The sequence below is a fragment of the Cupressus sempervirens genome, chromosome 9 (genome assembly GCF_028749045.1).
Source record: "Cupressus sempervirens isolate cs-2001-9-10 chromosome 9, ASM2874904v1, whole genome shotgun sequence".
Classification (NCBI taxonomy): Eukaryota; Viridiplantae; Streptophyta; class Pinopsida; order Cupressales; family Cupressaceae; genus Cupressus; species Cupressus sempervirens.
This window is the reverse complement of record NC_143126.1, coordinates 642,206,976-642,495,333: the sequence shown is the minus strand read 5'-3', so window position 1 is coordinate 642,495,333 and position 288,358 is coordinate 642,206,976. Positions and strand designations below refer to the sequence as shown.

The 288,358-nt window shown below is 34.9% G+C and overlaps 1 protein-coding gene across 2 annotated transcripts; it reads right to left on the bottom strand.

Moving 5' to 3' along the window:
- Positions 1-106,878: 106,878 nt before the first annotated feature.
- Positions 106,879-263,957, bottom strand: LOC149540374 (hsp70 nucleotide exchange factor FES1-like). Of its 2 annotated transcripts, none has more exons than XM_089801469.1 (7): positions 263,515-263,957; positions 192,016-192,107; positions 169,274-169,424; positions 133,042-133,169; positions 132,697-132,855; positions 132,414-132,596; positions 106,879-107,472 (listed from the first exon to the last, which is right to left on the bottom strand). In XM_089801469.1, exons 1-7 carry the CDS (start codon positions 263,759-263,761, stop codon positions 107,257-107,259), a joined length of 1,176 nt encoding a protein of 391 aa, XP_089657595.1. In that variant the 5' UTR covers positions 263,762-263,957; the 3' UTR covers positions 106,879-107,256. The 2 variants fall into 2 exon arrangements, with proteins under 2 accessions (XP_089657595.1, XP_089657594.1); XM_089801468.1 differs by having other exon boundaries at positions 192,016-192,092; positions 263,515-263,884.
- Between the last annotated feature and the right edge of the window lie 24,401 nt (positions 263,958-288,358).

Here is a 288,358-nt window from a genome sequence, read left to right as displayed (position 1 = left end):
GATTTGGTGTTTTATGCCATGTGCATTTTTGATTTTAGTTGTTTGCCTTTGTTTGCCTCCTAATTCGATGCAGATTATAGTCTTCTCTACCTGGTTAGGTTCTATTTCAGTGAAGATTCTTCAGATCATTAGTTATTTTTTGATAGAGCTTTGCACCTTCTACATGCTTTAGTGATGTTCTTCATAATCACTCTTTGTTCCTATTTTCTGTAACATTCCTCTAGTTGGAGGCTTCTTCAGTCCTTTACTAGATTTTTCAACTATCTCTTTTTAGAGGATTTTTTCCCACTGGGTTTTCTCTATTGTACCTCATAAGGCCTTGTTGCGGGGACCCAAGTTTGCTTTCTACATTGCATTGTAGTTCCTTGCTATTTCTACATTGTTGCTCATCTTAAGGGGGGTGTTAGAGAAAAAGGATAATTTAATTTAATTTATTAAATTACCTTTTCTCTCTTCTTAAGATTTCACTTTATGCATTTTTTAGCTTTCTCTATTTAATAATTGTTTTATAATTATTAAATAGCTTTTACCTTTAGGTTACCTTTAGTAACTTATTAGGTTACTCTTTTTAGGTTTCGATCTCCTTTTATAAGGATTGATCTCTTTGTATTTGAGAATCTCTTCTTCATCTGAATATACAATTTGTGTGTTCTCAGATCAAACCCTTGCCTCTTCTTGTCTTTTCCTTCTCTGTGATAGGTTTTCTACATGTAGGTATACTTGGGCTTCGTGGATTTGATTTGCATATTTTCTTAGATCCTACAGGTTGTGCTCTTTTGTATCTTGCACCACATACATGTATATTTTTGTCTTTTTAGCATCCCACGATGCGTTCTTAAGTGAATTTGAGGGAGGGTGCAAGTTGCACACCATTTTTCTTGCAAAATTATTTCTACCTTCACCTCTTGGATTATTATTTTCAAAATAGCCTTTCTTCCCTTTTTGCTTGAATTTGGTGCTGCTTTGAATAGTTAAGAACTCCATCTCATTTCGAATATACCTATGAAGCCTACTATGATATTTTAAAATTTGGTGCTTCTTTGAATATTCTATAGCAAGTTTTTTTGAAAAAGAAAAGAATGTATTGGTGTATCTTGCATAGATTGGTCCCTCTTCTTTCAAAGAAACTTTCATATATATTGTCAAGAAAGTATTATTCTTTTGCGTATTCCAAAAATTATCCCCATTTGGGCTTGTTATCAAAGAGTATTCCAAATCCTTCTCCAACAAGTGGTTCTCTATCTCTATTTTCCATCTTAGTTTCCCATGCTAGTTTTACATGGTTTTCAACTTTTAACAAAGTAAATATTATCTTTTCCACATCAAAGAGATGATTTACAAAGATGTATCAATCTAGTTTTGATAACTAATTATCAACAACACCAACATCAACTTTTCCTTCAAAATATGAGATATCAAAATTTACTTGTACTTTTAAAGGGGAATTTTCATGAAATGATGCTATTGACCTAGAGCATTTCTAGTTGCATAAAATGTATGAAAATTGACTCATCATCTCTTCTTGTTTCCTAGTTGAAGTCTCTTCCACCATTTTCTTAACAAGGTCTAATGAATTGTCTAACATCTTTGATTTTGCACACCTCAAAGGATGGTATTTAGACAAATCTTGTGTTTCCATCCTAATATTTTAGAAGAAGATCTTGGGTGAATTGACATACAAGAGCATCCACTCTTTGATACTATTGATCTAAATCAAGAAATGGGCCAAAACAACAATATCTAGCGTGAATTAAAAATTTGCAATATCTATATTCAATTTGGAAAAACTTGCAAACTTGAAAGAGTTGTATGTAATCCAAAATACATCTTCTTATTCAAAATCGTAAGAATATATACTATCTTAGAACATCAAAATTCACCACAACCATAAGAAATTGAATTGAATATCTGACTGTGATAAAATAACAATAAACTAGGAAATTATTTACCCCAAGTTGGTGGGTTATAACTTTTGACTTGGTGCTCAAAATTCAAAAATGTTTGCATTGTTGGAAAGAAAAACTAAAAATCTAGTTTTAGTCCCTGAAATAGCATGCCTTTTGCAGCCAAATTTTGAAGGACCGATAAAAGTCTCAACTTCAAATTTTGACCATAATACCTCTAAAAATGCAATTTACTAGAACCTACAAAATATTTATAAATTTATGAAATTTTAATTTTTAAGTTTTTAAGTTTGATGTCCTTGGACACTCTAAATCATATTATTTGGATTAGCCAATAGGTGTTGCTTGCATATTTGATTAGGGAATGATGTATTCCATCTTGAGTTTTAGTTCATGTGGCATGGTGTTGCTAAACTTGTAAGTTCATTATTGTTTGTGAGATTATGCCTGGACAATAGATCCCATAAACTATTCTCATTTTGTTTTTTTCTCTTTTGGGCTTCTACATAAATCCAGGGTTCTCTTGCATTGATTTGTGGAAATTCATATCACTTTAAAAGTTGATTTTATGGACATAGTAAAGTGAGATAATGATATATATTAAAAATTGACCCCATACTCAATATATTTGTGTGCATAAAAATTGGTATCAAATCTAAGTTACTTGGAGGAGTTAAATAATTTAAGGTGGATCTAGGATGACACATACAATTTTCTAGGAAGATTTTAGACAAGATATGATTATTTAATGTATCCAATTATGTATTTTAGAGTGTAAGATTAAAAGCCTATTTGATGGCTTTATGATATGGTGTTTGAAAGATAGTTATAAATTATTATGAGATTATATATAATGATTCAAGAGATCAATGTAGAATGAAGTCTTATGAGAATAATATGAGGAAAAGAAATGATAATTTTATGGTCGATATAAATCTAAAATTTTCAAGCTGATGCACTAAGGACCACGAAGTAGATTCTAGACAAAGTTCATAATGTCTATGAAGGTGTTGGCTAGGTGAAGTAAGAAAAGATTCAGACATGGCCAATAATAGTTTGAGGGTATAAAGATGAAGAAATAAGAAAATATTACAACATATTTACTATGATTTTTATTTGCAATAATATTCAATGAATTGGTGAAGAAATGAAAGAAATAACAATTGTTAAAAAAATGTATTTAGATTCCTTCTCTCAAAATTTGATTCGAATGTTTCTATAATTCTAGAAGCTAAAGATATCAACATGTTTACTATGCACGAACTATAGGGAATATGATTGTGTAAATAATGATGATTATTAATGGCAAGTCTTTGAGTAAAGGGTAAATATTTTCTAGGCATCTAAGAGGATTGGAGAGTTTGATCTCAATGATGGATCTTACCTATAAGAAAACTTTATAAAAAAATTGATGAGGGGATATTTAAAAATAATAATATAATTTACATTTTAAATACTCCAATTGTGTTTAAATTGGTCATTTTATTTCCAGATATCCTTACAAAATAGCTAGTGATGAAGAAAATGAGTACAATTCATATCAATAGAGTAATGAAAAATAAAAATAGAAAATGCAATTTTGTAGAAGCATAAGAAGACCTTCTATTATAAGGAAGAACACCACTTTTTAGATGAGTATCATTAAGGTACCCCCAAAAGTGAATATGAAAAAGGAAGATCCCTATTTACGATGATGAATACCCTAGACAATGATGCAAGAATTATAATTCTAGCAATAATGCAAAAGAAGTGGATTTTGAAGAAAAGCTCCATTATTACTACAAAGAGATAAGAAACTTAAGAAAAGGATTATAAAATACATTAAATCCATTTAGAAATTAACACAAAGTCTTGGAAAATTAGAGAAGTTGATCATATACCTAAAAATTTAAATAGAAGTAGAATATACTATAGAGGGAAATTGAAGATAAAATCAAAGGATTTTGAAAAGTTTGAAGCAAAAGTGGTAACCTTGAGAAAGGATTTGTATAAATATTTAATAGTCAACTAAGAAATAAATTTAGTTTTGGAAAGAGAACCAAAATTTTGGATGAGATTATAAGAGAACAATACACATCAAGACTAGTATCTAATTCAACAAAAATGCTACTAAGCATCAAAACTATAGAGGACCCCAACAAGGATACATCCTGTGATACTTCATACTAAATCAATCTAAAGTGACCAAGGACGTCAAAAAGGAAGATGATGCTTTCTTTAAAATCCATAAGGGGTTGGGGGGGGGGGGGGGGGGGGGTGTGGGGGTGGTTGAAAGGAAAAATCTATGAGAAAAAACTTATCAAAGAATGTTCAATGATATTTTTGTCTAGTTATTTTTTAAAATTCTAATAAATTTGGTAACAAAGCATTAACTTGTAGAAGGTTTCCTGAAAGAAGTAATAACTCTATGAGTACATATGCATTTTTGCCTTTATTTTTAATTTTCATGTGATGTTTTATATGTGCAAAAACATTGGATATATTGTAACAATAAGTTATTTTGGGATGCTTGCTAACATAGATATGAAAGAAAATATTCCTATTGATCAAAGGGTAAAATCTTAGAGATTTCGGAAAATAATATTAAAAATAACAAAGATACAAAAAATTAGTGATTGCACAAATGATCACATTTCATAGACTACAAAGTGAGAAGAGTTCATGGATTATAGATAGTGGATGTTTTAGCCACATGATCAAAGATGAAAAAAAGTTCATTAGCTTAAAGAAGTGGAATAATTAAAAGTAAGATTGGGTAACAAATCTATTATAGAAGTTTGAAAAAATGTACTTTAAATCTTGGTGGAAAGACTAAGACACATGATGATTAGTTTGTGCAAAATTTGAAGAACAACCTTATTAGCATAAGTTAGATGTGTGATAAAGGCTAATAATTTTTATTCAATGCAAATACATGTGAAATAAAAAATCCGAACATTGGAGAAATTGATATGAGAAGTAGAGAAAAAAGTGATGTGTATAAGCATAAAAAGTTAATGCAAATAAATGTCTTGTGATCCAAAAGGATAAAAGACATATATGAAATAGATTGATGGGCCATGCTAATTTTGATTTTATTGTAAAGATCAATAATAAGAAAGTAGTAAGTGATATGCATAAAATTACAAAAACTCCAAGAAAACTCTATAAGGGATAACAAGAAGGAAAACAAACAAGAGTAACGTTTCTTATAAAGGAGTATTTCACTACAAAACTATTGGGGCTAGTTCATATAGACCTATGGAGACCAATGAGGATAAATAGTCTATAAGGTGATTTTAGTAGGTTGGAGACATCCTTTGGTTTCCTCTCATCCAAAAGACACCCTAGATATAGGTTCTTCTTACATCCTCATTTTTCTATATTGGTTTTAGTGGAATCATCTTTTTTGAAATATTTATTTATGGGTATATAGGTGGATTGAATGTTCAAGTGGTTCCTTCTAGGTTAAAATTAACATAGACTTGGTCCTCCTTCACAAATAACCTATAATTTGGTTTATTATAATGTATGTGTTCCAACAACTAGTGAAGCACCTTTATCAATATTGGGATTACAATGAACACTTTTAGTCCACTCCTAATAACAATTTGTACCCATGGGCTACTTTCTCAAATAATATATTCCAAAAGAAAAAATATACTATCAAAATTTCCTAGGTTTTTATCTAAGATAATCTTATTTGTTGGTAAAATATGCGATTACACTAAATGACCTTGAAACTAATTCCTAATCAACCTATTAGTCTTACTATTTTTTCCTATTTTGTATATCATTACCACAACTAAACATCCACAAGGTTATGATTTCAATATTTCTTCTATTTAAGTTTCTCTTAGGATTTTGTTACTTCTTTTGTCCTTTGATAAAATAAGTTAACATTATTCCTTTTACATCACCTAGATAAAATAAAATTTATAGATCAAGCATTGGGGCATTTATATTCTTTGAGATGTTATTGCAATCACACACGAGAAGAGTACCAGTAGCTAAGAATGCTCCACTAATCATGCATTTAAATATTCAATTACTAATTTTAAAGGAGCCAACAAATGATAATTAAAAGTTGATCAATGAGTTTTACATGTACCAATAGCTAATCGATTTTTAGCTTTTATGGTTTATAATTAACCCAGTTATGCACCACTACTAGGAAATTTGCGTATGACTACTAGGACATTTGTCCTCTAAGTACTAACATCTTGAGTACATAATTATTGGCACATCTTTTTGAAGGTATTTGGTGACACATTGAATGATCACTTTTTGACCCTTTGGAACTTAAATTATACAAGGAACATTGTTAAAAAAAATTAAATTCTTTGTAAACCTTTTGATGCAATCTTTATTGTTAGCATAAGACACCCTCCATCTCCACATAAAACACTTTTGACTTAGAGATATGAACCAATGGGCCCACAAATGGGGGCCCTCATTACTTATTACATAGTTGAGGCCCAAATCAAGAGCACATTGGATCAACAAAGGCAAGAGATCGTGATCATGATGACATAGTGAAGTTTTTGAAATTGGGTGGGATAACACACCACCACTTAACCAAAACACTAAGTGATGAACCTCTACAAGTAGCATTATTAATATCCAAAAAAATTAAAAAATTAGTATATGAGTTTCATAGATAGAAACAAATTAATATTTAAATATAATGTAAATCTAAGCTTTATGGGTTTGTGAAGTTAGTTATATGAATCTTGATACACTTCCCTAAAATTTAGTTAGGTTTGTACCTATATTTAATAAAATGCAAAAAGATTGAGTGTAAAAGTCCATTGAATTATGTAAGCACTATTTTTTCCACCTAATCAAAATATATTAAGTTCTGAAATCACTTACTCATCAAATGATATTTTTTATTTGACAAATTCTCTTTGTGATTATAACAGGTTATGTATTTTAAAGTTGTGAGTTTACAAAGAGATTGAGTTGCATCATTGAAATTTGTGGTTGTTCAATATTAATGGAAGATGGTAGGAATATAAGTTATTTGGAATTAGCTGACAAGTCCTACAATGATCACCTTAGTTTTAAATCCAACTTGGTTAGAGTTAGGACTAATTTTCTTATAATAGTGGGGATTTTGATTTTAAATTCCCCTGTTGGCAATACTAACTATTTAATTTCTCTTGAATGTCATCCAAATTTAATAAGATCAAGGCTCAATCTGTTATATTACTAGGGTGGGGGGGGAGGGGGGGTCAAATCAGTTATCCTACATTCCCTTCAGACAATTTTAGTACCAAACAACATTCATAATCATCCTAAGAAATCACTTGGTGTATTTATTCAACTTCACATTTAACTCATTCAATCACTTTACTGAAAATTTTCATTCATTATTTTGTTACAACTTACTAACACTAATAAAAATTAGTTATTGTCCATAAACTTGGTTGTTATTGAGTTGCAGTAAAATGAAAATTAACTTGCAACATAACAACTTTAACACATTTAACACCAAGATTTTTAACATGGAAACCCTATTAAGGAAAAACTACCTAGGACCAATAACCTAAAAATATTCACTCTTCTAAAGTGAGCTCTGTTAGAATCCAACCTTTTTAAAGGCTACTAACATATTATTAATGGGACCTTGTTAGAGGATTTTAACCAAAAAATCATCTAGACCTTATCACTTCGCGATCCCGTCTAAAGAGTGACCTGCTCTGAAGGACTTACAAACATCACTAATCAATGTTACCATATAGGATTTCAATGACTTTTTAGGTCCACTCAATTTACAAGATTTTATGTTTCAATGATTAGAAAGTAATAGTGTAAAATACTTTGTTTAGGTATAACACTATTTTGCTTGTTCAAATCTTCTTTCTTCTTAGTCTCTTTCTGATCTTCCACTCTCATTTATTTTCTTTGTTCTCTTAACTAGATGATTCACTCCTCTTTCTCATTCGTTCAACTCTACTCAGTTCACATAGCTCAACTTTCTTCTTTCAACTTTAACAACTTTGCACAATCACCACTTTAATAATTAAAATCAACTTCAAGCAGCAACATGATCAATAACCAAATCAACAACCCAAAACTTTCTTGAACATCTCCTTAAATAATTAGCTTTGTGCTTCCAAATTCTTCCAATTATTGCCGCTTAATCACAATCGTCGATATCAGATTCAATATACTTAACCACATAAAAAATAGAATTTTTATAGAACTTTATGCTCATTAATATCCTTCTTTAATCTCCATCATCAGATATTTATTGATTTTATAGTCATTGATCTTGCAAAAAACATTGATTTCATGTCTTTGAACATCTTAAAAATTCTTTATTTCTATCAAAAGTTGGCCTTATATTCCATCTTTACACTTTTATTCTTCTAATTATACTTGATGAACATAACATTTCATTCTAGTAAAATAATAGTCAATTAATACTAGACTTTCTCAGGGAATACTAAACTTCTTTTTTACTTTGTCAACTACTCAGTGACCACTATAGTCACTTAGTGAATACTATCTTCCTTCTTTTACCTTGTCACTCAGTTAAGCTTGTGTAGCTCAATACATTACAATATTACATAATTCTAAAGCAATTAGACCAACATTACATTATCACAACCCAAGTCATTGAAGTGCCCATTGAATACCTTACTTATCAACTCTATCTTCAACATATTTTCTTCAAATTCTCTTCATAGATCAAAACCTCTTCATCAATCAACTTGATATAACACTCTATTGAGTTAGCATAATGTCTAGCCAACTAAGTCTTGACATCAATGACAACATAACAACCAATATGACTCCATTACATGCGTTCATAGCATTGCCAATCACATTATCAGTTGGGGCTAACAATCTCCCCCTTTGGAATTCATGGAAACACATAACATATGATTCTTCATTAAAAAACATTACATAAGATAATCAAATGTATGCATTTTCAACTATACAAATTTTTAGTTCTTTGTCATCATGAACAGGTTCTCTTTAACTTTGTATGTTCTTTTAGCAACAACAATTTTCATCATTATTTCTCCCCCTTAGCATATAATCTCTGTCTTAGTTCAATTTCATCTTGTTTTATTGATTCTCTCCCTTTTTAGTTTACTGGTATTCTCCTCCTTTGCAAACTCTCTCCCCCTTTTATATTCTTGTTTTGTTACTCTTCTTTCCCCTTTTCTTACACATTCTCTCCCTCTTTTACAACAATGCAAAAGGTCATTATAAATTTCAATATGAAACTTATAAAACCATGTAGTTGTCCTTGTACCTTGAATGTACAAATTTCACCAATTTCATCACAAAAATCTTCACAACTTCAGGAAACTCCTAAAGAGTGAGCTCTTGCATCAACTCCTCAAAGATATTACAATTCATCCATAAATTGATGCATCATGCATCTTTACCTAGTGAATTTTGGATAGGGGAAGGATCCCCAATTTACCTCTTAGATAATCAAAAGCATCGTTAGAAAATGACACAGTAAATATGTATTCAATTTGCTCTTTAGACTTCACATATTCAAGCCTCACTTGTTTCTCTTGTACTTTCTCCCTCAAATAATGATACTTGATTGATATGTGCTTTTTTTTGCATGCATCAAAAGACTTTTGAAAATATTTATTGCACTAGTATTATCATAGTGAATAGTAATAGACTCCGTTATCTTTTCTTGCATACCTTCCAACAATTGCTTAATACATACAATATTTGAACAATTGATTGCAACAACAATATATTCAGCTTCAACATTAGATTGTGAAATACAATTTTGTTTCTTGCTTATCCATGTAATCAATATTTCTCCTAATAAAAAATCTCTGCCATTTGTATATTTTTTATCATCAATATTACCAACCCAATCAACATCTATGTAGACTTTAAGATTAAAATCATCATTTTATTTATATCATAAGCCATAATCTTTAGTTCCTTTTAGATATATGAATATCGTTTTTACAATAGTCATGTGTGTCTCCTTTGGATTAGATAAAAACCTTGCAACAATTATGACATGTGCAATATTTGGTCTACTATGAAAAACATAGTGTAACTTACCAATCATAGATCTGGATAGTGTCTCATTCACCTCTCTAGTAGTATCTTGTTTTGATAATTTCATTTTAGTCACCATAGGTTTATCAATTGACATAAACTCATCCATTCCAAAAAATTTCAAAATTTCTTTCACATACTTAGACTAAGTCAGATACATACCTTTCCTTATTTTATAGACTTATAATCCAATAAAAAAATGATCTCACCAAATATCGACATTTTAAATTCTTTAATCATTTGATCAAAAATGTCTTGCACAACATGTCATTTTCTCCAAATATAATATTATCCTCAAATATTTCAACAATCAATACCATATCATTAGATTTACATTTCAAATATAGATTACTATTCTAACTTGTTCTAGAAAATCCAATCTTAACCAAATAAGAATGTAACCTTTCATAACATGTTCTTGATACTTGTTTCAATCCACACAAAGCCTTGTTCAACTTGCAAATCATATTATTTTGATTAGGTTCAATGAATCCTTCAGGTTGTTCAATATATATTTCCACTTCAAGTATTCCATTCAAAAATTTAGATTTGACAACCATTTGATAAACTTGAACTTATTGTAGGTAGCATACGCCAACCATATTCTTACTCCTAGTCTTGTCATAGATACAAAAGTCTCTCCATAATCTATTCCTTCTTCTTGTGCATAACCTTTCCAAACTAGTCTTTCCTTATTTTTGACCACTTCTCCAATTTCATTTAGCCCGTTTATGAAAATCTATTTGGTTCCTATCACATTCTTGTCAATAGGTCTCATCAGTAATGTCCAAGTATTGTTCTTCTCAATTTGATAAATTTCTTCATTCATAACATTTATCCAATCTTCATTATCCAATGTATCCTTAATTTTTCTAGGTTCATAATAAAAAATCAAACATGTACTTTCTCTTAACTTGATTCTTGTCTATACTCGAATACTTTTATCTCCAATACTTTGTTAAGGGGAATGATTATTTCTCACATATTTTTCCAATCCAGGTTCAGTTCTTTGATTGTCAGCAATTTCTTCACTTAGTAGGGGTTCAACTTCTTTCTTGGGGTTTACTATTTGATGCTCATATTAAGTATTCTCCAACTTAGGTGATATTGTTTGGTGCCCAGTGGGTCTCTATTATAACTTAGGTAGTGTATCAGGTGCCTCTTCATACACATACACAAACTTGTTGTAATCTTTAGGTTCCCTCCTTTCCACATAATTCCTCTATGAAAACTCATCAAATCTTACATTTTCACTTTCAACCACCTTGTTAGTAGTTTTGTTCAAACATTTATAAGCTTTTCTGTTAATGAATAACAAAGGAATATACCTTCATCTCCTTTAAAATCAAATTTACCATTCCTTGCATTTTTGTGAATATAACACCTCCTTCCAAAGATTTTGAAATAAATTACATTTAGTGTATGACCATACCAAAGTTAATTGTGTGTCTTGTTTGTTCCTTTCTTCAATTAAACTCATTTGAGAGTATAAACAATGGTGCTAATTGCTTCTCTCTATAATATCTAAGAAACCTCATTTTCAATCATCAATGTTCTTGCACAATCTACAATTGACCTATTTCTTCTCTCAACAATCCCATTTTGTTATGGTGTCCTCAGTGTAGACAACTATCTCTTAATACCATTCTCAACACAAAACTTAGTGAATTTAATAGCCATAAATTCACCACATCTATTAGATCTTAAACATTTCAAATATTTGCTAGTTTCTTTGATAAATCTTTCTTTATACCATTTGAACATATCAAAAGCATGCAACTTCACCTTCATGAAGATAAAAATCACCATTTTTGAATAGTCATCAATAAACAATATGAAATATCTATCACCATAGTAAGTATTAATACCAATTGACATATAGATCAATATACACCAATTCTAGGATATCATTTGATGTTTATCTTTATTGAGAAACTAGATTTTTCCATCTTATTGAGCTAACATTCTTTACACATAGAATTCTTAGGTTTTTGAAGATTCGGTAAGCCTCTTACTCTTTTCTTTCTACTAACTTTCACCATGTTCTCAAAGCTTACACGACACAAACTTTTATGCCATAACCATACAATGTCAACTTTAGAAAATATGCACATCTCAAAAATAGTATCAAGATAGAATAGGTTAGCTCTTATTTGCATTTTGGTTCCAAATAGATTACCTTCATCATCAAAGATATTGACTTTTCTTTGATTTAACTATAATTGGAACAATTGTTATGTTGTCATTGATGTCAAATCTTATTGGTGAGACAATTGCTACCTGAGTAGAGTTCCATATCAAGATGATTGATGAAGATGATTTGAGAAGAAGAGATAAAAAGAAGACCCAATGGAAAGGTTGAGTTATGTGGAATTACAATGGGCACTTCATTAGTTGGAGCTTGACAAGATAATGTGCTATTTAATCATAGCGCTAAGTAGAGAAGATAGTTGAGTTGAAGCCTAGTTGAGATGATCAACGACGGACCAAATCCATAGGTTAAACTGAGATATAAAGCAAAAGATTAAGGAACTCATAGTAGAAGCTGAGATGTGCTAGTGTTGACCAAGTGAACAATAGAAGCTAAACAAATAATAGTGTCAACCAAGCACTAGTAAAGACTGATTATTAGAAAAGTTAGACCAAGCAAAGATATTATAAGTCAAGCAAGAAAGCTTAGTGATGACCAAATTCGAGAAACACAGTTTTGGCCGAATGTTAGCATTTTTTATTTTATGAAGGAATTGAGATTCCTAGCTGACATTGTTAAATTTTTGGATTGGTCAAAGTGTGTGAAGGATAAGTATTGATGAGATGGAACATTTAATGTTTGAGAAATTGTGTTTGACATTTGTAGAAATGGATTCAAAGAGAAGTTTTGAAAAGTTTCTAGAAGGAGAAGGAAGAAACAAAATGATGGAAGGATTCAATGAGTCTAACCTAAACCTAAAATTAATGGTGATGTTTAAGAAGAAAAAGATCAAAGCTACCTGTTTAAGGAGGCATAAGGACTAACCTAGAGATGTTAGTAGTTTCTAATTTTGTTGATTGATGAACTTGAGCAGAAGGTTGTGAGAATAGAGAAGAGAAGAAGTGGAGAGTGATTACTTGAAGGATTTTCTAAGAAGATCAAAGACAATGATGGAGACATGAATGGATTCCATTCAATGAATTAGTAGATGAGCTACATTGCGATATGTACTTTTAAAGTGAGTGGTATTTATTAGATCCACTTGTTGTTACTTTCTAAAAATTGTATCCATTAAAATACTTTAATCAAGGTGACATTCTAATGGAATGTTCTTAAGTCCTCTATCAAGGCCACTCCTAACATGTTGATTAAATCTTTTAACAAGGTCACACCTAACAGTGTGTATTGTAACCTCTAACAAGATTGGCTCCTAGTAGAGCTCACTTTAGAAGAGTGAACATTGGGTTTCATGCTAAATCCTAGTTTTGTTCTTGTGTGAATGATATTTGAGATGTTTTACTATTTAAAGTTTTACATTCTGCAAGTAGATGACTATTGGGATAGTGGACTACGAGTTTATCTTGCTGGATGCGAAGCTATTATATAGACCAAGCTATTTAGAGAATAGATTGAAGTTGTTTAAAGGACTCAAAAGTTTAATTGGTACATCTGGACATGAGGATAACTAATTCACCTCCCCCCCCCTCTTAGTTATTCTAAATCATTCTAACAATTGTTATCAAAGCTTGTGGTTCTTGTAAGGAGTTTGAAGGGACTTAAATGTAAAGATCAACATGTATAGAAAGAAGGTACCCAAGTTGAATAAGGAGAACTTCCCTACATGGAAAAGTTTGATGAAGCTGCATATTGCTAGAATTGAAGATTCAACAATATACATCCTAGAACATAACTACATAGTAGTACCATCACCTATTATAAGCCAATAGTTAAAGGAGAAACATGAACATAATAATGCAATGTTGGAGAATCTACATTGAGTTACTCAGAATTTGATGATATAAAGGAATGCACTACTACAAAGAACATGTGAGACAAACTATCAAATATCCATGGAGGTGGTAAAGTTATTTTAAGAGCCAAATAAAAAATTTTGAGAGAAAAGTTTTATGACATGAAGATTGTAGAAGGAAATAAAATTGCTCAATATGTTGGAACAATCAAAGAAGTTGTGAATGCTATCAGAGGAGCTGAAGGAAAGATCAATGATGAGATAGTGATCAACAATATAATGAGAAATTTACTTCTACTTATTCTATAAGAGTTTTTGCAATACAAGAACTGAGATATACTCCTAGTAATGATTTAACCTTGGATAGTCTAGTTGGTAGACTTACTACTTTTGAATTGTCAAATTTTGATAATTTTCTTGTCCCTACTATTGAATCTTCTTTTAAGTCATAATTGGTTTTATATAAGTCTAAGAAGAAGAAAGGAAAGTAGGAGGATAGTGAGAGAGAATCTTTTGATGATAATCTTGAGGATCTTGAAGCATTAATGGCTAGAAGGTTACCAAGAGGTAAATGAAAATTCAAAGGTAAACTTCCTATAATCTATTTATCATGTAATAAAGTTGGTCATATTTCTGCAAAATCCTAATAGAGATGACAAGGATGAAAGGAAAGACAACAAGTTCAAAAGAAAAAGAGATGGAAGAGAAAAAAAAGGATACAAAGATTAAAAAGGTAAAGGTAATAAATCTTTTTATATTTCTAAAGAAGAGACTGATAAGGATTTTGAGTCATGATGAAGAATTTGTTTATGTTCCTATGAAATATGATTCTGATGAAGATGAGAAAACTACACTTATTTCATTATATGTGAGTAAATGTGTTAAATGGAAAATTGATAGTGGCTTTTTACATCACATGACTGGCAATAAAAGCATGTTTGAAACCTTAAAACATTATAAAGAAAGTTGTGTTAAGTTTGGTAATGATGCACAATGTCTTGTGAAAGGTAAAGGATCAATAAGATTGATTGATAAGATCAAATGTGATAATGCTTATTGAGTTGAAGGAATTAACTACAATTTGTTGAGTGTGACATAGTTGAACAATTTAGGCTACAAAGTTGAATTTCAACACAAGAAGGCTAAGATCTACATTGGTTCTAGAGAATTGATTGGAAGTGGAGACCAAACAAGATGTAACTTGTTCTATCTAGAACTATCTGATGATACATGCTTGTTTGCATAATGTGATGACATATGGTTATGGCATAAGAGGCCATGTCATGCAAAATTTGACAATTTGGTAAGCATTAGTAAGATGAAGAAAGTAAGAGGATTATCAAGATTGAAGAAATATGATAATGTGATGTGTAAAAAATGTCATTGGGAAAAAATGATAGTCTAGTTTCAAGAGAAAGACCTATACTTCTTATGTTATTTTAGAGTTGGTTCATATTGACCTTTGTGGACCCATTGGAGTGAAAAGCTATTGTAGTGACCAATATTTTATTCTATTTGTAGATGACTATTCTAAAATGATGACTGTGATGTTTCTTAAAGAGAAATCAGATTCATTTTAAATGTTTAAGTTGTATTTGTCTAGAGTTGAAAAGGAAACATATATAAGCTTGAAGTGCCTAAGATCTGATAGAGGAGGTGAATTCGTATATGAGGAATTCAATACATTCTACACCTATAGAGGAATCTAAAGATAAATGTCTACACCAAGGACCCCTCCACATAATGATATAGCTAAAAGGAAGAACATAACAATCATGGACTGTGCTAGGATATTGATGATGGAGAAAATTTTTGCACCAAAGTACTAGAGAGAAGTTGTAAGTACTACAATTTATACTTTGAATAGAGTACAAGTCAAGATATGTACAAATATCACACCCTTTGAGTTATGGTATGGATATACACCTATTGTGAAATATTTCAAAATTTTTGGAAGCAAATGTTATATATTGAAGGATAAGAGACATGGAAAACCTGATGCAAACAGAGATGAAGCTATATTCTTAGGATATTCCATCAAAATCAAAGCATACAAGTGTTTGAATTCTAACAGTTAAAAGTTGTGGAAAGTGCAAATGTGAAAGTTGATGAGTATGCAAAGAAGAATATAGTTAAATGAAAGAAGCAACTTGAAGATTATAAAAATATCACACACATTGATGAAGGAGATCCCAACACTTGAACTAGAGAAGAAAGTTGTCGAGCAACAACAACCAATGCATGCTGAGTTACAGTAGCAACATGCTAAGCATCAGGCAATTGGTGCCAAGCATCTAGAAGAGCATGCCTAGCACCTGGAAGAACATGCCTAGCATCAACAAGTGATTTCTAAACAACTAGAAGAATAAGATGAGATACATGAAGTGCTACTTGAAGATAATAAAAGATGAGCCTGAAGAAGAAGTGAGAAGATTTGAGCCTACAGTAGCAAAATATGTGAGAAGACATCATATGCTTGATCAAATCATTGGAGAAAAAGATTCTAGAGTTACAAGAAGGAACAAGTTGAGGAATCAAACATGCCTACTATGTAAATTTGAGCCTAAATTAGTGAAATTGATGCTTTGGATAATGAACACCGGATTCAAGCAATGAATGAAGAGATTGAGAAGATAGAGAAGAACAAAACCTAGTCATTGGTACCTAAAGAAAAGGACAAGAATGTTATTGGAACAAAGTGGGTATTTAGAAATGAGATGAATGAGAAAGGTAAAGTTACAGGAAGCAAAGAAAGACTAGTTTGTAAGGGATATGCACAAGAAGAAGCAATTGAATATGGAGAGACATTTTCCCTTGTTGCAAGATTAGAAGGAGCAAGAACTCTACTTGCATATGTTTCTTACAAAGGATTTAAAGTGTACCAAATGGATGTCAAGTTTGCATTTCTGAATAAAATTATGGAAGACAAAGTCTATGTTGTACAACTTGAAGGATTTTTTGACCCAAACAAAAGAGATATGATACGTAAGTTGCACAAAAAACTTTATGGATTGAAACAAGCCACTAGAGCATGGTATGAAAGGTTGCACACATATTTGGTAAAATTTGGTTTCATAAGGACAAATGAAAATGGTAATCTATACTTGAAGACAAAATCTAAAAAATGGATATTATTAGCTGAGATATTTGTGGATGATATCATATTTCAAGGAAAAGATGCATTGTGTAAGTCATTTATAGATGGAATGAGGCAAGAGTTTGAGATGTCTATTTTAGGAAAAATCAAATTATTTGTTGGTTTGGAAGTATATCAAATGAAGTAAGGTATCTACATTACATAATCAAAGTATATCAAGGAGATACTCAAAAATTTAGGTTTGGAAGACTCAACACTAGTTGGAACACCCATGGCCATTGAAACTTTCAAAGAATGATGGCTCTACTGATGTGAACCAAACCTTGTATAGATCAATAATTAGAAAACTAGAACATGTTGTTCATAGCAGACCAAATATTACACTAGCAGTTGGGATAGTTGCTAATTTTTTTGCAATCATAAGGAAAATCACATGATGGCTATAAAATGAATACCAAGATATCTTAAACAAACAAAAGATTATGGATTATATTACAAAAAGAATGAAAATTTTGAACTAAGAGTATATACTAATGTAGATTGGGTAGGAAATATTGATGATAGAAAGAGTACAAGTGGTGGAGCTTTATTCCTAGGAAAGAGACTAGTTTTATGGACAAGTAAGAAGCAAAATTGTGTCTCCCAATGTACAATAGAAGCTAAATATGTAGCTACAATAGTTAATTGTTCTAACACAGTGCAAATCAAGAAATTATTAAAAGGGATAAAGGAAGAGATCACTAAAAAAGTTGTTATATTCTCTGATAGCACAAGTGCTATAAACATATATAAAAATCTTGTGGTGCACCCCAAGACCAAGCATATTGCTATCAAGTATCATTACTTGAGAGAGTTGATACAAGACAAAGAAGTTAGATTGGAGTGTGTGAATAAAAAGAAACAAATAACTAATATATTCACAAAATCCTTACCTAAGGATGTTCATGAATATCTAACAGGTAAATTGGGGGTGATACCCCTAACTAAAGCTACTTAAGCTAAGACGAAGCCCTACATCAAATGTTTTAATTCGAATATCTTACAAATTGATGCAAAAAGTCACACTTTAGGACCTACCTAAATTCATGAAGGGATAAGAGCATGATGTTGAATTAGTCATAAGAAATATGATAGAGGGAAAATCTAGTTCAAAAAACTGACACAAAAATATCTACATGTTGAAGATGTATGAGACAGAGTCAATTAAAGATGTTGAAGTGTCTTTAGCATGATTGTTAAAGAGGGAGATATTGTCAGATATCTATGTACTTACCATCAACAATGAGAAAGTATAAGATATGTATCAAAGAGGAAGTTGATGTTATGATATGATAGAAGAAGTTGTGAGATGTTTCAATTGATGTCTAGAGGTGTTGCATATATGAGAATAAGAATGAAACTAAAAGATGAGACTAGAGAGATTGTTGGACACTAATATGAGAATCACAATAAACCTAAGGATATTACTAAAGATTTTTTATTAAACACAAAGGGAGTTGATTGAAGGAAGTCAAGTGTTTTAGATTGTATGGTAACTAGAGGTGTTGCCATCAATGCCAAAGAGGGAAATTGTTGGAAACTACAATTGAAACAATTGTTATGTTGTCATTGATGTCAAACCTTACTGGTGAGAAAGTTGCTACTTGAGTAGAGTGCCATATCAAGATGATTGATGAAGAGGATTTGAGAAGAGATAACAAGAAGATCTAGTGGAAAGGTTCAGTTAGGTGGAATTACAATGGGCACTTGATCAGTTGGACCTTGACAAGATAATGTGTTGTTTAATCATAACACTATCTGGAGAAGATAGTTGAGTTGAATCCTAGGCGAGATGATATATGAAGGACCAAATGCATAGGTTAAATTGACCTATAGAGAAGAAGCCAAGTTGTGCTAGTGTTGGCCGAGTGAGCAGTAGTATAATCACCTAAAAATGGTCACCTAGACTATTAGCTCCCTTTTCAACATTTTGGCTAAATTATTTAATTATTTGCCTTGATCAAGTCTTTAAAAATCAATTAATTTTGATTTTATTCTATATTTTGACCACTATATCCTAAGTTCATATTTAATTAAAAGGAACATGTCCCCCCTTTTAATTAAATAAAAGACCCCTTTCACCCTTATCCTAAGTTTCACACATAAAGTATTTTCTCCAATTTAAAAATAAAATAATTTTTTTTTTGTCTCACATGGAGATGCAAATGTCAACTCTTTCTTCTTGGAGGAAATAATTGTGCACATGGATCATGTTAAAAGTCAACCTCCACCCTTGATCATGTGCCTCTGAATCTTGATCTCTACCATCCATACATCTTTAAAAGGGAGAGTTCTCTCCTCATCTAAGGATCTAAATTTGAATTATTGTTATGTTGTAGGTTTTTCTATAGGTTTCTTGGAGCATTTGTGGAGAACTTCTATCTTCTCTCTTATTCTTTCATAAGCATGCTAGCTTAGTTTCATAGTGCACTAACTTAGTTCCTTTTGTGCAATAGAATAGCTTGCATAGTTTAATTAGAAGGATTTGTAACAATCTCATTTAGCTAGTTGTATTTTTGCATTGCATTCCATGGAAATTCTTGGACATTATCATTATTTCTTGTCTTAGAATCTCCCATTTCATGGTTTATTTGCAAGGGGCTGCATTCCTTAGGCTTAGCTACAAGCCATCTTATTTCTCGTTGTATACCTTTGTACTCCATGAATAGGGAGCTCTAGGCCTCTATCCAAGCTTCTCAATCTATGTGATACCTTGGATAGAATGGTTTAGAGATGTGCACAATTTGAGTGTACATTTTTGACACCCATCGTGGGGAAGGATGTCTCTATTTTGTCTCTTTATTTGTATTTTTTTTCTAAATTTTTGCTTTTTGTTCTGTGTCTTTTTTAATTTTCAAATGAGATTATCATCTGATACTTTTCTGCTATCGTATGAAAGTTTCTAGTACTATTATGCGATACTTTTCCAGTCAAAGTATCACACTCATCCAGTCAAAGTATCACACCCAAGTTCACATTCTGTCGCACTACAGTTGCAATACATTAGCATCCTAGGTTGTCTTGTAATCCTTCTCATTTTGTTCATTATTCTAGTATTAGTTATTGTAGAGTGTTAGTTACTACTGAGTTCTTGTTAGTGCTGAGTTTTAGTGGTTGTCAAATTGTAGTTGCTGCTGAGTTGTCCAATGTTGGCCGAACAATTTTGTATGTGTCGAGCTATCTAGTGTTGGCCAAGCACTCCTTCATGCACTCCTTTGTGTGCCAAGTGAACTTGATGTTTGATGATGTTCCATTCCTTCTTTGACCAAGTGAACTGATGGTTGCTAATGTTCAAAAAAGTGGACTTGTGTATTTAATTTGGATCATGAATTTAATGTTAGGATATTGTCTTGGGAAGTGCACAAACTATTTTGTGGTCGACCTTCTATTATGTAATGATGTAGAATATTATGTAAGCCATTTTGGAAAGAATACATAAGGGTGTTTAGGTTAGATAGGTATGGTGAGAGGTGGGTGTGAAGTATTTGTTATTCTTTCTCTTTGGTGCTGTTCTACATGTTTTTGCTTTCATTGTGTTACTCAGTGAGGTGATTGGATAGGTAGGTGTTCCTTGGCCCTTACTATTTAGATTCCTCCTTACATTAGGTGGTATCAGAGCTTGAGGTTTGTCCCTATGAATATTGGATCATGTAGAACCCTAAGTTGAATTTTTTTGTAGGGTGATAGATCTTCTGATTTGAGCTATAACTTGTAGAGGGTTACGATCTTGCAAGACCCTGTTTGTAAAGATGGTTTGAGGTAGAGGAAATGATAACACTTCTATTATGGACATGTTGAGACAAATTGCAGCTAGATTAGATGATGTGGATAAATCCTAGAGGAGAGGAGCACATATGGATGATGTGAGTGATGACAAAGCAATGAAACCAAACTCTAATCTAGAACCCAAGGAAGATGAAGATGAGGAAAGATTGTTGAGAGTATTGTTTAAGGCACATTGAAAGCCTGCTATTGTAGTTATTCCTTATGATGGAAAATCAAACATCGATGCTGTGTTGCATTAGATCTTTGATATGGAGAAGTTCTTTGAGTTTGAAGGCACTCCTGATAATAGGAAGGTAAAGATTGCAATCACTAGATTGAAAGGTCATGCCTCATTGTGGTGGGAGCATTTACAAACTGATAGACAAAGAAGGAAGAGAAGATCAAGACCTGGCTGAAAATGGTGAATAAAGTGAAGAAGAAGTTCCTTCATACTGATTACCAAGTTATCTTGTTGAGGAAATTGAAATATTTGAGACAAAAGGACATGATTGTGAAGGAATTCGCTGAGGAATTCTATAGATTGGACATCAGATATGGACACGTGAATGATGAGGTTGAGAAAGTTGAAAGATATCTGAATGAATTAAGATTTGGAATTCAAGATGAAATAAGTTTTGTGAAATTGGAAATTATGGATGAAGCATATCAATATGCCTTGAAAGATGAAGAGATCTTGACAAAGAAGCATGAAGAAAGAAAGAGAGGTAGAGGTGGAAGATTCCAGAGAGGCATAGGTAGATCTTATGGAGAAGGTGGCAGATCTGAAAACTTTTGTGCAAGATAAGGGTAAATTTGAGTGGAAAACTAAAGATAAAGGTAAGATTGAGTGGAAAGGTGAAAGTTCTTACCAAGGAAGAGGTAATTCTTATTCTAGAGGTGGTTTTGGTGGTAATTTTTTTAGATGTGGAAAAGAAGGGCATAGATCTTTTAAGTGTAGATACTCTGGTGAGAACGAACAAGGTAACAAAAATGTTGTGATTCAAGGAGACCTTGAGGGTTCACCAAGTGGACCTGAGGTTGGAGAAAACTTGATGATGAGAGGAACTTTGTGTAATAAAATAGTTGATGATGAAACTGTCTTGAGGAGAAGTGTTTTCAAGACCAGATGTAAGATGGTAGGAAAATATTACAAAGTAGTTGTTGATAGTGATAGTTCAACAAATTTGGCATCAAAGGAATTGGTTACAAAATTGCAGTAGTAGAGGTTGAGACACCTTAAAACCTATCAATGTGTCATGGATTAAGGATGAGAATAAATTATTGGTAAGTGAGTAGTGTGTTGTGAAATTCAATATTGGAAACTATTTTGATGAAGTTTTGTGTATATTATGCCTATGGATTGTTACCATATTTTCTTGGGTAGACCTTAGTAGTATGATAGACATGTTTTGCATGATGGTAGATTAAATCAAGACACTATTTGGGTGAATGGAGAAAAGAAAATATTATTACCTTTGATTGAGTCTCATGATGAGATAAATTGTGCTACTGTGAGAATTTGCATGGTTAGTGGGAAGCAATTTGAAAAAGAGATGAAAAGGAACCAAGTTTGATTTTCTATAATTCCTAGAGGGTCAAGTTGTACTAGTAATGGCTGAGAAACAACATATAGTAATGGTTGAGTGATAGGTAAAGGATGAGCGATAGAAGAAAATTGAGGCCATTTGACAATAGAAGTTGATAATGCTAGTTGAGTGCGAACAAATATTGAATGGTTCTTCAATGAGTACAAGAGATTATTGTAGAAGATATTCCTTATGGTTTACCGCCAGTAAAGAGTATAAGTCATTGTATAGATCTAATTTATGGAGCTAGTTTTCCAAATAAGGCACCATAGAGGTTGAAACCTATAGAGAATGAAGAACTTAACAACCAAGTGCAAGAGTTACTGCAAAAAGGTTTGATCATAGAAAGCTTGAGTCTATGTGCTGTACTTGTTGTATTAGCACCTAAGGAGATGGAGAATGGAGAATGTATACTGATTCAAAAGCTATTAACAAGATCACAGTGAAATATAGGTTTCCTTGTTAGAAATAGATAATACTAAGAGGTGAGGGGGGGTGAATCAATATTCTATAAATTTTTTCCCACAATTGAATATTGCTAATTACTTTATAACTTGCATATTAAAGTAAACCAATAATACTGAATAGTAAATATAATCACACACAAATAGAACTCATAACACCGGTATTTGTTAACTAGGGAAACCCTATCCAAGGGAAAACTCTGGTGGGGATGATGCCCACAAGCCGATCCACTAGACAAACGAATCTTGTTAAGGATATTGACCCTATTAGGAGTCTATGAATTACATATAATGTCTTTAGTCCTTGTTAGAGGACTAGGCCTTGTTAAAAGACTCAATACTATTAGGAGTTGCTTCGACCCTATTAGGAGTTGGTACATCAAATACAATGTATGCAAGAAGAGTCCACTACCTTAACATGCAATATACAAATAAGTTTCTCCACAAGAGTAGGTATGCATACAATACTGTCTTACTGCTATATCTTGTAATTTCTCTAATCATACATTAGATTTCACATCATATAAGGTTCAAATATTACTCAAGATTTCTTCGCAATAGTTTGCATCACATTCACATCACACATTTATTTTCACAAGATATGATCTTTACTTATATCTTGCAAATTATTAAAAATATGCTTAGTCAGCCTTGATGCTTTTACACGCTTGACTAAATATAAAATAGCTTGGGGTAAACATCTAGGATGTCAACCCATAATGATAAAGTAATTATTTTGTTACCAAAATAATTCCTTAAGTCATACACTTCAATTAACTATCGTGTTCTATTCTATTCAACTGATTTACTTGAATTGATAATTTAACTATAACTTGCACCGTACTGTCCATACAGGTTTGTGCACTGAAATATGTCATTATGACCCTATCAACTGTCAATGCTCCATTGCGCATAAGCTAACTTGAAGTCTTTCATCCATACATACTATATATATATCTATACTGCTAAAAACTATTTAACACTTGGACAATTTTCTAACTCTAATAACATCATGAAATAGAAAAATGGATATGTTTCCATAAATGACAACACTTAGACATCTATCTAGCTTTATTGCCAACATTCCTATGTCAAGGATGGATGACATAATTGATTATTTGGCTCGAGCAAAGTATTTTATGAAGATTAATTTGAAGAGTGGTTATCATTAGATCATATAAGGTGATGAATGGAAGACTGTTTTCAAGACAAAAGATGGTTTGTATGAATGGTTGGTTATGCCTTTTGGTTTGACTAATGAACCTAGTATTTTCATGATGTCAATGAATGGAGTTCTAAAGATATTTTTGGGTAAGTTTGTCATTGTTTATTTGGAAGATATTCAAATATTTAGTAAGACTAAGGAAGAACATCTTGAGCATGTTAGACAAGTATTGCAGAGATTGAAAGAGGAAAAGATGTTGATTAATTTGAAGAACTGTTCCTTTATGAAAGAGGAGATTTTGAATTTGAGATTTATGATTTCAACTGATGTTTTGAGAATGGATTTTGAGAAGGTTAAAGTAATTTATGAATGGTCTACACCTGATAATGTGGGTGAGGTAAGATCATTTCATGGTTTGGCTAGTTTCTGTAGAAAGTTTATAAAGTACTACAGTTCTATTTGTAGTGCTGTGAATGAGAATATGTGAGGTGATAAAAAGTATTTTAAGTGGATGCATGGGGATGACAAGACTTTTGAGACTTTGAAAAGAAGAAATTGTTGAGTTATTTGTATTGGCTTTTCTTGATTTTAATGAGGTATTTCAAATTTAATGTGATGCAAGTGGTAGTGCAGTAGGGGCTATGTTGAGTCAAGAGGGTAAACTTGCTGCTTTCTTTAGTACAAAGTTGACTGATGCTAAAAGGAAGTATTTTGTGTATGATCAAGAATTTTATGCTATTATTTAAGCCTTGAAGAAGTGGAGACATTATTTGATTCCTAAGGAGTTTGTGTTGTATATTGATCATAAAAATTTATAGTATTTAAGAAGTCAACATAAGTTGAATCAAAGATATATGAAGTGGGTTGAATAATTGTAGAGTTTCACATTTGTGATCAAACATAAGAGTGGAGTTAATAACTAATTTGTAGATGCATTGAGTAGAAGACGTTCTTTGTTGACCAAGATAAAGGCTAAAGTACTTAGTTTTGATAAGATGAAGGTGTTGTATGATACTGACCCTAATTTTTTTGAGGCATGGAAAGAGGGCACCAAAACTATCAAGTTAGTTGAGTAAGTATGATGAGTATTTCATTCAATAACGTATGTTGTTCAAAAGAATTTAGTTGTGCATACCAAGAAGTTATATGAGGGTTAATTTGATTAAGGAAAGACATCATGGAGGATTGGTTGGACCTTTTGGAATTGATAAGACATTGAGTTTGTTTAAGGATAAGTATTATTGGCCACACATGTATAAGGATGTTTAGAAGTTTGTAAGAAGTTGTGGAATTCGTCAAGTTGCAAAAGGAGTAAGTCAAAACACTAGATTGTATACACCTTTTTCTATTCATGAGAAACCTTGGAGTGACATTAGTATGGATTTTGTTCTTGGATTACCTAAGAAAACAAGAGGGTATGATTCCATATTTGTTTTTGTGGATATATTTTCTAATATGACACATTTGATACCATGTATAAAGACATCATATGTTATGCATGTTGCTAAGATTTTCTTCAAAGAGATTGTTAGATTGCATGGATTAGCAAGAAGTATTATTTTAGATAGAGGTAATAAGTTTGTTGGTTATTTTTGGAGGACTTTGTGGAAGATGGATAGTGAGTTGAAGTTTAGCTCTAATTCCATCCATGAACAAATGGATAGATAGAGGTTGTGAATAGAAGACTCGGTAATTTATTGAGATATTTAGTTGGAGATAAGGTGAGTAATGGAGATATGGTATTGACATAGGTTGAGTTAGTAGATAATAATTCTATGAATAAGAGTACTAGAAAAAAAACCTTTTGAGATAATTATTGGAATGAATCCTAGAGGACTATCAAATTTGAGAGATGTTGTTGGTGAGGAGAAGAGAAGTGTTGAAGGGGGAGAATTTTTTGGTTTTATGAAGTCTTTGCATGAGGAAGTGAAGTTGAGGTTGGAAAAAAGTAATCAGAAGTATAAGGAGAATGCCAATGAGTCTATAAGACATCATGTTTTTGAAGTTCATGATAAGGTGATGGTTCATTTGAAGAGAAGAAGATTTCCTGTTGGAACATACAATAAGCTAAAAATGAAGAAGTTTGTACCTTATAAGATTTTGAGGAATTTTGACGATGGTAATGCCTATGAAGTTGAGTGTCATAATCTGTAGATAGTAGGGGCAAGTCTCAATTCTATACATAACATGTAGAACAACTACCATAGAACCCAAAACCATCATTCTATTGTAGGCATGTTATGTATAGAATCCTATGCCTATGAAGTTGAGTTACTTGATGACATGGATATATCTCCTATATTCAATGTTGCTAATTTATATAAGTATCATGAATCGAATGATGAAGTTGTTGTACTAGATGATTATCCTAAGAAGAAGATTGAAGAGGTTGAATAGATATTGGATTAGAGAGTTGGTAAAAGTACAAGAGGAAAATATTTCCATGAATATTTGGTGAAGTAGAAGAATATACCAGTTGAAGATGCTACATGGATTTCTTAATATGAGTTGGATTTAGCTCAGGTTATGACATCTCCATGATTTAGGAGAATCATTTGTTTCAACCCCAATTGTCTGATGTAGGAGCATTCTGGCTGTGCTTGTAATCTTTCTCATTTTGTTCATTCTACTAGTTATAGCCGAGTGTCAGTTACTACTGAGTGCTTGTTAGTTTTGAATTCCAGTGGTTGTTGGGCTATAGTTTCTATTGAGTTGTTCACTATTGGCCAAAAAATTCTATATGTGCTGAGCTATCTAGTGTTGGCCAAGTGTTCCTTCGTGTACTAAGTGAGCTTGATGTTTGTTGACGTTCGGTTCATTGTTTGACTGATTTTATCTGCGAGTGGTTCTTAGTTTGAGTCAACTTCATTTGGATCATGAATTTAATGTTCAAATCTTATTTTGGGATGTGCGTAGACCATTTTGTGGTCGACCTTCTATTATGTAATGATGTAGAAAGTTTTGTAAGCCATTTTGGAAAGTATAAATAAGGGTGTTTAGGTTAGATAAGTATACTAAAAGGTGGGTGAAAAGTATGTGGATAATTTCATGAATCAATAAAGTATTTATTTTTCTTTCTCTCCTTGGTGCCGTTCTTTGTGTGTTTTCTTCCATTATGTTAGTTAGTGAGGTGGTTCAATAGGTAGGTGTTCCTTGGCCCTAGCTATTCAAATTCCTCTTTGCATCAAGTTGTGAACTCTGTCATACATATATGGTACAAAGTATCACATGAGAGTGAAATATCACCCTTCTATACAGTGAAGTATCATACGATACTAGTTCAATAGAAAGTATCACCTAGTCCATAATAGCTCGCCGTTTGAGTTTTTTTTGTCAAATTTTGAGTTTTGAATATTTCTATTTTTGGTTTTTTTAGGTTTTTTTATTGTCTAACTAGTGAGCTTCTGTAGGTTTATTATATTTGGCTAACCCCTTGATATACTAATGCATTTTTTTTGTCGAGTTGCCAAAAAAATTCTAGCAAAGTGTTATTAAAAGAAGACATGTCAAAGATTTTGTGCTAAAAGGGCTACTAACTCTTGTTTGCAGGGCTACCTAAAAAAAAGCAAACCAAGTGTGCTTGATATTTATTTCATTTTCATGTGTAGTAATACACTAGTTGTTTCTTTTCCATAAGCACATAAAACTTGCGAGTATGGTATTTTGTTAGTAGGAAATTATGCTCTTCACCCTTGAGATGAATCCAAAATCTTGACTCATCATTATCTCAAAAGTGAGTCGTATACTCCACTTTTTAGCGGTATTAATTTATCTTCTTGGTGTGTTTGGGGGAAGCATTTAGAAGAGGAAAGTATGCTCTTCACCATTGAGGTGAATCATAAATCTTGACCTCTAGGTGTGGATCCATTCTATTTCTATCTCTTGGCAAGATATTACCTTTAGAGGGTCTGCTATTGGTTAAAAGATACCAATAGGAATGATCCAAAGTGTGAACAAGAAAAACCCAGCTAACTTGACCCACTATAATCATAAACCCCTTGACAAAGGCTAAAGCCTTGGGGGGTGTAGCACTTGTCTTTGTTTTGTAGAAGTAATTGTGGGATTGGAACCATGAGGAAAATACTAAGTAAGAATTCTTAATGTATTCTTGTGGCCGCAAGGTTTGTTACCTACCACAAGGTAGGGTGTCCTATTCATAGGTGCAAGAGGAGTGTTGTGATTGAGAGCCTTTCTAAACACCATAGGAATAAAAGCTACCCTATTTATCCACTCAACATCTTGGTGGAAGGATCAATCCTAGTGGACTACCTAGATCACCCCAAGATTTTACACTCACCATTTATGTCCCTTTGGTTGTGCCAATGACACCTCCATGACAAAGCCAACATCTATTATGAGAAACCAATTTGTGTGAGGTGAGGGGGAATCAAGCATGGGTCGAGTTGTTGATTAATGAGTTGTGACCTTAGGTAATTTTGATTGGAATGTGTTTTCAAATGTGACAAGATCCATGGAAATAATTTGTACATACACATGATGTTAGTGTTCATAGGATTTTACTTTTGATATTCCAAGTGCTGTTGTTAGCAAGATTTCTTTATCCCTTGTTCAATTGTTTGAAGACATGTTCATATCCCCAATTGTTCTCAAATCATTCTGTATGTAGTTGAAAATTGGTGTTTTATTCTGTCATTACTACATTCTTGTCTAAAACATTCAAAAAGTTGAACTAAAACATAGAAATCTTAGGCCATAAGTCACACATTGCACATTTTACTGGTGCTTTATCACATGTTTGTATGAGAAATATCATGCAATACTTCACATCAGTAAAGGTATTGCATTGCTTCACAAACTCTATTGCACACTTTTTATAGGTTCTACTGCATTCCTTGTCAAGAAGTATTGTATGCCTAGAAAGTATTGCATGGGTACTGTATGAAATGTCACACAATAATATTTGTTGAACAAATATTGCTGGGTTCTTTCTACTTTTAGAATTGAATCTTGGTTGCATCTTAGTTGAATTAGGGGTGTTTTTTGCTAGTCTCACCACAACTTGGTCCAAAATCTTCATGTATGGTATGGTCTAAAACTGAAAGATGGGTTTAGTCTCTTAGATACAAACTTAACATCACTCTTCTTCACTCATCAAAAATTTGGTTAACTCATTCTCTTAGATACTTGTTATTGAGATTCTTGTTCAATTCTTGGTTGGAATCATTAGTGCTATAAATTCTTGAGCACTCTTGACAAGCCTCTTGCTCCATTCTATATTTTGACAAGTGATCATTGTGACTATACATGTTTTAACCTTCAGAGGCTTTATTTTTTCTCGCTACACTAAAGACTTATCCTTACATGCTAGTTGCAACTAGGCTTCAAGTTTGTGAAGGAAGTCATCCCTCATTCACTTTTTCACAATTGACTAGTCCAACTAGATGTCCTCATAAAAAAACTTGTGAGGGAAAACCTATCCTTGATAGGAAGGAAGAGGTTGTTGAAAACTTACAATTGGAACAATTATTTTTTTGTCATTGATGTCAAATCTAGTGATGAGACATATTTCTATTTGATTTAAATGTCATATCTATTTGATTGATGAAGAGAATTTGAGAGATTTATCTTAAAAATAACACTTAGAGGAAAGGTTGAGTTATGAAAAGGAAGCTACAATGGACATTTGATTAGTTAGGCTTTGATAGGACAAAATGATTGTTTATATCATGAATGTAAATCTTAATCGAGCAATAGAGTAAATAATTAAGAAATGTCGAGTGATGCTTGTGTTAACCAAGTTCTAGTGCAACATGATCAAATCTAGTGTTGATCAAGCATCAATATTGATCAAGAAAGTTAGTTGATACCGAGCCAAGAAGTTCTACAAAAATTGAGTGATTAAATAATACACGAGAGTTAGAACTTAGTGATTACTGAGTGACAATACTTTGAATGTGTTTGAGGAATCATGATTTTTAGCTGAATCAGTTGATTTCTTGGGATATGCAAGCCATATTGAAGATACAATTGATAAGTTGGATCACTAAATTCAAGGAGAGGACTAGGTATAATAGGTGTATGATTCAATTCAATGGATGAGAAGTTTCTAGAGGATAATCAAGAAGATGAACATATACAATGAATCATGTTAAACCAGATCATAAACCCCAAGATCTATGGTGGTCATGAAAAATGACAAAGAAAGACTTATTTAAGGAGGTATAGAGCCAAAATTTAAAGGTATGGGCATAGAGAAAAGTGGAATAGAGGTGCACAAGAGTGAACACAAGTGTGTAAGAGTGAGAGAAAAGAAAAATGAATTGCTTGCACAAATGTTGCTAAAGTTGATAAGTGAATTTGAGTAGAAGGCTTAAGTTTTGATGTGAAGGGGGATGACTACTTGAAGAGTTGTTGAGCAAGTTAAGAGATAGAGTTGACAAGGGGACTTATCAACAAATTAGTTCATGAACTAAACAATGATCTGAGCGTGCAAATGTGAGTTGTAATCATACAGATAAGAACCCTACTATTTTCTTTCTAATCATTGTAAATAGTTTGTATTGATATCTGTTTAATCAAAGGTTAACCTAACAATCATTTGAAGGACTTAATAGTCTATGCAAATCCTTTAGCAAGGTGGCATTTTAAACGGAATGATCAAAGTCCTCTAACAAGGACACTTCTAATAGGGTGATTAAATATTCTAACCAGGTCACATTTAACAATATTTATTATAACCTTTAATAAGGTTCGCTCCTAATAGAGCTCACTTCAAAAGAGTAAAAAATTGGTGACATGTTGCTAGTTGTTTTTTCCAAATTGGATGTCCACATAAATCCTAGTGTCAAACTTAAGTTAAATGTTTTATGGTGATTTACATTTACACATTTACATTTAGCAAAGTATTTTATATTTAGAACAATAATTTGTTGATTAGTACAATAGAGACTAAGAAACAACAAGACAAGCAGAAAAATGAATATTTTGATAAATAATTGTTCAAATGGTACTCATGAAACTTGAGTAACTGATTCACTCTCCCTTCTTAGTTATTCTAAACATTTCTAACAATTGGTATCAAAGGTCAATGCTTACAGAGAGAAGTTTGAAGGTACTTAAAGCTAAATATTGTGACTCACAAAAGAGAGGTACCAAAGTTAAACAAGAAGAACTCTACTGTAATGGAAAAAATTGATGAGGCTACATATATCTAGTATTAGTGATGCTACTATCATTATGTGGACAATGATTATGTAAAAATAACAACTTCTTTGACAGCTAAACAACTGAAGCAAAATAAAGAACACAATCAAGCAATTTTGGAGATTTCCTCAGTCCTAAGCTATGTTGAGTTTGATGATATAAAAGAATGTAAAAGTTCAAAGAAAATGTGGAACAAACTGAAGACTATATATGGAGGTGATGAAAATTTCTCGAGAGCCAAACTAGAGATCTTGAGAGGTAAATATGATGAAATGAGAATGATGAAAGGTGAGAATATAGTACAATACTGCACAGGAGTCAAGAAATTTTTCAATACTATTCGAGGAGAAAATGGAACAATTGAAGATGAAACAATGATGAGAAAGGTATTGAGGACCCTACTCCCTATATATGCTATAAGAGTTTATGCAATTCAAGAATTGAGATGCACTCTAGGTAACACTTTGACTCTAGAAGGTGTAATTGGTAGACTTGCTTCTTTTGAGATGTCTAATTTTGATTACTACACACCTGCTACTATTGAATCTACTTTTAGGTCACAACCAGTTCTTAGAAAAAAGAAAGGCAAACATGTGAAGAGTGACAATGACACTTCTGATGATGAGCTTGATGAACTTGAAACACTTATTGCAAAAAGGTTTGCAAGAGGTAGAGGTAAATACAAAGGTAAATTAGCTATTATTTATTTTTCATGCAACAAGGTTGCTCATATTGTTGCAAGAAGAAACAAATTAATAATGGGTTGTACAAGAAAATTGATGATGAAGAAGAATGTATCAAAGAAGTATTGGAGAGAAGCTATAAGTACTGTTGTCTATACCTTGAATAGAGTACAAGTCAAAAAAATGTAAAAATTTTACACCTTTTGAACATGGATATGCTCCTAATGTGAAATATTTAAAAATATTTGAAAGTAAATTCTATACATTCAAAGATAATAGGAATGTAAAACTTGATACAAAGAGTGATTAAAGTATATTCCTAGGATATTTGACCAAGAGTAAAGCTTACAAGTGTTTAAATTCTAACACTAACAAAGTTGTGGAAAGTGCAAATGTGAAAGTTGGTGAGTTTACAAAAAGAAGTGACATTATGTGCAAATAAGAACCTAAAGATTATAGTATATTCAACTATGTTGAAGATGACACTCCCAACACTCCAAATGGACAAACAAACCAAGTTGTAGTTTCCAAATAGATAGGAAATGATGAAGTGCAATAACAAGTTGTTGAGAAGTAGATAGTGGGTGCCAAGAAACAAATTGAAGATGCTGAGTCAGAGACATGCAATGAAAACCATCAAATAGAGCATGTAAAGTATATTGAACTTGGACCAGAACGTGAACAAGAAAGGGGAAATGAGCTTGAGATTTTTTTTCAATATGAACCCATTGAAGACCCGAGAAGGAAACCACCTGTGCTAGCCAAATTTGTGAGAAGACATCAAAAACTTGAAAAAATCATTTGCTAGTTTGAATTAAGTGTTATGACAAGAAAAAGACTCAAAGATGATACATGCCTACTTTGTGAATTTGAGCCTGAATCAGTAAAGGTGCTCTAGACAATGAAGATTAGATTCAAGCAATGAATGAGGAAATTGAATAGATTGAGAAGAAAAATACTTGGACCCTAGTGCCAAGACCTAAGACAAAAATGTAATTGGAAAAAAATGGGTTTTTCATAAATAAACTCAATGAAAATGGTGAAGTTACAAGGAACATGGAAAGACTGGTATGAAAAGGATATGCTCAAGAAGGAGTTGGTTATGGAGAAAAGTTTGGTCATGTGGAAAGACTTGAAGGAGGTAGAACCCTGCTTTCATACTTGGCCTATAAGAATTTCAAGGTATATTAGATGGATGTCAAATCTACATTTTTGAATGGTATACTTGAGGAAGAAGTATACATTGAACAACCTGAAGGATTTGTGGATCCAGAAAATAGGAACATGGCATGCAAACTGAACAAAGCTCTCTATGGATTGAAACAAATCCCAAGAGCATGGTATGAAAGACTACATAATTATTTGGTGAAGATTGGTTTTGAAAGGACAAATGATAATAGTAACCTATATTTGAAGACTGGTAAGAAAAATGAAGTACGAATATCTGAAATATTTGTTGATGACATTAATTTGGAGGAAAAGAAGCACTTTGCAAATCATTTTCTGATGAAATGAAGAAGGGATTTTAGATGTCTATGTTTGGTGAAATCAAATTCTTGTAAGTATATTAAATGAAGTTTGGTATTTTCATTAGTCCGTCCAAATACATCAAGGAGATACTAAAGACTTTTGAAATGGAAGAATCAAGACTAGCAAGAACACCTATGTCTACAAGACATAAGTTATCTAAGAATGATGAGTCTATTGATGTGAACTAAACATTATATAGATCAATTATTGGAAAATTGTAATATGTTATTCATAGTAGACCCGATATTGCATTAGTAGTTGGAATAGTTGTAATATTTTTAGAAAATCCTAAGGAAAATCACATGATGGAAATGAAAAGGATATTAAGGTATCTAAAAGGCACATAAGACTATGGATTATATTACAAGAGAATAGACATATTTGAACTAAAGTTATTTATTGACTTTGATTGGGAAGGAAATATTGATGATAGGAAAAGCACTAGTGGAGATGCATTCTTTCTAGGAAAGAGATTAGTGTCATGGAAAAGAAAGAAACAAAATTGTATTTCCTAATAAAAAACTAAAGCATAGTATGTGGTAACTATAGTGAACTATTCAAACATTATGTGGATCAAGCAATTACTGAAAGTTATGAAAGAAGAGATTACAGATCTAGTGGTTATCTATTGTGATAACACTAGTGCTATTAACATTTAAAAGAATCCAATGATGCACACTAAGACCAAGAACATTGCTATCAATTATCACTACTTGAGGGAACTAGTTCAAGAAAAAGAAGTGAAGTTAGAATATGTGCACACCAAGGAACAAATTATTGACATATTCACTAAAGCTTTATAGAAAGATTCTCATGAATATGTTAGAGGTAAATTAGGGGCAATTCCCCTAAGTAAATCAACTTAAGGAGAAGAGGTGCATTGTATCAAATGTGCCAATCATAATATCATACACATTGATGCAGATAGTTCTACTTTAGGAGATGCCTAAGGTAGTGAAGTTAAGAAGAAGACCAACAAAACAAATTAGTCATAGATAGATGACAAAGAACTAAGCCAAACATGGAAACATCTACATAATCCAAATGTATGAAGTAATTAAAGATAAGAATGCTAAGTGTCTGTGGCATTTTGTCAATCAAGGAGAGATATACTGGTAAGAAAGAGGGAGAGATAATTGATACACTAATGAGGGAGAAAATCATTGAAGAAGAAAAGAGATATACCAAAAAGGGAGAGATGTACCTCAGAGAGGGAGAAAATCAATAATGAGAATCAAAATGAAACTAAGGATAATGACAATAAAATCTTTTGGATTGCATGGTAACAAAGAGGGAGATTGTTGCAAAGATATGAGTTGTAAGATACATTAAGGTATTAAGATATTGAGGTATTTCCATCAATGCCAAAGTGGGAGATTGTTGAAAACTTACAATTGGAACAATTTTTGTTTTGTCATTGATGTCAAATCTACTGATGAGACATGTTGTTATTTGATCTACATGTCATATTTATTTGATCGATGAAGAGGATTTGAGATATTTATCATAACAATATCACCTAGAGGAAAGCTTGAGTTATGAAAAGGAAGCTACAATGGACATTTGATTAGTTAGACTTTGACATGAAAAAGTGATTGTTTATGTCATGAATGTAAAGCTTAACTAAGCAATAGATTAAATAATTACAGAATGCCAAGTGATGCTACTATTAATCGAGTTCTAGTGCAAGCTGAGAAAATATAGTGTTGACCGAGCATCAATATTGATTGAGCAATTCCAAGCCAAGAAGTTCTACATAAACCAAGTGATTAAGTGATGACCGAGTGTCAAAATTTAGTGATTGTGGAGTGAAAATATTTTGAATGTGTTTGAGGAATCATGATATCCACCAGACTCAACTGATTTCTTGGGATATGTAAAATGTGTAGGAGATAACATTGATGAGTTGGACCATTAAATTCAAGGAGAGGATTAGGTATAATACCTATGATCAAATTTGATGGATGAGAAGTTTCTAGAGGATGATCAAGAAGATGAACATATACAATGAACTGTGTTGAACTAGATCATAAACCCCAAGATCTATGGTGGTCATGGAAAATGACAAGGAAATAATTACCTATTTAAGGAGGTATAGAGCCAAACTTTAAAGGTATGTGCATAGAGAAAAGTGGAATAGAGGTGCACAAGGGTGAGCACACGTGTGTAAGAATGGGAGCGAAGCAAAAGGAATTTCTTGTGCAAATGTTGTTGAAGTTGATAAGTGAATTTGAGTAGAAGGCTTAAGTTTTGATGTGAAGGGGGATGACTACTTGTAGCTTTACCAAGCCAGTTAAGAGATAGAGTTAACAAGGGGACTTATCAGCGAATTAGTACATGAACTGAAAAGTGTTTGAACCTTCAAATGTGAGTTGTAATCATACAAATCAAAACCCTACTATTTTCTTTCTAATCATTGTAAATAGTTTGTGTTGAAATATTTTTAATTAAAGGTTGACCTATTAGTTATTTGAAGGACTTAATAGTCTATGTAAATCCTTTATCAAGGTGACATTCTAAATGGAAATATCAAAGTCCTCTAACAAGGCCACTAATAACAGGGTGATTAAATACTCTAACCAGGTCACATTTAACAATGTTATTTTAACCTTTAACAAGGTTGGCTCCTAATAGAGTTGACTTCAAAAGAGTGAAAAAGTGGTGACATGTTGCTGGTCATTTTTTCCAAATTATGTTTACACGTAAATTCTAGTGTCAAACTTGTGTTAAATGTTTTGTCATGATTTGCATTACATGTTTACATTAAGCAAAGTATGTTATATTTAGGACAATACCTTTTTTATCAGTATAGTAGAGAATGAGAATCCAAAAGACAAGTAGAACAATGAATCTTATGTTTAATTGTTCAAATGATACTTATGGACCTTGAGTAATTGATTCACCAACCCCTCTCACTTATTCTAAATATTTCTAATAGAGCTTAACACTAAAAGTTGACATAATCCACTATCTCACTTTGATAATCTTTTTGACACCCCCTTTGACAACCCTAGGGTTGCCAATCGTGTTTCACTCACCATGAATCCTAAAGAGAGGAATCACCATTAAGAGGACCTTTTTGCACAAAAGAGGAAAAAGCTTAGGTAGATTGGGAAAGACTAGAAGAGGCTAGGTGTACAAGTGCTAGAGAAATGTCTTATCAACGTGCCTAGACTAACACTTGTGCACATGACTTTGAGAATAGATATGCTCATGGTAGCTACATGAACCCATTCATGAAAAACCCATCTGGTGGCAACAATGTAAATAACACATCACCAAGGTCTCCAAGAATATAAACAAAGACATGACCCTCACCACCTAGACCCTTACAATCACACCATGAGAGTGAGGTGGATAATGAAGTTTATAGCGAGGACCTTTTGAGATTCCAACAAGACAAACTCCTTCAAAAATTCATGCTAAAGGCCATTAGAGAAAAATAGGGACCAATACTTCCAATACATGTCCTCTAGGGAATGGAAACTCCCCCATGACTATGATGTTCAAAGGACCATACAAAAAAGAGAACTAACTAAGGCCGAAATCCTAAGGAAAGAGATGCAAGAGTTAAAAAGTCAACTTGCATAATTACAAATGGAAAAGGAGCAACCTAAAACATCTTTAGTGGAATCTATATGTGCTCTCCCATTTGATAGAAGTATCTAAATGAATCCTTTCATTTAAGGTGTCATGGACTAGAAGAATGGGGGCATGGGACATGTTTTACTTGTTTTATGCTTGTGGGTATACTTTGTTAATCTAAAGTCCTACTTGAAATTTTGGATCTACAAATTATCATCCTTGTTTGTTTCACAAGACTACGCTCAGGGCTTATCCTAGTGCTTGTGCCTTGAATTGGGTGTAATCTTGCTATACTAAGCTTAGGGAACCTTACTGCATTAGTCATCTTGATCTACATGTTTTTGATGCCTAGGTTGGGTTCCCACATCCTATTTGATATAGATCATATTCATATTTTCATAGTTATACTAGTGAAAATTGTATGATCTTTCAATCTCCCTAAAAATAACACTCAATGATGAAAATTAGAGTCTAATTATGTGTCCCTTGCAAACACACTTTTGCGTACGAGCTTGCATTTTAGGACTCATTCCATTTTAGCTTTTGCATCTTACATGTTGAGATAGATCTTTCTTTATCTTTCAAAAAAATGTCGGCTAACTGTGTTCATCTTCTCTCACTTGTTCTCAATCATACCTTGTCATCTTCTCTTAGATTTCGCTCATCATTTTGTTATCTTGTCACCACAAGGGGTTAATCTAAATCATCATATCTAATCTACCTTGTTTATACTCTTTTGACCTAATTTTTTTTTATCTCCTCAAATTTGTGAAAAATATTCACCCCTTGCTAATTTTGACATTTTTGGGATCAAAATAGACATCTGAGTTCATCTTGATGGTCAAAATTGCACTTTTAAACTTTTACCTTATTTTATGTAGTTATATGACCTTTTTGAGGTCTAATCTTTGAATTTTCATTGGGGCATCACTATTTCTTCATATCTTTGTCATTTCCACTCCCTCCTACACTCCTTACTCTTTTTATTTCACATCCATCTCACCTTTCATCTCGACTTGACCTAGTTTGAATGCTTTATCTTCCATGGTCAAAATTAGTTAAAATGGGGCATTCCATCACTTCTTAGTGGTCACTCTTGGTTTTAATTACTCATCTATCATCATGGACCTTGATTTATCTTGATTTGATCATGTTATTGCTCATTTATGCATCTCTTATACCTCATTTTAATTTCAATCCCAAGGGGGCATGCATATTCTATCATCACTGCAAATTACTTTTTTGCTATGACTATCTATTTCTCAAGAGAATATGCTTGACCTTTCCATTTTCTCTTATATATCTTCTTTTCTTGATGTTAGTACCCTTCTTGAGTTCTGATATCATCTTTTTCTCCTAATGCTCAGTATTTTTGCTACCAATATTTTCTATCTCGCTCTACATTTTGTTTTTCAGAATTAGATCTCTTTATCTTCTATTGCCTACTTGGCTTCTTTATACTTTGAAATAATGTGTTCCCATACTAATCACACATTAGTCAAAGAGGGGAAAATGTAATCAACAAAAAATGGTCACCTGGACTATTAGTCCCCTTTTCAACATTTTGGCTAAATTATTTAGTTATTTACCTAGATAAAATCTTTAAAAATCAATTAATTTTGATTTTATCCTATAGTTTGACCACTATATCCAAAGTTCATATTTAATTAAAAGGAACATGTCCCCCCTTTTAATTAAATAAAAGACCCCTTTCACCCTAATCCTAAGTTGCACACATGAAGTATTTTCTACAATTTAAAAATAAAAGAATAGAGTTTTTGTCTCACATGGAGATGCAAAATTCAACTCTTTCTTATTGAAGGAAATGATTAGGCACATGGATCATGCTAGAAGTCAATCTCCACCCCTGATCATGCGCCTCTGAATCTTGATCTCTACTATTCGTACATCTTTAAAAGGGAGAGCTCTCTCCTCATCTAAGGATCCAAATTTTAATTATGGTTATGCTACAGGTTCTTCTATAGGTTTCTTAAAGCATTTGTGGAGAACTTCTATCTTCTCTCTCATTCTTGCATAGCATGCTAGCTTAGTTTCACAGTGCATTAGCTCAGTTCCTTTTGTGTAATAGAATAGCTCACATAGTTTAATGAGAAGGATTTGTAACAATCTCATATTTCTAGTTTAGTCCCATTGTTTGCATCTCATTTAGCTAGTTACATTGTTGCATTACATTCCATGGAAATTCTTGGATACTAGCATTCATTCTCTTGTCTTAGAATCTCCCATTTCATGGTTTATTCACAAGGGGCTGCATTCCTTAGGCTTAATTAAGAGCCATCTTATTTCTCATTGTGTCCATTTTCACTCCATGACTAGGGAGCTCTAGACCGCCATCCAAGCTTCTCAATCTATGGGATACCTTGGATAGAATGGTTTAGAGAAATGCACAATTTAAGTGTACAAGTAGAAGCCTTGAACAAATAATAGTGTCAACCAAGCACCAATAAAGGCTAAGTATCAACATAGTTAGACCAAGTGAAGATAATATAAGATGAGAAAGAAAGCTTAGTGCCAAGTTGTCTAGTGATGACCAAGGTTGAGGAGCACAATTTTGGCCAAGTGTGAACATTTGTTATTTTGTGAAGGAATTGAGATTCTTGGCCAACATAGTTGAATTTTTGAATTGGTGAGCTTGAGCATTTCCAAGGGATATTGAGGCTCCCAAGTATGATAAATACGATGGAAATGGTGATCCACATGACCATGTACATCAATTGTATTCTCTTAGCATGGAATTTATGCATGAAGAACATATCTTATGAAGTTGTTTCCTAGAAGCTTAAGGGGACAAGCTATGGAGTGGTTTACTAAATTATCACCTCCCCTCAAGTCATTTGACGAACTTGCAGAAAGATTTATCCAACAGTACTCCTACAACATACAACATCCAATTACTATGTTGGATTTGAACAATATAAAACAAAAACAAGGAGAACCATTCGCTACATATCTACAGTGTTGGAGATTATTGCACTCAAGGTATCCTTAGAAATTTCCTAAAACTAAGAAAATTGACATCTTTGTCAATATGCTTGTGCCCAAGCTATACTATGATCTTAGAAAATAATTATTCATCTCATTGAATGACATGGTTGAGAGTGTTAATCACATTGAGGATGTTGCCATCAAAAAGTGTGATATTGTTGTTAATAAAGACAAAAATGACTATGGAAATGGGAAAGAAAAAGGTAAATTATGGAACAAAAACAAATATGTAGCCAATGATGGAGTTGTAGATGCTCCTAGGACTAAGGAATTAACCTTTAGTCTATCCAACACCATACATACTATAAATCAACAAGAGACCTCAAGACCACAATCTTTTGACAAACCTAAGAAGTCCTCTAAACTAGGACACACCTATACACCAATGGTCAAATCATTGAAGATTTCTTGTGTAGTGCCTACCCTTAGTTTACCTTTTCTATGTTATATTGCTGAATTCTTTTAGCCCAATTTTCATAGTTATTTGTTATGATTTAATGGTACTTGGTTACTTGATTTAATTAATGTTATTTCATACTTAGTTATTTATTTGACAAGCTACTTGCAGATACTCGGTTATTTCATGCATTTATGGTTCTTCTTTCAATGATGATGCTTTGTATGTATCATATAGTGATTTTAGTTATTTCTTGATGACAATTAGATGGATGATTTATATACAATTTTCATGGTTACTTACCCTATACTTGCATGTGTATGGTGTACATGTATGTTTTATTTTATGTTTGACATTTTTGATGTGGTTGAGGGAGGGAGTCATAGTCACCTAATAGTCAGGATCTACACAATGTACCACTCCTTGCCATTGCCTATTTTATATATGCATATGTACATGTTTGACTTTTATGCAGATTGCAGGTACTAGGCATCAACTTCCCTGAATTGCTAGGATGAGTGTTCCTAATTGTAATATCTTAATGGTAAAGAGGGGAGATAGTTCTCAAGTCCAAATCCTAACCTTGAGCCAATTGTCCTAGAATATAGGACAAGTATCTAAGTTATGTACCCTTCTGAATTCGTCAAGTGATGTGAATTCAAGATTTAGAACCTTTGAGTTTGATTTTGTACTTTATCTTTTAGATGGGTAAATTCTTATTTAGTTTGTGGGTCTGTTGTGATTTTCAATTATAATTAAATCAAATAAATATATTATTAATTGATTTAATTTAACAAAAAAATTATAACGAAAAATCAAATTTTAATATTTTTTAATTAAATAGAAGAAATAAATATTAAGATTTAATTAAAAGACCAAATTTGACATAATTATATTAATTTAATTTAATAATGATAAATTAAAATTTTTATTTAAATAATGAAGTTTAAATATTATTATTAGTTATATTAATAAATATATTTCTAAATATGTCTTATTATTTAATATATACAAGTGAGAATAATTTAAATAATCTTTATTATAATAAAAATGTAAAAAGTATGCACAAAGAATTATATTAATTAAAATAATAAAAAGAAAGGCTTTTTTGAAACCCTAAGAGGAGAAAATTCTTTATTAGGAGATTAGAGCTCATTTCTCCACACATAGGTTTTGGAGGGAAAATTTGGAATTCGAGCAAAAGAATTCTTGAAAGTTTTAGAGGGTTTGGATTTGTATTCATTTACAGGTTGTCACAAATTTCAGTTGTTGTTTCGAGGTAGGTTGTCACAAATTTTAGTTGTTTTGAGGTAGGGTTTGAAAACCCATTGTTGAATTTTATTGAAAGATCTGTCTACTTCATGTCTTCCTGGGTGCTTGCATAATGCTTATTAATTTATTGTATTAGTCTTTGGATAAAGAATTATGTTGTAGATTTTGAAAAAGGAAAACTTATTAATCGAGAAAATGTGATTGAGGAAAACTGTAAAAAATAATTAGAAAATAATTATGATCGTATTGTTTTAAAATCTTTTTCTAATATAGGAAAAATTCAATTATAGAAAACTGGAAGAAAACAACAAATTGAATAGCTAGGGTTTGAACTTTCAATTTATCATGGGATTATCATGAGTTTTCAAAATAAAAATAAATATTCTTCTTATATCTAAAATAATTTAATTGTAAAATTTATTGGAAAAATAAAAGATTAATTTGAAAGGAAAGCATGTTGTAGCTAAATTTATACATGTGTGTGAAAATAATTATACTAAAGATAGAAAACTAAGTATAGTGTGGCTGCATGAATTGAGAGATCAAATGCATGCGAAAATAATAATTGTATATTAATTTTTATTTTATAAAAATATAATATAGTTTTTGAATTTACTTATTATTTTAAAAAAACCTTTAATCATTATTTGTTAATTCCAAAAATCCAATTTTCAGATTTATTATTTAAAAATTAAAAAAAAACTTATTTTTTGGAATTATTTATTAATTCCAATTTTTTTTAAAAATATTTTATTATTATTATTTATTAATTTCAAAAATTAAATTAACACTACTCATTTAGTTATAAAGTGAATGTTGGTATTAAAGAATCTTTAAGTTTAGTTAAACTATTAGTTGCATATAAATGATTTTTTATCTACTAATGCAAGTGGGAAGTTAATAAATAAATAATTGTAATTTAGTAATATTTAAAGAAGAGTTATAGTTGAGTTAACTTATAACCAGCTAGTTATGAATATATAAATATTGAGAGAAATTGTAAATAGTTTAATTATAATTATAATTTCAAGTTTGAGTTATCTCAAGTTGCATTATGAATTAAAGGAAAAGTAAATATTAATATTAGACTTAAATAAAAGTAAAATTGATATTCTAGAAATGAAATTGATATAAAGATTTAATCTAATAATATACATTTATGTTATTAATTAAATCAATCATGATTTAAGATTATTTAAATTAATAACGTGATAATATTGCATGATTGAAAACCTTTATCCAACTGTGATATGATTATGAAATGTAAACTTGACTTTTACACAAATCAATTTTTATGGAATGATATTTGATTTTTAAGAAAAAACTACACTTTTTTAAAATGCATGTCGAGATGTCATATTTTATTATGTGGTGGGTTTGGAGGAACCCTAGTAGTTTGACCAGATATGCATCTTTACTAGAGGCTTGGGAAGTGGTTGTTTTTGTGATGATTTTATGTGATGTTGTTTTACCATGATTATTTTATTCCCAACCAATGTGCTCCATGTGTTTGTGTGATGAGATTGAGTTCTTTTATGTAAGCTCATGTTTTGTGATTTTCTTGGTGTAACCTATGAGGTTTTCGATCAGTTATCTATTGGTGCTTTCCAGTTGCTTGTATAAGACTGAGGTGAATGTTGTCACAAAAATTTGCACCCTTTCCTGAAGTTTTACCTAGAGGCAACCTTGTGAAACATGGAAATGATCTCCAAGTTTTGGGACTTGAACAATGAGATCGAGTCTCTAGAGAAGGCCGACTTCCTTACTATCAGGGTGCACCTAACTACTTTTTGAGAGGAAAAGGGAGAAGGAAATGCATAAGAATCAAACTATCTAAACTAATCTACAGGAGGTGATATAACAAAATAGTATGTTCAATCTTATCTCTGCCTAGAAATGCACCATTCATTAATATAATCTCAAAATACATAGATTCAATCCTTGCTTAACTCAACAATCATGTGTAGATCAGAAACCAAAAGAATGATATAAGGAAGGAGCTTCACTCTATATCATCCAAAAGGCAAGTAGATACAATCATACAATTGAAGAATGGAGGCAATACATCAACATAAGGAAAGAAGGTATTGCATAGTATATTAATGGACAAAAGAGATCTAATAGAAAATTATATTCACTTAGAGGAAAAGGAAATTATAGTAGCAGAGTATGTCATACATTTGATACATAATCAGAGAAAAGACCAACCCTTGGAAGGGTTACAAAACTTTCTTTTATACTGAGAAAACTTCTACTAAAAGCTAAAACTCAACTACCTTTAAGTTGTAGAGAATAATCACTGCAGATCTGGGGAAGATTTGATTGGATGCACATCCATATGCAAGAAATCTAATCTTGTGTGCAAATCAACTCCTAAAGAGACAAAAAATGGCAGCCACAACTGCTCTGATTGGGTAGATAGATAACCGTGGTGGTGGTAGGAATAAATCTGCATTCATCAGGCGTGGAGAATACTCAAAATTATAGTTGCAAGTGATCAAGGACATGTTCACCATTAAAGAGCTGCTTAATACTATATACGCGACCATGCAAAGTCATTTGTGTCATCATTCAATAGAAATCACCAGTCAAACTTGCCATGTGGCCTTATAACCTTTAAGTAATTTGCCACCCCACCCAACTTTCTCTCTGTTAGGTTGACCTGTGGCTACCTTTGATCATGGCTTCACAATTTATATTCCTCATCAACTATTTGGCCATGAAAAAATGCAACCTCTTCATCCACTATTTGATCATTTGTCCATAGCTCCTTATCACTTTAGTCTTCTAACCATTATGACACTATGAACATCGTAAAAATGACCTTCTTGCACCCTCACCATGGTTTGGACTTACTAGTCCATTAATCATGCGAGGCTGTGAAACCTTTATCCTTAACTGTATTGCCCCTTTGCAACCACCAGCCATCAAGCATTTTTTAACCTTGTAATGTTGCAAACACAGCTGAGTAGACCATCATCACAAGTTCACAACTTTATGACTTGGAACTTGACTATAGATCATACACTTGCGATGGTGCAAAGACCACATCCTTGACTGTTTGATGCTCCTTGTGACTTTGCAATTTGAAAAACTCTTAATGCACCTTAGATTGTGATATTGTGATAACCACTGGACTTAACTGCTTTATGCCATCGCAACCTTAACCTTGGGTTTCCTTTAACTCCATGTGATGCTATGACAAAAAGCATTCATTGCTTTGTAACCCAAACCATGGGTTAGCCTTAACCATGTGCGACGATGCAAGAATACTAAAATGGACTATTGTGGTAAGCTTTCACACCATCGCAACTTAGATCTCCTTTAGCTTATCGATGGAATGATATCAATTAAATTTATCTTCTTTATTCGACAAATAACTACTTTGAAACTGATTACATTAACTGTCTCCTAACCCTTGCAACAATGTGATTGATGGTGATTCGTTCCCTCGTAACCCAATCTTGGATGCTAGCACTAATAGCTGCAAAGCCACACTGATAATTATCTTGATTGTGTCGCACCCTCGTAGCCCATCTGATGGTTAAGTGATAAACTAGAGCGATAGGGCGATGAAGGGGAATCACATCATTGCAACTTGAAATCTTTCATTCGATGTGAAGGAATTTAAAGACTTAGGGATATAAAAGAAACAATAAGATTATTACATATCCCTAATATGCTTTCATGGCAAAAAAAGAGTAATTTAATGAATGTGGTAATGGCTACCACCCTGGCTTTTCATGAGACTAACAATATTTGGAGAAAACACAGGGGGCTAAAAATGGCTAACAATGAATAGTTTGATTTATCTATTGGTACTTTCCAGTTGCTTGTATAGGAGTAAGGTGAATATTGTGGTGTTACAAGATATACTTTTTATGAGCTTAAGGTAGGTCATCTATGTGTATGCTGGGAAGTGGCTTGCAATGAAGCTTGGATCCCTAAAGAGGCTGCCTAGGTAACCCATTATAAATTTTATTAATAAGTGATAACATTTTATTAAATGGGTTAAAATGAATTAACAACTAGTACAAGCTAGGATGGAAGTAGAGAGGATGCTTGGTTGTGACCTTGCCTCATTAGTATGCTTTGTCTATAAGAAATGATACTGATGCCACGTAGAGTTACTAGGGGGATAGAGTCTAGAGAGGTTTCCAAGGTAACCTTATAGTTGGCTTATGTGATGATACTTGTCCACATGCATATTAGGTTTCCTACGTGTCTTTGTTTCCTCTAGGATTAGATGTTACCTGTATAGTTGGTACCTTTGAGATAGATTTAAATCATGATTCATTGACCTAGATTCTTGTTTTACTTTTGGATTTTTATCCATTTGGGACTTAAGATTATCTCCTCATCATGGTGTGAATGGGCCATTTAGGTTCTACGAGGTTGAGTGGTAGTGTTTCTTTTACCATTGAGATTCTGATAGATGGATGTCATTGCTGGATGTACTTGTGTGATTGTTTTATCCTTTTGATCTTACGAGTTCTTTGGTTATTCTCTGATGTACTATACTTGATTATTGAAGATTTTATGAGATATTATATTTATTCATGATGTATATTCTTTTAGCATTTCATACCCTATGACTTGTACAGAGGATGATTAAGCATTTGGGTTATGCCATGTGGCATCTTATGTATTTGTATATCATTTCATTTCATTCATACTTGTGGCTATTCTATGATGTGGATTTTGTTATGTATCAAATTTAATCTTAATAGAACTTTATATGTGATTCAACATCATCGAACCCTTAAGAAATGTAACTATTATTGTATTGTTTTATATGTATGTGAGGTATTGCTTCCACTATGTTATATCTTGTTGTTTTAATCTTTCAAAAAAAAAAAGTTTGGAAAACTTAGTGATATATTAGGTTAAATTATTTTGGGTTCCTTGATAGGGAATTACGTCTTGAAAATTTTTCTTGCTAACAAGCTCATTACGCTACCCAACAATTCTTGTCCATATGACCCACCAATCAAACTTGATTGGTGGAAAGATGATCAATATTGTAATTATCATAGAAACAAGGGTCATAATACAAAGAATTTCTTCAAACTTAAGGATACCATCGAAGATCTCATTGATCAAGGAAAAGTTGTCACTGATGGCTTAGTCAAAAACTCTCATCACAAAGATTTCAAGTAATCATTACTTGAATATGAGAAAGAAGAAACATAAAAATCCAACAAAAAAGGTAATGACACTAAGGTTAGCTATGCCTATACCAACACAGACAATGTGATCAACATGATTGAGCCCCTAAGTTAAAGCATTTACATGATGGGCCCCAAGTTCAATGAGGAACCCAACTATGATACTGACAATGAAAATCCTAATATAGTCTTGAGAATACATAACTCTCATCAAAATTTTAGAGACACTAGGCCTATGGTGTCCCTTAGGGTGGTATATTCCTCCTATTCACATGGTGAGACTTTAAACACTGTCACTAGGGGGGAATCTAAAGTTGTTCTCAAAGTGGCAAATGATCCCAAGAATGCCTCATCTTCCAATTAAGTGGCTATCCCCGCTATATCCAATTATGACCTTTTCAGTCAATTACAATGGACCCCTACTCAAATCTCCATTTTCAATTTGCTCAGTTTGTCTGCTTTGCACAAGGAGATCCTAGGAAAAGCTTTGTGCTTTGCTAATGTTCCCACAAACATTGGCATTGAGTGGTTCCAAGCTATGGTTAATCATGTCTTCACCTCACTATCTTACATTTTCTGAAGAAGATGAAATACCTCTTTGTCACCCCCATAATATTACTCTCCATATTGAAGTTTAGATCTATTGCACTAGAGTCCAAAGGGTTTTGATAGACAATGGTATTAGGTTAACTATTGTTGCTTCAACATAATTCAACAATTGGGAATGTCAGAATTCATAATTGACCCTAGAAAGAAGATCACTATCAAAGCATATGATGAGGTTGAAAGGTCTTCCATAGGTCTAATTGTCCTTCCTATCTATGTGGGTCTTGTTGAGAAGGGTGTGGTCTTTCAAGTGCTAGATATCCCACTCACATACAATCTTTTGTTGAGTAGACCATGGATTCATGAAATGCAAGTTGTACCATCTACATATCACCAATATATCAAATTCACATTCAATGGTGTATAAATAATAATCCTAAGAGAAAATTCTATGTCCATCAACATGCTTACAACTACAGAATCACTAGCACCCATAATTGACCCTCTAGTGACATTAAACTATCTCTTATAGAGTGTGAAAAGAAGTTGAGAATGATGAGAATTTGGATGGGGGAGTACACATTGGACTCCATTGCAACATTATCTATTTCCCCATGGTCCTATGGAAAACCCTCCGAGAAAGTGAATCCTTCCACTTCCGCTATGACCATCTTTAGTACTTTTGTATAATCCTCAATTCCTTTAGAAGCTAAAAAAGAAGACCAAGCTATTAGAGATTGGTTTTATAGAGAAGAAGAGGATACCAATGAGGCCATTTTAACTACCCCCATTTCTCCCAAGAGATATGGAAAAAGCTATAATTTTTTGATGAAAATGGGTTACTAAGGTCAAGGACCTTTGAATGACAAAAATAATGCTCTTGCTAAACCTCTAACTCACACCAAGGGATGGAAGAATAAGGATACTATAGGTCTAGGGTATTGTGTCGAATATGATTTACCATGGTTTGATAGAGAAGTCCCTACCGCTAGTGACTTTGAAGATGATGTTCAACTTGCTATTGTTTCTCCACCACATGAAGCAGATTTCACTCCTACTTCCCTCTTTTGGGGATAAGATATGATATTTTGTGATAATATTGCTGAAGCATCCACATCTAGTAAACAAAAATTTAATTACTCAAATTTTGAAGATCCTAATATAGAGAGAATCAAAAGAAACATAGCTTGACTAGTAGCTCATGATCAAAGCACCAACTCCCAAGAATATGAGTAGGAGTCCCTTTCTAATGCTTCTTGTGAACTGGGTGTGGATGTGATACATGCCTATGTTATCCAACTGAACACAGTTGATGAGTCTCATGTATGGTATAATGAGTTGGATTCACAACTTGCCTTAGTAGACCACGTTGATGTCCCTAAGTCTTATCCTAATTTGGACTCTTTGGAGCTTTCTCTATAAGTTCGATCTCTCTCATTACAGCTAGAGATGACTCCTCTCCTATCAACAACCTTGAAGCTTCCACCTCACTTTCCCTCATGCACTTGGATCTCATAGATTGGTCTTTTCAAAATCAAAGACCACAGGTTCCCTTATTCCAAAATGATTATGAGATTGCATGTTACCTTAATGCCATTAAACCCACGGTGTCTTCCACTAGCGAACTAGTAGTCAATATGACCGAAATAGACATCCAATTATACCCCAGTCACAAATTAAAGAGAAAAATGAAAAAATACATGTTTAGATGGAAAAAACCACCTTGTGGCAGTATTTGAACTAAAATAAAATAAAAACAAAGATGTATCTAAGGGTGAAAACCTCTTCAAGGTTCCTAGGGATGAGGTATTAGGTAGTCTCCCAAGCTACTTCTAGGATAGATCATCGATTTTGATAGAATCGGCACAACTGATCAATCTTGGAACCAAAAAATCTCCTAAAATCATACATGTGGCTCAATCATTATCAGTAGAGGAAAAATAACAATTCACTCAAATTTTCTAGGAAAAGATGATCAATTTTGCATGGACTTATGTTGACATTCCTAGACTCGATAGAGATCTTACTATGTACCATCTCTCTATAGCTCATGGTGTCAAGCCCGTTAAACAAAAATTGAGAAAGATGCATCCACATGTGCCCCTACTTGTGAAAGTTTAGTTAGAAAAATTCCTAAGTGCTAGATTCATTAGAGCTATTGATTATGCCAAATGGATCTCAAATATTGTCACTGTTTCCAAACATGAAAAATCCATTCATGTCTATATTTATTTTAGGGACTTAAATAAAGCATGCCCAAAGGATGATTTTCTGCTACCAAACATATATACAATAGTATACATAATTGCGGGTTATGAAATGTACTCCCTCATGGATGACTTTTCAGGCTATAATTAGATAAAAATAGCTCCTAAGGATCAAGAAAAAATAACTTTTACATGTGCATGGGGAACCATTTACTAGAACGTCATGTATATTGATCTTAAAAATGCAAGAGATACATATCAAAGGGATATGACCACAATCTTTCATGATATGATGCACAGAATATGGTATATTATGTTGATGATACCCTAGCAAAATCTAAACAAAGAAGCACTCACTTGTCTGACCCGAGTTTTATATTAGATTGCATGGAACAATTTCAACTTAGGCTTAATCCTAAAAGGTGTGCTTTTGGTGTCACATCTAACAAATTTTTTGGGTACATAATCTCAACTAAGTGTATGGAAGTTGATCCAAAATAAAAAAGTTGCATATCTATAGAGATCTCAACTTGTCATCAACCAAGTGAACAATGAATACAAAACTAAAGATGAAAAGCTGATAACTTATAAGAAGTTGATTGATGCCTAATGAATTACTTCACATTTGTCACATTCTAGAAAATCCCTAGGGCAGAAAATAAATCTATTGATGCTATGGATACTTTGATATCTATTCTGCAATTAGAAGAACATGAATCTTGTTCTGAGTTCCTAGTTAAAGAACAACACCATCCTGCTTATGACTCCCCTGATGATCACATGATTTGCACTGTTGTTGGTCATGATTCCTCCCATTATTCTACCATTTTATCCTACTTGTGTGAGCAAATAATTCCTGAAAACCTCACATGCAACAAAAATGACAACTTATGCATAATACCTCTCACTACACCCTCATCTTTGGTGACTTATATAGGAAGGGATTAGATGGGACACTCTTAGGTGTTTGGAGATAGAAAAGTTTGAAAAGACATTAGTTGAAGTCCATGATGACATTTGCGGGCCACACTCTAATGGTTTTTTAGTTGCTCAAGAATTTCTTAGGGTGGGTTACTATTGGCCAACTATGTAGACCGATGCTATCAGTTATGCTAAGTCATGTAAAAAATGTCATTTAAGTGACAACTTGATTCATGCTCCTAGTCATGAACTCATTCCTTCCATCACACATTGGCCTTTCAAAAAATGGGCCTTTGATTTGGTTGGCAAGATCCATCCTAGTTCATTTAGAGGACATAAGTTCATAATCATAACCGAGTATTTTACCAAATGGGTCAAGTTTTTTCCACTATCTGTTGCAACAAGAAAACATGATGCCCTATTCATAATGATGCATCAACTTCCAAGAGTCATAACTTTTGACTCAGACCTAGGTTTTCTCTAAATTTTTTGTAGTGGCTTCATTAGGAGAAGTTTCATGGTTTGAAACTTTAGGAGAAATTTCATGGTTTGAAACTTTAGCTTTGCTTCATTGTGTCTAGAAAAAAATATTTTTAGGTCCCAAAAAATTTGTTTAGATCCCCAGAACTCTATTTCTATAATCTTTGTGCCTTTTTAAGAATTTACATATTGTAATAACTTTGAATGAGTGTTTCAAAATTCAAAGATTAGTTGGTAGGTCTAGTTGTCATAGTTTAAGGAAAGTCTAGTTTTATTTTTAGTTTTCTAGGAGTTAATTTTGAAGGTTACCAAGAATGATAAATTTCAAGATTTGCAAAAATCTACCAAAAAAGGATTTTTTTTTTCCCGAATTGAGGGTGTTTTCAGTTATTTAAGAAGTTGTAGAACAATATAGAAAGGAGGATGATGAATGAAAAATATGTGAGTTTCAAAATTTGTGTATTGAATATGTATTTTTCTTTTATGTTTTCTTTCTACTAAATGCCATATTATGAGAAAATACTTGGTACTGCATCACGTATTGAATCACATCATTTGCTGCTATGGTATTCCTTCTTCCATAGTCAATGACAATGGAGGGTTGTTTAGAAATAAGGACCTAAAAAAACTTTGCAAAAAGTTTAAAATCAAGCAACATTGGTCCTCCTTATATTACCCCACAAGGGAATGGATAAGCTGAGGCATCAAACAAAACACTACTAAAAATATTGCATATAATAGTTCACAAGTTGGGAAGGGACTGGCACTTATGAATTAATCCAACATTATGGGCCTATAGAACAACCATACACACTCCTACTAGGGCTACACCCTTTTCTTTAGTCTACGGTTTCAAAGCTGTCCACCCACTAGAAGTCATGATTCCCTCTTTGCAAGTCTCTTTACAAGGATTAATCATTCATGAAGACCATAGGGCTTTGCGAGTTCATGTGATGGAAAATTTAGATGAATGTCAAAAGGCTTCTTTTGACTATATGCGAGCTTATTAGAAGAGAATGTCTACCAACTATAATAAGAAAGTTAATCCTCAAAAATTCCAAGTGGGTGAGGCTGTTCTTCGAGAGAATATCAAGAATCAACAAAACAAAGAATATAAGGGTAAGTTTGAGCCAAACTGGTTAGGTCCCTATATTGTTACTATTACATTTGGATTTGGTGCCTATCAGCTTTCTACACCCAAGGGAGAATGACTCCTTGAGCCTATCAATATCTTACATTTGAAGAAGTTCTACGCCTAAGACTTCTATGGGTAAGCTATTTGTACATACTTTATGATTATGAAAATATCAAAAAAGTCATATATGGTGCTATTTTTTTTGAAAATTAGAAAATGTCCTTAAAAAAAAATCATCTTCGTGAAAAATTAGCAATAGGCACTTTAATGTATCACCAAAAAATCAAATATCTCAAAAATACCAAAAAATAATAAAAAGTTTTGAAAAAACTTGCCGAGTGATGAAAAATTGTAAATAGGCATTACTTGAGACCCTTGCACCTATGTCTATCAGTTTTTCTTGTCACTCATTCACTTCACTTTCACTTTATCTCACCTAGCTTGGAACTCCCTCTCACGTCTTGGTCTAGGGGGCACAACTATTTAGCTTATTAGGGTCTCTATGTGCATTGGTGTTTCTTTAGCAACTTGTCCAACAATGTTTCTCAACACTTTCCCCTTGACATTTAGTGTTTCTCAACACTTTTTTGATACCTTAGCTATAGTCTAAGATGTTATGATATTTCTCACTACTAGATTCAAGTCCTAAAAGAGATGGTCATGCTACTTAAACACACACACTTGAACATTAAACCTACTAAGATCAGATTGACTTTATTATCTTTGTGTGTTGTTTATGATGGTTTCTTTTCTGAGTGTTCTCTCCCTAATAGTCTTTCAAGGATGTCATGGACTAAAGATTGGGGGCATGGGACATGTTTTACTTGTTTTATGCTTATGGGTATACTTTGTTAATCTAAAGTGTCGTGAGCATTCATGCTTGTCCTACTTGACATTTTGGATCTACAACTTATCATCCTTGTCTATTTCAAAGGATCACACTCAAGGGTTATCATGGTGCTTCTGCCTTAAAACATGTGTAATCTTGCTATACTAAACTTGATGAACCTTACTGCATTAGTCATCTTTACATACATGTCTTTGATACCTAGGTTGGGATTCCACATCCTATTTTCCATAGATCATATTCATATTTTCATAGTTATATTAGTGAAGATTGTATGATCTTTCGATGTCCCTAAAAATAACACTCAATGATCAAAATTAAAGTCTAATTATGTGTCCCTTGGAAACACACTTTTATGTGCTAGCTTACATTTTAGGACTCATTCTAATTTATCTTGTGAATCTTATATTTTGAGAGAGCTCTCTCTTTATCTTTTATGAACACATTATCTAACTGCATTAATCTTCTCTCGCTTCTTCTCAATCATACCTTGTCATATTCTCTTAGATTTCACTCATCTCTTTGCTATCCTATCATCATAAGGGGTCAATCTGAATCATCATATCTTATCTACCCCTTATATACTCCTTTGACCTAATTTTTTTTATCTCCTTAGATTTTTGCAAAAACTTCACCCCTCACTAATTTTTACATTTTTTAGGATCAAAATAGAAATCCAAGTTTATCTTGATGGTCAAAATTGCACTTTTAATTTTTTTTCTTCTTCTATGCACTTACCTGACCTTTTGAGGTCTAATCTTTGAATCTTCATTAGGGTATCTCTATTTCTTCATATATTTGTCATTTCCATTCCCTCCTACACTCCTTGCTCTTTTCATTTCACATCCATCTCATCTCTCATCTCGATTTGACCTAGTTTAAATTCTTTATCGCCCTTGGTCAAATTTTAAACTAGGGCATTCCATCACTTCTTAGAGGTCACTCAGTTTTAATCATTCATCTATCATCATGGACCTTAATTTATCTTGATTTTATCATGTTATTGCTCATTTATGCATCCCTTATACCTCATTTTGATTTCAAACCTGAAGGGGCATCAATATTCTATCATCATTGCAAATTACTTTTGTACTATGGCTATCTATTTCTCAAGAAAATATGCTTGACCTTTCCATTTTTTCTCAATATATCTTCTTTTCTTGATGTTAGTACTCTTCTTGAGTTATAGTATCATCTTTTTCTCCTAGTGCTCAGTACTTTCGAGGATTTTCTATGTCGCATTGCATTTTGTTCTTTGGAATTAGATCTCTTTATTTGCTATTGTGTACTTAGCTTCTTCATTCTTTGACATAATGTGTTCACAGATCGATCACACATTAGTCAAAGAGGGGAAAATGTAATCACCCAAAAATAGTCACCTTGACTATTAGCCCCCTTTTCAACATTTTGGCTAAATTATTTAATTATTTGCCTAGATCAAATCTTTAAAAATCAATTAATTTTGATTTTATCCTATTGTTTGACCACTGTATCCCAATTTCATATTTAATTAAAAGGAACATGTCCCCCCTTTCAATTAAATAGAAGACCCCTTCCACCCTTATCCTAAGTTGTACACATAAATCATTTTCTCCAGTTTAAAAAGAAAAAAAAAAGAATTTTTGTCTCTCATGGAGATGCAAAAGTCAACTCTTTCTTATTGAAGGAAATGATTGTGCACATGGATCATGCTAAAAGTTGACCTCCACCCTTGATCATGTGCCTTTGAATCTTGGTCTCTACCATCCATGCATCTTTAAAAGGGAGAGATCTCTCCTTGTCTAAGGATCTAAATTTGAATTATTGTTATGCTACAAGTTCTTCTATAGGTTTCTTGGAGCATTTGTGGAGAACTTCTATCTTCTCTCTCATTCTTGCATAGCATGATAGCGTAGTTTCATAGCATATTAGCTTAGTTCCTTTTGTGCATGGTTACTATTGGCCAACTATGCATGATAATGATTTCAGATATGCTTAGTCATGTAAAAAATGTCAGTTACATGACAACTTGATTCATGCTCGTAGGCATGAACTCATTCCTTCCATCACACATTGGCCTTTCCAACAATGGGCCTTTGACCTAGTTGGTAAGATCCATCCTAGTTCATCTAGCAGACATAAGTTCATAATCATAGAAACTAAGTATTTTACCAAATGGGTTGATGTTGTACTACTGTCTGCTGTAACAGGAAAACTTGTTGCCCTGTTCATAATGATGCATCAACTTCCAAGAGTCATAACTTTTGACTTGGACCTAGGTTTTCTCTCAAATTTTTACGTTCACTTCATTAGGAGAAGTATGGTGGATTGAAACTTTAGCTTTGCTCCATTATGTCCAGAAAAAAAATATTTTTACGTCCCAAAAAAATTGTTTAGACCCCCAAAATTCTATTTTTGTAATCTTTGTATTGTTTGTAGAATTTGTGTTTTGTAATAATTTTGAATGACTATTTCCAAATTCAAAGATTAGTTGGCAAGTCTAGTTGTTGTAATTTAAGGAAAGTTTAGTTTTATTTTTAGCTTTCTAGGAGTTAATTTCAAAGGTTGCCAAGAATGGAAAATTTCAAGATTTGTAAAAATCTACAAAAATGGAATTTTTTTATTTTTTTGAATTGAGGGTGTTTTTAGTTATTTAAGAAGCTATAGAATGATGTAGAAAGGAGGATGGTGAATGGAAAATATATGAGTTTTAAAATTTGTGTATTGCATATGTATTTTTTGTCTTTTATGTTTTCTTTCTATTGAATGTAATATTGTGAGAAGATACTACATTACATATTGAATCACGCTATTTGCCACTATTGTATTCCTTCTTCCATAGTCACTAACAATGGAGGGTTGTTTAAAAATGATGACCTAAAATAACTATGCAAAAAGTTTAAAATCAAGAAACATTGGTCCTCCATATATTACTCCCAAGGGAATGAGCATGAGGAGGCCTCAAACAAAATACTATTGAAAATCTTGCATAGAACAGTTCACAAGTCAAGAAGGAACTAACACCTACATATTAATCTGACATTGTGGGCCTATAAAACAACCATACACACTCCTACTAGGGCTACACCCTTTTCTTTAGTATATAGTTCTGAAGTTGTCCTTCCACTAGAAGTCAAGACTTCCTTTCCATGAGTCTCTTTACATGGACTAATCACTGATGGGGACCATAGGGCTTTGTGAGTTCATGAGAGGGAAACTTTAGATGAACACTGAAAGACTTCTTTTCACCACATGCAAGATTATCAGAATAGAATGCCTACCATCTATAATAAGAAAGTCCATCCTCATGAATTCCAAGTAGGTGAGCTTGTTCTTTGAGAGAGTACCAAGAATCAACAGAACAAAGAATAAAAGGGTAAATTTGAGCCAAACTTGTTAGGTACCTATATTGTTACTGCTCTATTCAGATCTAGTACCTATCAACTTTCTACACATGAGGGAGAACAAATCCCCAAGCCTATCAATATCTTACATTTGAAGAAGTTCTAGCGTAATACTTCTATGGGTCAGCTATTTGTACATATTTTATGATCTTGAAAAAATAAAAAAAGTCATATATGATGATGAAAATTTCCTAAAATTCAGAAAATGTCCTCAAAAAATGATCATCTTGGTTAAAACTTAGCAATAGGAACTTTGATGTATCATCGAAAAAAAAAAAATCTCAAAAATTCCAAAAAATCATAAAAAGTTCTGATTAAACTTGCCGAGTGGTGAAAACCTGAAAATAGTCATTACTTGAGACCCTTACACCTATGTCTATCAATTTTTCTTGGTGGTCATTCACTTCACTTTTACTTTGCCTCAGCTAGCTTGGAACTCCCTCTCGTGTCTAGGTATAGGGTGTGCAATTGTTTAGCTTATTAGGGTCTCTGTGTGCATTGGTGTTTCTTTGGCAACTTGTCCAAAAATGTTTCTCAACACTTTTCCCTTTGACCTTGAGTGTTTCTAAACACTTTTTGGATACTTTAGCTACAATCTAGGATGTTACAATATTCTTCACTACCAAATTTGAGTCCTAAAATAGATGGTCATGCCACACACACACACACACACACACACACACACACACACACTTGAACATTAAATCTGCAGAGATCAGATTAAATTTATTATCTTTATGTGTTATCTATGATAATTTGTTTGATGAATGTTCCCTCTCACGGACTAGAAGACTCAGGGCATGGGACATGTTTTACTTGTTTTATGCTTGTGGGTATACTTCGTTAATCTAAAGTATCATGAGCATTCATTCTTGTCCTACTTGACATTTTGGATCTACAACTTATCATCCTTGCATTTTTCACAAGACTGCACTTAGGGGTTATCCTGGCACTTGTGCCTTGATATAGGTGTGATCTTTCTATACTAAACTTAGGAAACCTTACTACATTAGTCATCTTGACCTACATGTCTTTGATGACTAGGCTGGGTTCCCACATCCTATTTGACATAGATCATATTCAATATTTCATAGTTATACTAGTGAAGATTGTATGATCTTTCAATGTCCCTAAAAATAACACTCGATGATGAAAATTAGAGTCTAATTATGTGTCCCTTGCAAACACACTTTTGTGTACTAGCTTGCATTTTTTGACTCATTCTAGTTTAGCTTTTGCATCTTACATGTTAAGAGAGTTCTCTCTTTATATTTCATGAACACATCAGTTAACTGCATTCATCGTCTGTCACTTATTCTCAATCATGCCTTGTGATCTTTTCTTAGATTTCATTCATCTCTTTTCTATCCTATCACCACAAGGGGTTAATCTAAATCATCATATCTAATCTACCCCTTATATACTCTTTTGAACTAATTTTTTTATCTCCTCAGATTTGTGCAAAAAATTCACCCCTAGCTAATTTTGGCATTTTTGGGATCGAGATAGAAACCCAATTTCATCTTGATGGTCAAAATTGCAGTTTTAAATATTCGCCTTCTTTTATGCAATTACTTGGCTTTTTGAGGTCTAATATTTGAATTTTTTTTGGGGCATCACTATTTCTTCATATCTTTATCATTTCCACTCTGTCCTACACTCCTTGCTCTTTTCATTTCACATACATCTCATCTTTCTTCTTGATTTGACCTAGTTTTAATGCTTTATCTTCCTTGGTCAAATTTAGTTAAACTGGGGCATTCCATCACTTCTTAGTGGTCACTCTTGGTTTTAATCACTAACTATCATCATGGACTTTGATTTATCTTGGTTTGATTATTTTATTGCTCATTTCTACATCCCTTATACCTCATTCTGATTTCAATCCCGAGGGGGCATCAATATTCTAACATCACTACAAATTACTTTTATGTTATGGCTGTCCATTTCTCAAGAGCATATTCTTGACCATTCCATTTTCTCTTAATATATATGATTTTCTTGATGCTAGTACTCTTCTTGAGTCCTGATATCATCTTTTTCTCCTAGTGCTCAGTATTGTCATTACTAGGCTGTGCATTTAGGACTTGCTATCTTTCTTTGCATTTCGTTCTTAGTAATTAGATCTCTTTATTTGTTGTTGCCTTCTTGGCTTCTTCATTCATTCACATAATGTGATTCCAAATCGATGACACATTAGTCAAAGAGGGGAAAACGTGTTACGATTAAACCACGAACATAAATAACAATTACATGTTAATATAACCAATAATAGAAAATAATAGATCAAACATAAAAGAACACAAGGCACCAAGATTTAATGTGGTTCACCCAATCCCTGGGCTACGTCCACCAAATAGCAAGTCCAATATTATTATAATCCAGTGATTACAACTTGATTACAATCCATAATCCCTTATAGCTCAATACCACTGCAAGAACCAATTTTTGCATCACCTCTTAATGAAAATACCTAACCCTAAGCCCTTTTATACAAGTAATTTTATGTTGCTTTAGGGTTACAACATGCTAGCCATATGTACAGTACTTTTCGAATTAGTCACCACAAACTAAAAATCTCCCACTTGGGTACTAATCAGATTCTACACTAGACAACAATCTCCCACTTGCAGACTAATCTTGTAGCAATACCATTACCACATGGGGCTCCCACTAGATCAAACCACCCTGGACTCTACTGTTCTTTTATTTAGGTTTAGTTTAGAAGACCAACTGAAGCTGAAGAGGAGTTCAACTTCTCCCTTGTCACTACCTTTGTAAACATATCTACTGGATTATCATCTGTATGTATCTTGTCCAACATTAACTGTCCATCCTCCAAAACTGACCGAATGAAATGGTACCACAATTATATGTGTTTGGTCTTTGAATGCAGAGCTGAATTTTTTGCAAGATGAATGATGACACTCTGACTATCTATAAAAAAATAATTATCCTTTTGAAGGTGTCCCAATTCTTCCAAGAAGAACTGAAGCCATATCATCTCCTTGGCTACCTCTATAGCAACAACATACTCTGCCTCTGTAGTGGATAAAACATTAACCTTCTATAATCTAGAAACCTAGCTCATGACTACCCCACCAACAGTAAAGACATAACCTATAGCACTCCATCTGGTATCAATGTCTCCTGCCAAATCTGAGTCAACATAGCCATGTAAATTAGTAGTAGAGCCCCCAAAGTGTAAACACTTATTGGATGTTCCTCTCAAATATCTAAGAATCCATTTGACTACATTCTAATGCTCAATTCTTGGATGACTCATATACCTACTGACAACTCCCACTGCATGTGCAATATCTGGCCTTGTACATACCATAACATACATCAAAATTTCTACAACTAAAGAATAGGGTACCTTGGACATCTTATCCTCCTCTTCTTATGTCTTGGAACACATCTCCTTAGTCAACTTCAAATGACCAGGTAAAGGTGTGTTGATAGCTTTAGCATTCTCCATAGAGAAATGTTGCAAAACCTTCTCAACATAATCAGCCTAAGATAATGTGAATTTTCTATTCTTCCTATCTCTACAAATCTTCATACCAAGGATTTTTTTTGCGACTCCCAAATCCTTCATAACAAATGCAAGTTCTAATTAGTGTTTCAACCCCTTAATGCAATCCATGTTAGACCTAGCTACAAGCATATCATCAATATATAAACATAAAATAATGTAGCTATCATCATCCAACCTCTTAAAGTAGACACAATGATCTGAATGACACCTACTATAATCATGCTCATGCATAAAAATATCAAATTTTAGATACGATTGCTGAGGTGCTTGCTTCAAGCCATATAAACTTTTCTTCAATTTGCACACTAAGTTCTCCTTACCTTTGACCTCAAATCCCTGTGGTTGAGCCATATATCTCTTCATCCAAATCACCATGAAGGAAGACTATTTTAACATCAAGCTGCTCTAAATGAAAATCTTCAGTAGCCACAAGACTTAAAACAACACAGATAGAAGTCATCTTAACAATAGGAGAAAATATCTCATCAAAATCAATGCCCTTTTTTGTGCAAATCCTTTTACAACTAAATTGGATTTAAATCTTTTCTTACCTTCATCCTCTTCTTTTAACTTGTAAACCCACTTATTTTGTAAAGCCCTTTTATCTGTAGGCAACTTGCATAAATCCTAAGTCTTATTCTTCAGTAAAGAGTCCATTTTGTCTTTCATTGCAGACTCCCACTGAATCTTAGTATCCACCTGCATAGCTTCATCATAACATTCAGGTTCACCAACATCGGTAATTAAAATTGAATACAAAGAGGGAGAGAATCTTTCTGGCACTCTAATTTTCCTTGTTGACCATCTAACATTCATCAGTGTGCGTGGTATTTATTGTTGCAGTTGTTGCACATCATGAGGAATGGCTAGAACATCAGCTTTTGGAGTATCATCTAGCACTACATAATTATCTTCTTTCTTCTCATGTTGCTACAACAGACCTTTGTACAACACTTTCTCATTGAGTATGACATCCCTGCTTCTTACAATTTTCTGATTTTCAAAATCCAAAAGCCTATAACAAAATTCATTATTGTCATATCCAACAAATACACATTTCTTTGACTTAGCTTCCAACTTGGTTCTGTTTTCAGAATCTATGTGAGAAAATGCTTCAGAACTGAAGGTTTTGAGAAAATAATAACTCACCTTCTTACCAATCCATGCTTCCTCTAGAATACCAAAACCCAAAGGACTATAGGCCCCTCTATTAATCAAATATACATCAATTTTAATAGCCTCCACCACATGTGTAAGGGAAACCCAACATGCAACCTCATGCTCCTTGCACTCTCCATTATAGTGCTATTCATGCGTTCAACCACTCCATTTTCCTATGGAGTCCTTGGAACAATTTTTTATCTACAAATACCATTAGTGGAGCAATAATCTTCACATTCATGATTGCAATACTCACCACCATTATCAGATCTGAGACATTTTAATTTCTTACTAGTCTCATCTTCAACCAAGCATTTCCATTTCTTAAGAATTTGAAATACATCAGATTTCTGTCTAAGAAAATAAACCCATACTTTTCTAGTTTTGTCATCAATAAATGTAACATAATAATGAGATCCACCAAGGGAAGATACCTGAGCCGGTCCCCATACATCTATATGCACAAGCTCTAATTTCTCCTTTTTGTTTTCCTTTCCAGTCTTCACAAAACTCACTCTCTTTTGTTTTTCATACACACAACTTTCATAGAAATCCATATTAACACATTTAAGACTTGGTAAAACTTTCTTTGAATGAAGTAATTTCATACCTTTCTCATTCATGTGCCCAAGTTTGTTGTGCCACAACACTGTATCAGAATTTAAAACAGCTATTTGTTCTCATTATTCAACTGTAGCAATTGTTCCTGAACATTCATTTTTCTCTGAAACAATTAAAGTAGAAGGAACAATATGACCTATACAAAGATATAAGGTGCCTACTTTCACACCTTTTGATACTACAAGGGAACCTTTTGAAACCTTCCAATTTTTATCATTAAAAGAAACTACACAACCCTCACCACCAAGTTGCCCTGCTGAAATTAAATTCCTACTCAACCTTGGAAGCTGTTTAACCTCATGTAGTAGCCAATGATTCCTGTTCTACAACTTAATCTTAACTTTTCCCTTTCCAAAAATCTGACAGGGTTCATTATCCCCCAAATAAACAAGCCCAAAATCCCCTTGGACATAATCAATAAAATAACCTCTATGAGGTGTAGCATGAAATGAAGCACTAGAATCTAAAACCCATGAATCATCAACACTTTCTAAAGATAGAAGCAAAGAATCCTCTTTGGATTTGTTACTTACCACATTTGCCTCCTTGTCTCCATCTAGTTTATCTCCTTCATTTTTCTTTCGATTCCAACAATCTTTCTTTTTGTGCCCTAGTTTCGCACAGTACTAGTAGTCGTTCGGTCCTCTTGATTGAGACCTCCTCCCCTTTGACTTTTCTCTTGATTTCTCATGATTTCTAGAATTATTTCCTCTCTTAGTCATTCTACCTTGACTTTGTGCATTCAAAGAACTTCTTGATGTAGATCCTCTTGAGGATTTCCTATGAGTTTCCTCACTCAAAGTAACACCGATCACATCATCATATTTTAGGGTACTAGATCTAGGAACATAATTACTCACAACCATTACCAAGCCATTCCAGCTTTTAGGCAAAGAACACAAAGTCAAGAGAGCCCTAATTTCTTAATCAGAATTGATACCCACAGAAGATAACTGACTAGTAATAGTATTAAACTCATTTAAATGATCTGCATTAGATCCACCTTCTGCCATTTTCATATTAAATAAATGCTTCATGAGAAATGCTTTGTTTGAAGCAGAGGTCTTTTCAGACATTTTTGCTAGGGTTTACATCAATTCTTTTTTTGTCTTCACTTTTTAAATATTAAATGCCACTGATGGTGCCAGGCAAAATCGAATGCTTTCAAGTGCCTTTCTATCCAAAAGATCCCATTCATCATTTGACATAGATCCCTGATTCTTGGCTTTGCCTTCTAATGACTTCCATAAATCCTTATGATAAAGATAGTCTTCCATTTACATCTTCCATAACTGAAAGTTTTTCCCATTAGACCTATCAAACCTCAGCTTACCCTCATTTTCCATTGCTCGCACTTGATTGTGAGACTCCCACTCAACCGTGAGACTTTCCTACAAAAGATAACTGAAAGAACAACTTTTCTTTGATACCACTTGTTAGGATTAAACCACAAACATAAATAATAATTACATACAAATATAACCAATAATAACAAATAGTAGATCACACAGAAAAGAACACAAGACACCAAGATTTAATGTGGTTCACCCAATCCATGGGTTACATCCACCAAACAACAAATCCGATATTATTATGATCTAGTGATTACAACCTGATTACAATCCGTAATCCCTTATAGCTCAATACCACTGCAAGAACCAATTTTTGCATCACCACTTAATGAAAATACCTAACCCTAAGCCTTTTTTATACAAGTAATTTTATGACTCTTTAGGTTTAGAACATGTCAGCCATATGTTAGCCACAACGTTGGCCACGACCCAAAATATCTCCAAATAATTTATGAAGTATGTATAATACTTTCCTAATCAGTCACCACAAACTAACAAAATGTAATCACCAAAAAATGGTCACCTAGACTATTAGCCCCCTTTTCAACATTTTGGCTAAATTATTTAATTATTTGCCTAGATCAAATCTTTAAAAATTAATTAATTTTGATTTTATCCTATAGTTTGACCACTATATCCCAAGTTCATGTTTAATTAAAAGGAACATGTCCCCCCTTTTAATTAAATAAAAGACCCCTTTCACCCTTATCCTATGTTGCACACATAAAGCATTTTGTCCAACTTAAAAATAAAACAAAAGAACTTTTGTCTCACATGGAGATGGAAAAGTCAACTCTTTCTTATTGAAGGAAATGATCACATGGATCATGCTAAAATTCAACCTCGACCCTTGATCATGTGCCTCTAAATCTTGATCTCTACTACTCATACATCTTTAAAAGGGAGAGCTCTCTCCTCATCTAAGGATCCCAATTTGAATTATGGTTATGCTTCAGGTTCTTCTATAGACTTCTTGAAGCATTTGTGGAGAACTTAATCTTCTCTCTCATTCTTGCAGAGAATGCTATCTTAGCTTCATAGTGCATTAGCTTGGTTCCTTTTGTGCAATATAATAACTCACATAGTTTAATTAGAAGGATTTGCAACAATCTTATATTGCTAGTTTAGCTGCATTCTTTGCATTTCATTTAGCTAGTTGTATTGTTGCATTGCATTCCATGGAAATTCTTGAACACTAGAATTCTTTCTCTTATCTTAGAATCTCCCATTTCATGGTTTATTCACAAGGGACTACATTCCTTAGGCTTAGCTAAGAGCCATCTTATTGCTGATTGTATCCCTTTGCACTCCATGACTAGGGAGCTCTAGGCCACCATCTAAGATTCTCAATCTATGAGATATCTTGGATATAATTGTTTAGAGAAGAGCACAATTTGAGTGTACAAGTAGAATCCTTGAACAAATAATAGTGTCAACTAAACACTAGTAAAGACTGAGCATTAGAAAAGTTAGACCGACTGAAGATAATATAAGCCAAGAAAAAAAGCATAGTGCCATGTTGTCTAGTGATGACCAAGGTCGAGGAACATAATTTTGGCTGAGTGTTGGCATTTATTATTTTGTGAAGGAATTGAGATTCCTAGCTGACATAGTTAAATTTTGGATTGGTGAAAGTGCGTGAAAGATAAGTATTGATGAGCTAGAGCATTTACTATTTGAGAAATTGTGTTTGAGTTTTCCTAGACATGGATTCAAAGAGAAGTTTTGAGAAGTTTCTAGAAGGAGAAGGAAGAAATGAAGTGATGGAAGGATTCATTGAATTAAACCTAAACCTAAATCAACAATGATGTTTAAGTGGAAAAATATCAAAGCTACCTATTTAAGGAGGCATAAGGATTAACCTAAAGAGGTTAGTGATTGTTGATTTTGTTGATTAGCAAACTTGAGTAGAAGGTTATGAAGGAGAAGAGACAAAGTGAAGAGTTATTTCTTGAAGGATTTTCCAAGAAGATCAAGATAGTGATGGAGACATGAATGGATTCTAGTCAATGAATTAGAAAATGAGCTACATTGTGATCTGTATTTGTAAAGTGAGTTGTATTTAGTAGATCAACCTATTGTTACTTTCTAACCATTGTATCTATAAAAATTCTTTAATCAAGGTGACATTATAAGGGAATGTTCTTAAGTCCTCTAAAAAGTCCACTCCTAATAGGGCGAGTAAATCCTTTAATAGGGTTACACCTAATAGTGTGTATTGTAACCTTTGGCAGGTTTGGTTCCTAACAAAGCTCATTTCAGTAGAGTGAAAATTTGGTAGCATGTTATTGGTGGTTTTTCCTAAATTGGGTTTCCACGTTAAATCTTGGTGTTATACTTGTGTGAATGATGTTTGAGATGTTTTACTTTTTAATGTTCTAGATTTTATGAGTAGGTGACTATTGGGACAATGAACTACACGTCTATGTTACTTAATGCTACGCTGCTATAGAGACTAAGCTACTAATTCACCCCCTCCCCCCTCCCAATTATTCTAAATCATTCTAACAAAACTTAGTTATTACTAACCATAAACCTAGTCGCTATTGAGCTGCAATAAAATGAAAATAACGTGAAAATAAACTTGTAACATAACAACAATTAACACATTTGGCACTAGATTTTTAATGTGGAAACCTTGTTAAGGGAAAAACCATCTAGGACTAGCAACCCAAAAAATTTCACAATTCTGAAGTAAGCTCAGTTAGGAGTCAACCTTGTTAAAAGTAACAAACACATTGTTAATGTGACTTTGTTTGAGGATTTTAACAAAAGATCATTTAGACCTTATCACTCCTTGATCTTGTCTAAAGAGTGGCCTCCTCTAAAGGACTTACAATCATCACTAATCAATTTTACCATATAGGATTTTACAAAATTCTTAGGTCCACTTGGTCTATGATATTTTTTGCTATAATAATTGTAAAATGATTAGTTTAGGTATAACACTACCTTGCTTGTTCAGATCTCCTTTTTGCTTGATCTCTTTCTGATCTTCCACTATGATTTCTTTTCCCTATTCTCTTGACTGGATAATTCACTCATTATCTTTCTTCTTCCTTTAACTCTACTTAGTTCACCTAGCTCAACTATCTTCTTTCAGCTTCTACAACTTCCCACAATGACCACCTTAATAATAACAATCAACTTCATCGAACAACACAATCAAAAAATAAATTAGCAACCTAAAATTTCCTTGAACATCTCCTTAAATAGTCATCTATGTGCTTCTAGATTCTTCCAATTATTGACGCTTAATCACAATCATCAATCTCAGATTCAATGTACTTAACCACATAGAAAATATAACTTTCATAGAACTTCATGCTCATTCTTATCCTTCTTTAATCTCCATCATTAGATCTTTATTTTCCCAGTTGTTAATTTTGCAAAAAAATTTGACTTTACATCTTTGAAACATCTCAAACATTCTATATTTCCATTAAAAGTTGGCCTTAGACTCCATCTTTAAATTTTTGTTCTTCTAGTTGTTACTTAGTAAACATAACATTTTACTCGAGTAAAATAACACTCGGTTAATACTAGACTTTCCCTAGTAATACTGAACTTCTTTACTTTTCCAACTACTTAGCGAACATTGTAGTCACTTGACTAATATTATCTTCCTTCTTTAACCTTGTCACTCAGTTAAGCTTTTGTAGCTCAATACATTACAATATTACATGATTGTAAAGTAATCATACCAACATTACATTATCATAATCCAACTTATGCAAGTGCCCATTGAATACCTTACTTATCAACTCTTTCTTCAACATACTTCCTTCAAATTCTATTCATCAATCAACTTGATATAACACTCTATTGAGTTAGCATAATTTCTAGCCAACTAAGTCTTGACATCAATGACAAGATAACAACTAATATGACTATTACATACATTCACAACATTACTAATTGCATTATCACTTGGGCTAGCATAATCAAGGTATATCATGAAGAACTCAGATATAGATGCATAAACTCAAATAAAATTCAAATTGTAGGAAAAAATGAAAATTATTGGTGATGACTTATCTTAAGGTCTAGGTGATGATTTTGTATCATCCTATATTTTTAGCACCCATAATTGGAGAAGCTATGACCTATTAGGCCCCATTTTGGTGATTTTGAGGTCTTGATGTTTGTTATGCTTGACCCTAACAACCTATATTTTCTCCTCCACATTTGATCACATTCCTTAATATCCCTAAAACAATGAGTTTATTCCACCTAGGAAAAGTTGAGTTGTCCTTTGGTTTTTGAGCCTATATTTGGCCCAAATTGCACCAAATATAGTAAAAATCATGATATTCACAATAGATACCTTTTCAAGAGTGTTTCTATTAGAAATATATAATACTGAGAGTGGGGGGGGGGGGGGGGGGGTGAATCAGTAGTCCACAAACTTTTGTCAACAACTAGATATTTTTAATTACTTTACAACATGCATAAGAAAGTAAACCAATATTGTTGAACAATAAATATAACCATACACAAAGAGAACTCATAACACCATTATTTGTTAAATAGGGAAACCCTGTCCAATGGAAAACCCTAGTGGGGATGGTACCAAAAAAATGATCCACTAAAAAAACTAATTTGATTAGGGATATTGAACCTATTAGGAGTTCATAATACAATTACAATGTATGCAAGAAGAGCTCACTACCCTAACATGCAATGTACAATAAAGTTACTTTACAAAAATAGATATACATACAATAATGTCTCACTGTTGTATTTCAAAATTCCTCTAATTGTACATCAGATCTTGCATTATACAAGACTCACATATCACATATATATCCTTCATAATAGTTTACATGTAATCATGCTTCACACTTAGCTGCACAAGATATGATCTTTACTTATACCTTGCATATTATTAAAACTCTGATCAGTCAGCCTTGATGCTTCCACATGCTTGGATAATTATAACACTAAATAAGGGTTAACATCTAGGATGCCATCCCATCATAGTTAAGTAATTATTTTGTTACTAAAATAATTCCTTAATAATTATTTAGGTCGTACATATCACTTTACTATCATGATCTTTTAATTACCTATATTGGTAATTCCTCTGCAACTAATTATGTATTGTCCGTACAAATCTACACATTGACATATGTCATCATGACATTGTCAACTATCAGTCCTTAATTGCGCATATGCCAACTTTGATTTTTCCATCTATACATACAGAATCTATCTTTATGTTGCTATAATTGTCTAATACTTAGACAATTTTTTGTCTCTAATTTCACAATGAAATACCAAAATATATGTTGCCATAAATGACAACACCAAATTGACCTAGTACTCAACTAAATTAAACATATTGCCAACAGTTTCTAGGTGGTAGTGTGATGAATAATCACGATTTTCTCTTATTTGTGTTTTAAAATAGTTGTTTGACCTCTTTCAATGATTATGAGTACTTTTCATCAGTTAAAGGTATTAGTCGTTATACCCTTTATCTAATCATCAGTTAAAGTGTGCACCTTTCTAATCTTTTTGCTTCACAATTGCTCATTGACCTTTCATCATATCTTTTCAAGGCCTTATCATGACATTAGTTCATTGTATGCATATTCTAAGTGGATTTCCATACCTTTGTGAAGATAGATTTAGATTTCCCTTTTGAGTATCCCCCCTAAGTTGATACTTGAATTAATTTTATGAAGAGTCCACCATACCTAAGGTTGATGACTTTGGACTCTGTGTCTTTACTTCATCCTTTCTATCTTCTTCATTTTGCCACATATCATTTATTTTAGTCCTCAATGTTCTACATCAATAAATTTGTTCCCTTTATTTCCTCTGACTGGTTAGATGACGAGTTATTCATCCTACAACCTTTTTCCAAATGGACAATCCTATGACACACAAAACATGCCATACTAATTGATCTCCAAGGTCATGCATTACCACATTATTATTATTCTATAATTGGTTTTCAAATTTCCATAATGTCCACATACTGAATAAAAGACATCAAATTGTCTTTCTCAAGCCATTGTGATCACCAGTTTGATCAAGCACCGAGGAACCTTTATGTTTGTCCTACAATATTCATTTTTATTACCATGCTTTTTGCCTGGATAACAAAAACCATTGATTTAGCTTTCACTTCATTTTTTTTAATGCTAGATCTACATTCATAAGCCATGTCATCATACCTCCCACAATTATAGAAATAACCATTAAACAAATGTGGTTTAGCAATAATTGGCTTGCTCCTATAGATATTAGCAATATGACTAACTTTTTCACAATTGAAACAAGTGGGTTGGTAGGTTTCTTACCACCTATGTCAAAATATACCTTCATATCTTGTGAAGTCTCTCTTGGATTTGATGATTCTCCTATTTCAAATGTTCCTTGAGTAGTGTAGCCTAAATTGGTTGTGTCCTTGTGTTTCCTTTGACTATTCAATTATTGATAAAACTTCCTTGAACATTCATTATACCTCTTCACTTTTCATTATTTTCCTTATCATCTTTTAGTTCATTCTTTAGGTTTTCAACTTTATTCCTGATCTTTTCATTTTCACCTACAACTTGTTGGTCCTCATTAGTGACATCCTTTTGTCTTTGCCCCAGTGTCAGTTCTTGTTTGATCAAGTTGATTTGTACTTCTTTTGCCTTCAATGCATCTTCTGTGAAATTCCTTAGGCTGTTAACATTCTTTCATGCATCTTCTCCAACTCTCTTTGATTCAAGAATTTCACATACACTAACAACTTGTCCTTCAAGTTGTTTTTTTAGATTCTTTATTTTCTCTTTGAACTTTCCATTTTTCTTCATTGGCTCTTTTATGACATGGAATCTTCAAATAGTTTCTCACTTTGTTCAATGTAGTCCTGACTCTCATTTAAACTTTTTTTATCAACACTATTTGTATTGTTAATGATTTTCTCAACTTCTCCAGTAGTTCATGAATCATGACAACTTGCTCCTCAAGCTCTTTCTCATACCTTAGTTGTCCATCTTCAAGAATATTTTCCTCTAGTTGTTTGGCTAATATTCCTTGAGGATCTACACAATGATACTAATTGTTGTTATGAAATGGTACTGAGAGTTTCCCGAGGGGGGGTGGGGAGGGTGGTGAATTAGCACAATGGGTAAATTGTTAATTCAGAGCACCAACAATAACTTTTCTGCTAAACATTAACCAAATAATTGTTGCAATAAAGTAAACTAAGTTTTCCAAATCATTCACAACACATACCATTGATATTTTGGTTATGAATAAACCCCTATTAGAAGGTAAAAACCATGATGAGGATGATACCCACAAGCCTTTTGTTGGAGTTAAAAGGTTTCCTTGTTAGCTTATGAGTACCCTTTATGAGGGTTTGGCCTATTAAGAGTGTTTGTACATTGTTAGGACTATAAGAAGAGCTGTTAGGATCTACCCCAGGTAGAGAATTTAGAACTTCTCTTGAGAGTCCACTCTACTAAAGGACTTACAATAAATATATTGGTTAAAGTCCACCCAGTTAAGGGATTGCCCTTATTGAAATTGTTAGGTAATCAATAAGTTGATTGACCTATCTTTGGAAGTCCTTTCTTATCATATCCTTTCTACTCTTCCCACTCTAAAACTTCCCTCAACTCAATCTATGGTTCTAAAAATGCATTCACCTCTTTATCTTTGTCCTCACCTATTGCTCTATGTTCATTACTTATTTGTTCCCCTTCTTTGCTTTTGTCTTCTACTTCACTTCTCACTACTCAGATTTCTTTACCTATACTCATCTTTTTTGTTGCTTAACTTGTTTTTTTCATTTAATCTCATCTCTTCATTAAAATTTCACACTTTACATGCTCATACATTTCTCTCTTCTCATACATCTATGTCTTTTTGTGTGATTCTCAAGCTAAGTGAAAACTTGTTTGACCTATTGAGGTTCCTTCTCAAATCCTCTTCACCTGTATTGCTCCCATCTTCTAACATGTATATTATTCTATACGTTTCACCATTATGATTTTCTATCATAGGCTTATTCATCATATCTTCTTCCCTACCTTTGACCAATCACTTTCTCTCGTGTTACCGATCACAACTAAGTATCACGAATTATGCCAACTGCTTCTATCATCGAGTTATCATCTTGAGTTTCCATCAATGACAACTTGTCACCTATGGCTTATCTAGTGAAGCTAATCAATCTTCTTATCTCAATTTCAAATACCAATAATCTCATAAAAAATGCTAACAATTGTATCCAATCATTCTTATATTTTTTGGTATGACCTTTGTGTTTTTTTCATGTTGGATGCTTGTACTCCATGCTTTCATCTTTTTTCAATACGTGTCCTATAAAATAATAGAACAGATCTTATTAGATGACCTTGGTTACTTGAGATTTTTGTTCTTATAATCAAAATATTTTTATTGGTTAGCATCATATATTTTCAAACTTTCCTATCCTAGTGGGAAAACTTATAGGTTTAAGATCTTTGAAAGTTTTCTTAGAGTGGAGATGGGGTAATTGAGTCATCAAGGGGTTTCACCACCATTCACAATGTTCTATTTTTCTTGTTCTTTAGATTACTACAAATAATTTCTCCAACATTTTATCATTGAGTCAACATACAAAACATTTTTCATGTTAGTTTCTCGCAGCCTAAAACACTATCCATGACATTGAGTAGAGTTTAATAATCCAAGAATGAACTTTAGAAAAAAACTATGCACTTCTCTTGTAATGCATCATGAGAAACAACACTAAATGTTTGGTAAAGGGATATGATTCAAAGGCGAGAAAAACTCAAACACAAGGGTAACTAATAAGATAAAATATGAGAATAAGGATATAATTCATTAAATGCTAGTCTTTCTACACATTTTGGAGCTTCTAGGTATTACCCTTTTCAATTTAAACGAGTGTAAGACACACAAAAGGTGATGGTCTTGATTCATAGTAGAGCTACCCATAACTTCATTAGTGAGGGTTATTAGGTGATACAATGGGTTTTAGGATAAAGGATTTTGAGGGTTACAATGTTACAATGATGAGTGTATTTACTATTGCATATAACAAAAAGATTAAAAATCTTTAGATATAATTAAGGAAATATACACTAGATATTTTCCATGTGGTTGGTATCGGTGAAATAAATTTGGTTTTGAGTGTTCAATTATTGTACTCTGACAATTTAACACAAAACTACTATAATATTGAGTTATGCCCATCTAATGGGACTCCAAAAATTGTTTCAAAAAAAATATGGAGACTACTTTCCAAAACAATTAAGTGTCATGGACTGTAGCATGTTTGATCACACACGTAGTTACAACCAAGATGATATTTCTCATCTTAACATCCAATCCATCTTATATAAACACAATAAGATGTTTAATTATATCCTTCCATGTTTACCTTCAAATAGAAGTTTTCAACATGCTATTAAGTTGAAGAATGTCATCGCTACATGTTCTCATCATCTCAGTCTTGGCATACCAAAATAAATAGGTTTTAGTCACCATTGTTTTTCAATTTTGAAATTGTTCGATTCTATTTGTAAATGGTCATATCTATTATTTTTTGTAATGTCTATTTAAAGGCATCATCTAAAATGATAATATATCATGTTTTATCCATTCTTTATCATATAGTATCACAAGATTATTGTTAGTCTCTCCTTATATAGACATGCAACTAATATTTTCATTAAACCCTCACAATGAATTTTTGCAATAAAAAAATCACAACACTTTAAAGTATACAATGTTTTATTTTTAAATGATTTTTTTATAATAGTTTTTAAATTTCAATTGGCCACTATCAATTTTGATTACACAAAAAATAACAAAAAAATAAATTAAAAAAAATTCGTAATCTTCCTTACAGTTCTATTATTTTCCTAACTATTACCTCCACTCCACTATGTTGTTTACATTTTCAGACACATCACATAGACAAATCTTGCCTGAATTTTTCTCCTAGAAAAACTTGGTATCCTAGTCTCTGCATTTAAGGTATGAAATTTCAGCTTTAAAAGTTCAAGTTGTAGAGGCATCCTATACTCTTAGAACAATAAAATTCAAGCCTCATTTTGTTTGTACTTTCTTTTTGGTATCAAATCTAATAATTCTGGTTTAAATATTTTTCAACGCTGAAATTTGTTTTCTAAACTTGGGCAATTATCATTTATTAAAGATGAAATCTGCAAAATAGACTATTCATAGGGGAACATCTATTAATGTGGGTTCTTCTGTTTGTAGTGTACTTTTGTCATTTGTGCAGACTGTAGGGCCCATTTACCATTGCACCAAAAGCCATGACTGTTAGTGAACATGGAACACCACATAATTAACCACTTGTGGGCAGGGGAGTGCGTCACATCACCCAACAATCTCCCCCTCGACGCGCATACCAGGTGCTTACGCGGGTCAGGAAGGCACCAGGGAGATTTGAACCCATGACCAGGCCAAAACCAGGCTCTGATACCAATTGTGGGGCCCATTTGCCATTGCACCAAAAGCCATGACTGTTAGTGAACATGGAACACCACATAATTAACCACTTGTGGGTAGGGGAGTGCGTCGCATCACCCAACACAGACTGCAGAGGATAAGTAATGTTGCAACCTTAAAAAACATTGAATGTTAATTGAGGAGAAAGGTTCTTGTATTTTTGGGTAGGTGTAGAGTATGAAGTCAATGGCATCTTCAACATATTCATTATCAATACTTTAAGGCCCCGTTTGGTTGCTGGCATAGGAATTGAAAATTAGAAGAGAAAAATGGAATAGGATTGGAATTAAATTCTACTTTTTTAAATAAAAAAATAGATTGGGAATATGAATGGCTATTCTAATTCCATCTATTTTTTGGCATAGACATATGCTCATTTTGGAGGCAAAATTGGAATATGTCTTCCTATTCCCAATTCTGATTGAGCATACCAAACAACGAATATAGAACATATTCTAATTTTCTCTTCCTATTCCACTCTATTCCAGCAACCAAATGGGCCCTAAACAAATTTGACGCTCACCCCTACTTGTCATTTGATTTTTTTATGATGAGTAACTTATTTTAATACCTTTCACTATCAAATTTTTTTAGTTTAAAAAAGGTTTAATAAATCTTTTTAAATTCAAATATTTTATAAATTAGAAAAAATAAATAAAAATTAGTAACATATAAAAAGTCTTTATGAATTAGTAGGTTTAAATTAGCAATATTTAAAACATCTCAAATAAAATAAGCAAGTTTCTAAATTCAAAACTTTAAATTAATATGAATATATAGAAATAAATATGTTACATACTAATATTGTAAATGACTAAAACTAAGTTTTAAAAATTTATTCTATTCTATTTTAACAAGATTCTAAATTATTATAAATGTATAATATGTTTTTTGATGAATAGTCCTTTTCTATTAATAAAAATATACTAAGAATACAATTCACAAAAAAGGGTCGAGGGATACAAGATCACCCTACGAATGAGTTCACATGGCCATAGCCAGAGCAAAAACACATGGCTATAGCCGGAATCATACACTATTCATCAAAAATAAAACATATATAAGGCAACCTTAGGTGGCCAAAGTAGTGGTAGTCGAGGGTGGTGGTTCATCTTTGTCATGGAAGCCCCAATCATGTTTGGGATTGGGGGCAGGCTAGGAACAATCTAGCCATTTTCAGTAGTAGCAACAAGAGGATCAGTGGCAGCCTTTGCATCTTTGATCTTTGGTCATGGAGGAGAAATCACCAAATCCAGGTGAGGCCATTTCCCAGAAAGCACCCGACAAGCACCAGGAGGAGGAGCCAGGGACCAACCAGAACACCATGGGGTGGGGAAGCTGAGCAACACCTCCATCCACCATTGCCACCGCTGGGAGAGTGGTGGTAGGAAGCCTAAGAGCATGGGCTGTGCGAGTGGCAACTTGAGGAATGGCATCTTGAATGGCGGCCACGAGACATTAAGGTTTTTGCTAAGGCATCAGGAGGAACTTTGGCAATAGTGTAGGGGGCATTGCCCCAGTGGTTCAGCAGCTCCTACAGGTGATCTACCTCAAGGGAAACTTTGTTAGCTTGCACTTGAATCTAGATAATTACATAATTACAAATGCATGCCTTAGTGTACATGGCAATATTGAAATCCAAAAAATTGTGTGTGAAAAGAACAACATTCCTCTCTTTCCACAGAGTAAACCAAATTTCCATCCTGAAAGTATGCCAAATCTGGGTGAATTTTTGAGTGATTATGGGAGAATCACCCAACAAAATCATGTGCCAAGAAAAAGGTTCAGGCCTGAATGGCTTGAAAAAATCATGAATCCAGTGCCAATAATTTTGGGCATGCCAAAAAAACTAGGAGATATGCAAGAAAGAATTTGGTTGTCTACCAAAAGGGCATTTGGGATCTAGAACCCCAATATGTTTGAGCCAAGACCCCAGGGGAAAACCTTGGAAGGCAAGACACCAAGAAAAATGGGCAATCTTGGGTTTTGTTATAGCACTCCAAATGGTATCAAAGCATTTTCTCCATTGAGGAAGAGAAGATTGCAAATGCCATCTCTAGTTGAGTGTGTCCACCATCGAAAGATGGGGAAAAAGCCATTGATATCCCAAACTTGGCTTATAATTGGAAAATGGAGTGGCAGGATATCACTTGCAATCATGCCACCAAGGTTGAATAGACTGAATGCCCACTTTATGAATTAAGTGGACTGGAATTGAAGAGAGCAATAGGTCAAAAGTCTGTCAATTTGAACAGATAAGGCAGTACTATACTTGCATATCTTCCCAGGACCTAAAACTCATGGAAACCCTCGAGAAGAGGTCCTTGGGAGTTCTGATGCCCCGTTTGAAAAAGCACAGAGCACTAGCACCTTGAATCTTGGCAAGGGCAGTACCCTAAATGGCAAACAGGGGAGACCACCAAATATTTTGCTGATTCAAGGAGAGGCCATTGCAAAACTCATCCCGAACCCATCAAAGCTAAGGCTTAATAGCTTCCCAGGCTTTTCATATGTTCTTGATGAAAAATGAGCCTTGTATGGTCACTAGCTCATGCATGATGAGAAGGGTGTGGAAACCAATCCCCTTCCAAGAAGGCCTGTTGATAGGAAAGCTAGAAGATATGCAATGTTGAACCAAAATATTTTAGGCTTCATCTCCAGTGATAATAAAAACAATACATTTAGCACAAAGTGCAAGGCCTTGTTTCTGAGTGGAAAGTAGGTGAAGACCACCATATTTTTTGGGAGACAACAAAAATTCCAGGCAACTCTGTGAAACCCATGATGATCTGAACCAAAAGCCCAGAGAAAATCCTTGAGCAATCTTTCCAATTTTTTATAAGAAGCTTTGGAGGGAGCCCAACAAGAGGAATAATAAACATGAGTAGCCACAAGAACCTTTGAACAAATTTGGAATTTGCCAGCAAGGGAGAGCAGTTTCGTAATCCAATAATCAAGCTTCTTGGTGATTTTGGCAAGTACAACATTCCAAAGTTCAACAGGTGAAGCTTGGAAGGAAAAAGGAATGCCCAGAAAGCAAAAAATCTCCCCATGCATAACCCTTTTCCATTCAAAATGGTTGAGCTAAAGTGGAGCTGACATGAATGATTGGCAAAAGCAGAGCATTTTATGCCATTGAATGGTAGATCCAAAGGCTTGACTAAATGTGTCCAGGAAACTTAAAGCATTGTTGATGTTTTCTTCATCTTCTATAAGAGTGAGAAAGGAATCATTTGCAAAGTGACCATTGACTAACTGGGAAGATGATTCGGGAAAGGAAATGCCACGAACCAATGTAGAAGACACAAAATGAGCTAGCAAATAGCCAAAACCTTCAGCACCAAGTACATAAAGTGTTGGAGCCAAAGAATAACCTTGCCTGATTTAGCAAAAAAGGCCAAAAGCCTCTGATTATGAATTATTGATGGTAATGCAAGCATTAGCATCGCCAAAGAGCATCTCCATGGACTGTAAAAAAAATTGGGACCAAAACCCAAAGCCTAGAGCATAGCCAAAATAAAAGGCCATTCAATGCAATCATTGGCTTTAGCAAAATCAATCTTTAGAAAGATGGCCTTCTAGTTGGACCTACAAGCCCACCTCCATGCTTTCCCAGACAACAATAATGTTGTCGAGAATGTATCTAGACTTAATAAAGCCAATTTTCTCAGGGTGCACAATTAAAGGCAATATGTGCCTAATTTTGAGAGAAAGTACCTTGGCAATAATATTATAAGACACATTCAAAAGGGTAATGGGCCTCCAATTACAAATGTCCTCTGGATTGTTGACTTAGATATGAATTCGATATTTCCTTTATTTATAATGGCTCCTAAGCTTTTAGAATGATAGGATTCAAGATAAACTTTGTGCAAATCAAGACCTATATGCTCGCAGAGGTATTTTTAAAATTCATAGGGAAACCCATCACACCCAAGGGATTTGTCATCAGCCATGGAGTAGACGACCTCTTTAAGGTCTTGGAGGGAAAGAAGTTTCTCACAAAAAGCACGTTGCTCAACTACTAGGCGGTTTGGAGTAATAGAGATACACTTTTTGAGAGCTTCCTCTTGAGCAATCAAATTTCCCTGCAAAGCAAAAATGTTCTCATAGTGATGGAAAAATGCTTGCAGGATGTCAAGGAGACTGGAAAGAACAAAAATTCCTTGTTTGATCTTTTTAATCCCAACATTGGTATGACAGGCATGAAGATCCTAAAAGAACTCCTTCGAAGCTTTATCGACAACCTCTAGCCAATGGAGATGGGCTTTGATTTGGGCTGCTCGAGTGGCATATTATCAACAACTTGTTTGTCATGGAAAATTTTGGCTAGTTGAATTTGCAAATTCAGATCAAATGGATTAAGGGTGAGAGCCTCAAAGGCTTTTTTGAGTGCAAAAGTGTTGGCTTCATATGACCATTTTTTGAAAATTGCCAATTGGTGCCCATAGATGCGCAAAAAATGAGCAGTTTTAGAAATGACATCATTCCACCATTGAATCCATCCCTTCTAAGAATGTGGATGTGGCTCCAAATTCCAAACATGTAGGATATGTGTGATGGTGGAAGCATGCATCAACACAGACGTGTTGAGGAAGAATTGAGACTTGGCAACTTTCAGGATAATTATTTGCCATGAAATGAAAAAATAAACTGGATAATGGTCAGATAATGTCACATCTAGTAGGGGAATGACAGGTTAATCTCGATCCTTAGAAAAAGAGAAAAAATATTGTGCAGTAATCATGGCACAATCGAGATGCTTTAATATGCGGTCGGAGCCTGTTCAAAAGTTGGACCAAGTGTGCCAAACCCCACTATCCTGGAAGTGGTTGATATTGGGATAAAAAGGCCCAATTTATTGTGCATGTAGTACCAAGCTTCCCTTTCCCCAACTGTCCAACGAAAGAGCAGAATGCCATCTTTATTAGAGGCCACCTCAACCATATTGAAGTCACCACACATAACCCAAGTAGCTAGAGGCAAGTTGTCAGCCAGCCAACCCCACATCTGGGATCTTTCCATAGCATCATTGGAAGCATAAACATTAATGACTCCAAAAGAATGATTGTTAATGGAAAGAAAAAGCCAAATAATTCTATGCATGGGGTCAGAACAGTGCGAAATAATAGCAGAATGAAGACGAGGTGACAAGAGAGTAACTACACCACCTCGGCCAGCTTTGTGCTGAGAGAAAAACATAATTCCATCCTGCCAAATGACGCGACATGCAGAAGAGAGCACGAAACCAAAAATCTTAACTTCTTGCAGACAGAGAAAATCTAAGTTATCAAGTCTATGACAGGTATCCTAGACATAGTACTTTCTAGAGAGGTTTATGAGACCTCGAACATTCCATGATAAAAAAATCATGAAATTTTTTCCATGTCATCCTTGTCCTCAAGAGAGTAGTAGCTATTCTACAAGAAGGTAGAAACTTGGTGGAAATTAGAAGGAAAATCCTCTGTAATTATAGCCTACTGTTTCACCTTTGATATCTTTGCATGTCTAGGAGGATTGCGAGAACATCATGTCACTTGTGGTGCTATGGAAGAAGCAACAAGAGGGGTACAAACCATAGTCGAGGCAAAAGCCCTAGTGGCCACCTTAATCCCCTGCATACCAGCAGGATTTGAAACTTGCGAAACCCTCATAATAGGTACTATGGAAACTACTTGTATCCCTATGCTGGTAGGAATTGACGTTCCTGTGGGGAGAGGAGTCATGATGACAGCCGTGTAGGACTGTTTAGGGGGCAAGGGATTCAAGGTAGTCTTGCCCTTGCGCCCAATAGTAACCCATTCTTTGTTTTTCCCTTCTTTTTTTCCCTTCAGTGGGCTTGGTAGGTGCTTCTTTAGGTGTGGACTTAACCCTAGGCATAGCCAAAGGGAAATCCCTGATCTTGTGTTCTATGTACTGGCACCTATAACAAGTGTTGGGGAGATTCAAATAGATCACCTTCTGAGAGAAGGTTTGAGCCCCAATCTAGATTTTCACATAATCCTTAAGATCCTTGGAAAGATCAACCTTGACGCAAAAATGTCTTTGTGGGTGAGCATTAAAAAATTTCTCAGGCTCCTTTGTGACAACTTTTCCAAGGGTTTTGGCAATGGACTCAATAAAACCCCAGCATGGCAAGGGTAAACCTGGGAACTTGACCCACATAGGAACCCTAAGCTTTTTATCATCAGAGACTGTGAAGTCTTGCGACCATTTTTGAAAAAACAAGTAGGGATGAACGCATAGACCAAGGTCTGTTGTTAAAGACTGCATCTACCTGCAACGGGTTAGCAAAGCGAAATAAAACAACCTTTGGTAAGATTTTGCACAACATCAAGGCAGACTCCATGAGGAGTCTAACACTTGTTAACCCATTCTCGAAGCATAGCTTTAGGAGGAGTCCTACCCAAAAAATATCCTATCAAAGTATGCTGTTCTAACTAGTCACATGCAACATAAAATTTTTGTAAAGGAAGGATAATATCAAGATTAACTCGTGAAAAACTTTCAAGACAAACTTGTGAGGGCATTTTTTCTATGGTGGCGCCATGGCAATCTGAAACAATAACGTGAACACCAGAAAAAACTAGTTCATCGCTGGCTGGGGCCATTATATCCTAGCCTACAAGCTTCCGCAGTAAATGCAGTGTGACAAGTGGAGACTACAGAAGGAAAGCTCAAACAAAGAGCTATATGCAAAAGAACTACAAGTTCACATGAAGCAAGAAACCTTAGTAGACCGAAAACTCCCCAGTCAATAGCCCAAAAACCAACTAAATGTTTAATAATAAAAATAGAAACATATATAAATAAAATTTTAAAAATAATTTTGTTAAGATTTAGTAATAGATTTAAATGTATGTTGACAATTTTTTATCTTATCAACTCATACGGTTAACAAATTTTCAACTTGTCATTTACAGTTTAAACTACCCATTATAGAACACAAAGGCAACAAAGATGGACAAAACCCTAATCCACTTAGTGTTTACTTTCCCACTTTTCTGCAAGCAACTATTCTCTGTGCCTTGTTTCTTGACAAAAATATGGGGGTTGATATTTGCTTGCCCACCTATCTGCACCATTGTGTTTGAAAATAAAAATTATTCCATGGAGGTGCAAGACTACCCCACACTTCTCACAAATGGCTATCTCGGGAGAATCTAGAAGTTTCATAATATTGGACTTCATTAGCCGATAGGCTATTATAGCTAGGCATCTCACTTCAAACCTATCCGACGCTTTGAAATAGCTAATTATTTTTTAGTGGTTTACAAGAAAATATCTTTGGTCAAATATTTTTGAATCATATCAAATCTAATTTTGAATCAAATCAAATCATTATAAATCTTTTCGAATCATATCAAATCTAGTTGTGAATCAAATTAAATCATTAATAAATCTTTGTCTTAAATGATGCAAAGGTCTCCAAACATAAGGTCCACGTGCAGGTGGATGGCAACCTTTGATCTGTAAGTCATTTCCTACAACTCCAACAATTCTATTTACTTGAAGGTGTTCACTAATTGGAATGCCCAACTTGAATTTTAACATTGACATTTGTAACTAGCTTAATGCAATGAATACCATGCAGCATACCATTGTTGCCCATTTTCCTTTGATGCAATTGGCTCTATTTGGTGATTTTTTATCACCATGCAATATAGTTAGTATGAGTTATCCATGATTCATATCATTTTTGAAGGATTTTTTTGAAATTAGGTTTGTTTATTTATGCATTGATGTTTGTTACAACTCATCACCCAATGTTCTTGTAACAACACTTCACAACAATCATATGAGATTTTCTTTTCATACATTAATAGAGTTTTCACTGTCAATACACAAGTACATAATTGTTATAGGAAATGACACATATACATGCACATTCTCTATTTTAATGCACATCTTTGGTTATTACAATTACCAAATAGATGACGTGAGATAGATATCATCAAAGAAACAATGCAAATTTTATATGCAAATGACACCCTTATTTGTTGGCCAGAGCTTGATCCTTCTCCAATAAATGAATACAATACTAAGAGACTTCTGGATATGGCTTTTCCAACACTTTTCACAAGATATATAACATCAATAGTATAACTATAAGACTATGGTTGGTTTCAACAACTTATTTATGTATCACAATTTTCAATTATAATTTGTAGTAATCTGTGGTATAGGCTAGCCAACATTTCCATTTCAATTGGTTGTATTATTGAAGATGGATGAAATAGCTTGAGGTTTTGATATAGAAGGTGGTAGGGAACTTTTGGAAGGAGATGGAGTGGAAGGCTTTGGAAGCTTTTGAAGAAGATGTTTGGAAGAAGATGGAGTGAAATCCTTTGAAAGCTTGAATGTCAACTTTGATTTATTTTTAAGATTCACATCTTTCAAAAGAGACTTGGGAATCCATATAGCTTTTGATTTTTCTTTTCCTTTAGAGATATCAACATCTTAGATTGAGAAACATGACCAAGGATACCAATAGGCTCATGAATAACTTTGATAGGAACAATATCTTGGATAGGAGCACTTAAAGTTTGAGGGTATTTATTCTTATGCAGTGGTTTAGGAAGAATAGGGGATTTATGAGATGGATATGAAGAAGTAGAACAAGGCAATGAGGGGACACTTTACGTTAATCTCGGATTGGTTTTGACATATGAGTGACAATATACTTAAGTCATTTACTTAGTTCATGCCAAACAAGTAATACATGTCGAGCATAAGTTGTCAGTTACTATATGTCGAGCAAGAGATATTATGTACTAAGTAACTAGTAAGTGTCGAGTCACTCAAGTGTCGAGAAGATAGTATGTGCTGAGTTATTTAGATGCTAAGTGATCAATGGATGTTGAGTCATTCAGAGGCTGAGTTACATCATTGAAGTTGCAATTGATGCCGAGCATCAGGGACTTCAAGTGTCAAGTAATATAGTTTTGACACAGTTGTTTGTAATGGCACAAAATTCTATACAAACCATTTTTGAGCTGACTTAAGGATTGTTTTGCGATCTTAGATGATAAGAATGAATCTTTATTGTGAATCCCTATGCATTACATGCAACCAATCAGGAAAAGGGAAGGTTTAAGTGGCAATATGGGTGAATCGCAATTGTTGATTGATACCTAACCCTAAGTCACCTAGTTCTTCTTAAGGAGGAAAAACCCTAAACTTTTTATGAATGTGTAAGGAGAAAAGAGAGAAGTTTGCATGTACAGCATAGCATTTATAGTGACTAAGGAGTTGTGATTTGAGATACATTACAAAATCAGTTAGAGGAGAATAGAGGAAAGGAATTAGAAGACAACAAAGATACATATGATCAGTAAGGATGAAATACACATCAGGGAAGAGGTGATCTGTTATCTAGTAGCAGAGTGCTAATCATAGGATCATTGCTAGGACATTCTAATGGGTGAATAAATTAAATCTCTTAACAGAGTAGTCTTAACAAGCTATTGTAAATCCTTTAATATGGTGCTTACTTCATTGTAAGTTAAACTCCTTTTACCAAGCACACTTCTAAGGGGGTGTTGAAATCCTTTAATAGGGTAAGATCTAACAATCTTGTAAGCCTTTAACAAGGCAGACCTTTCATAGGGACACAAATTCTTTCAATCAAGCAGGTTGAACAATATACCATGTAGTGCTATTGACATAGGCTACAAAATAGTGAAGAAGGATCATACTTATGACCTTGCCGAGCTACATTTGCAACAATTATTAGAAAACTTGACAACTATAAGGAAAACCAAGAGTGCACAATGCAAGTTTGGATCAATACTTGTATGTATATTTTTCTATGTGCAGAACACATTTCCTTCCTTTGGAAAGGTAGCTTGGAAGACAAATAGATCTATTGCAGTGCATATAGGTGAATTCATTGAGCAAATGGGAGGGAACTTTGAGTTTGTTATGACTAGTTACTTTGAGGATTTTAAGAACTCTATGAAACAAAGTCACATGATTCTAGTGTCACTAGTTGAGAAACATTTTAATGAAGTTTTCTTTCTAGTTGATACCGATTTCACATATGTTCAGGCTGCAGTTCCAAGGGTAAGATGGTTAAGACCTCTTGCTAGAAATAGGGATTACTAGGGGGGAGGGGGGTGAATCAATAATCTACAAACTTTAGTCACCAATTGGATATTATTACTTACTTTAAACCATGCATAAAAAAGCAATAAAGTAATGCCAAAAAATAATAGCAACAATGCATAAAGATAACTCATAACACCATATTTTGTTAACTAGGGAAACCCTAGCCAAGGGAAAGCTCCAGTGGGGATGATACCCACTAGATAATATAATGATATATAAGTTCCTTGTTAGAGGATGTACCCTGTTAGAAGTCACTAAGAAAATTTAGTATAAGAAGTCCTTGTTAGGAGACTTTGAATCCCTGTTAGGAGATTTCGACACTGTTAGGAGTTATGGTATAATGTGTGCAAGAAGATCCCACTACCCAAACATGCAATTTCAACTACAAGAAGAGCTCACTGCTCAAACAAGTAATTTACTGTTATCTTCCTTCCTTGGCTGATCTTTGATCTTCAACTTGATCTTGGATCACTAGATAGCTCATATAAAAATTTTCATATATTGCTTTCACAAAAGTTGGCTCATCACAATTCGCTATTCCCAATTACATAATATTACAAGATAACACTTGCAAGCACACTTCTTATTGCAAGAATTCCTTTGCATAAATACAATGCCTATACACAAATTACTGATGGGTCAGCTAAGACCACAATTCACTTTTTCAAGTTAGAGTAAACATCTAGGATGTCAGACCTAATTGGACAGGTAATTGTTTTGTAAACAAAACAATTCTTTCCTTCAATTCCACTATCCTGCTTCATCAAAACATGGTTATCTCTATTCTATATAGTTTGTACCGACTTTTGAGGTTATACATGTCATCACCAACATGTATACTATCTCCATGTAACTTTGCTAGTCATAATATGACATTTGCAAGAAGTTATAAACAAAACAATATGCTGCAGTAAACCAAATTCTATACTTAGACAATTTTTTGATTACCAAACACTAAGTATCTTTATTTTTGAGGTTTCCTGTGAACACGTACATCATGTGTTTCCATAAATGACAACAAGTACATATCACTATTAGCCAATTGTCAACACCTCTAGGATATGAAATCAATGTGGATGAGGCATCTGTAGCAATTACAACTTTTCTTGCAGAAGAAGTAGATAATAAGGTTACTGCCTTTGGAAATTATGATGTTGCAAAATCAAAGATAACCTATGGACTTGAAGACAACAACAATATTAAGAAAGAAGAACCAAATGGTCAAGAAGCTTAAAGAAAAATTTGGTGAAGGAGCGGAGGAAGATGAAGAAGAGGAAGACAATGAAGATGATGAAGAAGAAGATGTTCTTGCTCAAGCACCACTGGCCCTAATTCAAGGTCAAGAGGAAGATCAAGGTGAAGAGGAAGTCGAGCTTGAAGAAGGTGTCGAGGAAGAAGAAGCCAGTGAAGCACCTATCACCATAGAGAAGAAGATGATGAAAGCTAAAGCTCCAACAATCAGCAAACCAAAAAAGGTTGTAAAACCTAAGCCTGTAGTTCCAGCCACCAAAACCACCACAAGAGCTACTGCTAAGAATGCTCAAGAAGTGGCAAAGCCAAAAGAAACAAAAGCCAAAAAATCTACACAAGTTGATAAGTTTGTGAAGAGAAAAAGGATAAAGTATGTTGCTCCAGTCAAAGCAGATGAGGAGAGGGAAAAATCTGATGATAACAACCATTTCAAAGTGGTAAGTCACAATCCTTCATTTGATTTGGATAATCTATGTGAATATATAAAGAATAATGCAGATTTGAGTGGATTTTCACATATTGAATTTGATAAGTGTGGAAAGTTAGATGTGGATAAGGTAGAAGAGTCAATATATGCCATGATGGCAACATTTAAGATGACTCCAATTGAGATTGCCAAGTCTCTACCAAAGGAATTATATGATAGAGTTGAGAAAAGATGGAAATATAGTCTCACAACAGAGAGAAACATAAGAGAAACTACACTTGCAAGAGTGATGTCAGATTTAGATGAATTTGAGATGAAAAAGGCCATTAAGAAGTACGTAGGTAAATTTTCTCCAAAGTACCGAGCCTTTAACATTTTATAGAACAAGATTGAAGATATTATTCAATAGAGTACCCAATTATGGAAGGTAATTTATGGGTTGACAACATTGAAGGCAATTGAGCCGACACCTGTTGAGGTAGGTGATGGAAAAGATGAACAAGAAATAACTGAGGTTACTACAGTTGACACTGGACAGTTGCAGATGTGGAAGGCACTAAGACAAACGTAGATACCCAGACAACAGCTGAAGATGAGCAACAAACAAAACAAAGTATACCAGATACACAAATGTCAAGTGCCAATCCACAACATGTGACACAAGTAGTTCAAGGATGTTTCTAACAATGTGCCTTAGAACATCAGTCCCCTAATAGAGGAGTACATGCATAAAATATTGCTAGACACCACCATCAAGGCACAACTATGCAATCATCCTATATTGGTGAGTGTAGATGAACTCAAGAAGGCAGAGAAGACATCTGTAGAGGTGGAAACACAAGAAGTATCAAAAACCCCTCAATTTACTGTGATACAACCTAAATTACCCCTTGTAGTGTACCAAAGAAAAGAGATAGCCAAGACAAACATTAGCAAATTGGTGCACACTATGTTTGTACCAAAAGTTGCTATAATTGCACAGGTTGAAACAAAAGTTCAAGGTGCAATTGAAGTTGAAAGACAAGAAGAGAAGAGAACTAAAGAGTCAGACTTGACTACACAACTCGAGGAACAATTAGCAATACACTAGTTACTTTGCTAGGAATTGCTACTCCTCCAAGTCAAGCACTTCACAAGCCAAGTGTATAAGCCACACCACTACAGTCATCACTACCGAGTCCTAGTACATCCAAGGTAGATGAGATTACATCATTTGGTGATGTAAAATTGGATGAAGTGATTGTTTTAACAAAGTTTGACATTGCAACAATCACCATTGAACAAATGGGCATACTACAAGATGCACTTGCAAAGAAAAAGCATCAAGAACTGCTCAGAAGGGAGCTTATGCAGAAGCAAGCATTGCAAGACATCAAGGATATTTTTCCTGATGCATTCAACTTGCCAACACCTGAATAAGACAAGCCTTTAATGGAGCAGTTGGTAAACATTGTAGAACAAATCAATGATGCAGATCTGGATTCAAATGTAGAATTACTTGAATGGTCTGAGAGGAAATTTCAAAATAAGGTAAATGAAAAGATATCAAGTGCTATTACACTTAGTCAAGTTGAGCTAGCAACCAAGATTGACAGTGTAAAGAAAGTCTTAGAGAAATATTTTCTCACTTTGCACTAAGTTGTGTGATACAACTCTGTTCACACAAAAAGTGCAACACCATATTGACATTTTGGAGGGAGATATGAAGAAAATAGGTACAACTCTACCTCATTCTCCAGCTCAATGTCAAAAGAACTTCAATAATTTGATGATTCCCAAGGTCAATTGGTAGCTTTGCATGCTCAAGATGAAAACATTCAAGCTACACTGATCAACATCCAATCCATGTTGATCCCACACATGGAGCTACTTCACAAAGATCTAGCCTTTGCAAAGACATTAATGAAGAAAGATCTCCATCTTTCTACACTTGAAGGCTTAGTTCATCTTGCTGCTGAGTTAGCCATCCAAATCAAATCATTGGAGGTAGCTTGTGATAACTGGGATGCAACTCTGAAAATCATACTTGAGGTCCATAAACCTTTCTTGGACAAACACACTGTACATGTACAACCCATGACATAAGTGCCAAAAAGGGGGAAAATAAGTTTTGGGGAGAACAAATAAAGGGAGAGAATGCATAATAAGTAGAGAGATCAAACAGAGACAAAGTCAGCAAGTCAACATATGTTGAATCTACTTAGAAGGAGTATTCAATTTTTTAGTTCAAAATGGACAATCAACTTAGGGGGAGTTATTAAATTTTGAGGTATGACTGATGGGTCATAAGTTTTACAAAATTTTGAAGTTTTGAAGTTTTGTATGTAAATGGATATTATTTGAGTTATGCTTGAAAAGATAAGGTTATTCATACATGACCGAGTATTTTAGCACTCATGTCAAAGGGAGAGAATGTTAATCTCAGATTGGTTTTGAAATATGAGTGACAATATACTTAAGTCATTTACTTAGTTCATGTTGAACAAGTAATACATGCCAAGCAGAAGTTGCCAGATAATATATGTCGAGTAAGAGATATTCAGTATATGTTGAGTAACTAGTAAGTGCTGAGTCACTCAAGTACCAAGTAGATAGTATGTACCAAGTTATTTAGATGCCGAATCATTCAGAGGCCGAGTTACAACATTGAAGTTATAGTTGATGCCAAGCATCAGGGACTTCAAGTGTTGCGTAATACAATTTTGGCATAGTTGTTTGTAATGTTATAAAGAATTACATGCAACCAATTAGAAAAAGAGAAGGTTTAAGCGACGATATGGGTGAATCACAATCGTTGATTCATACCTAACCCTAAGTCACCTAGGTCTTCTTAAGGAGGAAAAAGCATAAACTTTTTATGAATGTGTAAGGAGAAGAGAGAAGTTTGCATGCACAAATAGAGCATTCATGGTGACTAAGGAGTTGTGATTTGAGATACATTACAAAATTAGTTAGAGGAGAATAGAGGAAAGGAATTAGAAGACAATAGAGATACATATGATCAGTAAGGATCAAATGCACATAAGGAAAGAGGTGATCTATTATCTAGTAGCAGAGTGCTAACCCCAGGATCATTGCTGAGACATTTTAACAACTGAATTAGTTAAATCTCTTAATAGAATAGTCTTAACAAGCTGTTGTAAATCCTTTAACAGGATGCTTTCTTCATTGTAAGTTAAATTTCATTTACTAGGCACACTTCTAACAAGGTGTTGAAATCCTTTAACAGGGTAAGATCTAACAATCTTGTAAGCCTTTAATAGGGTGGAGCTTTCACAGGGTAGATCATGTTTCATAATCAACCATTGTAACCTTCATTGAATACACTTTATTATTGCAGTAGTGGAGATTTTTTGGTGTTATCCCCACCCTAGTTTTACCTTCTCCTTGGAGGGTTTCTAGGTAACCAAATATCTTGTGTCATACATGTGTTGATTGTTTATTTACTTTCATACTATGGATGTATATGCTTAATTTGGTATTTCAGTTTATATGCATAGATTGTGAGATGGATGTGTGGTGAATGATTTTGAGGTTGAAGTTTTAAGTGCTGATTCACCTGCTCCCTCTCAGAGTTTAGTTTTCCCATTGTATTTCCAACACTTTAATCTTGACAAGGAGCTTTGGATAACATAGGAAGATAATTTTTCTCATGATTTTCAGTAAGTCCCATGGATGTGGTATCTTGATCTTTCTTGGGAGATGAACAAGACATGGGACATGGATGGATATGTTGCTCTTGAGATTGAGGGATGACATCTTGGAAGAATAAGAAGACATCTTGATCTTCATCTTTCTTGATAATATTTTCTTCATCATTTTGATAGTCCTCTTGACATGGAGTCACTTCTAAGGACAAGGGAGTGCCTTGAGTTTGCATGATATGCCCTTGAAGAGGTAATGAAGGATTTCTTGGACTAGGCATGATAAGTGTGGTATTACATAAAGGTTTAGGATCTTTGATCTTAGAAGCATTAAAAAGGTTTGCAACCAAATGCAAATTAGCTTTGGGTTTCTTTTAGAGGTAGCCCTTGAGGGTACACATAGTCCATATAAGACCATTAGGATTTTTGTTTGATGGAGCCATGTTGGAAATCAATGATATTTTAGGTGATGCATGCGTATTGGAAGAAGTGGAGGTTGCAAGGGAACCACTACTAGACATAGGTTCAATGATTTGATCTTGCTCAAGAATAACATCATCATCATATGATTCTATAGAACCATCCTCATAATACAAGACTTTAGAGGTTTCAACGTCAACTATCACATCATCAATAATATCTTGGACTTTCTATTTCAATTCCATGCAACTTTCAATTTTGTGACCTTTGTTTCTATGGTAGTCGCAATAGTGATCATCATTCCACCACTTAGGTTTTACCTCAAGTTCATAAGGTCTAGAGTTGTCTGGTAAAGTGATGATCTTGTTTGTAACTAAGATTTTGAGAACCACACCATTTGAGTCTCCCAAAGGTGTGAAGTTACACTTAGGTTTAGACATCCAATCAAATTTTCCTCTAGAGTCATTTAATTTGTTTGATTCACTATCCTTGGAAGCCTCTTGTTTTTCATCATCATCTTGGTCAAAGATAGGTTCATCATGATATAGTGACATAAACTCATCAAAGGAGGCATCACTTTCTTTTTTCTATGGTGTTTTGATTTTTGTAGGAATGTAGAGCATTTAAGGCCTAGATGAAGAAAATGAATGCTGTTTTGAAGAGATAGAGTACATAGATCTAGAAGAAGATATATTTGTGTCCTTGAATACTTCTTTGAGTTCTTGAAGCATATTGGCTTTAGCTTCATTGTCTGATCCAACAACCTCCCAAGCTACTTGGCAATTCTTGCTTATCATCTTTATGGATTGAATCAATCTTAGTAGGGAAAAAAAGGGTACCCTAACAAACTTCTCATAATGACCCATGTATTCAAAAATTTGAGATCAAGGTTTCACTTTTACCCTTTTGTAATTCAAAAATTAGCAGAATTAGAGCCAATAAAAACTAGAGGCTTACAAGTAAGAATGGCCACAAAGAGACCGAGGCTATCATTTAGCTCCTTTGTTGTTTTTTCTTTTCATGTGTGTGAGAGGTTAGAGATTATCAAATTCTCAATCTAATTGCTAACTGGTGCGAATTTATTGAGCTTTCCCTCAACCTCAAACCATTGAATTCCTACCATTCCAAAATGCCCAATGCATGGATTTAGAACAAAAAAAGCCCCTTCATGCAAACATATATTTAAGAACATATGAATAATTATGCAACAAGTGATTTAGCTTTTCTAGCTCCTCCAAGTAAGAGTTCCTTTGTGGAACCTAGGGGCCAAAGTGTGGCATGAGATGCACTCCACCTCCATTGAAAAGAAAGCTCTCAAATAACCCTCTTCTAGAAAAAGCTACTCAATTGCATTCTTAGTAACATGAAAAAAAATACATCCTAAGATGATAATTTCATAATCATGAACACACTTATTTAGGCATTTAGTGTACAATTGAAACATTATAATCAAGACAGACAACTTTTTTCCTTTAGTGAAGATGAGAATCCCTTGGGCTATGACTCTTTCCTCTATCACAATTGTATCTTTATCGTGTACTAGCTACCATCCCATCTTCAATAAATCTCACTTCCATTCGAAACCTTAACTAGAATAATCTACAATATGCAAAAATTAAAACCTTAACTAACACATCCCCATATTAAGTTATGTGCTTACAGTTACTTGATTGAATCTAAATGAGGGTAATTAATAAAAAATCCATAGAATCTGATATTTGGACCCATTTTAAATGTGACATATGTTCGCTCAAAGGTACTATGTTGGCTCAAGAAGAAATGTTGATTATTACATACCAATCACTATTCTGCACTTTTTCTTATGCCCTTTTGTAAGACTGCCAATTTCTCTTTTAATGTCCAACCTTTCCACAAACTAATACTATACATTTTCATCTCTTGACTTCAATCTCTTCACAACTTTAGATTTTCTCCAATTATTGGATGAGTTTTCCACAATATATATAGAATTGAATAGATTGTTTTTAAAATCAACTATAAATGTTTATGTATCGATATTTTGGATCACACCAAGCAATCCATCATCAAAAAGAGAGTGAAGAATAAGATTGTCAACATCGTCTAAAAATGAGCAAGGGGGAAGACATAAGGACTCTAAGATCAAGGGACAAAGGAGAGGAAGAGATGGTGAAGGAGAATGAAATAAAGAAAAATGAAAGATTTAGAACAATACTAAAAGAGAGCAATTAAAAACTTAGTAAAATAAAACTAACAAATAAATATTTTGAATATTCTTACAAGGTAAAAATATAACAAGTTTACTGATTTGGTGAAGATTACAAACATTAGAGTTGACTTTGATTCCAAATTGGACTAACTTGAAGAGTTTCATAATATTCCGTCCAAAAGGGTGATTTTTTGAAAAGTTATTTAACTAATTTTATGATATCCATGCGGCTTATGAGTGTGTTATCCCAATGAAGTGTGTGGTTGTGTCCAAGGATTCTCCAAGTCCAACAATGAGTCTCACAAATTATTTATGTAACATTGTTTTATACTTCTGGACCAACCTTGGAACCAAGATAACCCATAATTTTTACCTATAACACATATATCCCTAGGTAATCATAGACAAATATCACTACCCATGGCATGGGCACTCACCATACATAAATACCAAGGATTAGCACTTCAAAACACACCAATTAATATTGGTAATACAAAATGACAAGGTTTGACTATTACAGTATATCAAGAGTTAAGTCACTAGACTGACTTCGTATAGAATTGCCATTCCCCTTTGATTGATACACAAGAATGAAAAAATCAATCCATATACAATTATCATGCAAAAGGAAGAGTCTCGATTCCAACAACTATCATTGTAGTGCAAAAAGATACACAATCTCATTCTAAGTTCCCTTGTGTATACAACTTTACATGTGTTTCCTTCATCACTTTTTAATAGGCTAGATTTAGGCATTTTGATGCCCTCTTTTCCTTCTAAAGAAAGTTGTTTTGTTACAGGTTTGGTGAGAAGATGCCCCTTGTCGTGAAGCAAATCATGTTTTTTTGAAATCCATTTCTTTTTGTTCTAGAAATAATGTAGTCATTGCATTGTACTACATTTAGTATATTAAACTTGTAAACAAAAAAAGTGTTTACAAGCATCGACTATTTTTCCTCCAATTTAGTTTAGTTTGTGAATAAAACAGATATCAATCGAACTATCTTTGTGTTTTGTATACCTCTTCTACCATTTTTTAGTTTTATAATAAATGTATATGAATTTAAAACCACGTGAATTGAACTATTTGAAATTAACAATCTTTAATTTTTTTTGAGCTTTTCAGTTTCCTTTCTTTTTATATTGAATGTCTAACAAAAAGAATAATATGTGGACAACCATCTTATATAGACTTGAACCTTTTGTTACTATCAATGTACCCCTTGCTCCTTCGGGTGCAAGTGATAGTTATATGTTATGATAGATTTATAAAATTGAATTGTCCATACTCATCTTAAGGATTTAAAACAAGATTTTTATAAATTCATTTAATTTATCTTTATTTATTTGTTAAATTTAGTTTTTTAAATGAATCTACTTTTGTGACAATATTCATATTACTATTAATAGAAACAAACCTAATAACAAAGATTGGAATATTCATCTTACTATTAATTTATTTCTATGAATTTTAAGATTCTAGTGTTAAATATATCTAAATCAATTGTTAAACTGTTTTATTAATATTTTATAGAGTCAATTATTTATAATTTCTTTATAAATAATTAATAAGTGAAATGTTTTAATTACTAGCCTCAGGGATTTTGATATTTTATTATTTTTCTAGTAAAACTATATTTAAAAATTATTTAAAATTATAAATTGAAGATAAATTATAATTATTAATAACTACAAATGAACTTCAAATTAAAAAATTGAAATAAGTAAATCATAAGAATATAATATACTTGAGATTAATTATTAGTTTCTTTGAGTTCATGCCCCCTCTTAATCTACCAGAATTGACATTAATGTCAAACAGTTTGCAATCTAAGTTGTATAAGGAGCTTGATCTATTTAAGGAACTTGACCTCGCTGTGTGTTAGCTTGAAAAACAATAGTTGTATTTATTTATCCAACATTTTGTCTATGGTGTATTTGTGCCATGTAATCAAGCCAAGTGTTTGCACATTTGTATATGCTACCAACTTGATCCATATTGTTTTTCCCAGACATTGTATTAGCATATCGAAAAGGCACTTATAGCCTGTCACGAAGCCACATTGGGTAAAAATAATAAAATAAAGTGTTTAATGTTAATCACCTCCAGTGCCTTGACTCTCCTGTAAGGTTCCAATCATTCCAGTACTTACAATATATACATGATGAAATGGATGATAGGTCTAGTCCACATATTTGGCTTGCCTCTCTATTGATGGTTGAAGTGTTTCTTAAGCTACATGTTTACTGTTTAAAGATAGGACATTCAAAGGCACTCATGAGATGTTGTTTTGCACATATCATGATGACGTACTAGGATGTATTCCTGCTGGTTGATTCCTCAGGCAGCCGTCTCTTTGTGATGACAATATAGTTTAATAGCAATGGAGTGCTTCTTTATGACAACATAGGCATGGACGACATAAATTATGTCTTGCTATGGTGTCATTCTGAAGCGTCTTCGCAGCATACAAAATGACTATTTATTGACATTTATTTACTATTTAATATGAAATTAAAATTAGCATTCTGATTGTATTATAATTTATAAATGATTAATTAATTACTACATACAACCTTTCTGTCGGCTGTATAGCCATTTCGCATTTCGAGGATCCTAATCAATCAAGTCTCTGTCATTTTTGAACTCGGATATACCTTTGATCGAGTAGTGATTGGATGGTGAAGTTTTTGTTCTGTTTTTCTTAAAAAAGGGAGAGAGCAGTCTGAACATGATTTTGAAGAAGTTCGAAGGGTAAAAAAAATGGGTGGAGCGGATGGCAGATATTAAAAATGCAATTTTTTGTCCTGTTTCAATGTGTTGACAATAGTCTGCAAAATAGAATGGTGGGTGAATGATAGTGTGGTTGAGGGAGGCATTTTTCATGTGATAAAAAGTCGTGGAAGAGCAAGACATAATTTTTTCTGGAAAGAGAAAGAGACACTTGTGATGTTAAAAATTGGAAGATGTGTTGTTGTATTAAGTTTTTGATAAATCATTAGAGTTGAAGTCTCTCAAAATAATGTGTACTACAAGGATTACTACATATAATCTAGGTATCTGTTATTACTGGGTTCTTTGAAGAGGTAGTCTATGCTAGGACTATTGTTAGTTGCATTTCAAAATAGTCTTTTTCTTACAATAGCTCTGGGCTTCATGTGTATTGGTTGAATCCATGCTACTAGGGAGAGCTTTTTATTTTCAGACAGGTTGTAGCATGTAGTTGGCTGTGAAGGTTGAAGTGTTTTGATGTATTGGGTTGTAGCCCATTTTAAAAAGTGATTAGTGATACCATGATTTTCACCTAAAAGGGTTTTCATGAGATAATTTTTTTTTCCCTTTTCTTTCATGCTTTCATGTGGCTTTTCTTACTATTTTAATGTTTCTGAAATATTCATTCACCCCTCCCCCTTTTAGCATTTCTTGGCTTTTCAAATAGTACTAGAGTCAGGTCTCTCTTTCAAAAGCTTAAAATCTTGAGAGTAGGTCCATCTTTGCTACAAACTATGCACTCCTATTCGATGCAACTAACTATGCCTTATGGTTTGTATGGATGAAAACTTACATCATATCATTAGGTTGTGATGTTTATCTTAGTTTAGTCAATGGCTACACCATTCCTAAGGCTAGGAATGCCTTATTATCTGGACTAACTGAGTCTGAATGTGTTTTAAGTTATGCATTATAATTCACTATTCAGCTAAATAAGTTTGGGACAAGTTGTTTAATGCTTATCATGGGGATGAACAAGTCAGGAAGACAAAGGTTCAAACACATAGAGTTATCTTCAAGAGTCTTCGCATGGAAGAAGATGAGAATTGATTGCTTCTTACTTTTTTTGAGTTGATGAGGTAGTCAATGCATTGAAAGGCTCAGTAGTAACCATTGAGGAGAAAAACATTGGTTATAAAGATCCTTCACTATCTTTCCATATTGTTGAAGAAATGTTTGATTTGGATACTCTTAATATGGATAAATTGCTTAGTATTCTAATTGCCTATGAGATGAGAACTAATGTTGAAGAGACTTCCAAAATGAGAAGGATTTCAAGGCTTCTCACACTAGTTAGGACAAGGAGAAAAGACAAAATGAATGCTCAGATGAAGGTTCAAATGACAAAATTGCAAACCTTGCGAGGAAGCTGAAAAATGGTCTCAGCAACAATAAAGGCAAGATCACTTGAAGTGCTTCAATTATGGGAAACAAGGTCATTTTGAATCAAAATGTCCTTATGATAGAAAAGATGGTAGCCAAGATGAAAGGAACAAAAAAGTTAGGTGGACAAGCAGATTTTCCATATGTCATTGGAAAGATGATAAATCCAAAAGAGTGTTATATTCTAAAGATGAAAGTGATAATCCTTCTAGCAATGAGGGTGATCCTCAAAATGATGAGGTTTCATTCATGCATGTTGATGACTTGAAACTAGAAGAACATGAAAATTTTGTAGTTATCAAGTTTGATGGCTCAAATTTCACCATTTGGAGTTATAGAATGATGACTTATATCAAGGTTCTTGGACTTGATGTCTGGTAATGTGTTTCAGTTGAATATGTTCCTCCCATTGATCTTCCAGTTTCTGAAAAAGAGTGATAACTAATCCTAAGGCGGTGAGTGCAATCAAAAATTGTCTTGTTAGTTCTCAATGTGACAAATTTCTACATCTCGATACAACTAAAGAGATTTGGAAGCAATTACATGCTACATATGGCAAAGATCTTCAAAAGGATATGGCTTGTATTGCTATGGAAGATGCCCAGTTTTAATTGAGATATTTTTAAAGATGTGGTAATGGATGATGATGAAGTTGATTTAGAACTTGAACTAGTTGTAGCCTCGGATAAAATTTAAAAAACTCAAGAAGAAACATCAGAATCTTGTTGATCTAATGCAAGTGAAAAGTGAAGAAAAGTTGAAGGTTGCAATGACTCTTAGTGAGGATAAAACAACATTTGACTAACTTACACATTCTGAATGAGGAGGCCAAGATAATACATAAGAACCTTGAGAATCAGATTTAGCAAAAGGAAGGAAACATAACAAAGCTAGAAGCTGAAATTGTTTCATTTAGAAACATTGGTAAATCTACTATTTTGACAAGTTTGGAGTTCTCAAATAACAATAGCCTTGAGATTCAGATTTAACAAAAGGAAGGAAACATAACCAAGCTAGAAGCTGAAATTGTTTCATTTAGAAACATTGGCAAATCTACTATCTTGATTAGTTTGGAGTTCTCAAATGACAATAGCAACATATCTTTGGAAGGCATTCTTGCTTCACAAAAAATAACTCTTGATAAGAAATGAATTGGTTGGGAAGAAGATGAAAGCTCTTTGTCAAAAGGAAAAGAACAACTGGATTTAAATGGTAATCAACCTATCATCTCTCAAAAAAATCCAGCTATTAAGGTAAACAAACATTTCTTCCATGGTTATTGTTTTTCCTACAATTATTTTGGATATAGGCTAAAGATTGAAAGGCTTCCCCTAGAAGAAAGTTGAATAATTTTGAAAGGAATGTATTTGGTTTGTTTAGGAGATTTAATCTAATTTGGTATAGTTGCAACAAGTTTGGTCATACTTCATGATTTTGCAAGATTCATGGTGCAGGACGACTCATTATGGCTAAAACTAAAAGGATGCCAAATGCTGTTAAAGGTATGGACGAAGAAGAAGAACCAAGAGGCTCCCCTCTAGGCTCTAGTTGTTTTAGCTGTCCTTCTAGCCAAAAATGAGAAGGATATATGGTATATCGATAGTGGTCGTTCTAGCCACATGAGAGGCAATTTAAGTAAGTTTCATCCATGAAACAAATGAAAAGTAGAAAAGCAATATTCGTTGGTAGTTCTTTTGCCAAAGTTGTTGGTATAGGTAACCTTTTGCTAAATAATGGTAAATCATTGTTGAAAATGTGCTCTAAGTTAAAGGGCTGAAACATAATATGTCAAGTGGGAGTCAACTATGTGATTAAGGGTCTAATCTTGGATTTAGTTCAACCCATGCATAATTAAGAAAGGAAAAGATGTCATAGCCAAAGGAACTAAGGCAATTAACAATTTATATATTCTTGAGGACTCTAATAGTGAAATTTGTTTAAGTAGTATGGATGATGCTTGGCTTTGGCACAGGCATTTTGGACACATTAATCTTGACAATGTGGTTAAGGTCAACATGAAGGAACCAATTAGAGACATGCCAAAGATTGAGAAACCAACTGATATTATTTGCAAGAACTGTTAAAAAGGGAAGCAAACAAGAGCTTCCTTCAAACCAAAAGAATATACCAGCAGTGAGCCACTTGAATTAATCTACACATAACTTTGTGGATCAACTAGAACAACAAGCCTTCAAGGTGAGAAATATTTAATATTGATGATTGATGATTATACTTGCATGAAATGGGTTGCTTTTCTAAAAGAAAAGTTAGAAGCCTTAGATAAATTCAAAGTGTTTAAATCTTTAGTTAAAAATGAAATGGTTTTGAAGATCAAATGCATGCGTTGTGATAATGGTGGAGAATTCACCTCTAATGAGTTTATGAGCTTTTGTGAACTACATGGAATTAGAGGATAGGTTCCAGCCCCTATAACACCACAACAAATGGTGTTGTCAAAAGGAAGAATAGAACAGTACAACAAATGACACATTGTTTGATGAATGAAAGGAAGATAAGTGATAAATATTGGAGAGAAGTTGTCCTTACTAATGTTTATATTCTAAAGCAAACATTGTTGAGGTCTAAATTAACAAGACTTCATATGAATTATGGAAACGTAAGCCAACCAACCTCAAGTATTTAAAAAATTTTGGCAGCCCATGTTACGGTAGAAGAGATGAAGATAACGTGGGTAAATTCAATTCTAGAGCCGATGAAGGGGTTTTTCTTGGCCACTCCTTGGCTACTCCTCAAAGAGTAATGCTTTTAAATGTTACAACAAGAGGATACATTAACTAGTTGAAAGTACCAATGTTAAAATTCATGAGGTTATTAACAAATCTAGTGAGATTGTGAACAACATAAATGAAGACAAAATACAGATCAACTATGTTGGGGGAACAACTAGAAAAGGTGCAAAAATGCCAAAGAAAGGACACAATCACGTAGTGGGAGTGAAATCTCTTCACATAATGAAGCTCAAACCTCACATGGGCATTCTGAGCATGACACACAAGGTAAAATTGATTATTCTTCTTCTTTTAAAACTCCTAAGTTTGTTCAAAAGAATCATCGCTTTAAGTAATAGTTGAAAGGAGAACAAGGGCTACTAGGAAGGATGTTAATTATTTTGAGGGTGATGATTTTTCATTGATGTCTTTGCATGAGCCAAAATATTATGAAGAGGCAATCAAGGATGAGAATTGGATTGCAACTATGAAGAAAGAGTTGGAGAAAATCTAGAAGAGCAATACTCAAGAGCTTGTGCCTAGACCCAGGGACAAGAACGTGATTGGGACAAAATGGGTGTTTTGCAATAACATAAATGTAGAAGGTAAAGTTATAAGGAATAAGACACACTTGGTTTGCAAACGGTACTCACAAGTTGAGGGTGTTGATTTTGATGATATGTTTTGCACCTAGCTAGAATAGAAGCTATTAAAATGTTTCTAGCTTATGCTTCATTCAAAGATTTTAAAGTATTTCAAATGGATATTAAATCAATGTTTCTAAGTGGTGATTTGAATGAGGAAGTATATGTTGAACAACCAGCAGGCTTTGTACTAACTAATAATTTGGATTATGTGTGTAAGATGAAGACAACACTATATGGTCTTAAGCAAGCTCCTAGAGCTTGGTATGACAAGCTAGACAACTATCTACAACAACAAGGTTTCAAGAAAGGATATGTGGAGAACAACTTGTATGTCAAGGAGGAAGGTAACATCGTTCTCATAGTTGTTGTTTATGTTGATGATCTGATTTTTGGTAGTGATAGCTCTAAAATGACCAAGAAGTTTGCTGAATGTATGAAAAATGAATTCAAAATGTCCATGATGGGTGAGCTATCTTACTTTCTTGGGCTACAAATTTGTCAATCAGTTGAGGGTATTTTAATTTCACAAGAAAAGTATGTAAGCGGGTTGCTTAAGATGTTTAAGATGGAAGATTGCAATCCGGTAAGCACACCTATGGGAACTAGATGCAGGGATGATGTGTCAAAATGATCTTTAAATATCTTAAAGGATTGTTGATTATGGTTTATGCTTTTCTAAAAGTTCAGATTTTTCTTTAATATCTTATTAGATGCAGATTGGAGTGGCTCCATGGATGATAAGAAGAACCTAAGTGGTTGTACCTTCTATTTAGTTTGTTGTTTGATTTCTTGGCTCAACAAGAAATAGTCTTGCATGTCCTTATCTACAACTGAAGCTGAATATATTGCACTGGTTTCATGTTGTACTTAGATAATATGAATGTAGAACACTTTGGTTGGTTACAAAATTCAGATTTTTGATCCTATTTATATCTCTTGTGACAATACGAGTACAATTGATATTTCTAAGAATCATGTCATGCAATCTTGCACTAAACACATTCCTATTAAATATCATTATTTAAAAGAGAAAGTTGCTAACAATGTTGTTATGTTGGAGTATGTTAGTTCAAAGGAACATGTGGCCGACATATTTACCAAGCCTTTGCCTTGGGATTGCTTTGAGTATGCTTGTTGTTCTACTACCTTGTTAGATAACATGTATTTAGGGGGAGAGCTTCATTTCTATATCTTTTTATAGAACGATTTCAAATTTATGGTCATTGATGTCAAAGGAGTATACAATCAGGGCAAGTTGTTATGGTTGCAATTAATGAGAAAAAGAGGAGACTGTTGCATGTTTTCATCATTGATGTCAAACGGTTTGCGATCTAAGTTGTATAAATATCGAAGTCAAATTGAGAAGCTTGACTAGCGTGACCTATTTAAGGAGCTTGACCGGCTTGACCTAGTTGTGTGTTTGCTTGAAAAACAATAGCCGCATTTGTTTATCCGACATTTGTGTATGGTTTATTTGTGCCAAGTATTAGCACATTTGTATATGCTACCAACTTGATCCAAATTGTTTATCCCAGTCATTGTAGTTGCATATCGATAAGGTACTTCCAGCCTATCATGAAACCACATTGGGTGAAAATTATAAAATACAGTGCTGAATATGTGTATTTGTTAATGACCTCCAGCGTCTTGATTTTGTGTGTAATGTTACAATCATTTCAGTAATTACAATGTTACCAAGATGACATGGATGATAGGTTCAGTCCATGTATCTGGCTTGTCCCTCTATTGGTGGTTGAAGCGTTTCTTAAGCTACATGTTTAATGTTTAAAAATAGGACATTTAGAGGCACTTATAAGATGTTATTTTTGCACGTATCATGATGTCTCCTTGGTGACTCAGGTAGTGGTCTCTTTATGATGACACCATAGCTCAAGACTAGAGTGCTTCTTTATGACAACTTGGGCCTGGACGAAAGAAATTATGTCCTACTGTGGTGTCATTTCGAGCATCATAATCATTCAAGTCTGTGCCATTTTTGAACTAGGAAATACCTTCCCATGGGGTAGCGATTGGATGGTGAAGTTTTTATTTTTATTTTTTTTAAAGGGAGAGATTAGTCTGAACATGATTCTAAAGAAGTTTTGAGGGTGAAAAAAAAAAGAGCAGAGCGAATGACAGATATTAAAAATGCTTTTTTTTGTCCTATTTCAATACATTGATAAGGGACTGTAAATGGTAGTTACAGTAAATGTATCTCTAGTAGGGGAGAGGACCCAGTACTTGAACGGGTTCCAATGGTTGTGATAGGAATTGTTCATTTGATACCTACACTTATTGACTTAATGTCTAACTTTTTTGACAAAATTGTACCAATACTTGTAATTTTAAAGTTGTTAGTACATTGATGATTACACAAAATTGAATGAAAATGTACCCTTTGTTCTAAAAAGTAACCAATGATGTGATGCCACATCAGCTGTGCAACAATGGGTACCCTTTTTGCATGATCAATGGTCTCACATTTTATTTGGGCCATTTTGGACAACTTGGCAAAAAGCATGCTGATGTGGCATCATATTTGATGATGTGGCTTTGAAACCTTAGTTATAAGCAGGGGACTTGCCAAGTAAGCTGCTGTAAAAAATTCGGAGTGATTTGAAATTTCCACATATGATTTTGAGAAGCATGAAGTTAGGGTGCTCAAGTACCGGGTCCTCTCCCCTAGTCGACAAAAAATTTCGAACCATGGACAATAAGTTCTAAAAATTGAGCAAGGGAAAAAATTGTCAGTTTAAAAAAAGGTGGAGTTGTTAATGTTTAAAAACATACATATGTTGCCAACTATATCTACTTTTTGGTCAAACTGATAGGAAAAGAGTGTTTTAATTAAGTGAGAGGTGGAATTCATTTTGTGAGATCATCATTATTTGTGTTCCGGTTGAAACACTCGCTAGAGAAGTATTCCGTGTGAAGCCATTTTGAGGTGAGTAGTGTAAAAAGAAAAAAAATGGAATGGTGGGTGAATGATAGTTTGGTTGAGGGAGTCATTTTCCATGTGATAAAAAAATTGTAGAAGAGCAACATAGATTTTTGTTTTGGGAAGAGTAGAGAAACGCTTGTGACATTAAAAATTGGAAGATGTGCTATTGTATTAAGTTTTTGTTTTGATAAAGCATTAGAGTTGAAGTCTTTGAGAACAATGTGTGCCATAAGGATTGCTACATATAATCTAAGTATTTGTTGTTAATCGGTTATCAGGAGAGGTAGTCTATGCCAGGACTATTGTTAATTGCATTCCAAAACACTCTTTTTCTTACAGTAGCTGTGAGTTGCATGTGTATTGGTTGAAGACATACTACTAGGGAGAGTTGTTATTTTCAGACATTAGCCTTCAGTTGGTTATGAAGGTTGAAGCATTTTGATGTATTGGGTTGTAGCCCATTTTTGGAGTGATTAGTGATAACTATGGTTTTTATTCAAAAGGTTTTTCATGAGATACACATTTATATCCTTGTCTTCGATGCTTTCATGTGGTTTTGCTTATTGTTTTAATATTTTGAAATATTAATTCACCCCTTCCCCCTCAACATTTCTTGGTTTTTCAATATCAAAGCGTTACTCTAAAAATACATAGATATATATAGAATCTGTCTTTTTTAATGAGTTAAATATATTTTCTTTTTTTGAAAGAAATGGACCAATTACACCTAAAATATCTAAACACAAATTATTTAACATTTTTAATTTTTAATTCTTTTATAACTTAATTTTTAATTCAATTTAAAGGAATCTAAATTATGTTTGTCTTGTAGTTTAGTGAGATGAACATGCATTCAATAAAGGTAAAAACTCATGACTTTTTCTCCTATTAAACTTACACCTTCCAATTTGTTCTCTGTTGATCTAATTTGAAGTTGAATTTAATGCTCAAACTCAATTTTCCTCGAACAAATCTTGTGATGATCAGACATTTTTTTGTCTTTTTGCAACCAAAACCTCACACCAATCAAAAGGTCATGTACGTAGTTATTCAACAACCCAGTCTTCATTTCTAGATATGAATTATCAATAACACAAGGTAGGGACTCAAGCTCTCCTAAAGCTCTTGTTCCTCCCAATGATGAATGTGTTTGACGTTTAAAAAAATCAAGTTGTAGATTTAGGGATAAAGTAATGATGAAGCCCTAAGCCTTTACCATGATCAAATATTGCATTTTTTTCCAACTAAATCTAACATGTCACTGGAACACAAAGTAATAATACATATAATAAGCATTAATCGTATGCAGATTTTTTAATTTTTATTGGCATACAGTTAAAGTCAAAAGATTCTATCCAACATACAACTCATAACAAACACACTAAGTGAACAATAAAAATGAGTGAGTTGGATGCCCTTTGTTACTATAAATGTACCATATGCATTTCTATGGTGTTTTGATTGATCCACTTCCTATCTAGATGAGATTTTGACATCATTTTATATATAGAAGAGGGTTTTTTTTATTTTTATTAACATATAGTTAAAGTCAAAAGATTCTATCCAACATACAATTTATCATAAATGCACAATAAATATAAGTGAGTTGGATGAACTTTGTTACTATAAATGTATCATATGCATTTCTATGGTATTTTGATTGATCCACTTCATGTCTGGATGAGATTTTGACATCATATTGTCATTTTATGTATAGAAGAGGGTGTAATGAGGACATGGTAATATTTGGCTATGTAGAATTAAGATTTATAAATGGTTGGTGTGAGCCTATAAAAAGCATGTAGAGGAGTGAGAATATAAAAAACTTGGGAGCCTACATTGGAAGAAAGTAATGAGGTGAGAGCATAAAAGATACCATGGTCTGTACGTGGGAGACGCTACATGATAAAAAGCTTAAAACTGCTACAAATAACAAAGGAGTATTTCACCACCACGCTATGGGTGTTTATGAAGAAGTTTGACAAAATTGAAGGATAGTGGGAGTCAAACTTTCAAAAGGTATGCAAATATTTATTTTTGGTTGAGGAGGTATACGGATTTGTACAATCCTTAAATTTTATTAGATCTTTCGAAGTAATATTTTTTTCTTAATGGATAAATTAGTTTCTATTGTCAAATTTGAAGGGCTTTATTTTCACACATGGAAAATATTTTTTTTAGTTATTTGTAATTGAAAAAGATATAAGAGAAATTGTGAGTGGAAACATTAAAAACCTACAATATGTAGACAAATCAACAAAATGGATGGCTAAAGATCACAAAATAATGAAAGTGATCGGCCTTGGTGAAGAAAACTTGCAATATGAACTTAAATTGAATATTAAATGCAAATATGAAACTAAAAATTAGCCCTCAACAAAGTGAATGCAAAATCAAAACAAGTGCTAGAAAAGCATTGCACATACACACTAGATTCACATGGAGAAACCCATTTGGGAAAAAAATCCATGAAAGAAAGAGAAGAAACTATATTACTGATTTTTTGATCTTTGTAGAATTTGATTGTACCCTAATAACTTGGAAAATAAACAAAAGTGAATTTATAACTCTAGCTCAAAATACCAATTTATAGGAGTTTGCAAGGATGAATACCATAATGATATTAGAAAACAATAGGCAATAAAACCACTTGGGAAAAAACCTCATACCCAACCCCCAAAAGCAGCCTCTTATAGTTGTCAGAAGGCATCTCTCATACATGTCCACATGTGGAAGGAATATGTTATAAATTGTCATGATTGTTGTCAACTTATCATACAATCTGTTGTTAGGAATTGTTATAACATAAACACAAATATCTAGGAACAAAATTTAGGAACATATTTTACACACATAGACAACAATAATGGATACAATATATATTACAAACACACTTCAACTAATACCATCAACATAATATATTTCAAATCTCAAATGTTGAAATTAAAAAATTTGCCAATAACCCCTCTCTCTCTCTCACACACACACACACACACACACACACTCATGTTCCCTTTGGGTTTTCTCTTTCCTTTGTTTGTTTAGAAGAGATCTCATTTGTACATGTGTATCTAATACTATCACATTGACGAGACTCATCGTTTCAATAATTAGGTTACTCTCTAAGTTTTACTTAAAAAGGGTTGCTAGTATGAAATGAGGTATTCTCAAACAAGTTTTCACCCCACATAACAATCATATTCACACTATATTATAGCTGATTTAGAGGTAAGCTAGACTTTTGTCGCCTCTTGTAGACTCATCAAGTGCCTCAACACTTGGCCATGGAGTCACTTGTCTCACGTTTGAATGAGTAGTCAAGGTTTCACTCCTAAATTCTCACCTCTTGGCCCATTCATATATCTTAGAAGACGCAGTTATGAAATTATTCATTTTGCATATGTTTTTGTTTCTGAAGAGTTTTGCATTGGCAAGTTGATCTTGGTTGTTTAAATGTGACAACCAATGGCATAGATTTGCAAGCTTAGGGTACCACAACATATAGATGTACAAGATTTTTTTGACATTTTTGTGGCTAAAAGGTCTCACCTATATAGACTAAATGACAAAAACCTACAACTACCAAGCACTTAACCCAATCACTACACACTTGGAACACCCTAGTCTTCTAGTGCCTTTGTGACGATCTCAACTAGAGCATTATGAAGGGTGTGCTCATTTAGACTTCACTACTATGGGACAATGCATAGTAAGTGATTTACAATTTGTGATCAACTAAGGCATAAAAAAAGTGAGTCAAGCTAGATCTTAAAAGGGATTAATAGTATTAGAATTTAGTTCCCTCAATTGGTACATTGAACTACAAGTCACTGAATCATTGTGCAGCGTCCTCAAGTTCTCAAATTTGAATTATATATATATATATAACACTCCTCTCCTGGTAGATTTTAAATACCATATTTTTCTGTATGTTTTATATACCTATGATGAACAATTAAATAGGTAAATCAGTGAATAATCAATGACTAAGGGTAGGGACAGTACAATATTTGGCAAGTGAATAGATGGGACATACAAAGAAAATCAGAGAAACGAAGAAATTTGGACTTATAATCTGAATTTTCTCTTTGGTGTTAGGATAGAGGGGTTTTTAAGAATAGGCAAGGGCTGGAATATTGAGGCAATGCAAGGTAACATCTAAATGGATGCAAAATATTTAAACGACACATTGATGGAGATGGCTCAATACTTTACTAGGCTTATAAGGCCCCTTTAGTACAATGTATTATAAATGGAGATTAAACAATTTAGCAAAATTATAAATTGCTATAATTGCATTCCCAAGGATCAAAAGCTTTCAATTATAATGGCCCTACCCTCGATTGATTTGATAAAAAATAAATAATTTTTTTTAATATCATCATGGTATTTTATAGTTTCCATTAATATAATTTCTGTCTGCACTTAAAATTATTATTTTCTATGCCATTCAACTTTTGAAAATTTCAATTCTGTGATTGTCAGTGCCTCAAGGCGTTGGAGAAGGAAGAACATAAGATCAAATGCCTGCCAATCATAATTATTAGCAGTGTGAATATTACACTTCATTACTGTGTCCGTGTGCACATAATTCTCTCTTTCCATTGCAGTTTGATTATTTGTTACATTAGTCAACTTTTGAAAAATTGAACTTCGTGTTTGTTGGCACTTTGCAGCAAAGGATAAGGAGTCTAACATTCTGAAGATAATAATTTTAAAACATGCTGCATAAGATGTAATATTCTGTTAGTAAACAGTTCTGAGCTGATATTTGTAGGGTACTTAGAAAATATGCAATCAAATCCTTCAGCTGCAGGAATTTTTACTTGTGCATCATAATGCCAAAGAAATGAACAGATTAATGCTTAGTCTTCAACTTTTGGGGAAGCAAACATTTATACTTTTTCTTGCTGTGTCGTCAAATCTATTGATATTCATACAATTAGGACATTTTCAATACAAAAAGAAACTATATTGTCTGTAGATGTGTACGATTGTTCAGGTGCTCACACAGAGATAACGTGTAACTGCAAAAATACAGCCTGTAGTTATTGAGCTTCACTTTTCATCAATATACATTTCAAATGGAGATTAGATTGAAATCTAATGGAGTCAAAGAACACCTGTTAATTATAACTTGGGAATATTTTTCATATACAATACTTCTTGACTCCTATCTGACAAATGCATTTTCTGGCTATGTATTTGCTTAGTTATGAAAACTATCGGCTAAAAAGTATGAATACCCAGAAGCCTTATGTTGTTAATTTTAGTTTTCCAAGAAAGATTGACACCACTTCTTGACGGAGAGCTTCCACATCTGCTGCAAAATCTCCCCACTGATGATCTAACATCACCTCTTGAAGATGCTGTCCAAGATTCTTCAGCACAGACTCAAGGTGACAATCATCTCTAAAAATTTGAGCATATGTGTTATTCAGTTGCAGAAGACTTCTAACTGCCACCAATGCCTGCATGTAATCGAGTATGTGACAAATAACAGCATATTAATCCTAAAGAACCAAGCCATTTCTAATGGTAGTTTCATTCTGTAAAGAGCCTCATAAGGTGCTGAGAATGGTGGAAACTGTGCATAATGCCTGTCCTAAACAATTTCTAAACAGTGAAACCCTAGAAAAGGAACCACAGAACAAAAAAGACAATGCAGAAACATGATCTGAACAAACATGATCAAATCACTCCTCATTAAAAGCTCTCATAGCTATTGGTTATTCTTTGAGCATAATTAACATAATCACATTCATCATCATGGGCATTAATAAATAGGCTTCAACGGTTGGTCCTATGGCTTATCCTTTAGCTTGATTGTCACTACTGAAGTCTGAAACATATGTCTTCTGTAATTGTTTATATCACGACTAGTGAGTGTTTGAACTTCGGGCTTTTATCACTCTTATTTGAATGTTGCTATTGAGTATATCCTATGCTCCATGGAGTTTAGGGAACAAGGATGGTAGGGGAAACCAGGATGTGTTTCCAGTATGGATACTGTTGAGGGCTGAGTTTCAGGGGATGGTAGGGGATAGCTAGTAAAAAATAGTTGAATTTTTGTATATAGAGAGAAACTTCAAATATATGTATCACAACATCTATAAACAATTCAATATAGACATTTTAGAAACTTAATCCTAGAAAATTAACAAAATTCAAATGCTTTCATTCTTAATATATGTCATACATATAGCAAAAATGCCCAACGGCTCCAATTTCAAGCATGAAATGACATAAAATATTGAAATGTAAAGAGTAGACTCATTACAAGTCTATAACTAGAGTACTAAACAGTAAACGTAGATGTCAAACTCCACAATCAGCTATCCATAATAATCATAATTTCAAGATATAAGTAAATATATTGATGTCCATAAAAAACACATGGTAGACCTAGGAATCTATGTTGGAATTAAGGCGCACACAAAGGGGAGGGAAGGGGGGTGTGGAGTGGGTTGGTGTTCAGCAAATTCTAACTTTATGGATCTGATTACTTAACCATATACCAAGTGCAAATAGAAGCAAACAAATAAAACATAGAAGAAACATCCACAATATTATGACACCATGATTTTTATCCTGGAAACTCTATTTAGGGAAAAGCCACGGTGAGCTGGTACCAACAATAAACTATACTTTGTTAAAAGTATAACTTATTACAATATGGAATGCATTTGAATTCAAGCACACTGCCCAGGGCCCACTATGCAAATTACAACATAGAAGGCTTAATACTTTATAGTCTGTTGGTAAACAGTTTGTCCCTCACCTTGAATTGGCTTTACCTTGACTCCTTATGCCCAAGATTGTGAGAAACAAGCTATCTATGACATATTGGATTAGTGCACTCCTATGTCACTAATCTTTGAATTGAAGGGTACAACTCCCCTATATGTAATATATACTTGGAATGATGTCTTTATGTGATCAAAAGGGTAGCCAAGGGTATGCTCTTAACTCGAGAGCAGAAGAGGCTAACTAGGATGTTCATAGACATAAGCAACCTAGGCGAGGTTTTAGCTCTAATAGTATACTCCTAAATGCATCTAAGACTATGCATGCAAGGTGTAAAAACCCCAACTCGTTCCTAACTGGTGAACTGATATCGTCTGTGTGTTTTATTTTTAAAGTTGATACTCTATGTATACTCTGACAGAATTATTGGTGCCAATAAACAATGTTTCTAAGATCCTTTGTTTTAATGTAATTTTCAGAAGATATAAAGAGTGCAAAGGAAATACTAACAACACAACTCCAGAATTACTTATAATTTTAATGGAGAAAGGAAAGACATTTAACATGAACCGAATTCCAATATTTATTCAATAATGAAACCTGATTTCTTCCATAACATAATCCTTTGCATTGCTGGCTGAAAGGAGAACCCAAAATATATACTAGAGGCGGCTTCTTAACACAACACTCCCCATTCCCATCTTCAACGCAAGCCAAAGACACCTTACCACCAGTCTGGTAACAATTTATATTGCTCCTAATGCAGGTCGCAAGCAGAATATTAATAATGTCCAGCCTCAATGGAGATTGCAGACTACACAAGCTGGCCGTAGGTTAAATCCAAAGTGCCACATCTATTGTAGATACTTGCCCAGCCCAATTTCATTTTCAGCAATCTGCCAACTTGCAGATATGGCATCCAGATTGATATCAAACCCACACACAACACCAGTATTGAAAACGACAGTCACATATATGCCCAACCAGATCTTAATTCAATTGCTAAGTCTATAACAAAAACTCAGTCTTCCTTCAGAATGTTCGTCTCCTCAAGCACAATGAACACAATAGGAGAATCCAACAAAATATCAAATCCACTATACTTCAGCAGTGGAATGAAAACATTTCTCAAATACAGTGATGAACTATAGAGAAGTAGGGAAAACTTAGCTATACCTCAACAGCTAAATTGCAAAAAGAATTTCCAAACCCTTGTACATCAGTAAGGGCATATAGTTCAGAACCTAGGAAAAAGCCACAAAGGCACAAATTTGAAATATATAATCAAACGTGCTTTTTCCAGATGAAAAGAGCTCACATTTATAAGCTTTTTGTTGGCAAAAGTTTCCATAAAATTCCACTTCAAAAAACGTAGAAGTTTCCCAAAAGAACTCAACACTAGAAACTTTCCAACTTGCTTTTTAGAAATATCTCTTTAAGTCCTTATTATAATAATATAAATATTATTATAATAACGCAACTCAATGAATAAATAAATAAGAGCTCATGTAATTATTAACCTGATCAACCGCAAGTGACGACCAACTGCCAAGCCATTCACTGCACTGCTAAGAAAAGCAATTGCCCATTATAGACTTACAAAAAATAGTAAGTAATCAACTGAGACCCCCAAAATACCCTGTCAACTCATGAGGGTTGTTATGATGAGCTAACTCAATCAACTGCACAGACTGGCCAAAAATAGGGACATTACACAAGGAGATGTAATGGAAGAAGAACATCCATGGCCCTAAGTGGCTCTCTGACTAGTCAAGGTTACCCAATGGCAAACTCCCAGCACACTTCAATCCTAACTTCACATCACAAATGCAAGATGTTATGTAGCGCTGGAAAAGAGAAGAAATACCTTTGAAAGATAGCACTCTGACTACCCATACTACTACCGCTGCACTAACACTTTGATTAGCCCAAACAGTAGCAGCTTCACAAGTCCTTGTCCTACAATTCTAGAAAGACTAATCTACATGCATGTTAGCTCGGCAAACAAGAGACAACAAATGGAAAATAGATAACCAAACATCATTGGATCCCTCCCTACAACCTTTCGATTCTCACTCAATAGTCTTAGCTATAGGGGGAAAGATTACAGAACAAATTGCCGATACCTTTTATTAACTTAGAAAAATACATATATAGGCCCTCTCTTAGGGTTCTTGGCCAGTTACAGATTCATCAGTTACATTAACAGAGCACTTGAATCGCTCAGAAATCCAATAGTCATCGGTTACAATTCAATACATCAAAGAAAGAAAGCATAAATGGTTAGAAACCTTCAAAATGGTTCATATTCCTCTCTGATCTATAACAGTCACCTTGGCGCCAAATCCTAAGTTGTATCTCAACAGTCAAATCAAGTTTGAATTCTCGCCATCGATCTCGAATCAACGATCACGATTAAAACTAGCAATTCTTTCATCTTAATCCTTATTGCCTCTTCGTAACTTGAAATGTCTTAAATGCTTTTTAACCTGCGATGTTGCAGTTCCTCTTATTCGCCACATCACAATTGCTCACTGCCTCCTTTTACTAACTGTAGCGAAGTAGCGATGGATGAATACTAACCATGTTCACACCCAACGTTAAAACCAACTATTATTTCAAACCTACAAAGTAGTGAAATCTTTTGAATCTGACCATGTCGCTTCTTCGCAACTGTTAATCACTTAAAATCTTTCTCTGGTGATGTTGCGATCATTGTTTTGATTGATAGTTTCTTCACTTCGTAGCTTCGCAACTTGAAATCCCTTAACTACATTACCAATTGTGATGGTGTGATGGTTCAAACTTTGACTGTCATTTTATGCTCTTCGCTCTATCACAACTTAAATTTCTTTAAGTCAAGACTAATTTGCGATCATGCGATCTTTAGTTTTCGTTGCTTCACAACCTTCTTTGAGAGTTAATATTGACACCTTGCGACGCTACGATGATTGCATAGAAGACTGCTATCCTGTTTCATGGCTATGAGACCAAAAAGGTTTAATTGCTACCGAAACCGTGTGAAATTGACTGCTATCATCCATCACAACCTCACAACTTGAAACCTTAACTCATCTTTTAACCTAGCGAAGCTACGATTATATCCTTTTGCTCCTTCGCAACCCTAACCTCAAGTTACTCTTAACTACTAGCAACGATGCGATGAAGAACTTTCACTGCTTGGTCATCTTAACCAGAAGTCAGCCTTAACTCCTTGCGATGGTGCGACTACTCAGTCCTTAACTGCTATGATCAGCTCTCGCTACTTCGCAACTTAAAACACTTTAAGCCAAAACCAAGTTGCGATCATGCAATCTTTAGATTTCATTGCTTTTATAAATTTCACTTTATCAAATAACAAGATACTACTTCCTTCGATCACCTAACTCATTCGATCACCGACTTCAAGCTAACCTTTCAACCAGTGACGTGGAGATTCTGATGCATTTTGCATCATCGATTTGATTTCCATCTTTCATTCTTGCCACCTTTGACCAGGATGTTCGCCATTGCTAGATATTTGAGTTCTTCCTTTGCATCGGATTCGAATGCTCTTCCTTCTAACTTGTTTCCATGATCTGCATCATATCCTCTGGCCTTGATATCAATGTTCTTTATTGCCTTTTGCTTTGGATATAAGTGTGACCTTTTTGAATGCATCCTGTCTTCACCATGAACACTTGATCAAAGCATTAGGGTTTTAGAATAACTTCCCTCTCATCTAGGAAATGCATAGACTTACCCTCCCTTTCCTAATCACCTAATATGAATGAATGCATCAGATTACTTTTGAATGCCCACCTAGTTGCACACAAAGGGATAGATGTAATATCCTTTGCCCAAACTGACTGATTTTAACTCAAGGAATATTGTCAAACACTTGTATGCTACCTTTCTCTTTTCTGAATTTTTTTTGTGTTTCAGATTGTTTGATATAGTTTGAATGATGCTAAGAAATTCAAAATGTTAGCAAATGACATTACAATATCTCTTACAATGAACTAACATGCAAGTGCAATTCTTTTTAGTATTTTCAATTACATATACATGCAAACTAGATATGGAATGTATACCTACAACCAACTGATATTTTGACAAACAATTGGCATACAACTATTATGCTGGTCATATATGCTATTAGATGGACATTTTGTCAAACAAATGGTATGCAACATATATCTCCTTTATTGAATTCATTCCCATATTGCTATGAATTTGCCAAGACAAATGGGCTTATAATAATGACTACAACAATACCAAATCTGATTCTCAGTTATCACTTACAATAGCAAAATTATATGCCTAAGATTACAATGCTAACTACTAATAGTTGCAAGAGGAACCTGATAATAATGATGCCTAAGGATGGAGATGAAAGTTGCAATCGGAATCAAGCATAAATACTGTAGCACGACACTGCTCATGCGTACTATAGTAGCAAGGAAAAAATGATTACTAATGGCTACCAAAGATGAATCTTTAGGTCTACACTAGATAGTCCTTCAATATTCTACAAACTCTTTGGTTATTCCTTAAGCACAAATAGAACTCCAGAATGAAGCTCTCTTGAATGCCAAATTCAATGGATATTTCACCACCTCAAATGGTTGCAACACTGAAGAATTGACGCTCTCCAATGGCTAACTGAAATCAGAAACCCTTAGTTTCTTCTCCCAAGTTCATATCAAATGCAGTTGACGATAATCGGATGCCTAACAATGAAGCTCTCACCTCTAGTTATTCTTTTCCCTCACCCTTCTAAAAAGAAATAAAATATTATTTAATTGCACTCTCTAGAAGCTTCCCCCTTTCCAAGGCAATAATTAGTTGTACTTCTAGAAAATGCACTATCTAGAAGCTTCCCCCTTTCCAATACAATAATTAGTTGTGCTTCTAGAAAATTAAATCAATTAAATATAAAGTCACCTTTTAATTTTTTTTTATTTAATGACTTTATAAGAAATTAATTGAATCAATTTCTCCTTATTTCTCCACTTAGCCTTCAGAGAATCTAAAGGCTAAGAACTCCACTGAGATGCTAAAAAGATGAGGACATTACAATAGAGGAGAGAAGAAGTTCCTTAAGGGCAATTTAGACCTAGACATGACATCACATTGACTCAACCCTAATCCTAGAAGTTTGAAAAATACAGGGGAACTGAAATCACGACAACACAGTGCAAGTATGGATTTCAACAAAAGAGTGAACTGGTAGAGAAAATCAAATATGCTTGATCAGTTCCTTGGAATAACTCATTCTAATCACATACTAAAACTCTCCTAAGTTGCTCTCCAATCCTCTACTACCAAGTAATTCGCACATCCAGATCATTATCCATGATGGTCATTTTCCCTTCTCATCTCCTTCCAAAAAATCCAAGCTTATATACTAAACATCAAGATTTGTATCCTTCACTGATTGACCCAAGAACGAGACATGACATGTGAAGAAAGTCAGCTAGCTCTTCACTCAAGGAATTCACCTAACCTTGTTAATCATTGAGGGCCTATTCCACTAGGTCGGCTTTATCATCCAAGCACACTAATCGACATAGATCATCAATCTGTTAGGATTGGTGATTGATTTGCCAACAATCTATCCCATTTCATCGTTGTTCTCTGTAATGTCTATGTTCACACAATCAAAACTCGACCAACTAACATATGAAAAATTTGGATCTGGTAGAGTACGCAGCCCACACGATCCCTCTAAGACCGCTCACCAAAATTCATCTATATCAATCAGTACCGAACCTTTCATGGAACTCTTCTCACTATCTTTGTTCTAACATACATAGTCATTTTTTCCTTCTCCATCAAAAACCTTGGTAAAGTTAAGAGACCAACAAAATCAATGAGTGTTATCATCAATGAAGACAGACAAGTTGGAATGGAGTGTCTCTTGCCAACAATCTCCCCCTTTGGCATTGATGGAAACACTTAACAAAAAGAGGCTATGTGTCCAAACAAAATTGCCATCCTCCAAATGCATATCATCCAAAAACCTATGATCCTCTTGGGCTGAACAAACTTCTCCCAATTCATTTTTCACTCACACATCTCCCATTTTGACATCAGTGACAAAGATCAGGGTTTCAAAATCCTTTGGCAAAATTCTAGGTACATAGATTTGCATATATATTGGGCATATGTATACTTACAAAACTTTCCAGATGTCTCAGAAATTTCTTCTCAGAGCACTAGAATCTGTGTCCCAACCCTTTCTTATGGGGTGTGCAATCTCGATCTGTCCACAAACATTATACATTGATTTTTTTCCCTCGATTCAGCTAGATAGATCAGTTTGACTGTAAAAGAAAATTGCCTCCCTGAGACACATCATCTACTCCATCCATAAGGCTAGGCCGACTTCCAACCCTAACAATTACAAGACTATCATGATTGGGCATACTTTTGCCAAATTCCATGCAACCGTATTGAACACCATTCTTTCAAAGAGCTCAACAAGAGGGGTTGTGCGAGGGGGCAGGCTGACTTCCATAAAGAATTCCAAACTATAGATCACATCTTGACTCTTCGGGCTATTATTAAGGAAAATTGTCACTACTTAGAAAAAGTTTAGTGCTGCTTTCTTGACTTTTGCAAAGCTTTTGACTCTGTTCCTAAGGAGGCTCTTTTTCAGAGGCTCGGAGACATTGGGATCTCCGGTACTCTTTTAATGGCCATTATGAGATTATAAAAGTCTGTAGTGGGAAAATTCAGGACCACTTATAGTTTCTCTGACCTAATCCTAAGCACCATCAGGGTGAAGCAGGGGTGTCCTCCCTCTCCCACTTTATTTGGTATCTATATTGATGAGCTTGAGGCCTTTGTGATTCTTCGCTCCCAACGATGTTTCTCACATCAAGTTCTGATCTTCATTCTCCTTTTTTTTGCAGATGATGTGGTTCTTTTAGCTTCCACTTTAAAGGGCCTTCAATGGCTTCTTGATGGTTTAGCCTCTTTCTGTGACTTGAAACAACTTGTGGCGAACATGGGAAAGATCTAGATGATGGTCTTAAATAGCTTGAAGAATTACTCATCTTCACTTCTATTTCCAAGGGCACAAGGTTGAGATTTTTTCCTCATACACTTATCTTGAGGTTAAGTTCCCTAGTCCCCATTCTAGCTTGAGACCTAGTGTAGCCCTAGAATCAGAAAAGGTCTCTGGTCCCTCGCCATGCTTGAGAGTCATTGCTTCAGACATCACTTTCAAGACACCACGTCTAAGTTGTCCCTCCTAGACTCCTTGGTCAAACTGACTGTTCTTTATGGTTCTGTTGTTTGAAGCCCCTCTCTTCTTGACATTCATTGGACCTCATCGACAAGGCTTAGACTCTCCTCCTCCAATGCACCATCAAATACCATCGATCCACTCTATAACAACTGGTTAAACTACTAATAAATTACATACTTAAACTATCTGATTTACAAATCATATTCACTTGACATAGAATTCAAAAACGGTTCAGAAACTAACATTAAGTCTACTTTGCTTTTCTTCAGAGACAAGTTTATCATTAACTAATAACTGAGTAAATCTAAACAAATTATAGATTACTGAAATGATAATTGCAGTTTAACTAACTAATTTTTCTGATAATATCTAAAACAATCAATAAAGAAACTTACAGCTTAAAAAGATTACTAATGAGCTTACAGGTTAAATAGAACTTATTGTTTTTAGTTGAGAGACTTTCTAATTGGCTGTCCAAGCTTTGGCTCTGGTGAGAGGAGAAGCATTATCATAGGCTTAACCTCCCAATTGCGGACCTTTTTACTTATCCCCATAGGTTCTAAATTAGTAGAATGGCCCTCCCTACCTCGAGGGCGGGCATGGGACGTTCATTGATCCAGCCATAGTTTGCAGACTCGGACTCGGAGAGTACTCGACAAGCCTAGTTTTTTCAACTTGGCAAAAACTCGCCATATACTAGACAAAAACTCGACAAATCAGGAAATACCGATATTTAAAATCTCTTAAAGAAACATATATTTTTTGTAGAATTCAATTACAAAATGTATTAAATTAGAAATTGACATCTCAACAGAGAAAATGCGTAGTTTTATAGCATTATTATCATGTGAAAAATGCATCTAACCAATGTTTTCTCTGCATCGAGACTTTTTACCCATATTTTTACATCTATAAATACGTGAGAGTTAAACTTGAGAGTACTCGGCCAGAAAAAATAATTGAGAGTACTTGGAGAGTTTGCAAACTATGGATCCAGCCATCAGAGTAATCAAGTGGGTTGAGGTCCCAACAGCTATTCGGAAGAACAACTGAAGCATCAGGATAACAACGTGATCAATTTGTTGTGGCAAGTCTGCCTAATACCACCTTGGCCAAGGATTTCGGAATGTGGATTTATAACTTGATCTCCACCACTCAGCTTGACAACTAATTTCGAAAGTGGAATTTGCATGAGCTAATTTGATTAGATTAAATTTATATAATAATGTTTACTGATTTCATTCATATATTTCTTTTACAGTTTCATCTACACCTCCTCACGATAATTAGGCCATCAAGTCGGTGACTCTTTGGTGCCTGAACATTCGTCCTTAATTGTATATCTTGCACCTTCATCACCTCATTCTGGAATTTGCTAGGTGATTTCCTTGGTGCTCTCATTATTGTTTATTAAATCACATTTTCTAGAGATTAAAAAGTAAAGTTTTAAACAAAAATCTTCAAGCAATACTCATACAGATTGGAACACTTAATTGAATTCTGTTCTTTCAAAATATTTGATTGAAAGAAAAATTGTTTTGGACATATGACAATACTGAGCTAAGGTACTTGCTGGGAGTGTAAACTCTGGCTTGAAAAGATGGATACAGATAGTCTATTAAGGTCGGCCTTTTATAGCATAGCATGGAAATGATTTTATAGAAGCCGACTCAGCTGTGCAGGGTTTAATGAAAGGAAAAGTGATTATAATATACCTCTGCATAATCTCTCTTGCTCTAACATTGCATGGAAAAGATTTGGTAAAAGATGACTCAGCTATGCAAGGTAAAAATGAACAAAATGTATTTGGGAAACATCATCTTACGCGACACACTTGGTTTGCAGTTGTATTTGCTATGATTGCCTCAACGCCTCCTTTCCAGACTCCCGCGGAAAAGCCACTGATTGTGGATGCAAAAACGACAAAAACCTAGGTGTTGTTGGCACTATAGCAAGGCAAGAAACTTGAAGAAAGTTTGTAGAGGAATAAAGTCGAATATCGAGAATGGTCTCTCAGTACAGGACAAGGCTCACATAAATATATTACTAGCTGACCTTACGGCTTCCTTGCCGTTACAAGAATTCATTCGAATTCCTTTATCATTCAGTTTAAAAAGATGATATATGAAGAGGGGGAAAAATTGAAATGAAAAGGAAGATGAAAAGTTTATTATCTAATATTATTTTATCATCTTGGTTAAGTTATAAATACGTATTTGCAAGGTGGCATTATTGGATTAATAATTCTAATGTAATGGTGCCACTTTGTATTTATTTATTTATGATTTTAATTCGAGAGAGGAAAATAATATTAAGTGATATTATTATTTAATAAATCCAATAAAGGTAAGAACTTTGTTTATTTAATAATTATATTGTTTTTAATTTTTAATTTTAGCTCATGCGATTTCCACTAAGAAATTTATTGTCAAGCCCTAATAACCTTGCCATGGTGACTTTTAGGTCAAACCTGTCTTTCATGATGATTGAATCATATGATCATCCCATTCCGATGACCCCGTTTCATAATGCTTCCCCTCTCTCTCCGATCTTCATCCTGTAAACATTTTAAAACAATATTCTTGCCAAAACATCAATTCAAGATTCATAATTTGTTAAGCAAAACCTTCAAGTGATTGTTAGGAAATTCATTGTACAACAGCTAAAATTAACTAATTCTATTTCACATGAACACGACTAGATTTAACTGATAATCAAATCGATGCAACGGCTATAATAAACTGATACAATTTCACATGAACATGAAGAATAAATAACGACTATAACTAACATGATATAACAACGGCTATAATATACTAACTGGATTTCACATGAACATGAAAATTTGGTTCAACGGCTATAAATAGCTTAAAAAAATTTTGGGCAAAAATTGGGATGTAACACACTCCTAATATTATTTTCGCAAAGTTTAGGGTTCATCCTTTCAGGCTTAGAGCTATCTTTGACAAGGTTTGGTTCCTTCACTGTCTCTGTGGCTTCGCGGACTCTGCTGAGGGGCATTATAGATACTACTACTTGGCCTACTGCTCGCCTACTTCAATTGACCATTTTGATCCTAGAGGTAGAGCCCATTAATGGTTTGTGTAGGCCTCTGCCTTGTTGGGCTCAATTAAGATTGAGATTGATTTCTTCCCTCCCTTTCAGTACTCTTTGGATGCCTCCTCCCACCTCCTTCCCTCTCAAAAAGAGTTGAATGGCTATGTTCTTCTTGACATCTACAAATAGTACATTAGTACGACCTTGTGCAGCCCTACCGTTGGTCTTGGGTCGAAGATGGCCTTCTATGTTGAGCACTTTTTGGATATCTAGGACGGTGTCATTGTATGCCCCAATATCTCCCTTAGTGCTAGAACCATGCCCTTTGCATCTCTTTGGATTCTTTCTCTGTTGGTTCCCATTGGCTCCACATCTAGACCGACCACCAATTTGATAGGGCCAATTGGATCTGCCTACTATATACCTCAGTTGAGGTCGAGACTAAGATTCACTTCATCTTCTGGTGCCCCATCTATTATGAGATTAGAGGGAGGTATCGTTCCTTATTCAGAGAGTGCAGGTTCCTTGCATTCATTTTTAGCTACACCGATTAGCGGTGCCTCGCATTTTACCTCCAGGAGGCCACACAACTCCAAGACCACACCTTACAGGCCCTTTTTCCCTTGAGGCGGGCTTCTGATCAGCTTATCACTTCCTTTTTCTCGCCAGCACACCCTCCCCAGGGTTTGAAGCAGTTGCTCAACCCTCCCACTTCCAGTCATACCAGGTGCGTGAGGCCTCGCAGCGGGTATAGCTAGTAGCTGCACACTTCTAGTGGTACTTTGCGATAGACCAGGGCTCTTCCTTGCCTTGGGTCCTATCCTTCGATGCTGGATTTTTTCCACCCATAAATGACCCTTCGTCCTTTTGGGTGGGATGTTCTGTTTTTTCTTTCTATTTCTGCTTGGGCACTATTTGGTGCTCCTACTTGTGGTAATTTCCCTTGTTGCATACTTTCAGCCTCTTAGACCCTTGTGGTCTCCTGTTAGACATTAATAAATTTACCTTATCTTATACCTTCGAACAAGATGTTGGACTTTAGTGTGATCAAACTTCTTCTTAGCTCATCAATTCTTCCTTTCATTCTTTCTCGGACACTGTTTGTATTTTTTCATTTAATGTTACTACCTGGACTGCATAAGTGGAAGCCAAAGTGCTCATGGGATTATATGCTTTTGATAGTTCATACGATTTTTCTTCACTTTCTTTAATAATCTTCTTGACATCCTACACACACTTAGGATACTCAATGCAATATTTATACTTTTACCCCCTTCGGTTAGAGCATCTCTCAAACTGTGAATGACTACAACCAAGGATAACTTGTCTTGAACAGCACTATCTTTCAGCTGCTTATATCTCTTTGCATCAAACTCACTCTAGATCTTGGTCATAGCAGATTTCTTAAATGACTCAAAGTGAGAGTTCACTACATTTCACAGTCCTTCAAGCAGTCCAGAAGATGATGCATTAGCATTTTAAGTATAAGTGGGCATTATCAAATAACACATTGTAAAGACCCTTACTATAAAGGCCACTAAAACCCCCAATGCTGAACTGTGACAATCCGTCAAACACTTGGCATGCAACTGATTATTTGTTTGAAATGTAGTGTTTCAAGGTTATAGTTGTTGAGCAACAAATCAACAGGGTATAATTGATATAACAATACCAATATGCAATGAAATACAATTAACAATAACAGTACCAATAACAATATTCAGAAAATCTGATTACAATATGCTATTGAGGACTGATTCAAATGACTGAATTCTGAGAGTATAATGGACTGTTACGACTATGACAATTTCAGATTTCAATACAATGCACTATGGTAATGGCAAGTTCTCACAATACTCTTTAACTAGAACAATCCAATTGAAAATGATGAATAACAGTGACTGATTCAAAGCATATACTGGACTGTTATGACAAGGACTGAACATATGCAATTTTATACTATTTTTGACATCCAAATCAAACACCAAGAACCTGGAAATCGCTGCCTCTGTCTGTTGGCAAATACATGATGTATTGATGTCAGTTCTGCACCCCAAACTGCACCTCTGTTCCCTGCCGTACAGCTCCCTGGTACAGGCCGTACAGTACGATACCTGTACTGAAATTTATGCAAAGTAATGACTGCCAAAAATACCCCAAACAGGGACGCCTAGGGTTGTTAGATGATCTCCTAAAGGCATAAAATTAATCTGAATAGTTTGTGAGATATGAGCAAAACTTTTGACTTGGGCCCTGGTACTGTATTGTCATGTACGACCCTACTATAAAAATAATTTGCTTAGTATTGGGTGCCGAAAATGGTATGTTCTGAAATGCCTAGGGTTAATATATAACCCCACCAATGCATAAATTCAAACACCAACGGAATGTGAAGTTATGAGTGAAAATGTGAGTCCAGGCCCTGGCATAGACTTCTCAAAAAAATGCACTGACTGATCTCCAAATTTTGCCAAACTGATTCTCCAATGAGATGATGAATTCCAAACCCTTTTGCAATCCGTTTCAAACCCTCAAAATCAATTCTCAGATTAATCCACCATGAAATGGCTAAATACCATCTCCAATGAGCAACTCTTCAGAAGATATTTCACTTCCTCAGTTATGCAAATCCAAGGGAGTTTTCGTTCCCAAAGATCTAATGAAAATTTGCAGACCAAATGACTACAAATTGCTCCAATATGAATAGAAGTAGAATCCTCAAATCCGCTTGTGAAAATGGATGCCCCAACCCTCAATTTATTAACTTCTCTAAGAAGTCACTAAGAATCTTCTAGAAACATCCTTTATAGAATCTTATAATGCACTTTATTATAAAATGACTTTATAAAATAAAAGTGCAATCTCAACTAAAAATTATAACATGTAGGCCCAACTCGACCGGATGTAGGCTCATCTACAACTCTCCAAGAGCAATATACGATCAATTGATCAACAAGATGACTCTCTCTCCAATATCATTTGCCTACGAGACTCAATGATAGGAAAATCTACTATAGAAATCATGTCGCTAGAAAGGGGACATGACACACATTTATTGATTTTTCCAACATTTCACTTTCTTTTACAATTTACTCCTTGGCCTTGGCTAAGCTACTTTGGCTAGCTTCAACATTTAAGTTGGACTTGATGAATCTAATTAAAAGGGACCTTCAATAATCTACACATCCTCAATGTCTTCATTTCATTCATCCGCCAAATCTTTTACGGCCTTAGCAATGTCTCTTGCTTCCGACTTGATATCCTCCAAGGTGTCATCTTTTGAATTAGGCATTTGCACACGAGGCTCAAACTGACCAACTACTTTGTTTTCCACATTTGTTTCATGATTCAAATCTTTGTCTTCATCTACTTCATTTGATTTCCTTTCGATCTGTTCTGGTTGATGAGTAGACAAAATCTTCGCCATTTGCAGGCTCGGAGTTGCTACAATAATATGCCTATAAAATGGTAGGGGGCCAAAGCTTATGAGAACAGTATGATTGGGTACTTATTCTCATAAGTATCACCAATATGAGGTAGGGGGCTCAGGGGGGTTTACACGCCCTGGTAGAAAGACCTAATGGCAATGGCTAGAGTAATCTGAGTGTCCTTTCGTCCTTCAGTTAGGGGCCCCTCCTTCAGACCTAGCCTAACACGATTCTGTTTTTGGACAACCCTAGCACCTGATCGAGTTCCGCTAAGTCACCCCCTTGGGGGGTTGCCTTACCTCCAGCGTCGAGCCGACTCCTGCCCCCCCTAAACCCCCCATCCTTTGGCTTCCGGTCACTTCACTCAATAGGTTGGCTACTAATTCTTTGGTGATACTATAAGTTGGACAACCCTCCTAAAATTATATGGGTGATTGATCTTGTAATGGTCCGTACTACCTATTGCATTTTGTATGAGCATTGGTCTAAGAAGGACAGGAGTAGAAGCAAAGCACCTATTTGATTATTATTTGAAGGGTATAAGAAGGCATACATCTGTGGTATGGAGGTTGGCATGAGGAGAATTGAGGGTTAGAAGAGCCCTGTAGGGCACAATGCCCTACCCCTACTATTATAAGGTAAGGGGGCACTTCTATATCACTCATTTCATGGCCGAACCCAGCTCCCATTTATCATTCTGCAGTATAGGGTAGGGGCGGGTAGGGCACTGGTAGCCTAGGCCCCCCCACATATAATAGTAGGGCATATTGGTTGGGGGGTCTGGTAGGCATATTCTTTCTGTTTTCCTTTAAAATTCGTAGGGGCCAAGGCAGATTATTTCCCGACTGAACTATATTCTAAAGGGCAAAGCCATGGGGAAACCAAACAAGTCGGGCCAATTTCGACCCCTCACAATACCGCACTCAAAAGATGTTCTAATAATGGACGCAACAAATTCCATGATGATAGATATGAGATTAGAACCAAAGAGTGACTATAACAGAGTGATAGGATGCCCCAATTTGACCAGAGTTGACCAAGAAGGATAAAGTATGCAAATTAGGTCAAATCAAGTAGAAAGGTGTTTTAGAAGTTAAAGATGTGAATTAAAGTGGGTATGGAGTGTAGAAATGATGAAGACATGGAGAAATAAAGATGCCCAACAAAGATTTGGAGATTAGGCCTTAGAAAGTTATCTTGGTTCATTAACTTCTTATATTTTTCAATACTTATTGTCATATTAATGACTGGCGAATTGCTTTTGAACATGTCTTCTTCATCGAATGAGTCGTGGGCTTCTACTCTGATAGTAACTCTTGAAATAAACATACCTAGTTCTCCATCTATTTGAAGAATGTTACCCATTGTGTCCAATGGATCATAACTACTAGTGTTCACTTGTGTTTCTCCCTTACCATCTTTGTGTGTAACTTCATACCTTTCTTTCAACCAAAGTAACAAGAATCGGAATCGGATTGGAATCGGCAAGGCCGAATCAAATCGTGAATCGGCCATGAATCGGAATCGAATCGGCCATGAATCGGAAAATTTAAAAAACCCTTGAAATTTAGTGAGTAACTTATTTCATAAACCCTTTATTGCTGATTCGATTCACCGATTCACAAAAAATCGTTTGGCTTGAATCGAATCGCCAAATCGCGTGAATCGCATGAATCGCCGTGATTCTTGGAACTATGCTTTCAACAATACTTCCCTTAAGACATCCTCTATTTTTGTTACCACTTCATCAATCTTTCGTATAATTAGTTTGTTTGTTCTTGCTTTACTCACAAATTTCTCTTCTGCTTTATCAAGAAAAATTCCTTATTTCTTCTTGAGCTATGACTCAACAGAGAGATCAAAATTATTTCTCTAATCTAGTCTTCTTCCCGAGCTATTAATCTTCTGGCATCAAGAATATCATATAGCTCTTTTGGCCATTCCCCATCAATTTCTATCAATGCTTTGTTGTATTTGTTCAGATATTCAATAACAACTTCCTCAATTAACATTTTCTCTTCCTCATATTTAATATAATATTTTTGCACTTGAACCAATATTCCAAACATGACTTCTTTGTTTGCAACTTCATTAGTAGTGAATTGTGGCTTACCAATGTTTGATTCAAAAGCTGATTCATCTTGGGGTTGCTAACTCCCAATCACTCTAGCTACCTTTGTACCATCAGTTCTCAATTTCCTTATTGCATCATCTGAATCAATGACCTCATTTTGTCATCATTGTTGGTACCTTTGTATGTTCTTTTTCTCTTCCTCTTTACTTTCTTGGAAGATTCAAAAACCTCCTTCAGTTTAGATGAACCTTCTTTCTTCCCAACTGCTGTCAATTTTTTCTAGTTTGCTCTTTCCCAGATGTCATTTGGCGCTCCTGCTAGGTTGCTCTTTTATGTACAGTTGTATCTTCTAGTCCCTTGGACCCTTGTTGGTCTCTTGTTGGACATTAATATCATTATCTTATCTAGTGGACCAACTGATGTCTTTACTGAGCTTTGAGTTTGTCTACACTTCAATGATATGAAAGGGGTAGAGCTAGATGATGGAATATCAGTGGTAATATGAACATCTATGGGCCCTTCTTCAGCCTTCGACTTTTCTCCGTCTTCATGCTTTCTTTTGGCTTCTTCCATGTGTTTTTTGTGAATCAAAGTTTTCCTACCACCGTCTCAACTTCTCTTCTGATTCTTTTGTTCGTTGCTGGTTTAGAAAGTTCATCATCTACCTTTAGACTCTTTTCTTCATATGCTATAAACCTTTCTTCATCAGGATCAATTGGTTTTCCAAGTAAATCCTTTTCATACTTGTCAAGAAGGTGAGCTTCTACCTCATACCCCATAGACATATACCATGTGGTTCTTGGTACCACGGCTTCCATCAAACACTCATTCTATGCAAACCATAAAACATGAAATCTTCATATTTTTCAACTATTTCGATGGGAGTTATGTACCTTAGATGCATTTTTTCTTGAAAAGCTGCCATCCAACCTCACGTAGTAATCTCTGATCTGAATTGCAATTGATACGTCTTTGCAAGTGACATCCCCAACACCAGGAAAATAATTCTAGTAGTAGAAAAATGTATGCAGAATCACTGATCCAAACTTGAAGATTTGCTTGTGGTCTTTTATCTCTTTCAAGTTTTCCATCAGCTGTAACGTTAATGCTTCACATATATCATACTTGGCATTTTCCTTCACCATCCTGTATGCAATATGAATAATTGTGGCAGAGATGGAGTTCTCTCTGATAGAATGATAAACCATATAACCCAAAAACCATAGATGTAAATATTGCATCTGCTTGTTTGATATTATTCATTGTCATCGCACCCCCATCCTTTGACTCAGTCCAATTGATGACAATGTCCTCCTAAATTGTTCTTGGGGCTGGTAATTCTCCATAGGCATTGTCACAGTCTCAAGGACCTCCTTATTTATTTTATGCGGATGGTAAAACTACATGAATTGATCATGCACTCTACTCAATGCAAATCTGATCCACTCAATGTTTCCGAATGTATGAAAATCAGTAACCTGTAATATCTTTATTTCCTTTAGGACCCTGAACTCTTCCATTGGCACACAAAAGATTTTTACATTTCATGAATAGCATTTTGACCTAGTTCTTCATAGTTGCTATGAATGTAAATTCCGACATTTCAATAAAGTAGTGATTCTCCACATCTCATAATAATCTTCGAAGAATTGTTCCAACATGTTCCAAATTCAAATGTCTAACTTGCAGTATCAATCTTATTCATTGATCTCTCAGATTCAGGGGTTAGGTAAGAATTTTGTAGAAACACTCCCCTAAGGTTCATAACCTTATTCAATTTGAAGATGCAATAACCACAACATATACTAATGTGATCTTCCCAGTTGAATCAATTTGCTCTTTTCTTTCTCATGTCTTTCATATTTCCTCCATAACTTGATCAACATCAAATTTTTGCTTGCCCTTGATGTTCTGCTCATTGTTTCTTTCAACTGATCCTCTTATATTCATTTTTCCACTGAGTATGTTATACTTAGCTATGTGATCTGAATTTTTGCATTTAGAGCATATGACACTTGAATTTCCATACCTCGGATTCATTGGATTTGTTCCTAGTCTGTATTGTTTGGCCATGTGTACAAAGTCGTTGCACTTAACATTTTACGTTCCTGCCTAAATTTGTAACATCTGAAACAGTATCCTAGGAATAGTGCATTATTAGGTTGGCTTCGACACTGATTTTCTTTATGCCCAAATCTATTGCAGGAGAGGCATCTCTCATTGAAGTTTAGTCTAAGAGTTTTTCTAGGTTCTTCTAACTGATCATTTGATAAAGTGTCCTTCTGTCCAGATCCAGAGCACTCACCCTTCTCAAATCCAAGGTCATGTGTGTCACCTATAGGTCTCTGCCTTGCCAATTGTTCATCAACCTTAGCAGAGATTTTCATGAGTTTGTCCTTAAATTCTTTGGCAGAAATATACTCATTTTCTATACCTTTATCTAATTCCAAAGTTCTTCGTCATGTTGTCTGGCATCCTAAGTGAGATAGTCTTCATGCTCTCTTCTTTCTTCAATTACTTCAGTTAGTTCCCCTTGTCTCCATTTCTCGATTCATCTTTGCACATTTTTTTGTAAGGTATTCCTCATTTTTCTTTTTGTCCCCAATTTCTTTGGTCATTTTCATTATAATGGATTCCAGGTCATTTTTCATGACTTCCTTCTCATGAGCAAGTTTATCACACTCCTTTTGAGAGCCATCCTTTCTTTCCAGTTCCTTGAGAAGCTCTCTTATTTTCTCTATAGAGTGTCATTCAACTGATTCTTTAGTTGGTTAAAGAATTATTCAGCATCCTTGAGTTTACCTTTTACAAATTTATCTTTGGCTGTGTCAAGATCATCAAGTGCAATTTCCAGATGTTCCTATATTTGTTCCATTGATTCCTCCATCAGGATCTTTCTCAAGCTAATAGGCCTCCTTTGAGGCACTGGGCTCTTATACCAATTGTTGGAATTAAGGAACACTAAGAAGGGGGATGAAGCAATGTTCTACAATTTTTTACTTTATGGATCTGATTACTTAACCATATAATGAGTGCATATAGAAGTAAACAAGTCAAACATAGAAGAAACAGCCACGGCATTATGACACCATGATTTTTATTGTGGAAGCCCTGTCAAGAGAAAAACTATGCTCTATTAAAAGTATAACTTATTACAGTATGGAATGCATGCACATTTCCTAGAGCCCACTGCTCAAATTACAACATAAAAGGCTTACTGCCTTACAGTACAAAGATCGATTTCAACAAAAACAGTGAATTGATAAACAACATCGGACATGCTTGATCAACTCCTTGGAATAGCTGATTTTAATCACATATTGGAACTCTCCTATGTTGCTCCCCATCCTCTGCTACCAAGTTATTTGCACATCCACATCATTATCCATGATGATATTTTTTCCTTCTCAACTCCTTCCAAAAAAACAATCTTATATACTAATCATCAAGAGTTATATCCTTCACCAACTGTACCAAGAACAAAACATGACATATGGAGAAAGTCAACTAGTTCTTTGCCCAAGACATTTACCTAAACTTCTCAATCACTGAGGACCTATTACCCTAGGTCGGCCTTATCATCCAAGCACAACAACCAACATAGATCATCGATTGTAAGGATAGGTGATCAATTTTCCAATAGTTTGTCCTAGTTCATCACTATTCTCTGTAATGTTCATACTCACACAATAAAAACTTGACCAAACCACATCACCAACTTATGAAAAAATGGGATCTAGTAGAGTACGCAGTCCACAAGCTCCTAAGATCGTTCACCAAAATTCTTTTGTAACAATCTATACGAAACCTTTTCTAGAACTCTGCTCACTATCTTTGTTTTGCCATACATAGCCACTTTTTCCTTCTAACCTTCAAAAAACTTCAGTAAAGGTAGCAGACCAATAGAATCAAGTAGTGCTGCCATCGGTGTCTCTTGCCAACATCTAAATCAAAATTAGAACTAGAGAAGTCACTGCTAGGATGAGGGTCTTCTTCATCCAATGGAACCGCAAGCAATACTAGAGGTATCATCCTTAATCTACAAAACATCTTCTAGATTAACATCCCAACATATGGTTGGAGTCTAACAATACATAGTAGTTTGTTGATCATGTAGCCGCAATGCACTATGAACAACCAACTTCTCCAATCGTCTATAGGTAGGGTTGTTCGTCTTGAATGATTGGATGAAGCTATATGTGGATCAATTCCTCTCTCCAGTGCAGGAACTGGAAACCTAGTAAAGAAGACAAATGGCAAGTATTCTCAATTAAGGTTCCCATAGTAGTATGCTGAGGCAATGCACTATGAATAACCACCAACTTTTCTAATCGTATAGAGGTAAGGTTGTCTGATTGGATGAAGATATATGGGGATTAATTCCTCTCTGCAGTAAAGTAGTTGGCAACCTATGAAAGAAGACAAATGGCAAGTATTCTCATCTCTGGTGCATCCCTATTGTGTCACGTCCACCATCCAATAGGGTCATTTTGAGCTAATGTAGCTCTATCCATCCTTGCCTCTAGTCTACCGAAGTTTGGACCATGGAGATTGGTGAATGCAAACCACTGATTGTGAAGTTTAGTAGCATCATGTTCATTATGCATTTTTGCAAAACCCTAAAAGAAGCCATCTATGACCTGAATTGAACACAAATAAAAATCTTATTAAATAATGAAGAGATAAGAGATCTACTTTGATATTTAAAATTTAAATAGAAAACTTGAGAATCAGCTCTAATCACTAGATGGAACCGCTCTCCTAGGTCTCAGTGTATACAATTTGGGATTGAGAGCACAGGCAAGCGGGGTGTTCAATATGTTCCACAAATGCATTATAAGAAGCCTAAGATGCTCCTCATAAAATCTCAAATTAAGGTCCCTACTATGAATAGCTTGCTTGATCTACCCAAGCACGCTATCAAAGGTCTCATAAATCTCTCCATAGTTAGGAGAGTCAATATCAGTTGAGGTAAATGTATTTGCAAGTGCAAAGAAGTTGCAAGTCAAAAGCATCTTAAATTTTAAAATTCTTAATTCTTAAATAATAAAATCCCCAACTGCCAAAATTAGAAATAGTTTTACAAAATTAGCGAAAACAATTTTCTTACCTCATTGTAGACCACCAATTATCATCAAGTATTCGTTGATGCACACTTCTTTAAAAACAAAACTCTTTTACTTGCAATCACGTTTTAAAATCCTGATTGCAAGTATTAAAAACAAAAGACAAAGGCAACTTGTAATCAGGATTTTAAAACCCGATTGCAAGTGAAATTAACTTACAAATTGTTCAAACATTAGTCCAATTGACTAAATCAGACTTTTTGATTAACATTATAAGCTCATGCTTTTATAAACTCCAAAGAATATTGCTTGCAGTTAGGATTTAAAACCCGTTTTGCAAGTAATGTATTCTTCATTTTCTCTTGAAATAAAGCATGTATTAAAATCCACAATGGCTCAAAATGATTGAATTTTGAAAAGCAAAAAGACCTAAGACAGAAAAAAAAAATCAATTCAAACAAAAAACAAAAATCCAAAACTTAAGATTTTCAAAATCGAGCACTTGCAATTAGGATAATAAAACCCGAAATTGCACGGAAGACAAAAAAGTTGAAAATGGACATTTATAGGACGAGAAACTAAGGCTGACTCAAGATACAATCAACTGCCATCAAGAAGCGCCTCCAAAATCCATACCTTAGAGAAAGAAACTCCAAATTTTTGTAGTGTTGCCAAATTTTGCAAATTCAAAATTGCAAACAATGCTATTTGGAGTTCATAATTACAGATCTTATCCCTCACTCTCTAGGTAGACATTATTCGACAAATATAAAGAAATGGATTGAATTAATTTTACTATACAAGCTCAAGATTTCATTTATCTAATCATTTGGAAATGTTCTCTTTTTCAATCAGCTTGCTTTCTCCAACTTCCGAGGATAAGTTGAGGATTACTAATGGACCCTTCAAATTTAAGCCATGTTTCCAAAGATGAATAATGAGTCATTATTTCTTTGACCAAAGTCTGTGCATCTATTGAATCGAATATCAAATTGTAGCTAGATGCCCAATATAATTGAAACAAAGAAATGTATTAAGCTATTGATGTACCCAAATATTTAATTCACTCAAGAAAAGATAACCTTGACATAAGGTTTCACCATAAAATATATCTCAAGTCAAAAGCGAACCCAAACACAATATATCTCACATGTATTAGACTTTTAGTGCTCTATATGTGCGTACCTATAATCTCTTATCCAATAACATTGGACTTAAAAACACTTACTCAAATTGCAATGCTATTAGGATTAAACCATGGACAAAAATAACAATTACATGCAAATATAAACAATATAAGAAAATAATAGATCACAAAGAAAAGAACACAAGACACCAAGATTTAACGCGGTTCACCCAATCCTTGGGCTACGTCCACCAAACAACAAGTCCGATATTATTACGATCTAGTGATTACAACTTGATTACAATCCTTAATCCCTTACAGCTCAATACCGCTGCAAGAACCAATTTTCGTATCACAACACTGAAACAATCCCTAACCCTAAGCCCTTTTATACAAGTATTTTTACCGCTTTAGGGTTATAATTAATAATTACAATACTTTCCTGATCAATCACCACAAACTAACAAATGCAATAGACAAGATATCCCAAGATGAATTGACTCAAATATGACCTATTGTATAACCTCCATTTATATCATAATATTTTAGGCCCAAGCACACTACATGCAATCACTGATAGCATGCTTTTTCACCACGGTATTAAGGAACATGAGCATCAATGAGTAAGTAAAAATCTAAAATAAACATAGATGCCCATCAAGGCATAAAAAGGAGACAAATCTCGGAAATGTAGAATCAATGGCTGAATCATAAGTAGCTATTGAAGGAAAAGTGTAGCAAGAAGAGAACCCATTAAGATACTCAATTAAAGCCAAGCAGACTTCTACAAATTCAGACTTTTTTCTCCAATATGTGAAATAGAGAAGTAGAGTCTTCCATAATTGACCTAGGCATAGGCAAAGATCCAAAGAATATTCAAGAAGAGCATATAATGACTAATTTTTCTAGCTACCTACCAAATTGATAAACTCTTAAAGTAATCCACATGTATTTATTTTGATAATCTACCTTGCTCCCTATGACCTTCCTAAGAAAGGGTATGCTATAAGCAAAATATTCTCTCTTCTTTTCTTTTCTTTTTTTAAATGTCATTAATCCTACCTCGTATTGATGTCTTGATAATGGCCTTTTCCTCTTGGACGGTAACCTTAAATTGCTGGTACTTGTTCTACCTTTGGAGTATGACTAAATATACAATCTCATCCATTTGAATCTACGTTACTCAAGGATATCTCCCCATTTTTTTTCAGCCATCTTCATACCGACAACGTTTTGAGGATAGGGGTTGCCTAGGGTACTTTGACTTCCAATTCTAGAGGAAATTTGACTTTCACTCTCAAAATAACACAAATAGGGCATAAGAATTCTGCTAAATCTAATATTTTAAGGTTCATGATTTATAAGTGCATGCTTTATCCATTTTTTCATATGAATATTTTAAATTTCTCCAATTTTATGTAACTGTCCCATTTTCTTTCCCCTAGCCATCCCTGAATTTGGCAAAAAAATGTACCGCCCTAGAAACCCATCCCCCTGTCCCTTGTCATACCCATCCTGGAAAGTTGGTGTAACCTTGATTTCAATAAAATTACATGTCTGTATTTATCAGTAGAATAAACAAAAGCAGCAATGTCGAACAAAAAATATAATGTTTTGATTTTCATATGGCAATTTCTGCTCATAAACTAGAGAAACACGTCCAGAGAGAAACTATACCTTCTCTTGCATATCCAGATCAGGTAGTGCTAAAAGATCCACAACCGATTTCAGATATTGTGCATCAGCTTGAAAAGAGGAAGCTGAACTGGCAGTTTCCAAACCATGTTCTGCTAAGGCTGCCACCAAAAATAAAGATTTCCTACGCAATCTTATGTCACAGCTCGAATTACGCATGAGTTCCTATCCATAACAAGTCAACACCTGTGTTGGTTTCTCTTTTATGTTGAAATGAATTTTTATTTCAATATCATATGGAAAACAATAATTTATAACATATTACCTGTAGCAATAAACCTCCACCTTCCATGGAAAACACTGCTTGACCATCAAGATTGTTTCTGATCACGGCAGAAACTGCATATAAAGCCTTAACTGCTTCCTCAGAACTACTAGATTGTACCATCCTCATTAATTTAGGTAAGCCACCTATCTCAACAATCTGCTTTACATAAAAGTTAATTAATATTAATAGTAGATGGAATACATCAAAAACCTTAAATATGCGCGATCCATCAAAGTAACCTCTTATCATAAATTGAAATGTAGTCTTGGGAAAAGCAATACATCAGCACATATTCATATATATTCTTTGATAAATATTTAACTGAACAAAAAACTCCAAAACCTGTTTCTGAACAACAGGGTTATTTTGACTAGCTTTCCCAAGAACCCATGCGGCAGTTGTACGCAATTCTTCCTCTTCTCTATAAAGCTCTCTAACAATAGAAGAAAGGCCTCCAAGTTTGTTCAAGTCTGCAAGAGAGGTTATTCAAACTGGTTTCAATATTGCCTCCTGAAAGATCTTCGATTACTAATAAAGAAAATAAAAAGGGAGCTAATGGGAAGACGAGAGCAATACTTTTAACAGTTTATATGACACAACATTTGAAAAGGTAAAAAGTATAAAAGAAGCTAAAGAGATATGGGATAAAATTGTTTCAGTATATGAAGGAGATTCAAAGACAAAATAGGCAAGACTGATGAACCTAACACAGAAGTACAAGTTCTTAAGAAAAGCAGAAGATGAGTGCAATGTCCCCTCTCTACAAAGAAACTTAATGAATAGATGATGATAACAAATATAAACAGATAAATAAATAAAAATATCAACATAGAAAAATCGATAACTAATATAATATTTTAATACAAAATAATTATAATATAATTACAAAATAGATAGATGGACGATAAATGACAATACCTAAATAAATAGATAAATAAGAAATGACAATACCTAATTTCTGAGAGAACATTAAATACTCTTTAACATTAAAAATCTAATAACAATAAAAAAAATCTAAACAAAAAAAAAGGATCAAATATTTAACATTAAATTAAAAACATAGCCAAGAGTCCAAATGGCATATCTCTGATGAGACATATTGGTAGTATTAATGAGAATATAATTCCCATTCCAAAGGCATTGAACAGGAGAGAAATATATACTGGACTTGTACCAAATAGAAAAAAAAGACGGTAGAGACAGACTCAGCAACTGTAATTTGGGAAATGGTATGCATCCGGAGGTTGCCAATGCAAGAGGAGATATTAGTTGATGGACCAGGCAGGACTCAATCCAACACAGCAACTTAAACAATAAAAAATATAGACATGAACATGCTGGGGATACATTCAGCAATTTTAACAAGTCAATCAAAGCAAAGGAAGAAATAGTAACCTTACAAGCATGGTGTTTGAAGTATCGTCGCTGGTCATTTTATGATGAAGGCAACTGTCAAGATCATACATCTGCAGGGAATAGGACAGAATACAGTGGGTGGAAACTGATGGCATATAATATTTAGTGCAAAACCTTCGACTACATTGTTATGCAAAATGATGGGTCAAAATCTTAATCCTTATTTGCAAAATAGCCATTGATGCAGACCAAGATCATACTATAGCTGAGAAATGATTTAAACTCCCAAGCAGGTTGCTATCTCCATAAACATAGATGACTTCACAAGGTAGATCACATTATGATAAGGAATGTATTAAGAACAACAATCAATACAAGGTTCAGTAAGTACTTCTTTGTATAAAGTTAGCTACAGATCAGAACTGAATATGGTCAAATGGAAGTCAAACAAATTAGAAGGAAGTTTAGTCGGCAAACTTCCTGCATAAACACTATCTTAATAAATCATATCAAACCCTATTCATCCAGCCACAATCGCATGATCTGTAATCCATACTTGACAATTAGACATACTATTAATAAAAGCTTCATGAATGTAAAGAAGGGAAAAGAGATAAGAAGAAAATATATACACACAGATGGAAGACTGATTTATGAAAAGATCGTATGCAAGTGATAACAAAGATGGTCATTATTCACATCCAACATAGAAATAAAATTGTAAGGAGTAATCGTAAGAGAAGATCGTCTTGTATACTAAATTGCCATGTATGAGACATTAGAGATCATAGTGGCCATAAAGTATAAATTTATTCAACAAGAACCAATCATTAAAGTTAAATCCATTTGTCTAAATCAGGGATGCATATCTTTTTGTGTGTAATAGCAATTCTATAAGCAATTGTAGTCAAAGCATGTTTTCCACACTGGAAAATATTCTTGGCTCTAGAAATAAGGATAAATTGTTGCAGTCTTTAATATTATATCAAAGATAGCAGTGATCAATGTTTATATAGAGTTCTAGAATAAGAGGGAAAGAACAGATGGAGTAAACATCAACCCCGATGCACAGAGAGGAATAAGGCCCAACACAAACATATCACATTAAACATCATAGAGCATGCAAGTTAAATCGCCACAAGGAAAAGGGTTTATAAGTGACATTGGAGACAGTAAACTTTAGTGAGAGGAAAGAAATCAAGTAACTTGTCCTCTTTTCTAAAGCCAATTAGATAAGGGACATTAGAATGAGTGTTAAAAAAATATATAAACGAAATCACAGATGTTGCTGATGGAATCAAAGTTGTTGGTGGAGTAGATGATGGAGATGTTATACTTGAGATTTTCTTAACCCTATCAAACGAATTCTTACCAATAGCATCTTCAATAAGGGAAAGCAATGATCAAGGCCAATATTCAATTGATCAACTTATTGGCTCATTTTTTGCAATTGAAATTACAAAAGTTGAAAGGGAAAAGAGAGACCAAATCTAAAGTTGTTGAATAAGTTGAACCATAGACAAGCAAAATGTTGGAGGAAGCTGAAGTATTTCTTTCACGAAGATTCAAGTGAGGCAATGATAAATACAAAGGTATATTACCTCTTAAGAGCTTTGATTGTGGAAGAATAGGACATTTTGCAAATGACTACAAGTATAGGGAATATTGTAGTAAAGTGGAAGATGGCAATAAAGGCAATTGAAAGAAAGGCGATTTCAAGAAAAGAACAAATTTCAAGGGCAGAGGTTAAAAGAGTTTATGTTCTGTGAAGAACACTCCTTTGAAGATGAGGATAGTAATGAAACAATTGAAGATTCTCTTCTTCTAGCAATTTCACAAAAGAAAGTAGAGATTGTATTACATTCTAAAGTTGTTGCAGGTGCATCAATTATAGATTTCAGATGTTCAAATCATATGATAAGTGACAAGAAAAGATTTATTAAGTTGGAAAAGTATGATGGAGGTGCAATCAGATATGCAGGAGAAGAATGTGTACTAATCAAACCCATTATAACCATTCCAATTGATTGAGGCATAAACTGATGATGTTTACTATGTTGAAGGTTTGATACATAATCTCCTAAGTGTTAGTCGAATGTGTAAGTCAAATGTGTAAGAAAGGTTATGACGTGTTGTTTAAGAATGATGGATGTGTCATTAATAGGAAAAAAAAATTGGTAAAGCGATTGCAGAAAGTTTGAAGACTGTTGAAAACATCTATTATATTAAAGACAAAAATTAGAACCTGTGTTTCCTAACTCAATGTAATGAAATCCAGTTGTAGCACAAAAGGTTAGGACATGAGAACTTTGATAACATGATCAGAGTTAGCAAGATTGAAGTTGTTAGAGATCAGCCAAAACATGTCAAGCCTACAGATACTGTTTGCAGTGAATGTCAATCTGGAAAGTAAACGAGGACCTTCAAAAACAAGGAATATTCATCTAGCGGACTTTTGGAATTGATTCATACTGATTTATGTGGACTGACAAGAACAAAAGGTCTCAATGGAGAAAGGGACTTTATGTTATTAATTGATTACTCTAGAATGACAGGTTATTTATCTAAGAAAGAAGTCTGAAACATTTAAAAAATTCAGAATCTTTAAATCAACGGCAGAAAATAAATAGATTATAAGATTAAATGTTTAAGGTCTGAAAGAGGTGCAGAATTCACTTCAAGGGAATTTAATGATTCCTTTCATAAGAATTGGATAAGAAGAGTATTTTCCGCTATGAGGACTCCTCAGAAGAATAGAATTGTTGTTGAAATGGCTAGAACTATTTAAAAAAATACTAATCTGACAAACATATATTGAAGGATGTTGTGCATACGACAATATATCTTCTTAACAAGGTTTAGATCAAAGAAACTCATACAAAGACACCTTATGAACTATGGTATGAAAGATTGCCGTTGTGAGATACTTCAAGATCTTTGGAAGCAAGTGCTACATTAGAAGAGATGAAGATGGACTATGAGAATTTGATAAAAGAGCAGATGAAGGAATTTTCTGAGCCTATGCAACAATTAGAAAAGCTTACAACTGGCAGCTGTTTCGATAAGAGGATGAAGAAGGTTGCTGAAAGTGCAAATGTAAATGTATGTGAGGACTAGAGTCAACTTACTCCGGTAGAAGGTAGTGATGTTGAGTTTACTCCCATTTCAAAAAAGGATATTTCGAAAAATGATAAAGAAGAAAAAAAATATTGAAGAAATAGAACTGGCAGTCATTGTGAAGACACCTTAAATAAGTTCAAAAAGAGTCATTCAGAAGATCAAATAATTGGGGATAAGGATGTTTAGACAAGGAGAAGGTTTGTCAAAACACAAGAACAATTAAGTTGTTGTTTTCTATCAATCACTGAAGCCAATAATTATGGAGAAGCAAGGAAGAGAATTGGATTGAAGAAATGGAAGAAAAGCTAAGTCGAACAGAGAAAAATGAATTTTGGGAACTTGTACTTGACCGGTGGACAAGAAGGTGCTAAGAACCAAATGGGTATTTAGAAACCAGACTAGATTAGTATGTAAATGTCAATCACAAGTTGAAAGGGTTGATTTTTGAGAAACTTTTACTCAAATGGTGGGGAAGGAAGCTATAAGGGTGTTTCTTGCTTTTCTTGCTTAACAAGAATTTCAAAGTATATCAAATGGATGTAAATCAGCCTTTTTGAATGGAGAACTTGAAGAAGAAAAGTATTAAGACAACACGGAAGGTTTTAAGTTTTTGGAGAAAAACTAGGTATACAAATTGAAGAAGGTATTCTATGGACTGAAACAGGCATCTTGGGTCTGCTATGCAAAATTGGATAAAAAACTAATACAGCAAAAATTTAAGAAAAGAACTACTCATAGTAATCTCTATTTTAAAATAGATGACAGAATGCCAATGGTTGAAGTATATATTGATGACATCATATTTGGTGGAAAAGATTGTGTGATGAGTTTATTGTGAAAATGCAAAACGAATTTGAAATAATTGTAATTCTTTCTTGGGTAATAGGTTAGTCAGTCTGATGATGACTGGTGAATTGTAATTCTTTCTTGGGTAATAGGTTAGTCAGTCTGATGATGGAATATTTATTTCTCAGAACAAATATGTAAAGAAAATGCTGAAGAAGTTTGGTATGAATTATTGTAAAACCGTTGCAACTCCTATGAATGTTGGCTGCAAATTAAGTAAGGAAGACAAGTCTCCAAAAGTAGACCAGACAAAGTATAGATCAATGATAGGTGGATTCTTGTACTTAATTGCTTCTAGACTAGACATTATGCAGGCTATGCATTTGGTTGCTAGATTTCGGGTCAAACCAAATGTTACCCATAAGCAAGTTGTGAAAAGAATTTAAAGATTTGTAAAGGGATCAAAAAAGGACTATGGTTTGCAGTACGAGAAGGAAACATCATGTTGCAGGCCTTTACTAAAGCTAATTGTGCAGGAAATGATAATGACAGGAAAAACACTAGTGGTGGTGCATTCTTCTTAGGTGACAGATTAGTTTCCTGGTTTAGTAAGAACAAGATCCAGTGTCTTTATTTATTGCAAAGGCAGAATATGTTGTCGCAATATCTTGTTGAACTCAAGTATTGTGGATGAAACAGACACTCAAAGACATAAAAGTGGCATTTGATGACGTCATTCCTATTATGTATGTTAATACAAGTGCAATCAACATTTCCAAGAATCCAGTGATGCATTCAAGAACAAAGCATATATGAATTAGATACCATTTCTTGAGAGAAAAGGTTGTTGAAACAAAAGCGAGAATAGAGTATAGTTCTGCAAAAGAGCAAATTGCAGGCATATTTACTACGTTTTGGTGAACAATATTTTGAGTTTCATCAAGAGAAGCTTGGGATTGTTTCCCCTCGTAACTAAATCCTTCAAAGTGGTGCATCTATTAAGGGGAGCTTTTGGGCTGATGCTAGTGGTTGTTCTCAAGGGGAGTCGTAGTAAGTATGCTTTTGGTCTTTGTCCTTGATGGCAAAGGTGGAGAAAGATAAGGGAAATATTTAATTGGCAGGGAATATTTCAGTTATTTTAGTTAGGGGTTATAAAATATTTTTGGTGGTTGTTTTCCATCAATGACAAAAGGGGAGACTGTTGGAAATATATGTCAATTTGGTTGTTTGGTTTTCATTAATGTTAAAGACTGTGGTACGGAGGTATTTGTTGAAGACATATTCTAGACTATATGGTGGTTCAAATAAGTCTAGAGGAAGGAAGTTGGCCTAAAGGAAGTAAGGTTTGTTGAACATGATAGTGCTACAAAATTGTGGAGGACAGGTATGTATTTTGAAGTTCATAAGAGAATGATGGTTATCAGTGCTTTAGTATTATATCATTAGGTTCAGAAGTCAGTAGTTCAATTACAAAGATATATAGTTGAAGATGACAACTGTTCAGTTGTGTTTTCCAGAATGTTTTTGCTCTGGAAATTAAGATTGAAGAAGTAAAAGTTAATCACAAGTTGAAAGGATTGATTTTTAAGATACTTTTGCTCCAATGGATAGGATGGAAGATATAAGGATGTTTCTTGCTTTTGTTACTTAACAAGAATTTCGAAGTATATCAAATGGATGTAAATCATCCCTTTTGAATGGAGATCTTGAAGGAAAGTATATAGAGAAAATGGGAAGTTTTACGCTTTTAGAAAAAACCTTGGTATGCAAATTGAAGAAGGCATTCTATGGACTGAAACAGGCATCTTGGGTCTTCTATGCAAAATTGGATAAATATCTAATACAGAAAAAATTCAAGAAATGAACTGCCTGTAGTAATCTCTATTTTAAAATAGGTGACAAAATGCCAATGGTTGAAGTATATATTGATGACATCATATTTGGTGGAAAAGATTGTGTAATGAGTTTAATGTGAAAATGCAAAACGACTTTGAAATATTAATGACCAGTAAATTGTCATTCTTTCTTGGGTAATAGGTTAGTCGGTTTGATGATGGAATATTCATTTCTCGGAATAAATATGTAAAGCAAATGTTTAAGAAGTTTGGAATGAATTACTGTAAACCCGTTGCAACTCCTATGAATGTTGACTGCAAATTAAGCAAGGAAGATGAATCTCTGGAAGTAGGCCAGACAAAGTATAGACCAATGATTGGTGGGTTCTTGTACTTAATTGCTTCTAGACTAGACATTATGTAGGCTATGGGTTTGGTTTCTCGATTTCAGGTCAAACCAAAGGGATCAAAAGAGGATTATGGTTTACAGTACAAGAAGGAAACATCATGTTGCAGGCCTTTACTAATGCTAGTTGCCCAGGAAATGTTGATGACAGGAAAACTATTAGTGGCGGCACATTCTTCTTAAGCAACAGATTACTTTCCTGGTTTAGCAAGAAACAAGATTCAATGTCTTTGTCTACTGCAATGCAGCATATATTGTGACAATATCTTGTTGTACTCAATTATTGTGGATGAAACAAACACTCAAAGACATAAAAGTGGTATTTGATGAAGTCATTCCTATTATGTGTGATAATACAAGTGCAATCAATATTTCCAAGAATCCAGTGATGCATTCAAGAACAAAGCATATATGAATCAGATACAATTTCTTGAGAGAAAAGGTTGTTGAAAAAGAAGTGAGATTAGAGCACAGTTCTGCAAAAGAGCAAATTGCAAACATATTTACTAAAGCTTTGGTGAAAAATACTTCTAAGTTTCATCAAGAGAAGCTTGGGATTGTTTCCCCTCCTAACTAAATCCATCAAAGTGGTGCATCTATCCAGGGGGAGCTTTTGGACTGATGTTAGTGGTTGTTCTCAAGGGGAGTAATAGTAAGTATACTTTTGACCTTTTTCCTTGATGGTAAAGGTGGACAAAGATATGGAAAATATTTATTTGGCATTGTGTTGGGAATATTTTAGTTATTTTAGTTAGGGGCTATAAAACATTTTTGGTGGTTGTTTTCATCAATGACAAAGGGGGAGATTGTTGGAAATATATGTCAATTTGGTTGTTTGGTTTTCATTTATGTTAAACACTATGGTGTGGAGGTATTTGTTTAAGACATAATATGTACCATCTGGTGGTTCAAATAATTCTAGATGAAGGATGTTGGTCTAAAGGAAGTAAGATTGTTTGTTGAACATGATAGTGCTACAAGATTGTGGAAGACAGGTATCTATTTTAAAGTTCATATGAGAATGATGGTTATCAGTGCTTTAGTGTTATATCCTTAGGTTTGGATGTCAATAGTTCAGTTACAAAGATATACAGTTAAAGATGACAATTGTTCAATTGTGTTTTCCAAAAGGTTCTTGCTCTAGAAATTAACGTTGAAGAAGTGCAACTATGGTTTGTATAGTATTCAAATATTTGTCTTGGTTGTGGTGCTTCCTAGTAGCCAAAAACATTTTTTGGTAATCTAGAAACGGTAAGTGATATGGCTATGATCAGTTTGTGTTCTGGACCAGAAATATGTTCTGATGGCTTCTTACATTGATTTTGTAACGTCCTTTGATGGGACTAATTTATCCTAAATTTCTCAATTAGTTGTTTATCTTATTAAATTTTAAGTCATCTTTAACACTCATATCCAACCTTATTACTATTTCAACTCAAGGATGGAAGGTGTAGGTGTTATCCAAAATGCCTAGAAACCGGCAATGCCTTCCCTTGAAGTTATAGGTCCAACTTTGTATCACAAAAGCTTATGGGATGCTGACCCCTACCCTCTCTTGGGATAAGATCCATTTGCTTGGATTTATACAAGCCCCTCCTTGGTAACATCACAGATTTCCCTTCTATTAATCAAATAGTACCAGGATTGAAATACAGTTACTGTATACACCTATTATGTTCAGTTTATATATCTTGAATATATATATATATATATATCAGGATAAATAAGGATCTCTGATCCTAACAGAATTCATAATTGATATATAGATAAACTATAGCATATCGCTATATTTCCATATGATACTTGCCATCCATTTAATAAAAAGAATCCTCTTTTAATAGGAACTGCTAATTTGCATTATGAATATCAGATATAAATAATTTTCCTCTCCCATTCCATGTTGAATCGAATGATGGAGAATCTCTTCTTATATCTTGCTATTAGAAAGGATTGTAACCCTTCATAATAGATGGGACATGACTCTTGCATACTGATCCTCTTCATAACAACGATTAATTTTATTAATCACTAATCACACCATCTTATATTATTTTAATATCATTATTTTTTTATTAAATTATTCTTAATATTATTATTTAATTATATTCTATTGAATTCAATTTCTAAGGGCGGACATCACAGTCCTTACCTCCCCAAAATTGTTTTTCCTCAAGCAATTATATACCTTTCTCATAATTTGATAGTAACATTTGGTGACTTAAAGACAAGTTTTCTGTTAAGTACATCTAACCAGATAACCTCCAGGTCTGATATTACAGACCGTACTTCCTCTTCTTATCATTATATATCTTCAAACTAGCATCATATTATATATATCTCTGCCTACAGGAGCCGGCGACTTCTCATGAAGAAACTCTATTATGCTTAACTAAACTAACACATTGTTAGTTAAGTGTTATTAGTTTTGTCTTCCCAGATCGCTAACTTAGAGGAGGTTTAATTGTGACGCAAGCAACAGGAGCGAATAACTAGGGCCAAAGGCTCACCCAGCTATCCAAACCACCCTGCAAGAGTTAACACAACAGAAACAAACACAAAGAACAACAACCAAAGGAGAGAGAAGAGAAAATACTTCTATTGATTCATCAAAATATCTTCATACATGCCCAGCTGTGAGGCCTTCTGGGTTACGACCAATTACAATACATTCAGTTACAAAGATCCAATAGCAAATTTGCACTTTCAGTTCTGCTCCTTGATCTTCTTTTCAAAAGCTTCTCCCCAAAACTTATTTTCTTCCAAAAACCTACTTAACTCTAAGCCTAAACTCTCTATTTATACTTGCCAAAACGGCTTACAGATCATTCTAGAATCATTACATAAGAGGAAGGCCGACACAAGATCCTATCATTAAATTCACGATCGAAATTAAATACGCAAGTCGTTTCCCACTAAGAACCAAAAACAGACAACTTGACACCCACTAGGAAACTGGCACTTGACACCCACTAGGAAACTGGCACTCGACATCACTCGGCATCCACTACAAACTGGCACTCGGCATCAACTAAAAACTGGCACTCGGCATCACTCCGCATCAACTAGAAAATGGCACTCGGCATCAACTGGAAACTGGCACTCGGCATCAACTAGAAATTGGCAACTCGGCATCACTCGACATCAACTGGACAACTCGGCACATGAAGGAATGCTACAATAACTTGGCACATGAAGAGTGCTACAATAACTCGGCACATGAAGAAATGCTACAATAACTCAACACATGAAGAGTGCTACAGTAACTCGGCACATGAAGGAATTACTAGGTGAACAAAATAAGCAGGATAACAAGGCAACCTAGGATGCTCCTGCATCAGGCAACCGGGGTTGAAAGAAATGATTCTCCTGAATCATTGAGATGTCCCAACCCGAGCTGAATCCAACTCAAATTGAGAAATCCATGAAGCATCTTCAATAGGTCTGTTCTTCCACTTCACCAAATATTCATAGTAATCTTTTCCTCTTGTATTCTTGCCAACTCTCTGATCCAATATCTGTTCAACTTCCTCAATCTGTTTCTTAGGATAATCATCTGGTATAACAACTTCATCCTCTGACTCATGATACTTATACAAATCAGCAATATTAAATATAGGAGATATATCCATGTCATCAGGTAACTCAACTTCATAAGCATTACCACTATCAAACTTCTTCAAGATCTTACAAGGTCCAAATTTCTTCATCTTCAGCTTGATATATGTTCCAACTGGGAATCTTCCTTTCTTTAGATGAACCATCACCTCATCACCAACTTGAAAATCATGGTGTCTTCTAGACTTATCAGCATTCTCCTTATACTTCTGATTGCTTTGTTCTAACCTCAACTTCACTTCCTTATGCAAGGACTCCATAAAATCAGCAAATTCTTCTCCTGCAGCGCTTTTCTTTTCTTCACCAGCAACATCTCTCAAATCTGATATACCTCTAGGATGCATTCCGGTAACAATCTCAAAAGGTGTCTTCCATGTACTTCTATTCACAGAATTATTATATGCAAATTCAGCTTGTGCCAATACCATCTCCCAATTACTTGGCTTATTCCCAACTAAACATCTCAGCAAATTAGCCAAGTTTCTATTCACAACCTCTATTTGTGGATGGAATGTAGAACTAAACTTCAATTCAGTACCCATTTTCTTCCACAATGTCTTCCAAAAATAACTAACAAACTTACTATCTCTATCTGAAATAATGCTTCTTGGTAATCCATACAATCTCACAATCTCTTCAAAGAAAAGTTCAGCAACATGCTCGGCATCTGATGTCTTCTTACATAGTATAAAATGAGCCATCTTAGAAAATTTGTCCACTACAACAAATATGGAATCATACCCTTTCACTGTTTTAGGCAATCCAAGAACAAAATCCATACTAATGTCAGTCCAAGGTTTCTCAGGAACAGTAATAGGTGTATACAAACCAGTATTTTGACTCACTCTTTTTGCAACTTGACAAACTCCACAACTCTTTACAAATTTCTGAACATCCTTATACATTTGTGGCCAATAATATTTCTCTTTCAGCAAACTCAATGTCTTATCAATTTCAAAATGTCCAGGTAATCCACCACTATGCTTTTCCTTAATCAGATTCAACCTCATAGGACTTCTAGGAATACACAACTGAATACCTTTGAACAACATACCTTCTTGAATGAAAAACTCATCATACTTTTCTAGGAATACACAATTGAATACCTTTGAACAACATACCTTCTTGAATGAAATACTCATCATACTTACTTATGTGATCTGTCAAATTTGGTGCTTTGCACTCTCTCCATGCCTCAGAAAAATCAGGATCAGCATCATACAACTCTTTCATCTCATCAAAACCAAGAACTTCAACCTTCATTTCAATCAACAAAGAATGTCTTCTACTCAATGCATCAGCAACTTTGTTAGTAATTCCACTCTTGTGCTTGATCACAAATGTAAAACTCTGCAAATACTCAACCCACTTCATATGTCTTTGATTCAATTTATGTTGACTTCCCAAGTATTGTAAAGCTTTATGATCAATATACAACACAAACTCCTTAGGCATCAAATAATGTCTCCATTTCTTTAATGCTTGAACAATGGCATAAAAATCTTGATCATACACAAAATATTTCCTTTTAGCATCATTCAACTTTTCACTAAAGAAAGCAACAGGCTTACCTTCGTGACTTATACATCTCCTATTGCATTACCACTTGCATCACATTCAACTTGAAATACTTTGTTGAAATCAGATAAAGCCAATACAGGTAATTCGGCAACCTTTTGTTTCAAAGTCTCAAAACTCTTATCAGCTCCATGTGTCCACTTGAATTCCTTTTTATCTCCCCTCATTATTTCAGTCATAGCATTACAAACAATACTGAAATTCTTTATAAACTTTCTGTAAAAACTAGCCAAAACATGAAATGATCTTACCTCACTCACATTCTCAGGTGTAGGCCATTCCAAAATTGCTTTAACCTTTTCAGGATCCATCTTCAAACCATCAGCTGAAATCACAAATCCCAAATACACAATCTCCTCTTGCATAAAAGAACACTTTTTCAGATTAATCAGCAACTTTTCCTCTTTCAACCTCTGTAATACTTGTCTAATATGCTCAAGATGTTCTTCCTTAGTCTTGCTGAATATCAGAATATCATCCAAATAAACAATCACAAATTTACCCAAGAATCTTTTCAGAACTTCATTCATCAACCTCATGAAAGTACTAGGTGCATTAGTCAGACCAAAAGGCATAACCAACCATTCATACAAACCATCTTTTGTCTTGAAAGTAGTCTTCCATTCATCACCTTCTCTGATTCTGATCTGATGATAGCCACTCTTCAAATCAATTTTGGTAAAATACTTTGCTCCACTCAAACAATCCATTATGTCATCCATCCTCAGTATGGGAAACCTATATTTCACTGTTATCTTGTTAATGGCTCTGGAATCAGTACACATTCTCCATTCTCAATTCTTTTTAGGTGCTAATACAGTAGGTACAACACATGGACTCAAGCTTTCTTTGATCAAACCTTTCTACAACAACTCATGCACTTGTCTATTCAGTTCTTCATTCTCTGTAGGTGTCAATCTATATGGTGCTTTGTTTGGCAAACTAGCTCCAGGGATTAGATCCATACAATGACTTATACTTCTTACTGGAGGTAAACCATCAGGAATATCATCAGCAATAATTTCTTTATACTCATTCAACAACTCTGCAATTTCTTCTGGCACTTGGTCAATACTACCATCTGTCACTCGGTCACCACTGACTGGCACTCGATTAACATTGTTTTCTGGCACTCGGTCTCCATTGACAAAACTCGATTTTCTTGGAATTATAGCAAAACAAACCTGATTCTTCTTCACTTCCTTTTCAAATTGTTTCCCATTAACCATGCAAATTTTTATAGTAGTACAATTAACCTCATCTGGAACTTCAATCAAAGGCAACAATGTTTGTTTCTTCCCATTTACCCAAAGAGTATATTGATTCAATTTTCCATCATGTATAGCATATCTATCATATTGCCAAGGTCTACCCAACAAAATATGACAACAATCCATGGGCATAATATCACACAAACCTTCATCAAAGTAATGTCCAATTTTGAACTTCACAATGCCTTGCTCACTTACCAATATCTTATGCTCATCTTTGATCCATGAAACATGATAAGGTTTGGGATGTTTCAACCTCTACAACTGCAACTTTGTAACTAGCTCTTCTGATGCCAGATTTGTAGAACTTCCACTGTCAATGATCACTTTACAGCATTTTCCAGCCATCTTACATCTTGTCTTGAAAAGACTTCTCCTTAAAACAGGTTCCTCATCACCTCCCTTATTACATAAGGTTCTTCTCACCATCAAATTTTTTCCAACCTCAGGTCCACTTGGTGAACTCTCAATGTCTTCTTGAATCATAGCATTTCTATTATTCTGCCCACCTTCAGAAGATCTACATTCAGAGGATCTATGCCCTTCTTTGCCACATCTAAAACAATTACCATGAAATCCACCTCTAGAATAAGAATTACCTCTTCCTCGGTAAGAATTAGTGCCTCCTCGGTAAGAATTACCACTTTTCCATTCAGTTTTACCTTTGTCATCATTCTTCCATTCAGATTTGCCTTTATCTTGCATAGAACTGTTAGATCTGCCACTTTCTTCATAAGATCTACCTTTGCCTCTCTGGAATCTACCACCTCTACCTCTCTGTCTTTGTTCATGCTTCATTGTCAAGATCTCCTCAGCTTTCAAGGCATATTGATATGCTTCTTCTACACTTTCCAATTTCACAAAACTTATTTCATCTTGTATTCCAAATCTCAATCCATTAATGTACCTTGCAATTTTCTCAACGTCATCATCCACATGTCCAAATCTGATGTCCAGTCTATAGAATTCCTCAATATACTCTTTCACAGTCATGTCTTTTTGCTTCAAATTTTGCATCTTTCTCAACAAGCTAACTTGGTAATCAGCAAGAAGGAATTTGTTCTTTACCTTGTTCACCATCTTTGGCCAAGTTCCGATCTTCTCCTTTCCTCTCCTTTGTCTATCAGTTTGCAAGTCCTCCCACCATAGAGATGCATAACCTTTCAGCCTAGTGACTGCAATCTTCACCTTTCTATTATCAGGAGTGTTTTCATACTCAAAGAACTTCTCCATATCAGAGATCCAATCCAACACAGCATCGGTGTCCAATTTTCCATCATAAGGAACAACTTCTACAGCAGGCTTTGAATTCGCTCTAGCCAATACTCTCAACAATCTTTCTTCATCATGATCTTCTTTAGGTTCTGGATTATGGTTTGGTGCTGCTGCTTCATCATCACTTACATCATCACTTACATCATCAAGATGTGCTCCTCTCCTCTGGGCTGTCTCCACAGCATCTAACCTGGCTGTAATTTGTCTCAATTGATCCAATATAGCATTATCAACATTATTTCCTCTACCACAAACCATCTTCACAAATCAGGTTCCTGCAAGATCGTAACCCTTTGCAAGTTATAGGTCAAATCTGCAGATCTGCCACCCTACAACCAAATCCAAATCAAGGTTCTACACAATCCAATCTCCACAAGGACGAACCTCAAGCTCTGATACCAACTAACACAGGCAAGAGGAGTGAATAACTAAGGCCAAAGGCTCACCCAGCTATCCAAACCACCCTGCAAGAGTTAACACAACGGAAACGAACACAAAGAACAACAACCAAAGGAGAGAGAAGAGCAAATACTTCTATTGATTCATCAAAATATCTTCCTACATGCCCAGCTGTGAGGCCTTCTGGGTTACGGCCAATTACAATACATTCAGTTACAAAGATCCAACAGCAAATTTGCACTTTCAGTTCTGCTCCTTGATCTTCTTTTCAAAAGCTTCTCCCCAAAACTTATTTTCTTCCAAAAACCTACTTAACTCTAAGCCTAAACTTTGTTTACCGCATAGGTTAATTAAGAATTGCACACAGACAATGAACACGAACACGAACAAGAACAACAGAAATCTTCTTATTATTATTCGCATATGCCAAACAGTACATTATGCTTCCATGATAAGATCTCCTGAATACTATGCTTCTCGAAGGGGTTATAAATACTTTTCGAAGAACTTTCCCGAAGGAGTCCGTCGGCCACATACAACATGTTGCTACATAACAAAAACCTTTCCGAAGGGACCCGTCGGCTACATAACAAGAACCTTTCCGAAGGGACCCGTCGGCCGATACACAATTTCCTTTCCGAAGGGACCCGTCAGCTGATACACAATTTCTATCGACAACATCATCCCCTCCAAAAAGAAAAGTCGTCTCCTGATGACTACAGAACAAAACTCAAACAACTAATATAACAATATTGATCTGCCACATCACTTTCACATTCATCCCGTTGCATCTGTAGCCTTTGTTAACACAATACTGACTCCTCAAGCTAACCTTGATAGCCACCTGTGCTGCTTTCTCTGCTTCCAACTCTTTGGTACCTTGAGCCAAGTGTCGTTGCACTGCCTCCAACTGGATGATCAACTCCTCCTGAGCTCTCTACGCATCCACCAAGACAGCCTCATGGCCAACACCTACTCTCAGTGCCTTTGGTAGACAGACACTCCATGCCTGCAACAGCTTCAAGTCTTCTCCACTGGTCAAACTCCCACGACTGATATCCGCAACGACTGGGGGTCCAAGGGGCAACGCCCCCTGCGAGGTCGAGGGGCAGCGCCCCCGCAGGGTCCTGGGCACTCTGGAACCCACACAAAGCTGCACAGAACACACCATTTATGTTATTTTCTGCCGATTCTACACTCTTTTTGGCAATCGCTAATGCTTCCCCTTCCCTATGGCATCATCTGATACTCATTCTGAGCATTCTTGATTTGTCGACCCTTTTTAAAAAAATTTTTTTTTATAGAAAACCTCTTGTCACTCTTTTGTGCTACCAATGTACAGCTACACCATACATCCTCCACCGTATCGACTCCTTCCTCATGCAATATCCTCAAATGTTACTAAATTTGAATGTCATATCCTGTAAAAGTCGTATGCCCAGACACCAAATTTTGGAAGGCTCTTCCTCACACCAAGCCCTGAGAATATTAAAACAGAACTTTAATCTTTCAATTCCGTACGCCAAGTCTTTCAATCTTCAACAATCTGTACACATCCCCTTCTGCAAAATCCGTACGCAATTGGAAGCTTTAAATTTGCAAATTCATATTGAAGCACACAAGAAACTTTTCTATTGAAATCCGTACTGTAGCAATATCCTTCCTCATCCTCAACTCTGTGAAAATCCGTACTTTGAATATGCTGAAAAATCCGTACAGTGACCTGGCTCTAAAATCCGTATTACGACTGATGAAAGAATCTGTACACTGCTTGCTAAAACCCATGCGTTGGAACCTCCAAAGTCCGTACGCCGTACGGTAATCAAATTTTATAAAACCTGTGATGAATTCAGCAAACTGTACAGTGGTTGGAACCTGAAATCCGTACGCGGTTAAATCATTAGAAATCCGTACGACAACTGTGAAAATATCCGTACAGGAACTGTCTTGAAAATCCGTACAGTATTTGCCCACTAAAAAAACCGTACGGTAGCATTTAAAAATCGTACAGTGCTTTCTTATTATAAAATCCGTACGGTGAACTAATAAATTCCCTACACAACCTCCAAAAACCATACGGTGAGCAAGTTAAGAATCCGTACAGTGCCTTTTTTCAATTTTTTTTTTTTGAACTATGTACAATATTTACATATGTACAGTACTTACAGTCTTCCTCTCTCAGTTGTTTGTCCATGGAGTTGCGTTACTTCTTTCATGGCAAACATTCAACTTCGAGCTATTCACTGTGTCGACAACTTCCTTTCCATCTAGCATCCATTGTTTTACTGCTCCATTATCACCCACTTGCCGAATTTGATATGGTCCGACCCACTTAACTCTGAACTTGCCTGGGTTGATCTCATTCCATCCATCATACCTCAACGCCAACTGTCCTGGTTGAAACCTGCTACGCCTGTTCTGTGTCATCTCCATATCGCCCAGTTTGTTCCCGAAGCTCCGTACCATGGACTCCGTCAGCTGCCCCTTCTGGCTGTGAATAACACGTCCACTCCGTACTGTTGCAACTTTTATTAAACCCTTCTGCTTTGTTTCCTGTGTGGACCGTATGATGTGTCTTCCTTGCTACTGGCACCTTTCTACTATATCTATGGTTCGACGTAATACTTTCTTCTTGTGCGATCATACAGTGGAATCTTTCCTCCTTTCTGGTTCGTACTGTATGTTCTTTCCTTCAGCTTTAGTCATACCCGCGTTTCCTTCTTCGGCTTCTCTGTGTTGCTTCGAACATTCATTTCCTCCTTCGGCTTCTCCATGTTCCTTCAAACATTCAATTCCTCCGTCGGCTTCTCTGTGTTCCTTCAAACATTCATTTCCTCCTTCGACTTCTCTGTGTTCCTTCGGACATTCATTTCCTTCGTCGGCTTCTGTGTGTTCCTTTGGACATTCATTTTCTTCTTTCTTACCTTCATCGATCCTTAGCATATTACAACATGGAAAGAGCTCATAATCCTCTATCTGCCAGTGATAAAGACCATTTACTGAATCCAGATCATCATCTCCTTCCAATCGTAGGACTCCCTCTTGATCGGGTTCCATACTTTGCCTCCTCTCATCGTCTTCTCTTTCAGAATCCGACAATAGAGCTTCTTCTCCAACGATCTGAGTGTGTAGATCGATGACATACTTCCGGCCTTTGCTTTCAAGTGATAAAGTATTTTACTTCCAATCGTGTTTTGCCTTGGCTTGTATCAGCTACCCCCGGCCCAGAATGGCATAATATCCTCTCCGCTTCAGTGGGATCATGACAAAGTCCAACAAGAACGGTTGTGTTCCAATCGTCAGTGGTTGCGCTGTGAGTGCTCCCAATAGCTTGATTCCATGTTGATCGACTGTTAACAACTGGAAGGTAGGTGGCCACAATGTTGGTTGTCCCAACTTTTTCCAAGTATCCTCTGGCAGCACATTGACACTGGATCCTCCGTCCACAATCGTGTCCGTTAGCACAGTCCCGAGAATGCCCATTTCAACAACCGCTGGATAGCGTCCGGATGAAAGAGCTAATAGCATCAGATCTTCTGCACTTGCGCCCCCCTGTTTCTCCTTTTCTTGCTCTACTGGTTGCTTAGCAATCGGGACTATATTCGTGAGGGCTGTAAGGAGTTGAGGCATAGTGAGCAACAGATCATTTATCCTGACGGGTATCTCAGCTTGCAATATTTGCCGTACAATGTTCTGTTCTGCGCAATTCCGTACGGAGGTACTCGCCGTGTCTTTCAGATGTGTCGTTTCTCTCTGCGTTACTCTTTGGATCTCTGCCCGTGCTTCCTCCAATCTCTTCTTTTCCTCCGTCGAATCGGGGTATAGCCTTGCCTACTTCCGAGTGATTGCCAAAACTTCTTCCTCATCTGTCCTGACGGTAATCAAGTTTACTCCGGACTTCGGGCACTTAGCATCGTCATGATCGCCCGGTCCACACCATCGACATAGCAACTTCAATGTGTTCGCCGTTGTGCACTCTCGAGAAAAGTGACCCCACAGATTGCATGTGCGGCATTGAACAATTGGCCGACCATTCGCATCATACTGAATTCGACTCCTTCTGCCATTATTGTTATTGCCAGTATTGTTGTTGTTGCTGTTGTTGTTGCACCGGTTGTTTCTGTATCTGCCCGATGTGGCACCTTCCGTATTGGTGTTCTCGCTCCCTCCTACCACGGACGCTTCCTGCGTGAGGAACACTTGCTATGGTGTTCTTGATTTCAGGTTGAAAGGACATTCCTTTACCGAGTGTCCTAGAATCTGACAGATCTCACAAAATTGATCTTTTGGGCAGGATCCCTTCGTATGGCCTTCTTTCTTGTACTCCGTACACAATAGGTCATTGCCTTTAGTCTCCTTGTTCATGTTTTTGAACTCTTTCATCATCCGAAGCATGTCCTTCTGAAGAGAACGAACTTTCTTGTTGCTGCCTTTATCGCCACTGCTATCTTCTCCTGAAGGCTCATTGTCATCTGAATCGGATGAGCTGGTCTTCTTCTTCTTCTTTGTCTTCTGTTCACTTTCGAGGTTCAATGCCCGATTGTATGCTTTAGTATATGTCGATGGTGGCACGATCTTCATCTTTTTCCGCAGCTTCGGGTGAAGGCCTTCAATGAACCATCTTTTCTGGAGCCCATCTGCTAGCTTATTCTCCATTTTACTGATTAAGTCCTTCAACCTCCTGGTGAAGACCCGTACTGTTTCATTCTTCTTTTGTTTGGTATTGAATATCTCCGCTTCAATTTCATTATCATCGTGCAAAAGTTGAAATTCTGCAATGAACTCCTTAATGTTATCCCAAGTGTTTAACTTTTGTGGATCAGTATCAGTAAACCAATCAATCGCAACACCCCATAGGGTAGCGGGAAATTGTCGGATCCATTCGTTTGTATCTGTTATGCCATTTGCCCTCTAGATCGTTTCACATGTTTTACAATGTCGAATGGGATCAGCTGCTTCATCACCATCAAATTTAGGCAACTTTTCTTTCGAACTTGCCATTATCATTGTATGTTGAGGGTTTTGTTGTGTACCTGCGCTGTTCTGAGCTCCCGTGCTGTTTTGAACACCCGCGTTGTTTTGCACACCCGCACTGTTTCTAACACCCGTGCTATTTTGGACACCCACGCTATTCTGCACACCCGCGCTATTCCAACACCCGCGCTGTTCTGCACACCTGCGCTATTCCGCACACCCGCACTATTTTCTACACCCGCGTCGTTTTCGACATCCGTGCTGTTTTCGGCTTCCATGCTGTTTTCAACACCCGCGCTATTTGCAACACCCGCGCTGTTTTCAACACCCGCATTGTTTTCGACTTCCGCGTTGTTTTCAACACCCGCGCTGTTTTCGACTTCCGTGCTGTTTAGTGAAGAAGAGGGTTCGTCAACCGAAGTTGTTTGTTCCGAAAGTATATCTCGAACGAAGAGGTCACTCCACGCTCGTGCTCCTTCGGCACTTCGAGCCGTGCGAGTCGATCTCCTTCTGTTAGGATTCTCTTCCCGTGGCGTATGCAGGTTCAGAAACTCCTCCCTCGCTTCTTCCACCAAAATGAGCCGCTATCGAGTCTCCTTCAACAATCCTTCCGCGCTCTTGTTTCCATCAGCAATCTTCTAAAATCTCCTTCGACGCTCTGTCTGCTGAGCCAAAATTAAATTTTCCAGCGCAATGTGTATGTCATCCTTTTCCTTCAACTTATTCTTATTCTTGTTCAATTGATTCGGCATTTAATTCATATCCGCCTGCCTGTATACCAGGTCTATTGGGCAACGGCGCCAAATGTTTACCGCATAGGTTAATTAAGAATTGCACACAGACAATCAACACAAACACGAACAACAGAAATCTTCTTATTATTATTCGCATATGCCAAATAGTACATTATGCTTCCATGATAAGATCTCCTGAATACAATGCTTCCCGAAGGGGTTATAAATACTTTTCGAAGAACTTTCCCGAAGGAGTCCGTCAGCCACATACAACATGTCGCTACATAACAAAAACCTTTCTGAAGGGACCTGTCAGCTACATAACAAGAACCTTTCCGAAGGGACCTGTCGGCCGATACACAATTTCCTTTCCGAAGGGACCCGTCGGCTGATACACAATTTCTATCGACGACAAACTCTCTATTTATACTTGCCAAAACGGCTTACAGATCATTCTAGAATCATTACATAAGAGGAAGGCTGACACAAGATCCTATCATTAAATTCACAATCGAAATTAAATACGCAAGTCAGCTCCCACTAAGAACCAAAAATAGACAACTCGGCACCCACTAGGAAACTGGCACTCGGCATCCATTGGAAACTAGCACTCGACATCAAGTGAAAACTGGCACTCGGCATCACTCGGCATCAACTGGAAACAGACACTCAGCATCAACTAGAAACTGGCACTCGGCATCAATTGGAAATTGGCAACTCGGCATCAACTGGACAACTCGGCACATGAAGGAATGCTACAATAACTCGGCACATGAAGAGTGCTACAGTAACTCGGCACATGAAGGAATGCTACAATAAGTCAGCACATGAAGAGTGCTATAGTAACTCAGCACATGAAGGAATTACTAGGTGAACAAAATGAGTAGGATAACAAGGCAACCTAGGATGCTCCTGCATCAAATTGATACTAGTTTAGGAAGGGATATGTCCCTTTTAGGGACATACCCTTTAGCAAGGATATATAAGAGGGTTATTGGTGCAGTTAGAGAACACACAGAAACAATTAAGTATGCTCTTCTAAGCACCAATACCCTGCAATTAAAGATCAGAAGATACTCTCAGTCAAAAGGTTAATTATTTCTTATTATATCAGCATAAGAGGAATTTGGTGTTCTCCATATATTACATCATTAAGGTTAATTTCTCACCAATATATTACATTGATCTATTTGCAGATATATAATTCTTGGATCAGAATTATAAGTGTAAATCTCATCATATTTTGAACTTAGAAAATCATTGTCAACAGACAAAGAAGCCAATAGAAGTCTGATGCAAAGAATTTTCAGAATCTTTACATGGAATCAGAGCTCTGGTAGTTGAACCTAGGCTCTACAAAATTCAATCTTCAGACTCCATATATATCTAGCAACTATCTTCTATCTTCAATGGCATACACAATCAGACCCAAGGATAGGTTTGATGGGAAAGAGCACTTTGAAGCCTGGAAATTCATGATCATGATGATTCTTGAAGAGAATGACGTAAAACAATTCGTTGATGGAGCATCTAAACAACCCCCAGTTGAACCTCACAAATCTATCTGGAGTAGAGGAAATAGAAAAGCTATTCAAATCATCTTGGATGGAGTAAAAAATGATATCGTACCTATGCTTACAAAACATCAAACTGGCTTTGATATGATGAATGCATTACAAAATGCATATGAAGTAAACAATGCAACTAGGGTTCTTGCACTAAAAAGACAATTGAATCACATTCAGATAAAGAAAGGAGAATAGATAAATTCTTACTTCCTTAGAGTTGCCGGCATTAGAGATGAGCTATTAAGTATAGGAACCACCATTAGTGACACCATATTAACATTTATGGCTACAGATAGATTGCCAGATTCATGGGAGACATTTGCGCAAGGAATAAATGCCAGAGATAATCTTCCAAACTTTAACAAACTAAAAAACGATTATCTTCAAGAGAAATCCAGAAAACTAAAGAACGGAGGGAAACTGAAATCAGAAGATGAAGAACTTCACATTCTTAATACAAACTCCTATAAGGGCAAGAAGAAGCATTTCAAGAAGAAAAAGGGAAATCAAAAGAATGGAAAACCCAAGAAAGACCTATCTAAAATAAAGTGTTTCAAATGTGAAAAATTTGGACACTACAGATCTAGTTGTCTCGAAAATTCCAAACAACAAGCAAACTGCACAAATGTTATTAGAGAAGTAGATACTTATGATCTTGAAAACCGTGTTTTGTATTCCTCTCTATCAAATGAAATTTCAAATAAAGCATGGGTAATTGATAGTGGATCTTCTAGACATATAACGGGATACAAAGAAACTCTAGACTCTTTATCAAAGAAGGTTAACGAAGTTGCAATTGGTGATAATTCAGCACACTCCATTGAAGGAATTGGAAATTGTACTTTGAAACTAAAATCAGGAAATACTCTTCTTCTTAAAGGTGTACTCTATGTACCAGGAATTAAAAGAAACCTAATCTCAATTACAACACTTGAAGATGATGGGCACAATGTTGCATTCATGGATGACAAAGTATTAACTTGGGCTAAGAACTCCTCCATCAAGAAAGCAAAGTTAATTGTTCAAAGAAAAGGATATTTGTATGAATTGAATACAGAATCTAGTCAATCTATTCAAGCCCTAGTTCATTGTTAGTGAACAGATTGTCCTCTGAGAAAATACGTGCAAATCTGACCCTGAATGCCCAAGTGAAAGGACTAATCGGCACCAACAGTTGGATAGGTTATCATTGGATTGATAACCCTCCTCTGAATTTTATCGGGTACAACTCCCCATGTATGATATACAGTGAATTTAAATATTTTGCACTTCTACCTAAAAGTACGAAAGGATCTCTCACAAATTCTTAGATTGTGAGGTATAGATTATTTCTAACAGCAAAAATGACACCATGAATTTGCAATAAGGACAGTAACCAAATATCTTGAATTGGTAAACTAGGATTCACAAAGTAATACTGATTTAACATGCCCAAACATAAAGTTTCTAAGCTGTATTCAAGATGATACATATACGGATATTGAATTTCTGCATGCACAAAGTCATTTAAAAACCAAAACATCCACACAATACCTATCAATTACTGTCTTTACAACATCTACCTATCTAAAATTCTAACCTTCTACCCTTCCCTTTGCAGCAGCATAAAATCTCCCTTAAGGGAAAAATAGAACTCCCACATAACTCTTCTGTCCTGCAGCGCTAAAGTCTCCAGTACCAAAAAGAAGTGGAACACCCGGCCCTTCTTGTTGCTGCCTATTTATCTTCTTTTGGTCAGTTTCTTTTCGGTTTCAAAACTAATTCTTGAAATCATTTTCCCCTATCTTTATCTCCTCGAGCCAAAACAATAATTTGATTATATTATGACTTTACGTCTCCTTCATTAGATGGGCTCTGTATGTACATTAAATTTGACTGGCAAATGTCAATTACTTAGAACCTTGTAACAATGTTTAATCGGGTATGAAATAAGCTTGATGCTTTCCTGAGGCTTAACTGTTGCATTCGGGATTCCTCATGTCCTTTAGAAACATCACTGCCTTCAACATTACAGGCATGTGATGAAGAAGGATATGAACCAAACCATCGGCTGCGAATTGTGTCTAACTCTGTTTTGTTCTGAGTGATATTTAGCACTGCAGATGTCATTTCTGGGACCACTGGAGACCCTTTGACAAATAAAAATCCAAATCCTCCCCTGCAGGATTGCCGGCTCACAATCTCGAATTCACCACAATGCTTTGACATGGGCATGTAAATATATGGTGTCTTATCGACAACAGCATCAACTGTTCCATTCCTGAGAAGATCAACGTAGTTTTCTACCTTTGAAAGAGATACCAATCTGCTCTCATCAATTTTTAGCTCATAGATGAGGTAATGTTTAACAAATGAAAAATTCAAATGGCCTATGGGGGTATTGCTTGCTCCCAGAGAGCCTATATCTTGTATTGTCGAGGCCGATTGCTGACTAGTGAGATAGGATGCAAGGCTAGCTGTATAGCTTGAATTTAAGATCGACACTACAAACGGCCAGACTATCAAAATTAATTTGCCAAGAGATGTCATAACCTTCTCTCCCTGAATAAATACAATTATTGAATACGAAAACCTTCTGATTGTGATTTCAAAAATGCTCAAGTGCAGGGGTATCTTTGCTCTTCTTTATTGAGAGGAATCATTAGTTTTATCAAACCATTACTATGCGACTGCCGAAAGACCCGTGAGCTGAAAATGATGGGAGTTTATTTGTTTTATGTTCACTTGTGGCTTTCAACATATTTCTTCGTGAGGGGACCCGAGCTACCTTATTTCCTATGACAAACCTTTCATTTTCTACATTCACAATGTGTCAATATCTCTCGTTTGCCTTAGAGTTGAGGGATTTTCTGATCTCGGGGATTCTGTCAGTCAAACACATTCTATAACACCCATTCGGGTGAAGAGCACTCCACATTATTATTTCCTCCATTGCTGGATGACCAAATCCTTCTCTCAATATCTGTTCTAGATATGTGGCGTGTGTTTCAGTTCTAGTTCCATAAACAACATAGGCACACGAGTTAAGAATCACAGACATGTTTGAGGGTACTCAGTAAATTTCAGTAACAGCTCTTGATGCTGAATTTCATTGAACTGCACTAAGAGCATATTTGCATGTAATGGGATACCAGCAGCAGTAACTTCATCCATAAGCAACAGAAGTGCAAGACAGGGTTGGGTGGCATCAACTCTCCGATGCAACATAGGTATCTTGTGTGCGAGATTATGGACAAGGACAACTAGATCAATTTTCTTGTCAAGTTCACCCTTAATGGTTTTGAACCATTTTTCTCACCCAAAACACCATCCCAGCCGAGTGGTTCAATAGAGATGGCTGTTTGAATAATGTGTGTCTGCAATAATTCCAATTTCAGCGGCCCCTACATATGGAAATCCCAAGAGCTGTTGTAAGTAATGCTGTTGTGGAGGATGCTCCACCCATAAAGTCTGAAAAGGTTTGTCAGATACATAAAGCTTGCAAATCTAAGCTCAAAGTCTGTGCAAACAAAACCGATACCAGGAACCCGCACAATCCATATTTGCACAACGTTTTGACATGAGACTTTCCTCTCTGCAAAGAAGTTTAGAGCTTCCTGTGTTTCTTCCGCGCTGCCAATGGAACTCCCAGCTTTGCTCATCCTTCCTGCAAGTTCCGTGGTATAAGGTGTCTTTGATGTCACCAATCCTATGCATACGGTGGGTCATCAAATGTGCTCGGGATGTAATTGTGAACAATTTCAGAGTTTTCGAGACTTCTCTGGCAAACTCGATGCTTCCACCCAAAATGCTCGACAATTGTAAATTTTTGCAATGGGAGGGCCTACGGGTTATGAATGTCCACCCAAGAACAGATATAACTTCTTGGTCTTGATTCTGAAATCGAGCATAAAACTTGCACATGGCGGTACCCTTTTTTTTTGTTTTAATTCAACATTATTGCCTTATGACTTGAACCATGTGTCCGAATGTTCAATCACGGGAAAAATTGACACCCAATATATGCAAATGTCAAGTTATTGTCCTTAACACATCTTGCCAAACAGTTTACATGATCTTTTGATTCAAGATACCTACCATTGTTCATTCTCAGTCTATCTGTGTCTCACGAGCTACTTAAATATACTGCAGTGGCGAACGAATGATATCATCAATGGAGGTCACAGTTGGTTTAAAATTGGGAGGTTGCAAATTTTGCATGGACACTTGATACTTTTATATGCCAACTATTGGCATTCTAACTTTATATACTTTAAAGATTCATTCTCTTGAACCATTTGAAACTACATTACGGGAATATCTAAACTAGTTGAGCCTGTCCATTCTGCACTTTAGACCTTGCACTCTGAGCTTCTATACTTTGACACTTTTTAAACCAATTTATGTCGAGTCACCAGAAGTATGTAAGGTTTTGATCTTTTCTTCTGCATCTCAAATTCTGGACTTGTCGAACCTTTACTTCTCAAACTGATTCATATCACCAACCTTTAAGCTTCGAATTCCAGCTTGAACATTGAGCATTTGAATCGTTACATTTTGAACCCATAAGAACATTCCAGATTTTGCTTATGTTGAACTTGCAAGATAGGTCATTTGAACCACTGAACCACTTCAAACCACTTTGAACCTCGGTTCAAAGTGGTTCAAAAACAAAAATTACAAATTTTAAAATTGCAACCATATCGGGTACTAACATTCATGAAGCTACATATATAAATGAAATATAGCACAGAAGATTAGGGCATCTAAATTTCAAAACTTTATCAACTATGGAGAAGATGGTTACTGAATTACCTAAACTAAATAAAGACCACCCAAGTATTTGCAAAGGGTGTGCTCTGGGTAAGAACACCAGAAGTCCCTTTCATGATAGTACTAGGAAAACAAATAATGTACTAGAATTAATTCATTCAGATTTCTGTGGACATATGTCTGTTCCTTCTCTTGGAGGATTTTGGTATTATATCTTGTTCATAGATGACTTCTCTAGGAAAATATGGATTTACTTTTTAAAATGCAAGGAATTAGAAGAAATCCTACAAAGATTTAAAGAATTTAAAGCATTAACTGAAAATTTTTGAAAACATAAAATTAAAACCCTTAGAACTGATAACAGAGGAGAATATACCTCAGATTTGATTAAAAAGTTTTGTAAAGAATTAGGGATTAAGAGGGAGTACACTGTTCCTTATAATCCAAAACAAAACGAGGTAGCAAAAAGAAAGAATAGGACAAGTATAGGAGCTGCTAGAGCTATGATTTTTGACCAAAATCTAAAATATTATCTTTGGGTAAAAGCCTCTTGTATTGTTGTCTGTATTCAAAATAGAAGCCCTCATTCCTATCTTAAAGATAAAACCCTTGAAGAAGTATTTACTAAAGTAAAACTCAATGTAAGTCATCTTCGAATTTTTGGGTGTTCTGTATATATCCATGTTCCAAAAGAAAAGAGAACCAAGTTAGAACCCTCTGGGAGGAAAGGTATTTTTGTAGGGTATAGTGAAACATCTAAGGCATATAGGATTTTCATACCTAGACAGAAAAGCATTGAACTTAGAAGGGATGTAATCTTTGAAGAAGATCTTGCATTCAAAAGAGCCATAAGTTCTGATGAACCTTCTTCTTTATCTAGTTCTAAAAGAAATAGTGAATTTGGGTCCCAAAGGGAGAATTTAGAAGAAATTGAAGATGAAATTCAAAATATGAACCTTGAAGAAAATTCAAAGAAAAGACCACTTTGGGCCATTAAAATAGTTGAAGCAGCTTGGTACTTTGTTGCATCTTCCGGAATAGTCAGAGAAAGCAAAAGACCTAAAAAATTCTCTAGTTATAGAGCAAACGTGAGTGATTTATCCAAAACAGAACCAACCGATCCTTCTAATGCTATTAAACATACAGCTTGGAAAGAACCTAAGACAGAAGAATACCAATCTATTATGAAAAATGATGTTTGGGAAATTGTTCCAAGACCTAAAGGAAAATTTGTTGTTTCTTCCAAGTGGATATTTAAAATAAAACATGCTACTGACGGTAGTATTGAGAAGTATAAAGCCAGATTTGTAGCCAGAGGATTTTCTCATAAAGAAGAGATTGATTATGAAGAAACCTTTGCTCCTGTTGCCAGATATACCTCTGTAAGAGCAGTCTTAGCAATTGCTGCATCAAAGGGATGGAAGGTGCATCAGATGGATGTAAAAACAACATTCCTATATGAAAAGATTTTAGAAGAAGCATATCTGGAGCAACCAGAAGGATTTGAAACTCATGATCCTAACACTTTTGTTTGCAGGCTCAAGAAAGCTCTCTATGGGCTTAAACAGGCTCCCAGGCCCTAGTATGAAAGAATTGATAAGTATCTCACCAGCTTGAGATTCTCCAAGAATGAAGTTGATCCAAATTTATATTATAAAAGAGATAAAGATGATATGGGAATTTTGATACTGTATGTCGATGATTTACTAATAATAGGTCATGATCATCTCATAAATCAGTGCAAGAAAGATCTAACTAGAGAATTCAAAATGAAAGATTTGGGACTCCTTCATTACTTCCTAGGACTAGAAGTATGGTAGAATTCTGATAGTATCATACTTAATCAAGGAAAGTATACATCAGACATTTTGAAGAGATTTGGAATATGGAATTGCAAACCTATGTCGTCTCCAATGGAGACTAATCTACATAAACTTAAGGTAATAGCAACAGAATCACCTTCCATAGATTCTACTCTCTACAGATAGATGATTGGGTCCCTTATGTACTTAATAAATACAAGACTAGATATTTGCTATGCAATTAATGCCTTAAGTCAGTTTATGTGTGAACCAAAGGAGATTCACCTAGTTGCAATTAAACACATTATGAGATACTTAAAATTAAATATGAGAAAGTTGCTTTAGACTTACATGGATTCACTGATTCAGATTGGGGTGGAAGTGTTCAAGATAGGAAAAGTACTTCAGGATGCTATTTCAGTTTAGGATCAGCAATGATATCTTGAATATGCAGAAAGCAGTCTTCAGAAGCTTAGAGTTTCACAGAAGTCGAATGCATTGCAGCAACGATGGCCTCTCGAGAAGCAATCTGGCTGAGGAAGTTACTTGTGGGATTATTTGGGCAAGCCATGAATCCTACGATTATTCATTGTGATAATCAAAGTTCCATTATGCTCTTAGTGAATCCAGTTTTCCATGACAGGGCTAAGCATATTGAAATTTCTTACCATTATGTAAGAGATATGGTAGACAGGAATTTTGTAAAATTGAAATACATTTGCTCTGCAGATCAGACAATAAACATACTCACCAAACCTCTATCTAGAGTGAAGATAGAACACTTCAGGAGGAGACTTGGTATGGTTGAGTTGTAATCCATTTGTACTCTCTTGATTATTAATTAAATAATTTTATTTTGTCAGGCTATTGACTGTTATGGGCTCCACCATTTGTATTCATTATTTTAGAGGTGACGATCTCCGAAATGATGAACACTTGTATAAAAGGAATTATGAGAGATGACGATCTCTTAGATAATGTACTAAACAATAGAGTTTTACTGTAAGATGTAGATGAGTTTTAGATCATATTGTGATGTTGACAGTGCTATGTTCGTGAGTCACAAAATTGGATAAAGGAAGAATCTTAGTATTCTCCAGGTTTATCCTACATTCTCGTAGATCTTAAACTCAGGATCTTGTTGTGATATAGAAATACCAGTTTCTATGAATCACAACTTGGATAAATGAAGAGATTACTCTTTAGATTTATCTTGTATATTATCACTAGTAGTAGTGATTTGTCATATCACAGGTTTAGTAATATGACTTTATATCATGTGTTCTATGATACCACATACTAAGAAGAATCAGACAGATATAGAGTATTAATTCTTGCTTATTCATCTATATTGGTGTTGCTAGATATAATATCTCTATAGGATTATCAAGTTAAGAGGGAGTGTTAAGTATATCTAACTAGATAACCTACAGGTTTGATAGTACAGACCGTACTTCCTCTTCTTATCATTATATATCTTCAGACTAGCATCATATTATATATATCTCTGCCTATAGGAGCCGGTGACTTCTCATGAAGAAACTCTATTATGCTTAACTAAACTAACACATTGTTAGTTAAGTGTTATTAGTTTTGTCTTCCCAGATCGCCGACTTCGAGGAGGTTTAATTAATACTAGTTTGGGAAGGGATATGTCCCTTTTAGGGACATACCCTTTAGCAAGGATATATAGTAGGGTTATTGGTGCAGTTAGAGAACACACAAAAACAATTAAGTCTGCTCTTCTAAGCACCAATACCCTGCAATTAAAGATCAGAAGATACTCTCAGTCACAAGGTTAATTATTACTTATTATATCAGCATAAGAGAAGTTCGGTGTTCTCCATATATTACACCATTAAGGTTAATTTCTCAGCAATATATTACACTGATCTATTTGCAGATATATATAATTCTTGATCAGAATTATAAGTGTAAACTTCATCATTTTCAGAACTTAGAAAATCATTGTCAGCAAACAAAGAAGGAAATAGAAGTCTGATTCAAAGAATTTTCAGAATCTTTACATTTTCTCTCATTTTTAGAGAGGTGATCTTAGTCTTCATCTTCGGACATCTTATGATGGTCCATTTGAATTTTGGCGAAAATCTTATTTGCATGATAGTATGTCTCAAATTCATAATTATTCTATTATGCTAGGTAAACAAAATAGAACCACACATGGGATATGCACTTGAAAATATGAAATGAAGGAATACATGAAGCATACATAGAGTATACACATTAATGCATGAAGACACAAAGTATATACAAAGTCACATAATACACTCATTATTGATTTTTTTTTTTTCTCTACTAGAATGATTCATTTATTCATATTTACCCACAAGATGGCAGAATCATAGCTCTAATACCATTTGTAATGTCCCTTGCTGGGACTTAATTGATCCTAAATTTCTTAATTAGGGTCTGAATTGGGGTGTTCCCTAATTGGATTAGTTATTTATGTTACTAGAATTAAGCTATCTTTAATGCTCATATCCAACCTTATCACTATTTAAACTCAAAGATGGCCCTCAAAGTTTACAGGTCCAAGTCCATATCACGGAGGCTAGAAGGCTGACCCCTAACCTCTCTTGGTATAAGATCCATTTGCTCGGATTTATAAAAGCCCCTTCTTGGTAATATCAGACTTCCCTTCTATTAATCAAATAGTAATAAGATTGAAATATAGTTTATGTATACAACTATTAATGTTTAATATATATACATATACATATGTATATGTATGTATGTATACATATACATATGTATGTATACATACATATATATATATATATATATATATAAGGATAAATAAGGATCTCTGATCCCAGTAAAATGCATATATGGTATTCTGCAATTCATCATTCATATCTAGATAAGTTATAGCATATCACCATGCTGCCATATGATACTTGCCAGCAATTTAATAAAATGAGTCCTCTTTTAATAGGCACTGTTAATATGTATTTTGAATATCAAATGTAAATAATTGTTTTCCTTTCCCATTCTGTGTTGAATTGAATGATGGAGAACATCTTATATCTTGCTATTAGAAAGGATTGCAACCATTCATAATAGATGGGACACAACTCTTGCTAACTGATCCTCTTCATAACAACGGTTAGATTTTATTAGTCACTAATCACACCATCTTATATTATTTTTTAATTTTTAATGTAAAAATTTAATTTTTTATATAATTATTCTTATTACTATTTTATTTTGATATATATTATTGAATTCAATTTTTTAGGGGGGCATCACAAATTTTGGAACTCACCACAGCATGTAGGTGTCTGGAGGCAGCTGGGAAGTGATATGGGTCTTTGGACAGTGTGATGCTACACGTTTAACTATGGAAGTTGTTCTGATAATTGCAGATCTTGTATTGGGCTGTGTACTCTGTCCGTGATCCCTTCTCTTGGAGTGGATCACGCTTCATGTTTTTGGTCCAGGTATTGTTTTACTGTTCATCTCTTATCCGGACAGGTTCATGTTATGTGTGACCTATATTTTGGTCCAGAGACAGTGTGTTGTTGAGGTTGACAGAGTTGTGCAAGACAGCTGCTTTATTAAGAGAATTTCTCTTTATCTACTATGAAAAATTGAATGTATCTTATTTCAAGGACAGTGAGTCTTGTGTGCACAAGTTCTTTTCTGTATCTTGCTACTTTAGCAATGAGCCATTGTTTGCAGTTCTCAAGCAGTTAACTCCTATCTATATTCAGTGTATATTCGCACTGAACCTTTGTTTGTAAGTATATTATCCTTGCAATCATATATATATATATACATACTGATTTTGATGGAAATGTTGTCATTGATGTCAAAGATGAAGAAGTTGTATGTGTAAACACCATCAATGTTAGAGGTATGAGTATGAGGCAAATGAATATCAGGGATTAAGTATGAATGCACCCATCATAGCTGAGGTTGAAGGAGAGATTGATCCTCCAGAAATAGCAATGAAAGAATGATGATCGAGATATGGAGTTCCTCCACACTGACCAATAAGAAATACTCAAGTGCAGTCGGATATATATATAAGATTCATTTTTCAGCATTGACAATGAATGACTATATTGGAGATAGCATATGGTGACCATATACTTAGTACCTCATAAACAACGTCACTATTTTGGCATGCTTAGAGTTTTATTTTACTGAGAAAAAAAAAATATATATATATATATATATACAAACTCATGGATTAGCGAAAGATATCAGAGCAGAAAGCATTATGTGAATCAGGTTGAAACTGGGTTGGAGTGTAGACAGCGATCTTCCGCAACATATATAGAAGAAGTGGATGATGATAATAAGCAGGGATAAGCAGGGATATCAAAGTATCATTGGCAGCAATATAAAAACTTTAATTTCCTGTGTGATAGAAGACAGTAATTAAGAGTTTTTATGAATGCAACGACTATTGCAAGCGAGATATAACATCTGGTCGATCATCCATGTCATCAAAGAACTCAATAAACAAATATTCGATTGTGGAAGAAAAGAATTTGATTATAAAAGTTTGATGATATAACAAACATAGAGGTGCTATCGGAAGGCATGTAATTCTTGTATATGATAAACGATTATCGTATTTCTTTGTATGCTAAAGTTCCAGTCCGCATCTAATGGAACAGATTGAAGTCAAAAGACAGACGTGTCTTATGCTGGACAGAGAAAAGCTAAAGGACGTAGCAATGCCATATACATAGCAACTACCGCAAAATAGAAAAACAGCGATGAACTTAATATTCGCTCCATTTAGAAGAAGAAAACAATGATATATTTATGCAGCGATGACAAGTATAAAGAGCAACGAACAGTGGTATGTAAGAGAACTATTTCCACATAAGCCGTTTGAAATACACAGAAAAAAGCAGCGATATCAGATACGAATGTGTGGTGCCAATTGTGAAGAAATATATGTATTTTTCTGAACCGCCAGGTCAAGAAATAAATACACAGGGCAAAAAAGTCAGTTTGAGTCAAGTCACCACGAATTCCCAGATTTGTGATGTATAAACTGATGCCCGATAAACAGAATACTGACGGAGGTCTTCAGCATCGGTTGGAATTTAAATCAACATCTGAAACAATAATACTTAGAAGTGGTAATAACGATTTATGCAGCACCTATTGGCAACGTACGGACAGGTAGAAATCTAGTCAGCAACAACAATAAAAATAGAGACAGGTGGACGCAAAGATTTTTGTATTAAATAAAAAGGGGATATTGATATTTGGTTCGATAAACTCATTATGTGCACCCTGGGACGAGTGTATATTGAACACTTATCTACAGTGAAGGATGTAGAATCTATAGTACGTGAAGGAAGATGCCAGACGTCTCACCTCAATGAAACTAAATAATGTTCAACAGTCAGAGACGAGTAAATAAAGAGAAAACTATCGTATTCAAATTTGCAGTGATAGAACAAAATAATAGTTGCATACAACAGTGATACGATACAGGTCAAACATTGATGGAAACATAGGCTGCTGAAGTTGGGGTTTTAAAGAAATAAGGTTATTTATCGATGTGGAAAAACTGAACATTAAGGATTAATTGTACATAAGCAATGTTAGTCAATAGTCAACGAAAATATTAAAATAAAAGGTACGATTATAATAAGGGAAGATGATCCAAATGAAAAGGTGTAATTTTTCTTTAATTTTAAAAGAGATGACTCTTTAATGAGTGGAATATAAATAAGAGATATTTCATTTTGAAATATGATGTAGTTATATAAAAAATGAGAAGTCAGGGGTGCAATAGAAGAGTGGAAATATAGAAGGGAGAAGTTTTAGTGTGTGAAAAAGGATAAAATAAAGGAGCAGATGAGCATGAATTAAAGAAATATATAAAAAAACAGATTTATGTATGTCAGAGATAAAAGGAAAAAGTATGTGGAGTAAAAAGAATAAGAAGAAAAAAATCAGAATATTAAAGAAAAATAAAGGAGATTGCAACTCATTCTTAAGGAAGATATCTTCAGATAAGAGTGTATGTTTAGACCATGTATACAAATCAGATTTATTGAAGATAAGCTGTGTAATAAAGGTATCAATCACTAGTTGAAGACAAGCAACATCGTCGAGGTGGAACAAAGTTTGTGTGTAGTGGGGGTTGGTGCTTCTAGTAGGTCACAACCTGCAAAGTGTGGGAGTTGGAGCTTCCAATGAGTCGGTGCTCATAAACATAGGGTTGGAGCCCCTAGTAGGTCGCAGCCTACAAAGCATTGTAAAAGATCAAGTTTATTTTAAAAAGCATTTATTTGCCGTGGTTTTCTCCCACATTGTGTTCCCATGTAAATCATTGTGTTAATGTGTTAATGTGCATAATTGTTCATTTCAGCATTTGAAGTTAATTGCTTGAATAAAAGTATTAAATATGCGAATTTCTTATTATACCAATTCAAATCTATCTCACGAGCAAGTGCTCACCTTGGTTTTTCCCAGTTCAGTGTTTATGTGTTGTTTAAGTACAATATTTTCTCAGTAAATTGTATGGTGGATAATATTGATGATTGATTAATTGTAAGATTTTTGGTTTATGTGAATTCACACACCCCACTCCTCAACATCCAATGTGTATTCAATATAATCTAGTCCTAGGCTCTAAAGAAAAATCTATATTTTGATGGAACAAAATAATATTATGTCTAGGGAGTTTAAGATGTTAAGCTATATGTGTTACAAATTCATGTAACAGTGCTGTTTATTTTTCGTAAGTATGCATCAAAAAGTCCCAAAGAGCAGGAATATTGAAAGATTAACTTAATTGAAAAAGATTGTATAAAATGTCAAGGTAATTATTTTTTAAATAATAAACATGTCCTAGCCATCATCACTTTTGAACATTCAAGCTAAAAATTGAAAAATTAGATTAAAAAATATTTGTTTTTAATATAACACAAACAAAATAAGTTTTTCCCCGAGCTTCCTTCACCTAATAAGTGAAAAGCTACTCAAATTAAAAAACAAAAGCTTATTCTGATGCATTTGTATATAATGTGTATGAGTGATAAATCAAGCTTATTGAATTCACAACTGAGTTTCAAAATGTAGTCGAAGACACAACAAATGTATACCATTTGCATTATCAATAGGTTCTACAAGAACAAGAAGTTCATGTAGAGCTCGATGGTGATCATCCACAGACAAAGAAGAATTATTAAGATCTGTGATTGCTATCTTCATAAGCTCTGCATCCGATGGCATTTGTAACTTCTCCATCAACTCCTGCTTTTGTGATGGATTTGTTAGCACAGCATTTCAAACAAGTTTCCACTCAAAACAACAATGATATAAAAACTAAAAGAAAAATCCTATGAACCCAATGACTGATCTATGTGTAACATCTTACATAAGCTCTTTAAAAAAATTCACCTGAGAGCATCAGAGATCTAAATTCTCTACAACATTTTAGTCCCTGAAAGTAATACAAATTAAAATGAAATCTCCAACTAATTACTTTTCAATACTGTCATAGAGGGAGCTTAATATGTTGTCCAGTACTGATTTTATCAGACACTTGCACTGGAAATCTGTTGAATGAAATTACAGCCACTATTCAAGTAAATCTTCTGCATTGTGCATAACAGTTTTTGATTGAGCATTAATTTTTCTAGTTTAATAAAACAGAAGATTTATTAAGGGCAGTGAAAGAAAATTTACAACAACCTAAGCCATGGTATGGACGAGACTTGGGGCAGAAGATATTGCTTTGGCATTCCCATCAGCTATAAAAACCAGGAGAAAAGAAAAGTTGAGCTAGAATTTACTAGTTCATGCTTGACTAGATTGAAAAGAGACCCCAACCTTTAAGATAGAATTAAAAATGGCTTTAGAATACGACATACAATACGAACAGTGGGCAGCTATTGCATATGCTGCTTCCACACCAAACTAGATATTTTATATTTCGGACAGAAAACATATAATCCAGATTTCGTATATTAAAATAGACCCAGTAGCAGATGCTATTTCAAGCTTTAGCCCCCACTAGGCCATGGTTCAGCTCCCTCTCTGTCAGTAGGGAAGATGCATTGGGCCTTCATCTCAAGTGAAGGCCAATGAGCAGCTGCATGACAAGGCATAGGATTATAAAGGGGGGAACTCCTCCCCAGAAGTGAAACAAAGTTTTCTTGTTGCTAGACAAATGGCTTTTGTCATTCACTTACTGGATGCTTTACTGAATCGCCACTGCAGATGAGGAGAACCTGACAATACTAGGTGCCACAGATGAAATTTTTTTATCTCATACTTGTTATTGAAAATCTATGAAGTATTTTTTAGGTTGTTCATGCTCATGCTGAATAAAACTAAAATTGTCTTTTTGTATCCCTACAGCAAAAGCCTAAGTGCCCATTAACTCAAAGCAAATATTTTATACTTTCTGACTGAAAACAAAACCCTAGAATTAATACAAGCTTGCATTGTTCATCTAAATCCAGAGATTGGAAATGCAAGTAAATTAAGATTGAATTGTTCTAAATGATACACAAAAACTTTGGTAAATTAAAATAAAAAATTCTATACAAACCCACAATTTTCAACTCTAAGAAAGCCTGCCATATGAAACTTGCAAACTTGCTAGAAGCTAATTAATTTATCTCAACAAAAAGAAACAAAACATCTGAAATAGCGATTTAGAAGAAAAATATGCCTTGCTCTACATAATATATTAAATGAATAATGAATTCTACATAAACAATACTCAATGAATAACAATTTTAACAACAAGAAGGCATGAGAATTGCCGTTAAAAATTTAAGTGCTAAAGGTGCCTAACTATAACATTTACAAGACATTAAATGACAATAAATGAAGATATTAATTGCACTTCTACGTAGAAACTAAATACTGTTAGAAATATTGTCATTGATGTCAAAGGGAAATTAATGTCACAATAATTTACTCTATTGTCATTTATCATGACCATTTCAATTTGGTTTGATGATCCAATTCAGCAGCACTAAAACCCTATCATCACACCAATCATTGCAATGCATGATCCACACACAAGGATGGCTAAGTATAATACTAATAGACTTTAGTTGCATCGTGTTATTATGATTAGACCAACCGACCGATAAAACAATATTATCCAGCACTGGGAAGATTTGGAAGGTTCAATTTAAAAGATATGGAAGGTATGACTTAGAAGATTTGAAAGGATTGCTAAGGATTGCTTTTAAAAAGAATAAACATTATACTTTATTACAATTCAAAGTCAAACATTTGAACAAATTCTGGCCAACTAAGAAATATAAAACTAACCTTGCTTGCAAGCCAATCCACGATATTGAGGCTGTAGTTAAATATGCTCATCGTTATATTATTGCTAAGTTAAGTTGCTTATCATATATTAAAAAGCACAGAAAAGAGAAGAGACCATAATATGATTTTTATTAATTCCGATAAAGCTAAGTAATTTATTACACAGAATAAATGAGAATAGAAATTACAGCACATAGAATATCATGGACAAGCATAGTTTCTAGAAAGATAGAACATGTATTCCATTCCAATGTTATGCAAGTACATACAATCAACTGTGAGAATGATGTCCAAGCTACAACCAACAACAAAAAAATAGTGTACCAAGTTGGTTAAGACTACCAACTGCCCATGACTACCAACTACCAACCATATGTAGCTGGGAACTAATCACTTTCATTACAAAATAAAACAATGTTTCTTTTTCTGAATAAAACTACACATTTGCCGAGTACATCAGCTCTCTACAAAAAGGGAGTCGTCTTCCAAACAATTGAGACAAAATGGGGAGTTGGACACAACTTTGAAGACCATATCAAATGAGATGGATAAGAAGATATCCCTGGATGTATGGAGAACATCAAGATAGAAGCCTTAAAAGGTTTCTGCCATAGGCATTGGAGCCATTGGTTGGTCATTAGCTCCCACTCACTGCCATCCATCCCGATGTGGGAGGCCTCCACTAGACGATTCTTAATCTTCTCAAGCTCTTGTTTTCTCACCAACAACTTGCCATCCCTTTCTATGAGCTGTCTACCTTGTTTGTTGACCAAGATATCCTTCTATGCCACATGGGTGGTTATCTTTGTCACTTGCCAATCCCTCTCTACTTGGTGAGTCTCCCTCTCAACTCCTACCCCCTCCAATACAAAAACTAGATTGTTTTCTTGAGCTAACTACTCCTATGACTTTTGGATCTTCTTTGCAAACTCCTTACTCGCATCCTTAGACTGGCAAAGGGCCCTATCATTTGACAAAGTGGCTTCCTCCATTTTAGCTTCTTGTCTATGGTATCAAAGAAATAAATCCTAGTAGCATAGCCCCATTGTCGTCGGTAGAAATTCTGTAGCCGACAAGCTCATGTTGTCAGTAAAGATTTTGTAGCTGACGGGTAGATTAGTATTGTTATGTAGCCAACAAACCCCTTCGGGAAGGTTCGGCAGAAAGTATTTATACGCCGTCTAGGTGCATTGTAAATCATCAGAAGCATTATGTAATCTTTTGGCATATGAGAATAATAAAAGGAGTTCTGTTGTTCTTATCTATTATCTGTGTGCGTTAATCATTTAATCTATGCGGTAAAACATTTGGTGTTGTTGCCCAATGGACTTGGAACAAAGGCTGGAATGAAGACTCATGCCGAATCAATTAAACAAAAATAAGAATAAGTTGAAGGACAAAGACGAAATCTGCACAGCTCAAGGAAATTTAATTTTGGTGCAGCAGGCTGAATGCCGAAGGAGGTTTCAGAAGATTGCCGACGGACACTGAAGCACTGAGGAATTGTTGGAGGAGACTCGACAGTGGGTGGAATTGGTGGAAGAAGCAAGGGAGGAATTTTTGAACCTGTTTTCACCGAGGGAAAGGAATTAACTCACATGGCTTGGAGTGCCAAGGGAACACGAGCGTGGAGTGAACTCTTCATCCGCGATACACTTCCGGAACGAGACGACCCTTCTTCACCAAAGAACACAGCTGTTGGAGATAAGACAACTGTCGGAGAGAGCGCCGCTGTGGGAGACCCTTCTTCACCAAAGAAAACAGTTGTTGGAGATAAGACAACTGTCGGAGAGAGCGCCACTGTGGGAGTGCAAAGCGTTGGTGTGGGAGTGCAGAGCGCCAATGTGGGAGTGCAGATCGTCGATGTGGGAGTGCAAAGCCATGGTGTGGGAGTGCAGATCGTCGGTGTGGGAGTGCAAAGCCATGGTGTGGGAGTGCAAACTGCCGGTGTGGGAGTACAAAGTGCCAATGTGAGAGTGAACAGTGCCAGTGTTGCAAGGCTGAACAACGCCCGTGCACAAAATCCAATAGTAATGTCGGGACCAAAGGAAAAGCTACCGAAGTTTGATGGCGATGGTATGGCCGATCCAATCCGACACTGTAAAACATGTGAAACAATTTGGAGGGAAAATGGCATAACAGATACAAACGAATGGGTCTGACAATTTTCGGCAACCCTACGGGGTGTCGCAATTGATTGGTTTGCCGATGCAGATCCACAAAAGTTAAACAATTGGGACAACATCAAGAAGAAGTTTATCACAAAATTTCAACTATTGTGGGATGACAATGAGATTGTAGTGGAGATATACAATACTAAGCAAGGGAAGAACGAAACTGTCTGAGTCTGTGCCAGGAAACTAAAAGACTTGATAAATAAAATGGAAAATAAGCCGGCCGACGAACTGCAAAAAAGATGGTTCATTGAAAGCCTGCACCCGAAGCTGTGAAAGAAGATGAAGATTGTGCCACCATCATCATACATTGAAGCATACAATCGAGCAATGAACTTGGAAAGTAAGCAGAAGATGAAAAAGAAGAAGAAGAGTAGCTCCTCTGAGTCAGACGACAATGTGTTTTTCGAAGAAGATAGCAGTGATGATGAAAGCAACAGCAAGAAGGTCCGAGCCCTCCAGAAGGACATGATCCAGATGATGAAGGAATTCAAGAACATGCAGAAAGAAACAAAGGAAAGCGAACTATGGTGCACAGAATGTAAGGCAGAAGGTCACACAAAGGGCTCCTATCCAAAGAATCAGTTTTGCGACATCTGCCAGATCATGGGACATTCCACAAAAGAATGCCCCTTCAATATGAAAACTAGAGGACCTCAACAAGTGCTCCTCACACAGGCAGTTTCCACGTCGGGAGGAAACGAAAACACAAACATTGATGGTGCCACTTCGGGTGGGTACAAAAATAATAGCAGAGGGAAAAACAACAACAATGCAAACAGTAACACTAATAATGGCAGTTGAAGTTGAATTCAGTATGATGCGAACGGACGGTTGATTGTTCAATGTCGAGCATGTAATTTGTGGGGCCACTTTGCCCGGGATTGTACCACAACACACCAAAATTATTATGCAGATGGTGTGGACCCAACAATCATGAAGATGCCAAGTGCCTGAAGTCTGGAGTGAATCTGATCACCATCGGGACGGACGAAGAGGAGGTACTGGCAATCACACGAAAACAAGCAAAACTATACACCGACCCCGCGAAAGAAAAGAAGAGGCTAAAGGAAATATAGAAGGAAATTGAGAAAGCAACACAGGAAGAGACATCTCAGTTGAAGGATACCACTGGCACCTTAGCAAGGAACTGCGCGGAACAGAACATCGTATGACAGATACTGCAAATTGAGGTACCCGTCAAAATAAGCGATCTGTTGCTCACAATGCCTCAGTTTCGATCGGCACTCACAAATATTGCACCAACTACCAAGTTACCAGGAGAACTGGGAAGAGGGAAGGAAATTGCCGCCAGTGGAGAAGACCCAATGTTGCTGGCCCTCACATCCGGACGACATCTGGCGGTTGTTGAGATGGAGATTTTGGGAAATGTGTTGACAGACACAATTGTCAACAGAGGGTCCAGCGTGAATGTCTTACCCGAGGATACTTGAAAGAGGTTGGGACAGCCGACATTGTGGCCACCTACATTCCAATTGTTGACAACAGACCAACACGGCATTAAACCTCTCGACATCCTAATGGCACAACCGATGACGATTGGCACATAGTCGTTCCTGCTTGACTTTTTTATGATCCCGTTGAAGAGAAAAGGATACGATGCCATTCTGGGCCATGGATGGCTTATTCAAGCTAGGGTTAAACATGACTGGAAGAAAAACACTTTATCACTTGAAAGCAAAGGGAGGAAATTCATCATTGATTTGCACACCCAAGTGGTGGGGGAAGAAGCTCTATCATCAAATTTTGAAGAAAAAGATGAAGGGAGGAAGTGTATGGAACCAGATCAGAAGGGAGTCCTGCGGTTGGAAGGAGGATCAACAGACGACTATTTGGATTCTGTCAATGGTCTTTACCACTGGCAGATAGAGGATTATGAACTCTTTCCGAGCTGTAATATGTTAAGGGTGGACAAAGGTGAGAAAGAAGAGGAAAATGAATGTCTGAAGGAATACAGAGAAGTGGAAGAAGGAAAGGCGGTTACTGCTGAAGCTGAGGGGAAGAACATACAGTACGAACCTAGAAAAAGGAAAGATCCCATTGTACGATTGTGCAAAAAGAAAATGTTACGACGAACCACTGATATATTAGAAGGGTGCCAGCAGCAAGGAAAACACATCGCACAGTTTGCACATGAAACAAAGAGAGCAGGCTTAATAAAAACTTCCGTAATATAGAGTAAAGGTTCTAAAATCAAGAATACAGTTATTGACGGCAAGGGATGGAAGCCGACGAAATTGCAAGCACAATGGGCCACAGAACAAACGCAAGGCATGGAACGATAAACATTTGAAGCTAAACAAGTTTCAGTCGGGCCAGTTGGTGTTGAAGTATGACTAACGGAATGAGATCAAACCAGGAAAGTTTAAGGTCAGATGGGTTGGGCTATACCAGATCCGAGAGGTAGGTGACAATGGAGCAATAAAATTGTGGACTTTGGAAGGACAAGAAATGTTGTCGGCAATGAATGGGTCGAATTTGAAGAGGTACTATGCCAGAAAGACTCCTGCATTGTCGTAGAATGACAAAGCCCAAATGACTCCGTTGTCATCATAGAATGGCCAAGTCCAAACGACTCCCTTGTTGTTGCAGAATACTGAAGTCTGGAGGCAAAATTGAGTTGTATTTTTTGGAATTAAAAATTTTAAAAAAAAAAAAAAAAAGAAAGAAAGAAAGAAAAAAAGAAAATGTTGGAAAAAAGAAAAGGAAAAAAAAGAAGTGGAAAGAACGAAAGTGTGCCCGCGGACTGCTGCTCCATGGGCAAGTTGTCCCACGGACACCTATCCTGCGAGCAGCATTTGCCGCGGGTGGTCCCGCGGATACCCCGTGGATGTCTTGTTTCCTGCGGGCAGTGTCTCTCGAACAGGCTTAGAACCCCATGGCTTTATTCTCTTCGTCCACAGCTTCATCTTTGGCGGATATCTTTCCTTCTTCTGCACCTTTGACTTCTTCTTCTGTGGATAGGTTGTTTCCCGCGAATAGTCTTGGTTCTTGCAGATGTTCTTATTCTCCTGCAGCAAGCCTTGTTCTTTCGTATGTTGCCTTTGTTGCCCAGCTCCCTTGTTTTCCTCTTCTATGGAAGGTGTACTTTATATCTTCGTGGGGTGCCTTGTTCCTTAGTAGATTGTGCATACTTGCGGATGCATTCTTTAGCCACGGTTATCTTTTCCAGCACTCATATAGCCTCCTTAACATACAAGAGACATTACCAAGTAGCAGACAGAATTTGCGGCAAGTGGTGTAGCAAGAGAGAGATGTTATTGGCAAAAGCAACAAAGCAGTTAGGAGTGATAGAGAGACAGAACAGGTAGAGGTAGAAGCCAACCAAAAAAAATGACGACAAATTGAAACAGTTCGGAATGAGTAACGCAGGTGCCAAAAAGAAGGAAAAAATCAGCGATTGTCAGAAAGAGTGTGGAATCAAAAGAAAATCACAAAAATGGTGTGTTCCATGCAGTTTAGTGTGGGTTTCAAAGTGCTAATTTGGTCTTGGCATTGCCCCAGGACCTCGCAGGGGCGCTACCCCTCGACCCCACTGGGGACGATGCCCCCTAGACCCCCAGTCGCTACGGTTATCGATCGTGGGAAGTGTGGCCAGTTGATGAGACCTGGAGTTGCTGCAAGCATGGAGTGTTTGTGTACCGGAGGCACTTGGAGTTGTTGGACGTGAGGCTGTCTTGGGGGATGTATAGAGAGCTTGAGAGGAGTTGATCATCCAGTTGAAGGTAGTACAGTGACACTTGGCTCAGTGTACCCAAAGTTGGCACCATAGGTGGCTATCAAGGTCAACTAGACTAAGGAGACAATATTGTGTTAGCAGAGGCTACAGATGCAACGTGGTTTGGAGACCAGTTGCTGCAGGCACTGGACGAATGTGAAAGTGATGTGATAGAAACAGATCTATCTTGTTGTAGTTAGTTAGTTAATGTATTTTGTTTGTTAACTTGTCTCAAATATTTTGTAATTGTCGTTCGGAGATGACTTTTCTTTTGGGGGGATGATGTCATCGGTAGAAACTGTGTAGCCAATGGGCTCATGTTGTCGTTAAAGATTTTGTAGCAGACAGGTATATTAGTATTGTTATGTAGTCGACAGACCCCTTCGGGAAGGTTCGGCAGAAAGTATTTATACCCCAGTTAGGTTCATTGTAAATCATCAGAAGCATTATGTAATCTTTTGGCATATGCGAATAATAAAAGGAGTTTTGGTGTTCTTATCTATTGTCTGTGTGTTAATCATTTAATCTATGCGGTAAAACCCAACTATCGGCTGCGGAGGATGTCAAAAATCCAACATCTCATGTGTCTCCACACAAGGCCACACTCAGGATATGAAGCACCTAAATATATCCCCAAAGCATTCCACCTAGACAAGGCAAGAATGCACTAGATCACCTATGCTACAAAAGGAACACAATCAATGTCTAAATCTTGCACATTGTCCCTTATCGTATCTATGAAAGTAGCCATCCCCCTCAATTGCCAAATGTATAGCTATCAAATCATAAGGGTTGGGTTGTCCTAGTCATCAGATGAGGACTCCTTTCCTCCTACATGTGTGTCTAGAAATTGTGTAGCCTCGAAAAGTGGTTGTGGGACTATAATTTATGTAGCCACGACAAGTTGTGTTGTCACTTGAGGAAGTGTTGGCTTTAGAAGTGGTGACATTTGTTGCTTATCCTAGTGAGTATCTACTATTGGAGCAATTATTTACTCTTCCATACATTTATTCTCCTATCTCCTAATAATCTCCAAAAGCAGGTCGAGAGATTCGAGTGGAAGGACATCTGGTGCTAACCCCCATCATGTCCAACATGTATCCATTGCCTTCTCCAGATCCTTCCATAGAATTGTTGCCTTATTATTAAACCCTCTAAAAATTGATCTTGATTTTAGAAACAAATTATGTTAAGAGTGACAACATCAGGTTACACTAAAAGATTAATTTCATTTTTCATAAATCTTGCAAAATATTTAGCTAGAGACTCATTCGCTAACCCCTAATACTCATTACCAATTTCAAAAACAAATCTCCATCTTGGACACGAATATGTAGACATCTCCAAACAACATGGGGCATTGGGTTAACACATCCAAATATCTCAAGAAATGTCTCTAAATAATCAAAAAAAAATCTTGTTGTCTCTTAAATGTCAGCATAATAGTTTTTTTTCAGAGTTAATAATCACTTGAAGAGAGATAAAAGAACAAAAAGCATGCATTTTACTTGAAAATATAAGGCCTTGATTTGTCATAGAAAATTTTATCACCTAAGGCCAAACTATTAATAAAAAGATAATACAGTAAGAGAGTTTGAGACATTCGTGAATAGATTTTTGATCAATTTCTTAAGAGTAAAAGTGCAGCACCCTATAATAATAAAATACGATCAGCTTCTACAAAAATTAAAAAACATCTTCAAGATTATCCATCTATTGTCAAGAATTTCAATATTATCCATCTATAGGTGACAATATATGTGAAGTAGGACTTGTATACAACGAAGTCTAGAAGCAAATATCATATAGTCAATTTGAATCATAGTTCCAAGACTCGGACTCGGCAAGGGTGTCTTGATTCGAGACTCTAGACTCAACAAAAGAACTAGGCTTTGACTTTGCAAAGACTCAACAAAGTGAAACCTCAGCAAATTTAGAGATTTTTAAGGATTTAAAACTTGTTCATGCACACTTTATTTAATAAAACTTAAAAGACACAATACATCATCAAATAGAAGCTAATTTGATCACATACACAAGTATACATCAATCACATAAGTATAAACACACATTCTAGCTTAAAACTATCACACTTACATAAATATATCAAATGTATCCAAAAATCATGGAATATGAAATCCATGACATCAAATGTTCCCAACAAATATCAAAACAAAACAGTAAGTCTATGGCTCAAACACTTAGAGACGCATGCATCCTTCCTATGAAAGCATTGAAGGTAGGTCCTGGATGATGTAGTAGCCATAATATTTTTTTAAATATGAATTTGCAAATATTTACAACAAGGGATATGTATCATGTAGATTTTTATGACCATGACTCGTCATTGACCTTCTACTTGTTTAGACTTATAATTTGATGGGGCTTTCGAGGCAACAAAAGGAGATTGAGGGTAGCAGCTTTTGCGGGGCTTTGAAGGCGAGAGAGAGAGGTAGATAAGATATGATAAGATAAGATATTAATGTCCAATGAGAGACCACAAACGGGCCTAAGGGACTAAAAGTACAAACAAAGGCCAGAAGGCAACGAGACCACCAAACGGTGTTCGAGAAAAGGAAACCAACAAAGCAAGAAGCAAACAAAGAGAAACAACACTAAACAAGAGAGACTACGAAACCGCCAAACAACTAGTGGTTCTTAGTCTTCAAAAAATAACCCAACACCTAAGGATAACTATCCAAGCATGGAGAAGTCAGAACCCATTTCCAAAGAGAGGAGAGTCAATGTCACTGGTGTTGCCTGTGTTTGTAGGAGGAAGAGTGAGGGAGAGAGATAGGTCCAAAGTTTAAGGTAGCTAAATCTTGCGGGGGGGGGGGGGGGGAGAGAGAGAGAGAGAGAGAGGGGTAGGTAGGAGGAAGAGCGAGAGGGAGGGAGATAGGTCCAAAGTTTAGGCACTGTCTACGGTGCAACTTATATGTACCCCTTTTCATTGAAAATATAAGTTTCTCCACTATTTAACACTTGATATGGGTGCATATAAGTTGCCCCGTATCCATTGGCCAAAGTTCGAGCTGGATAAAGTGAGTGAGATAGCAAGCAAGAGAATGCTAATAGGAGCCGTGGGGTGATTACTAAGTCTGAAAGTTTATAAGATCTTCTAAAACATAGACTTTGCATTGTCCCCTTAGAAATTTGAAACCACTCTCAAACATCTTGACAATATGTAATAACCACCCTATATTTTTTCTCGAAAACAATCTAACAAGATACAACTTCATGTTGAAGGTTAGGTATAGATTACAAGCATGCAACTCAAACCTGCATTTACAAATACTCTTAAAGATAACAAACTGGTTGAGTGGGAGATTTCCACTCCAACTCATTTAATACAAATAACATGAAAAAGAGAATACAATTGAGTGGGAGTTTGTCACCAACGTCCCATTGAAGAATGTTCATAATATGCAATAAACTTGAAAATATAATACAAAGATCAAACTTGGGATACATACATGGTAAAATCTTATTATGAACATTTATCTAACAAACTTAGTTACTGATAACTGATGAACATGAAGCAGAAAATCAGTAAGAAAATCACTCAAAACCCGAGATGTCCACCTCAAACTCCGCAAACTGAAATGGCACAAAGAAATCAGATCCAATTATGCTCAAGGTGCCTCCCAAATAGAAATTATTTGCATGCAAAACTCAAACTTAAGAATGGACAGCCCATTCATTGATGAAGCGCAACTGCAACCTGCGTATGAAATCAGCAAATTTCTTTCCCAAATTCTCTTTCAACAATGTGAGAAATGATGTTTGCAAGGGGTTCCATCCTCACAAACCAAGAAGAAGCTGCAGCTCATTTGAAAATGAAACGCATAACAATATCCAAATCTTTAACATATTAAAATGAGCTCCATAAAGTTGCCTTTATATCATTTTGAAGAGTTTTCCCACCTTCACCAAGCCATGTGGGATTAAATAAAATATTAATTTTCTCCTCCTCCTTAGGTGTTAGGATTACTAGGCCAAGGGTTCAAGTCACTTGAGTCATAAGGTGACAATGTAAGAGACTTAGGTGATTAAGATCAAAAATATTTCTCTGAATGTCGGTTAAAATTCAACCAACATCCAAATATGAATATTGCATTGTTGGAGAAATAAAGGTTAGCCTAACTGCTGAAAAAAGACACTTACTAAAAAAAGAAATTGCTGAACAATAGTGTGTCCAAGCACCAAATTGTCCCGGTCTAAGATGCACTGAAACTTACTATAAAGAGTAAGTGCTAAAAATAGCCAATGCTAAAATCACTAACTTATTGAATGAACTCCAGAAAAAGGCAGTGCACTCCTTAATCTCATTTCATGATGAAATTACTTATGCTAATACCTCCTGGATTTCCTACCCCACTCATTAGGCCTATGGGAATATCATGAATAGGCCAATTGTGTCTCTCTATGCCAAACTAGCTTAGGAAGGAGATATTACACAACATGTACATGAAATATAGATTAAGGTATTTCTTATACTTAAATGTTATACTCCATGAATATATTCTACTGAATGAGACTAACTTGAAGAATGGGATGGGGAGTTAAATGTTCCATTTCATGTATATTTTGGGGTCATAAATCAAAACAGCATTAACATTTTAAGACTTAAAACAAAATAAAAAAATCACTTTGGTCAAGTTTGAGCGTTGAGACTTCCTCAGCAAGTTCAGTGAGTCTCACCTAGACTCATCTATGTCCAGGTTCTGGTCCCCCAAATGTGCCAAGGCTCGTTGGCATTAGACCCACCAAGTTTCCGCAAGTCTCGGAACTACGCTTTGAACAATTCTATATATACGATCTCTAAAAGTATCAATTAGAGTTGTATCTCCAAGAAACTTACTGAACACAAGGGATTTTTATTTGATCTTGGTTAAGTGTAATGAACTTGTCTATTTAATGAGGTGTTCTCTAGAACAAAATTACTCAAATTTTTGAATTTTCAGTTATATATGGTGATATATTTCCTTACAAGTTTATGAACTTATCAAATTTGAATTTTCAGACTTCCTCATACCCTCTTATCCTATTTTTCTTAAAAAACATATCCAAGTCCTTGTGCCCATATCACATCTTAAGACAGCTATGGTTGCAACCATGCAACTGAACGTTTGGGAGAATTATTTTTTATTCCAAATTTTCCAATTATCAGGCTCTTAATGCTTCTCGTTGCTTCCACATACAACCTATATTAGAGCCGAGTATGAATGGTTTGTGATTGGCTAGTAGTATAATTGTTCTTCCATACCCACGCACAACTTAAAACTTTACACCTTTCACTCACCTTTATTTGTAAGAGGATATGAATGGTTGTAGGTTGCCTATGTCAACCTATTTTTTCTATGAAGTTTGTATAATAAATAAGAGCAGAATAAGAAAATTGCCACCCATCCTTATATTGAACTTGCCAACTATCACCAGCACACCTCTTCATTTATGGCATGTGTTTTGTGTGCACCAACGATTGTTGTAATTTTTATGAGGTTTTTGCTAATAAAGCTTTTTGGGGTCATAAATTAGTACGAGACTTGAATGACCTTCTTTATCATCAATTGTCTGTAAAGTTTCAGCAAATTCTGCTATAAATCAAACTGATATAATGCCTTTTTGATTGCTGAAGATGGTCTTGAATATACAGACCTGTATATGAAGTGTTACTTGAAGTATAATAATTATTCTGAAAATGTTTTATCCCTGTTATAAATCGCATAAGGCAGTAATGCTAGAAAAGAAGACTTAATCGTATTTGTGTGTCCTCTATCCACATTCTTACCTTCCTATATAGTAAACCCAAGGGACATGTCTTTACAAAGGACATGACCCTTTCTAGGTCTGCCCTCCATAAGACATTATTTTGCCAAGATCGGTGTCTCCATTTGTTGACTAATAGTTAGTTAAACTAACTACATTTAGTGTTCAAAAAGGATTGCAATCTGTGTTATAGTTTAATATATCTTAAAGGCTAATGCTATAAAGGAAATGCATGCTTTATCAGATCTATACGATCTGTAGAATCAGACCAATATGATGACAGAGTTACAGAATTAACACTTCCTCTTAAACTTGATAATCATACTAAGAGATGACATATCTAGCATCATCAATTAAGATGAATATGTAAAGATTCTACAAATTCTGATGAAAATATTCAGTAAAGTCTGCAACTAGGTCTGATCTAATACCTTTCCTTCTATGTAGAATGTCTTGATCTATTTCTTAATGAGTAAGAGATCTATCTTTGCTTGTAACTGTTATGCAAGTAATAATTTAAATCCTGATATAAATCGCTGAGGTAGTGAATGCTTAAGAAGCAGACTTGAAAAATGTTTTTTTGTGTGCTCTTAATCCATAAACATCCCTCTATAAATATGATGCCTAAGGACATGCCCCTAGAAGGGACATGTCCCTTCCTTAGTCGGCCATGACTGTCCTTACTAAAATTGGCGCCTATTTTAGGACTAAACAAGATAATACTCAAGTTAACTAATCTTGTTTGGTGTTTAGACAAACAATAATTAACCTAAACTAGAGACCGGTTCTCTAAAAGACTATCTATTATATTTATATGCCTTTTCCAAGGCATCATATCTATAATAAGATCCATACGATCTGTCATATCAGAACAGTAAGATTATTAAGTTACAAAATTTAACAGAATAAGCATAGATTGATACTCTATATCTATCTGAATCTTCTAAGCATGTGGTATCGTTGAACACATGATACTATGCCATATGACTTATCACTTATACTTGTGATAACAGTATTGCATGCAATGCAATATACAGGATAAAATTTAGAGAATTATTATTCATCCTTTATCCAAGTTGTGACTCATAGGTACTGGCAAGCCTATATCACAATATGATCTTGAGTTAAGATCTACCAGTACATAGGATAAAATTTGGAGAATGATTAAATTTTTCCTTTATCCAAGTTGTGACTCAGAGGTATAGAAATGTCTACATCACAATGTGATCTTGAACTCATCCAAATCTAATAGTAGTTGTCTACTGTTTAGTACATTATCTTAGAGATTGTCATCTCTCATAATGTCTTTTATACAAGTGTTCATTATCGTAGAGATCATCACCTCTTAGATAATGAATACAAATGGTGAAGCCCATAACAGTCAATAGCCTGACAATAATAATTTTAACTCAAAATTATTTCATTAATAATTAAAGAATACAAATCTATTATAATTCAACCATACCAAGTCTTTTTCTGAAGTGATCTATCTTTACTCAAGAGAGGTTTGGTAAAAATATTTGTTGTCTGATCTGTAGTGCAAATGTATTCTAATTTTACAGAATTCCTGTCTACCATATCTCTTAAATAATGGCTTGGACCTGTCATGAAAAACTGGATTCACAAAAAGCTTGATGGAACTTTGATTATCACAGTAAATAATAGTAAGATTTATGGGTTGACCAAATAATCCCACAAGTAACTTTCTAAGCCAAATTGTTTCCTGAGAGGCCATTGCTACCGCAATGCATTCAGCTTCTATGGAACTCTATGCTATTGATGTTTGCTTTCTGCATATCCATGATATCATTGCTAAGCCTAAACCGAAACAACATCCTGAAGTGCTTTTCTTATCAATAATACTTCCAACCCAATCTGAGTCTGCGAACCCATGTAAGTCCAAGTCAACTTTCTCATACTTAGCCCAAGGAAGAGTGCCTAGTAAGTATCTCATGATGTGTTTGACTGCAACTAGGCGTATTTCCTTTGGCTCACACATAAACTGACTTAAGGCATTAACAACACAGCAAATATCAGGTCTTATATTTACCAAGTACATAAGGGACCCAATCATCTGTCTGTAAAGAGTAGAATCTATGGAAGGTGATTTTGTTGCTGCTTCCTTAAGTTTCTATAGATTAGTCTCCATTGGAGAAGACATAGGTCTACAATTCCACATTCCAAATCTCTTCATGATGTCTAATGTATAGCTTCCTTGATTAAGTAAGATGTTGTCAAAGTTCTACCACACTTCCAGTCCTAAGAAGTAATGAAGGAGTCCTAAATATTTCATATCAAATTCTTTGATTAGATCTTTCTTGTATTGATCTATAAGATGATCATCACCTTTTATTAATAAATTATCAACATATAGTATCAAAATTATCACATCATCTTTATTCCTTTTATAATAGAGATTTGGATCAGCTTTGTTCTTAGAGAAACCTAAACTGGTGAGATTTGCATCGATTCTTTCATACCATGCCTTGGGAGCCTGTTTAAGCCCATAGAGAGCTTTCTTGAGTCTACAAACAAAGATTTTAGGATTATGAGTTTCAAATCCTTCAAGTTGTTCCAAATATACCTCTTCTATAATCTTTTCATTTGAAAATGTTGTTTTCACATCCATCTGATGTACTATGATGCTATCAAAGTTCTGCCACACTTCCAATCCTAAGAAGTATGAAGGAGTCCTAAATCTTTCATATCAAATTCTTTGATTAGATCTTTCTTGCATTGATCTAAAAGATGATCATCACTTGTTATTACTAAATCATCAACATATAGTATCAAAATTATCATATCATCTTTATTCCTTTTATAATAGAGATTTGGATTAGCTTCATTCTTAGAGAAACCTAAACTGGAAAGATATGCAGTGATTCTTTCATACCATGCCCTAGGAACATGTTTAAGCCCATAGAGAGCTTTCTTGAGTCTGCAAACAAAGATTTTAGGATTATGAGTTTCAAATCCTTCAAATTGTTCCAAATATACCTCTTTTGTAATCTTTCCATTCAGAAATGTTGTTTTCATATCCATCTGATGTACTTTTCATCCCTTCAATGTTGTAATAGGTAGGACTACTCTTACAGAGGTGTATCTACCAACTGGAGCAAAGATTTCTTCATAATCAATTCCCTCCTTCTGAGAGAAACCTCTGGCTACTTATCTATCTTTATATTTTTCAATGCTACCATCATCAACATGCTTGGTTTTAAATATCCACTTAGAAGAAACAACAGATTTTCCTTCAGGACTTGGAACAATTCCCAAACATCATTCTTAATAACGGATTGGTATTCTTTTGTCATAGCATCCTTCCAAACTATATGTTTAATAGCATCTGAAATTTGTGGTTTTGATTTAGATAAATTACTCATGTTTGTTGCATAGCTAGAAAATCTTTTGGGTCTTTTTCTTTCTCTAAAGGTTCCAGATGGTGCAACAAACTCTTGTGCCTCCTCTACAGTCTTAATAGCCCAAAGTGGTCTTTTCTTAGGATTTTGAGTTTCTTCAAGATTAAGATTTTGAATTTCATCTTCAATTTTTTCAATATTCTCCCTCTGAAACTCAAATTCATGATTTACTTCAAAAGTAGGTATATGTGTAGGATCTTTAGAACTTAGGGCTCTTTTGAATGTTAAATCTTTTTCAAATATTACATCCCTACTAAGTTCAATATTTTTTGACCAAGTATGTAAACTCTATATGCTTTAGATGTTTCACTATACCTGACAAAAATACCTTTCCTCCCAGAGGGTTCTAACTTAGTTCTCTTTTCTTTTCAAACATGTATGTAGACAGGGTACCTAAATATCCCAACATGACTTATATTTGGTTTAACCTCAGAAAAGACTTCTTTAGGAGTTTTATCTCTAAGGTAGGAGTGAGAACTTTTTTTTTGAATATAGACATCATTACAAGAGGCTTTGGCACAAAGATACTACTCTAAATTTTAATCAAGTATCATAGCTCTTATTGCTTCTATAATTGTTCTATTCTCCTTTTTTGCTACCCCAATTTGTTGTGGGTTATAAGGCACCGTATACTCCCTCTTAATTCCTACTTCTTTATAAAAATGTTTAAACAAATCTAAAGTGTATTCCCCTCCATTGTCAAACCTAAAAGTTTTAATTTTGTATCCTGATAGGTTTTTAGTTAAGGATTTGAATTCTTTGAATCTCTTAAGGATTTCTATTGATTCTTTACATTTTAAGAAGTAAATCCATGTTTTTCTAGAGAAATATCTATAAAAAGTATATAGTACCATAATCCTCCAAGGTAAGGAACAGACATAGGTCCACACAAATCTGAGTGGACTAATTTTAAAACATTGTTAGTTTTTCTAGTGTTATCTTGAAATGGATTTTTGGTGTTCTTACCTAAAGTGCATCCTTTGCATATGCTCGAATGATCTTTATTCAACTTAGGTAAACCAATAACCATCTTCTCCATAGTAGATAAGGTTTTGAAATTTAGATGTCCTAACCTTATGTGCTATATTTTGTTTACATCAGTAGCTTTATGAATTAAGGTTTGAATAGGTTGACTAGGTTCTATTTTTTAATTCATACAGGTATCCCTTTCTTTGACCAATTAACTTTGATTTCTTAAATGTAGAGTTCTCAAACCAAGTCATTACTTTACCATCCATGAATGCAACTTTGTGTCCATCATCTTCAAGTGTTGTAACAGAGATTAGATTCCGCTTGATTCCTGGTACATAGAGTACTCTTTTGAGATGAAGAGAAATGCCTGATTTTAGTTTCAAGGTGCAGTTCCCAATTCCTTTGACAGGATGGGTGGAATTACCACCTATGGTAACTTCGTCATAAACTGCTTCTAATAATGAGTCTATTACTTCTTTGTATCCTGTAATGTGTCGAGATGATCCACTATCAATTACCCAGGCTTTGTTTGATAATTCACTTGATAGTGTTGAATACAATACATGTTTCTCAGGATCATGATTTTCATCTTTCTTAGTAAGGTCTATATAGTTTACTACTTGTTTTGAATTTTCAGGGCAATTAGATTTTTAGTGTCCAAATTTTTCACATTTGAAGCATTTTATTTTGGATAAATCTTTCTTAAGTTTGTCATTTCTTTGATTACCCTTCTTGAAATGCTTCTTCTTACTTTTATAGGAATTTGTGTTGAGAACATGAAGTTCTTTATTCTTAGTTTTCAATTTTCCTCCTTCCTTGAGTTGCCTAGATTCTTCTTGAAGGCAATCTCCTTTAAATCTATTGAAGTCTGAAAGTTTGTCTCTACCACTTACTCCTTGTGAGAATATTTCCCATGAATCTAGTAATCCATCTATTGCCATTAATGTTAATTCCTTATCATCAATTATGTACCCTATGCTTGTAAGTTCATCTCTTAGACTAGCCACCCTTAGGAAGTATGAATTCATAGATTCTCCCTTCCTTATTTTTATATGATTTAGTTTCCCTTTTAGTGACAAGGTTTTGGTCTTATTATCAACCTCATATGCATTGATTAGTGCACTCATCATTTTGAATGTCATTTGATGTTTCATTAGAATAGGTACTATTTTTTTTTACTCCATCTAATATGAATCTCATGGCTTTCTTGTTTTCTTTGATCCAGGTAGTTTTATTAGGTTCAATATCATGTTGTTTGGATTCCTTATCAAAGAACTGTGATACATCATTTTCATCAAGAGCCATCATAATTCTGAATTTCCTTGCAATGAAATGGTCTTTACCATCAAGAATAATTATTATACTTCATATACAGACCTCTTCATTACAGGTCTGTATATGAAGTGTTTCTTGAAGTATAATAATTATACTGAAAATGTTTTTATCCCTGCTATAAATCGCATAAGGCAGTAATGCTAGAGGAGCAGACTTAATTGTATTTGTGTGTCCCGTATCCACATTCTTACCTTCCTTTATAGTAAACCCAAGGGACATGTCCTTGCAAAGGACGTCCCTTTCTAGGTCGGCCCTCCATAAGACATTATTTTGCCAAGATCGGCGTCTCTATTTGCTGACTAATAGTTATTTAAACTAACTACATTTAGTGTTCACAAACGATTGCAATCTGTATTATAGTTTAGTATATCTTAAAGGCTAATGCTATAAAGGAAATTCATGCTTTATCAGATCTGTACAATCTGTAGAATCAGACCAGTATGATGTCGGAGTAACAGAATTAACATTGTCAACTATTGTTTGATAATGTTAGTCATTAAATGTTTGGTCCAATATGAGATTGGAGCTATAATTTCTCCAGCCATTCCAATTTCATGTCTATAGATTTGAGTGTGACGTATCATGACAACCCATTTGCGAATGATACAACCTTCCATCAGAATGCATAATACCTTTGGAGCTCTTCTATACATGGAGAACCATCTCTTTGTCAACTTCAAATTGTCTAACTAGATTAGAGTTGCTGCTAATGCTTAATGGTTTTTCTCTGGTTAATGTCATAGTAAAAGGATTCGTTGTCAATTTCTTAACACAAAAATTTGTAAAATAATCATTCATCCATGCCAATCTTGTAAGGTGTTAACCTTGGATCCAAATAAAGCATCACATTATTTTTAAATGGTCAAAGGTAATTAAGCCCTAGGCTATAGTGAACATATTTGAAGAAGTAAATCCATGACAACTAGCCATAAACGCACTCTATTCATATATACCTGTACTCCATCAGCTCTTCAGCCTAGCCAGGAGGTGGTTAACTCTCCACCATTCTTAGTCCTCTGAGTACCAGCAATTCATCATGAATATAACAGCTTCAAAACTACCAAAACTAAACAATGCAGAACTCAAAGGTTTTATGAAAAATCAGGCCAAACAGAGTTAACCACAAAAATTCTCAGGTAAAGAAGAACCATGGCTACTTAAAAATGGAAAATCCTTTAAAAACCAGCTTTTTCCCTGAGTACATGGAAAACAGATTATGAATGTTATAAGGTAATAGCCCTAGTCTGTTGATTTATGAAAATGATACCCAGACTTAGAACACTTCAGATATGGATTCATGAAAAATAAAGTCCATGTGCATAGTGGAGACTTATATGATGCCCAAAGGATTTTTCTGATTTTATGACAGTCTTCACCCGAATACAGGGAAAAGAGCAATTCTTCCAAAGAGGACAAAGGTTCTTCAACAGATTCAAGCTCTTCATGAAATATTGCACTCTTGCCTTCCACCCAACCACTGATCTCCCAACTACAGTTCCTATTGAGTCCAATTACCATTTCTCCCAACTGGAAACTGGCAAGAGAAATACCTACAAATTATGGTAGTCACCATTGGGGAATATATAACAAACTCTGAAATGACATGAAATCCAAGATTGATCAATGCACAAGCTTGTGTTAATCGAGACCTGGAAAAGATGCTCCTGATTAGGAATACTCTTGGACTAGATAGACTACAATGGACCCAACATTGGCCTATGAGAATATCCCCTTCCAATGCCAAAACTGACACAAACATAGCCATTTGACCAGAATTGACTCATTTGTGATGAGTCAGCAGGCCTCTAATCTACAGAAAGTGAGCCAGGAGCCAACCCAAAGTATAAGCAAGATTTGCAACAAACTGTACCTAAAATGAGAATTACACCCACAATAGATCACTTCTGAACAAGTTAGTATAGCTTATTCCATAAAAGTAAAGAAGCAAAATATGGTAAAACTTTTAGATCCCTGATGGAATACAGCTATAGTCTTGATCACAAAATCCAAACAAAGTAGTGGTAATAGATATTAACTAACTCAGAGGACTCATTTGTGATGAGTCAGCAGGCCTCTAATCTACAGAAAGTAAGCCATGAGCCAACCCAAAGTTGAAGCAAGATTTGCAACAAACTTTACCTAAAATGAGAATTACACCCACAATAGATCACTTCTGAACAAGTTTAGTGTAGCTTATTCCATAAAAATAAATAAGCAAAATATGGTAAAACTTTTAGATCCCTGATGGAATACAGCTATAGTCTTAATCACAAAATCCAAACAAAGTAGTGGTAATAGATATTAACTAACTCAGAGAGAGAGAGAGAGAGAGAGAGAGAGAGAGAGAGAGAGAGAGAGAGAGAGAGAGAGAGAGAGGCAAATTTTATTCTGAACATCTTCATCAAAATCTCCTATAGAAAATCCTAATGATTAGAAATTTAGACGAATGTTTGAAAAGCACAAGCTAATAATGACCACAATGGTAAGCCTGCAAATAAAAATTCCCACCCTCTACCTGCAAACTGCAAAGGAATTGAAGGTAATCAATGAACAACTCGGAGACTAAAAGCTCTTGATCTTTCTATTGAATAAAATGGTTTCTGCTCCATGAGATACAGAAAACTAAAATAGTCTCGATCCACAAATAAATGATATTTGTTTCAAGAAAACCAATCTGGAGAAACCATATCATCAATCAAAACCAACAGAGAATTCCTCAAACTATATGAATAGAAAGAGATGTTATGCAGATAAACATGGGCCATATGCACAGAAGCCAATGTGTGTTACGCCTTCCCAGAAAAATGGGAGGTTATTAACCTCATTATCCAAACTCTCTAAAATGACACTATTCAGGAAAACGATAACCTAACTTACAAGTCCCACAAACTTATTACTGCATATAAAATTGCACAAATAGTATATTATGAGAATCAGTACTCATTTGCCAGCAATGCTTTACCTTTATCATAAAGACTGGTTGTATCTGTACTTCAACTAGAAAGTTTCCTTGGAAATCCTTTTGGCAAAGTGACTCTTTACAAATCAATACTCATAATTTAGCTAATGTGATCTCTATAAACAGATAAGAGTGATATTATATTTCATTTATATGTATACTTGCTTTTAAGGATATCGCAAACCTTTATTTCTTCTCGACGCCTCTCGAGCTCTTGTGAACTTAGCTTCTGAATTTCTTGGGCAGTTACCCTTAACTTCTCTGGATCAGAATGGCCTGAATTACACAATACGTATAATTTCTTGATTTATGCTTTACAGCTAAAACATATAAAGAATGACCATAACATATATGCCCCCTTCCATTCAACTCGTTGATTTAAAAAAATTGTAAATTTGTAAGGAACCTGAGGCAAGGTTCTACAATTAGAGCACAATAACCATGTCTCTATTAGAACTGCAGACTCAAAAAAAGGGTCGATGCTGATTAAAGGCTTCAAGGATAAAATTTTGCATGTAATTAAAGCGGCACTATATATGCTATCTACTATCAACATGTATACCATTAAGCTACTGTGACATTATATGAAAGCGGATAAGCATCTGTCATTTGCAAACTAGAAAGTCTGTCATGCAAAAACTTATAAAACAGCTCCTCTAATCTAAATATTGCAAACTGGAAGGTAAAACAAAATAAATATCTAAAATGATACCATCAGGAAAAAGGATTGATGCTGATTAAGGGCTCCAAGAATAGAAATTTAAATTTACTTAAATTAGCAATAAATATATCCATGTAGAATTAATATTTAAAAACAAATGGTATTCTAGCATCATATGAAAGTGGATAAGCATCTCTCATTTGCAAATCGAAGAATAAGTCCATCAATCTAAAACGTATGAATCAACTCCTACAATAAAAAAGTTAAAAACCAAAATGTCAGACACTATAAAATCATAAATAACCAATATGATGCCCTCCTTCAGCAGAAACGCCTGAAAAATGAGATGGTCTCTAAAAAGAATAAAATCAAAAACAGGTCATTCAATTTGATTCCTGGCTACAAATGTTGAGGGGAAGGGTAAGCCCCTACTTGTGAAATATGTGTCCATATGAGATTTGAGGATTGAGGGAACTCAACCTTAGAATCTGTAACCTACCACAAACCACTGATACGTTAGAAATTGGCTAAAACATTTATCCATGGTACTCTTAACCTGAAAGACATTGCTCTGGGAAAAGATCAGAAGAAACTTAAAAAGTGGCAATGCTCACCTCTGCAATAGATTTATCTGCATGTGGGCCTTGCGCCGTTGCAAGTGTGTAAGCTTAATATTGCAAACACGTATGGTTTCCAAAAACAGCAATCGATAGCCAATCTGACATGGCTACTATAATTATGTGGTCATACATGTGGCCTTCAAAATAATCGCTTCACAGGTTCTATTAGTCTCAGGGTATATCTTCATCGACAGTCAAAACAGTTAGTCTACTACATGGTCACTCTTCACAAAAAAGAGATCAACCACACATTTCAGACAAAGGGGAGTGGCTTGCAAGCAAGGATGAGACAAAGTATAAAGGCCCGATAATGGAGGATATCGACTAAAACTTCATGTAACATTAACTGACAATAACTATATATCATGTTCAAATCCAATGGATAACCTATTTTGTAATTTTTCACCTAACATGCCAACTACTGAATTTAACCTCTTCCATCATCCATGAAAATTAATGTTGCTCAAACAAATACAGAAAAGTGTATAACAATAGTCATTTAAACAGTAGGTTGTAAACTAATGTTACTCAAATAAATACAGAAAAATAAACAACAATTGTCATTTTGAGACTCTATCCAGACATTAATTTGGTCTTTAAATCAGCATGTAGATTTTGGAGGGTGAGTATGCCTAAAAGGACATATTAAGTGCAGCCTCTATGGCATCAGCAAAGAGATTATGTCTGTTTACCTGTGGTTTGATGAAGTTCAATTTAATAAAAATGCTACTAAATTGCTAGCATTTATGAATGATTGTGCAAGGGAACCACTGCAAAAGAAGGCACTCACACATGCAGGGATTCTTGACAGAATTTTGGTTTGATACCCTCACAGAAATTGTCTCATCTTTACCGGTCTGCTAATCTTGACAGACTAACTTGAACATGCTGAAACACTAGCATCTGTAAGCTACACACAACTATTTAATCTTTCAACTATTTGTGGTCTGAGCACAGTGTTACTGATGTGTTTGATCAGCAATAAACAATGACTGGAAATTCTGAATTAGTGACCCATACATGTTTAATGAAACAGTATTTAATGCTGCTACACCTTTCTGATTCAAACATGTTTAGTTGGATCTTATTATATCTAGAATGTTGGTACCAAATAAGTCCTGTGATTTCTGAAGGCCATGGTATTGTAAAGCCCACTGAAGTGAGCTTGGATGTGAAATCAAGATGCATGACTATATGGTGTAATCTGGGAATCTTTTAACTTTTTGATAGAGTGAAGTTCTCAAATAAAGTGAGGCACTCATACCATGATATAAACTGAAGTTTAGAAGCCTTTATATTGAAGTGTTTAAATTTGTAAGGCAATAGTATAATAAAGTCATTGAGCCCAGTGGAACATCAGTACATGGAAATCCTTGCTTCCCATTAGGTATAGACAAAGAAAAGTTCTAAAGATTTTTTAAAAAAAAAAAAAAGGTTAGAAGCGAGCTCTTCCAAATCTTCAGAATATTTGCCTTATCATGTGACAAGTGGCAATGTTTGCTGTTAAGTATTTGGGCATTTTGGGGGCCAAGTTACATATATAACCTATGAGCTGGTTGTTTAGTGCTCATTTGTATCGGCTAGTTGGGGAAACAATTTTGTGGGGGTAACCAAGTGATAAGATTACATTATTTGACAAGAATGTATGACTAGAGATGTTGACTTTGGACATAATTAGATGGTATTCCTCTTTGCAATAGGTGTGCGCATTTATTGTTTTACTAAGATTTTATGAAATGAAGTATTTATTACAATAATAGATAAGACGTCTATTATTAGTTAATGGTTATCTTGTAAATATCTTTAGCTTTAGTTTGCTTTCGTTTTTTGTTTTCTCTGGAATAGAATGTTTCTATTCTTTACGATCGTTTCCTAAGGAAACATCGTCTCTTCCTTTTGTATAAATTGACCTTTCGGTCTCTGTTATTAATAAGCAAGTATTTACCAATTACCTTGTAATATGGTATCAGAGCTAAATACTTAAATTTTTTTGGAAAAATTTATAATTTCTTCTTGAAATTATTTGTTTAAATTTTTCCAAAATTATTTCAGCTAATTTCTCTAAAACCCACCTAGGGTTTTTCTGCTTGGAGAAATTCCCGAATTACAGGTCTGCAAATCGCGTGGAAATCGTGGCCATTTTTTGAAGACTCGCGTTTTTGGGGTGAAAATCTGCATGTTTCTGTATCAAATCTTCATGCTCTTAGCCGTCTCAGTCTGTCATCATGCTCTGGGAAGCAGATTCGACCATTTTTCATCAAGAAATCTGAAGTTTTTTCAAGCTTTTTTCAGCTAGGGCCGTTTTCTTTTGAAACCCTAATTTTTGGGGTCGAAATTTTTTTTGGTTGCAGATTCTTGGTGGGTTTTTCGAGAGCTCAACTGGGTTGTCATCCGTTTTTTCTGGGTGCCTCGATTTTTGTGCCTCAATTTTCGAGCCAGCGGATTTAAAAAACAACAGCAGATTCCTTCTAGGTTTTTCGAGCTCTCTTTTGGGTCATTCTCTGATTCTTCTGGGTCTTCCGTATTTTTGCCTTGAAGAATGTGCCTTCACAGATTTTCACAGTTTTTCATTGAAAAACGTGCCATGGCATTTCTGACAAATATTCTACTCGAGCATAATTCCAAATTCAATGGTCACAATTATGGAACCTGGAAGCAGCACATCATCGCAATCTTCGAATATCGAAACACCGATCAACTTGTTCTGGGTGTTAAGCAGCGTCTGACTTCTCCAGGTCCTGATCAAGATACATGGGATCTGAACAATCGAGAGGCAGTAATGCTTCTCAAACTCTCCGTAGCTGATGACCAGCTTTCTCAGATTCCATCCGGCAAGACAGCGGCCGAAATTTGGACACATCTAAAAGGTCTTCATGAGACTTCCGACAAGAGCAGAGCCTTCTTTCTGAAAAACACTCTGTTTTCTATTGTCATGGATGAGCGCACCTCGCTTCAGGCACACCTGAATCGGATTCAGGAAATCCGTGATTAGTTACTTGCCATCGGTCGCAAGATGGAGGAAGAGGATATTGTGGTAATCACTCTTCGGAGTTTACCAAATTCCTATGAGCATTTTATCGAGACTCAACATCACATCTACTGGTGTTGATCTAAAGTTCACTGATCTCTGCACCCTGCTACTTCAGCAAGATCGGTGGAAACAACAGTTCGGTAGCAGCTCCAGTTCCACCTCCACTGAGCAAGCCTTTGCTGCGAAATCCTTTCAGAAGGATAAGGGCAAGTTTCAGCAACCATCTCAGCAGAAGTCTTCTGCTCCAGCATCCGATGGTACCACAAAGAAGAACATTCAATGCAACTATTGCCACAAGTATGGTCACATGAAGGTTGCATGTCGGAAACGCTTAGCTGCCCAATCTAAGCAATCAGGTTTGCAACCCAAAGCGAACAGTGCAGAGCACACTGAGCAAGTGGAATATGCCTTTTATGCCTTCATGGCTAAAAGACCCGTAGATCATGTACAGTCATCTGCCTGGTACATTGATTCAGGTGCCTCTCGACATTTCACTCACCGCAGAGACTGGTTTACTAACTACCAGCCTTATTCAGATTCTATTATCTTTGGTGGTGGAGAAGAGTACACGGTTGTTGGTAAAGGCAACATTCAAATTCAGACTGTTGAGAGGAAGCTCATATTCCTTGATGTGTACTACGTTCCAGGGATGGAACTAAATCTACTCTCGGTCAGTCAGTTGCTGCGACATTCTCCACACTTGGCAGTCACCTTCAGTTCACATCAGTGCACCATCACTGATCGGGCGACTAAGTCTACTATTGCAGTTGGTCTTGAGGATCATGGTCTTTTCAGACTTACTGATTCTGGTGATTCTCAGGACTTAGCTATGGCTGCTCGGCGATCTTCCATCAGCACACTTTGGCATCAGCGATATGGGCACTTAAATGTGCATTATCTCTCACAACTTGCTCGGGATGAGCTTGTTCTTGGTTTGCTAGAGATTCAAACCCAACACCTTGGAGTTTGTGACGCATGTCAGGTTGGGAAGCAACATCGCACACCTTTCCCCAGTGGCGATTCTGGGCGAGCTTCTCAAGTACTTCAGCTTGTTCATGCTGATATTTGCAGCCCTATGGCCACTCCTTCTGTTCTTGGGTACAAGTATTTTCTGTTGTTTGTAGATGATTTCAATAGAAAAATGTGGGTGTATTTCCTTAAAAAGAAATCTGATGCATTTATTGTATTTCAGAAGTTTAAACCCTTAGTTGAAAAAGAGTCTGGGAAATCTATTATTACTCTTAGATCAGACAATGGGGGGGAATTTTGTTCTAATGTTTTCTCCAGCTTCTTGGATACACATGGCATCCAACGCCAGTTCACCACACCCCACACGCCACAACAGAAACAGTGTAGTTGAACGTCGGAACAGGACAATCACCGAGATGGCTCGTTCCATGCTCGAACACAGACATGTTTCGAAGCGTTTTTGGGCAGAAGCAGTTAACACTGCAGTTTATCTGTTGAACCGGTCACCCACAGTGGCGGTCAAAGGTAAAACTCCGGAAGAGGCCTGGTTAGGTCGCAAGCCCAGAATCAGTCACCTGAAGGTTTTTGGCTCTCTTGCTTTTGTTTGGATCCCTGATGCTTCACGCACCAAGTTGGATGCCAAGAGTCAGAAACTGATGCTTGCTGGATATAGCAGTCTTCACAAAGCCTACCGCCTTATTGATGTTGAGACATCTCGTCTCATATACAGCCGTGATGTAGTCTTTGATGAGCAGCGAGGACCATTCATGCCTGTTTCTCCTGTTCCTGATCCAGCAGACCAGCTTATGTAGGTTCATGATTTGGGAGTTCGGCTTCCATTAGGTCCACCTGATGGGAGGGCTCCAGTAGCTCCTACAACTCCAGTCCTGCCAGTAATACCTGTACAGCCACCTCCGGCTTCTCCTGCAGGATCACCTCGTTTTGAAGATTCTTTTGATCAGGATCCTGCTGATCAAGCATCTCCTAGTACTACTGTTGGTCATTCTCCTCTCCGGCCTAAGTGGTGGGCTAAGACACTTGCTGATCTTCATGATGATGAGCTCATTGATGGGAGAACTACTCGAAAAAAGAGCAAAACTATAGATTCTGTTAACTTTGCTCTTATGGCCAACATTCACAGTGTGTTTGAACCTCAAACATATTCCGAGGCTAAAGGAATTCCAGAGTGGGAATAGGCCATGCAATCTGAACACCAGAGCCTGCTGAAGAACAACACTTGGGTCCTTTCTGATCTTCCCCCAGGGAAGAAACCCATTAGCTGCAAATGGGTCTACAAAATCAAATACAAATCAGATGGTACTTTGGATAAGTACAAAGCTCGTTTAGTGGCAAAGGGCTTTTCTCAGCGTCAAGGCATTGATTATGAGGAGACCTTTGCTCCTACTGCAAAGATGAGCACCATCAGATTAGTCTTAGCCATGGCAGCACAGTTTGGTTGGAAGGTCCATCAGATGGACGTAAAGAGTGCTTTCCTGAATGGTGATCTCCATGAAGAGGTCTACATGATGCAGCCTCCTGGTTTCAAGGTTGCTGCTAAAGACCATCAGGTTCTCAGATTGGTGTAAAAGCTCTCTATGGTTTAAAGCAGGCCCCTCGGGCATGGTACATCAAGATTGATATGTACCTCAGTGATCAAGGCTTCAAGAGGAGTTCTTCAGACTCAAATCTGTACATCAAGACTACCGACAGTGACATCATCCTTCTGGTTATCTATGTGGATGATCTAATCATCACTGGCAGTTTGGCATCTTTGATTCAGGGAATCAAACAACACTTATGCCAGTCTTTTGATATGACTGACCTTGGGCTCATGCATTATTGCTTAGGTGTTGAAGTTTGGCAACAGTCTTCTGGTATATTCATCTCTCAGTCCAAATATGCCAGAGCCTTGTTAGACAAATTCCGAATGCAGGATTGCAAACCTGCATCTACACCTATGGAGAAAGGTCTCAAGTTATCAGCCAAGTTTGATTCTCCTTCCGTTGATGATACTACGTATAGGCAACTAGTAGGCAGCCTCATCTACCTATCTGCTACTAGGCCTGATATCAGCTTCGCAGTCAGTTATATTTCACGCTTTATGACAGCTCCTAAGGCTGATCATTGGATGGCAGCAAAGCGTGTGCTTCGTTATGTGAAGGGCACTTCTGATTATGGACTTCTGTATTCTCAGAGTTCTAATCCTAAACTCAGTGGGTTCACAGATTCAGATTGGGCAGGCTCTGTTGATGATAAAAAGTCAACATCTGGATATGTGTTCAGTTTGGGATCCGGTGCAATCACATGGACCAACAAGAAGCAGCAGGCGGTTTCTCTCTCTTCTACAGAGGCTGAATATAGAGGGACTGTTAAGGCAGGATGTGAAGCTGTCTGGCTTCGTCGGATGCTTGGGGATATGCAGATGTCACCAGCAGGACCGACTACTCTGTTTGTTGATAACGAAGGCGTTATCAAGTTAGCACGGAATCCAGTCTTCCATGAAGGAACCAAGCATGTGGATGTTCATTGTCATTACATACGACAGCTGGTTGAAGACGGGACTATAGATCTGCAGTATGTTCCTACCTCAGATCAGACTGCAGACATTCTCACCAAGCCTCTTGGTCCTGATAAGTTTAAATTCAGAGGACAGCTTGGTGTGTTAGATAGATTAACCATTAAGGGAGGGTATTACAATAATAGATAAGACGTCTATTATTAGTTAATGGTTATCTTGTAAATATCTTTAGCTTTAGTTTGCTTTCGTTTTTTGCTTTCTCTGGAATAGAATGTTTCTATTCTTTACAATCATTTCCTAAGGAAACATCGTCTCTTCCTTTTGTATAAATTGACCTTTCGGTCTCTGTTATTAATAAGCAATTATTTACCAATTACCTTGTAATAGTATTTACTCATTATGTGAAGGTATCAGGGGTTGGAGTACCTGTGTTACATCCCAAATTTTGCCCTAATTTTTAAATTTGATCATAACTATTGTTTTAACGAATTATTTCTTTTCATAATCATGTGAAATGAGTTAGTTATTTATATACATTGTACTAACTATTAACGAATTTTTTCTTTTCATGATCATGTGAAATGAGTTAGTCATTTAAATATGTTGATGAAATGACCAGTAACCTATAACTATTATTAGATGATTAGCAGTTGTTTGATTTGAATTAACGATCACTATATTTTGTTTTGAAATACTATGTAATTAATGTTTCAGCGAGAATGTTTTACATGGGTGATTGCAGAAGAAGACTGAAGAGAGGGGAAGCATTGCTAAATGGGATCATCGGAATGAGATGTTCGTTTGGTTCAGTCATCAGGATCGACAGGTATGACATAAGACTTTCTTGGAAAGGATACGAAGACTTGTCCACAGGTTACATTATGGGACCGCATGAGCTATTAAGGAACCAATATCATAAGACATTAATAATCTAAATTAAATAATAATACATACCTTTTGAGATTGTTTATTAATTTTTATCTTATCATTATAATAAACACTTACATACGAACACATAAATATAAAAATGAAATGGCACCAATAAATTATAATAATATAATCTAATGATGTCACCTCATCAATATACTTATGTGAACGTATATAAGAATGTATTATAATAATAAAATAAAGATTATAACTCTTCAACTCTTTTTTATTTCTTTTCCCTCTACATTTCTTTTCTTCTCAAATTGAATTAATGTTTATGAATTTGAATAGACATATTGAAAAACCGATGGAAGCCGACAAGTCTCGACGAACCTTTAAAGAAGCCATGAATCGACTAAGGTAGATCATTCCTGCTTTCCTCTCCTTTCTACTATCTAATACGTTTCATATTAAGCTGAGCTTAGACATTCTCAACCAAACTTTCCCCAGTTTTTCTCAAACCCGATTTCTTTTCTTTCCTTAATTCTACTAGCGACTGAAGTCTAAAACCAATTATCAAATAGTGGGTGAGCTAATAGCCAACAAAAGTTCTGGCTAGGGGCGAGAGGAGCCACATCTTAATCACAGGTCACGAATTTAAGCAATCGCATGTCATAATTTACCTTCTTTTCTCAGTTTAAGCCCGACTGCAGTCGGCTACTCATTCCAAGGTTAAATGAAATACAGTAGAACCATTTGTAATTTATAGTTCGATTTTCACTAAGTATAATGTCAAATTACAGTCGGTACATAATGATACGACTGAGAATAAAAAAAAATATGTTTTCAAGTTCATAACTTCTTTCTATTCTAATATTCGTCCATAGTCGGCTATGCATTGTTAGACAGAAATCAATTTATAATACTTTGTTGTTGATCCCCTGCATTACATAGAGATCATTGAAGATCTTCATCGAGTATCCTTTTGATTTATATCATTTATGAATACAAATGGTAGTTGTAGAAAACTTGATTAATTGTGTGAACCGACATCAATGACCATGCTATCATAATTCCTGAACATAATCAAAATACTTATAACATCGAGAAATTCACCAACAAGATGCCATAGAAATGGTGAAGAGGTGTAAATAATATCAAAATGCTCATAATCTCACAAACACTGAGGAATTCACCGGCAAGATGCCATAGAAAAGGTGAAGAGGTGTAAATAATAACAGGATGATCATAATCTTTCAAGCACCTAGGATTCACCCGGCATAGAAGCCATGGAATGGTGTAGAGGTGGAAATAACCTGCAAGAACCAACGATGAAATCAGATATGAATATCTAAATAATGAATAATTAATAGCTCATGCATGTCCCAGTAATGAAATCTGTTGTCAAGTCAAGTGGTGTTGATTAGGTCTATGAACCCATCTGAAATCCTTGGCCAAGGTAGTTTATAGGCATATGTGCCAATCTTGAGATCACTTGTTTGTCCACAAACGTCAGTTATATAGGTATAACTGATTGGGCACTCAAACCACCTGGTAGCTCGAATGGTTGGACTGAAGAACATCCCAAGCCCGATCTCAAGGTAGGGAGGGACGTTCTAATAAGTTAAGATGTGTGGGGATAAGCATGGTCCAAGGTTGGGAAGTCAAGCCTATGTCAATACTTCTCCTCTCACCAATGTCAAAGCTTGAACAACCAAATAAAGAATCTTCCTTTATTACTATATGTTTCTTTTTCACTTTTACTTTATAATCCTTTAGTAGAAATAATTAGACAATTTTATATTTCAGATAGAGTAAATATTTTTCATTTACATTGAATAAATGTTTATTTCAGTTTGATATAAATTCAGTTAAGAAAGTTAGTTGTTACTTTTCAGCTGAATATGTTATCAGTTAGAAATGGTTAAATTGTTAGCAATGTATATATAGTTATTCCTCATTCTCGTTATATCAGCTGAACATGAAATACAGTTAGATTAGAAACAACTACTTTTATTATAGTTATATTCAGTTAATAGAAGTCATTGTCATGTGAAATGGAATCAGCTACTTATAAATCAGATCATTGGGAGTTTTAAATTGTTTATGAAAATTCGTTTGTTACAACCTGTAACAAAAATCATTGTTATATGGAGCAGCCCTTTTAGGACATTGTTACAATTTGTGATCTGCTCCTCCTTATAAAGACTCCTGTGATTTGCAAGATGGATTTTCCCTTAAATTGGATATTATTGTGTGTTTCACCTAAGAAATACTGGTAATCCCAGTTCCAGCTATGGTGCTGATCTCATTCTATATCACTCACTTCCTCGTTTCTATGATGTCATCTACCGCAAACTCTACAAGTATTTGATTATGAATTCTTAAGTATTTGATTATTGAAACATATCAACCCCTCACCACCACATCTACTCCCACATGGTTGACCAAATCCATTCAACCAAAAATGAGGATTCGTAGGGAGATTGAGCCTCAGTGTAACATAGGAATTTTCCTAACCAATTTTAAACAGTATTCAACTAACAACTAATCCCTTTCATATGACAATGACTTCCTTTAACTAATTAAACCTAGAAAGGAGTAACTGCTACCTAATCTAATTTCATTTTAAATTCAATGATAGCAAAGGAAATAACTGATACCATTTAAATCAATCCAACATGTTCAATTGAAGAATAAAGTAACAACTATCATTTTAAACATCTAATATATTCTCGCATATATTCTACATTATCTATTTATGCCTCCACAAATCCAATGGTAAAGTGCTAAAGAACGTACAGATATGATGGAGAATTTCCTTTGTCTTGTTGTTGATCAAGCCTTGGCATTGGTGAGAAAAGCATTGACATAGGCTTAACCTCCCAACCATGTACCATACTAATCCCCACACATCCTAACTTAATAGAACGGCCCTCCCTACCTCGAGATTGAGCTTGAGATGTTCTTAGGTCCAGCCATCCAAGTAATCTGGTGGTTTGAGTGTCCCATCAGTTATTCCTAAATAACTCAAGCATCTGGACAAACAAAAGAGATCTCATGTTCGGTACATCTACCTTTATCTACCCTAGCCAAGGATTTCAAAGTTGGGTTTGTAAACCCAATCTCCACCACTCGACTTGACAACTAATTTCATCATTAGGACATGCATGAGCTATTAAATATGTTTGTTACTTAGTTAATTGATTCCAATCTTGATTCTTGCAGGTTATCTTCACCACATCACCATTAATGGCATCCCTGCCGATGATCTCCTTGGTGTTTGGTCTCCATGATATTATTTGCATGATGTATAAAAAGATTAGAAGTAAATTCGGATAGGTTCATTAATTCATGGTTATCACTATAATTTTCTTTCTTCCATATCTATGGCTGAGACAATCTCAAATGAACAGCATATGACCTGATATGTGACCCAATGATTTTTGCCTAGGAAGCTATGATTATGTATACATTCATTCACCATACAAACTGTATATGATTTGGCATCAAAATTTACTTAAATGTGGAAAGAGGATTATAGCAAGACTCTGCTTAGCATGGCAAAAAGATTAAATGAAAGTAATGGATTCAAGACGTTTCAATAAATACAACATATCTTACATGACCTTTAACAGTCTGCTCCAACTCCCGCAGTAACTTATACTAGTTTGCTCCTACTCCTGTGGCAAGAAAGACTTGGACTCCACATTCCCTAGCTCAGTCCTCGCAGAAGGAAATGACAAGATTATAAAGGAAACGGGAGGACAAGTTATTGAGGTCGATAAAAGTCTCAAAATCTCTTCTCTTGCCTTAACGTAAAAACAGATGAGAAATAGAGTCATGGAAAAATGCAGAGAGAAAAATGTTGTATCAAATACGATCAAGGAGACTCAATTTAAAGGATTGCTTGGCTCTTTAGCTACCTTCAGTTATAAAGAAAGTCATTCGTATGCCTCTCTAATCGAATTTTTAAAAAAGAGAAATAAGGAGGGAAAGAATAACAATTTGAAGAGTTTTTAATTTATTATTTTATTTTTATTATGCATTCTTATAAACGTTCATGTGTATGTATTGATGAAGTGACATCATTAGATTATAAACTTATAATTTATTGGTGTCACCTCATTTGTATATACATGTGTTCCCATATGAGGGTGTATAATAATGATTAAATAATAAATTCAAATAATAAATCTTCAAAAGTACGAGTTTCATATTTTTAATTCAGGTTATTTAAGTTTTTATTATATTGTTTTTCTAATAGCTCATGCGGTCCCATAATGCAACATGTTGTCAAGTCTCCGTATCCTTTCCCAGGTAGTCTTAGGACAAACCTGTCAATCCTAATGACTAGACCAATCGACCATCCCCTTCCGATGATCCCGTTTAGCAATGCTTCCCCTCTCTTCAATCTCCTTCCTGCAATCACCCAAACAAAGCATTCTTGCCAAGACATCATTCAAAGATATATTAATCATTAATTCCAATCAAACAATTGTTGATCAACTAATGATAGTTATAGATTTCATCAACGTCTATAATAACTAACTCATTTCACATGATCATGAATGAAATAAATCATTATCAATTGGTACAACGTTTATATTTAACTGACTCTCTTAACATGATCAGGAAGGAATAAATTGATACGACGTCTATAATTAACTAACTTGTTTCGCATGATCAAGAAGGAAATAAAGCTACCGGTCACGTTAAAAAATTTACTAGGTGCACTACAGTTTATAGGGGAGTTGTGTTGCACCAATTCCTGCAGTCTAAAAAAAAAAAAAAAAAAAGAAATAAATAAATAATTCGTTAACCCGATGGCTATAATCAATTTAAAACTTAGGGAAAATTTTGGGATGTAACATACCCACTCCCTTAGATTTTTCATCGTCCTCGATGAACATAACAACAAAGTTTAAACAATACTTAGTTTATACTGGAAGAATAGAAAATATTCAATTTTCAATTTTCAGAAAAAAGATAGGGGTATCTTTGAAAAATGTCATGGTAATCCTCCCAGGTGGCATTATCCTAAGCATATTGGTCCCACTGAACCTTGCACTAAGTCACTTCCCGATTTTGTAAGCGTAGCTTACATACCTCGAGTATTCTGAGTGGTTTTACCTCTACCACCCCTAGTTCTCACACCTGCAATAATTTCCAATCAATCATATGTTCATGGTGGGTAATATACTTTTTAAGATATGACACATAGAAGACGTCATGCATCTTGGCAAGGGCTGGTGGTAAAGCAATCCTGTAAGCTACTAGGTTCACAACTTCCAGAACTTCAAAGGGTTTCACATATCTCGAGGCTAACTTAGCATTTTTTTCGAACTTGATAGTACTCTTCTGAGGTTTAACCCTTAGTAATACCTTATCCCCTACTGAGAATTCCCTAGGTATTCTTTTGGCATCAGCATAACTTTTCTATCTGTCGTTCGCTTCCTTTAACCTTTGACAAATCTGGATTACCTATTTCTCCATCTCTTGAAGCATTTCAAGCCCAAGAATGATTATATCTTCCAACCGATTCCAACTTACTAGTGTTCTGCATTTACGACCATACAAGGCCTCAAAAGGAGCCATTCCAATGGCAGACTGATAGGAGTTATTATAGGCAAATTCTACCAGGGGTAAGTATGTTTCTCATTGATACTGTCGGTCCATATAGTACACTCTCAGAAGATCCTCTAATACTTGATTTATCCGTTCCATTTGACCATTTGTCTCAGGATGATAGGCTGAACTAATGTTTAACTTGGTACCCAAAGTTGTAAATAATGTTTGCCAAAATTTGGAGGTTATCCTAGCATCCCTATCTGAAATAATTTTCTCCGGAATTCCATGCAACCTGAAAATTTCTTTTATCATCTTATGGGCAATCTTAGGTGCTCCATCAGTTAAATTCTCTGGTATAAAATGAGCAACCTTTGTCAATCTATCAACCACGACCAAAATAGTGTTGTGTCAATTCCGTGTCATAGGTAACGCTTGTACGAAATCCATGGACATTACTTGCCATTTCCATTTGGGTACTTCATTTGGGTGTAACAAGCCTGCGGGGTACCGATGTTCTGCTTTTACTCTCTAGCATTCCAAACATCCTGCAACAAACTCAATTATCTCCCTTTTCATCCCCTTCCATAAATATAGAAGTTTTATATCAGATAACATTTTTGTTACTCTCGGATGTCCTGAATATGGGGCTGAATGGAATTCACCTAAGATTAGTCTTCGGAGTTCAGGGTCGTTGGGTACATAGATTCTATGATGATACCTTAATAATCCGTCCGCTTCTAAGCTAACCTCTGAATACTTTGGATCTTGGGGGTCTCTGATAAGAGCTAAGCTAATTTCTGTATAAAATTCATCATGCTCCAAGTCTCGTAAAATTTGGTCCCTTAACCTGAAGTTTACAATAGTTATTGCTGAAATGTGTCTTCTCCGGCTTAGGGCATCTACTACTTTGTTTTCCTTACCATTAATATAACTTATGTCAAACTCATAGTCTGCTAAGAATTCCAGCCACCTTCTTTGTCTAGCATTAAGATTCGATTGGGTGAAAATATACTTCAAAATATGATGATCAGATCTAAGCTCAAAAGGTTTCCCGATTAAGTAATGTCTCCACATTTCCAAGGCATGCACAATTGCTGCTAATTCAAGATTGTGGGGTGAGTAATTATGTTTATAGTTTTTCAATTTCCTGGACTCATAAGCAATAACTTGTTCATCCTGCATCAACACACCCCTTATTCCTTCTCTGGATGCATCTGTTATAACTACTAATTGCTTTTGTGGATCAAGTACCCTTAGAATAGGTGTTGTGGTCAATTTTTCTTTCAAAAACTCGAAGGCTGTTTGACACTTCTCTGTCCAGATAAATTTCTTTCCCTTCCTCTAAAATGAAGTGATCGGATAAGCTATACTTGAGAAATTTCTGACAAACTCTTTGTAGAACCCTGCTAACCCCATAAAGCTCCTAACTTTGGATACATTCCTAGGTATGGGCCATTCCTTGATTGCTTTTATCTTTGACGGATCTACTGCTATACCCTGAGCTGATATAATGTGCCCTAGATACTGAATTTCCTTTTGATAGAAGGTACACATACATAATTTTCCATATAGTTTGTGTTCTCTTAATCTTTGCAAAACTATTTCTAAGTGCCTCTGATGTTCTTCCTTATTCTTAAAATATATTAAGATGTCATCTATAAAAACTAATACAAACTTGTCCAAACAATCCTGAAATATGTTGTTCATTAGATTCATGAAAATTGTTGGGGCATTGGTTAACCGGAATGGCAACACTATGAACTCGTAATGTCGATACCTGAATCTGAATGTGGTTTTATGTATATCTTTATCCTTATTCGAAGCTGATGGTATCTTGACCTTAAGTCAATTTTTGAAAATATTATCGCACCCTTCATTTGATCAAAAAGATCATCTATCCTCAGCAATGGGTATCGATTTTTTATGGTGACTTTATTAAGCATCCTATAATCTATGCATAATCTCATGGTTCCATCCTTCTTCCTCACAAACAGCACTAGGGCTCCCCATGGTGAGACACTAGGCCGAATCAACTTTTTATCTAGCATATCATGAAGTTGGATCTGTAATTCCATTAATTCTGTAGTTGTCATTCTATATGGTGCTCGGATATGGGTTTTGCTCTATGTATGGTGAAATCACATGCTCGAAAGGGGGTAGTCCAAGAAGTTCTTTAGGAAACACATTTTGATAATTCTTCAAATAAGGGTATTTTTCTTTGAAGGACTCTTTTAACTTTTCCCTGATTTCCCCATCTTCATATATGTAGTCATCTTCATAAGTGGTGGTTTTAGGTTCCCTTGTATCCTCAATCCTAACTACAAAAATCTCATAGCCCTTTCTCCCATATCTTTTAAGTTGCATTGCAAAAATCTGTTTTGATCTAATTTCATGCTTAATCCTTGATATGCTAGTTGGTCTACCTTGATCATCTACACAGTTTATAGTTTTGGCAAGACAATCTACTTTGGCCTTATGTTCACTGAGCCAATTAATTCCTATGATAATGTTGTTTGACCCAAGGGGTGCTACATATGAGTTTAGTTCTGTTGAAAAATTTGAGAAGTCAATCTAAGCTTCAAACAAGCATTGCTCTACCTTAGCCCTTGACTGGTTCGCAAACTCGACTGTCCATGGTTTTTCCATAAAACTAGATCTTTTCGAAAATCTACTTAACAGCCTAGGTGATATAAAATATTTAGATGCTCTAGTATCAATTAATATGGACACAGGGTTTTGTAGATCTTACCCGGAGTTTCAATGGGGCCTATCTATTGTTTTGCCTGCCTATTATCTAGAGCTGCGTGAATCCTTTGCTGAAAGACTTGTCGTTGTTGCGGTAAAGGTGGTCGTTGTGGCTAGTGGACGTTGGGTTTATTAGGACATTGGTTTACATAATGATCTCCTCCATAGTTAAAACATCCTCCTGGTGGTCCTTTCTTTTCATTGTTCCTGTTGTTTTTATTCGTATAATAATTGCTTTTGGCATCCTTAGCCCCATTTCCCTTTAACTCTAGTTTGCTATTTTTGTAATCCTTAAATTGCTTTTTCTGAGGCCCGAAATCGGCACCATCTGAATTCCAGGTTGTCTCCCTTTTGTTCTCTCGGATGGAGTCATCCTTTCTGATCTTGTGTTCTTTCCGAACAGCTTTCTCTAAGGCCTCTCCCATGGTTCGGGAAGCAAGAACATCAATAACTCCTCCAAATCCTATTGTTCAATCCCATAATGAATTTCCTCACCTTTAAATTGGTGTCTTTCTGATAAGGTGGCACACATTTTAGCAATCGAGTGAACCTCTCCTAGTACTTATGTACTAACATGTCTCCTTGTTTTAAGTTTTGGAAGTCTAAGAGCTTCTAATCATAAAAAGTTTGTGGCAGCCAACATTTTCTAAATATGTTCACAAATTCTTCCCAGGTGATCTCAGTGGTTCTAATGTTCTACTCAACCTTGGTATTTCCCCACCAAGTTGTAGCTTCTCCGATAAAATGATATATTCCCCAAATTGCCTTTGAGGTTTCAGAGAAATTCCTAATCTCAAAATATTGTTCCATCTCGATTAACCATGCTTTTGCTTCCTCCTCGGACTTGAAACCGGAAAACTTAGGCGGTTTTATTTTCTTAATGTCTGTTGATAAATTAGCCACTATCTCTTTCTTCTTTTGTTTCTCTGATTGCTCGGGAGAGGGAGTTTTGTTATGCTCTAAGACTTCTGTCTCGGCTCTAGGTGGTGATGAGGTTTGAGTTTCCTCACAGTTCTACCCTATCTGGGCTACCATTTCACTCATTCTTTTTTCCACGGTTTCTAGCTTTAGTTGTGTTTCCTGTAAGATCTAGATTAGCAATTCATTTGAAGATTGAGGGTTCTCACATATTATGTCTTGATTTACAATGTTCTCATTGCTATTCATTTTTATGTTTATAGTTCCCACTTGTTAATTTGCAATTGTGTCAATTATGTGAAAAGTAGAGATGTTTTACAAAAAGAAAAAATCTTACAAACACATGATTCCAAATAACTTAATTTAATTTATTATTTCGTTGCTTCACTAAATGCAACCTTATTTACAAAATTTCCTCTACTGAGGATGTTTATAATATATATAATCATAATATTTAATTTTGCTTTGCAGCACTTAATTTGGGTTCAGCTTGGTACATATCTCGCACCATCCAGAATCTATAAAACTGTAAGAGAGGATTGCTCTGCTGAGCGTTCCAACTTTGACTCAACTTGTTTCTATATGCTGCTTTGCTAGCAGGAGTCCACTTGACTCTTTCTTTCTTCATCCGCTGAATTGATTGATTCAGGGTTTCATTATCTCAGGGTATAGAACAACAGGTGTAATCATATTTAGTCATGTTTTTAATGAGATAGGGAAAGATGGGGTATCGAGTCTTCTTGCATGGTGTTTTACGTACTTGCATCCTATAGTCAATCCAAAATCTTTCAAGTTTCAAGAAGGTAGGGTGCTCTAGGTTTAGTGTCGAACCCAGCACTCTGATACCATACGTAACATACGAATTTTCCTAACCAATTTTAAACAGTATTCAACTAACAACTAATCCCTTTCATATGACAATGACTTCCTTTAACTAATTAAAACTAGAAAGGAGTAACTACTACCTAATCTAATTTTATTTTAAATTCAACAAATGCAAAGGAAATAAATGATACCATTTAAATCAATCTAACATGTTCAACTGAAAAATAAACTAACTACTACCATGTTAAACATCTAATATATTCTCACATATATTCTACATTATCTATTTATGCTGCCATGAATCCAATGGTAAAGTGCTAAAGAACATACAGATATGATGGAGAATTCCCTCTGTCTTGTTGTTGATCAAGCCTCGACATTGGTGAAAGGAAAAGCATTGACATAGGCTTAACCTCCCAACCACAGACCATACTTATCCCCACACATCCTAATTTAATAGAACAGCCCTCCCTACCTTAGGATCGGGCTTGAGATGTTCTTAGGTTCAGCCATTTGAGTAATCTGGTGGTTTGAGTGTCCCATCAGTTATTCCTGAATAACTGAAGCATCTGGACAAACAAAAGAGATCTTATGTTCGGCACATCTGCCTTTATCTACCCTGGCCAAGGATTTCAAAGTTGGGTTCATAAACCTAATCTCCACCACTCAACTTGACAACTAGTTTCATCATTAGGACATGCATGAGCTATTAAATATGTTTGTTACTTAGTTAACTAATTCCAATCTTGATTCTTACAGGTTATCTTCACCACATCACCATTAATGGCATCCCTTCTTTTGATTTCCTTGGTGTTTGGTCTCCATGATATTATTTGCATGATGTATAAAAAGATCAGAAGTAAATTCAGATAGGTTCATTAATTCATGGTTATCATTATAATTTTCTTTCTTCCATATCTATGGCTGAGACAATCTCAAATGAACAGCATATGACATGATATGTGACCCAATGATTTCTGCCTAGGAAGCTATGATTATGTATACATGCATTCACCATACAGACTATATATGATTCGGCATCAGAATTTACTTAAGCGTGGAAAGAGGATTATAGCAGGACTCCACTTAGCAGGGCAAAGAGATTAAATGAAAGTAATGGATTCAAGATGTTTCAATAAACACAGCATTTCTTACATGACCTTTAATAGTCTACTCCAACTCCCACAGCTAGAAAGACTTGGACTCCGCACTCCCTAGCTCTGTCCTCGTGGAAGGAAATGACGAGATTATAAAGGAAACGAGAGGGCAAGTTATTGAGGCCAATAAAAATCTCAGAATCTCTTCTCTTGCCTTAACATAAATACAGATGAGAAATTGAGTCATGGAAAAATGTGGAGAGAAAAATGTTCTATCAAATACGATCAAGGAGACTCAATTTAAAGGATTGCTTGGCTCTTCGGCTACCTTCAATTATAAAGAAAGCCATTTGTATGCCTCTCTAATCGAATTTTTAAAAGAGAGAAATGAAGAGGGAAAGAATAAGTTGAAGAGTTTTTAATTTATTGTTTTATTTTTATTATGCATTCTTATAAACGTTCATGTGTATGTATTGATGAAGTGACATCATTAGATTATAAACTTATAATTTATTTGTGTCACCTCATTTGTATATACATGTGTTCGCATTTGAGGGTGTATAATAATGATTAAATAATAAATCTTCAAAGGTATGAGTTTCATATTTTTAATTCAGGTTATTTAAGTTTTTATTATATTGTTTTCTAATAGCTCATGCGGTCCCATAATGCAACATGTTGTCAAGTCTCCGTATCCTTTCCAAGGTAGTCTTAGGTCAAACCTGTTGATCCTGATGACTGGACCAATCGACCATCCCCTTCCAATGATCCCATTTAGCAATGCTTTCCCTCTCTTTAGTCTCCTTCCTGCAATCACCCAAACAAAGCGTTCTCGCCAAGACATCAATTCAAAGATATATTAATCATTAATTCCAATCAAACAACTGTTGATCAACTAATGACAGTTATAGATTTCATCAACGTCTATAATAACTAACTCATTTCACATGATCATGAATGAAATAACTCATTATTAGTTGGTACAACGTTTATATTTAATTGACTCTCTTCACATGATCAGGAAGGAATAAATTGATATGTCTATAATTAACTAACTTGTTTCACATGATCAACAATGAAATAAATTGATACAACATCTATAATTAACTAACTTGTTTCACATGATCAAAAAGGAAATAAATTGATACAATGTCTATAATTAACTAACTTGTTCCACATGATCAAGAAGGAAATAAATAATTCGTTAACCCAACGACTATGATCAATTTAAAACTTAGGGCAAAATTTGGGATGTAACACTCAGGAACTTTCATTGGCAAGAAAGGGTTTCCAACAAGGAGAATCAAGTTTGAGGAAGGCACAGAGGATTCTTATGTAATGGTTGATAAGCAAGGAAGATGGAGTGCCCAAGTGGTGACTCCTGCAGCAGAGAAGCTAATTGATGAATTAGTTCAAGAAGACTATGTACTAGAAGAATTGGACTTAGGGGTGCCAACTCATGAAGGCAAGACGGCCTTAATGGGCTTAGCAATGACCTCCATTTTTAAGAAGTGTAATGCCCTGCCCAGCTGTTGTTGGATAACAAGCATAAAATATGCACTGAGTAATTTTTTTCTCATAAAAAGTTACTTTGCAACATGCTGGAGTAACCAAGTGCACTAATCAAACATCTAAACAAGATATAAACCCAAGAAACATGGCATAACTCACATGTTCACCTCCACGACCAGAAGTCTTTCTAACACTTCCAGTTTCCAAACAATTAACCATACACTTGGAACGGAGGACACATGTTCACAAGATTACTCAAGGAGATCTAGACAACATCCATGGGTCATCAAAAGGGCAATACTATATCTATCCCAAGCAAGATGTTCTTTTTATCAACCTTAGTTTTCGATTTGGGTTTGGGGTCAAATTCAAGTTCGAGAATCCAATTCATGAAAAAAAAGATCCCATAATGATTTGTAAGGATTTGTGTGTATACACACACGAACATACATATATATGCATTATATATATGGATTCATGTGTACTTATTCCAAGTTTGGCTTGCAGATCCCAAGGGATTCACGCCGGATTCTCCCAGGTCTGCATGGATTCATAACAGATTTGTGTTGGATCCTCTCGGGTCCACGTAGATTTGTGATGAATGCATACAGGGTCTGGATTTGACCTTGTGGGTTTGTCCGGATTCATAGACCACGAATCAAGACAAATCCACAGAGTCAAGTCCAAGCCCTGTGCAAATCCAGACCCGGTGTGGACCTGGATCCAGTTCGGGGCTCGAATGCGGAAATTGTGTAACTAAGTTCTTAACCACAAGTTCATTTACCATACTATCGAATCTCCAAGCATTAAATCCACATATAAGGAGGAGTTAAGCTTTCACCAACAATCATGAATCTGATTTGTTATGAATGTGATGGACTCTACTCAAAAGAGGGTATCCAGAACATAATGTAAAAACCCTAGCCAGTTATAGCCTTAACAAACATTAATTTCCTTCACTAATCAATGATTTAACATTTTATCAAACATTTGGCAATCATACTCCAATAGTGCAAGTATGATATTACTTGGTTTTACAAATTTTGGCAAATTCAGAACAGACATTTACTACTAATAATAGAGCATCAATGCCAAAACTTTGTAACAAATTGCAGAAGAAATTTGCATGCATCAATTCTGAAATTTCAGTATATTCTAATGGCACATCTATTAATAATAACAATTTATTAACCTTTCCCAGAACCTGGAAATGTTGATCAACTCCACCTATGAAATGTAATCTCTGGTGATGAAATGCAGCTCTTCTGAGAGACCTTTGAATTGTTAGAATGTCTGCACAACCTCAGTTTGAATTGGCAGCACCTTGTACATGAACAAGACCAACCGCAGGCTACAGGAATTAAATCACAGGCCTCCAAAATATAGTCACAAACCTCTGGAAGCAAAGACGCAATCCGTAGTTGGGGTCTCAGGCCTGTTTTTAATGCAGACACAGGCCTCCGAAGCTTGCACAGACCCTCCCAATATATTCGCAGCAGGCCTCCGAAGCTTGCACAGACCCTCCCAATATATTCGCAGCCAGTCTGAATCTAAACACAGGCTCATTATTTGTAATCGCAGACATTTACTACTAATAATAGAGCATCAATACCAAAACTTTGTAACAAATTGCAGAGGAAATTTGCATTCATTAATTCTAAAATTTAAGTATATTCTAACAGCACATCTACTAATAATGACAATTTATTAACCTTTCCCAGAACCTAGAAATGTAATCTGTGGTGATGAAATGCAGCCCTTCTCAGAGACCTTTGAATTGTTAGAATGCCTGCACAACCTTAGTTTGAATTGGCAACACCTTGTACATGAACAAGACCAACCGCAGGCTACAGGAATTAAATTGCAGGCCTCCAAAATATAGTTACAGACCTCTGGAAGCAAACTCAGGCACCAACAATTTAAATGTTGGCCTCTAATTATGGACGCAATCCATAGTTGGGGTCTCAGGCCTGTTTTTAATGCAGACACAGACCTCTGAAGCTTGCACAGACCCTCCCAATATATTCGCAGCCAGTCTGAATCTAAATGCAGGCTCATTATTTGTAATCACAGGCCCTCTATAGTCACCTGTGGCCTTTCCTAAGGCACTAACGGCAATGTAAGAGTCAACCGTTGTCTGGATGGGTAACAATAATCTTTATGTGTGCTCAATAAGATCTCCAAAATCAACCGTGGGTAGAAATAACCAACATCAACAATAAACTCTTTCCAACCCAATTGTTCTCTCCAACACAATCCACTTTTGCAATTCCAACTCCCAAAACAATTTCCAAACTTCAAACCCTCCGCGAATTTCAAGATAATAATAGGTAATGTCTTCTAGCAACAATAAGAACAGTAGGAAGACAAAACAACTTCTTAGAATTAATTCACAATACCTCAGCTGTTAATTACCACGCACCTCTCAGCTTCAAACCCTTATACCTCAGCAAAGACACAAAATTCATCAAACTCAAAAATGTCATAATTAAGACAACAAAGCAAATAAGCAATCGAATCATTGGATGCCTTTCCATCAAAATGAGCTCATATTTATAACCCTCATTGGCACAAAGTTTCCCAAATGCGACTTCACTTAAAAAGCTTCACCAACACATCATTTTATAAATTATTATAATAAAATGCTATTATAATAATGAAACAAATTAATAAATATGAGCTCACACAATTAACAGCCCAATCCATTGCAGGCGATGACCAACTACCAGGGCCACCATCTGCACTACCAAATATGGCAACCACCCAATTTAGACTTACTATAAATAGTAAGTCCACCACTGAGACCCCCAAATCACCCTGTTAGCTCACAAGAGTCGCTATAATGAATTGACTCGATCATTTGCAGAAGCTCGCCAAATATGGGGACACTATAGTCATCCCTCCCCAAGATTGCTTGTCCTCAAGCAATCAAGCATCACAATGAAACCTCCAACAGGATCCCATAAGAAACTCGTGACATCCCTGTCATCACTGAACCCACTACATGCTAGTAACATCATCAAAGCCAATAACATGACCTACAAGATAGCACCCAACACCTGTACTGATGATGTAGAAGTCAAGACATCACCAAAAGACAAGTCCTTAGGAGATCTTAGCACTCTCCTTCACTAAATCCATCCAACCATCATGCCAATAATCCAATGTAGGCACATACCAACTCTACACCCGATGCAAGTCTTGAACATGTGAGTCAAATACCATACTGTAAACATTCATCACAGTATATAATCTATTGCCACTATGACCATCCCTATCCTCATCCTTGGACTATTGTGATGACTCTCCCTCAACAATATCAATATAAACCCACATGCCATGATTCGCCGCTCCCTTTGGCTCAAAGCACAAGTATGACCTTTAGAGAAAGGTCCTCTACACCAAAAGCAAAGTTGTCTCCTCCTCAAGTCCTCTTTGGATGTATCATCAAACTTCCCCACTGACCTCCCCTTTTCCTCAACAACTAGTGGGGCCTCCTTAACAGGTGGAGGAAACAAATGATTTCAAAGCAACCTTACTTCGAGAAGATGACTCTAAGTCTTGTGCCTTCCTCGTCACCTCTCGTAAAGAAGATGGGTCCAATGAATTCACCCATCCACGAAGTGGCTCAACTAATCCCTCCATTAATAACATCAATCATCTATGCTCAGAGATATCATAGACCATAACTAAGAACCTTTGCAACTCATTGATGTATCCCTCTAATCCACCAAACTGCTTCAGCTAAGCCAATTCACATAAGTACACCTTGGATTCCTTTGTGTCCAATCTATCGATAAGGTGATCCACGAACTCCTAATAGGAAGTGATCTGATCATGCCACAAGGAAACTAGCCCATGGTACCACCAATCATGAGCAGCTCCATCCAAATGCAACACTCCAAAACTCATATTGTCCACCTAAGCGTATGGATCCAAGCTCGAATTGTGACTCTTCTACTACCATTGAAGTGCAAACGTCATCTTACTAGCAACCTGTTGTAACTCTATCTATCGAGGCCTATGTATCTCAAGTGTTAACCTCGCCATGGAATGCTCCTGTTTCTGAGTCACGAACCTATCAAAGTTCGGATGCTCTTTAATTGCCTATGGTAAAGCATCCCACTCCGCAACGTGTGGCACCATGTCATCAGCAAAAGGAGTGGCCTCACTTTCAACATTGACCACATCCACCAAGGGTCTCAAAAATGTGGGCCTCTGTAGCCTATCATGAGTGCCCATATGTTTGTCAACTCTATCAACTCACCCACCTCGATCCTCAACTTGAACCCGAACACCATCTTTGTATCTATCACCATCTCAAGTTCTATCCTTGACTGAACATCTGTGAGAACCAACAAAAACATCTCAAGCCCTCTCCCTACTCCGTTCCCGGGGGACTGCTATCTGTTGCAATGTTAGAAAGCTATTGTAGCACATCTTCCATCTATTGTTGCCCGGCTGCCATGTTTCTGAATGTTTGTCTAGCTTCTTTGTCAATCTCGAAATTGTTAGAAAGTAAAGTCTGCCAAGATAACTCAGAGGGGGCGTGAATCACTTATGCAATTAAAACATCTCTCATTATCCCTATTAATTCTAAAATATGTAAACAATAGAACCAACAACCATAGAAAGATAACCATGCACAATAACACTAGATTTGTTAACTAGAGAAACCCTTAATCAGAGGGAGAACCCCGATGAGGATGGTACCCACAAAATGATGTACTAATATAAATGTTCCTTATGAAAGGATGGACCCTGTTAGGAGTCAGTGAAATAAATTCAATACATATCAGTCCTTGTTAGGAGACTTTGAATCCCTGTTAGGAGTTGTGCCAACCCTATTAGGAGTTGAATGGAAGACAAAAGGACCCACTATCAAACAGTCTTAATACTATCCTCACTGATTAATACAAATGTGCATCAACATTGTCCAACAACAACTTCTTTGCCAGATATAGTTCTTTGTCTTCTCACCATGCCTCAACTGCATCAAACACTTCTCTGATCAAAATATATTCGTTATCAGGTTCACTGGATCTCACATGCAAGTTTGCATACTCATATTGCACAATATCCATACTGGATAATTACAACCAAGGAAATCATCCTTCCTTTATACCAAGTCCTAAAACACATTATTGAGTCGACCTTAAGGCTTTCCCAATTTACAATAATAATATAGGACGAACTTAAGATATTACAATTACACCTTACAATACATATTTACACATTTACATAATTACACACAAATTGTCGACTCGCAGTCTGTAAGTTTTCTGCAAATTCTAAATATATAATACTGATGTAGTATTATTACCTTGATACAAATTGATCTACTATAATTCTAGGCTGAATGTTATTATTTTGGAAGTTTGCAATAAATTATGGAGATTATATTTTATTTTTGCACTAAATAGCCAGGGAGTAGATTGCTAGAAAAACAAACTTAAGATTGTATTGTGTGTCTTCTATCCACAATCTTGCTCCTACTTATATATTACCCCAGAGTCTTGCCTTTTCAAATAGACACAACCCCTTCTAGGTTGGCCCTCCATGGAACAAACTACTCCAAAAATTGATGCCCTTGCTCATTAACTAATAGTTGATACTTAGTTAACTACAATAGTCAATAGAACGCATATAAATATGCCTAGCAAATCGTCGATCTATTCTAAGGGAGATGCAATTATCAGGAGACCATATATAAAGGAAATGACATGCATTTAGATCTGTCTGATCTGAAAAATCAGAACATTAATATGATCAAGTTATCAAGATTTAACACAGTCTTCATAACTCTTCACTCGGTGCTCATCTGGATGTGTGCGTTTGACCACAACATCATCACCATCATGTCTTATACCTCTGTCCAAGTTTGTGTAACCAAGTTCTAACTCTGTTAGAAGATTTAATCCAAACAACAGTAATTGTTATCCAGAAACTCTATCTGAACATTGTCTTCACCAAATACATCATAACTTTGTACCTTCTTCATATTTCCGCACATGCTCGTAGTTGTAGCATCTATACACTCCATAGAACATTATCCCAAGTCCGCATAAGATTATCAATATTCCTCGAACCTCGCAAAGCCAAACTCTGTCTCTTGTTTTGCCAGTCTTCACAAAATAACCAGAATGTTGACATCAATGACAAACTTTGTCATGAATGCAACATGCAACCTCTAAATCATGTCTTCAACAATGCTAGGATACGCCACCATAGGAATACCATCGGCATTCATGCTAACAGTCTCCCCCTTTGGCATTGATGGCAACATAGATGAAAAACATCTAAGTTCCATGAATATCAAAAGTCTCTATTGCAACTACTCCCCCATTCATGTTGTCCATGAATTTTAGTTGTACTGTGACCATCATGCATAAGGAAGGTGTTAATCTCCCCCATACATCAGCATCTTTTCAAATCTTGTTTATCAATCCTTTCAAATCCTCTTCATCAATCTTTTCAAATCCTCTTCATCAATTAAATCTCTCTCCCTCAGGAACATTAGTCTCTCTCTCCCATTGACATCAATATTCATATCAACGAATTTTTCATGTGTTACTCTCCCCCATAAGATATTAGTCAATATACAATGATGTTTTTCATGTGTTACTCTCCCCCATTGACATCAATAATAAAGGTATCATTATGTTAATTCAACACATAAGATATGCAATGAGCTCAAGTGTCCAAAGACACTGTTAAATACCAGTTACCATGGGTCCTTCATGACCCAACCCAAATACAGATACTCCCCCATAGAGGAAGCACCAAGCATCCAGCCCAGATAGAAAGTAGTGCTTTGTTGCCACTAGACTAATGCAATCTCTACATCAACGACTCAAAAGTAGGCCAGGACATGACCTCAAAGCATACCTCTCAAGTAATCAAATGTATCCTTCACCAAAGGTTTTGTAAATATGTCTTCTATCTACTCCTTTGTGCTAACATACTCCAATCTGATCTTTCTTTACAATTTTTTCTCTCAAAAGTAATACTTAGTAGGTATATGCTTTATCTTTGAATGTAACACTGGATTCTTTGACATACTTATTGTACTTGTGTTATCACAATGTATCACAACAGGCTCTATAAACTCAATCCCAATATCTTTAAGAATTTGTTTCATCCAAATAATCTGATTACAACTGTTTGTTGCTGCTACACACTCTGCTTCTGTCATACTCTGTGAAATATAGTCTTGTTTCTTGCTTAGCCATGAAACCAATCTTCCTTCCAAGAAGAATGCTCCACCACTAGTGTTTTTTCTGTCATCTACACTTCCTGCCCAATCCACATCAGTGTATGCACATTAGGTAAAGCCATTTGATCTATCATACCATAGTCCATAGTTAGGTATACCCTTCATATAACTGAAAATTCTCTTTATTGTTGCATAATGTGATTCTTTAGGATCTGTCTGAAATCTTGCCACAATAAAAACTACATAATATTAGTTCTAGTCGGTGTCAAATATTGCAATCCACCAATCATAGATCTATAATTTTAATGCTCAACAGTAGGGGTTTCATCTTTGCTAGATAATTTGTGATCAGTAACCATAGGTGTTCTAACAAGTTTACAACTTTCTTAACCAAATCTTTTCAACTAGTGTTTTAGATACTTAGCTTGTAATATGAAAATACCATCTTTATTATGAACAATCTGCAATCCCAAGAAATACTTCATCTCACCAATCATACTCATCTCAAATTATTTCTTCATCTTTCCAACAAATCCTTCACTTGCTTCACATCGCATCCAAAGATTACATCATCAACGAATAGCTCAACAATCAGTAAGCCATTGTCAATTATTTTCAAATACAAGTTACTATTAGCATTATCTTTTGCAAATCCCAAACTTGACAAATACTTATCCAATCTCACATACTAGGCTCTAAGTGCTTGTTTCAATCCATACAATGCTTTCTTCAATTTGCATCTTCTTTATCTGTCAAAAGAAAACCATCAGGCTGCTCAATGTATACCTCTTCTTCTAGTTCCCCATTCAGAAAAGTTGATTTGACATCCATCTAATATACTTTGAAATTATTGTTGGTTGCATATGCCAAAAACACTCTAACTACTTCTATTCTAGCATCAGCATTACCTTTTGCAAATCCCAAACTTGACAAATACTTATCCAATCTCGCATACTAGGCTCAAGGTGCTTGTTTCAATCCATACAATGCTTTCTTCAATTTGCATCTTCTTTATCTGTCAAAGGAAAACCATTAGGCTGCTCAACATATACCTCTTCTTCTAGTTCGCCATTTAGAAAGGTTGATTTGACATCCATCTAATACACTTTGAAATTCTTGTTGGCTACATATGCCAAAAACATTTTAACTACTATTCTAGCAACAAGTGCAAATGTTTCCTCAAAATCAAATCCTTCTTGTTGTGAATAACCTTTAGATACCAGTCTTGCTTTGTTTCTCACAACCTCACCTTGTTCATTCATCTTATTTCTAAAAAACCACTTAGTTCCAATAACATTCTTATCCTTAGGTCTAGGAACCAATTCCCATGTATTATTCTTCTCAATCTACTCTAGTTCTTCTTTCATGACTTTAATACAAAAATCACCTTTACTATCTTCATCATCACTTTTAGGTTCAATTTGAGAAAACCATCCTAAGATATCAACATTTTAGTCAACATCCACTTAAATTAAGCATAACCCTAAATGATTAGTTATTGTTGCCAAAACATGCAATGGGTAGGATTCTCTAAACAACAAAAGAGTAGGCATGCTGATACCAACATACCACATGAAGAGAAAGCTAGCGCCACAATAGGGAATACCGGATACATGAATGTTGATGCATCATCTACTCAATTACAAAAATAAATAACATAAATGTAAAGCATACTAGGCTAGATCAACATCAATACCTGCAACATCAAATATACATATATACCATCAAATATATATGTGATGAAGAGAGTAAGCATACAAGCTCCAAATCTTGTGGCTAGAATAAGTCTATCCCTATTCGCCAGTCCCAAGCAGTGGTATAGTTAGCAATGCCTCCCAACCATATGGAACCCGCACACTTAACCCGTCATGCTCGTAGAGACAGTAACCCAACCATAGATAAAAGGCATACATGCAAGCAAGACGTGGCCAACATAGACCAATCAAATGCATAACTCATAAGACATCACAAGGTTCAATATAATAAACCGGTACAGAATGCAACCATACATGGAGAACCCTTATCCAAATATAATCAAGAATCCCAAGTAGTCACAAAATACCAAGGGTACTACGCAATACTAACAAAGGTTTAGTGTGGAGGCTCAGGAGTTTCATCACACAACTCACAAAGCATGTGCAGTATCAAGGTATCCTTCTCTCATCAAGGATGCTCAGTATAGCCATTTCAACATCCATAGATGGCAAGGCTAAAGCATACCACATCAACATCCTCAAACGACGATAAAGTAATGTGTCATATCAACCTCTCAAATGAGAGCAAGGCACTATGCCATATTAAAGTCCTCATAGACGACAAGGCATACCATATCTACCTCCTCAACGACGATAAGGAAGTTGATCATATAAGTCACATTATCTATTATATTATGATCCCATTCATTTATTTAGTTATCACTTGTTAAAAACTCTATTGAGGATACCCTAGGACCTCTTTATGTATAAGCAAAAAGGCACAAGGTATAAGCAAAAATACGAATAAGACAATAAGGAAAAAGCCATAAAAGACCCTCAAAGACATGAATAACAAAACATGGTAAACTCGATTGGTCTCACACGTCAAGAATTTGGGTCACTTGGACTTTGGCATAGGAGCATAGCTCAACTACATGCCTAGATGTGGTCTCAAACATCTTAAATCCATGTATCACATGTGAGCTCAACCTCAAGCATGGAGTGTGCCAACACAAGGGCAAAAGAAACAAGGAGGATATCTCAACTCCAAAACACTCAAGGAAAACAACTGAGTAAAAACTATAAAAAGGCATAACACATAGCTCAATCAGTCACTTTGCGAAGAGCAGAAAATTCCGATGGAATCCAACAATCATTGTAAATTTTCTGCAAATTCTATTCTAAACTCAAACTTCTATTATATCCTTTGAATTGCTGAAGATGATCTTCTTAATGTTTTGAAGGTAGGAGGAGTTATCACCTTTTTCTCTAATCTGAATTTGTTTTATATCTGCAATAAATTCGTATAAGTATTATTGCTTGAGGAAGCAAACTTGTGTTTATTGTGTGTCCTCAAACTACAATAACACTTACCCTTTATATCAAGACCAAAGGCCATGTCCCTTAAAGGGACATGACCCTCTCTAGGTCGGCACAAACACCACTTATAGAAATCGGCGCCTTAAAGAAATAATGCAATGTTTAACTAACATAACAATTTGTTATAGTTAGTACAAGATATAATTTCTGCCAAGGATCGCTGCCCATTCTAATGCCAAGTCTAGTGTATTTATATGCTTTCTATGATATAATGGGAGAAGATTAAGGTACGGTCTGCACTTCTCAGACGAGTATGAATATCATGGTTAATATTAACACTCCCTCTTAACTTGATAATCATACTGAGAGATAACATATCTAGCATCACCAATTACGATGAATAAGCATAGATTGATACTCTATATCTGTCTAAATCTTTTGAGAAAAATGGTATCATGTAACATATGGTACCGAGTCATAAAGTATCATGTAACATATGGTATTGAGTCATATAACCATCTTGTGATATGACTTATCACTTTATACTAGTGATGTCAGTATTGCATGTAATGCAATACATGGGATAAAATCTGAAGAACAACTAAGTTCTTCATTTATCCAGGTTGTGATTCATAGGAACTGGCAATCCTATACCACAACTTGATCTTGAGTTAAAATCTACCAGAACACAGGATAAAATCTGAAGAATAAATTCTTCCTTTATCCAAGTTGTGATTCATAGACATGAAAATGCTTATGTCACAAATGATCTTGAACTCACCTAGATCTAATAATAGTTCTATACTATTCAATACATTATGTGAGGGATCGTCATCTCTCATAATGTATTTAATACAAGTATTCATTACCTCAGAGATTGTCACCTCTTAAATAATGAATACAGATGGCGGAGCCCATAACAGTGAATAGCCTGACAAATAAAATTATTTTATTAATAATTTAAAGAATACAAATGAATTACAATTCAACCATACCAAGTCTTTCCTGAAGTGATCTATCTTCACTCTAGAGAGGTTTGGTGAGAATGTCTGTTGTTTAATCTGCAGTGCAAATATATTCTAATTTTACAGTATTCCTGTCTACCATATCTCTTACATAATGGTAAGGAATTTCAATATGCTTGGACCTGTCATGAAAAACTGGATTCACCGAAAGCTTGATGGAACTCTGATTATCACAGTGAATAATCGTAGGATTCATGGCTTGACCAAATAATCCCACAAGTAACTTCCTCAGCTAAACTACTTCTCGGGAGGCCATCGCTACTACAATGTATTCGGCTTCTGTGGAGCTTTGTGCTACTGAACACTGTTTTCTGCATATCCAAGATATCATTGCTAATCCTAAACTGAAACATCATCCTGAAGTACTTTTTGTCTTTAACACTTCCACCCCAATCTGAGTGAGTGAATCCATGTAAATCTAAGTCAACTTTGTCATATTTGAGCCCAAGATTAAGAGTGCCTAGTAAGTATCTCATAATGTGTTTTACTGCAACTAGGTGAATCTCCTTTGGCTCACACAAAGTAACTTAAGGCATTAGCTGCATAACAAATATCAGGTCTTGTATTTACCAAGTACATAAGGGACCCAATCATCTGTTTGTAGAGAGTAGAATCTATGGAAGGTGAATCTGTTGCTGCTTCTTTAAGTTTATGTAGATTAGTCTCCATTGGAGAAGACATTGACTTGCAATCCCACATTCCAAATCTCTTCAAAATATCTGATTTATACTTCCCTTGATTAAGTATAATGCTGTCTGAATTCTACCATACTTCCAATCCTAGGAAGTAATGAAGGAGTCCCAAGTCTTTCATCTCGAATTCTCTAATTAGATCTTTCTTGCATTGATCTATGAGATGATCATCACCTGTTATTAGTAAATCATCAACATACAATATCAGAATTACCATATTATCTTTATCTCTTTTATAATATAAATTTGGATTAGCTTCATTTTTGGAGAATCCTAATTCGGTGAGATACTTATCAATTATTTCATACCAAGCCCTTGGAGCCCACTTAAGGCCCTAGAAAGTTTTCTTGAGCCTGCAAACAAAAATGTTAGGATCATGAGTTTCAATTCCTTCAGGTTGCTCCAAATATAGTTTTATAATCTTTCCATTTAGGAATTTTTTTTTACATCCATCTGATGTACTTTCCATCCCTCCGATGCTGCAATGGCTAGGACTGCTCTTACAAAGTTGTATTTGGCAACAGGAGCAAAAGTTTCTTCATAATCAATCCCTTCTTTCTAAGAGAATCCTCTGATTACAAATCTGGCTTTATATTTTTCAATGCTACCATCAGAAGCATGCTTTATTTTAAATATCAACTTAGAAGAAACAATGGATTTTCCTTTAGGCCTAGGAACAATTTTCCAAATATCATTCTTCATAATAGATTGGTATTCTTCTGTCATAGCTTCTTTCCAAGCTGTATGTTTAATAGCGTCTGAAGTATTGGTTGGTTCTCATTTAGACAAATTATTCATGTTTGTTGTATAACTAAAAAATCTTTTGGGTCTTTTGTTTTCTCTGATTGTTCCAAAAGGTGCACCAAAGTCTTGTGCTTCTTTGACTGTTTTAATGGCCCAAAGTCATCTTTTCTTTGAATTTTGAGTTGCTCCAAGATTAAGGTTTTGAATTTCATCTTCAATTTCTTCCATGTTCTCCCTCTAAGACTCAGACTTAGTATTTCTTTCAAAACTAGGTAAAGGAGAGAGTTCTTCAGAACTTAGGGCTCTTTTGAATGCTAGATCTTCTTCAAAAATTACAGTTCAATAGTTTTCCATCCGAGTATGAAAAATTCCTATATGCTTTAGATGTTTCACTATACCCTACAAAAATACCTTTTCTCCCAGAGGGTTCTAACTTAGTTCTATTTTCTTTTGGAACATGGATATATACAAGGCACCCAAAAATCCTTAGATGACTTATGTTGGGTTTAATCTTAGTAAAGACTTCTTCGGGGGTTTTATCTTTAAGGTAGGAGTGAGGGCTTCTGTTTTGAATATAGACAGCAATACAAGAGGCTTCTGCCCAAAGAAAATATTCTAGATTCTGATCAAATATCATAGCTCTAGCAGCTTCTATAATTGTTCTATTCTTTCTTTCTGCTACCCTGTTTTGTTCTGGGTTATAAGGAACAGTATACTCCCTCTTAATTCTTGTTTCTTTACAAAACCTTTTAAACAAATCTGAGGTGTATTCCCCTCCATTATCAATTCTAAAAGTTTTAATTTTATGTCTTGATAAGTTTTTAGTTAATGTTTTAAATTCTTTAAATCTCTTTAGGATTTCTTTTGATTCTTTGCATTTTAAGAAGTAAATCCAAGTTTCCCTAGAGAAGTCATCTATGAACAAAATATAGTACCAAAATCCTCCAAGAGAGGGAACAGACATAGGTCCACATAAATCTAAATGGATTAATTCCAAAACATTGTTGGTTTTTCTAGTGCTATCATGAAATGAACTTTTGGTGTTCTTACCCAGAGCGCACCCTTTGCATATGCTTGAGTGGTCTTTATTTAGTTTAGGTAAACCAATAACCATCTTCTCCATAGTTGATAAGGTTTTGAAATTTAGATGTCTTAAGCTTTTGTGCCATATTTCATTTATGTCTGCAGCTTCATGAATTAAAGTTTGAATAGGTTAACTAGGCTCTGAATTTAATTCATACAAATACCCTTTTCTCTTACCAATCGATTTTTCTTTCTTAATTGAGGAGTTCTTAGACAAGGTTATTACTTTATCGTCTATGAATGCAACATTATATCCATCATCTTCAAGTGTTGTAACCAAGATTAGATTTCTTTTTATTTTGGGTACATAGAGTACTCCTTTGAGAAGAAGAGAACTTCTTGATTTTAGTTTCAAGGTGCAATTTCCAATTCCTTTAATGGAATGTGCTAAATTATCACCGATGGTGACTTCATCGTTAACTTTTTCTGATATAGAGCCTAGTGCTTCTTTGTATCCTGTAATATTTCTACATGATCCACTATCAATCACCCATGCTTTACTTGAGACTTCATTTGATAGTGACGAATACAATACATGATTCTCAAGATCGTAGTTATCTTCTTCCCTAGTAACATTTGTACAATTCACTTGTTGTTTAGAATTCTCAAAGCATTTAGATCTGTAGTGTCCAAACTTTTCACATCTGAAGCACTTTATTTTGGATAGATCTTTCTTAGATTTGTCATTCTTTTGATTTCCCTTTTTCTTCTTGAAATGTTTCTTATTGCCTTTATAGGAGTTTGTATTAAGAACATGAAGTTCATCATCTTTCATTTTCAATTTCCCTCCTTTCTTTAGTTTTGTGGATTCTTCCTAAAGACAATCTCCCTTAAGTCTATTGAAGTTAGGAAGTTTCTCTCTAGCACTTACTCCTTGTGCGAAAGTTTTCCATGAATCTAGTAATCCATCTATAGCCATCAATGTTAGTTTCATGTCACTAATGATGGTTCCTATACTTACAAGGTCATCTCTTAGGCTGGAAACCCTTAGGAAGTAAGAATTCATCGATTATCCCTTCTTTATTTGTATGTAATTTAATTGTCTTTTTAGTGCGAGAACTCTAGTTGTATTGTTAACCTCATATGCATTTAGTAGTGCATTCATCATAGCAAATGTTGTTTGATGTTTTGTTGGCATAGGTACGATATCATTTTTCACTCCATCTAATATGATCTGAATAGCTTTCCTATTTCCTTTAATCTAGAAGGATTTATGAGGTTCAACCGTAGGTTGTGTGGATGTTGATTCAACAAATTGTTTTACATCATTTTCTTCAAGAATCATCATGATTCTGAATTTCTAAGCATCAAAGTGTTCTTTCCCATCAAACCTATCCTCGAGTTTGATTGTGTATGCCATTAAAGATAGGAGAATGATGCTAGATATATATAAGGTCTGATTACTTTAATTTGCAGAGCCTAGGTTCGACTACCAGAGCTCTGATACCATGTAAAGTCTCTACAAATTCTATTCTAAAACTCAAACTTCTATAATATCTTTTGAATTGTTGAAGATGATCTTCTTAATGTTCTGAAGGTAGAAGGAGTTATCACCTTTTTCTCTGATCTGAATTTGTTTTATATCTGCAATAAATTCGTGTAAATATTATTGCTTGAGGGAGCATACTTGTGTTTATTGTGTGTCCTCAAACTACAATAACACGTACCCTTTATATCAAGACCAATGGGCATGTCCCTTAAAGGGACATGACCCTCTCTAGGTCGGCCCAAACACTTGTCGAAATCGGCGCCTTAAGGAAATAATACAATGTTTAACTAACATAACAATTTGTTATAGTTAGCACAAGATACACTTTATGCCAAGGATCGCCACCCATTCTAATGCCAAGTCTAGTGTATATACTATATGTATGCTTTCTATGATATAATGGGAGAAGATTAAGGTGCAGTCTGCACTTCTTAGACCAGTAAGAATATCATAGTTAATATTTAACAATCATCTCATTCAAACATGAGAAAAGCACAAAACACCCAAAAGCAACCAAATACTTAGATTCCAGCAAAGGGAAAAAATTAGCAAGGTCGAGCCAACAAGGCATGTTCCGATTGCGATAAAATACAATTAGAATGTCCTCTATCCATTTCGTCTTGCAATCATAAAATAGACATGGAAGTCTACCCAAAATACTCACTCATTCATGCCCAAATATTTCTACAAAATTTGGGGTGGCACACAAAATGAGTGTTACATCCCAAATTTTGATCTAATTTGAAATATAGCCGTTGAGGTTTACATGAAATCAGTTGGTAGTTTAATTTGTTATAATTTGGCGAAATGGTAAGATAGTCGTTATGATTTCAAGTGAAGATAACATGCTAGTTGATCGTTAATCGTGAATTCATGGAATTGAGATGAAAGTTAACCTTTATGAGTATTTATGATTAAATAATTTATAATTTAATTACGGAGAAATTCCTTGCAGGAAACACATTGAAGGGATGAAAGCATTGTCAGAAAATAATTAGGAAAGAGCATCACCATCACTGAGCAAATGGGTTGAGGACCTGGTGACTTGAAACAAGATACATCTATGGGACCCACATGAGCTATTTAAATAAATAAATTGAGAAAATAATTGAGTTAAAATATAAAACATATCTCAAAGGATTTTAATTTATCTTTCATCATATTATTTTAATAAATAATTATAAATGTGCATATAATATAAAAATGATTTGGCACCATTAAAATTTAATAATTAATAAAGTGATGTTACATGTACATATAAGATTATAATAATGTTCGAATTATAATAACATTTGAATTATTATAATTTTCGAATTATAATCTTCCAATTCTATTCTTTCTTTTTAATATTTTTGCTTTTAATCAATTTACACTTGGCATGATTAATTTTATTTGGCAATTCGAATTGTCTTAATCTTTCCAACTTCTCTTCCAACCTTTTTATTTTCTTTTCCCTCTTTATTTTTCTCCTTTTTCAATTTGAATTTATGATGTATTCGAAGAATCTTCTTGAAGATTGAAGATAGCCGAAGAGCCAAGCTAACCATTTAATAAAGTCTCATTGATCATATTTATAATAACTTTTTCTCTCTATATTTCGGCAACCCTTCTATTCATCTGCTAATGCGTCTAAGAAATGTCAAGAGTTTCTGAGATTAATATTGGCCTCATAAGCTTTCCCTTCCGTTTCTTCTCGCTTTCATGTCATTATCCATCCACGAATCAAAGCAAGGGAAGTGCAGAGTTCATTATTTCCAGCAGCGGGAGGAAGGAACAATCTGTTACAAGTCATGTGATTCTTGCTAAGTCCAATCTAATGCTTGTTTGATCTTTCTTTACTTTCTTTTCTCATTGTTATACTAGAAGTTAGTGCTTTGCTTTGTACGTTTACCTTTAATGATAGTTTATGACAGTACAATGCTAATTTTATTGTCCCATGTCTTTTACATATGAGTGCATCAGTTTTTGTTATTGTCATGCTATGTAGGGTTGTCTGGACGATTTCCAACACCAAGTAAAGCATTGTTTAGAGCTCAATTCATGAAAGTCACTTTGTCAGCTCCATTATAGTGTTTCCTCTTCACATATATTTTTCTCTAAACCTTTGAAAAATTTACATTTCCTCATGTTTCAATTTCAATTCACTTTGCATTTGTAGCAATGAGGTTTTTCTTTGAAAGCAATTGGCTGAAATTGTATTTGTAAATTGTGTACATCAAAATAATCTGTTGCTGTTATGAAAACATGCTATCCATAGATTTTCTATCAGATTATAGTATTAGCTTATTGACATATTCCATTTATTATCGTACTCGTGTATATTGACTTTTAGAATATTTGATGCTTGTATTTTCTGGGTTAACATGATGTGACAAAGACATTAAATTTAACTGCTCCAATATTCGTGAAGAAAGAGGAAAATTGACTTAGCACTTATTGGGTAAAAAAAAAGTTTAAACATAAATGAATTACATGAATCAACTTTAATGCATATACTATCACAATTTTTCCAAACATATTCAGAGTATTTGAAACACTGGCAAAGAAGCCATGGAAGTAGAAGAGGTCTAAAATAAATAGAATGATCATAATCTTTCAAGCACCTAGGATTCACCTGCAAAAAAGCCATGAATGGTGAAGAGGTGGAATTAACATGCAAGAATCAATACTGAAATCAGATTTGAAGAATGAATTATTAATAGCTCATAATTGATCCTATTGTTGTAACTCCTGCCGTCAAGTCTTGCGGTGTGGATAAATACCAGGAAGCCCAGTGGATGGCAAGATGACCCCTGTCTATTCCGGGTAGGGAGGGTCTTTCTCATTAGAGATTGTTTGGGGATAAAGTTATGATCCGAGGTTGGGTGGTTAAGCCCCTGACAATGTTTCATCTCTCCATAAGTTGTCGAACGTGCGTAGAACAAAGATAAGCTATGCATCCAATTGTTTTTATCAGAACACATATCTTTACTTTTTTGATGTGCATGCAAGATGAAGGTAAGAATAATTGAGTTATATCATCATTATAGTTATTTTTTTACAATTAGTTGCAAAGGATAGATTTATCTGATAAATTGATATATCAACTTCCATTTATATGAGCATGTCTCCTAATCTTGAGTTCCTGCAACAATAAAATAATCAGAGGGAAAGGAATTGGAAGCCTTAAATGATTCAATGGTAACTGGAACCCTAAAAGATACAACGGTATCGGAAGCCCTAATTAAATCAGTGGTATTGGAAGCCCTAATTGAATCAGTGGTATTGGAAGCCCTAAGTGATACAGAGATAACTAAAAGCCATAAATGAACCAATGGTAAATGATGCCCTAATTGATACAGTGGTATGTGATGCCCTAATTTTAAATATAGTGGTATTTAACCGTAATCATCATTGATTTTGAGATAGCAGTTTTTAGATGGTAGTTGTCATGTGATATTGTAATAGTGGTATTTGTGGTCTAACCCGAGTGGTTGTAGAAGCATCCCTAGTTTTGATTTCGATCTCAAATTTCATGGTATATGGTTTTTAACTTCTACAGTAATTTTCATTGATGGTGTTTTCAGCTCTTTGTTAAGAAATTTTGTTTAACCGATTTAACCGGCAATCCCTTTTCATATGATCGAAACTGATTTAACTGACTTCCTATGAAGATGAAATGATAACTATATTTCTTGAGTATATTAGATGTTAATTTAGACCTAGGAAAATGTGATATTACAACGAGGAAATCCATAAAACACCCAAAATTCAAACATCTCAGAATTTAATGAAATTAGAACCCATTTTCTATTTTGCACCCAACATTCCAAAAATCCAATAATATTTCAAATTCAAGCATGTTTGCAAAATCTAGCAACATAGCTATGTTAAAACTCATAAACTACATGGGCAAAGCATAAAATGCTCTCTCACCCAACCAAATGGAGAAAACAAACACAAATGTGGGGGAACGCTGATTCTCAGCTCACGATCCTAATGCAATTTATTTTATTCAAAATCATGAAGTAAATAAAAAATGTGAGATGCCCTACCACACACATAAATTTGGCACAAATCCAACAAGCCGCTCCACACAAGAATCCGACAATTGAATCAAACATAGACCTAAACAATGATTTTCTAATGCAACTAGGAGCAAAATCCTCATTCTTTGAAACATGAAAAGTGGAAATGAACTTTTTCCCGCAATATAAAGTCACTTTTCCAAAATGACTTTCAAATAGATTATTTAAATAATTAATTAAACTATCTAACCTTTTGCCAAATAAAATAGAAAAAAATTCCAATTAGCTAGAGTCCAACTACAACAAGTTGGTAAATAAAATAAAACAATTAATATCCCCAAAATACATTATATCAACATTTTAAGAAAATCCTTCCACAACAACTGGGGGAACTCTAATGCACAGACATTGACTGGTCTATTACAAATACAGTATGAATCTGGATTTACCAATCACCTACTAGAGGGATTATAATATAATATTTAGATAGGTCACCCATACAAGGACAACATTGGCTCAATATGCAAGGCCAAAGCTACTATCTCTTGGTGCCACTACCCAAGATATAGGTACACACTCAAATCCTGCAACTTGGGATGAATGTACCTGGTACTTGTTCAGTAAACATGCAAACATCAAGTCCAGATGCACAATATACAAATAGTCAAAACACATATATTGCAGACGATCACAGTGAAGGAGAACAGTACATGTAGACCTTGCAAGCAAATGACTATGGCTCTGTGTCACTTCATGCCAACACCAACAAGAAAAATGCATAGCAATGGTGCAATAAAGAAATACAGAACATATAATCATATAAAATTGCATTAAATTAAAGCATTTATATAAACTATTTCACAATTATTCTAAGCATATATCAATAGAAGTAAACAACTGAAATACCCAACAGCATATATGGCACGGTATACCATAAAATCCTCGCATTATAACATCCATAATTTCAAATGCAAAATAAACCAATTAAAACCATAACGTATCATCATGCAGATAATATCAAAATACAAATAACAACATGATCTAGCATATAAATCAGCACTATTACAGGAACTAGAATAAGGTGCAGTAATCAAATTCATCACACAATGCAACCACTAATCACATTGGAAGAGTACTCAAGAATTACATCATGATACCATCAAAATCTAGGTAACCACTAGCACATACCTCAATGAAAACATCATAAATATCATAATCCATATATAATGCATAAACAGTCTTCTCAAACAACAACATTAGTCAAATCACCCCAAAGGTATGGACCACTCATGGGTCCAACATGGTCACACAATAAGCATGAACATCAAATTCACATCCATCAAGATGGCATGCAGAACGCAAACGAAAGAGGCACTCCAAGAGGTTAGATAATGATAAGGATTTTAAGTCTGAAAAAAATAGTTGAGGTCAATAATTGACCAACTAATGGGTCTCATTGACCCAAATAACTCAGGCTAGCAATTAGGCAGCAATAGACGAAAGGAAGAAGTCTCGTCAAGTTGACCCCTTTCCAAAGGCATGCACAAAATGAAGATATGACATAGGACACAATGGGGAAGCAGCGACTAGAGCAATTTTGGCACTTCCTCTTACTATGTACAATGAGTTGAGCCTTTTTTATAAGATGGTGGTGAACAATGAGCATGTGGTATTGATCAGATGATCCTATTATGGAAGGATTTTCTCCCAATTTTAAGGAATATCAAGAAGGCCAATGTCCATAAACTGCTTGCAATGGCAACTTTGGATGAAGTGGTCATTAGTCTCCTGCCCATATGGTCAAGATTAATAAGAATGGCCATAAAGGTCTTCTAGAAGAATCAGAACACTTGACAAGAGTAAATTTTGTAGGTACATTAATGAGGAGAGTTGAAGATTTTGTTGGAAAACTCTCTTGTTCATTTTGGCGAGATTAGGAGAATAGAGTCATGAAAAGCACCAATAGCTTTGTACTGGAATTCAAACATCTCTTCCAAGCAATAGATACAAAAGAGCCTATAGATTAGTTTACAGGAGTAAAACAAGAGATTTCTAATATACAGAAAGAGGTATCGCAGTTTGAATTTGTATCAAAGAAGTTCCAAACATTCAAGAAGAATTTGTGAGCACAACTCAAATTCACTCAAACACCCAATCATAGTTGCAATACTCGCAGACTTCTCAGCAAGTTTTTATTTTCTCGTGAGAAGTTCAAGGCGGTGAATAGTTTCCACCTTTTCTCGCAGAAACCTCACCAAAAACTCTACAAGTCCATGCAAAGTTCTCGGCAATAGTTCTCTAATGTCGTTTAACATGAAACAAAAAAATCATTTGCATTTTCTGATTTCCATTTTGTTGTTCAAACCATGAAAAAACCCTTTCAAGATATTGCAGCTAATTTGCAAGGATTTAGGTCGATTTGGTGCAGATTTGAAGAGGATTTTAATGCAAAAACATATTCTCACGTATCAGATTTTTTTTCCTTTCTTTTTCTAAATCATTTTATCTCATTTTTCTTGCATCTAGGTTTATAAAACCTCAATAATGTCATTTCTCAGGTACTCTAAATTGCTTTAGAATATAATGAACAAGATTTAACCACTTTTTTTTACAATTTTATTTTTATTTTTTCACCATTTTCTCAAGAATCTCAACTTTTACTAAAAATTTCCAACCCTGACACTTTTTTGTTGTTTTATTTCAAGTTTCAACTATGTCTAAAATTATTTAAACTAATTCTATTTGTTTGCTACTTTTTTATTAAAATATTAATTTGTAACTTTTGTAGTTTCAATTTGTATATGTAGGTTGATCATTGAAATTTGACTGATAATGGAAAATAGAGATTCATCTACAAGGGTCAGCTTCAGGGTCTTCTAGTGCCTCAATGTCTGTCAATCTAGATATGTAACAATGCATCCTAAAGGTGTTAAAGATGAGACTTGGAAGTGCCCCTTTGAAAAAACCAGAACTAATACTATTATTTGCATCAAGTGTAAAAAAAGGAATTTATGGAAGAATACACTACTTAAATACCACCTTGCAAGCATCACGAAGCATAATGTAAGGGTTTGCGAGGGGACCATAGAAGAAATGAAAAGAGAAATGAATACCTTACTTTCTACCCAAGAAGAGAAAAACAATGCGAAGGGAAAGGGCAAGGCTAGCCATAAGAGCATGCATAGTCAAATCTCAATGTGTTACAATCAACCTTGAAGAAGTAGCACTTGAGGGCATAGTGGCTCTCATGGTGGCCCACATATCCACAAGTCCATCACCCCCTCAACCACCACTCTTGCTACTTCTAGTATAACACCACCAATGATGCCATATGCATAGTCTATAGATAGATATTTTACGCACAGAAATGCACCTAGAGCACAACCATCATTGAAGGGAACTAGGTCGAATAGATAGGTGCATTAGGAAGTAGACATTGTTTGTGCCGATTTAAGGTACTTTAATAACACCCCTTTCAATGTTGGAGTAAATTCATATTGGCTTAATTTGGTTAGTAACTCACTACAATGATGTGGTGGAAAAAGGCTACAAGGCACCACTTCATGCAGACTTGAGTGGGAGGTAAGTTCACTTGTTTTAGTTTTTAAATGTTTTTAACATTTTACTTTTGGTTTTAAATCTTGATAACTTATAATGAGTTTTGATTTTAGGAGTGTCAACTAAATTTATGTTCTTTTTTTCATTTTCAAGTAATTAATAATTTTTGTTGAATTTAAGTTTTTTTAATCAAAATTGAGTACTTAACATTAATTTTACTCTATACATATAGGCTGCTCAAAGATGAAATTGATAAGGCATAAGAAGTGGTGGAAGAGCAAAAAATACAATTAAAAAAATATGGCTGCACTATTCTTTCCAATGGATGGACAAAAGGCGAATACCACACCATCATTAATTTTTTGGTTTCTTGTAAGGATGAAGCGATCTTTTTCAAATCCATGGATACATTCAACAAGGTGAAGATTGTTAAAAGTTTGGCTCTAATGTTTGAACAAGTTGCAGTTGTTGATGTGTTGTAACTTTACTCGGATAAATCACATCAAGATATATATATATATAAGCTTATATATATACATATATATATTGTATTATATTAAGAGATATTATAATATATATATATATAAGATTTTAATTATGATATTGAAGGGACATGTCTATTATCTCACCGTCTTATAAATACAAGGGGAAGCTACAGTTGGATAACGCATACCACATATGGAAATGCTTAGTACATTTGCAGCGATCTCAAAAATTAGCATTGTATCAAAGCTAGTTACAAATGTAAGACTTATTAGAGTATTGTTGAAATTTATCGTAGATGAAAGACCAGAGACTCTTTCATTGAAGCATTACAAGACCTTGCTGATATGGACAACAGAAGTGCAATGTCAATTGTTCACATGGTAGTGAATGCTGATCAAAAGTAAAATAAATTTCTTGGAATAATCAACCGAGAGATGTATGCATTTCAAGAGATTGTAGTTGTTCACACTACTTATGCAGAATTGACGATAGATTGCAACACCCCACAATAAGGGTTTATGTGAAAAGTGATCTTTAATAAATTGGTTATTTGCAATCGTGCAAAGAGGATGAGTGGTGAAAATTTAACACCTGTAAGAGATTAATAAGGAACAAATCAAAGAAAAAGAACGAATTAGAAAATCGAATTCATTCACATAGCATCCACGAACATAACAGGAACGAGAAACAACAAATCCATATCATAGATGCATGGGTGACATCGATTTGAAGATGAATTAGAATTTTGGTAACGACTTTTGCAGGAACAACATGCCAAACATTGTGAACGTTGATTTCCTGCCACTCTCTTCCGACGTTGACCACAAAAGCACGAGATTGTGGGAGTACATGTCATGAGAAGATAAGGAATTACACCCAATTCTCAATACATATGTGGTGGTGGGTAATACAGTGTAGACTAAAGTTGTAAGGTCATCGATCCCCAAACTAACCACTAAGATTTTTATTTTTTAAAAGGTGGAGTGTTCATTATCATGACCGCACGTATAGTCTTTCTTATCAGCGAGAATAATATGCAAAGTCATAGTTGGTAATCATAAATGTATAATGAGACAATATCAAGCGCAATGGTGGTTTGCTTCAGAGTTATTATTTGATATGCGTATACAACATAATAACTAAGAGTGATTTTATAACTATTTTTACGCCGTAATTTGAATGTGAGGAGCCAAATTCTCCATCCAACGGTTAGCAATTATGGAGAGAAAATGATGACCATCGAAATAATCTTAACCGTTCATTATAATGTGATCCGATTGGAAATAATTTATGTCAAATGCATTGAATAACATTTTGTACAAGACCAAAAAAGGACTTTTCTTTTACCGGCCTTAAATGACCAGTACGCCCTCAATGGATACTCCACTTCAATAGAAAACACTTTATGCAGTGATTCAAATATCTAATTTGGATTGTGTTGGTGGCAGACGCATCTGATGGCTTATTAACTCCACTGATTTTGATAGCAACAGGGTCACCCAACCATTTTTGTATTAGAAGAAGCCCCGTTCACGAGTTTGAGCTCAATAAAAAAATACAAATACAATGAACATCACTTTCTCAACCCATATTTATATATTATTCATCGTAAGACTTACCTAAAAACATGTTGTAGATCAAGCCTACAATGCCAACAATGGACATCGCCCAAGCTAGGGCTTGTGACAATAGAGAGACCTCAAGTGCAACATCGGAAATGATGGCAGGGAGCTCAACATTGTCACTGTCATTAGTGTTTCAATTGTTCTTATTATTTTTCAGATTGTGAAATGAAGTGTGTTAATCAATGTCGCCACTAGTGAATGCATTGATGGGCCCTATGAATTGAATGGGATTCTTCTATGTTCAGTCACTCTCAATGTTTTTTGTGTGCCTCTGTTGATGACGAAGTGGTTGGTTTCTTTTCTTATAATATCTTCGATGTGGCTATCCTCCCTACAAATTACACCATTGACTAAATTTCAAACAAAAATGAAAATACATAACAACTGGTATTACTACATAACAAATGCATGCCACAGTCTTTAGACAAACCAGTTGTCTTTTCTGATGTAGAGAAACTTAAAGGTTTACCATGTTCAAATCCAGATGAAGAACACCTTCAATCAAGAATACTCTTATGCGCTGATCAAAAGGTCATGCTCTGTGCAAACTTATGGGTCAAAATTGGACTTGTCAATGGTGCACTTAGACAAGTCAAAAAAATTGTATATAATGCTGGTGAAAAGCCACCTCAACTCCCTTTATTTGTAATTTTTGACTTTCCAAACTACATTGGGCCACCCTAGAACCATAACACCCCACAAAATATTCTAGTTCTACCAATAAGTCATGGCATTCATAGACAAATACCTTTAAAAATGGCATGGGCCCTAACAATACACAAGTCGCAAGGACTTACACTACAAAGAGTGACAATTGACATTGGCAACACTGACCACCAAGGACTAACATTCACAACAATATCAAGAGTACATGAACTTGCAGACCTCTACATTCAACCCACATTCACATTTGAAAGATATACACGAAGGAAAAAAGAGGAGATGCGCCTTCAAACATTATCAAATACAAGTCCTCCAACAATATCAAATTTGAAACAACTACTACAGGTAAAGCTTGAATTATTTTTTAGCGACATACATTACAAATTAGAGTTTTTAAATTCAAAGCTGAATAAAATTTTGTAATCTACACAGATTTAAATGACATTGCATACGCACACAAAAATGGACCAGACACTGGATGAACTGGGAAATCAAAGCAACTTGTTCAAAAATTCACAGGACTTGAAACTTATTTCAAAATACAATGGTGCTCTTGTTTGGCATGGAAGAGGATTGCATAGTAATTTTTGCTCCTTTCACTCTCCCGCCTATTTATCAAGGTGCTTGTTGATTAACAAACATATTGTATTAAATGTGAAGAACAAATAAAATGTCTCGTTTGTGTTAAGAACAAATTTTACACACAAATACGGCGTACCTATTGCACACTAAGGTGTGATTGCTAGTTGTTAATTGCTTAAGTTAACCAAAACCGATAGTAGTCAGAAGGAATACAGAAAAAGTAGTTGGGTTGTTTGCAATTGAAACGCCACTCTTGTATGCCGGTGAATATCTATAGATATTTGGAATACATAGAAGTGAATGTAATGTAATCGATATTGAAAATGAAGTCTGTAGAATGAAGAGTTTATTTATGAGACTGTCAGAATCTTTGATTTAGTAAGAAATACATGCAAGTAAATAATTGCTTCCCACCAAAATATTATTGTTAAGTGATATGAATAACAATGTAGCAAGATTGCACAAGTCAGAAAACCACATCATCGGCACTTGTTTATACTTATTGATATATTGAAGGTACAGGGTTCACCCATATAATGAAATGACTATTATTCATAATTAAGTTAAAGTGAAATTGAGAGTACAAAAGGAAGAGATTATTTCAATAAAGGGTTATGGTGTTGTGCATCACAAAGTAAGATGATGTTACCAATAATATAAGGTAACATAACAACCAAGTCAAAATGATTTATAAAAGGATGATATGCGAGTGGGAAAGAAGTCATCTAGAGGGCATTATCCTTTGCCTACATAAGGTAAGTATTTTGTTTGAGTGCAATTTTAATATCATATTTTAATAAAGTAAATCTCTCTTATTTTTTATTTTTATAAGAGCTATTTGCCTAGATCTTTCCTCTCAAAATGCTCTTGCTGGAAAAGGAGGATTGATATCAGATTCAGAGGGAGTCTGACACTTCTTCAAAGGTAAAGAAGCTCAAAAGATTGATGTTCAGAAGGAGTGTCATGTCCCCTCTTTTAGCTCACATGTGAGTCAGCTTATTATGGGGTCTTGTAGGCTGACAAGGTTGGATAGAGACCCAATATGGTTATTCAGTGTTGGGGACTTGATGTTCTGGTAGTTATTGATCAGCTGGGAGACATTCCTTGTTTTAGGAGGCAGTTCCTACTTTTTAGGAGGTATGATCTTGCCCAAGGTTGGATCTCCATGAGATTACTCTTTGGGTTCAGTTTCAGAGGGATAGGGCTTGTTTCCTAAATTTTAGGAGCATCCCTAGATTTTAGGGATGAGACTACCAGTGGATCCTTGATTTCCAACTTCAGTCACCGATAGGTGACAGGATGATTTTATGGTTTGTGATGTCAGTTGGGCATTTTGTGGCTATTTAGGTTTTTTTTTTAATATTTCCTAAATTAGCGTTTAATAATTAAATAAGGCTAAGTTATTAACCATTTTGGAGTAATAAGAGGATTTTGGCCTCATTTGGATGCGCATCCTATGGTGTGATAGCTTTTTGGAAAGGTCTCAAAATTCTCTAAATCTTTCTCTTTGGTCTCAAGGCAATTTAGTGAACAGATTTCTGTCTATGAGGAAAAGAGTCATTTTCTAGTATCATGACCACTTTAAAATATAAAATTATAACACTTTCACTACCCAACGCCACTTGGAGACACTTAGGGTTCGATTTGCAATTGAGAGGGGTTATAAGGAGATAGAAGCTTCATTCTAAGATCATCTTTTGCATATTTGACAACTTGTTTATGAATTTTCTCTGAATGGGCAATTTCTAGTCTGGGACGCAAACCCCAAGTTAGTGATTGGCTAGGACGTAGCCCTCAACAATCTTTGGCACCGAATCTCTTAGGCATTGTGCGTGGTGATTAAGGACAGAGGCATCAATTCTCAATAGAGTTTCAGTGTGGCATATCATCTTTCCAGTTGGGGCGTGGTTAATTGCAGCCTGTGGGACACCATTTGCAGCAGATACACCACATGGTGTATAGAGTATTGCTTGTATTCATCTCCAAATGTATGTTGGATTCGAGAACAATCTTCACCTTCCAATTTGACATCAAATTTGTATGTGAGCTTTGGGAAATGCATTGGATTTATTGCTTGGCTCTATAATTCAGACAAATCTGCCTGGTACGGTTTGCAATAATTCTGATTTTTACTGAATACCTTATTTATTTCAGTCTTGTTTCATGGTTGTTGTTCCCTATTCTTTTCTATGTTATAAAACCATCAAAAACAAACAAACCTTTCTGCACTTCTGTCTAGTTCTGCAAACAAACATAAATAAACAGGAAAACGGATTTAAAAATATAAAATTACGGCAGATCAATAGAAGAGATCCATCAGGGATCTTTCAGTGGTATCAGAGCTTACATCTTGCCAGCCTGTAGGGTTTGTGAGAAATTGTCAAAACAGATTTCAGCATCTAGGTACTGGCTAAAAAGTTTTGATAATTCATTTTGGCATCTGGGTATTGGATAAAAAGTTTTGATAATTCATTTCAACATCTGGGTACTAGCTAAAAAGTATTGATAATTCATTTTGGCATCTGTGTATTGGATAAAAAGATTTGATAATTCATTTCAACATCTGGGTACTGGCTAAAAAGTTTTGATAATTCATTTTGGCATTTAGGTACTGGATCAAAAGTTTTGATAATTCATATTAGCATCTAGGGAGTCACTAGTTGGTGGATTGAATACAAATCTATGCATCCAAGAGCTGAGATACATAGATTTTATACACACAGGAGAGCTCAACTTGAGCAAGGGTTTGGAATAGACCAGAAAACTATTATGGCAGAAGCACAGGTGGACAGCCCAGGGAATCAAGATGATGAAGAGAGAGAGATGGTGTGGACCCTATTCACTACTCAGCCCAGGATCGCTCAGGATTTAGATAGATTACAGGATACCTTGGAGCGTTTGGAGATGGGTGGACACAAAGGCAGGCGAAGGAGATCAGTTTTAGTGGGTGGTAGTCAACACAGCCATCAGTCCCATTCTTTCATTCCTCTAGGCGGCATCACCATCGTACACCTACTACGAATAGACCATTGCTTCCTCAGTTCATCCCAGCTGAATGGCCAGCACAGGTGGAACCACCAGAGGTGGGGTTCTAGGAGTCAATTTTGGAAACCACAACTGAGTGAAGAGCTCTACCCCCTGAGGTTAGGGATGTCTTCCCTCTTCCCCAGTATTGTGCATAGCGTAGAGATACAGCTAGGTTCAGGGGAGATCGTGGTTATAGACCACCACAGCAACAGCAGAACTACGACCTCAATAGAGCTACTGGGAAGATCACATTGGCTACATATAATGGCTCAGGAGATACGAGTGCATGAGCTTGGGTTCACAAGCTGGATATATATCTTTCATTATGGCCCATGCCTGAGTGTGAGGCTATTCAGTTTGTTGTGTTGCATCTAGAGGGGATTGCCTATGATTGGTGGCACCATGGATTGGTTACCCAAGATCATGACTTAGTACATTCCTATGTTGAGTTCACTGGGTGACTCATTACATGGTTTGATCGTAAGGATACAAAACTTTACTATAGAGAGTTGGCTCATCTGAGACAAACTAGTCATGCAGAAGCTTATATTAATGAGTTTCAGCGCATTGCAGTTATGGTACCTAATATGACACAGATGCGTAGTGTGATGCTATTCATCGAGGGATTGCAGGACAGGCTTAAGGGATTGGTTCATGCTTTCCAGCCGGCCACTCTTAAGGATGCTATTGATGTGACATTGAGATTGGACACCACTCCTACCTCTTATCAAACTAATAAGAAACCATCGGGGAATATACAGGCACCACAAAGACCTCCTTTACAAGCTAAGGACATGCCACCTCCACCTCCCAAAGTAGACCTGGATTCTAGAAATGAACTAAGGAGGAGGAAATTATGTTTTTCTTGTAAGGAGCCATGGGCACCGGGACATAGGTGCCTTGGGTAGGGAAAGGCACATCTTATTGAGGTCATATTAGATGCGGACAATGAGGAGGTTCAAGATATAAATGACAAAGATGATGGTGTCCAAATTGAGCTCGAAGATGTTGGAGGTAGCAGTCGCAACACAGGAGACTATGGCTACGTTGTCAGGTGCACCGATGATTCACCTCTTCTACATCTCGGGTATGATCCATGGGCATACTGTGTATTGTTTGGTGGACAATGGGTCTACACATAATTTTATAAATACAAGAATGGTAGACCGATGTGGTCTACAAGCACAGAATTTTCTAGGAATCGATGTGACTGTGGCCAATGGTCTTACTCTGCAATACGTCAAGGGTATCCCACAATTGAGCATAAGCATGAAGGGATACACCTTGATAGATGACTTTTACAGGTGTGATCTAGGGGGGCACGGATGTAGTTTTGAGTGTACGGTTGCAATACTCAAGGAGATATAGCCAAGATTTCAAGAAGAGACAATTGGAGTTTATGGTGGAGAGAAGGAAGATCGTGCTCAGGCATGCCCACTTCTGTCTCAAGGTGGATCAGCTAGGAGTATGATTACTGAGCAGGACTCAGATAGTAACAGTGATTTGATCATAACCCCATGTCCCTCAATATCTCAACACACAAGAGCGGGTGCCTTAGATTTGCCATGGAGATTGTATGAGGTTTGGGATGGGTTGCATAACAAGACTGTTTTGGGACCAGCTACTGGTCTGAATTTTGACAGGAGGACAGGATGGCCATTTGTTTGGATTCTTGGGCGCGAGGGTATTCAGGGGTGGATACTCTACTGTGACGATGTGATCTACTTCACTTCTACACCTTACAGTGGGGAGTATGTTTGTCCTGACGAGACACTTCAGGTTTGGGGTCAATCAGTGCTCTGTATTTGGATTGCTTGGGATAGTGGAGGATTAGTGTTGTGTTGCTTGTGGGCAAGCATCTCCGAGAGGGGAGGACTTTCATGTCCCTTCTTTTAGCTCAGTCTAGCAGAGACATGTGAGTCAGCTTATTATGGGGTCTTGTAGGCTGATAGGGTTGGATACAGACCCAGTATGGTTATTCAGTGTTGGGGACTTGATGTTCTGGCAGTTATTGATTAGTTGGGAGACGTTCCTTGTTTTTAAGAGGCAATTCCTACTTTGTAGGAGGTATGATCTTGCCCAGGGTTGGGTGTCCATGAGATTACTCTTTGGGTTCAATTTTAGAGGGATAGGGCTTGTTTCCTAAATTTTAGGAGCATCCCTAGATTTTAGGGATGAGACTATTAGTGGATCCTTGATTTTCGACTTCAGTCACAGACAGGTGACACGATGATTTTATGGTTTGTGATGTCAGTTGGGCATTTTGTGGCTATTTGGGTTATATTTTTAATATTTTCTAAGTTAGCGTTTAATAATTAAATAAGGCTAAGTTAGCCATTTTGGAGTAATAAGGGGATTTTGGCCTCATCTGGATGTGCATCCTATGGTGTGATAGCTCGTTGGAAAGGTCTCAAAATTCTCTAAATCTTTCTCCTTGGTCTCAGGGCAATTCAGTGAATAGATTTCTGTCTATGAGGAAAAAGGTTATTTTCTAGTAACATGACCACTTTAAAATAAGAAATTATAACACTTTCACTACCCAACGCCACTTGGAGACACTTAGGGTTCAATTTGCAATTGAGAGGGGTTATAAGGAGATAGAAACTTCATTCTAAGATCATCTTTTGCATATTTGACAACTTGTTTATGAATTTTCTCTGAATGGGCGATTTCTAGTCTGGGACGCAAACCCCAGGTTAGTGATTGGCTAGGACGTAGCCCTCAGCAATCTTTGGCACCGAATCTCTTAGGCATTGTGCGTGGTGATTAAGGACAGAGACATCAATTATTATTGGGGTTTCAGCGTGGCATATCATCTTCCCAGTTGGGACGTGGTTCATTACAGCCTGTGGGACGCCATTTGCAGCAGATACACCACGTGGTGCATAGAGTATTGCTTGTATTCATCTCCAAATGTATGCTGGATTCGAGAACAATCTTCACCTTCCAGTTTGACATCAAATTTGTATGTGAGCTTTGGGAAATGTATAGGATTTATTGCTTGGCTCTATAATTTAGACAAATCTACCTCATACGATTTGCAATAATTCTGATTTTTACTGAATACCTTATTTATTTCAGTCTTGTTTCATGGTTGTTGTTCCCTATTCGTTTCTATGTTATAAAACCATCAAAAACAAACAAACCTTTATGCACTTCTGTCTAGTTCTACAAGAAAACATAAATAAACAAGGAAACAGATTTAAAAATATAAAATTACAGCAGATCAGCAGAAGAGATCCATCAAGGATCTTTCAAGGAGTCTGACACTTCTTCAAAGGTAAAGAAGCTTAGAAGAGATTGATGTTCAGAAGGAGTCTGACACATTTGTCTGAAGGAGTGGATCGAGAAAATGTTTCAGTTGTTTTTTTAGAAAATCTTGATCATATTAGAATCAGAGGGAGTTTTGACTTCATATAAACATTTGGTATCATGCGTATGACTACATAATTTAATGGGCCTACCCCCTGTGTACATCATGAGGAGGTGACGACTTCCAAATAATCATCACTTGTATTAGCAAAAGTTATTGAAAAGTGACGATCTTACAATAACTTAATTTTCTATTATAATGGATATCTTACGATGTCTATGCAGATCATGATAGATTATACTTTGCATGGTACGCGTCATGAGAATGGATGTGCATATACGTTATAATAAATTTGAGTACATGGTGAATGTTATGCAAATTGATGTTTTGGGAGGCCACTACACAAAGTACTTGGTGAATCTCATGTGACTTGATGTTTTGGACACCATCTAGTACTCACAATGCTTCATGAATATCTTGCAACTCGACATTCAAGAAGGCCATTACTGAAAGAGTGACTATTATTAATATTCTGGAAGACCAATACTCATGATATCAAGTGTTAATATTTCGGAAGCCCAATACTCATGATACCAAATGTGATATCAAAACTTTTTGTGTACTTGGTGAATATCGAATGTCGATATTCTTGGAAACCAATACCCATAATATCATATGTGATATCAAAACCTTTTGAGTACTTGGTGAATATCGAATGTCAATATTCTAGGAGACCAATACTCATGATATCAAATGTGATATCACAATAGTGGAGATCTTCTGCTCAAAGATGTTCTTAAAAAATTGTCATTCCTAATATTACTAATGGTAAAATATCTGTCATTTGTTTTATCCTCCCTGGCTCAGAGGGAGTGTTGATGTTTCGTAGCTTTACTTGGAATAATTACATCAAGATGTGTATATATGAGATATATATAAACTTATATATATAATATTATATTAAGAGATATTATAATATTGCCTTTCGTCGGCTTTCTTTTCTAGTAAGATCTGCAAAATCGCTGAAAATGGAAACCGAAACGACAGACCTTCAGCTAATGGAGATAGACTCAGGGATAGAGGAAATACTAAAGCTGGTGTCGGTGGACGAAAGGAGGAAGGTAAGCTCCCGCCCCATGATCTGAGGACCCTTTCTCTATTGCCGAATGAGGATATGGTACGAGCTATTAGAACAGAACAATCTCGATTAAAAAATATTGCAGTTTTCTTTGCTTGCTTGGATAAAGGGTTCTTACCTTTCCGAAATTTTTTTGATGAATGGGTTGTAGATGTTTGGGGTAAGAAACTTGAGATTCATGTTACATTTTGTAGAATGGTTCAAAAAGGGCTCTTTGTTGTATTTGTTAAGACTCATAGTATGCAAGAAAGAATCCTTAACAAAAAAAATGGAATGTGGATAAATCTCTATTTAGAGTCTTTCCATGGTTGTCAACTGGGAATGTAGAAGAAGTTTTTGCTAGGGCTTCACCAAATTGGGTAGAAATTGAGAATTTGAATGTTGAATTTTGGCCTTATATTCACCAGTTATTGAAGTCTATTGGCTTGGTTTTGCAGATAGAACAATCTAAGACTACCCTTCCACATTTAAATGCTAGGGTTTTGATTGCTCTTGAACCTAGAATTGTATTCCCCTATAATATTTCTCTTACTATTGACTCTAAAGTTTTTTCATGGAAAATCTCCCAACTTGGTAATCTAGATGCTTGTTTTCATTGTAAAAAGAATGGAGTTTTCATTGTAAAAAGAATGGACGTGCAAGAAAGGACTATCTAGATTTATCTAGACCTCAAACAGCTAACTTTGAGATTTCTAAAGATAATGCTCAAAAAGCATCTAGTTCTGGTACAAAGAAACCCTTTGCACCATCCTCAAATGTTTTTGATAGTATTCTAGGGATGGATAAGCCTATGGAGATTGATAAAAATAAAATTTCTCATTCTGTTTTAGAAAAGGAATTTGACACTATTGTCAACCCTCTTTATGATTCTGAGTTAACTCCTACTAATGATCCCATCCCTAATTCTAAGATCATCCCAAGTGCCTCTAACCGGATAAAATCCATTTTTTGTCAAAAAAGATAGTGTTGCGTCATTGGTTGAAACCCCGACCAAACTTAATGCCCAACAACTTGCTCTTAATTCTCTAGCTGAGAGGGCAGAGCTAGTTAAGATTGCCAATCACTCTCTGAATGGTAAGAATATGCAATTAAATGGTTCGAAGTCTTTAGGGATGGAAATTTCTCCAGACAAAAACAGAACTAAGCCCCCTTTTGTTGAAGTCATCAATAAAAGGAACAAGAAAAGAAAGGGGAATGATAACCAATTATTAACCAATTCTAATGGTTATAAAAATAGACAGAGAGATATCACTGATTGCTTTAACAGACTTTATAACAATGATAAGAACAATTCTAAAAATCATTAGCATGATCAATGTCCATAGCTGGAATGTTAGAGGGTTGGAGATGAATGATAGAAAATACATTATTAGAAGATGGTGCAGTAAGCTTATACAAAAAGATTTCATATGTTTACAAGAGATTAAAGTAGTTGGATTTCAGGCTCACACTATCCTTAAAATGCTTTGGGATCAAGACACTACATTCTACTCCAACCATGAAAGAGGGAGAGGGGGAGTCGCTATTCTTGTGGGACCTAATTGGGTTGATTATATTGTGAACAAAGGAGTCTCTCCTTGTCATAGGTCATTGTGGATTGTTTTTAGTAAAGATGGTCAAAGTTTTGGGCTGTGTATCTTCTATGCACCTAATGATTATAGAGACAGAGCAGCACTATGGGAATGGGCTACAGCTAATTTGCCTAATACCCGGTGGATCTTTATTAGTGATTTTAATATGGTGGAACATAGAGAGGATAAAATAGGAGGCAACTCCTTCACTTGGAAAGGCAATGAGTTATTCTTTTGGAACAAACTTAAGAGGAAGTTTAATGTTTTAGATCCTTTAGAAAAAAGAAAATCTGAATTTCAGTATATTTGGTACACTTGGGTGCAATAATCAAAAGGGCTCTCAAAGGGTTTATTGTAGACTTGATAGAATCTATGCAAACTTTGCTCTTCTCTGTTTTTATGCTGAACCTGGACACTCACCTATCTTAGTTACTCCTGCTTCTCTCTCAGATCATTAATCCCCCATCTTTGCAAGGATTGGGTTGCAATATGAGACTACAAATTCTAGGGTGAATACTAACAAGCTCTTTAAACTTAATCTTTATCTTCTCAAAGACCAGGATATAATGGGTGCACTCCAGCAGGTCACTGTTCTTTATAAGTTGGTTAGTGGTGACATTCAACCAAGAGAAATGTGGGAAGGACTAGTTGAAGTCTGGCAAAACAAATTTCAAATCATTGGTTAAAAAAAAAAGTATGGATTTAAATGCTAAAGAAACTAGGGCACAGGCTAATCTTAATCTGCTAGAGAAAGACCTTCAGGTCTGAATTCAGGATTTGAAGTTAGAAGCTGCTTTGATTAAGACTAAAAACTCCTTAAGGAAGATTCAAATCTGTAAGATCCAAGGTCAGAGAGCTAGATCCAAACTGAATTGAAGTCTAGAAGTAGGGGGTCTAAATATTTCTTCAATATTATCAAGGCGAAGAATAAAAGGGAATTCATTGAGAACATTCTCATTAATGGTGGAAATTCTTCGGACCAGATATAATGCAGTCAGCCTTCTTTGAGTATTACTCTCAGCTTTTCTCATCTGAGATGTCTAATGCTAATTATGAGGCACTTGACAAGTGTCTTCAACTGATTCCCAGAAAAGTTTTAGAAGAAGACAATAGCAGATTAAATAATCCTGTTTCTCTAGAAGAAGTTAAATGGGCTATTAACTCATGAAAAATCACCAAGATGTGATGGTCTTCTTGTTGAATTCTACAAAACCAATATAGATTGGATATCCAATAATTTGTTGGCACTCTATGAAGACTCATTCATTAGAGGATCCTTGGGTAGAAGCATTCATAAAGGCCTGATCAAATTGATTCCAAAAAATGGTGACAGCGCTGAAATCAAGAACTGGCGGCCAATAACATTATTGAATATCTCTTATAAGATTATTGCGAAGTTGCTAGCTGAAAGAATTGAGAACTTGCTCAATAGGTTTATTTCAGTTACACAAACAGGTTTGATTAAGGGCAGGTATATATTGGAAAATTTAATAACAAGTCGGGAAGCAATGCTTTAGGCTAAGAAGAGCAATCAGAATGTGGCTGTGGTCTTACTTGATTTTGAAAAAGCCTATGATGGAATTGAATGGCCTTTTGTTATTGGAATGTTGCAAGCTTTTGGGCTTCTTGAATACTTTTGCAGATGGATAAAGGTGTTGTTTAAGGATTCTTCCACTGTCATAGATGTGAATGGCAATCTTACTAGCCCTATTTTGTCATGTCCCCTATTTAGCTCTATCTAGCAATCACATGAGAGTTAGCCTATTATGGAATCTTGTAGGCTAGCAGTGGTGATCAGGGACTCGGTCAGGGTTTTCAATGTCTGGATTTGGTATTACAAGTAGTAGTAGATCAGTTAAGAGCAATTCCTTGATTTTAGGAGGCAATTCCTTGATTGTAAGAGGACATTCCTACCTTTTAGGAGGTGATGACGTTTTCAGAGTTAAGGTTCTATGAGATCACCCCCTAGTCTCAATTTTAGGAGATTCAAGTGTGTTCCCTATTTTTTAGGAGTATTTCTAGATTTGAGGGTGAGACTACCAATTGGCCCAGGTTGTCTGGCATCAATCACAGGCAGGTGACAAACTCAGTTTCATGTTTTAGAGGTGTTTGGGTTGTTCCTTGGCTACTTGGGAAACATTTTGATATATTTAAATATTCTCCTAAGTTAGCATTTTAATAATTTAAATAAGGCTAAGTGTTTAGCCATTTTGGAGTAATAAGGAGTTTTCTGGCTCCATTTGGATCGATTTGCCTATGTGTAAAAGCTCGTTGGAAAGAGCTCAGTCTCTACTATTTGATTATCACTTGTCGGGACTTATTTGATGCTTGGAGCTATTTATCATTAATAAAGTAACAATTTCCTTCTATTTGGACGCCTTTATTGAGGAAATAATGTTATATTATAAAGTTCAAACGAAATCCACTTTAGGGTTCTTTTAGGGTTCGGTTTCCTTGGAGAGGGGATATAAGGAGATGGTAACCTAAAGGTGGGTATCTTTCATCATTTTGTCAACCCATTTGGATGCCATTGCTTTGGAATAGCATTCCTCACCTAGGATGCAAACCCTAGTGCTGAGAGAAAATTTGTTGGGATGTAGCCCTCAACAAGATCAAATTCGAAGGTTTTCATGCATACAATTTGATCAAGGTAGAGGATCAATTTCTAGTATTGCAGTCACTTTGCAAGCAGTGGATTTTTAGGGAAGGCGGCAACTTTGGTTCAACCTAGCGTTTTCTTATAGCAGCTCACATGAGGAATTGTGGGGTGTTTATTTGCAGCAGACTGGATTTGTTTTATTGCAGCAGCTTGGGCTTTATCATTTGAACTTGTTTAGCTGTAGTTGGTTCCCATCTTTAGCTGGTAGCAACCTTGTTTGAAGTACATCTGTATTGGTACTATTCTAAAATAAATCAGACTCTGCTAGTACGGTTCTAAAATCATTTCCAAATTAGTATGTATTGTTGCATATGATTTCTATCACTTCTATTTTATCAATTATTGTTATTTATTCGTTGTAATACCTTTATTCTAAAAAAGACAAAAAAAACAACATTCTTCTGCAACTTTTGTCTAGCTTTATAAGATCAACTTGTGCAAAGAGCTTTGTCATCTCATCACCTCTACTTTGCTTCTACTTGGTTGATGACTAATCAACAAATGGATAAAATTGAAAAAAAATTGAGAGACTTTCTGTGGTCTGATGGGATGGGGAACAAAAAATGACATTGTGTGAATTGGCAGTGGTGCTATAAACCCAAACAGTGTGGTGGATTGGGTTTGAAGGACTTAAAAAATCATGCTATTGCCCCTGCTTCTAAGTGGATTCTTAAGGCCATATATGGTAATGAACCTTGGAAAGTTCTAATTATAAATAACATTCAATGTTCTATCATCTCCAAAGGAAAAAGTTGGATGAACATTCCATTCTGTGATATACTATCAAGTGATTTTAAAATCAAGGATTTTGGTTCAAATGTTTTTGCTACCCTGTGGAAGGCTTGGACCCATTCACGGATATTCTTACCAGTTAAAAAGGTGGTTGATTCTTCTCCATCGTATGTTGTCTCAGATAGATCAATTTGGTGGGGATTGTATTTAAATGGAAAACCTTTGGCACTTACACAGAGTTATTCAGCAAAAATTAGAATGTGTTGGGTGTGTCTTTAATCAATGATTTAATGATTGACAACCGGATGGGTACTTGGAATGAAATTAGAGTTAGATATGGTGTCACACAAACTCAGAAGAAAACCTATACACTAATTTGCAAGGCACTTGGTACATGTAATTTCTCAAAGGCTATTGATTCTGGCAGTTTTTTCAAACAATTGATGTAGAGTGATGTAACAATGATTAGTGAAGTAATAGTAAAACAGTTATATAATATGCTTGTGTCTGATCTAGAAATCTTTCAAAGAGTGATCCAAGGGTGGGGATTGTGTTCCCCCTTTTCTGAATGGTCTTTCTTTTTTCAGTACTTTTGGCAGTGAAAAGTGGAACCCAAAATATTATGTTTTAGATGGCTTTCATTACTAAAAAAAATTGCTTTAGGAAATAATTTGGAGTCTTTAGGTCTCATTCCTAGCCATTGCAAAGTCTGTGATGCAATTGAGTCTTTTGAACATCCTTTTTTTCACTGTGATTTTGCTATCATGATCTGGTCAATTTTTTGGGGTAATCCTATTGTATGGAATTCAAAACTAGGTCTTTCTTGGAGTGAAATTTTAGCTAGATATGTTTAAGTTTTTGATTCTAGGCTTAACTCTTTTTAGTCTGTTCTTACATGTGAGATTTTATGGTTCCTTTGGAAAGCGAGAAATGAACAGGTATTTCAGCAAAAGGATAGAGGACTTTGTTACATTCCAATTTTTGACCCAATTTAAAATGTCCATATAGAAGTTGAGGTTTCACGTGAAGTCAGTTGATAGTTGAAATTTGTTATAATTACATGAAATGGTAAGATGGTTAATCGTTATAATTTCATATAAAGATGACATGCTAGTTAACCATTATGATGATATTTTAAAGCTATTGCAGATGGTTATTTATCATGAATTCATAGGAATTAAAAAGGTTGTTAGTCGTTACGATCATTTATGAATAATAACTTGTTATGGTAATATAGTTTAACCATGGAGAATTTCCTTGTAGGGAGCACGTCAAAGGGGTGAAAGCTTTGTCAAAAAAGAATTGGGCACAGGGGCATCACCATCACTGAGCAAATAGATATGAATCTTGAATCACTATGGTTAAGGACCTAGCGACTTGTATAACAGAATACAATCATCGAACATGCATGAGCTATTGGATAATCTTTAAAACATTTTAACCTTTTAACTTAATCAAAGTACATACCTTTAATGGTTTTATGATTGACATGCTCATCACTTCAATATAATACATATATATGTACATGCACATAGATATAAAAATAAGGTGACACCATAGTATTAATTTATACAAACTTTTATCTATGTATATCTAAATATGAGTGCACCTGAAGAAGATATGGAGATAAATAATCTTCCAAGTGATACACGTATTTAGATGTGCATAACTTAGTAGGTACAACCGTCGATCAATATTAAATATGATGCCATCATAATAATATATATATGTGCAAATATATATATATATATAACTTTATAAATTATTATTTTTGAATAAGTAACCTTCCAGTTCTCTTCCATATTTATTTACTTCCTTATAAGAAGCGAGAATGTACACTTGGCATTTTGATTGGTGATTCAAGAAGACAATTCTTCTTCTTTTTATAACTGCAAGAGTCACAGCTTCTTGGAAGCCATTATTATTTTCGAATGCCTTCCTTTATATACAAGTCAAGAGAGCAAAAAAAGGGGAGGTTCTGCATTACTACCTCTACTTCATTTCTTCCGCATCATATTCTATTTACTACATTCTGCTTGAGGACAGTCCAAGTCATAGTCCTACCTGATTGAGCTCTACATAGAGAGACATATTTCAAAGAGATGTCTGTACGGAAATCAAGACGAGCTTCATACGTAATTTGATCAGGTTACATGGTCAATTTCTCAATTTTCATTGTTGTTGTATGCATTAAAATTGCAGAAGTAATTCGGTGCCTCATTGTTGACTGAATATTGATTAGTATATTCAATGAACCCATCTATTCCTGATTTAGACTGAACGAAATGTATTTGTTTTGTCAAGACGCCTCTTGTCTTCAGTCGGATTTTCATGTTCAATCTATTTCCTTGTAAGGTCATAAGAAGAAGTTCTCAGGTCATAAGAATTGCTTTATGACAGTAAAGAAAAATATATTATTCTTTTCTCCAACTGAAGTTCAGCATAGTGGAATTACTCTAAGATTTAACACCTAGGACTCACCCAGCTCGATGGCCAAGATAGAGGGTGAATAGGTGAAAGAAAATCTGCAAGAACAAGAAACCAGAATCGGAAGAGATTCATTGAATTGAAATATTAAATAGCTCATGCATGTCCAATTCATTCTTTGTTGTCAAGACGAGTGGTGTGATTAGGTACCAGGATGCTCAATGACTGACAAGGTGTTCCATGTCTAATCCAAGTAGGGAGGGTCTTTCTAGTTAGAGAAAGTGTGGGGATGAGTTTAAGGTCCGTAGTTGGGAGGTTAAGCCCCTAACAATGTTTCCGCTCTCCACAAGATGTCAGGACATGCATCAAACAAAGATAAATTAAGCATTCAAACATTTTTTGATAACAAACATTTTTACTTTTGTGATGTTTATTCAAGTAAGTAGATAAAATGGATTTGATATATATCATTGTACTGGGATGGGTGACCTCCCGGGAAGTCCCGGTGCTTCACCCCTGTGAGCATCACCTAGATCCAATGAGTGCTAAGTGTTCCATTTATTCTCATGAGAGATGGATTCATGTTGAATCACTACTCATGAAACATGGGTCATCGAGTTTGACTCAAAATCACACAGTTAAATCCTGATATTCACATCACAATTTGACTATCTGTGGAAATCATGTCCTACTTATCAATTGATGAGCTTAAGGGGCTTTCTAATGAATGGTTCATAAGGCACAACACTTGGTGAAGGTTTTGCAAATGGGTTTGCAAGCTTTGGGTTTAACTGTGGAGGAAACTCCGTAGTTAAGCGTGCTTAGGCTGGAGTAGTACTGGGATGGGTGACCTCCCGAGAAGTCCCGGTGCTTCACCCCTGTGAGCATCACCTAGATCCAATGAGTGCTAAGTGTTCCATTTATTCTCATGAGAGATGGATTCATGTTGAATCACTACTCATGAAACATGGGTCATCGAGTTTGACTCAAAATCACACAGTTAAATCCTGATACTCACATCACAATTTGACTAGCTGTGGAAATCATGTCCTACTTATCAATTGATGAGCTTAAGGGGCTTTCTAATGAATGGTTCATAAGGCACAACACTTGGTGAAGGTTTTGCAAATGGGGTTGCAAGCTTTGGGTTTAACTGTGGAGGAAACTCCGTAGTTAAGCGCGCTCAGGCTGGAGTAGTACTGGGATGGGTGACCTCCCGGGAAGTCCCGGTGCTTCACCCCTGTGAGCATCACCTAGATCCAATGAGTGCTAAGTGTTCCATTTATTCTCATGAGAGATGGATTCATGTTGAATCACTACTCATGAAACATGGGTCATCGAGTTTGACTCAAAATCACACAGTTAAATCCTGATATTCACATCACAATTTGACTAGTTGTGGAAATCATGTCCTACTTATCAATTGATGAGCTTAAGGGGCTTTCTAATGAATGGTTCATAAGGCACAACACTTGGTGAAGGTTTTGCAAATGGGGTTGCAAGCTTTGGGTTTAACTGTGGAGGAAACTCCGTAGTTAAGCGCGCTCAGGCTGGAGTAGTACTGGGATGGGTGACCTCCCAGGAAGTCTCGGTGCTTCACCCCTGTGAGCATCACCTAGATCCAATGAGTGCTAAGTGTTCCATTTATTCTCATGAGAGATGGATTCATGTTGAATCACTACTCATGAAACATGGGTCATCGAGTTTGACTCAAAATCACACAGTTAAATCCTGATATTCACATCACAATTTGACTAGCTGTGGAAATCATGTCCTACTTATCAATTGATGAGCTTAAGGGGCTTTCTAATGAATGGTTCATAAGGCACAACACTTGGTGAAGGTTTTGCAAATGGGGTTGCAAGCTTTGGGTTTAACTGTGGAGGAAACTCCGTAGTTAAGCGCGCTCAGGCTGGAGTAGTACTGGGATGGGTGACCTCCCGGGAAGTCCCGGTGCTTCACCCCTGTGAGCATCACCTAGATCCAATGAGTGCTAAGTGTTCCATTTATTCTCATGAGAGATGGATTCATGTTGAATCACTACTCATGAAACATGGGTCGTCGAGTTTGACTCAAAATCACACAGTTAAATCCTGATATTCACATCACAATTTGACTAGCTGTGGAAATCATGTCCTACTTATCAATTGATGAGCTTAAGGGGCTTTCTAATGAATGGTTCATAAGGCACAACACTTGGTGAAGGTTTTACAAATGGGGTTGCAAGCTTTGGGTTTAACTGTGGAGGAAACTCCGTAGTTAAGCGCGCTCAGGCTGGAGTAGTACTGGGATGGGTGACCTCCCAGGAAGTCCCGGTGCTTCACCCCTGTGAGCATCACCTAGATCCAATGAGTGCTAAGTGTTCCATTTATTCTCATGAGAGATGGATTCATGTTGAATCACTACTCATGAAACATGGGTCATCGAGTTTGACTCAAAATCACACAGTTAAATCCTGATATTCACATCACAATTTGACTAGCTGTGGAAATCATGTCCTACTTATCAATTGATGAGCTTAAGGGGCTTTCTAATGAATGGTTCATAAGGCACAACACTTGGTGAAGGTTTTGCAAATGGGGTTGCAAGCTTTGGGTTTAACTGTGGAGGAAACTCCGTAGTTAAGCGCGCTCAGGCTGGAGTAGTACTGGGATGGGTGACCTCCCGGGAAGTCCCGGTGCTTCACCCCTGTGAGCATCACCTAGATCCAATGAGTGCTAAGTGTTCCATTTATTCTCATGAGAGATGGATTCATGTTGAATCACTACTCATGAAACATGGGTCATCGAGTTTGACTCAAAATCACACAGTTAAATCCTGATACTCACATCACAATTTGACTAGCTGTGGAAATCATGTCCTACTTATCAATTGATGAGCTTAAGGGGCTTTCTAATGAATGGTTCATAAGGCACAACACTTGGTGAAGGTTTTGCAAATGGGGTTGCAAGCTTTGGGTTTAACTGTGGAGGAAACTCCGTAGTTAAGCGCGCTCAGGCTGGAGTAGTACTGGGATGGGTGACCTCCCGGGAAGTCCCGGTGCTTCACCCCTGTGAGCATCACCTAGATCCAATGAGTGCTAAGTGTTCCATTTATTCTCATGAGAGATGGATTCATGTTGAATCACTACTCATGAAACATGGGTCATCGAGTTTGACTCAAAATCACACAGTTAAATCCTGATATTCACATCACAATTTGACTAACTGTGGAAATCATGTCCTACTTATCAATTGATGAGCTTAAGGGGCTTTCTAATGAATGGTTCATAAGGCACAACACTTGGTGAAGGTTTTGCAAATGGGGTTGCAAGCTTTGGGTTTAACTGTGGAGGAAACAGTGGTATGTGATGCCCTAAATGATCCAATGGTAATTGATGCCCTAATTGATACAATGGTATGTGATGCCCTAAATGATCCAGTGGTATTTGATGCCATAGATGACATATTGGTATTTGTTATTACAATAAAGTAGTATAGTTATTTGTTCCTTAAAAGGTATTTTATGGAGTAACCTGGGTTTTTGCAAAAGCATCCCTAGACAATTTTTTGTTTTGAATTCTACAGTATGTAGATTTTAAATTCCTTGATAAATTCATTGATGGTATCTTCAATTGTTACTTATGAGATTTCCATTTAAGTGATTGTAACCGTTAATCACATGAGCATGAGCATAACTGATATAACTATTTTTCTATGAATATGAAGTAATAACTGTATTTCTTTTATATGTTTGTTGCTAGTTAAGACATGGGAAAAGTGGTTGTTACAGACTTACTAAGTTTACTCATAAACTCACACATTTTTCCATTATATCTCAAGTGTCACTTTCTTTGGAAATTTCTAGTTCAATTTATGATACCAGTCAAGGATGGCATGCTAGTTCATAAAGATGAGATCAAGGCTTTCCAATATCTTGATCAGTTGAAAGATATGATGAACCCGAATGATATTAAGAAAATTTAAAGAATGATGGAGGATCTGCACATTTCTACTAGTACCCAGTAGCCTATTCCAAGTGTTACTAATGGTGAAGAGACTAAGCTGACTAATGATTATGTTTTAGCAAGATGGAATGATGAACAGTTTGATGCAGCTTTCTTGCAAGCACTGGATTCTAATAATGGATGGGGTCTGACTACAAATGAATGGCATGCTTTGAATTTGATAATCAGCCTTAAGTAAGTTTTTTGATAAACATTGTAAATCTGAATTCGTTTAGCTACTTTTGCAGGTGGATTAAATGGGTTGACTACTCTGTAAGTCATGTACAGTATTGATCTTGTAGATTTAAAGTATATTACTCTGGAAGTTTTTTTTTTTCTCTATGCTAAACAATTCATGATGAACCTATTGTAATCAGTTTTTATACTATTCTAATCGAAAAGATATATATATATATATATATATATATATAAAAGATTTTAATTATGATAATGAATAGACATATCCCTTCATGGGAGATGTCTATTCTCTCAGCCTCTTATAAATATAAGGGGAGGCTGCAGTTGGAAAACACATACCACATCCATGCAGTGCTTAGTACATTTGCAGTGATCCCGAAAATTAACAGCAATGGAGGTGGTAATTGATAATGTAGTGCCAATGATAACTAATAATGTGACAGCATGTGTCAGTTGGTAGCTCCAAGACAAATATAGTACACCTTTTTGGGAACCTTGTGCAACAGATGTCCTTGAACTTTTAGAACATAGGAAAAGGAAGATCACGGAATACATCTACAATCACTCTTATGTCCTTCGCTTGATAAGAGAACACACCCAAGGGAAGGAGATGGTAAGAGGGGAAATCATAAGGTTTGCAACAATTTTCTTAACCTTGTAAAGTATTCTTCTTTAACGACTTTAGAGAAAATCTTTGTAAGTCAAGCATGGATAGACTTGAGTTACTCAAAATGATAGAGAGAGTGTTGCATTCACTGTCTTCGAAAACCAATTTGCATAAAGAGCTATAGAGATTGTGACGGCGACTTGAAAACTTGAATATTAATTTTTTTTTATTCAAATCTTTCATTATTAATTTGTAACTTTAATGATTAATCTTTTTGTACTTATCAATTGTAGGTGTCAAAGCCCTTGGCTAGAGATATCCACTTGGTAAATGGGGATCAAACCCCAATAGTGTATCTTTATGAGACCATAGATAGGGCCAAGGAGGCTATCAAAAATTACTTAAAGGGGGCAACCTCAAATTTGACCTCATATGGGAAATTATGATAGTAGGTGGAACCATAGTTCAAAATATCTCAAATATATCTGTGATAAGTCTACTTATCACAATATTTTTGGGCTCCAAATAAGTAACGTCAACTTATCTCGGATAAGTCATCACAAGGAAGTTTCAAAATGTCGCAGAGAGCTACGTAAAATTTCGGCAATATTTCTCTATTTTATCGCAATAAATAGCGAACTTATCACTCGATGTCTTGAAAAAGGGAAAAACACATTTTTTTATTGGGAAAACATATGTGGAGGTGAGAGAAAAGGTAAAAGAGGACAAAGAAGGTTCCATCTGGATTGGAAAAACATATTATAAGTTCCCAATATTTTCCAGAGAAGTTTTTGACTTATCTCTAATATTTTTTCGATCTTTTTTTGGCCCTCAATGATAAGTTGTTGATAACAATATTTTGAACTATGGGTGTAAAAATCAGCCCCACCAATCCATTCATGCAACAAGGTACTTCCTCAACCCTCATTTTCACCTCGCACCATCCTTCTTGGATCCTAAAGGAGAGGTCATAGAGGGCCTCACTAAATGCATGCAGATGATAATGACTGATAAAGTGAAAGACCTCATTTGTTCTTCTCACTAGAAAGCAAGGGGCAAGTTATTCTCTTTAAACATGGCCAAGAGAGGAAGAAACACTCAAACCCCACAAGATAATTGGAATTTTGGAGTCTTTCGCATGCATGATAAGTAGATAAGAATTAAAATATGTTTTCACCTTGCTTTCGAAATCTTCAATATTTTATTTTGTAGATGTCTCGTAGAAAAATTGAGGTAGGAATGTCCCAAATTTGTAAAGACTTGCCCTTTGAATTTTATGCCAACCTTGTTGTCCATCAATTCAAGAGCACAATTGGGTCTTGTTCGAATCCATCCATGCAAAGAAAAGAAACAAGTTAGCACAAAAATGCCTTGATGACATTGTTTTTGTGCAATATAACCTTTGGTTGCACAAAAGGAAGGTAGAGGAAACATTAGTTGGTCTACTTGATTCAAATGAGATAGATCCTTACAGTGATTAAACATCACAAGACTAGCCTCCATTGTTTACAGAGGATGAGATCTATGATTTAGAGAGGTGGGCTATAGAAGAACAGGTGGATTCGTGATGGGATTGGATGACATTGAGGAGGATGAGGAGGTTGAGGATGATGAGGAGTCATTACCATTGCCAACACCTTCTAACATCTAAGATAGAAATCGAGTCACAGCCAATTGTACAGAGGGCGGAAGCATAGCCACAACGGACTCCTAGAACTAGACCTCCTGCCCCTTCCATAGTTTTTACTAAAGCTTCTAGGAAGGGCAAGAGGAAAATGTAGACTATTCTAATGTGGTATTTACTTATAATTTAACAAAGACAATTTGCTATTTTAATTTTGATTCAAACTAGCAAACTACAAACCATTAACATTCCACATGAGGATGCCATTACCCAATTTACATTTAAATAAATCTAGACTTAGCTTCTTTTTTTTGTTTACTTCTTCACTACTCATTAAATGCATCTCATCATTGAATTTTGCAAAAAAAATCATTTCTAATTAAATTCAAGCAATTTTTTTAGTTATCGAGTTTTTCAACAAGAAGTTGCCAACTTTCTTTTGGCCTCGGCAAGAAGTTGTCGAGAACAAGTTTTACAACTATATGCCTAATATTAATGATGTGATAGAGGTGGTCAAAGCTTTCAAACACACATTACCAAACCTAGTGACCAATCTTTGAAGATGAAAGAAAATTTTGAAACATGATTTTGAATTTTTGTCAGTGTAAGGAAAAATAAGGCAAAGCTTCAAGTTGCCACGTTTTTACTGATATGGCAGATTTTTGGATAAGGAATTTTCTCCTAGATGCTTCATTTTTTGTCTTCACATATTCTCTAAGTCATGCACAAGCCAAAGATCAGTTTAAGTACAGTTAAAACAGATTTGGGCAAGTCCAAGAACTTGCTAGTTGAACTAAACTTCATTCCGTAATTTTAGGGCATGATTTGAAGTCAAATGGGACTCTTTTTGTGTTAAAAAATAATGCAACACATTGTTGAAGCTTGAATCAATATAAAATAATTTAGAGTTGATTCGAAGTAGTTTATTTGTTGTTTTTATTTTGTCACGCCCAAAACTAGTTAGGGGATTTCTGATTTTGAGTTTGAAGTTCCTATTTGAACTTGATTTTGTGATGTAATAAGGGTTGAAATTTCTTCATTTGAACTTCGAATACAAATGGGCATGTTCAATGTGCAAATTTGCAGACTTTGCAAATTTTCATAAAATTTAAAATTCAAAAGCCATGTGTGTTTGTGGGATTTTCTCAATTGATTTTACCAATTGGTGTTAGCTATTGAATACAAGTTTGGTTTGGTGGATAAATTGGTTGGATCAATCTAAGAAGTCTTTTGAAGGGAAAATTCATCTTGCATATGTGCATGGATGGTATAGCTTGCTATGTGATGAATTTTGAGAAATTATAATTGGTTATTTCCAATGATATTGCATTGTATTATTAAGAATTGTCGATGTCTGATTTGTAATTTCATGGTTAGATGTGGTCTATTTGAACCTTCCTTTTGCAAATTCAGTATTTGAGTGGTTGATGTCCTTAGTTTCTATTTGCTTATTTGTTTCCTTTAGATTCTGGCAACCCACTTCTTTTGGATTTTCTTGATAATCTGGAATTAGTCTAGTAATTAGATTGGTATTTTATCCCACGAAATCTAAAAAACTCAGTCTCAGACTATAGACAGGATTCCATTAAAATTTGTTTCGAGCTATCTTTAGTTGAACAAGCAAAGGCCTACTCTATGAACTTTTACATTATCTTTTGAGACCTATCCCACATGGCTGTGACCCAACCTCACAGAACCTTAGAAGTGAATCATCTAGCTCTTTCAAGAGAGGGATCCCAATCTTAGAATTCCTACCATTGTCTCATACTAATAACACAGTCAACAAGGAAGATATTGAAAATCAAGTAGAGATGGTGATGCATAAAAAGATGTAAGAGAGTTTTCTATTGTTGGATCTTTGGTCAATCTTCCCATGGAGTGCCCAAAATTAGGATCTTGATCAATTTAGCGGTTAAGACAAAACTTATGATGTAATAAGTGGGTGGATGGTGCATAAGACAAGTTACTTTAAGAGTATGTTGACTGTTGTGGTGAGATGTAAGATTCTCCATGAAGATTTGGATGCCTAGTTTTGGTTGTGTAGTATTGGCCATTGTTTTAGCATACCATTCATGGTATCTTGTATTCATCTAGCCCATATCTTGATGCCTTGAAATGGTAGCATTACTCGGTTGTTTTGCTCTTTTTTAGAACACCATTGTACTGTAAGAGTTAAGGGATAAATTGATGGATTGTAGTTTATTTATTATTAAGCTAGCTTGGGTCTTTCTTGATGTGAATATTTTTCCACAAGGATCTTTCCATGTAAATTTTCATGTTATTTACAGTTTATATATATTTTATGGTTGATTTCCATTTCCATTTATGATCTATCATTTGCCATTAAATTTCGTTGCGTTAAAATCAACATATATCAATGCATAGTTACAATTTGTTTCAGCAATTGAAATCTTGAATCATAATTTAATTTTGAACATTCTCTCTAAAAGCACAAATGGTGCAGTTCAATTTATTTTTCATAGCTGCTCACTCCATTAATTTAAATCCTATATCCACTATTTGTCAACGATTTTTTGCCCCAATAAAACGAAAAATTACCAAGATACATATTTGTGAACATGTATCTTAATATTATAAATTAATGGAAAGGTCTATTCATCAAAAATTACCAAGATAAATATTTGAAGCTTGACATTTAAACTCATTCAATACATTCATTTAAGCCCAAACATCTTCGTGTTTTTTATAATTTCCAAACCGAAGATATTTTTCATATTTATAATGTTGCTTGGAAAGCTCGGTCAAACGTTGATTCTTAGTTTGCAATGTATCCAGTTGAAGAAACTTTTAAACTGTAAATTTACCCTAATACAGTGAAAATTAATGATAAGATTGCATTGAATTCACGGAAAATTGTACCTACCGATGGCCCACTGCAACATGTGATCGAGAGAAGAGAAAGAATTTTCCACTGCACGCTTCTGCTCCTTCATTTCCATTTCCTTCTCCAGAGCTTCCACATCTTTGGCGGTTGCCCAAGCAAATCCCCCAATAAACGACTTATTATAATTGTAAGCACACACCAAATTGCAAAACGTTGATAAGCTAACAAGAAATGCAACCATTTTCGTCATTCTGATCGTAAATTTTCCTAAACTGAGCGTAATCATTTGCTCTGTTACCAAGGCCAGTAGTCTTACACATGAGAATGTATCCGTTTTATATCGTGTCAGCGCCGTCGGTCGAAACTTCGAGATGAGTGACAACTCGGATTGCCATTTTCCTGCCTACTATTTCATCTATGCATTTCAGTTTGAAAAGAAAAGTAACAAAATAAGTGTGGCGATTTTTTAATTAGTTCAGACTAAATTTTCTAAGGTTTATATATATATATATATATTTCAAATGAATACTATTCGTGTGATTAATTGTATTCTACATATTGTTTATAATTTTATAGTATAAGTATCTACTAATGAGAAGCAAGAATGAAGCTTCAAAGGAGGAATATGGAATTATACTTGTTTACTATTAATTAGAAAACTATTGCTCAATTAATTCAAATGTACAATAAAACCAACTTCTAGATTATCTACAACTACTTTGATAACTATTTTCTTGCATTCTATATCATTTATGTTTTTTCAGTTTAAAACTAAAAATTACTAGCCTTTAAAAAAATGATAACTAAATGAATACACTATAATGTACCTTATTTAAATATTATAAAATTAAATGTGACAATCTTTTATTAGCTAAAATAGATTGACTAACTTTTCTAATGTTTATATTTATTAAAATATATAAATTTCTTTATCTATTATTCAAATTGAAAACAATACTCTACAATGAACATTACTTCTTTAAAAGTCAAAGCACTCATCAATGAGAAAAAAGAATTAAAATAGATTGACTAGATTTCCTAATGTTTTTGTTTTTGTTTGCATTTGAATCTACGTTGATTTACCTGTTTCTTTTTACAATGCAGGATTTTTTATTATAATTATTTTTAAAAAACATACAATTGTAATTGTCAAACAGTAAAAAAAGTTAAATGTACAGTTTTAATTATCTATCTTTTGAATTGAATAATTATGGTGGAATAAATTATATATGAAAAAGTAGTAGTCAAGGGAATGGAACTAGAGAAGGAGAAACAAGGAAAAATACATGTTTACTATGGTCTAGAGAACTAATGCACAACTAACTCTAATATACATAAAACTAACCCAAACATGAAAAGTTTGACCAATGAGAAAGTCCTAAAGGATACAATAGGCAAAATATAAAAACTATTGCAATTTAGACTTGAAAAGCATTTGAGCTAAACTTGCACAAAAGGCATCTTTATCATGGAGATACATACATTGATATTATGTTTCTTACAATTGCTTCATCATTCTTCTAAACTTGCACAAAAGGCATCTTTATCATGGAGATACATACATTGATATTATGTTTCTTACAATTGTTTCATCATTCTTCCATTGTAAACAAAGGGAAACAACATATAACATAATATCAGAATAAAACTTCAAAATTTTCATTTCCATATGCAAAACATGATGATAAAATATGGTTCAACATATACTTTTCCAAATGTAAAATAAAATAGATTGTCTCAAACTATCAACAATAATATCATTACCTAGTCCATGACCCGATTATAAAGATTTTTTTCCAACTCAAAGCATGATTAAATATTACAATAAATTGAAAGTTTATGGTCATCCATTCGATTTTAGACACAAAATATCCCCAAAATATTTCTCAAACTTTCGTTTTTCTTGCAAAAGGGACACTTATGAGGCACAACTTTCAAACATTTTAGCTCATCACCTAGTGGAAGTTTAAAATGAAGAACTTTCTAGTCAAGACATTGAGCATTAGGTCCATCTTTTGACTTCCAAATTTGGGCACTTAACTTTCTCCGTTTTCTTTCTTGAAATTTGCAACTCTATTTCATTTCATTAAGCCTTGAATTTTGTATCATTTTTAGAAAAAAGTTTGAGATAGATTTTTTTTAATGGACAACAATAGAATTGGCAAATGTCTAACCATTTCCAATCTTTTAAATGGTTTCATTTGAAAGGATTACAAATATGCATAAGTAGTTCAATGCGCACTATTGTTCTACCAAAGATCACAAACCTCTTATAACTATTATTTAAACAAAATGTTGCTTCTATGTTGTCAATCATCCCAATCAAGAGATTAGAAGTCTCAAATATCCCCAAATAACCTATTTTGAAATGGTAGTAAGTATGTCTACGAAAAGTGACAAGTAGTGGCTACCCATGATACTACACCAACCTATTGGAGCAGATGGAAGAAGTTTCAAAAATTGAATCCATCTTGCAAAGAGGATTTTCTCTTACTTAATAATTAGCAACATTATTGTCATCTTTCGAGATAATAATTCCTTGGATAATATTATATAATAAATAAAATTAGTGAATACTCATATAATAATTAACAAATAGTAACGTGATAATCTTTATATATTAATGAAATAATATGTTAATTATAGTTGGTCAAGTTATTAATGCTTTTTTTATTGGTAAAAGGCTTAGAGCCATATATATTATACATCAAAATAAATTACAAGGTGTTTTGCCCCATTCAAGTGTGGGCACTAGGGAGAAAAGAACAGGGAAGAAAATCCCTAATATAGTCTGGGACATTTTCTATCTTGAATGCATATGGTGCATTTGCCTTTGTTTTTAACAAAAGGTCTTTAAGAGGGAATGCCCTCCCTTACATTTTGATTTTGCATATGAATTTCTTTACATCACTGCTTTCCTTACATGATTAAGGAAGATTTATGGATGCTTCTTAGTATTTTGAGCTTTTGGAAGGTCTGCCTTCCTTTTGCACATTGAAATTTATACATTTAATGGTACTCTTTATTTGGGTGATTGAGTTATTAATACTTATGATTGTATAGTCAATAATAATAAATATAAACAATAATAGGCAAAAGCCTACAACATAATTGTAAATTGAGACCTTTTTCATCTCAAAAGTCTTGGGTTCGAATCTACTTGAGCTTTTAAATGCGATTAAATTAATACTTCCCTTTATATTGGTGCCTTGAAATGATTATGGAAGCGGTCAAATATGTATTAAGTGATATGGTGGAAATTGTGATTTTGCATGTTAGAAAGAAAGGAACAAAGTGACAATTGGGCGAGAATGTAGGAGTTGGCATGCGTAATAAAGAGGTAACTATTAGAAATAGATAATACTGAGAGGTGGGGTGAATCAGTATTCTACAAACTTTTGCCCACAATTGAATATTGTTAATTACTCTATAACTTGCATATGATAGTAAACCAGCAATGTTGAATAGTAAATATAACCATACACATAAAAAACTCATAACACCATTATTTGTTAGCTAGGGAAAACCCCAGTGGGGATGATACCCACAGGATGATTCACTAAACAAAAGGATCTTGTTAAGGATATTGACCCTGTTAGGAGTCTATGAAGTACATATAGTGTCTCGAGTCCTTGTTAGAGGACTAGGCCTTGTTAGAAGCCTCAACCTTGTTAGGAGTTGGTAGATCAAATACAAAGTATGCAAGAAGAGCCCACTGCCCTAACATGCAATTATACAATTAAGTTCTTCACAAAAGTAGGTATACATACAATATTTGCTTAGTGTTTTAATTCACACTTCCTCTAATCATACATCAGACCTCACATTACATAAGGCTCACATACCTTTTAAGCTCTCTCTGTAATAGTTTGCATCACATACAATTTCTCATTTAACACATATAATGCACACTTATCTTCACAAGATAAGATCTTTACTTATACCCCGCACATTCATAATTCACTGCTTAGTTGGCCTTTACGCTTGACATAATATGAAATCAATTATGGATTAATATCCACATAGTCGACTCATCATGACTTAGTAATTATTTTTTCACCAAAATAATTCCTAAAAACGTACAATCCAATTCTCTACTATACTCTATTTTGCACTGTTTAATACATATATTGGTATTTCAATCATATCTTGTGTCGTACTATTTGTACACACCCACACACTAGTATACATAATCATGACACTATCATAGGAATTTCCTCAACTGCACATAAGCTAACTCTCAATGATTTTTCCATGGACATCACATATGCTCTCTATGTTGTTGCAAACTATCTAACACTTAGACAAATTTCTATCTCTAAATGCATATATGAAATTTTGAATATATGTTTTCATAAATGACAACTCTCAAAACATCTATCTGACCATATTGCCAAAAATCTACCCCTTTGGCATTGATGGAAACATTTGGGAAAATCTGCTAAGTCCCAAAATGATGTCATGCATAACCAAAACAAATAAAAGTAACTACACAAAATTTTCATCAAAACATAGCAATTTTAATCATGTTTTGATGGATCATTACATTCCTTATCTCTCCTTTACATTGGTACATAAGTGTACTCCCCCTTAGATATACAATACATAATTTCCTTAGTACATACATACAAATTTCCTTTACATAGTACTCCCCTTTTGACATCAATGGAAAAGGTGTCAAAATTTGTATCCAAAAACTATGTAGCCTATTGTTGATCAACTTGTCACTCTGGAAAATAATTTTCATAAACAAGTTTTAGCCTCTTCACTTCTTTCTTCTAGTTTTTCTTCACTAGATCTGAAATACTGATTAGTGTGCATAGTGCATAAGAGCACTTCAACTGCACTCAAGTTAGTATATGCAAACTTGTCATAGGAAGTCTTTGATGCAAGACATTCCTCCAGTTGCCTTTGCAAAGTGCTTATCTTTGGTGACAAAATTTCTCTAAGACTAGAGAATCTCTTTACTGCATTCTTCTTGTCAGATTCCAAGCCCCTGATTACACCGTAGATCTTCTCCATTTCTGTTCCACAATTTTTAATGCTAGTTTGTAGGAGCTATAATTTCACAATGAGTGTTTCATGATTACTCAACTTACCCTTTATTTGACTCTCAAAGTTATTCATATGAAAATGTGCACTATCCATACAACTTCTTCCCTTCATCAATGCATTTCCTCAATTCCTTGATGCTTTCATTAAGCACCTTCAAGTCATTTCTCACATTGGTGCACACTATATCAAATAGTGTTGCATCATGTTTTATCTGAGCTTGTGTTGAAGCTACTTCTGCTAAGGTTGTGAAATTGTCATCAAAGATTTTTACCAACTCTTTGGCCTTAACCTGTAATTCTGGATTGGCTACAATTATGTTAACTGTCTTTTGAATTATGTCCAAAACTTCACTAAGAGTCTTTTCCAAGGACTTTACAGATTTGTTCTTTTCAAACAATTTTCTTAGTGAGCTCATTAATCCCTTTTGATCATCATCATCATCTGATGGTACTGCTACTACTAGAGTTACTGTAGGAATAGGTGTAGCTGCTTTTGTTAGAGTATTTAGATATTTTCTACTTAACTATACTCTACTTAAGCTAAACTTTAGGCATATAATAATTAATTCTTTTATTAATTATTATTATGTAACCTAGGTTAGACATTTTTAGGGTTTCAATCTCCTTTATAAGGATGGTCTCTCTTTGTAATTAATTACTTCATTGTTGATTATAGCAATCTTTCTTTTTGCTCATCAAGAATGTCTCATCTATGGATCTGGCTATTCAAGCCTTTGTAGTTTTTTGCTTCTCTCTTTCTATGATAGGTGTTTGCATGTAGGTGATTCTTGGGAGATGTGGATTTGATCTTTCATCATCTTCAACAACTTCCAGTTCAATGTTCTTCTCAGCTTTTTTCTTCTCTTCATCCAATTTCTTAGTTTCTTTTTGTCTTGCCTCTTCTTCTTTTCTGTTCTTTTCTTCTACTTCCTTCCTTTTCTTTTATTCATCTTCTTCCTTTCTTTTTCTTCTTCTTTTTAATTTTTCTTCTCCTCTTTCCTTTCCTTTTCTTTCTCTATTCTCTTCACCTCTTCTTTTCTCTCTGTTTCTTTCTTCTTCTCTTCTTCTCTCTTCTTTTCCTCAGCTTGTTTTTTCTTCTCCTCTTCTTCATCATCATCTAAGTTGGTGTAAGTTGTAATATTACTAATATTTCCAACAATATTTGTTGCATAATCTATAAAAGGATTCTCCTTTGCATCTTTAGTTATGTGTGTATTATCCACTTGCATGGATTCACTACCCATAACGATGTGCAATGGTGAGGGTGCTTGTTGAGTCTCTTATGCTTCTCCCTCATCACTGGATGATGTGTTTTCTTCCACATAGACTGGGCTCTTAGGTTTAGTCTACACACTCGACATTGACACTGTAGTCATATATTTGATAATAGCATCCCCTGTCTCCTTCTTGACATCCTCATAATAACCTCCCATCAAAATAATTGCTCTTCTTTTGTTCCTCAGCAAGGGCTCAATTCCCTTCAAAATTTTGTCTAAGTCCTCCTTCGAGTCAACCTCACATAGTTTATTTACCATTTTTATCCTCAAATTTAGACCTTCTTCCAATGCTCTCTTCTTTCTATTTATTATCCTACTATATAGGTCTTTAGTTATTCTAATTATTATCAAACTTCTCATATCTCATAATCATGTTCCTTCCAATTGCATTTTCCAATAGCCTTCTATCCATATTACTATATAAACTATAATACTTATTTAATTGAAAAAAATTATCATCATTTATTATTTTCATGCTAAGGTTCTCTACCTTAGGCTTCCATGCTCTATTTCCATCTGATGTTCTACCTTCTTGCACATCTTATTCATCTGGTCTATCTTCAACTTCTTCTTTTTGATTCTTTAGAATCACTTATTTGCATCATTTTCCTTCTCTTGCTTGGTCCACTTGTGGTCTGCTTGACCCTTTTCTTAGATGATAGTGCAGGTTCTTTCTTTACATTTACCAATCTCTTTGATTTCCTCTATGCAGTAGGTGCTCCCATCTCTTGTTGTCACCTTGGTTGATCACTTCTTGTCCTCACAGCTTGCACTTGCACAATTGTTTCATATGGTGCAATAGGGGCATACGTAAATGGTTGTGTTATTATTACACCTTCTGAAGGTTCTGCAACTACAATAGGAGATGTTGTTATCACTTTAGATTGTCCACTAGCTTTCATCCCAAGTGTTATCCCTTTCCCCTCTTTGAATTCCTCTTGAGTCATTCCTGATTCCTTAAGGATGGAATCAATAGACTTTTCCACTTTCTTCTTGCTTTCCTTGCTATGTAGTTTAGAATGAACTATTCTCATGTTCTCTTCAAAGGTTCCTCGTCTAGGGCACTTTGTGTCATTTTCTGATTGGAGTATGATCAACACATACCCTTCTATGAGCTCAGTGTTCATCTCATATCTCATTGGATTAATGAACTTAACCCTTGGTACTACAACTTCCATACAAGTGTTATATGTCTCCACCATGAAGCATATTTCATCCTTATATTTATCTACCATGGATGGAGGTATTATGTACCTCTATTTCATTTTAGACTGGAAACTCTTCATCATTTTGTTAATGTCGTCATCTTTGACACTTTCCAGCTTACATATGTAGCATTGAGTCACCAATTTCATTGTGCACTCATTGCCATCCCAAATTGTCACTCCTGGGAACTTCCTTGTAGCATAGAAAAACAAATGAGTCAGTGAGGACTCAAATATGAAGACTATGCTCTTGCTCTTCTTCAACTTTTCAATGTTATCCAACAATTGCAGACCGATAATCTCACAAAATTTAACTTTTCTTCGCTAAATTACCATCACATAGGTTGCATGTAGAAATCCAATTGGTACTAAGTTAACCCTAGAGGTATGGCTAAACTTGTACCCTAATATCTTACTTAACAATTTTACTTCTTTGTCTTGGACAGAGTCTACCTTCATGTTCCTTCCATTGACTCTTGTATTCAAATTTGTCTCAATCATCTTTCTTACATTCTTCTCATTTATGGGATTGCATCCCTCATTGCTCAAACCTGTGACTTTGTAAATTAGGTCATTAGCAATTGCTATTTGCACATACCTAACAAGAACATATCATCATGTTCCCTACTTAGAATGATTTGGGTCCATTCATGGTTGTCAAACTCCGTATAAAACATATACTTTACTAGATTCAAGCTATCTAGGTGCACATACTCATACTTCGAGGATAGGTCATTATTACACATAGTCGCTAAGTCCTTATGTATATCTTCATCACCTATTCTCTCAATATTATAATGTATATAGATTTTGACATCTTTAACATGAATCATATTCTCTAGAATTTGCAAAAATGCACCCAATGGGTCATCCATAAGTGAAATAAATAGATGTTTCTTGAATACATATTGTGGCCTTTCACTCACATCATAAACGATCTGACTAGCCATTGCAATTCAATTGCATTCACTAAATTTTTTTGTTTTAGCTCTGTAAAATACCTTAAAATTACATTTTAGGGCTTTTGCAACTTCACGCTTCAAGAACTTTTCGCACTTTACTTTGCTGTCAAATCACTATTCAATTCGCTCAAGATACTTCACATAAACAAATGGTACACACAATCTTTTTTATGATCCTTAAATCATTTCAAATCGTACTACTCATTAAATGTGTATTTGCCACAATTTTAAATATTGCCTCTATTCACCAATAAACTTATTTTTCTGAATTCTTGCTTACTGCGATCATATCTAGACTTGCACACTTGACCATAACTTCCTCTCTATGTCAACTACCTTCTATTAACTATGCAACTTCCAACTCACTCTCTAACATCATTTATGACCAACTGATGCACCGCCTCTTCTAAAATTTCTTAATTTAGGTAGCATGAGTCACAAATAATATGTGACTTCAATTTCTCATCAAGTGCATTGAAATATTGTTCCTCCAAAATAGTATAAGATTTTTCTAGATCCTTAGCTATCACAAATGATTCTTTGAAATCGTCAACATGTTCCTTTACTACTTCCTTCTGAGTTTTGTCACTTCCATTATCATTCCTTATGTCATTTCTATTGTTGTTCCTTCTATAGTTGGGATTCCTATTGAAGTTTCTTCTATCCATTCTACAATATCTCATTCTATGTTTGAAGTTATTACATAACTAATATACAGGTGCATTACTTCATTGATTTGTTCCATTTTGACTTTCAGGTGCTCTACAATTCCTTGCAATGTGTCCAGGATTGTTACACTTGTAACACATAATCTGGTTCTTTACTCCATTATATTTCTTTCCATCATTAGATATGTCTGTGATCTACCACTTTCATTACTTGCAGGGTTAGTGTTCCTAAACATTCTACTATTTTCATTATTACCATCAAACTTAGGTTTCTTATAATCTATTGTTTTATGTCCATAACCATGATATATAACAATAGAAATTAGTAATATGTTTAAAAGACTTACTTGTGCAATATCCTTTCATATTTCCAACTTCATTGCATATGAAGCATCTACCTCTAAACTCACGTCTTACTTCCTTGGGGGGTTCATCTTTCTTAGGTTTATCAACTTCTTCTATTTTCTTAAGTTCATCATGTTTTGTTAACAAAACAATTGATTCAACTTCCTTTGATACTTTAGTAGATGTGCTTGATTCTACCTTACTCATATTAGATTCCTTAGGGGATTCAATAATTGGGTCTAGTTCTCTTCTGATTTTAACTTTCTTGGTTGATTTCTCTCCAATAAGATATCCAAGTCCTTTCTTTTCATAACAAGGTCTTTGGTGAAATATTTGTTCATTTATCTTCTCACTACTAGAATAGAGTTTCTCTAATTGTTGCTTAGCTTGTGTCAATTCTCCTTTTACAATGATATTGTACTTTTCTAATTATGCATGCTCAATCTTGATAGTATCTAGTTTAGATGTAAGTTGACTTAATTGGGATCTAAGGTCTGCATTCTCAATTTTCAGTTCAGGTTCATTCTTGCCACCATTTTTCTTAAGACTCAACTTAAGTTCAACAATTTTTAGTTCATGTTTCAAAATCTCATTTTCTTTCTAGAGATTTCCTACTTCATCATTGTCACTAGTCTATGCAATTGATTCCTTGCCAGATCTTAGATCATCAATCTTTTCTTTCAATTTACCAATGAAGACTTTTGCGTCTTCATATCTATCGTTCAGGTTATCTCTTTTGTCAGTAAGAAGGTCAATGTGCTCAAGAGCTTCTTTAAGGTTTTTATTCAATTGTTCCATATCTATAAGGATCTTACTCAGGTTGTTAAACTTCTTTAGAGTAACTATGCTCTGATACCAATTGTTATAAATAGATAATACTAAGAGGCGGGGGGGGGTGAATCAATATTCTACAAACTTTTGCCCACAATTGAATATCATTAATTACTTTATACCTTGCATATGAAAGTAAACCAACAATGTTGAATAGTAAATATAACCATATACATAAAGAACACATAAAGCCATTATTTGTTAACTAGGTAAACCCTAGCCAAGGGAAAACCCTAGTGGGGATGATACCCACAAGATGATTTACTAAACAAAAAGGATCTCGTTAAGGATATTGACACTGTTAGGAGTCTGTGAAGTATATATAGTGTCTCGAGTCCTTGTTAGAGGACTAGACCTTGTTAGAAGCCTCAACCTTATTAGGAGTTGCTTCAACGTTGTTAGGAGTTGTTTCAACTCTATTAGGAGTTGGTAGATCAAATACAAAGTATGCAAGAAGAGCCCACTACCCTAACATGCAATTATACAATTCAATTCTCTACAAGAGGAGGTATACATACAATATTTTCTTACTTTTGTATATCACACTTCCTCTATTAATCATACATCAGATCTTGCATTACATAAGGCTCGCATATCTTTCAAGGTCTCTCTATAATAGTTCACATCACATACAATTTCTCATCTAGCACATATAATGCACACTTATCTTTGGAAGATAAGATATTTACTTATACCTCGCACATTCATAATTCACTGCTTAGTCAGCCTTCATGGTTGACATAATATGAAATCAATTATGGATTAATATCCACATAGTCATCTTGTAAGAAAAAGTGATTGAAATGATAAAATATAATAAAATGAAATAGCATGAAATAATAGATTTAATCCAAGAGAGCAAGAAGAGTTTTACCATACAAATGATACAAGATCAATGGAGCAATACCAAAGAAGAAGTAACACAAGAGACAAGGATTTGATAAGGGGAAAGCAAAGAAAACCCCTTGTGAGTATTATGAATGAGGCAAAAGCCTGAGAGAGAGAGAGAGAGAGAGAGAGAGAGAGAGAGAGAGAGAAGAAATGGAGCAAAATAGCTCATTTACAATAGCATCAAAAATTTGATGTGAATAATGGAGACTAGATGAAAATGAGAGAGAGAGAAGCACCTCTTTTAAAGAGATGAGAAAGGAGTTGCATGTCTTTGCATGTGTAACTCTCATTTCTATGAATGCCACATTCATAAAAGGTGTGTGCAAAGTGTCAAGTTCCTCTTAAGGAGGAATATCTATTTTTCTTATTAAAGAAAATACAAAAATGAGTTGTCCTCACAAGTGGACAATAGGACAAGAATGACATGTCCTTTACATGTGGACTAGAGGACAAATAAATAATACATAAGGGATACCTTGGTTTATCCCAATAAATAAATAAATACAACCAAGGAAAGATTATTAATTCTAACACCCCCCTTTAATCTTTACTTGGAGAGATGTTGTCAAAACCAACTTGATTTTTGAAATATCTTCATTGTGCAAGATGTCTCTTATTATCATGGGTACATCATTGGAGAGCCAAGAGAAGTGGATAATTTTTCAAGTGTGTTACATCTTCAAGTGGATTCACGTGGCATAGGATCTGTACAATGAATAATGATATCGTGTATGTGCCTTGATGGATTACTTGAAACATAGAAACAAAAGCAACTATCCACAAGGATAATTTCATCTTATATTCAAGTTAGAAACTTTTTATGTATAAGTAAATTCTCATAGAGTAAATATAAGTGTACCTTGGTACCGCAAATAAATCAAGATAAATCATATCCTGCAAAGAACAAATATGTTATCAAAACTTTCAAGAAAAGACCATAGAAAAGGCTAGCTAATGAATCCAAAATTAACAATGCTTCAATCACGTGGATATAGACAGTCCACTAATAAGTCATTTTACTGCAAGTTAATGGGTTATCAATCCATAACTTGCATGACTCATGATTTAAGCAAAGAAGTATACATAATATTATATGGCATGTTTTCAAAAATATCAAAGGAGAGGAGTATGAGTATTAACAATTGACTGCTTTCAAATAAGAGTAAAATGCCTTCAAGATGGGTCAAATTAACTAAAATTGGAGAGAAACTCCAATAATAAATGGTATTAACCATAAACTGCCAATATAGTAATAGAATGATACTAGAAAAGCATAAACTGCACTTATGTGCCAATCAGTAAAATAAATGTTGAAGGTAGTAATGTATAATAACTCATAATCTCAAAGAATAAGAAAAATAAATAAAATAAATTTACTTATGTGAAATAAAGAATGCACTCATATTTGATAAGTCACAAGAGACACAATAATTTGTATATTTATCAAGATATATATGTGGGCTCCCATATATACACATGAATAAATATACCTAAACTGTCATGGTATGAAATCATGCAAATAGAATTAAGATCATATATAGAACATAATTTCTAGACAACATACTAAAGAGAAATGCCAAAGATGATGAAAGAGAATTATTAACATCAAAAAATATTTGCAGTAATTAATCCTCCTAGGTTGAAGTCCACCCATTCTAAAAATTGATCTCTTTTACTAAGTACTTTTTGGAACTATTTATTTTTTCTCTTAACAAATTTATCACTAGAGGAAGAGTCATGATGTATGAATGCATCATTTGTTTCAACATTAGCATTATTGCCATTATCAATATTAGCATTATTACCATGATCTATAAATGCATTATTACCATTACCATTGTAAGAAAGAATAGGAGGAATAAAGGTAGATATATAAGGAGTAGGGATTAGAGAAGGAGTTTGGTCCTCCACTAACACAATTCTGCTTCCATGAACTTGTTCATTTTGAGTATTAGAAGAATCATGCACACCATTTCCTACAAAACAAACATTTCATGCTATGTGCACTTTGTTAGTAATAGGATTATAAGCTTGATAACCTTTGGTATTTTTCATATTTTCACTCTATGCACTTTGTACATGTCATCTTAGATGAAGCAATAAGAGGTAAATTTTCAACTGTATTAGATGAGATATGCTCATTTTTCAAATGAGCAAGCCTTTCATGCTCCATATTAAAAGTAATATCTTTATGCAAAGAGTGTCTAGAAGAGGTGAACCCAGAAAATTTAAATAAGTTATCATGGCCTAACTTAGCATTAGCAACAACTTCATTAGTGTTAGGATCAATAACAGAGTACATGTCCCTATGAAACTCAACTTTGTAATTTTGACATAATTTTACAACAAAAAGAATATTTTATTTCAACTCAGCAACATAAAGGACATCATATAATTTTCCATTTGAAATATTAACATTACCAAATCCTTCAACTTTGCAACTATGATTATCAGCTAATTGAATTGGAATATTAGAAAGATTGAGTTTTAAATAATCAAACACTTCTTTATGAAAAGTAACATGTTGAGACACACCAGTATCAATAATCCATTCTAAAATTTTAGGAACATTGTAACTAACAGTAAAAGCATGACGAGATGGATGAGAGTTTTGATTATTGTTATTCATAAGTTGCTTATCTTTTTGTTTTTTAAAACAATTATTAGTTACATGACCATCTTTCCCACAATAAGTACAATGAAATTTTTTATTTGATTGATTAGGATGAGTATTATTACGATGAGTGTTTGGATGATTATTGTGATTATTATTATTATAAGTATTGGGAGAATCGTTATTAGAAGATTTAAAATTCTGATTTTGACTTTTAGACACAAAAGCATGTTCATTAGATCTAAGAGTACCAAATTGTAACAACTTAGCTTCCTCTTGACGCAACAAATTTTGAAAAATACTATAAGTTAATTGAGTAGACAAAGTAGGAATAGCAAGTTGAGAATGAACATTAGTAATAAATTGTTGAAATTGTCTAGGAAGACATTTTTTTAAAATAATGGTAATTAATCTAATATCAGTGAGAGTAACACCTAATCCAATTAGTTGACTTTTAATATAATCAAATTTAAGTAAAAATTCATCCATGGATTTGAAATCAATATATCTTAAGTCTTCCAAATTGTCTTGCATGATTCAGTTAGCCTGTCATACATTTGTTTTAAAATATCTCAAGCTTCATGGGCATTAGTGCAATGAGAAATTAGAACATATAAATCTAGGTTAAGAGATATACCAATGAGGCCAAGGGCTTCCTCATTTTTAGTATTCCATGCATTTTTTTCATCTTGTGTAGCCGACGTACCAGGAACTACAGAAGGGTCAGTAGCAACATCTAAAATATGCTTAAAACAGAATATAAACGAAAGATGAGTTTTTCAAGCATGATAGTTTGAGTTATTTAACTTGATTTCTGGAATTAAAGTCGACATGATTTAAAAATTACGTTTAAAATTTAAATAATCGATTTGTAATAAAAAAACTGAGACTTATTATCCACAAGAATGTTAAATAATTATTAAGAGATTTAGAGAGTCAAAATTAAAAACTAAAATCTTCCCTGCAAAACCACTGGTCAGATTGAAGAAACAGGAAAAATAAAAATTTGAAAAATTGAAAAAACGTATTACACATAGAGAGTGATAATTTTTTTAATTTAACTCTATTTTCAATAAAATTTAAAGAGTTTTTTTATTTTTATGTTTTCTAAATGCTGTTCAAATTTCAGCCAAACCCAGATCACGGATTGAGAGATATCATAAAAATACAAACTGATGTCTTAAAACTTGAAAAATAAATAATATTGCACATATAGTACAATAACTTTTGCAATACTATTCTTATACAAATAAAATTTAAAAGGTTTTTTTCATTTTTATGTTCTCTAAATGCTATTAAAATTTTAACCAAACCCAGATCATAGATTATGAGATATAAGAAAAATACAAACTGTTGTACTTTCCTTTCTAAAACAAAAACAGGAAAAAAAACTTGAATTTCAAAAACTTAAAAAGCCTGCAACAAAAATAGGGTTAGATATAATAAAAAAATTAAAAATAAAGAATCCTTTGGCGGCAAGCCTTCCAAAGGAGGTTAGAAAAAATAAAAAATGAAGAACTCTTTGGCGGTAAACCTTCCAAAGAAGGTTAAAAAAAAAATTTGAAGATTGAATAAAAAACTTGCAAAAAAAATAAGAATGAATTTTTTTCTTCACTTCTCCTCTCAACAAAGTTCTCCAATATGGTAACCTTCACAAAAGCTCAAAACAAAGATTAGAAAGCTCTGATACCATATAAGAAAAAGTGATTGAAATGATAAAATAAAATAAAATAAAATAGCATGAAATAATAGATTTAATTCAAGAGAGCAAGAAGAGTTTTACCATACAAATGATACAAGATCAATGGAGCAATACCAAAGAGAAAGCAACATAAGAGACAAGGATTTGATAAAGGGAAAGCAAAGAAAACCCCTTGTGAGTATTATGACTGAGGCAAAAGCCTGAGAGAGAGAGAGAGAGAGAGAGAGAGAGAGAGAGAGAGAGAGAGAAGAAATGGAGCAAAATAGCTCATTTACAATAGCATCAAAAACTTGATGTGAATAATGGAGACTAGATAAAAATGAGAGAGAGAAGCACCTCTTTTAAAGAGATGAGAAAGGAGTTGCATGTCTTTGCATGTGTAACTCTCATTTCTATGAATGCCACATTCATAAAAGGTGTGTGCAAAGTGTCAAGTTCCTCTTAAGGAGGAATATCTATTTTCCTTATTAAAGAAAATACAAAAATGAGTTGTCTTCACAAGTGGACAATAGGATAAGAATGACATGTCCTTTACATGTGGACTAGAGGACAAATAAATAATACATAAGGGATACCTTGGTTTATCCCAATAAATAAATAAATACAACCAAGGAAAGATTATTAATTCTAACACATCTCATCATGACTAAATTATTATTTTGTCACCAAAATAATTTCTAAAGTCATACAATCCAATTCTCTTCTATACTTTGTTCAACATTGTTTAATACATGTAGTAGTATTTCAATTATATCTCATGTCGTATTGTCTATACACACCTGTGCACTAGTATACATCATCATGACACTGTCATAGAACTTTCCTCAACTACACATAGGGTGAACCCACAATAATGGGTTCCACTTTAGTGGGATGAACAAAAATAAAACAAATTGCAAAATGGGAAATTGAGTTTACCATATGTGTTCGCGCGAACTTCTTTTTTAATCATGTTCGTGCGAACATATTTCGTATGTTCATGCAAACATATGTGATAAATATGTTCCCGCAAACATGATTTGCATGTTCGCGCGAACATAAGTTCATGCAAAAATGGTAAATGTGTTCACATGAACGCCATGTTTGCATGAACATGCAAAATCACAAAAATTTTAACCTTTTTTTCTTTCTTTTTTTTTTTCTCTTTTGACTTCCATAATTGCAGAAGAATGATCTCCTACTATAAAATAAAAAATGTCAAAATGTGCTGCTCGGAGTAAGCTTTCCAACGACTATAATTTTAATACATAATTTAATCATTAAGACTTTCAAATATGAGTTTAACTCATTATAGGTTCATTACCGATTGAATATCAACCAACTTTGACACCTCGGGAAAATTAGTAAATTAGGTCAAAAAAAATTTGAAAAATATGGAGGCACTGGCTTATTGAGATACCTTTCTATTTAAAAAAAAAATGGTTTATGATAAAGTGACTTCAAATTATCTGTGTCAAACGAAACATATGTTTGAATTACGGTTCATGTCACTTCAAAACTTCATAAACTATACAATATTCAACCAAAATAAATCAAACCAAATTCATCCTCTGGATATTGATGTTACAAATCTAACATCGAAAGTATTACTTCATTATCATTTGTAAAAAAAAAGTTATGTGTGTTAAACGAACTGTCACTTTTTAAAATATTGAATTTTATTATGTACCACTTTTCGAAGGAGATAAAAAAAATTGACATAAATAATTTTTTTTTTTAGATTAAAAAATATGGTTACAAAGTAGGAACAAAGTACTCAAAATCATTAGTTTATGTCATCTTGAAATTATTTATAGTTTTGGAGATATAGTCACTTAAACGTGACGTTTGTTGCAAAAATATTGATTTCAGTGTCAAAATTGGTCAAAAAGTGGAACCCATTATTGTGGGATCACCCCATAAGCTAACTCTCAATGATTCATCCATACACATCACATATTCTCTATGTGCTGCTACAAACTATCTAACACTTAGACAATTTTCTATCTCTAAATGCATAGATGAAATGTTGAATATATGTTTCCATAAATGACAACTCTCAAAACATCTATCTGACCATATTCCCAATAGTAACAATTTCAAAAAGTTGGGAAGAAAATTCCCCCTAGAGGTCCATCAACTATTGGCTAACAATAGGCCTTGTTAGTTGTCATTTGGCATCATTTGGTCTTATATGTGTGCTATTATTTATGGTAGCATGTGATGTTACAAAATGTTGATATTGGATAAAATTATCATTACTTTTTTTTTAATAGGTTTTTGGACTACACAAAACCAAGTTTTACTAATAAAAATATATATTTTAATAAGTGATTTTACTTTGGTGATTAAACATTATTATATATGGATTTTTAGTTCTAATTATGTACTAATACTTAATTTTTTTAAACCATTACTCTATATCTTGTTGTTAGAGTTTTAAGTGACTCTACAACACCCATGGGATCAAATAAAGCACCAACATAACTTCCACAAGAGAATGACAACACAATTGTATTAAGATGCAAGAGTGATATTATTGATAATGGACATAACCAAAATGTACATAATAGGTTTGCTTATATAGGCAAGGTAATAAGAGGTAATTATATGGAGAATATAAGTTATCACCTATGTAAGGTGAAATCACATGTCCACTAGATGTGGATCATCATGATAATGTGATATGTGCACTAAAGGTGGATCTCACACATAAAGTGGAATATGATAACAACTATTACCATCTAGAAAGCGGAATTCTCCTAGACCAAGTGCTTAATACAGGTGCAAACTCCTATGGGTTGTGTATGCAAATTATTATGTAATACATTACCCTAAGTAAGATTAAGTAAATTACAATTAGTGAATATTGAATTACACCAACACCCTTTCCCCACATAAGTACTACTTAGGAAAATGCACTTAAACTCAATATGCAAGATGGGTCTCGAGTACAAGGAAATTTTAGGTACCAATGTACAATATGTAGTGCAATACATGATATGAAATCTCTCATAAAGAAGAGAAAGAGAGAAAACCTCATGGTAAAAACTCCCCTCAAAAAGAGAGATGAAAACTTACAAGATGCATGGATGGATGGAGGACTCAAGGCCTACCAATGACTACATGCATCATGTGCATACAAGAAATTGTCCCCCTATAGGAAGGATAGTAGGAGACATGGTATGCCTCCATAATGAAAAAGCTCCAATATTAATGAAGTGTGAATGTAAACAAAAGATAATTAAATTCCTACAAGAAACATGCCTCCTCTTAGGAAGAAATAAGTTCATCAAATGGTGAAGAAGCCAAACCATGTCCAAATGGAAGGAGGAAGAAAGTATCAAGGTATGCATATCTAAAGACTAACTAGGTTTCTCCAAGCTCAAGGAATTCATCAAATCATCAAATTGAACCATGAAATATGACAAACTAAGTGAAGGAGAAGAATTAAGTGTGTCAATATCCAAAGAGGGTGAAGAAGTATCTCCAACTCCAACGGTGATGAAGATGTCATCAAAGAGAACCCCTCAAGTATTTTTACTAAATTTTATAATATGAGAATCAACAAAAATATGTTAAAATGTTGATTTTACATCATAGCACTGCCTACCATTTGTCCAAAGAAGTTGTATAGGGAGAATGGTAAGCAATGTTAGGATGTAGATGGGGTTAACTTTAGTGGCAAATTTTGCTCATCGATCAATGTCAGTTTGGCAAAAAAAATTATGCATATATGGTACAGTGCATCATCCAAAGTTTACTAAAAATGGGTCACACCCCCAGGCCCATTAGCACATGATTTATGCCATTGGATCTCCTTTCAACGTGAAATAGCCAATCAAATATATTTTTTGCACATGAAAACTTAAACACATTTTCCTATGAACTCTAAAGAATTTTTTTTTGGATGGCCCAACTCACCCTTGGTTTTAAAAAATATGTGGACACTTGTCACACACTAATTCCATTTTTCCAACTATATTATGCATGGCCATATAATGGATGAACCATATTCGCCTTGGAAATTCCATAAGACATGTTTTTATTACACAGACTTTGTCAAATATTTTGTATGCACTATAATATTCCCACATAATTTTCCAAAAAGGAGTGGTATAAATACCTTCATATATTAGTAGGTTGTCTTAATTCCAATCAATAGAGAAGTGTCAATTTCTCAAACTATTGAGATCATTTTCAAGTGAATCACGAGTAAGATGACTGCAATTTAGCCAAGGTGAGTACCTCAAACCCCTATATGTTTGTTCTCTATAATTTTAGTTCATTCTTATTTAGTAGATACAATTTAGATTGTCAGTGATTAGTTGTCACTTGGGACTAGTGACTAGTACCACTAAGGCATGTAGTAATTAGGGAGACCTAGGACATCTATATTTTATAGTCTAGGTCATACAACCAATGAATACTATTTACATAAATATATGTAATAGACTATAATTGACTATCACTTTTTGAATAACTTGAATTTTTTGGCATGCTATATTTTTTGGGAGATATCGAACATGAATAAGGGCAAGATTCCTACATGTGGTGGAGGCCAAGAGAGACCAGTCAAACACACTCGCAAAACCTTGTCATCATATTTTAGTGGCAAAAATTAGGAAGCTAGAACATCACAAGTACATTTACAAGATTCCCAACCACTACTATTGCCAGTGTCACTAGCACATATCGAAGAAGTTGGAAAACCTGATATCTCTTATCATGATGAACGTGAAGATAAATATTCAGGTAAATACCTAGAGTAGCCAAGATCTTCAAGTCAATACCTAGAGTAGCCAGATCATATAATCAACTTGGATGAGAATTCCAAAGATGGTGATGGTGCACAACCATGAAAGAGAAAAAGGAAATACAATGCAAAAACTAATGCAAAATCCAAAAGAGATCAAAATTGGGATTTATTGATCAAGAAGTTTCAAATAGAATGGACCTCAAAAGGATCCATCCATTGAACTTGTGTGTAATCCAAAAGAAGGTGAGCCTTTGGTAGAATGTAAATATACAATATGCACAAGGATAAATTAAAAGGAAAAGAGGTTGCAGCTAAAAATTGACACCATAGAAAATCACATGGGTAAAGTTTATTAGAAGAAAAACATAAATGGAGTGGAAAAATTGGTGACAAGATGGAAAACCAAGGAGGAATGTCAACATGTTAAGAATGCAAAAATCTTATAATTTTGGGAGAAAATACAGACAAAGCCTACTGAAGTAAAAGGCTCAATTGAATCTCTTCTTGGAAAAGAAATGGAAGTTTAAGAAATGGGTGAAGTTCTTCAGTTAAGTGGTGTCTTCAATATTTTGAGAAAAGGGTGTGCCATGACAAACTACCCATCATTGAGTGGTTTATTACACTTTCTGAAAGTTTGTTATTATCTGAGGAGTCATTGGTTAGTCAACAGGGGATGAAAATGGTTAAGTTGTCTTGTTGAGCTTGAAAAGAAAAATATGTAAGAAAAAATTAAAGAGTCAAATTTCATTGCATTATCTTTAGATGATGTGACAACAATAGACAATAATTCTTGGGTATGCATGCATGTCTATACTGTACACAATTTTGTCTACCAACCCAATCTACTAACTATTGTTAAAATTACGTATAATTCAATATTAGAAAATGTATTTGAACTAGTAAAGAGTTCTTTAATTGAATATGGAGGCATAGATGAAATGACAATTGCCCAAAAGTTGGTGTGTGTTGAAGCAAATGGAGCTTCAGTAATGCTAGGCCACAAGAATGGTCCTGTCACAAAGTTAAAAGATTTTCTTGTATCTTACATTGTGGGCATTGACTACAAGGCCCACACAATGAATCTCACTTTTGGAATTTTTAGAAACTCTTCAGAAATATACAAAGTTGAAGTTTTAATCAAAGATATCTATAGGCACTTTCGTCGAAGTCCTAGGGAATTTTAATAATGTGACAAGGGAATAACTAATGGGAGAAAGCTTCTTAAGGATAATGATACCAAATGGATCATTTTGGATGGACTAGCTCATCAAATTTTTTTTGAATATTCATCGTTGCTTGGTACAATGGAGTCAACTCACAACAATTAGGGTGCTCATACTAAATATGGTGAGCTACTTGAAAGGTTAAGCAATGTAGAGACACTCTTAATGTTAGCAACCATTCTCCCCATGCTAGATAAAGTGAGAGATATAATGAAGAAGATCTAGCAAAGATTTATGTATATTAAAAAATATAATATGTTGCATAAAATGATATGTGTGGCCCTCGATAATCTCTATATAAATCTAGATTCATTTTTTGTGGATTAAAAACTTCCAGGGTGTATGAGAATCACTAATTTCGATAATCCTGATAACTTTTTAAAGATTGATGGAAATGGGTAGTTATGTGCCAATATACGGGGTGTTGAGATACCAATGCACTGCTATGGAAGGCTTGTGTCCACAAGAAAAGGAAAGAAACCTACGCAACCAAAATTAACTATTACAAAAAAAGTGTTTGAACATATTGTTGAGTCTGTAATGGATTATGTGAAGGAAATTTCTTATAATATTTCCTAAAAAATTAGAAAAATATTGTCTCAATGTGAATTACTCTCAAATCAATGTGTATTGTGTTTCCCCATTATTAGAGTTTAAGAAATCTTAAAGATTTTAGAGATAAGTTATTGATTTTGATAGATCAATTTTACAAAAGCAAAGAAATCAATGGGGCAATTGTAAATGGAGTTTTAGATGAATCTCGTTTGAGAGAGAAGTCATGTAATTTTTCCATTACAATGAAGGAACAATATGATCTTGTGTGGAACCCTAGAGAAGAAGGATCAGTAACCACACTTTGAAGAAATCTCACTCATAGTGAAGTATTGTGGAATTCAATATTATAATTTTTCAAGTTTGTTGAATTATGTTTGACCATGATATTGAGTTCTATGGAGGATGAGAAAGCTTTCAGTGCTTTGGGGTTTCTAAAGTCAAAGGTAAGAAATAAGCTAGACAAGAATTTGAAAAATTGTCTAAGGCTGTATACATCCAGATATGAAGTTAATAATTTTCCTTATGAAAGGGCACTAAAATTGTGGAAAAATAAATGTCAAAGAAGAGGTTTGGGAAACATTCAAAATAATGAGATCACTAACTCGAGTAGTGGTACTAGTGTTGGTAGCATTTATGTTGAAGCTGAGGATTAGGCAAGCAAAGGTATGCAGACTGGAGAAAAAATGGAGCATAATAAAGGACTGTTTGAACTTGATGGTGAGGAATCTGAAGATTCGAATGATGAGATGTTGTAGCAAGCCTACTAGTTATAGTATGATGTGTCAACTCTAAATTTATTACTTATTAGTAATTACTATAGTCTACATTCTAGATTTTGGACAATATTCTCTAGATCTCATCATGATTCATCTATCATGAATAATAAATTATATCATTTTCTAAATGTCTAATGTCAAAAAAACATGTATATTTTATTTTATATGATGCCTTCAATCATGATTCATTCCAATTTTACACTACTATTATTTTGTATTTGCATTATTATGCTCATATGATACATTGTTATGGTAAAATCCTTGATAATTTTTTTTAAAAATTAGCAATTCAACTGATAAAATTCATATTTAGCCTCATTACTTTTTTTACACATGATAATTGATACAATTCAATGAATTTTTGTTGCAAAAGTTAAATTTGAATACCCAGTTTCATAATCATGAGTTATAAGTACTAAATTTACAACCATTGCATTTAGAAAATGACCCTAAAATCCCTTCTATATAAATATAGAAATAAGGGAGCAACAAAAACTTCAGGTCATGTTGCCTCATGGAAAGAGTCTTAGAGTAGCATCAAATTCAATATCAAAAACATTTTTTTCCTTTGCATTTGACAGGCCTATTCAACAAAATAGCATTTGGATTTTGTTATGTTTATCATGTTCAAGAAACAAAGTTCAAAGTTTAAACTCATATCAAACCATTGGAAATAGAAATAAAGTAAACACTACAAAGATGATTAAATTCACTTTCCAATTTCACATACTTTGATTGATGTCTTATGAGCTGATTGAAGTTTCAATCAGCTTTTTTAGGATGTAAAGTTCTGCTTCATGTGGAGTTTGAACATTTGTTATGTTATAGTAGATGACTTGCAACTCTTTCAGACATCCATATTTGGAAGATTTACCTCAAAGCAATGCTACATCCAATAGTGCATTTACCTCAAAGCAATGCTACATCCAATAGTGCATTCAAATTTGACAATGGCTTGATGCAATTCAAAATGCCTTCATGAGTTGTATCTTGGGGAAACTTGACTACTTCATACATCATTTTGGCATCCAACTCTTTTTGGTAAGCTTCCCTTCCAACTAATTCCATTGATAAAATACTAGGGAAAGGATTAGGCAAACCAAGGCTTATAATTAGTTTTTCTCAATCATCCATCTTGCTGAGATTTCTCCCAAATGGGTTCAAATATTCCTCTCATTCCCTTATACTTTGGCATATTTGAATGATAGATGATGACTTTATTGATGCACTAACATGGTTATGAATTTCATTTTTTTTATCGATAAACAACCAAATCCTAGATTAATTATTATTATTTGTTAGAATTAATTATAATTATATGTTAAGCGAAGGTAGATTCGAACCCCAAGACCTTGCACATGACAAGCTCACAAGTTACCATTGCGTTGTAGGCTTTTGCCTTGGTCATGAATTTCATTGCTGGCCAAATACCTTTCACTATTTGTGTTGATTATGTGTATAACCTATCTTGCAACCTTCACAAGCTTTAAAATATATTTGTTCTTCTCAATCTTCTCTTTGATACTCCCACAAATAGCTCGAACAGTGTGATGCAATTCAAACTAATTCAAACTAATCACACAACCTATCAATATTTATCATAATTTCCCCGCACATTTTTTCTTTAATTTACTTGACTAAAATTTTAATTTATCATTTGACTCAATCAAGCTATTTTTGTAGGTTGTGATTGTTTTCTTTTCCTTCTATAACTCTTGCACCATTTGTGACAAGTAATTTTCACTTTATTTCTTTGTTTCTTTGCTTTCTCTTCCCATTTATTTTATTTTTCCCTCTCATGTCCAATACCTAAGTTATTGATTGTATGTCCACTAGACTCCAACTTTTTGAAAATATCGACTGCAAATGCTCTTTCATCCTTAAGTACCTTATTAGTTTCTAGCAATTTGTCCTTGAGTTCTTTCAATTTTACATCTGCATCTATATTAACATTATTTAGAGTATCCCTAGTTTTTTTATTGCTTTCTTCAAATTGTTCCTTAACCTTCTTGATTTCTACTTTTCTCTCCACATTCACATCA

Coding starts and splice junctions, on each gene's coding strand:
- LOC149540374 (XM_089801469.1), bottom strand. CDS start 263,761: ATGATTACGCTCAGTTTAGGAAAATTTACGATCAGAATGACGAAAATG. Junction 133,170..169,273: donor ACCTATTGATAATGCAAATG/GTATACATTTGT, acceptor CCTCTCTTGCAG/ACTTGAACAAACTTGGAGGC. Junction 132,597..132,696: donor GTGGAGGTTTATTGCTACAG/GTAATATGTTAT, acceptor TGTTATGGATAG/GAACTCATGCGTAATTCGAG.